General features: G+C 49.8%; 1 protein-coding gene and 1 long non-coding RNA gene across 6 annotated transcripts; one reads left to right on the top strand and one right to left on the bottom strand.

Annotated features, from left to right (window-relative positions):
- Positions 1–103,784: 103,784 nt before the first annotated feature.
- On the bottom strand, positions 103,785–264,802 carry ADGRD1 (adhesion G protein-coupled receptor D1). Of its 5 annotated transcripts, XR_015549832.1 has the most exons (27): positions 264,160–264,802; positions 264,032–264,068; positions 254,266–254,349; positions 251,962–252,057; positions 250,015–250,137; positions 236,165–236,344; positions 233,452–233,706; positions 229,530–229,594; positions 228,599–228,754; positions 226,165–226,224; positions 223,553–223,670; positions 222,426–222,536; positions 221,610–221,685; positions 212,001–212,142; positions 162,199–162,272; positions 155,514–155,637; positions 135,584–135,687; positions 133,840–133,951; positions 131,191–131,344; positions 125,786–125,852; positions 123,168–123,234; positions 112,586–112,677; positions 110,051–110,177; positions 108,728–108,769; positions 107,466–107,558; positions 105,830–106,121; positions 103,785–105,726 (listed from the first exon to the last, which is right to left on the bottom strand). XR_015549832.1 is itself a non-coding variant. In XM_087423472.1 (26 exons), the coding sequence occupies exons 1-26, from the start codon at positions 264,223–264,225 to the stop codon at positions 106,026–106,028; spliced, it is 2,721 nt and encodes a 906-aa protein (XP_087279598.1). In that variant the 5' UTR covers positions 264,226–264,802; the 3' UTR covers positions 103,785–106,025. The 5 variants fall into 5 exon arrangements, 4 of the variants coding, with proteins under 4 accessions (XP_087279598.1, XP_087279599.1, XP_087279600.1 ...); XM_087423472.1 differs by having other exon boundaries at positions 103,785–106,121; XM_087423473.1 differs by lacking the exon at positions 251,962–252,057 and having other exon boundaries at positions 103,785–106,121.
- Positions 220,989–223,456, top strand: LOC147912493 (uncharacterized). Its single transcript, XR_015549833.1, has 3 exons — positions 220,989–221,068; positions 222,183–222,300; positions 222,632–223,456. It is a non-coding gene; the product is annotated as an uncharacterized LOC147912493 (long non-coding RNA).
- Positions 264,803–288,358: the final 23,556 nt, after the last annotated feature.

Raw genomic sequence — 288,358 nt, 5'->3', positions numbered from 1 at the left:
CAGTCAGCCAGCCAGTCAGTCAGCCAGCCAGTCAACCAGCCAGTCAGCCAGCCAGTCAGTCAGTCAGTCAGTCAGTTAGTCATTCAGTCAGCCAGTCAACCAGCCAGCCAGTCAAGTAGCCAGTCAGCCAGTCAGTCAATCAGTCAGCCAGCCAGTCAACCACCCAGCCAGCCAGTCAGTCAGCCAGCCAGTAAGCCACCCAGCCAGCCAGTCAGTCAGCCAGCCAGTCAGTCAGCCCATCTGTCAGTCATTCAGCCAGCCAGCCAATCAGCCAGTCAGTCAGTCAGCCAGTCAGCCAGTCAGCCAGCCAGCCAGCCAGCCAGCCAGTCAGCCAGTCAGCCAGTCAGTCAACCAGTCAGCCAGTCAGTCAGTCAGTCAACTAGTCAGTGTCAGTCAGTCAGTCAGTCAGTCAGCCAACCAGCCAGCCAGCCAGCCATTTAATCCATTATTCCCCACGTATTTATCTCCAGCTGATGCTACTGATAGACACTGTGAAAGGGGGTCTCGGGGGGAACTGCACATGAGTGCAGACAGTTCAGAGCGGGACCCTGAGTCCAAACCTCATGGTCTGAGCCCCGCTCGCTGCTCAGCTGTGTTACCTGGGACAAGGTCACTTGCCGTCTCAGTGTCCTGGTCTGTAACCGAGGACAGTGATAAATCTGCCCCGTAGGGGTGTGAGGTTGATGGGTCTGTCTGGACGGTGCTCAGGCCAGTGCCTGTCCCGCGGCCACCCCAGTGCCCGGGGCTCTCCCCAGGACTGCCCGGTCAGGTGCCGAGTTCCTGTCTCCTGTGGTGGCGTGATCTGCGCCCCCGCCAGGGCGGAGGCTGTGACAGCGTCCCGTGGGGCCTGTTCTCTGTGGCTGTCCTGAGAGTGACTGACTTGCGTTCTCACCACACCCACGTTTAGTTCATAAGGATTCAAACACGTACGTTTTGCCCGAAAAAATGACAGAACTAATTCAAATTAAACTGTAAAATTAAATTTAACGCACGTTCTTTTTATTGTACACTGTTCATTTCACTATGTATTTTGCATCTCAGTACATTTGCATCTATTGTGCACGCATTTTGCAAAGCCATTGGCCATTGTGTTTTATGGGTGATTTACGAGACTTCTAAAGGCAGTTTTGACCAAGCACCCTCCGTGCCCACGTCAGGACACAGCCCCCATGTGATGTGTGAATCCACCACATAAATGAGGATCCATTCGTATCTTGGTGTGAACAGAAAGATATAAATTAGATTCTCAGTCAGCTCTCCTCACCCGCGGTGGCAGGACCCCACCAGCACTCGAGTTCCCCGACATGGGCCTGCCTCTTGCTTTCTTCCCAAGCCCACGTGTCTGAGTTCGTAACTTAAATGTGGGTGTGTGACGATCCCGCACAGCAATAGCAAGGCCACTGTAGTCGTCCAGGTAGGAGAGGACAGAGGCCTGGCCCAGGACGGCTGCAGGGGACCTGGGGAGAGTGGACCAGGCTGGTGTGGACCAGACCTCACTGATGGGAGGGGGGGTGGTGAGGGAGTGGGGGGACGACCCCTCCAGGCCATCATTGTCCCCTCCCAGCCAGGAGTGAAGGAATGTACTGGATGGATAGCCCTGCTCCATCCTCCGTCCTCTGGATGACCAGATGCTTCCCACCACCAGCTCCTGTCCCCCCTCTTCCCTGGCAGCCCCCAGGCTCATTAGCACGAGAAGTGTCCACTTTCCCGTTGACCAGGATGGAGGCTGCGTGAGCTGCTGGCCACAGTGCTGTGCGGGATCGCTCACAGTCGGGACACCTCTGCCCCGGGGCCCGGGTGTCGGCTCCTCTTGCTTCTTGGATCCTGAAGCAGGGCCCACCCCCATGTCTGTTCCTTTCTTACAAATATGCTCCTCTCTGCAGGCAGGGCTGGCTCACTGCAGGAAACCTCCCAGAGTTGAGGGTCCAGCTGGTCCAAGACACCGCTCCCATCCTGGGAGGTCACTTCCAGCTCTAAAATCTCATTGACCCACCACCCATTCACCCCAAAGGTATTTAATCAGTACCTACCGTGTGCAAGGCCATGGGATGGGTGGTCCCTGAGCCCAAGGATCTGTGTCTAGGGGGGAGAATATTAGTCTGTTTTTGCCTTGTCAGCTGTGCCGAGTGGGATGAAGGAGGGGACAGCCCAGGGGAGGTGACCTGGGGGACACTGGGTGAGGAGCACTTCCATGGGGAGGAGGCTGGAGCTGAGACAGGAGGGGTGAGTGGGAGCCCACCAGGACAGTGGGGAGCCTTGTGGGCAGAAGGGCAGGAGGTCAGGGCCTGGGGAGGGCGTGGTGTCCTGGGGACTAACAAGGTCCAGTGAGGCCCGACTGCAGCCAGTGCAGGGGAAGTGGGTCCCAGGGTGGGGGACAGACCCCAGGGCCCTGTTGGGGTGTCCCTCCAGCTCCCCCAGCTCCCTGCAGAGCCCCCTCCTCCGGGGTCCAGCCCTGGGCGGCTGCCCCTCCCCCATAGCCCTAGCCCCCCAGGGGGTCCTTCCACTGCAGGTGGTGGGTGGTGGGCAGTGGTCCAGCCCAGTCCTGTGCCCAGTGTGCTCCTGGGCTCTGCTCACCCCTCTTGCTCCCCCAGACCCGGGAGGTGCTGCAGAGCTGCGTCCTGCAATCGCTCATTTCTGCGCGTCAGCCTCCTGTTTGCTCCTCTGGACCCGTGTCCTCCCTCTGTCCTTCCAGCTCTGCCACCATTGGTGTGACCACGTCTCCACCCCTCTGTCTAGATGCTGCCCTTACCCTATTTGAGGTTGGGTGCAGTGGAAGCCACAGAAGGGAGTTTAAGTGGGGAAATGACTTTCTTCAATTCAGAGTTTTGTAAAGACGACTCCGGCCACCAAGTGGAGAATGGGGGTGGGGTGAGGTGGGGTGGGGCAGTTAGGGGGCTGCAGCTCTTCTTTCATCACCTGACAAGGACGGGGTGGCTTGGGAAGGACAGATGGACAAAAGCGGACACACTCATTGAAGGTTAGGTCAGGAAACCCAGAGCCCTGGGAGGGGAGTTCCACCAGGCCCATTACACAGAAGGAGAAACTGAGGTTCAGAGAGACAGTCACTCCCTCAGCATCACCCGCCCTGGTCACTGGGAGATGGAACCGCCTCCGGTCCGGTCCGCACCTGCCGACCACAAGCCTTCTCTCAAGGCCACCCCCGCAGATGGCGCCTCATTATCTTGACTCTCCCTGTTTGAGGCATAACGAAACAAAAACGAGAAATGCAGAAAAAAATTGCTGACACACTGGCCTGGCTTCACCCTCCATCCATCATTTTTACTGTTTCCACAGAATTGTCTCTGTGCACAGAATGTCAATGTCCTGATGTTCCGGAAAGCTTCCCTGTGAAGTCCTGGGCAGGGCTGGGGGCGATGGAGAGGGAGCTCTGGGGACCCCCATCCCTGCAGGCTCCTCCCCAGGGAGGGGGACAGGAGGACTCCGCTCTTCCTCAGGTGGACGGGAGGCAGGACAGCCTGGGGACGTGGAAACTAGACAGGGAGCAAATGCCCGGTGTCCCAGAGCTGCCCACCCACCTGCCTGTGGAGGGTCTGGGTTTGCATCAGTGAAGGGGCTTCAGACTCCCTGCTCAGGCCTGTGCAGACCCTGTGGAAGCTCTAGACTGCACCCCACAGAGAAAATGCCATCACACCCATTGCCAGGCCACTTGTGCGCACTGCAGGTGTGCTGTGTGCTGAGGTGGGGCAGGGCCAGGTGGGAGCCTGGGGGCGGGGCCAGGCTGGAGGGGCGGGGCTAAATCAGAGGGGAGGGACCATGTCAGAGGGGCGGGGCTAGATCGGAGAGGTGGAGTCGGGCTGGAGGGGCGGGGCTCACACTGTCTTTAATGGGGAGCAGGACAAAGTGATGTCCACCTTGGATGGGTCTCCAAGGGTCTCAGCCCCTCTTTCACTGCTTCTATTTTCATCATCATCTTTATTGACCTCAAGAGAAATGGGGTGAATTTATCACATGCACAGTCCATGACACATTGTGTATATCATTTGTCTGCCCGTGGATTCCATGTGCTTTTATTTCTTTACTCCCCTTTAATCCCATTCCTCATCCCGTTCCACTCCTGCTCTTAGGAAATCATAAAACTGTGTTTAATAGTATCTTTTTTATTTTTACTGAATTTTTATCTCATTTATTTGAGTGTTTATTGAGACTATTTCCTAAGATTTCATTCTTAGGAAATCATTAACTGTGTTTAATGACTGTCTTTTTATTTGAATGTGTTCTTGCAAAACTTCCATTGCTGTCTTGTGGGCATATATTTTAAATACACATTGATGGCATTGTGTTATGTATTTCATTCTGTTTACGACAGTTTTTATTTTTACAAATGATTATGTTTAGAGCATGTGCTCATATTGCTAAGTACAAAGTAGCTGCATTGTTTTTCACGGCGGCATTATGCTCCCATTATGCTCGCATTTTGCTCGCATCCTCCACATTGTCCCTCTCCAGTCTCCCAGGACGGTCCCCACGCCCACGCTCAGAGAGCAGCCTCTTACGTGTCCCTTATGGACCCGTGAGAGCATCTCCCTGGGCGTGTGCTCGGGGTGGGACCCCGGGTCCGAGATACGCCTGTCCTTGATTGGACTAAACAGTGCCGGGTTCCCCTCCAGGATGGCGGCTCCATCTGCCCTCCCACCGGCACGGTGTCCCCGTGTCCTCGTCTCCCTGGCAACACTGGCAGCAGCCAGCTCCCTAATCACTGCCTGACTATTAGGTGTAAACGGATTTCACCTTGTTGTTTTCATTTGCATGTCTCATGACAAACAGTTTTGAGCATCTGGGCTTATGTTTCTTCATATTTTGAGGTTTCCTTCCCTGAAGATTATCTGTTAATATTCCTTTGTCCATTGTTGGGAAACTGTCTTTTTCTTCTTGATTACAGAGTTACATTGTATATTCTAGGTGTTCATTGTTGGCCAGTTTTAAACATTACAGATATATTCTCCCATCTGTCAGCTGTCTGTTAATTTTTCCGGTGATCTTCATTAATGGACATCCTTAGTTCTGATGTCATAAAATTAATCATTTTTGTGATCTAGTTTATATTTATAAATTTGTTCAAAAAATAACTCCTAGCCACAAGTTGACAAATATTCTATATATTCTCGTATTTTATTTCCTTTCTGATTTTGGTTTTTAACCATCCTGATCCCCCTTGTTTGTGGCGTCGGGTGAGGATTCAGTCTCACTTCCCGCGCACACGGCCGGTTGGCCCTGCCCCACCTTCTGACGGTCCCTCCTCTGTCACTGTTTGTGAAGCGATGTCATCGTCGTCCTCACAACCTTCAGGTGAACATGTGACTTAGTTTGTTGGTTCTGCTGAAATGTGCCAGTTCTTGTTGACTGTCTCCCTCGGGGGAAACAAACCCGAACCACACAGGACGATGGAAACACGTCATCGACCCCTGGCCCAGACGCTCCTGCTTTCACGGGGCTGCGCTGGAGGGGGCCGGCTTCTGGAGTCCAGCAGGCCTGCTGCGTAGACATGGGCCCAGAGGTGACGGTCAGGAGGCTCTCGGGAGACTGGGGAGGGACAGGAGCCAGGGCCTGAGGGCATCAAGCCAGGCAAAGTGTGGTCTCCCGTGGTCCTCAGACTGTGGCCTCAGTGTGACTATGTGGAGCGTGGAGTGCCACCATGTCTCAGGCTGTCCTGAAGGAGGGTTGGGACCTGGGGTCAGACCGCCACAGCCGACCTGGGTTACGGGGCTCCCTGGCTGGGGTAGGGGGCAGACTCCTGTGGTAAGTGTTTGACAACTGGCTCGGGTGGGGGGGTAATTCATAGCGTTTGCCGGTTTTCTGTGGTGGAGATGTTTTCACTGTGACTCATTTTTAGCTACCACCTGGCTCCTAGAACTCCTGAAAATTTACAGTGTAGAAATCAGCTCTGATAGCTGGCAGGGGGGCTCCAGCACCCACCGGCCCCAGGCCCCCCTAGTTCCCTGGATGGGGCAGAGTGCAGGGGCTGGTGAGAGAGGGACACAGAGGAGGAGGCCTGGGAACAGGAGGGACCCCGGGGTCTGAGCTCCAGCTCCTCCCCTGGCCCTGTGCCCTCAGGGGGATCAGCCACCGGGGCTGCTCATGTGGCTTCTGAGAGCAGAGTGTGGACGCTCAGGGTTGTGAGCCAGTGCTTACACTGCTGGCGGCTGAAAGAGGCTGCGCTGGGAGGATTCACACAGGGAACCAGGTGCTCTGCAGATCAGGGCGTTCCACTGCAGGGCTGGTTGTCACACCTCACAGCTCCTCACTGCGGTTCCCTCCTCCTGAGCCTCAGTTTCCCTTCCTGTCAATGGGAAGAGGACTGGCCGCTGCCCAGGGGACTGAGGGGATTAAATGGGGTTACACAACAAAGCTCCCAGCTCCGTGCCTGAAAGCTGCATGTAAGCGCATTTACGGCCGTGATGACCCCACCCTGTCCTGGCGCTGAGATATACCAGCCACGGTCCTCTGGCCTGGGGAGAGGGAAGGGACAGTCCCCGTTCACAGGGACCAGCAGGGCCCGAGCCAGATTCAAGCCCAGCCCTCTCTGGCTCTGAAGCAGCCCTGCAGACTTGCGGACCTCGGCATCCAGGCTGCTGAGACCCGGGGGTGAGGTGTGCAGGCGTCCCCGCAGCACCTGCTCCCTCTGCGCAGGGGAACATGGACATGGGGAGGCCGCTCGGGCCCTGTGGGAAGGGCAGCTGCTCCTCACACCCCCGAGGTAAAGGGCCGTCTTCCCGGAGCTGCCGTCAGGGCGCAGAGCAGGAGGAGGAAGGAAACGAGGGACGGGCTCTGCCTCACCCTCAGGGATCCAGCCGTGCTCCAGCCCCGACCCCACCACGTGCTCCCCGCAGACCCCAGGGTCCCACACACCTGCCAGCAGAGAGCCGGGCAGTGAGGACACCCCAGCCGGGGAGCGATAGTTCTAGTGCAGAGGCCTCTGCTTTAAAGGGGAAACCCCTGCACACGCAGGTCAGGGTCCAGCGTGCCCGTCTGAACAGGCAGCTGACACTTCAGAGGACATGAAGGGACAGCTCAGGTCACTCTAGGTAGAGTTGCCAGCGAATAAAGATCAGGATGCCAGTCCAGTTCTAGTTCCAGGTGAATAACAAGCAATGTTTGCTCTTTATAGGCCCCATGCGGGTGTGCCCTAAACACGTGGGGCCATGAGGAGGAGGATGGGCCCATGGATGGGGGCACCCCTCGTGATGCTCCCTGATCCCTGAACGCAGACCACCTGGGTGGGGTGGGCGTGACCCAGGTGACAGGAGACCCTGGGAAGGAGAAGCACGTAGCTGATGCAGGAAAACCTCCTCCTGCTGCACTCACTTCCCTGGAAGATGCTTTGTGGGTGGAGAACAGAGCGGAGCCTGCAGTTAAGGGGTGAGAGTGGCAGAGAAATCAGGTCTTTCAGCTGGAAATGCCTGGGGCATGTTTCCCTGCTGAGGAGAAGGGGAGAGAGGAGGCAGGGGGAGGTGAGAGGAAGCACAGGTCTCTGCAGGGCTGGAGGGAGGGGAGCATGCGTGGTGAGGCAGCACATTGAGCAGTCAGTCCACAGTCACCCTCATGGGACAACCTGTCACTTCTCAGACACACAATAAGCCTCAGGCATTAGATGGAACCAACAGCCCAGCTTCCTAAATTCCCTAATAATGAGTTTTCTTGGCTCCTTTTTCTTGGGAATGAGCGAATCAAACTCTATTTTTCAGAATATCTCAAGGCTCCCTTCTTCCCAGCTGAGATCAAGATGAGTGAAGGAGAGTGGGAGACATGGGCTGGGGACTTGAGAAGGTAAAAGTCTCAAAGTCAGAGGGATCCATCACCTGAAGTCCTGGCTGCCCACACTTCAAGGAGCAGCCCTGTCGATCAGAACCAGCCCTCAGAGAGAAGGAATGTACATGGGACAGCCTTCACTCATCTGATGGATTTTTCTCCCGAATTCTCCTCTTGGGAATGAAATCAATTTCCGTGGAAACTGTAGGACCTTGATGGTGGATGGCATGTTTTCAGTGGTGCTGAAACAACATGGCCGGTGCATAAACACCAGACTGAGCCCTTTCCACGAGGCTCCACACTGGACATGCCGGGGCTTCTCAGCACCACGGCAGTCAAGGGGCACGCAGAGCCTCAGTGCCTTTTTGTTCTGAGACGAGCAGGAAAGTGCATGAAACGCACCAGCAAGCAGTGGGAAACATGAGAGGTTGTTTTGCTGAGGCGACTTGACAGGAGCAAGTGGAAGAGGGTCACAGCTGCTCCTCCCAGGTGAGCCCTGAGCTGCGCTCCCAGGAGAGAAGGAAGGTCATCAGTCATCTCAGAGGCCCATGCCCCATCCCCAGGCCATCAGCCACACTCAGTCCCAGCCCAACTGCCCACACGCTGCATTCTGCTCCCTCGGGTTCCTCTCCCGGCCTGGACAGTGTCCTTGCAGCCTGCAGAGCCCTGGAGTGGTCACAGGCCCAGCCCCCGGCTGCTGTGAGCTTCCATGGTGCTGCTGAGCAGAAGAGGAGGGCTGAGGCTGGGGGCCATCTGCTGTTGTTGCTCTCCCTACACTGGTCTCAGCACAGGGTTCCTCTTGGAGCCCACGCCTTCCTCATTAGATGAGTTTTCATGAACCTGCTCACCAGTGTCCTCCCCACCTGATCAAGGGGCAGGCAGGGGACAAGGAGACCAGTCAGGTGCTCTCTCACTTGAGTTTGACCTTGGGGAGTGTGGTAGAGTCTCCAGAGGTGGCGGCCAAAACTCCCTTTCTCCCTGTGTCCACATGCTAGCCTGCTCCCTCATCAAGGGGTGGAGTCTGTCTCCTTCCCTTGGGTTGACCTGAAACTTTCTGTGGCCAATAGGATGCAGAGGAAGATATATACAGGGACGGTCATGCCTGGAACTTAGGGGCACGGGCAGCCTCCACTTCCTCCCTCCTGGAGGCCCGCCACCATGTAAGGACAACTGTGTGGAGACCACCATGCCTGGGGGAGCCCGGTGGGCACGTGGACAAGCCACTGGAGAGGCTGGTGGAGGGGGCACATAGGAGCCTTCCGGAACCTCCCAGCTCAGCCTGCCACCAGCTGGATGCCACTGAGGGAGTGACCCCAGCCAAGGCCATGGGAGCAGAGGAACCCCCAGCTGGGCCCTGCCTGATCTGACCCCAGGACTGTGGGAAATAGTGAGTCCCTGGTGTTTTAGGCCACGACACATTTGGATGGATTGTTGTGCATCAAGAGGTAACTGAGTCAGGGAGGGGGGCACAGACTGGAGAGGCTGGAGTGTAATCAGCAGGGAGGAGCCCCCGACACGGCTGTCCATCTGTTCCTGGACCCAGGTCCCCGCCCGCCCCCTGCAGTTGTAAATTACAGCTCCCCTTAGTGCAGCCTGACCCTGTGCCTTCCCCTCTTCTTCACTAGGCTCCTTATTCCCTCCTGGCAGGTTCCTTTGATTCCTATTCAGCTTTAACGAGTCCTCCTAATAGTGGTGGTGACATGCAGAAACTAATTTCTCCACCTGACTCACATGGTTTTCATCTTTGATTCCTCCGTATCCCCAGGACACCTCCAGGCATGTTGCTGTCCTAATTCATCATCTGTGATTTTACAAAGGGATCGCCCACCGTGGGGGGACTTCCATGTCACATCTTTCACAGCACAGGCCACACCTGGGCCAGGTAGGACCAGAGTTCAGAGCTGCTTTCTAAGGGGCCATCGTCAGGAACACCAAGGGGCAGGTTCTTTTCTCCTCACAGACGTGAGGTCACGTCTGTCCACAGTCAAACGGAAGCGGCTACAGTCACTGTGGATACACGTGGCCTGTAACTGCATATCCTCTGTTTTGACTGTCACTCATTCCCTCTACTTCCAAAAACAAAACCCAGATTTCTCTTTGGGAAACCACATCTTCCCCACCTTTAGTTCTTATTATAAACCTCAGGAATCAGTTTCTCCTTGACCCAAGCCTTTTACAAAGGGCTAAGCCCATCAGATCTTCTTATTCCCCTGGAGAAAGGGAGAGAGAGAGTGATTGGGGATCAGGGCATTTCCAAATTCAGAGCAATCACGGTCAAGGAAATACACCCCCGAGTCACTGTGCTGGGCCGTCTGGGGAGCAGATGAAATAAACAAGTGCGTGTAATTTCCCCAAACTCAGATAACCCCACATGAACAGGGGTGGGAAGGCCACCGCCCCTCCTGGGCCGACTCTCCTCTCAGGTAGAAGCCGAACGCAGGTCTGCTCCTGAAGCTCCATCTCCCGGCTCAGAGCCACCCGTCACCTGCCTGGGGCCCCTTTCTCACCTGGGCCAGGTGCTCTCTGAGGTGTTCCTGCGCAATCTCTTGGGCTCAGCAGCCTGAGAGGCCTCAGAAATGTCCTCAGAGAGAGGATGGATGGAAATTTCCACGGAGTGCTGAGTTAAGTCCACCCAGATGGAGACTTTCTCGTGTTCACAGGGGCTCCCAACTCCTCTGTGGGAGAGACCAGGGGAAACAGCCCGAGTGGACGAAGGCACCGTGACCCAGTGGGGGGAGACTGTGGAAGGGACGAACGTGGGAATTAATTCATCCTGTGAGCACACTCCAACCCACCTGCTTGTCCTGCTCTTCTCCCACCTCTCTCACAACAGCCTCCCCTCTGGTCTCCTTGCTGAGAACCACCAGCAGGGCCCCCCACAGTACTGGCTGGATGCCCAGCTGTCTGCACCCACAGTCTGTTCCTAGACAGGGTGGGGTTGGGTGTGAGACACACTGGAGGGAGCTCCGTGGGGTGGGGGCTCTCTGAGTGGTCGAGGAATCCCAGGCAAAGCACCCCACGTCCCCCCAGGGTCTGGGGATTCTCAGCCCACAGGGTCATGAACCCAGGCACGCTTTAACCTCAGGTGGTGTTCCATGTCAGGCCCTCAGCACTCATAAGGGAGGAAGGACTCTGTCTGTTCTTTGCTCAAGTGCTGGAAAAGGTTGAACCCACGCCGCAAGAACAGCAACAAGACACAAGCCGCAAAGATGGTCGTGGGGAAGGGTCTGTGTCACGCCTGGTGCACTAACGCTGCCCATCAGGAGAACACGTTCACACTCCCAGCCCTAGCTCAGCTCCGAGTAGTGGGCAGGGGGACACAGGACCCTGGATGTAGGAGGCTGGCTTCCTCGGTGAGTCATTCTTGCCAAGCACATCAAGTGCAGCACGACAGGTCAGAGACCGGACAGGGAGCTGATGAAAAGCAGACCCACTGCAGCTCCATCTGCCTGTTCTTAGCAGGCTTCCTCCGGGCCCCTAATCCCAGAACTTTTGTACATGTAATCAGCCTCAGTTTAGTCATTGCATTTAAATCTTGATATTTTTGAGGATTCACAAGCAGCTGGCATTCATACACCGTCTGTGTGGATAATCCTGAAACCTTATTGCATGTCAGCCTCACAAAGCTTGTTTCTTGAGAAATGTCAAAATGCAACCTCTCCTTCGATTTACTATTTAACCCTTTCTAATTGTTTTGTTTTTGCTTATTTTATACAGGAATTTTTCTCTTAAGGGAGGCTGACGTGCAAAGACCCATTCACCATTCAAGTGTCATCACTGTCAAAATTGGAGGACATTTTCTCTCTGTTCTCTTCTATTCAGCCCATCACGGGTCCTAAACGTCTTCACAATGTCAGCCCCACCATGTCCTTTGTGGACATCCACTGCAGCCTTCCTGCATTCTCCTTTTAAATGACCGTGGACTTCCCTGGGAGGGATTGTCACGTCGTGGTGAGCTGTGCAGGGCCCGGAGTCAGACAGCTGGGGCGGAACCCTGTCCATACCTTCACCATCTGCATGGCCTTGATAAAGTCACTTCATCTCTCAGCTTCAGTCTCCTCACCTATGAACTCGGAATTGTGAAAGGACGCACCACCTAGAGTGGAGGAAATGAGTCATATACACACGGAGTTGAGCTCCAAGCCTGAGAGATAGTAAGCACTCAATACATGTTACCTCTCGTTATCATCACTTGTACAATTGCCAAAAGTTTTTGCTTTATGTTTCCTTGTTCCCTCAGGAGACGTTGTTCCCCTAGATGATTTGTGTAGTGGCTCCTGACTATTTATGAAGATCTAAAGTGATTGATGTTTGTTCAGACCTGAAACAACGAGAGAGATGGGGCGATTCCTGCTGAGCAATTACAGTCCCGTATCTCAGGACCTACTGTGTCCCAACACTGTGTTAGGCACAGTTGTGATCTGCCCCATAATCCTCACAATAGCCCACTGAGATATGTGCTATGATCATCTCCATTTTACAGAGAAAGGAAACGAGCCTCAGAAGGGTTAAAGCACTTGCTGAAGGCCCATGGCTGGGAAGCAGCAGAGCCAGTATTGGCATCAAGGACCAGATGAATCTAAGCCCTTGCTCTTTTTCTCCATGCTGTGTTTTCCCTCTGTTCCACTCATAATTCAAAAGAAAAATTCAATCCTCAATTCTCTGTAGCACAGTGCAAACAATATAGCAGTAAACTTTTCACTCTAATTCAGTTTGCTGAACACTAGCCTGGGTCAAAGATATCTCTTAATTCCTTTTTTCCCTTTGTTTCCCAGTTTGTTTAATGTCTATTGACCTAGTCATAATTACTTATTCCATTCTTAGCTGTCTGTCAAGTTTACAGATGAATCTGTGACAAACGTTCTGCATCTCTGTTACTATGATTTATTTTCTCTTACATTAGCATTACAGTTTCTGTCTTTCTGTTGAAATTTGTTCATGCGTATTCCCCATGTTTTCCATTAGAGGCTTCAGCATGTTAGTCAGAGCTGTTTTAATTTCACTGACTGACAGTTCCAACGTCTGTGTCATATCTGAGTCTGGTTGTGTTGATTGCCTTGTCTCTCAAATTTTTTCCATTGTCTTTTCTTGTGTCTTGTACTTTTTGGTTCAAAGTTAGACATGGGAATGGACAACAGAAATTGAGATAATAGTATTTATACAAGGAAATGTGTATGCCTCTTAAGGCCTTGGTTTTAAAAGAAATGCTCTTACCCGCATTTATGGAAGCCCTGTGTGGCTCTCACTCCAGCCCAGATAAACCAGTTTTCCATCTCCATCTCTCCTTGGAGGCTCCTGTCTTCCTTAGATTTCAGGTTAGTTGGTTTCCCTGCAACCTCAGCTCTCTAATGGGTTCAAGAAAAGTTGTGATTTTGTGGATTATCTGTTTTTTCTTGTTGCCAGCGTGGGAATGATGTTCTTTACAGTATTCTACAACCTAAGGGGAAGCCAAACATGGCCCTCTCTTTAAAGGGATATTACTTTTCCTCATAGCCTATTGGTCACAAGTTGGTCACATGGCACAGAGAGCTGAAGAAGATACTGGAAAATGTGGTTTGGGTTCTAGCTAGCAATGTATCCAGATCAATATTTCCTGACTATGGAGGATGTGGAGAATGGTTACTGAGGGGTGACTGGCAGGCTCTGCCACACTCTATCATCTTCTCAGTCTTCACATTATTTCCTCCGTTTTGGAAACAGGAATACTGAAGTTCAGTGAAGTGGCAGCCTCTGTTCCAGTGACATGGTTCCAAAGCATCAGTGCTCAGGCATGGACTCTGCATTCTGGGTACAAACTAGTCAGCGGGAACATGGAGCCCTGCAGCTCCTCACAGGCTCCTCCCAGGGCCCATCAAGCCCAGGTCTCCCTTCTCAGCTGCCATCTGGTCGGCATTTCTCCATCAGCCTTCACTGGCATCCAGAGGACCTTGTCAACTTCCTGCACACCCCCAGGTCACCCAGAGCCCTAGAAGTACTCCAACAAAGTGGACGGGCTCCTTGAGAGGGGCAGCTGGTCCCAGAGGGGAAGGCCTTTTTCCAGACAAAGACCACAAAGCAGGAGGACAGAGGGAATGCACCAGAAGATGGCAGAAAACAGCTTTTCTGCTCCAGTGCCTTCCCCCTGCCTCGAGGAGAGGGTCCAAACTCCTCACCATGACTCGTGAAGTTGAACCTGACCTGGCCCCAGCGCCATCTCCAATCTGACCTTGTGTGGACGTGCCCTTCACTCACACCATTCATTCCAGCTGCACTCAAGTTCTTTCAGTTTGTCAAATGCTCCAAACTTCATCCCATCTAGGGGAACTTTGCATTTGCCCATTCCTCTGCCTAGAATGTTCTTCCTGATACATCTGCATAGCTGGCTCCTTCTCTTGTTCCATTCTCAGCACAAATGTCACTTTGCAGAGAACTTCTCTGACCCTGTGGAAGAGGCCTCCCCGATATTCTCCATCTCATCTCTGTCAGTATATCTGTTGTAGCAAATAGCACTATCTACAATTGTCCTGCTTTGTTACTTATTTTGTTTGTTGTCTGTTTCCTAAGAGGGCAGGGTGCACGTGAGCCTTGACCACCATTTATCAGCAGTGTCAGGAACACAGGACGTGACTGATAAAACTCTCCTGAGCGAAGGAAGGACACAAGGAATTAGAAAACCTTTCATGAGTCTGATGAAGAAGCTCTGCTGGTTTTTCCTCCTCCAGTCCGATGCCTCCCTCCGCCTCCCCGGACTGTGGGCAGCAGCTGCTCCCCAGTCAGAGGCTGAGGAAAGGGCCAGCTCCTCGCCCGTGGTCCCCTGTGACCCAGCGCTCCTTCTCCCATCCCGGCTCTGCCTCTCTTCCACCTTTTCTCTCTTCCTCCTCATTCCTCCATCTGTCCCCTGCTTCTCCCATCTCTTCCTGGCTCAGCGACACCCAGAACTTCGGTGAGGAGCCCCTCTGTCACCCTGAAGTCACTGAATGCCCCCCTGAACCCACACTCCAGACTCAAGATGGTGTCAGACCCAGACCGTCCTCCTCAGCCCTGGGCAAACCCTACCTCCTGGTTAGAAAAGAAAAAAGGTCTTTGTTCCTCCTGGGCCCTAAGGCAAATCTGACATTTGTTACGCTGCAGGGAACCATTTCCCATAAAGCAGGCTCCTAAGTGTAGAGGCACAGATTTCCAAGCCATCAACTCAAGTGTGTAAAATAACTTGATTCTTTTATAACTAAATATAGTCTCTCTCTGGAGCCCTCACTCTGCCTAATGGCAGAACAAAACAGACTCAATTCCAGGTGAATGGCATCAATTCAGGGAGGTAGATGCTTTTTCTAGACAATTGAGGATTTTTCTCCCTCCCCTCTTAGGTGCCTCTACCTTGCTGGTTCACACCGGTCAGGGTGGCACCCTCAGCTGTCATCTCCCATGCTGACATCGGCTGACCATGCCCATCAGGGTCTGGTCCTGTAATGCTCAGTGTGCCTGGTGTCACATCCCCTGACCCAGCACGTTCTCCTGGTGTCACGTCCCTGACCCAGCACAGCTCTCCTGGTGTCACGTCCCTGACCCAGCACAGCTCTCCTGGTGTCATGTCCCTGACCCAGCACGTTCTCCTGGTGTCACGTCCCTGACCCAGCACAGCTCTCCTGGTGTCACGTCCCTGACCCAGCACAGCTCTCCTGGTGTCACGTCCCTGACCCAGCACAGCTCTCCTGGTGTCACGTCCCTGACCCAGCACAGCTCTCCTGGTGCCCTGTCCCGTCACCCAGCACAGCTCTCCTGGTGCCCTGTCCCTTGACCCAGCACAGCTCTCCTGGTATCACGTCCCTGACCCAGCACTGCTCTCCTGGTGTCACGTCCCCTGACCCAGCACTGTTCTCCTGGTGTCACGTCCCCTGACCCAGCAGAGCTCTCCTGGTGTCACGTCCCCTGACCCAGCACAGCTCTCCTGGTGTCCTGTCTCCTGACCCAGCACAGCTCTCTTGGTGTCACGTCCCCTGACCCAGCACTGCTCTCCTGGTGTCACATCCCCTGACCCAGCACAGCTCTCTCTCCTGGTGTCACATCCCTGACACAGCACAGCTCTCTCTCCTGGTGCCATGTCCCTGACACAGCACAGCTCTCTCTCCTGGTGCCCTGTCTCCTGACACAGCACAGCACTCTCTCCTGGTGTCACGTCCCTGACACAGCACAGCTCTCTCTCCTGGTGTCACATCCCTGACCCAGCACAGCTCTCTCTCCTGGTGTCACGTCCCCTGACACAGCACAGCTCTCCTGGTGTCATGTCCCTGACACAGCACAGCTCTCCTGGTGCCCTGTCCCCTGACCCAGCACAGCTCTCCTGGTGTCCTGTCCCCTGACCCAGCACAGCTCTCCTGGTGTCACATCCCTGACCCAGCACAGCTCTCCTGGTGTCACATCTCTGACCCAGCACAGCTCTCTTTCCTGAGCCCAGCCCTCCCTTCACTGTAGGACTTTGTGCTCTGTGGGACCCGGGGTGCACCACACTCTCCCCCACGTATCTGGATGTGAGAACCTGGGTCCTCTCTGCCCTGAGGCCCACCAGCCATCTCCTCTCTCCCTGCCCTCACTCTGGCTGCGTGGGGTCCCCTGTGAGGTCACTGCTTCCAGAATCCTAGGTAGGAAGCAAACCCAAGTCCCCGCTGCTTTCAGACCCTAATTTATCAAGGGCATCTGTCCCTCTCCCTTCAGAGCTGACGCTGGGGGCGGGTGTTGGGCACAAGGCCCCTCCTCACAGACCCCTCTCAAGTCTCTCCTCCTTTTGGATTCTTTCTCTTCCCCAACCCAGAGATAATCCTGACCTCCTTGGGGGCTGGGAAACAACCAACTCTGAAGATGTGTTCCCGTGTCTGCGTTACAGCAGGACAGTGTCTGAGAAGACACCCTCCAGAACAGCCATAGGACTCCTTTTTCTCTGTTCTGGCTGCACGACTTTCCCTAGAGCAGAGGCCTCGAGGGCAGTGACCGGGCGGGGAGCGAGGGGACAAAAGGAAGGAGGTAGAAACCCCTCCGTCACTTCTTCACAGTAGCATCCCGCCCCGGGGTATCAGTGACCGTCCCCAAAGGACTTCTCACCCTGGACGGAGGCTGCTGTGGTGACCCAGCACTGACCCGGGGCTGAGTTGTCCCTCCAGGGTCCCCTGTCCCCCAGGCGCGGTCCAGGGGGCACCTGACGTGCAGACGCGAAGCTGCGCGGGAGCACGGGGACGGAGCACCGAGCCGGGTCACGGCTTAAACAGCCGAGGGCTCCCTGTGATCCAGTCCAGGCACTGCCATTGGGGGTCGGGGGTGACCCCACTGCACCGAGGCCCGGGCTCGTGGCGCTGCTTCACTGCCCAGGCAGACCCTCCACCCTCCTCATTGCCCAAGATGGCGCCAGCCATCCACTTCCATTTGGGTCCGGAGAGGAAGGGAGGGCCGGTTTTAGGGGCACGGCCAGATGAAGCACACATATCATTACCTCTCACATCCCATTGGTCAGACCTTGGTCATGTGACCAGATCTTGCTGCAAGGGAGGCTGGGAATTGTAGTCTTTATTCTGGAGGAGCAGATGTCCAGCTATGCCCTGGGCGCTCTACTGCTACAGCACAAAGTAGAGGAATGGACTTTGGGGGCAGAGTCACTGCCCCAAGGGTGGGCCCAGGGCGTGTTTCCCAGCCTTCAGGCCCTTTCCATTTATAACTAAATAATTCAAGATGAATGAAGTGGAACTTGAGAGAGTGGTTTGAGCTGGTCCAGGTGATCACAGACCATGTTAGGAAGAGAAACAGACAGGTGGTTTCAGACAAGCTGGAATTTTAGGTCCATGAGATCCACCAGTAATCGGGTGATACAAATTTAAAAATTTAAAAACAAAAAGACAAGTCAGTTCCAACTAGAAGGGAGTTGGAAATTGCTTCTTAAAACATGTATGCCCCAGCGGCCAGGAGAGCCCACCAGGAACGCCGATGACATTTTAAGTAGCTTTCGTGCTGCTGCACTCTCCTTAACAGTCATGGCTTTTATCATCTGTCACTCTGACAGCCATTTAATGCATTTCATGGGAGCCGTGTGTCAACTGTCTTCCCTCAGCTATGTCACTCCAAACACGCCGTTCATCCAACAGCCCTCCCCTTCCATGCTCTCTGATCCCACCTGCTGAAGCCCACTGTGGGGCAGACAGGACGCTCTGTCCATCTCCTGCTGGAGATCCAGTCAGCCAGACGCCCCTTCCCAATGTGCACACCAGACCTGGACTCCATGATGAAAAATGCCTCTGAAAGGAGAACTGCAATGGGGAGCTGGTCTGACTCTTGTCCTGCTGAGACATTTAAAGGTGAGCATTCGCCATATCTGCACACACAGAAGTCAGTGCTGACTGCTGTGGGAGAAGCAAACTTTCTCTCTCCATATAGGAGCAATTTCTCTAACTTGCTTTTCACTTCTAGAAACAGTTGTTCACCTGAGTCTCAGATGAAGACAGAATTGTCTCAGAGATACAGTCCAGGAACGCAATAATGTGTCTCCAGCACTCAGGCACCCGCTTCTTCTTTCTGAATGAGCATCAACACCTGACTCTGTCCTGGAGAGGAAGCCCAGACACACAGACCCCTGGGCCCACATCTGGGGTGACGATCAGAAAGTGAACGCCCAGATTTGTTTCTAATTATACACTTCAGGAATGCTGCTCAGTTAGTACATCACTCTTTGATTTAAAATGAGGAGACAGATTGCAGCCAGAGAGTCAGCAACATCTGATCTTTTCTCCAGAAAAGTAAGAGGACATCAGAGAAGCAGCAGTGATGAGCCAACTGGCAAGTCGACGCTGACGAACGCTCAGTCATCTCCATGTGCTTCCCCACCAGCCTCTCCTTCACAGTGAAGCTTCCTAAGCAGCGACTCCGAACCAAATGTTGACAAGAATGGTGTGATCAGAGGAATCCTTTGTCCCTCCATAAGGAATGCTGGAGCTTGCAGTACCATCTCCATGAGGGCACACCTGCAGACCTGGACCTTATGAAGGGAATGCAGGAGCACGTTCAGGAAGGTTCACACCCCAGCTGACAGCCACGTGAGGAGCCTGCTATCCTAGACCCGGTGCCCCAGTGCTCCAGCCCAGCGTGGTACAGCTGCCTGTGTCCTGTTTAAAGAACTCCTGGGCTCTGCAAGGACAGCCATGTCTCCATCATGCGGCCTCCTGCAGGTCACTCAGTCAGGCAGGGGAGCTGCAGAGTCCACTCCTTCCCACTGACCAGGCCAGGACCTTGGGGGTCCCAGACAGGAGCACCCACGTCCCATCACAGGAACCTCCCCTTCCCAGTGAGAGGCTCCCGCTTGACTAGGGGGCACCTTCAGAAAGTCCTGGGGGACCTGGAGAAGCAGCTGCCAGCTGACCCCAAGGCCCTCTCTGTGGAATGCAGGGAGGCTGGAGTGGGGGACACTCAGCACCACCTCAGCCCGTTGCCATTGTCTGCTCCTCTGTGCCCAAGTGACTTGCCCAAGGCCTTAATCCTAATAAGTGTCAGAGCCGGGCTGATACCCAAGCAGGCAGTGTCTGGGGTCCATGCTCTTAGCCTCAGCACAGTGAAGATGCTGCCCTGACCTCATCTGGGGGATTGTCGCCGAGTCCCATCACTCTCCCCACTTGGAAACAGGGCCAGTGCTCCATTTCCCCTCTGGAGTTCATCACCCAGACCCTGGCATTGACAGAAGCCACTGACAGGTCAACGTCTCCCCTCTTCTTTCCTTATAAGAGAAGGTCATCGCTCATCAGTGCATCTTACATGTGGCCTCTTCATCCTTGTGAGCTTTATTTTCTATCTTTGCTGCAAAATTTCTTCATTCTGCAGCAAAGCTTAACTACCTCCATTTTCCTCTGGGTCTACACTCCCTCTGTTCCCTCTTCCAAGAATTCTGTTCCCCCCCGTTCTCACTCCATTAATTTGCATGGATAACCCCTACTCATCTTTAAGACTCAATTCAGGCATCATCTACTAAGTGAAGCCTCTGCTCAGCTGGGTTAGAAGCCCTTCCTCTGTCACCAGGTCCTTCTCTCCATCATTCATTCATTCATTCATTCAGTAAACATTTATTGGGCTCTCCCTCTGCCGGGCACTGAGGGTATAAAGGTGACTGTGGTGTGGTCCTTGTCTGTAAGGAGTTTCTAGTCATGTACCTTGCCACGTTCTATGAGCATCTCACAGTGGACACATTAGCCCACCCTTGTGACCACCATCCATTTATCCATAGTGGTCACCTGACTGAGGCCAACCAATCAGAGTCCTTCCCTGAGACTTTCCAAATTGGAACAGACACAGTGTATCTTTCTCCAGTGGCCGAGGCTCCATGACATGAGGCTCAGGGGCTGTGGACCCCCATGTTTTCTGCAACCCGGAGAAGCTGGTCCACCATGGGAGAGAATAAAGGCAGTGCAGGGAGTGAAGGGGACACGATGCTGCTCCTGAAGCTCACACCTATCTGCCTCCTGTGGTGTGTTGGCACACCTGAGTCAGATGGGGTCCAGGTGGGACCAGATGGCACACCCAGTGTGGCTAGCTGAAGAAAGCTTTGTCTAGTTTTCCTCAGAGCTGCAGGCAGGTGCAGGGGCCCCACAGGGACGCTGAAGCACCCCAGGGACTAGCAAGAGTGGGGAGTCTTATCCCCAGCCCATAGAGCTCCCAGCTTTCCCTTGGGAGCGTCATGACGCAGTGGCACCTCACTCCATGATCCCCCCCATCATGAAGCAGACTCGATCTCTAGACATGAGCCAGCCTCAGGCCCTGGACATCAGTCACCTATTTGGATAGTGGACAAACCTGCCCCTTTGAACACAGGCCCAGCCTGGCCGTGCTGCTCCTAAAGCTGCAGAGCTTGCAGCCTGTGCTGCTGGAGAAACACACTGGGGAGCTGGAACAGGAGTGACGCATCCAAGCAGTTTCAGGGCAAAGCTGGGAGAAATGCCAACAGGCCGTGGACGGGGCCCTGACTCGAGGGAAGTTTATAACTCTGTCACGCGGGGAGTGTTCATGGTTCTCCAGTTGAGCCTCAGCCCATCACGGTGTCTGGAGATCCCAGCCCTGTCCTCCCAGACTGGCCCCCTAGCAGAGCGGTTGTGTTTCCTGTGGGAAATTCTCTGAGCCTGGACAGTCTCACCATCCAGTGCAGGCTCAGCAATGCATCTGACCTGGCTCCCTCCCACCCTGCTCTCTGCGTTAGGAAGGTCACTTCTCCTGCAGAGGAAGAAACATGGTTTGCTTAGTCCCAGAGATTTCAGCAGGAACCTGCCTGGGATGCTCTCCCTCTTGTGCGTTAAGCAAGATGATTTGAGCTCATCACAGACCCCAAAGCTGGGCTCAGCTCAGGACTGACTCCAAGAGGTGCTGAGCGCTGGGCGTCCCCCTGTGAGGACATGTGGCCAACCTGGCAAGGCTGCTAAAGCCCCAAATCCTGGGACGGCATCCCCACCAAGCTTTCCTCTGGACTGTGAGCTGGGCCAGGGGGCCTCACGGTGTCTGGTTTAGGGATGGGCCCGGGAGGAAGTGTGCCCCGCAAAGCTCCATCCTGGGGTGGTTTTGTGACTGTGGGGAGATAAGCTGCTCTCACAGGATGAGAGAGAGAGACAGAGACAGACAGACAGAGAAAAGTGAATATAGAGCCTGTGGACCTGGCCAAGTCTCTACTTCTCAAACACATTGAAACATACATCACTTTTCATCCCGACCATGTTTCCCTGTGCCCTGTCTCCCTCAGAAAGCATCCCACTTTGTGCTGTCAGAGAGCCCAGCACTCTGGGTTCTGGTCTGGGTCCCACCCCTGCCAGAGTAGTCTTGGGGAACTACGTCTCCCAGCGGCCTCAGTTTCCCCATGTGTCCCTGAGGCGCTTGGAAGTGATGCTCCAGGGTCAGAGTCCTGATTGTCACCCTCTCTCCTGAGCAGCCGCAGGAGAGGCGACACTGTAGCCCCATAAGCCCAGACACAGGGTGAGGCGCTTCTTCTCTGGAGTCTTCTGTCTGGGCTCCCTCTGGGAAGTGAAGCACAGGTCACTTTGCTTGGCTCCCAGGAACACACCTTTGGGTCCTGTTTCTCTGTTAGGCCAACACCGGGGTGGAGAGGATGTGGGGCTCTGGCTACATCTAAGCACACCTGGTTCTCAGCTCCATGCCATCCCTCTGATCCTCCCCTCCATCCTCCAGCCTGGGGAACCTAGGGTGAGGGAGGTGAGCAGAGGCAGAGCGCTCTGCTTTGTCTACACTACTGACTCTGCTCTGTCTAAACCATTGGTTCTCTCTTCCCCTCAGACACCGAGTTCTGATGCTCAATCACAGTGAAGCAGAATGAAGGAGCTGACCGTGTGGTGATGGCTGGGCAGGAACACAACCTCAGCGGTTGAGATGCAGAAGCGCTGCCCTGTCTCCCCTAGAAAAGCCAGTAGCTCCAGTACGTGGCACTCAGGGGTCAGGGAGAGCCCAGCTCTGAGCCTGGGGAGCAGTGCAGAGACAGAGCTCACACTGATGATAACAGGCCAAGGATCCATGGGATGGACGTGAGTCCTGGGTGGGAAGCAACACTGGGGGAGAGAATCCCCGTCAGAGCACAAGGGGCGCAGGGCACTGGGACAAAGGGGCGGTCCCAGGACACCAGCCCAGCCCGCCCTTCTCCATGGGCCATGGCCATTCTGTTCTGGTCACAGAGATGGAGCGCCCACTCCCAGGACAACATCACTGTAACAGGACTAATGTTAAGTGATTGCTTTCTAGGTGCGGGCACAGGTCATGAGCCCCAGGCGCACGGACTCCTGGAGCCCTTGCTGCTCGTCCGTGAGGCGGCTCCCGCGTGATTGTCCTCAGTTACAGGCAAGGAAGCCAGAGGGGCCGCACTGCAGTGCGCGGCCCCTAGCCGTCACCCGAGCAGGTCCCCGAGGCCAGCATTGCACCGTCCCTGGGTGGAGCCCGGTGTTGCAGGGGCCCTTGTTCCCTGAGAAGGGGTCGCTCGATAACTTGTCAAGATACCTGGTACAGATCCGCACCTCGGATGCAGGAATGAGTGGGCCTTGAGAGACAGGGTCGGGTGGGGCAGCTTCGAGGGGAGAATCTGGAAGTCCTGGAATCCTGGACATGGCTGGGGAGCAAGGCTGGCCCTGGGCGAGGGGGCCCTGCCTGTTGGGGTGTTTGGGAAGGAGAGGATGGGCCAGACAGAGGCCACTGGAGACGCACACGACATGAGAAAGAGCTACTGGCTGGGCGCCCAGCAGGGTGGGCCCAGAGAAGCTTAACCCGGCCTAATCTCTTCACTGCGGGTCTCAGGGCTGGGGACCCTCCACACTCACCCCGTGCGGCCTCCACAGCATGCTGGGAGCTAACTGAGCCTCAGCCTGCATGGTGGTCTGAAGACATGGTGTCGGAGCTGCCAGGCTCAACCCCACACTTGCTGTGGCAGTGACAGCCAACTCGGTTCCCAGGGGAGGGCCGTCCTGGACTTCTTGGACCACAGCCAGACCACCCGCCCCCAGTCCCAGGTGTTACATGAGGCCGAGTGACGGGATTGAGGTCAGGGAAGGTAAGCAGGAAAGATGCTTGTCCTACTGGGGTGACCCCTAAAACCTCCCGTGAACCTCCGCTGTGCTCTTGATCTCTCACCAGCGTGACCCAGATGACCACAGACCTTGGAGGCCAAACGCTGGAACTGGTGGAACCACAAGAAGGAAGTGAGTCCTGAGAATTCCCATGGAGAAGACACACCTCCAGTCAGGGCTCATGTTGTGGACTTCGTGTGAGCGATACATAACTGGTTTCCTGTTGACCGGTATTCGCGTAAGGGTTGTTTAGCAGCTCGCATGGCCGTAGCTCATTCGTCCCACCCCCACAATCCACACAGCAGGTTGGCTCCATGCGGGGTCAGAGGTCACCACGTCCACTCCAGGTGAGACCAGGGGCCAAGGACCTGGTTGGAGTCATGTCCCTTAAGGGAGTGAGAGTCCCACATCCTGTCACAGCAGAGTGTCTCAAGCAGGTCCGAGCAGGAGGTCGCACAGAGCTTACATTTTACAGGGGAAAGGCTTTCCTTGCAAACATGAGTTTGTCAGTGGCCTCAAGGGTCTTAAAACGTCTCTGGACTCCACGTCTCTGAGCACGGGTGGTCCAGCCAGGTTCCGAGTGTGGGCCCCTCTCTTCCCAGCTCCTGCCTGTTGTTCTTTGATGGAAACACAGCACATGCTGGATCACAGACAAGGTGCCCCCTGTGGGCTGTAGACGAAGATCACCCACTGCAGGAGGATGTGGGACATGAGGATCCAGGAGGTGACGTGACGCATGTGGATCCTGGAGACGAAGTGAGATGGGGGTATCTGACAGTGAAAGTGGGACACGCTGATCCAGGATATGGTGTGAGATGTGCAGATCTGAGAGATGACATGGATGTGAGGATCTAATCCTAGATGCATGTCTGAGAGGTGACTTGGCGTGGGTAGATCAGGAGACCACACGTGGCCTCCAATCTGGACAGCCTCTCGGTCTCTCCCTCTGGGGACGGAGGGGGAATGTCTGCAGGGTGGGCACTGCCGAGTGCTCCCGAGCAAGAGCCGTTTATCACCCTGGTCCTTAGGAGGAGGCTGTGTCATTTGGAATCAATAATAGCACTTTAGGACAAGGCAAAATTGTGTCCAAATAACTTCACGTCTCAGCGGCCACGGTCCGTTTCTCTGTCCTGTCCTTGAAAGTGTTGAAATCAATTTCTAGGCCCAATTTCTAGGCTCCTGCCCGGGGTGCCATGTCAGCACACCCAGCTTTTCTGTCCCGTCAATGCTCAGCTTGATCTGTAGGGCAGTATATCAGTCAGCCGATCCCCAGATGACAGGCCAGCCCTGGGCTCTCGCTCACCTCCCTGTTCCTCGATCTTTTTCAACAAGGTCAGACATGCATCCCCAGCCAGCCAGGCCTGCTGCTGCGGTGCCCCTTCCAACACTCTATAAAACCCGCTCTCGCCCCAAATCCCCCACAAGTCTGCTCCACTGCTATGAGGCTCTGCTCTCCCCATCCACGGAGTGTCTGCCCTTGAATGAAGGACATCAGACTTGTTACTACATTGTTTTAGTTCATGATTTGACAAAAGGGATGTCCTGGTTGTCACCCAATCTCAAATAATTTCCATAGAATTTTGAAAGATGGTATCACACGTGCACACGGTTTACACACGCCTGTGTGCTGAGCAGCTGGTGGCACCAGCATATTATGGCGGGAACTGATAGGCGGCAGGACAGCAAAATCAGTGATGGTCCTCACGCTATCCTGTTAGCCTGGAGCGTTAAAGAGCCTGTCACAGGCACAGCTCCCGTTGGAAGGACAGTCCCTGCCTGCAGAGGCTTCAGAGTCACAACAGAACAGTGTTCCCTGGTGAAGGAGCCCATGCGTCCCCTCTGTTACAAATGACCGGGCCTGACAGGGTGCCCAAGCTCAGAATTAGTGACCCAGAAATGCTGGCAACGAGAGTGTCACCCGTACTTCAGAGGAATTCCTGTAAACTCAGGAGGAAGAGAAGGTCAGCCCAGAACCTGGCACAGATCCCAGCGTCCAGACGCTGGAGGAGGGAGAGGGGAAGGCGAGCACCCATCCCGGGCGGCCAGAGTGGGAAAGCTGGCTCCCACTGACTGTGCCCCACAGCCCTTGCCGGAAGGTTCTAGAGCCCGTGCCCAGCACTCCCACACGACCTAGCTCCTGCCTCGCAACCTGATGGTGGGCATATCTACTCCCCGTGACCATCCCCTCACTCACCACGTGAAAATGCCAAATAACAACCTACGTCGGGTCACCCAATGTTTGACCTGTGTTCTCTTCCCAGGCCTCGTACTGTGGAGACAGACTCATGGGCAGGTCTCCGGGGTCTGCCAGGACCCTTCTCCTCCCAGGGACCCTGCTTCAGACAAAATCTCTCACATCAGTGAGGACAGCAGCACAGACACCCCAAATACACTGCTTCGGCACGTTCATTCTCTGGAGCTGAACGCACTTGACACGCAGCAAACGCAGGGAGGGGCTGTCTCTGAGCTCCCCCATCTGCCTGAAGACAGACCCTCCCGAAGGAGCTCATTGTCATCCCTGTCACCAACCCTGGAAGTGTCACCAGCCAGGAAGGTTCGCTCCTGTCCCAGGGGAGGAGACTAGACGTGGGCCCCACACCAGTCAAAGCTTGTCACAAACCATCCCCCCCTACCTGCTCTTCCCAGGGCCCAGCTGTCTTCCCTAAAGATTATTCCTCTCCCCTGAGAGGCCCACGTCCCCCCTTTCCTATAAGATAGCATTTTCCTGGGTCTCCGTGTGTACCTGAGGGGGACATGTTACTAAACCTCTGTGTGCCTTTCTCTTGTTAATCTGTCTCTCATTACGGGGGTCTCACCAAGAACTCAGAGGGGAGAGCGGAGAGGATTTTCCTCCCCACATCAGCAGCATAACCAGCCACCCTGCTCCGGCATCGAGCCCTCCGGACGACATTGACTCTTCTGCTCTCAACTCAGCCTGTTGATGGAGCGTGAGGCTGCCTGGGCCGGGAGCACTGACCGCGGAGGTGCTGAGCTGTGGGAGGGGACAGAGCTCTTCTAGAACCTGAAGAACATCCCCTTCCCCCATGAAGGAACCTCAGGGCCCATGGCCGGGTGAACCCTGGACGCCAAGCCCAAACTGAAGAGGAGTGAGTTGGGGTTAATGGTCACAGTGAAAGGCCTACCCGCGTCTCAGACACCCCCCCTGCATCTCAGGCCGCAGCCAGGAGGTGTTCAGGACCTCCCACAGTCACGGCCTCTGAGGACCCCCAGGTGAGGCCCCCCAGGTGAGACCTCCCCATGAGCTGTCCTTGTCCTGAACCCAAGGACATGGTGGGTGGGGCAGGCCTGGGCCGGGGAGCCAGCAGGCAGGGAGGCTGCAGTGTCACCTGCTCAGCCCTCAGACTGTCTCTGCCTGTGCACGGGGCTGCCCGGGCTCCAGAGAGTGGAGTCTGGACCTGCTCCTGCACCAACTGTCAGAAGGACGCCTGGGTCCCCACGGCGCCGTGTCCTGTGTCCCCTGGTGAACTCGGGGCTGACTGTGGGGCAGGAAGCATGTTCCATCCGTGTCCACACCTGCTCAAGCCACCAGGTGAGTGGCTCTGCAGTAACTGCGCCCTGAGTGTGTCTGAGTCTCCAGGAGCCGTCCACACCTGCTGTGTCACCTGCAGCTCAGCCCGGGAGGAGGGACAGGTGTGTTTGCTCTGCTCTGGGGCTGTGACTGCAGGTCTGAGCTGCAGAAGGAGGAGTATGAGCCTCAGGAAGGAACAACTGAGCGCCTGTGGGAGAGGCTCAGAAGTTTCCAGAATGCAAAGCAGGCCCCCGCCTCAGAGCAGAGCCCTAGGTTGGAACTACAAGGTGATGGGCTTCCTGACCCCAAGCCCTGAGGGGGCTCTAGTGAAGGAGCAGCAGGGCCCAGACTCAGGGGGGATTCAGTCCTTAATTGTAGGATGAATGCTGATGCAGAGCTGGAAGCTGTGAGCCTGGAAGAACAGCTAATATAGCATCTGAAAGAACCTTCCTGCACCTCTAATGGCTCCCATCTGAGCTGTCAAAATGGGGCCCTGACCCCTGATCCGAGTGGCTGTGGGGCATCTGCTCCGCCCTGAGGTTGCAGTAGGGGAGAGGGGGGAGGTCTGGGGGGAGAGGCCGCAGCTGGAGCAGGAGGCCTGGACACCCACCTGCTCTGGGCCAGAGGAGCTGCGGGAGCTGGGCAGCTGGGCGAGGGGCAGGGGCTCAGCTGGAGGAGAGGAGACCCAGGCCGAGGAAGGGCAGGAGGCCGGGGTGGGGGCGGGCCAGGCTGTCTGCAGAGCTGGGCTGAGGGCAAGAGCTGAGGGGCTGAGCTGGGCCAGCAGGGAAGGGGCTTCTCACAGTCCCAGGAAGGGGCTGCTTCATGGGGGTGAGCTCCTTGCCACTGGGGGGGCTCAAGCAGAGGTGGGGTGACTGAGGTGCACTCAGGGGCTCCCTCCTCGGGGGAGGTTGGATGTGACCAGCGTTCCCTTCAGGTCCTCTGATGGTCGCTGTCTACAGTGGCATCTGGGAAGACGGAACACGCAGGCTCTGGCTGTCCCTGCAGAGTCTGACTCAGGGTCTGGGTGGGGCTTGAGGACCCTCCTGCCTCTGCAGCTGCTCCCAGGCTGGAGGGTCATGGTTCGTGGGGTCTGAGGGCCCCAGGCCTGGACTGGCCGTGCGTCTGCTCCGTGCAGGCGCAGCTCCGGGAGGGCCGGGGTCTCCCCCTGGATTCTCCACTGGACCCCAGTGCCTGGCACAGCTCCCAGCTCCAGCGGGTCCTCATGGGGTGTGTGTTGACACAGTGAAGGAACAGGGAGGTCAGCGCCCCTTCCCCTCTCCCAGCCCCCGGCCTATGAGACCAGGAGCCCTAACCAGGGGCCCTGACAGTCCAGCCTGTGGAGACGAGCCCTGGACGGCAACAACCCAGCACAGGAAGCCCCTGGGAGGAAGCAGCATTCAGAGAATCTGGCCGCCAGCCCATGCTGTCATCCCTCAGGAGGGGTCTTCCCGCTGTGACAACTAAGGACACACTGTGAGTCACCTCGTCCCTGGACAGTTGGCAGATGGTCGGTGTTTTGAAACAAACTCACATTAGGAGCAGCTGTCAGTGTGGTGCTGTGTTTGATGACTGACTGTGGGGCACGAGGTTCGTTTCCAATTTAAGATTCAGGTTGACCCTGAGCCCCCAGTCCCCGTGTGCACATATGGGGGGCAGGGGGGAGGAGGAAGCCGGGAGCCCTGTCCACAGGGCAGCCCCCGGTGGCATCAGCCCTCTGTCAGGATGGAGTCTGGGGGTGGTATTTGGGGGGGCAGGCGCTCAGGTTGGAGCATGGCCGCCACTCAGGAAGCTGACACTGCTCCCCGTGTGGGTCAGCAGGAAAGATGCAGAGATGGTGGACATGGTCCAGGCCTCTGGGAGGGGCCCCAGCACAGCCCCACAGCCCCCGCCCGGAGCAGGACCAGCTGCTGGTCAGTCCCTCCACTCAGGGGACACTGTGCTGGATCCCCGGATTCCCACAGGAAGTGATATCGGACCCTCTCCCTGCTGGTCCTGGTGACATCAGCACAGGTGCAGAGAAGGGACGAGCCCTGGGCTCTGTCGACCAGGCCAGGGTTTCTCCTCTTGTAGTTCTCCCATCAGGGTGGGCGCAGGGAGCCTGGGGGACGGGGTCCTTCTGAGTGAGATTCCCAGAACCCTTGGGGCCTGACTGAGCCCCAGGCAGGTGGTGACCCTGATGCCTCAGATGCCCTTGAGCTCCGTGCCCCAGGAACTGACTCTCCCAGAGGGTGACAACCACTCCGCCTGCCTGCTGCCCAGGGGCCCTGAGAGCCTCTGCCTGGGGTGGGGGCAGGGGCGGGGGACGGGGCAAGGAATGGGAGGGCGCTGCTCTTGCAGTCTGCAGACCTGACCGCAGCGCGACTGCTCTAACTGCATTAGGAGCTCAGGACTCAGCTCCAAACACCCCCTACTGGCACTTCAGTAAACTCCCCTGTGCTCCAAGGGCATAAACCCCCGGGGACCCCCGGCTGGGCCCCCTGAGTCCCCTGGGACCCTCCAGTTGGGTACGAAGCTGTTGTGATTCATGCAGACCTTTGCTGAGTCATTCTAAAGTTGATTAAAATGTTATTTGCGTAGAGTTCACTGAACTTTCAGCAAAATAGTAAATTCGTGTTTTGCATAAAAATTTAATATTAATAAAAAGGATGCTAGAATTGTTAAAATTAAGAATATTTAGAATACTAACAACTAAGTAATCTTAATTTAAATAATCCAGTAGGAAGCATGGAAGTCAAGTTGGAGATATTTTGCTTAAGGACAACACGTTTAAAGACCTGTGGATTATTTATTCCTTTAATTTTCCTCAAATGCAACCGTAAGTCTGTATTATTAGATTTTTAATGAATGTTAGTTTCTAGAGTGAAATATACGGGTTTCTGATTTTCTACTGAAAGGCCAGGGGAGGGAGGGAGGCCGCGTTCCTCAGGCTCTAAAGGCCTGACTTCCGGGGACGAGTCCTAGATACTCCCAAAGCCCCCTGTGCAGGACCACCTGCTCTGTCAGCGTCAGCGGGGTCTTCCGAGAAAGGAGCAGCCCATCCCCTCCCCCGGGGAGGAGCAGGAGGGGGAACCAGGTGCAGGTGAGGGTGGCAAGGATGCTCCACTTGTGGAGTGTGATTCCATGGGGCAGGTCTGCCAAGCAGAGAGCTCAGCTCTGAGGCCTGGGGGTGTCGGGGGGCGTGCAGGGGTGCAGCAGGCTGGGTGCAGGCTGAGGGCGGGCAGTGTTCCAGCCCTTCTGCAGGGGACCCAGCTTCCCTCCCTCCTTTGCGTCCCGTGTCCCCCCTCTGCCTGTGCTGTCCCAGAGGCTGACCTCCATGGACAGCATGCCCCCCCGCGCTCCAGCTCCTGTTGGGTTTGGACATTGGGGTCGCCAGAGGGGATGAGGGGATGAGGAGAGGGAGGAGGGTGTTTGTTCTGCCCCCCTCTGCTCGGGGCTCTGGGCTCAGGCAGGGCCCCCTCCACCACCCCTGCTTTCCCCACAGGGCCAGCTCTGCTGACAGGAAGCCCTAGGACATGGGGGCCCAGGACCTGAGAAGTGCTCCCTAGAAACTGCAGGGGCAAGGGGTGATGGGAGCGGAGGGGCTACTTTAGACAGAGGAGGGGGGGTCCCTGAGGAGGGGATCTGTGCAGAGACCCCAAGTGATGGGTGAGGACACCCACGCAGACGTCCAGAGAACGCAGGAGGGAGCCGGGCCAGTGTGAGGGGCAGCACGAGGCCTGAGCAAGAGCACAGTGGGGGATGGGCTCAGGATGAGATGGGGTGAGGGCCCAGCTAGTCCTCTGTCAGCTGGGCTTGGGAATGTCGTCTCCCTCCTAAGTCTCTCTTCGCCCTGGCCCCTGAGCACAGAAGTTCCTTGAGGCCTCCCCACACCTGGCTGGGTGGTTTACCTGGTGGTGGGGTGTCTTGCCATCTGCTCATTCCCTTAACTGTGAGTGTCTGAGAGACAAGGACCCTCCCTTGGGTGTGTCGCTGTCTTGGCGGGGGGGGGGGGGGCAGCCCAGCAGCATCCTCAGCAGGTAGGGGAGGGTGGCAGGAACACGGAAAGGCCTCATTTGATCCCCCAGGAGAGGCTGCCCTGGGAAATGTTAACTGAGCCCTGTTGGCCTGAGGCTCCTGGTGGCTCCGGGCACCAAGGTGGGCTTGGGGCTGCCTGGGGTGGGGGGCTGGGGGATGAGCAGGGGGCCCAGTGCAGGAGACCTGATCCTCCCTCCGGACAGGAGGCACTAGGTCACCAGGCGAAGCTGCTAAGGGCGTAATCAGGGCCAGAGGCTCAGGCCAGTCTGCCTAGGCTTGACCCCAGCACTGCTACCCCCTAGAGGTGTGACTGGAGTGTCCTTGAGCCTGTCTGCACCCCAGAGTCCCCACCTGCCAGTTGGGGGTGACAGTAGCTACCTTCCTGAGATGAGACAGTGCAGGAGCTTTGAGAGTTACCTGTCCCAGGTGAACTCATCCGAATACTCACACAAGCCCCAAAGGGCTTCATCCTGGTTTCTCCTTGGGGGAGGGGTCGAGGCAGACATGAGGGGAGGCTGGGCTCCCATTCGGGGCAGACTGAAGGGGTGAGATGACAGGCCTGTGACTCAGCACCCCTCCCCACCCCCATGTGGGCAAAACGACAGGACGGGAGGCCCCAGCTCTGGGTGCAGCGGGGTCCCTGCAGCCCTCCGGCCCTGTCCCAGGTCCTGTCTGGTCAGCGGGCTGTAATTTCACTGTTCCCCTCCCGCACACCGGAGGTCAGCGCTGTCCGCCTGGACTGGGTGTGGGTGGGGCTGGAGGCTTTCAGCAACGTGGAGAGCTGGGATTTTGGGGCTGGTCAAGGACGGGACAGGGCCACGGGGCCCAGTAGGGCACAGGAACGTTACTTGGCTGAGGTTGGGCAGGCTGCCTTCAGGGGAGTCCCTCCCACACACCACACAGAGGGAGGAGGGCAGGGGAACCCTGGGGGTGGGGGGACTCACATGTCAGGCGGTGTTGCTCAGCAGTGATACCGGCTCAAGATAAGGTTGACATAAGGGAAGCCATATTGTAGAAAAGAAAAACTCTATTGTAGCTTTGCATGACCTCTGACACACTAACCCAGCTGGATCTGCTCCCTCCAGGAGATCTGACTGCTCTGTAGGTTTCATGACCCCTGCTTGTGCATGCACCTCCCAGCTGCGATAAGATGATAACTTCGTTTTTTTGAGTTCCTTAGGAATGTGATGACTCCCGAACAGAGAATGTATGCTGATAGTCATCATCAGTGAAAACTGAAAGATCTGGTGTGGTGCTCCCACTCTGTAACACCAGAAGGTCAACATTCCTAACCCCCTCCCCAATAACACAATGGCCTCTATAACTGCTGTAAGATTTTGTGCCCCCTTAAGATGGTTCTTTTGGACATGAGTCAGCCGTCTTCCCTCTTGCTAGCAAGCTGTAATGATAAAGTCCTTTTTCTCCTACCACCTTGCCTCTTGACTATTGGCATGTCTTGCAGCGAGCAGAAGGCCCCACGTTGGGCGGTAACAGCAGCATGGAGGGAAGTCTGGGTCGCAGACCCCAAGGGGCAGCAGCCATCTGGGGTCTCTACGCTCCGGGGATTGTCTCGTTGTGGCTAGCGGGTGTTGGTGCAGTTTCACTGGGCGTGCAAAGCAGGCAGGCTCTAAATGGCTAAAAATGGCCCATTTGTCTATGTAAAGCAATTAGATGGGTAAACATCAGTGTCTGGCGCGGGGTGGGGGTGGGGAGGGTGGGTATGGCTTGAGCTAAAGGTCGCAGCCTGTTGTGAAGAAGTCAGCACACGGGGCCAGTGCACAGAGGCCAGCGTGGCCCGTTCACGGACAGAGAGGCCTGGGGCCAGGCAGAAGCCCACGGCCTGCACCTAACCAACACCCCCAGCCCTGCCCTCAAAGGCCTCCTCCTCCAGGGGCTGCAACACAGAGGCCAGTCTGCAGGACCCCTGCTAGGGGCGGGCAGTGATTTCCCAGAACGCAGGTGACCTCCAGGATGAGCGGGTCCCTGTGTCCCTGCAGTCTCCAGGGGCCTGGGGACCTCCCAGCGGCACAGCTTCCCTTCCTGAGTGATCCTGGGAGCAAGGAGGCCACATGCTGTGCTGATCCCATCAGTGGGGAGAGCAGTGACCTTATGGGGCCCAGGAGATGCGATCAGGGCGGCCCCACCTCCCCCAGGGCCCTTATTGATGCCACTGCCTTTACAACACCCTGGTAACCCTGAGTCCCTGACACCTGCAGGGGAAACACTGCCCTTCCCTTTCAGGGAGTGGATGGTGGGGTGGGCAGGTGGTCAGTGCAGGGTCCAGTTGAATTAGGAAGGAAAAGAAAGTTCTCCCACCTCCCTCCTCTAAGTCCCTCCACACAACGTGGGTTTGTCCTTATTGGGTTGACACATCCATTGACCCTGCTGACGTCCACCCTTTCACTCAGTGCCTGCTCTGCCGAAGGGGATGGGGGATGTCCCGGCTGCCCTATCTCAGCAGTCCAGGGCCTGAGGCCACTTCGAGGCAGCATGTGGATAGGATGTTTCCTAGACCCCATCCAGGAAGGGTAAACTCAGACAGTTTGTGATCAGAGAGATGAGAAAGAAAAATGTAGACAGTAAACTCCCTTTTTGAGCAGAATACGTCTAATTAATACCTCTGAAACATAATTTGCACTCTGTTTCCTCAAAAAGCAGAAATTGGTATCAGGAACGTGCTCAGCAGTGCTCAGCAGACTGTGTGAGGGCAGGGGAGCTCATGTGGGGTCCTGCAGGAGGGCAGTCCTGGGCTCCCCCAGCTGAGTGTGGGCAGCACAGGGCACCCCGGGGCAAGGAGCTGGTTCCACTGGTGCCTGTGATCCTGGGAGATTCAGATGATGCGTCCACCATGGGGAGGCTTTGGGGGACTCAGTTGCAAAGTGTGAGCACATCACGCTGGCCTGAGGAAAGTGCAGTGTGAGGCCTCAGTTATAAGTTCAGGTTCCCCGACTGGAGGGGGTAATTCTGTGACCCTGTCTGTAGCCGGGGGCCTGAAGTTTCTGGTGGCCAGTGGCATCAATGAATGGCATGACTTGTGGAATGGCAGTGGTGACTGGACTTCCCCACTGCAGCAGGGAATAAAGGGCACCCGCTGGCAAACTTTGGGGGTGGCCATTGGAAAGGGTGTATCTGAGGACCTGGGGATACAGACACTCAGGGGTGGACCTGCTTCCACATGCCCACAGTCCGAGCCCACCCTCCAGGGCACAGTTGAACCCATCTTTAGGGCCTCCTGGCACAGCCAGCCCCACCATCCCCGAGCATCTGCCTGCAGCCCGGAGATTCCTGTCTGGGGCTGAGCCCGTCTATTAGGTGGAGAAGACGTCAAAGTGTAGGAACCGGGGGGTTTATTCTGCTTTACAGCTGGAGGTACAGAGAGATCTGGTCGTCGTCATCATCATCATCATCAGAAGAAGAAGGAAGCAAACACGTGCTACAGAGTAGAGGTGAGCGGGCCCTTCTTACTGAAACCTCCCGTTTCTTGACTTTTCTATCGTTCAGCTTTCCTGGTTTTCCTCCCATCCCTGGACACTCCTTCCAGACCCTTGCCAGCCCCTCCTCCTCTCAGCAACATCTAAATGCTGCAGTCCCTCAGGTCTTAGCCCTGCCCCTCTTCTCTCTGTGTACCTTCTTGCTCGGTACTGTAATCCAGATACTGGTGAGCTTTCTCTGTAAAGGGCTAGATAGTGGCTGTTTTAGGCCTGTGTGTGATACGGTCTCTGTTGCAATTACTCAACTCTGCATTGTAGAACGAAAGCAGCCATCGACAGCACGTAAATGAACAGGTGTGACTCTGTGCCAATAAAACTTTATTTACACAATTGGGCAACCAGCCAGGTTTACTCAGTGGGACGTAGTTTGCCGACCCCTGATCCACGTCCATGGCCATAAATATCATGTATATCATAACTTATGTCTCTACTTTGGAGCCCCACGATTGCATGTCCAGTGGACTACTTCACGACTCCCCCAGGAGGTCTCGCATAATCATGATGACATTGTTGAGCACTTACAGTGTACTAAGCACATTGCATAAGTTATCTCATTTAATTCTCTAATACACAGAGTCTACCCCTTTATCCACTATTCTGTACCGCCTCTCAAATATATCCAAACTGAAACCTTACCTGTCTCCCTCTCTATTGCTGGTTCCTCCAAAGTCTTCCCAGGTCATTCAGTGGCTCCAAGTTTCTCATGCCTGAAACCTGGGGATCACCCTGATTCTTCCTCTCACTCCCGCCTCTATAATCCAACATTGGATTCTGTCAAATCTACTTCTGGAATATTTCTTACATCTTTCCTCCTTTCCATCTCCCTGCCACCCCCTGATCCGAGCCACCGTCACCTCTCACTGAGACAGCTCTGGTGGCCTCTGATATTTTTCTCCACCCCATTGTCCATACAGCAGCCCACAAGCAGGCCTCACAGTGCAAAGTGTGGGCCATTAGCAAGGCTTGTAGATTGTTAAGGGAGTTGGGGGGGCCACCATCCACAGTGAAATTGAGGGACGGGCATTTTTGTGGGCTGGCAATGAATATCATATTTTCATGTAACAATTCTATTTCTAGTTATTTATTAGAAAACTGCTCACAATTAACAAAAACCCATAGTTAATACTTATCAAGCATTTACTATGAGACAGGCAGTGTTTTAACATGCTTGATATATAGTCCCATTATGTGAGTACTATAACTAATCGTCCCCATTTAGCAGATGAAAACCTGAGACACAGAGAGGTTAAGTAATTTGTCCATGGTCACACAGCTAGTAAGAATTTTGAGTCAGGATTTGAACCCATGCATCTAATTCCCGAGCCTGCTCTCAACCAGTACAGACAGTGCCTCTCTTACAGCTACACAAACGTGTATTTTTAGGATTATTCATGGCAAAACTGTAAGAGAAACAAAGTGAAACAAATATATAAGAGCAAGCAATTCTACCAATAGGGAACCTATTAAATTACAACACAATTTTACCATGAAATGCCGAGCAGTGGTTACTAAAGGTAGTGAGGTAGTCCTGTGTGCACTGAGCGACTGTGTGTGCATATACATGTATTATGCATGCATATCTACACATATCACACACACACGTTTATATGATTCTGTCTGATATGAATATAGAATAACTCTGAAAAACTAGGCATTGATCTTTTTTCCTAATTTTTTTAATCATAGAGTACATATAACATAAAAATTACCATTTTAATCATTTTTAAGTGTATAGTTCGGTGGTATTAAGTACATTCATATTGCTTTGCAACCATCACCACCATCCATCTCCAGAACTCTTTTCATGTTGCAAATTGAAACTCTGTCCCCATTGCACCATAACTCCCCGTGACCCCACCCCCAGCCTCTGGTAACCACCTTTCTACTCTCCGTTACTACGAGTACGGCTTTTTATTTTTAATTCCACATATCAGTGAGATCATGCAGTATTTGACTCTCTGTGTCCAGCTTATTTCACTTTGCATATATCTTGGCTGTTGTGAATAATATTGCAGTGAATGTGGGAGTACAGTTATCTCTTCAAAATCCTGATTTCATTTCCTTTGGATATATATACCCAGGAGTGGGATTGCTGGGTCGTATGGTATTTCTATTTCTAATTTTTTGAGGACCCTCGGTACTGTTTTCCACAGCGGCTGCACCAGTTTACATTCCCGCCGACAGTGCACAGGGCTCCCTTTCCTCCACATCCTCTGACACTTGTCATCTTTGGACTTTTTGATAATAGTCATCCAGGTGTTTTCATCAGGATGCTAATATCTAGAGTGGAGACAAGGGCTGATGGTGGCTGCTCAACAGAGGTCGTGAATGGAATTTCAGAAAGACTGTCACTCATGTTGAACAGTCAATTATGTCTCTGCTACCGGCTAGCCGCTCTTGTTATTCCTCGGAACCACGCTCTCGCACGTAACCTGAAGGGAGGCTGTAGGACTCGGCTCCTTGCACGTGGCTCCAGGGCTCACCAGCAGCAAATGACACGCAGAAGGCAGGCTGGCGCTCTGACCCGGCCTCTCCGTCTGCACAGCCCCTGCTCTCATGGACCTGCCGCAGTATCCATTAGCACAGCCCGGGAAGCGCTCGGTGCAGGACCTGTGTGCACTCTTGCTTTGATTGAAGAGTTTCAGCACCATCTAGGGGCCTGTCTTCTGAAGCAGCTTCCCAGGTTTTCTGCACAATAAGAATCAGGGACGCATGTCTGGGGTCACCCCAGACCTCTTGGATCACTGTCTCCAGGGGCAGGGGCTCCGGGGTCTGCGTTGTTAGGGTGGAGGAACTCTGCTCCACAGCAGTGCACTGAGACGTCTGTGGAACCGTCCCCTGGGGCTTGTTAAAATGCAGATCCCAGGACACTGCACCTGCAACCAGATTCAGGGGAGGTGCTGCCCTGCGGGTCTACATTTTTAAAGTAGCAGAGTGATCCTGCGTGAGGTCAGAGGTCAGCAGAACGCTCTTTGAGGATGGCTGTTGGAAGCACACGGCAAGTCAGAGCCGGCAGAGATGCACGGGCGTGCAGGTCATTTGATTTTCACCCTCAGACCCTTTCCCTGACTTTCTTTGCTGTCCTTGGTCCCCCAGGGAACATTTCTGTGGCTGCCGTCTCTGTGCTTCTGGGCAGCTTTGGCCAGTGGGAAGCATTAGCAGGGCATGGGACGGTGGGAAGGAGAGCAGCCAGTCCCCCAACCCCCCAATTTGCCGTCTCCAGCACATCTGGTCGGCTTCCCTGGAGGTGTCTCTACCTCCCCTGAGCTTCCAGCTTCGCCTGCATCTTTCTCCTCCAACCCAGGACAGTGACAAGGATAACGGCTTCCTGCTATCGCTGTACTGCGGCTTCCCTCCCACTTGGTTTCTAAGTCCTCCCACCACCAATTTCCTGGATGACATTTCCTCCATGTGAAAGATCTTGAGTCAGTTCCATTATTCTGACTAGACCACGATGGTGCAGTATTTGTCCCGTTCAGCCAGCGGGTCCAACCATGACAGAATCCCTGTGCTGCGAAGCTAAGTGGTGCTGGTTTTCACAGGTGGGATCCAAACGAGAGTTTTCACCCCAACCTTCTCCACATGCAGTGGAATACTCTGTGCACGCAGCTATTACTGTTCCCCCTTCAGCTTGACTAGCCTTCCTGCCTTAAGGACTTAGCAGCCAAGGTCCCTGGGAGATGCCATGCTCCGCCAGACCCTGACACTGAAGCCATGGTCACTACAGGTCATTGCGTGTCACTCAGGGTCTCCTAGGTTCCTCCAGGGAGCCCTGTCTTCTCTCACACAACAATGTTCAATCTTGAAAAAACTGGCAGTAGATCTGGAGGGAGATACATACTGAGGGGTTGCATCAGATGGACATGTGACAGGAATTCATCTACAAAGGCTTGGCCACCAACTAAATAAATACAACCTAAATAGCACAGGTTCCCACTGCCATTCTTCTCAATGAGGGTGTGCTCTGGAGTGAGGGGGAGATGCAGAAATGAGCCTGCTCGTCCTCGCTCAGTCTCCGGTCCTGTAAGTCGCTCACATGTGGGTCCTGTGCTCTGCTGAGTGTGTTTGTAGCGTATAGAGATCCGTGTCTTTCATACAACATGGCCCTTAAGTGCAGCTGTCTCCCCCGTCTGATGCTCAGCTGGAGAAATGGGAATCTGGTCCATCGCTGCAGGAAAAACCGTCCATGGTGGGTGGACTGAGAGACGCCATGTCCTTACACTGTAATTCAGGGGCTAGGACAGGGATATTGTCAAAGGTAATTCTCATTATTTATAATTTTCTCCCATGTACTGACTTTAGAACTTTACTTTTGAAAAAGATGTGACTCGCCTATTCCATTAAAAGAGTGTAAAGTGTTTTTAAACAGACCTACTGCTTGAGGGAACCCTCTATAGTTCTGGGGTCAGGAGTGGAAACTCAGGCCAAGGGATTAGGAATAGGAAGAACTTCTTGGCAGAAATGATCAACACATTCATGAAGAAGACGTCTATGAACTCCGTGTTTGAAGGATGGAAATGTATAATAATAACTGACACAGAGCACACACTGTGTGCCAGCACCGTTCACATTAAATCCACAGAAAAGCCTGTGCTGCAGACGAGTAAGTGGAGACACAGAGATTAAATGACTTCCCCACTGCCCACAGCTGCGGACAGCAGAGCCGGGGTGTAGAACCTAGCATCCGCCTCCAGAATCCGTGGCTTTGGCCACTACACATCCTACCTGTAGGAGCAGAACCCACAGCTGCTGACCAAACCAGATATCACCTTGGCCTGACCTGAGCAGAATCTCCTCCCCCCAAGGATTAAGAGAGGATGGTTATTGGATCTAAGAGTCTCAGCAGAGGTCACTTTGCTGAGGAAGCAGTCTCCTTAGGGAGGCTCCGTCTTCCCACGCTACCTCTGGGACCTTGGGTTGGCTGAGGGCCAACTCGAGTGCTGCTAGAGGTACAGAGACCCCCTACTCCCAGTACTGCCTCTGTTGGATGAGACGCCCCCTTCAGAGCCACATGGGACCCTGGCGCCCTCACCTGCCTCCATCTGCAGGTTCCCAGGTGTCTCATTTCTTACAGCGAAGGAGGTATCTGAGCCCAGGATGGTTTCCTGGCTAATTCTCTCAGTGTGTCTACACTGACCGGGAGTGTCTCCCTGTATCTCCAGGTTTGTCTCCTCTTACCTGGATTGCCTCCCTAAGAACCCAGGTGTATCTCTCTACCTGGAATGTCTCTCTAATTTCCCAGACGCATCTTTCTTGACCTTCAATGTCCTCCTCATTCCCAGGTATGTATATCCTGACTTTATATGTCTCCCTAAATTCCCAGGCATACTTTTATGACCTGGGATGTGTCTACACTGACCTAGGATGTCTCCCAAAAATACCCTCGTGTGTCTACACTGACCTGGGATACCTCAGTTTTTCCCCAGGTGTGTCTAAACTGGCCTGGTATTTTTCCCTAATTCCGCAGGTGTGTCTTCTCTAACCTGGGAAGCCTCCCTAGATCCCCAGATGTGTGGACTCTGACTTGGGATGTTTCACTAATGCTCTAGGTGTGTCAGTATTGACTTGTGATGTCTCCCCCACTCCGCCGAGGGTCTACTCTGAACTTGGAGGTTGCCCTGTTTCTCCAGGTGTGTCTATATTGACATGGGATGTTTCCTCAATTCTCTTGTGTCTACCCTGACTGGCATGCCTGCTTAATTCTCAAGGTGTGTCTACCCTGACATGGGATGTCTTCCTCATCCCCAGATCTGTCTGCGCAGACCTGGAGTATATCTCTAATTCCCAAGTGTGTCCACCCTGACTCTGGATGTCTCTCTAATTCTCCAGTTGTGTCTAACCTGACCTGGGACATTTCTGTAGTTACCCAGCTGTGCTTCCACTGGAGGGGGAGGTCTCCCACTCCCCTCGATGTCTCCACTATGATCTGGGATGGCTGACTGACCTGGGATGGCTCCCTGTATCCCCAGGTGTGTGTATTCTGACCTGAGATGTTTCACTAGTTCCCCAGGTATGTCTGCACTGATGTTGGCTGTTCCTAATTCCCCTGTGTGTCTACACTGACCTCAGGTGTTGTGATAATTACCCAGGTGTGTCTATCTTAACCTCGTATATCTGCCTCATTCACTAAATGTGTTTTCACTGACCTGTGATGTCTCAGTTCTCCAGGTGTGTCTGCTCATACCTGGGCTATCTTCCTGGTTCCACATGTGTTATACCCTGACCAGTGATGGCTCCCTAATCCGCAGATATGTCTGCTCTGACTTGGAATAGCTACCTTGTTCACCAGGTATTTCTACACTGATCTGGGATGTATCTCTAATAGCCCAGGGGTGTCTACCCTGACCTAGGATGTCTCCTTAATTCCCAAGGTGTGTGTACACTAACATAGGATGTTTCCTTTATTTCTGAGTTGTGTCTACCCTGGGGTGAGACGTCCCCCTAATTCCCCAGGTGTGTCCACACTGATCTTAGAAGTTTCCCTAGTTCCCCTAGTATACTTATTCTGACCTGTGCCGTATCTCTAGTTCCACAGATGTGTCTACCCTGACCTTGAATGTCCTCCTCATTTCTGGGGTGTCAAACCTGACATGGGATGCTCCCTAATTCCCTAGGTGTGTCTACTCTTCCCTGGGCTGGCACCCTAATTCCCATTGTATCTAAGCTGACCTAGGATATATTCCTAGTACCCCAAGTTTACCTACTCTGATCTAGGTTCTCCTTCCCCCCCAGGGGTGTCATCACTGACCTGAGTATTCCCCCAGTTCCCTGGGTGTGTCTACACTTAACCAGTATATCTCCCTAGTTCTCCTCTGTGTCTACATTTTCCTGGGATGTCTCCCTATTTCCTCAAGTATGTCTACACTGACCTGGAAAGTCCACCTAATTCCACAGGTGGGTCTCCATTGACCCAGGATGTCACTCTATTTCTGCAAGTGTGTCTGCTCTGACATATATCTCCCTAATTAACCAGGTGTGTCACTCTGACCAGTGATATCTTTCTAGTATCTCAGTTGTGTCTACCATGTCTTCAGATATTTTCCTAATACCATGGGTGTGTGTACAATGAGCTGGGATACCACCCAAATCCCCAGTTGTGTCTACACCTACCAGGTATGTCCCTCTAATTTGCCACATGTGTCTACAGTGACCTGGGATGTTTTCTCATTTCCCCAGATGTGTCTACACTGAACTGGGATGTTTCCCTTATTCCCTTTGTCTTTTCTGACATAGGATAACTCCCCAATTTCTCAGGTATGTCTACACCTACCTGGGATGTCTCTCTAATTCCCCAGATGTGTCTACCATGAGCTTGGATGTCTCCCTAACTGCCCAGGTATATCTACTCTGACCTGGCATGTCTAATTCCTCAGGTGTGTCTACACTGACCTGGGATGTCTCTCTCATTCCCCAGGTGGGTCTACTGTGACCTGAGATGCCTTCCTGTTTCCCTAGTCATGTCTACCCTGGCCTTATATGTCTCCCTAATTCACCAGTGTGTCCACTATGACCTAAGATGTCTTATTCTCTAGGTTTGTCTATTTTGACCTGCTTTGTCTCCAAATTTCCTAGGTGTGTCTACATTGAACAGTATGCCTCCCTAATTCCTGAGATGTTTCTACACTGCCCTGGATGTCTCCTTAATTCCCAATTGGGTCTACACTTACTTGTGTTGTCACCTTACATCCTCAGGCATATATACTGTGGCCTGGGATGTCTCCTAACTACCTGTGTGTGTCTACTCCGACCTGGCAATAACTCTGATTTCCCAGGTGTATCTACTCTAACCTTGACTATCTCTCTAATAACCCTGGTGTGTCTACCCTGACCTGGGATGTCCTCTGATTCCATAAATGTGTGTCCTGATCTGAGGTGTCTCCCTAATCCACCCAGTATGTCTCCATAATTCTCTGAGAGTGTCTACCCTGAACTGGGACGTCTTCCTAACTACCTGGTGTGTCTTCCCTGACCTTGGATGTCTCCTGAGTTTCCCAAGTGTGTCTATCCTTAACTAATTCTCCAGGTGTGACTGTCCTGATATTCTATGTCTAACTAATGCCCAGGAGTGTCTGTGTTGAACTAGGATGTTTCTCTAATTCCTCAAGTGTGTCTACTCTTTTTTTTTTTTTGAGGTCATATTGGCTTATAACATTGTGTAAATTTCAGGTGTACATTATTATATTTCAGTTTCTGTATAGACTGTATCATGTTGACCACCAATAGTCTAGTTTTTCTCCACCTAGTTATTCACCGTACATATGTGCCCCTTTATCCCTTTCACCTTTCCCCACCCCCTCCTCCATATCCCCCACTAATCTGTTCTCCTTATCCATGTGTTTATCTTTCACATATGAGTGTAATCATATGGTATTTGTCTTTCTCTGTCTGACTTATTTCACCTCAAGCTCTGTCCATGTTGTTGCAAATGGCATGATTTTGTCTTTTTTATGGCTGAGTAGTATTCTGTTGTATATATCTACCACATCTTCTTTATCCATTCATCCGTTGATGGGCACTTGGGTTGCTTCCATATCTTGGCTGTTGTGAATAATGCTGCAATGAACATAGGGGTGCATCAGTCTCTTTGAATTGTTGATTTCATGTTCTTTGATAAACACCCAATAGTGGGATAGCTGGATCATATGGTATTTCTATTTTTAATTTTTTGAGAAATCTCCATGCTATTTTCCACAGTGGCTGCACCAGCAGTGTATGAGGGTTCTCTTTTCTCCACATCCTGTCCAAAATTTATTATTTCTTGTCTTGTAAATTATAGCCTTTCTGATGAGTGTGAGGTTATATCTCATTGTAGTTTTGATTTGCATTTCCCTAATAATTAGTGATGTTGAACATCTGTTCATGTGCCTGTTGGCCACCTGTATACCTTCTTTGGGAAAATGTCTGTTCATATCCTGTGCCCATTCTTTTATCAGGTTGTTCATTTTTTTGTTGTTGAGCTATATGAATTCTTTATATATTTTGGAAATTAACCCCTTGTTGGATATGTGATTTTCAAATATTTTCTCCCAGTTTGTGGGTTGTCTTTTCATTTTGTCGATGCTTTCCTTTGCTGTGCAGAAGCTTTTTAATCTGATGTAGTCCCATTTGTTTATTTTTTCTTTTGTTTCCCTTGCCTGAGTAGACATGGTATTCAAAAAGATACTGCTAAGACCAATGTCAAAGAGTGTACTGCTTATATTTTCTTCTAAGAGTTTTATGGTTTCAGATCTTACATTCAAGTCCATTTTTAATCCGTTTTTAGTTAATTTTTGTGTATGGTGTAAGATCATGGTCTACTTTCATTATTTTACATGTGGCTGTCCAGTTTTCCCAGCACCACTTATTAAAGAGACTTTACTTTCTCCACGGTATGTTCTTGGCTCCTTTGTCAAAGATTAGCTGTCCATAGATGTGTGGTTTTATTTCTGGGCTTTCAATTCTGTTCCATTGATGTGTGTCTGTTTTTCTCCTAGCACCATGATGTTTTGATGACAATAGCTTTGTCATATAATTTGAATTCAGGGAGTGTGATACCTCCAACTTTGTTCTTTTTTCTCAGGATTGTTTTGGCTATTCAGGGACTTTTGTTGTTCCATACAAATTTTAGGATTCTTTGTTCTGTTTCCAGGAAGAATGTCATTGGGATTCTGACTGGGATTGCTTTGAATCTGTAGATTGTTTTAGGTAATATGGACATTTTAACTATGTTTATTCTTCCAATCCATGAGTGTGGAATATTGTTATGAGAGGTTCGGGGATTCGATCGGAGACGTAAAAGACACTTTCCACTCCAAACAAATGGACTGAAGGTATATTTTATTATATAGAGGATAGTAAAGGTGACAGTCTGCAAACAGATCCAAATAGGTCAAATATTAAGAGGGAAAAAAATCAGCCCGACTGGAAAGGGAAAATACCCACATCGGCTGAAGAGAAATGACACAAATCAACCAGAAAGAGAAACACCAGGTTAACCGAAAAGAGAACACATCAAATCAATTACTTCATATCAAATCACTTCACATCAAATCAGTTACTCACAACATCCACGCCCCACTGCCGGGAGAGCTCTGTCAATCGACGCGGCTGGGCAAGGATCACACGTCCTGGGCAAGGTGTCCCTTCCACAGGTGGAACTCTCACCGGGTCTCAGTTTCCAGCAGTTTTTATGCCATCAGTAATTTTCAGAGTAAGCAATTACAGAGTTTGCAGAGCAAGCATTTAGTGTTTCCATGCACAAAATGGTTATCAGTGGCGTATGTGCACTGAGCCCCCTGGCTAACGTCCCAGCCCAGTAGTTGTGTACGTGCATTGTTCTCTTTGGTTATCGTCCTAGCCCGGCACAGATGGCCAGTCCATCCCGTGCTACGGCGCTCCAAGAGCCTTGAAATGTTACAACTTGCAACTCTCTCTGTGGGGGAAGGGCCAGTTCCCACCACACAGAAAGCAGCTTGGTATTTCTGTTTGTGCTGGTGGCTGTAGGTCAATGGAGCGGCCAAACATGGCTGTACTCATGTCAAGACAAATATCTTTCCATTCCTTTATGTCTTCTTCTATTTCTTTCAATAATCTCTTATAGTTTTCAGTCTATAGGTCTTTCACATTTTTGGTTGCATTTATTGCTAGGTGTTTTATTCTTTTTGTTGTGATTGTAAATGAGATTGCATTTTTGACTTCACTTTCTGCTAGTTCATTATTAGTGTATAGAAATGCAACTGATATTTGTATGTTGATTTTGTATCCTGCAACTTTACTGTATTTGTTGATTATTTCTAGTAGTTTTTTGGTGGATTCTTTAGAGTTTTCTATGTGTAGAATCGTGTCATCCACAAATAGTGAGAGTTTCACTTCTTCCTTTCCAATTTGGATACATTTTATTTCTTTTTCTTGTCTAATTCCTATGGCTAAAATGTTCAGTACTATGTTTAATAAGAGTGGTGAGAGTGGGTATCCTTGTCTTGTTCCTGTTCTCAGAAGAATGGCTTTCAGTTTTTCTCCATTGAGTGTAATGTTGGCTGTGAGTTTGTCATATATGGGCTTTATTATGTTGAGGTACTTTCCTTCTATACACATTTTATTGAGCATTTTTATCATAAATGGATTTTTGTCAAATGCTTTCTCTGTATCTATTGAGATGATCATGTGATTTTTATTCTTCAGTTTGGTAATGTAGTGTTTCACCTTGATTGATTTGCAGATGTTGAACCATCCCTGCATCTCTGGAATAAATCCCACTTGATCCTGGTGTATAATCCTTTTAATGTATTGTTGTATTCGATTTTCTAATATTTCCTTGAGGATTTTTGCATCTATGTTCATTAGTGATATTGGCCTGTAATTTTCCTTTTTTGTGTTGCCCTTGTCCGGTTTTTGTATCAGGATAATGTTGGCCTTGTAGAATGAGTTAGGAAGCTTCTCCTCCTCTTCAGTTTTTTGGAATTGTTTCAGAAGGATAGGTATTAAGTATTCTTTGAATATTTGGTAGAATTCACCAGAGAAGCTATCTAGTCCTTGACTTTTGTTTTTTGGGGAGGTTTTTGATTACTGTTTCAATCTCTTTTCTTGTGATTGGTCTATTCACATTCTCTATTTCTTCTTGATTCAGTTTTGTAAGGTTGTATGAGTCTAAGAATTTATCCGTTTCTTCTGTGTTATCTAGTTTGTTGACATATAGCTTTTCATAGTATTCTCTTACAGTCCTTTGTATTTCTGTGGTGTCTGTTGTAATTTCTCCTTTCTCATTTATGATTTTATTTGAGTCTTCTCTCTTTTTTTCTTAGTGAGTTTGACTAAAGGTTTGTAAATTTTGTTTATCTTCTCAAAGAACCAGCTCTTCATTTCATTGATTTTTTCCTATTGTTTTTTTGTCTCTATTTCATGTTTTTCTGCTCTGATTTTTATTATTTCTGTCCTTCTGCTGACTTTGGGCTTTGTTTGTTCTTCTTTATCTAGTTCTGTTAGGTGTAGTTTAGGATTACTTATTTGAGATTTTCCCTGTTTGTTGAGGTAGGCCTGTATTGCTATAAATTTCCCTCTTAGTACTGCTTTTGCTGCATCCCATAAGTTTTGGTATGTTGTGCTTTCATTTTCATTTGTCTCTAGGTACTTTTTGATTTTTCCTTTGATTTCTCCACTGATCCAATAGTTGTTCAGTAGCATGTTGTTTAGTTTTCACATATTTGTGATTTTCCCAGCTTTTTTCTTGAGGTTGATTTCTGGTTTCATAGCATAGTAGTCAGAAAAGATGCTTAATATGATTTCATTCTTCTTAAATTTATTGAGGCTTGCTTTGTTTCCCAACATATGGTCTGTCTTTGAGAATGTTCCATGTGCATTTGAGAAGAATTTGTATTATGCTGTTTTTGGATAGAGTGTTCTATATATATCTATTAAGTCCATCTGGTCTAGTGTTTCATTTAAGGCCACAGTTTCCTTGTTGATTTTCTGTCTGGATGATCTATCCATTGACATATGTGGGGGGTGTTAAGTTCCCCTACTATTATTTTTTTGCTGTCAATTTCTCTAGGTCTGTTATTAGTTGCTTTACATACTTTGGTGCTCCTGTGTTAGGGGCATATATGTTAATAAGTGTTATGTCTTCTTGGCAGAATGTCTCTTTTATCATTATTTAATACTCATCTTTGTCTCTTATTATCTTTTTTATCTTGAAGTCTGCTTGTTTGATTTAAGTATGGCTACAACTGCTTTCTTTTGCTTGCCATTTGCTTGGAGTATCATATTCTGTCCCTTCACTGGGAGCTTATGTTTGTCTTTAGAGCTGAGATGTGTTTCCTGGAGGCAGCATATTGTTGGGTCTTGTGTTTTAATCCATCCAGCCACTCTTTGTCTTTTGATTGGTGAATTCAATCCATTTATACTTAGAGCAATTATTGATATATGAGGGCTTAATGCTTCCAGTTAATCTCTTGTTTTCTGGTTGTTCTGTATTTCCATTTTTTTTTTTCTTTTCCCTTGTATTTCTGTCTGCCATTTCTGTTTGGTGGTTTTCTGTGATGGTTTTCTCAATTTTCTCTTTATTTATGATTTGTGACTCTGCTCTGATTTTTGTATTGTGGTTACCATGAGGTTTGTATGAAAGATCTCATAGATGAGATAGTCCATTTTCTGATAGCCCCTTTCTCTATTAGCCTAAGCAGGTTCCATCTCTTTCCTCTTCCCCTTCTATGTTTCAGTTGTCATAAATTATTCTTTTTCGTGTTGTGAGTTTGTGACCAAATTGAAGTGTTTATAGTTATTTTTGATGCTTTCTTTCTCTTTATCTTTTATGTTATAATTAAGTGTTTGCTAACCTATTCTAATATAGAGCTGCAATTTTCTGATTTTGTCTATTTATCTCCTTGCTCAAAGCTTTGTAAACTTTTTGCCCTTCTGTTTCAGATAGGAGGGCTCCCTTCATCATTTCTTGTAGGGCAGGTCTAGTGGCAATGAACTCCCTCAGCTTTTGGTTGTCTGGGAAAGCTTTTATTTTTCTTTATTTTATTTATTTATTTATTTTGGTGAGGAAGATTGGCGCTGAGCTAACATCTGTGCGAATCTTCCTCTATTTTTTGTGTATGGGGTGCTGCCACAGCACGATTTGATGAGTGGTGTGTAGGTCTGCACCCAGGATCTGACCCTGTGAACCCCGGGCCACCGAAGCACAGTGCACAAACTTAACCACTCTGCCACCAGGCTGGCCCCAGGGAAAGCTTTTATTTCTCCATCATATCTGAAGGATAATTTCACTGGATAGAGTATTCTTGGCTGATAGTTTTTGTCTTTCAGTATTTTGAATATATCATTCCACTCTCTCCTAGCCTGTCAGGTTTCTGCTAAGAAATCCACTGAAAGCCTGATGGGGTTTCCTTTGTAGGTTATTTTCTTCTCTCTTGCTGCTCTTAATATTTTTTCTTTGTCATTGACTTTTGACAGATTTAATATTATATCCCTTGGAGAATGTCTTTTTGCATTGATGTAATTAGGAGTTCTATTTGCTTCATGTACTTGCATGTCCATTTCCTTCCCCTGGTTTGGGAAGTTCTCAGCTATTATTTCTTTGAATAAGCTCTCCTTTCTCTCTCTCTTCTCCTCTTGGGATATCTATAATCCTTATGTTACTTTTCCTAATTGAGCCAGATATTTCTCAAAGAATTTCTTCAATTTAAAAAAAATTTTAGTTCTCTCTCCTCCTCCACCTGAAGCATTTCTAGGTTTCTATCTTCAAGGTCACTAATTCTCTCCTCTATAAAGTCTGCTCTATTTTTATGCTTTCTACATTTTTTTAAATCTCATTAATTGTGTCCTTCATATCCAGAATTTGTTTGGTGTTTTTTAGAGCTTCAATCTCTTTGGTGAAGTGTTCCTTCTGTTCATTAATTTTATTCCTGAGCTCATTGAACTGTCTTTCGGAGTTTTCTTGTAGCTTGTTGAGTTTCTTTATGACAGCTATTTTGAAATCTCTGTCATTTAGATTGTAATCTTCTGTAACTTCAGGTTTGGTTTCTGGAGAGTTGTCATTTTCCTTCTATTCTGCTACATTACTGTAGTTCTTCATGGTGTTTGATGAATTGATCCTCTACCAGTACATTTGTGATAGTAACCACCTTCTCTTATCTGGATATGGCTTTGTTTACTTTGGGTCTGGTCACCTGGATCTTATGTTCCTCCTCTGGCTCTCTGTGGGCTCAGATGCTGCTATCCCATGCACCACCTATGCTGCTATTCCCAGGTTGTTTTGGGGTGCTGGTTGCACCTCTACCAGGGGTGCTGGGTTCATTGGTGTCACTGGCAGGGGCCTGGGGACCTGGGGACTTGTATGTAGCCCCCACTGCTGGTGGAGCTGGTGTCGGGGTTGCCACCACTGGTTGCTGGGTCCCTGGTTCTGCTGTGATTCCTGATGCTTCTGGTCTCAGATTCCACTTGCCACCACTGGGGAGGGGCAGGGGCTGTTTTTTGTGTTCTCACCTGTCTGCTCATAATTGTACCAGTCAGGCTGCTCTGCGTTCATGCAGGAGGGGCCACCACCACTTGACAGGGCATGTTTTCATGGGCCAGGCTGCTGCTGCTCGGTGGGGCACATTCCACCACTGTTTGGCAGGTCACGCTCATGCAGGCAGGACGTGGACCCAGCTGCCCCCAGCTCCACTCAAAGTTGTGCTGGCCACTGCATGAATATCCACATCCTGGATTGCTGCCTCTGGGGAGGGGGGGGACAATCCCCTAGTTCCACTGCTTCCTGGGGGTCCAGTCCACCTTCAGATGTATAGCTGCATGGATCTCTCAGGCATCCTGTTGTGCTGTGTAGAGAATCCTCTGTTGGTCAATGGTGCCCATTTGGTTGTAACTTAGAGGAAGACAAAAGGAACAACTCACTCCACCATGATGCTGATGTCACTCCTCTCAAGCATGTCTACTCTTACTAGAGATGTCTCACCAGTTCACCGTGTGTGTACCTTCACTAGGGATGTCTCCATAGTTGCTCAGTTCTGTCCACTTTGAACTGTTATGTCTCCATAAAACCACAGTAGTGTCTACTCTCACCTGGAATCTTTCCCTAATTCCCCAGGTGTGTCTACCCTGAGCTTCCATGTCTCTCTAGCTTCCCAAGTGTTTCTATTCTGACATGGGATGTCCCCCTATCTCTATGTGCCACTATTCTTCCCTGGGATGTCTGTCTCATTCCTCAGATGTGTCTGCCCTGACTTGGGAGACCTCCCAAATTCCCCCCAATGTGTTTACTCTTTCCTAGGAAGTGATCCAAATTCCCCATGTGTGTGCTCTGATCTGAGATGTCTTTCTTGTTTCTCGATTAAGTTACTCCTACCTGAGATGTTGCCTAAATTCTTCTGTGGTGTCTACACAGACTGGGGTATTTTCCCTAATTACCTAGGTCTGTCTAGACTTACTAAAGATGTCTCTCTAATTCCCCAGAAGTGTCTATCTTGACCTGGGATATCTCCTTAATTACTCAGGTTTGTCTGCACTCACCTCAAATGTGTTCTTTATTCCCCAGGTCTGTCTACACTGCCTGGAATGTCTCCTTAATTCCCCAGTTGTGTTTACACTTGCCTTGGATGACCCCCAATCACTCAGTTGTGTCTACTGTGATGGGAGAAGTCATTCTAATTCCCCAGGTGTGCCTAATCTAACCTGAGATTTCTCCCTAGTTCCCCAGTTGAGTCAACATGAACTTGGTATGTTTTTCTAACACCCCAGGTCTGTAAACACTAACCTGTGGTGTCTCCCTATTTTCCCAGGTGTGTACACCCTCATTTGTGTTGTGTCTCTAGTTCCCCAGGTATATCTACTATGAACTTGGATATCTCTTTAGTTTTGCAGTTGTGTCTACCCTGACCACTGATGTCTCTCAAATTCCCTAGGTATGTCTACATTGGCCTCAGATTTCTCTGTAATTCCCCAGTTCTGTCTATACTGACCTAGGATGTCTCATTCCTCATTTGTTTCTACCCTATCCTGGGATGTATCTCTCCTTCCCTAGGTGTCTACTGTGACCTTGGGTATCTCTTTGTTACTCCAGATATGTCTTTACTGACCTGGGATGCCTCCTTCGTACCCCAAGCGTGTTAACCAAAAGCTATTATATCTGTCTAATGACCCAAGTATACTTACATAGAATTGAAAGTTCTCTCTAAATTACCAGTTTATGTCTACAGTGCCCTGGGATGTCTCCCTAATTCCCCAGCTGTATACTCTGATCTGTTGTCTCTCTAATTCCTCTTGTGTCTACAGTGATGTGGGTTATCTCCCTAATTCCCTGGGTCTGTACAGCCTGGGACATCTCCCTAATTCCTAGTTGTGTCAACACTGTCCTTGGATATCTCTATATTTCTCTAAATGTCTCTATGACTTGGGATGTATCACTAATTCCCAAGACATATCTACATGGATTTGAGATGTGTCTCTAATAACCTAGGTATGTACACACTGACTTATAATGTCTGCATAATTCTGCAGGTGTGTCTATTATTACCTGTGATGTCTCCATTATACCACAGGTGAGTCTACACTGACCCAGGATGTTTCCCTAATTCCCTGGATATGTCAACTCTGACTAAGACTATCTCCCTCATTGCCTCATAAAATAAGTTTGGAAGTATTTCCTCTTCTTCAATTTTTTGGAAGACTTTGAGGAGAATTGGCATTGATTCTTCTTTAAATGTTTGGTAGAATTCAGCAGTGAAGCTACCTGGTCCTGGGGTTTTCTGTGTTGAGAGGTTTTTGATTACTGATTCAATCTCCTTACTCGCTAGTCTTCTGTTCAGATTTTCTATTTCATCCTGACCCAGACTTGGTAGGTTGTATGTTTCTAGGAAGTTATCCATTTATTCTAAGTTATCCAATTTGTTTGCATATAATTGTTCATGGTAGTCTCTTATCCCATATATTTCTCTAGCATGAGTTGTAATGTCTCCTCTTTCATTTCTGATTTTATTTAATTAAGTCTTCTGTCTTTTCTTCTTAGTCTAGCTAAAAGTTTGTCAATTTTGTTTATCTTTTCAAAAAACAGGCTCTTAGTGTTGTTGATATTTTCTATTGATTTTCTGGTCTCTATTTCATTTGTTTCTTCTCTTATCTTTATTTCCTTCCTTTTGCTAACTTTGGGCTTAGTTTGTTGTTTTTGTAGTTCCTTGAGGTATAAAGTTAGATTATTTATTTGAGGCCTTTTAATTCTCTTAAAGTATGCATTTATTGCTATAAACATCTCTCTCAGAACTGCTTTTACAGCATCCCCTAGGTTTGGTGTGTTGCATTTCCCTTTTTATTTTTTTTGAGATAGTTTCCACATGCTTGTAGAATTTCCAGTTTTCCTTTTGTTATTGATTTTCAATTTCATACCATTTCAGTGAGAAAAGATACTTGGTATGATTTCAGTCTTCTTAAATTTGCTAAGACTTGTTTTGCAGCCTATTGTATGATCTATCTTGAAAAATGTCCCATGTGCACTTGAGAAAAATGTGTATTCTGCTGCCGTGGATGGAGTGTTTTACAAGTGTCTGTTAGGTCCATTTGGTCTTACGCCATATGGTTCAAGTCCAATGTTTCCTTGTTGACTTTCTGTCTGGATAATCTATCTATTGCTGAAAGAGAAATATTGAAGTCCCCTACTATTATTGTCTGTTGTATATTTCTTCCTTCAGATCTGTTAGTGTTTTCTTAATATATTTAGGTGTCTCAATGTTGGATGCACATATATTTACGATTATTATATTCTTGATGAATTGACCCCTTTATCATTATATAATGACCTTCTTTGTGTCTTGTTACCATTTTGGCTTAAAGTCTCTTTTGTATGATGTAAGTATAGCTATCCCTGCTTTCTTTTGGTTTCCACTTGCATGGAATATCTTTTTCCATCCCTTCACTTTGAGCCTATGTATGTCCTTAAAGATGGAGTGAGTCTCCTGTAGGCAACATGTAGTTGGGTCTTTTTTTTTTTTTTAATCCATTCAACCAGTCTATGTGTTTTGATTGGAGAATTTAGTCAATTTATACTTAATGTGGATACTGATGGGTAAGGGCTTACTATTGCCATTTCATTAATTGTTTTCTGGTTGTCTTATATTCCCATTCTTTCTTTTTCCCTCTGTTTCTGCCTACCTTTGTAAATTGGTGATTTTCCGTGGTGGTATGCTCTGTTTCCCCTTTTTTAATCTTTTGTGCACCTACTTCAGGTTTTTATTTTGTGGTTACTATGAGGCTTACACAAGATGTCTCATAGATAAGCTGATAGCAACTTAACTTTGATCACCTACAAAACCTTTATTCTTCCCCCCCTTTTATATTTTTGATGTCACCACTTACCTCTTTTTATATTGTGTATTCTTTAATAAATTATAATAGCTATAATAATAATTATTATTTTTTTTCTAAGGAAGATTCACACTGAGCTAACATCTGTGCCAATATTCTTCTATTTTGTATGTGGGTCAGTGCCACAGCTGTCTGCCAATAAGTGGTGTAGATCTGCGCCTGGGAACTGAACCTGGGCTGCCAAAGTGGAGCATGCTGAACTTAACTACTATACCACTGGGGCTGGCACCTATTATTATTTTTAATATTCTTTCCCTTTAACCTTTATACTATAGTTAAGTGGTTGACACACCATCCTATTACAGAATAGAGTTTTCTTAGTCTGACTCTGTATTTACCAGTGTGTTGTATACTTTTATATGTTTTCATGTCACTGATTAGCATCTTTTCATTTCAGCCTGAAGAACTCCTTTCAGCATTTCTTGCAAGGCAGGTCGAGTGGCGGTCAACACCCTTAGCTTTTGTCTGGGAAAGTCTATTTCTCCTTCATATCTGAAGGATAACTTTACCAGATAAAAGTATCCTTGGCTGGCAATTTTTTTTCAACATTTTGAATATGTCATTCCACTGTCTCCTGGCCTGTAGGGTTTCTGCTGAGAAATCCACTGATAGCCCAGTGAGGGTGTCTTTGTAGGTTACAATCTTTTTTCCTCTGGCTGCTTTTAGGATTTTCTCTTTATAATGAAACTGTCAAAGAGAATGTATCTTGGAGAAGCTCTTTTGGCATTGAGATAAAAGGGGGTCTAATTAGTTTCTTGAACTTGGATGTCCAAGGCTCTCCCCAGCTTCGGGAACTTTCAGCTATTATTTCTTTAAATAAACTTTCTGCTCCTTCTTCTCTTCTCTTTCTGGAACTGCAGTTTTTCTAATATTTGCACTTCTGATGGAATCCCACAGATAATATAGCCTTTCTTCACTGTTTTCCACGCTTTTTTCTCTTCTGATTGTGTTATTTCAAACTTCCTATCCTCTAGCTCACTGAGTCTATCTTCCATTTTATCTACTTTGCTGTAGATGCTCTATATTGCATCTTTCATTTCATTCATTGAATTCTTCAGTTCCAGAATTTGTGTTTTTAATGATTTCTATCTCTTTGTTAAATTTCTCATTTTGTTCATGTATGTTTTCCTGATTTTTGTTGAACTGTCTTTGTATGTTTTCTTGTAGCTCATTGAGATTCTCAAAACAGCTATTTTAGATTCTTCATTAGTTAGATCACAAAATTTCATGCCTTTGTGTTCAGTTATTGGAGGATGATTATCTTTTGGTGATGACACGTTTCCTTGATTCTTATGTTCCCTGTCGTTTGGCATTGCTGCTCTCACATGTGGAGGAGCAGACACCTCTTCAAATCTTTACCAGTTGCCTTCAGGTGGGAGATACTGTTCGTTGGCTCTGTTATGTCTGGGGTTTTCTCCAACCTTGTATGGATACACCTGCTCCACACTTCTTGCTCCCTCTTGTGGCAGAATTCTTAGGCTTTTATGTCTTAAGTTTTATGTCTTCTCCATACGACCCCCCCAGGCTGGCTGCTGGAAACCTCTCTTTTGTTTTCCAGAATGGGCACTGCAGCTCACGTTTGTAGTTTCTCTCATGCCTGCAGACTTGGTCTGTTTTTCTGAGAGTGCTCCATTTACCAGAGTGCACACAAGGAGCCAGCTGCAGAGTGAGAGAGGTCGGGGGTCCTCAGGTGAGGGTCTTCCAGAGGTTTGTGGGTGCACTTCTTGCTGAAGTCCTGAATGCAGTCAGCAGGAACTGCATCCTTATAATGCCCTTTGATATTCTTATTGGCCTCTTTCCTGCTCTCCCCACTCCCTCCAGTCATGGAGGTCCTGCCTCAGTATTCAGGGTGCTGCTGGAGAGAAACAGTTTTCCCACACAGCTGAGGAAGTGGATCACTGACTCACTGCTCTCCCTTTCCCCCAAGGAGAGGTTGCCACCAGCTAGTTCAGCCCCACGCAGTGTCACCTTGGGGAGGGTAGTGCTGGCAAAGTTCCTCTTACCTTTTCCAGTACATCCAAAGTCATATTTTTTATCTCCAAGGACATGCTGGAATCTCCCCTCAGGCAGACTGGACTTCTACAAAGTCTCCCTTGTCCGTGGGTTTCTACAGAAGTTGGCTCTCTCCAGGTTTTCCCTGACTGCAGCTGAGAGGGGTTGAGCAGGTTCACCAGCTCCTGCTGGTTTCACAGCCCACACCAGTGCACAGTCAAGCGACACTCGTCCCACATCCACAACTCCCAGAGGCACTTTTTGTTCGTGCATGGAGGCCCAATTAGTTGTTTAAAAGGGGGACAAAAAGGAGGGATGTAATGCGCCCCTCCTTTTCGGATTGCAGCATCAGCTGCAATGATGCACTGGATGTCTTTCTTTTTTATTTTTTTCTTTGTGAGGAAGATCAGCCCTGAGCTAACATCCATGCCCATCCTCCTCTTTTTGCTGAGGAAGACTGGCCCTGAGCTAAGGTCTATTGCCAATCTTCTTCCTTCCCCCCCCCTTTTCTCCCCAAAACCCCAGTAGATAGTTGTATGTCATAGTTGCACATCCTTCTAGTTGCTCTATGTGGGACGCTGCCTCAGCATGGCCCGACAAGCGGTGAGTCGGTGAGCGCCTGGGATTCTGAACCCAGGCCGCCAGTAGCGGAGTGCATGCACTCAACCACCAAGCCACGGGGCCGGCCGCAGGATGTCTTTCTAATACTCCAGGTAGGTCTACACTAACCTGCAATGTTTCTCTAATTCCCCCTGGTGTCTGCACTTGACCTACTGTGTCTATCTAATGCCCCAGGTGTGTCTACCCTGACCTGGAAGATCTCCCTAGTTCCCCAGAAGTGTACACTGACATGATTTGGCTCCCTGTTTCCCCAGGTGTGCCTATTGATAACTGAGATATCTGTCTAATTACACAGATGTGTCTACAGTGAACAGGTATGGCTTTCTAAAACCCCAGGTGTGTCTGTCCTGACCTGGGATGTGTCCCTGATTTTGCAGGTGTATCTACACTGACCTATGATGTCTAAGTCCCCATGTGTGTCTACCTAGCCTTTGGATGTCTCCCTAGTTCCCTAGGTATGTTACCCTGACCTGGTATGTCCACATGAAACCCCAGTACTGTGTACCCGAACAGGGACTTCTCCTTAATTCACTATGTGTCTCTACTCTGACCTTGGATATCACACTAATTCCCCAGGTATGTCTACCCCCAACTGTGATGTCTCTCTGATTACCCAGTGTTTCTGCCCTGAGCTAGGATATCTCACTGGTCTCCCGAGTGTGTCTACACTGACGTGGGTTGTGTCTCTAACACCCCAGTGTGCCTACTTTGACTTGGGATGTCTCCCTGCAGCTCCCTTGTCACTCTGGATTATCTAAGAGGACCAGGGATGTCTCTCTCATTCTATGGGGGATCTGATATGATCTGGAGTGACCACCGTTTCCCCAAGTATTTCTACTCTGACTTAAGAGGGCTCCCCAGTTCCCTGGAGCATCTACTCTGACTTGGGATGTCTCCCTAATTCTCTAGGTTTATCTGCACTGACCCTGGCTGTCTAACCCTTCAGGTTTGTCTACCATAACCTGGGCTGCATCCCTTATTCCTCACTTGTGTCTACTGTGAATCTGGATGTCTCCCTAATAGCCCAGGTGTGTCTACTCCGACATGTTATGTCTGTTTCTACAGGAGAAGCTACCATGACCTAGGACATCATCTTCATTCCTCAAATACTTCTACACTGACCTGGGAAGACTCTGTGTTTCCCCAAGTGTGTCTACTCTTAACTTGGATGTCTCTCTAATTCCCCAGCTCTGTCAACCCTGATCAGGGATGCCTCTTTACTTATCCAGGTTCAGGTTATATACACCAAGGTGTCTCCTTAATAACTCAGGTGTGTGTACACTTACCTGGAATAGTACTCTTTCCCCAGGTGTGACTACTCTTACCTGGATTGTCTCTCTAATTACCCTGGAGTGTCAACCCAGATCAGGAAAGTCACTCCAATTCCACAGGTGTGTCTCCACTTAATGGGGATATCTACCTAATTCCCCAGGTGTGTCTACTCTGGCCTTGGTTGTATCCCTCATTCCCCAGGTATGTCTACATCCATATGGGATGTCTCCATAATTCCCAAGGTGAGTTTAATATAACCCAGGATGATCCCTACATCCCAGATACGTCTACCTGACCTAGTATGTCTGCCTAACTTGCCAAGTGTGTCTATTCTAACCTGGTATTTTGACCTAGTTTCCCAGGTGTGTCTACCCTTACAAATTATGTCTCAAATTCCCCAGGTGTACCTAACTGAAACTCCATGGAAGTGACCTTATCTATTGCAGAATATCTATAATTACAATAAGAATCTATGAACTCTTTAGCCAGAGTCGTGTTAGACACTTGGATAGCCTTAGACTATTTACTAGCTGAACAAGGAGGAATATATGTTACTGCTAATACATCATGTTTTGCCTATATATATATATATATAAAACTCAGAAAAAATTGAAACCCATTGACACATTACGCAAAACAATGCCTATTGGCTTGTTAAAGTAAACACTGGATCTGATTATAACCCATTTGATCTCTTCAGTTGGTTAGATTTGGGCATGTGGGCACCTTGGCTTTGGGGTATTTTTCAGACACTTGATGTTATCCTATCAATCATATTAATAGTATCCTGTGAGCTGTATTTTCTCAAGAGTTTTCAGTGCTTTTCAGCAGCCACTGACTGATCCAATGATTTCTGTGTGAACTGAGCAAGAACCACAGGGGTAAGAGTCATCAGAAGAACCTCCTGAGGTTCCGGGTCATGATCCTCAGGCATCCCCAGAAGGAGGAACATGTGGGGACCAAGAGTAATGCTAACTGGCTGGCCTCTCTCTCAGGTCAACTGAGAGAATGATCAAAAGGGGGGATTGTCAAAAAAAATGAAAGGGAGCCCACAGTTTGAATATATCCCTAGACCAAAGATTCAGTCATGAAACCAAAACTTAAAACTGTCCTGATTCCCCAAATTCTGACTCTGATTTTAAACAAAACTTAAGCTTTCTTCATGCCAGTGGAAAGTTGCAGCTTCCAAGCTAATCAGCTACAATCAAGTCAGCTTTTGTGATGAAAATGAATGTAAGTTTCTGGAACCAGTCACAATAGAAAACAATGTACTTACACATTTGTGCTCTGTACCCTGAGCTGGAACTGCTGGGAGCCCAGGTTCTTCACCACTTTCAGTTGGGACGTTTCTCTGTTCCCAAAAATGTTGTTTCCAACTCAATAAAATATTCATATCAAGTAAAACTCATTGAATTTTCTTTTGATAGTAGACACACCTGGGATTAGAGAGATGTCCCAGGTGAGTACAGACACACCAGGTGAAGCAGGAGACACCGCAGATCAGGGCAGACACACGTGGGGAACTAAGGGGACACATCCTACGGTGAGGTGGACATCCTGGGGACCTAGAGAGACATCCCAGGTGAGAGGTGACAAGCCTGTGGAATTAGACATTCAAGGTCAAGGTAGACACACCTAGGGATTGGGAGACGTCTCAAGTCAGAATAGACACACCTGGGGAATTAGGGGGACACCCAAGTCCTGCTAGACACACCTTGGGAAGTACAGTGACAGCCCAGGTCAGAGTAGACACATCTGGGATACTAGGGTATCAGCACAGTCCAGTATAGACATACCTACACAGTTAAGACCAGCCAGGTCAGTGTAGACAAAGCTGAGTTATTAGGGGACATCCCAGGTCAGGGTACAAACAACTGGTGTATTAGAAAGACATCCCATATCAGAGTAGACATACACGAGGAATTAGTGAGACTTTCCAGGTCAGAGTAGACACACCAAGGAAAAGGATGACATCCCAGGTCAGTATAGAGATACCTGGGGAAGATGGGAAACATCTCAGGTCAGTGTAGACACACTTGGATAAATAGGGTGACACACCAGGTCAGTGTAGGTGCTCCTGGGTTAATAGGTAGACATCCTAGTTCAGGGCAGAATACCTGGGGAACTAGGGAGACAAACCAGGTCACAGACACCCTGTAGAATTAGGGTCACATGACAGTTCATAGAAGACACACCTGGACAGTAGGGGAAATACCCCAGGTCAGTATAGACATACATGGGGAATTAGGGAGACATCCCAGATAATGGTAGACACAAGTGGTTAGCTAGGAAGACATCCCACATCAAGACAGATTCAACTGGGGAAGTAGGAGAAACTCCAGGTCCAGATGACTATGCCTGCAGAAATACTGAGATAGCCCAGGTCAGGTAGACTAACCTGGGGAACTGGATACACACCAGGTCGGAGGAGTAAAAAATGGGGACTAGGGAGATATCCTAGGGCGGAGCAGACACACTGGGGAATCAGAGACACCCCTTGTTCAATGCAGACACACTGGGGAATTAAGTAGGCTATCAAACTCAGGACACACACATCAGAGTAACAACGGAAAAACTTCAGGTCGGTGTAGACACACCTGGGCTATTGCAGAGGCACCCCTAGTCAGGGTAAACAAACTTGGGGTTTTAGGGAGACATACCAGGTCAGGGCAAATGAACCTAGGGAACTGTGAAGACAACCCCCCCCCAACAGTGTAGACACACCTAGATGATTAGGGAGACATTCCAAGTCAGTGTAGATGCACCTGAGGAATGAGAAAGTCAGCCATGGTCAAAGCAGACACCCCTGGGGATTTAGAGAGACATCTCAGGTCAGTGTTTGCACACCTTGGAAATTAGAGACATCCAGGTTCTGGGTAGACACAGGTGGGTAATTAGGGAGACAAGCTGGGCCAGAGTAGACACACTTGGGAATTAGGGATATGATCCATTTGTATGTATAAATATCTGGGGAACTAAAGAGATATTCCTGGTCAACGTGGACTAGCTGGGGAATAAGGGAGAACCCCAAATCAGAATAGACTGACCTGGGGAATGAGGGATATATCCCAGGTCAGAGTAGACACACCTGGAGAACTAGAGAGACATAGCAGGTCAGAGTATAACACCTGGGGAATAAGAGACTCTCCGTTCAGTGTAGAACAACTTGTGGAATTGGGAAAACTTTCAACTTCAGGGTTAACATACCTGAGGAATTAGGGAAACATCCCAGGTCAATGTAGACACATCTGGGGAATTAAGGAGATGTCCCTGCTCAGGGTAGACAAATCTGGAGAATTACAGAGACATCCCAAGTCAGAATAGACACATCTGGGGAACTGCTGAGAAAACTTAGGTCAGTGTCCACATATCATAGAATTATTGGGACATCCCGGGTCAGAGTGAACACACATTGGAAAGTAGGGAGACATCCTAGGTCAGTGTAGACACTCCTAGGGTAATAGCGAGACATCCATGGAATGTAGAGTCCCTCAATTGGAGAATTTTGGGATCATCAGGTCATAGCAGACACACCTGTAGAAATATTGAAACATCCCATGTCAGTGTTGACACACATGGGAATTGTTAAGACATTCCAAGCCAGAGTGAACACACACAGCGAAATAGGTCATTAAGGAGTCATTCCATGTCAGAGTAGACATAACTAGGGAATTAGGGAGACAATCCATGCCAGAGTCATCCAAGGTCAGGGTAGACACAACTGGGGAAATAGGGAGACTTCTCAGGTCAGTGTAGACATACTTGTTGAATTAAGGAGACAACCCAGGTCAGAGTAGATATACCTGGGGAATTAGAGAGATGACACAGTTCATAGTAGCATACCTGGGATATCAGGACGACATCAAGGTAGACTCACCTGGGGAATTAGAGCTACAGCTCAGCTCAGGTCAGAGTAGAGAAACCCGGAGGATTAGGCTGACATCCTTGGTCAGTGGACACACCTGGGGAGCTAGGAGCTATCCCTGCTAATGTAGACACAAATGGGTTATTATTGAGACATCCATGGTCTGGAGAGACACACCTGAGAAATTAGGGACATATCTAAGATCGGTGTAACAAGCCTTGGGAATTAAGGAGACATCTCATCTCATTTCAGAGCAGACGCACCTGGAGAACTATCACGACATCCCAGGACTTTATAGAAATACCATGGGAATTAGGGAGACAGGTCAGTGGAGACACACCTCAGGAATTAGGGGGAGCAGAGATCAGTGCAGACACAACTAGTGTATTATGTAAACATCCCAGGTCATAGTAGTTACATGTGGGGGATTAGGAAGACAAACAAGATCAGAGTAGACACACCTCAGGAATTAGGGGAACACAGATCAGTGTATAAACAACCGGGGTATTATGTAGTCATCCCAGAACAGTGTAGATCCACCTACAATATTAGGGAGACAAACCAGGTCAGAGCAGACATCTTGGGGTATTAGAGTGACAGCCCAGAGAATAGAAGACACCTGGCGAAGGGTAGTCCCCAGGTCATTGTGGACACAACAGGTTATTAGGGAGATATCCCACATTGTTGTAGATACATCTGGGCAATTAGCCATCCAAAATCCTGATAGACACTTCTTGGGAACTAGGGAATGATCTCAGGTCAGTGAAAACACACCACAGAAATAGGAATACATCCCAGGTCAGGGCAGACGCATCTGGGGAATTATGGATGAATGCAAGGTCAGGGAAAACTTATTTGGGAATCAGGGAGCTATCCAGCACTGTGTAGGTCATAGTGGACACACCCTGGGAATTAGGGGGGCATCCCTGTTCAGTGCAGACAAAGTAGGGAATTAGGTAAATTATCTATGTAAAGTAGAACTGCCTTGGGTATTCAGGAGACTACCAAGATTGGGGTAAACACATCTGGTGGATTAGAGAGACATCCCAGGTGAGAGCAGACACAACTGGGAAGACAGGGAGACAACCCAGATTAACATAGCCCACTAGAGGAATTAGAGAAACATCAGAGGTCACTGTAGCTACCTCTGGGAAATCAGGGAATCCTCATGTCAGAGAAGGCACACTGGGTATTGGGTGACATCCCAGGTCAATATAGACACATCTACGGATCTAGGGAGTCCTCCCCAGTCAGAGTAGACACCTCTGCGTAACAAGGGAAACATCCAGTGTTAGGGTATACACCTGGTAATTAGGAAGATGTCAGAGTGGACATGACTGGGGAATTATGGAGATGTGAGTTGTCACGTTGAGGCTCTCAGGAAACTAAAAAGACATCCCAGATCAGAGTGAGCACCCCTGGGAATTAGATGGCCATCCCAACCAGTGTGAACACACTGGGGAATTAGAGATACAGCCCAGTTCAGAGCAAACACACCTAGGGAACAGGGAGACATCACTGTTTAATGTAGACACACCTGGGGAATGATGGTGATATCACTAGTCAAGGAAGAAAAAAATGGGGAATTAGTGAGATATCCCAGGTGTGTAGACCCACCAGGGAAATCAGGGAGAATTCTAAGATCAGGGGAGAAATACCTGGAGAATTAGGGAGACATTCCAGGTCAGGGTAGACACACGTGAGAAATTATCGAGATATCCCAGGTCAGTGTAGGCACACCAAGAGATAGAGAAACAACTCAGGTCAGTGTAGACACACCTGTCCTCCCTGGACTGAGAGGACACAACTTTTAAAATTGGGAAGCCAACCCACATCAGTGTAGATGCATTTGGTGAATTAGGGAGACATTATTGGTCAGGGTATATGCATAGGGAACTAAGGAAACATCCCAGTCAGAGTAAACACCTGGGGAATTAGTGAGATATCCTAGAGCAGTTTGACATGCCTAGTATATTAAAAATACCCTCCAGGTAGTGTAGACACAAGTGGGGTTTTAGGCAGACATACTAGATTATGGTCGCCACCTAAGCTATTAAGGAAGCATCCCAGGTCAGTGTATACACAACTGCAGATAAAGGGAGACATCCTCAGTAAGAGTTTTGACATCTCAGAATTGGGGAGATATCCCAGATCAGGGTATCAACACCTGGGTAATTAGGGTGACATCTCAGGTCATGGTAGACACAACTGGGGAATTAGGGAGACATCCCAACTTGTATAAAATACACAGTGGGAATTAGGGAGATATCTCATGTCAGTACAAACACACCTAAGTTAGGAGAGACACTTCCCACCTATATTACACACCTGGGGAAGAGGGAAGACAACCCAAGTCAGGGTAGATACACTGGGAATCAGCGAGACATCCCAGATCACTGTAGACACATCTGCTGAGCTAGGGCGAATTCCCATGTCAAAATGCACATGTTGAGAATTAGGAAGAGGTTCTAGGTCAATGAAGACATACATTTAGAATTAGACAGACAGAGTGGTTCAGGGTAGACAAACATTAGGAGTTAGACAGAAATCTCAGGTCAGGGTAGACAAACCTAGGGAATTAGGGAGACATCTTCATTCAGAATGGACACCCTTGGGAATCAGAAGTTATCCCAGGACAGTTTAGACACACCTGTGTTATAAGGAAGACACTGCATGTCAGGGTAGATATACCTGTTCATAGAATTAGGAAGACATCCCAAGTCTGTGAAGACTCACCTGGGAATAGGGTGACATCCCAGGTCAGAGAATATACCTGGGGAAGTAGGGTCATCCCTGGTTGTAGCAGACATAGGCGATATTAGAGAGACATCTACACTCTAAGTAGACACAACTGGGGAACAAGATGGACGTCCAAGGTCAGGGTAGACGCACCTGGTTGAATGGTGCATCCCAGTTCAGAACGCACACCTGAGACAGTAGGTAGACATCTCCGTTCTGAGTAGATACACCAGGGAAATTAGAGAAAAATCCCCCATCAGGGTAGATGCACATAGGAAATATATATAGCAAATGAACTGGAGGAAAAAATTTGAAGAAAACATGACAACCAACAAGTCGATAAGAAGGAGCTTCCTATACAGGGGGAGCGCATGGGAAGGACGTCACAAAGAAGACCCACTTACACACAACACAGCCGCCCAAGAACCCAGCATCTCCAAATATCAAAGAGGTGCAGGTGAGAAGATTTTGGTTCATTGGGTTTATCAAAGAGGAAAACCAGCGATAATAACTGATGCTGATGAGGGTTCAGGGACTGGTCGCTCCCAAGGCCTCTCAGGGCTGGGAAGGGGTCAAGTGCACAAACTCCCAGGGCTGGTGTGTGACTCGTGTCCAAACCTGGCAAGTGTTGGCTCCATGAACGAGCTCCTACAAGGACAAGCTCTCAGGACACGTGCACGGGGACAGTCACCAACAGCTTTTTATGCCAGAAGCCTGTTGACAACTAATCGAGGCTCCAGTGAGAGAAGACGGTCTCACAGGTAGAGGGGCGTCCACACCAGGAAGCACTGGGCATCTTTCTAAGAGATGGTGTAGACTGTATTCATTCATTCAATAAAGAATTTTTTGTACATTATGACCCAATTTTGTTTCAAAATGTATGTATGACATTAATATGTGAAAAATTTGAAACCTGAAAGAATATCAACAGATTGCTACTGGTTGGGGTGTGGAGGGGCACTCTGACCTCCTCCTTCATATGCTTCCTATTTGATCCAAAACACTTTTACATTGTTTATTTTTTCTTTAACAAGTGGCACCTACCACTTGGACAAACAGCAAAGCAAAGCGTTGGTTCCGAGTTGGGGAAAAGAAAACTCCCCCTCCTTCTGGACAGCAGGCCCTTCTCTTAGCTGGGAACAAGGCTCCTGGAGCCACCTTGGGACAAGAACGTGCCCGGGGGGTGCCCTCCAGCCCCTCCTCCACCAGCGGGGACTCACAGGGCCCTGCAGAGCCAGGAGCTGTCCAGGGTTTGCTGGCTGGGCCACATCTGGCATCAGCGAGGCCACAGCAGCAGCTGGCCTGGTGGTGTGTCCAGGCTGGAGCCCCACAAAGGGCTGCTTCTTCCCAGCTCCGAGGTTCACAGCCAAGCCAGGAGCTCCAAGTTCACGGAACAGGAGCCATTCCAGGGGGCTTCTGTCCTCTGGAGAAGGAACCTCCTGTCTCCTTGTGGAGTCTCGGATGGCTTGTGTGTCCCTCCCGCACTGTTCCCAGGCCCCGCCTCTCCCAGGAGTCCCTGGACCACAGTCCCCGTCCTCACCATCTGCCCCTGCCTCCAGCTGACCGCCGCCAGCCTGCAGGAGAGGCCAGGCACGTCTGCTGGGCCATACTGTGCCACGGTGGACTGGAAGGTGGGCACTGTCTGACCTTGTGCTCCCGGCCCAAACGTTAGTTCAAGGGCGGAGTCAGACACAGACGTGGAGATTGTTTGTTTTAATTAAATGGGAGGTTGATTCTTTGTCAGGTGAGGGAAGGGATCATAATGCTTTTATTTTCTTTAATTCAAGGCTTTCTCACTCCAGGTCCCGGAAGGAAATAGAATTCCACTCAGAGGTTCAAATGAAGAAACTTAAAGGAAGGGGCTCTTTACAGAGAGACAAACACGGGAGTCAGGAAACTCAGAGAGGATCAATGGTGGGGAGGAGTTTCCACCCCTGGCCTGTAGGGCAGGGAGGGACGATGACCCTGGGTGTCAGTGACAGGGGCTGTGGGCTGAGGATCACAGCTTCTGCCAGCCCCGCAGCCCCCAGAAGGACGTGAGGAGTAAATACCCCAACCTCTCTCTCCAGCACCCTCCGACCTCCTGGGAGCCTCCCGGTGGGGGAGCCTGAACTGAAGGCAGGAGGCGAGGGAGCCGGGCGAGACGGTCCCCCAGGTCATCTAGTGGGGATGGACAGGGTGCAAGAGGGTGGGGCGTGGATCTGGAGTGTGACAGAGGGCGTCCTGCACAGGAGCCACCCGTAGACATCAGGCGCTCGCACCTGAGGATGCAGATACCTGGATGCTCTGTCCACACTGGACCCTCTGTCCCACCTGGCAGTGATCGGCGACCCCATTAGAGGGGGTGACGCACTCCAGTTCCCACAGCCCCCGCCTGGGTGCCCTCATCTACATCCCCTGACAGCCCTCTGCCATCTGAGTCTGGACTTGAGATCCAGCCTCTGTGTTATTAGCACGATATCGATGAGCACGTGGCACAGAGGTGGAAAAGCAGATTATCTCTCCCCTCAACTGCTCAGGTTCCGCTGAGACCAGCAATAAAGAGGAAAAGCAAAAATAAATCTGCCAGCAGAAGACTAATAAGAAATGGGGTTTGGTGCCTTTGGCAAGCAATAATTTTTTTCCTTTAACATCATATCCACAGGCTCCTGTGAAGGACATGTCTGTTCAGACCCCAAAATAAGCAATTGTGAGAGATTGCTGTCTGAGTGAAAAGCCTCTGGCAGAGGAATTTAATTTTGCAAAGTGCCGTGTCTCAAGACTCGGGGCTTGGCTGCCGTGGGGGCAGGAGGCTGGTCCAGCAGCGAGAGACAGTGAGGGGAAGGGACCCTACTGCACAGTTGACCCTGGGGGCAGGCTCACCCCATCCAGGTGCAGGAGCATTGGCCCTGGGGTGTCCCCCGGGGCTGGGGCGATGCCTGTGGAGACAGCACTGGGGTTGTCTCTACTTTTCGGCTATTGTGAATAGTGCTGCTGTGAACACTGAGTACAGATATCTTTTAAACCCCCTGCTTTCAGTTCCTGTGGGTGAAAACCTAGGAGAGGAATCGCTGAACCATACGGTAATTCTATGCTTAATTCTTTCAGTAACTTCCATACTGTTTTCACAGTGGATGCCCCATGTTACTTTCCCACCAGCAACGCACACAAATTCCAATTTCTCCACATCCTTGCCAACACTTTTATTTTCTGTTTTTTGATAACAGCGGTCCTAATGGGTGTGAAGTGGTATCTCATTGTGGTTTTAATTTGCATTTATCTAATGATTGGTGATGTTGAATATCTTCATTTTTGTGTGCCTATAGGCCATTTGTGTATCTTCTTTGAAGAAATGTCTATTCTAGTCCTTTCTCATTTTTTAGTTGGATTGTTTTGTTGTTGTTGAGTTCTAAGAGTCCTTTATATGTTCTGGATATTCACCCCTTATCACATACATGATTTGAAGATATTTTCTCCCACTCTGTGGGTTGTCTTTTAACTCCCGAGATAGAATCCTTTGATGCCTAAAAGTTTTTAATTTTGTTGAAGTCCAATTTATCCAGTTTTTCTTCAGTTGCCTCTGCTTTTGGTGTTATATCCAATAAATCATCGACAAATGCAGTCATGAATCTTTTCTCCTATGTTTTCTTCTAAGAGTTTCATAGTCTTGGCCCTTACATTTAGGTATTTGATCCAATTTTAGTTGATTTTTGTATATGGTGTGAGGTAGGGTCCAACTTCCTTCTTTTGCTTGTGGACATCCAGTGTTCCCAGCACCATTTGTTGAAAAGACTGTCTTTTCCCCATTGAATGGTCTTGGCTCCCTTGTCGAAGATCCTTTGACCACATACGTGAGGGTTATTTCTGGGCCCTCTCTTTCAAATGGTCTATACCTTTGTCTTTATGCCAGTACAACACTATTTTGATACTGTATCTTTCCAGTAAATTTTGAAATCAAAAAGTGTAAGTCTTCCAACTTTGTTCTTATTTTTAAAGATTGCTTTGGATATTCTAGGTCCCTTGAAATTCTGTATGAAACTTAGGTTGTGTTTCTCTATTTCTGCAAAAAAAAGTCTTTGGGATTTTGAGAGTGATTGCATTGAATCTGCAGATCACTTTGACTAGTACTGACATCATAGCAATGTGAGGTCAACCAATCCATGAACATAGGATGTCTTTCCATATATTGACACCTTCTTTATTTCCTGTCAGCAACATTCTGTAGTTTTCAGTGTACAAGTCTTTTGCCTCCTTGGTTAAGTTTGTTCCTAAATATTTTATTCTTTTTGATGACACTGTAAATGGAATTGTTTTCTTGATTTCCTTGTTGGATTGCTTATTGTTAGCATATGGGAACAAGGATTTTTGTCCATTGATTTTATATCCTGACACTTTCCTGAATTTATTAGCTCCAATAGTTGTTTTTGTTTTTGAAGTCTTTAGATTTTCTACATAGAAGATGATGTTGTCCGTGAACAGAGATAACATTACTTCTTCCTTTCCAATTTCTATGTCTATTATTTCTTTTTCTTCTCTACTGACTCTGGCTAGAACTTGCAATATTATGTAGAATAGAAGCAGCTACAGCAGCATCTTGTCTTGTTCCTGATCTTAGAGGAAAGCTGTCACTCTTTCACCATTGAGTGTGATGTTAGTTGTGGGATTTTCATATATGGCCTTTACTATGTTGAGGAAATTTCCTTCCATTCCAAGTTTCTTAAGTGCTTTTATCATGAAACCTTGTTGCATTTTGTCAAATGCTTTTTCTGCACCAATTGAGATTATCATGCTTTTCTTTTTCCTTCATTATATTAGTGTAATGTATTACACTGATTTTTGCACATTGAACCATCCTTGCATTCTCGTTACTGTCTCCTCCCCTTTGGGGAACCCCCCACAGCAGCCTCTGATTAAGGCTAGAGAGGGGTCCTGTCCCCAGTGTTGACCTGCACCTCTTGGTTAACCCCCTTGGGTGTGCCATTGGCTCCCTCTGGATGGTGGGAAGGGTCCTGGTGAGCATCCTCTTACACACCCCTCTGAGGATAAAATTTCAGACACCATGTTCAAGTTTTGTAATTTCCAAAGAAATGACAGTTGTTTTTAATGCAGTGGGGAAGGGACTGGAATCCACACTGTCTAACCCTGAGCCTCCTGTCTCTGTCCCTTTACAGGAGCTATCACACATGTGAAGTGATTTCTTCAGGTCTCCATTTCCTTCTCTGAGGTTCTTAGAATCCAGGCCCTAGGTCTGGCGCTAATGCTCTCACTGGCTGAGCTGTGCTCTCCTTTCCAAGTGGCATTAACCTCAAGGTCAGATGTAGTGAAAATGATAAAGGGGCCCCACAGAAGTCATTTTATGCACAGAAGGAACGAGCGTGCACAGCATCTGAATAATTTCTATTCCTACAATGTGCCCAGGCAGCTTCTCTGGGCCTGATTTCAGCACAACCGTTCTCCCCTCCCCACCCCTTTACCAGAACTCAAAGCTGATAACTCAGGTTTGAGGGTGGATTGGATGATCTGTCCCATGTCCCACCATGTCCCACCTTCAATCACAGGCTCCAAATGTGAATATAAAGGAAATTTTAGAGAAATTTTGCACAGATACCTAAACAACTCACCAGGACCCTAGAATGTTCCCATGGATAACCCTGATTTCCTGTCACTTGCTCAACTGTTTGTTTAATGTCCTGATGTCTTCAGGGGTAAGTAATCAGTTTGGAGGAAGGCAGATTGCCCCTTTTCCAGTCTCTGCCTCCCTTTGACCATCAGTTTGTCCAGTGGATGCTGGGCAACAAACCAACAAGACAGCAAACACCAGTGCCCACCACACCAGTGCCCACTACACCGGTGCCCACCACACACCCCTACACCAGTGCCCACCACACCTGTGCCCATCACACTGGTGCCCCACCACACCCCCTACACCAGTGCCCACCACACCAGTGCCCCCTACACTGGTGCCCCCCTCATCGGTGCCCACCACACCCCCCTACACCAGTGTCCACTACACTAGTGCCCACCGCACCAGTGCCCACCACACCCCCCTACACCAGTGCCCATTACACCAGTGCCCACCACACCGGTGCTACCCATACCGGTGCCCACTACACCAGTACCCGCCACACCAGTGCTAGATTGTTACTGGGCATGGAAACTGATTTAACAAGGATAAACTAGGGTGCAATCCTCCCAATCTGTGTGAGAGGGTGGGACATGGCAGATGAGAGAGAGGGCAGTGATTCCGGGGGGAGACAGGAAAGAGCAGTGTTGGGAACCATCCTGGGCTCAGATGCCTCCTTCGCTGTAAGAAACGAGACACCTGGGGATGTGCAGATGGAGGCAGGTGTGGGCACCAGGGTCCAATGTGGCTCTGAAGTGGGCGGCTCATCCAAGAGAAACAGTGCTGTGAGTGGGGAGGTCTCTGCCACTCTAGTGGCACCCGAGTGGGCCCTCAGCCAACCCAGGGTCCCAGAGGTAGACGTGGGAAGATGGAGCCTCACTAAGGAGACTGCTTCCTCAGCGACGTGACCTCTTCTGAGACTCTTAGATCCAGTAACCATCCTCTCTTAATCCTTGGGGGGAGGAGATTCTACTCAGGTCAGGCCAAGGTGACATCTGGTTTGGTCAGCAGCTGTGTTTCACACTATAAATTAATAATTGGGGGTTCTGCTCCTACAGGCGGGATGTGTAGTGGTCAAGGCCACGGATTCTGGAGGTGGATGCTAGATTCTACACCCCGGCTCTGCTGTCCGCAGCTGTGGGCAGTGGGGAAGTCGTTTAATCTCTATGTCTCCACTTCCTTGTCTGCAGAACGGGCTTTTCTGTGGATTTAATGTGAACGGTGCTGGCACACAGTGTGTGCTCTGTGTCAGTTATTATACATTTCCATCCTTCAAACACAGAGTTCATAGACGTCTTCTTCATAAATGTGTCAATCATTTCTGCCAAGAAGTTGTTCCTATTCCTAATCCCTTGGCCTGAGTTTCCACTCCTGACCCCAGAACTATAGAGGGTTCCCTCAGGCAGCAGTCACTTTTTAAAATCTTCACACCTTTTTTAATGGAATTGGTGAGTCACATGTTTTTTCAGAAGTAAAGTTCTAAAGTCAGTACACAGGGTGAAATTATGAATAGTGAGAATTACCCTTGACAATATACCTTTCCTAGCCCCTGAATTACAGTGTAAGGACTTAGTGTCTCTCAGTGCACCCACCATGGATGGTTTTTCCTGCAGCGATGGACTGGATTTGTGTTTCTCGAGCTGATCATCAGACGAGGGAGACAGCTGCACTTAAGGGCCATGTTGTATGAAAGACACGGATCTCTATACGCTACAAACACACTCAGCAGAGCACAGGACCCACATGTGAGCGACCTGCAGGAGCGGAGACTGAGCAAGCATGAGCAGGCTCATTTCTGCGTCTCACACACTTTGCCACCAAGTCGCCCAAAGCTTCCCTGTGATGGACCCTTTGTATGGATCTCTCATGATCACGGGCACCAGTGTAACCAGTTCTTTCCCCTGGAGTGACCTGTGCTGCCCACACTGAGCTGGGGGAGCCCAGGACTGCCCTCCCGCAGGACCCACATGAGCTCCCCCGCCCTCACACAGTCTGCTGAGCACTGCCACGTTCCTGATACCAATTCTACTTTTTGAGGCAACAGAGCAATTCGTGTTCCAGAGGTATTCATCAGACATTCTCACTCTGCTCGAAAGGGAACTTCATGGTCTGCATTTTCCTTTCCAGTCTTTCTGGTCACAACTGTCCGAGCTCACCTCGGTCCACTGGAATTCAGGGCTTTTCTTGCGGATGGAGTGAGAACTGGGACAGACACTGAATGCCCTGGAAGCAGGCGACTGAAACGTCTGTCCCTATTCTCCGCAAAGACACAAAGCCACAGCAGGAATCTCAGGACACACTGCTCTGTCCCCACAAAGATTTAGTGCAGGAGTCCTGAGGCCACACTTCCGTTCACCTCCCATGAAACGTGCCTTAGACAGTGCTGCCTGAGACCATGCGTGCCCCACACCAGGGACAAACTCTACTGACGGAGGATTTGGACGTGAGTGGAAGTGTCCAACGCTGGAACAAAAGGACAGAAACCGAGCGGGGCGCTGCATTTAGCAAAAGTGCTACATGTTTCCATGGAAACAACACAAAATCTCACTGAGGAAATGGATGCGGAATGTAAAGTGTTTGTTTAATTTTAACGTGAGTAGAGGTTAAGCTGTTTATTCCCAAAGCTATTGACATGTTCACATGGTAACAGTCAATGCCTTTAATCTCTTTTGGTTTTAATTGGTTTTTCTGGTGGGCTGATTCCTTGTGAATAAAGGGGGGACAGGAAGCAATGTAAACAAAGCCCAAATCATGAAGAATGAAAGGGCCAATGGAGGCAGAGCTCCGTGGGTTTGTAATTAGAACCAACGTCTCAGGCGCAGATCCAGGACACGCTCCGACTCCAGAACCACAGTTCTGCAAATGAAGGGCCCTCAGCAGGTCTAATCTGTTGCTTGTAGCTGTATGTGTCAGACTGATGATAGTTTCTCTGGTTAGCCTGCCATGGGCTGGATTTCAGGGAAAAGGAGAGAGGGGCAGGAGGCTCTTCTGCTCCGCTGGCCAGGCCATTTCCTGGTTGAATACACGTTACCCAGGCGTGTTCACCTCATGAAAATCTTCTGGGCTGTGCACCTGCGATTTCTAAATTAAACTTCAATAACAGGAAAAAAACAGGTCATCCCCTGAGATCCTCAAGGACACTCTCTTTTAAGAAAGGGACTGTGATGGGTCCCACTGTTTCAGTAGCTTCTTGTCCCTGGGAGAGGATCGCGCATCCCCACCCCGCCCAACCCAGGAGCGCTCCAGGGCACGTGAACTCGCTCTGGCCAAACAAGTGTGGGAGGGGGTTCTGTGTCACTCCTGACCAGAAGCTTTAGGGCCTCTCTCTCCCTCCAGTTCTCTCCCTCTCCTCCCTCCCTGTCTCTCGCCCTCCTCCTCTTGCTGGTCCTTTGGTTGGTGGTGTCTTTGACCAGTGCCACTGGATGGCATCCCATAGGGAAGAGGCAAAGGGGAGAGACAACAGCCAGGGGCACGTTAAAGAGGGCCTGGACCAGTGGGAGGGAGGAGGGAGGAGGGGGGAGGAGGGAGTAAAGGAGTGGGGAGGAGGGAGGAGGGAGTAAAGGAGTGGGGAGGAGGGAGGAGGGAGGAGGGAGTAAAGGAGTGGGGAGGAGGAGGGGGAGGAGGAGGAAGGGAGCCAGAGCCACACAGTGAGGAGATGGGGATCCTGCTGGGAGGGAAAGCCTGGGAGTGAGCGAGTTGGGAGGAGGGCAGGTGAGTGAGGTGAGGGACTAGTCAGTGATGTGTTGACCACGTGGATATGTCCAGTGCCCTTGACAGGTGCCTGGGGGCTGAGATGAGAAGATCATGTGTCTGCATTCTCCTCCAAGTCAGACCAGCCCTCACACACTGCACACCATACCTCATGACTGCCTTTGCTAACACTCTTACTTTTCATAAAAATGACTCACTTTTAACAAGTGGAATTTGAAACACAACACCATTTACATTAGCAACCAAAAAATAGAATACTTGGATATAAATCTAACAAAATATGTACAACATCTATATGAGGAAAACTATAAAACTCTGATGAATGAAACCAAAGAAGAACAAAATAAACGGAGAAATGTTCCACATTCGTGAACAGGGAGATTCAACATTGTCAAGATGTCAGTTCTGGGCTGGCCCCATGGCTTAGCGGTTGAGTGCGTGCGCTCTGCTACTGGCAGCCCGGGTTCGGATCCCGGGCGTGCACCAACGCACCGCTTCTCCGGCCATGTTGAGGCCGCGTCCCACATACAGCAACTAGAAGGATGTGCAGCTATGACATACAACTATCTACTGGGGCTTTGGGGGAAAAAAAGGAGGAGGCTTGGCAATAGATGTTAGCTCAGGGCCGGTCTTCCTCAGCAAAAAGAGGAGGATTAGCACGGATGTTAGCTCAGGGCTGATCTTCCTCACAAAAAAAAAAAAAAGAAAAAGAAAAAAAAAGAAGATTCAAATAAATAAAATCAGAAATGAAAGAGGAGACATTACAAATGATACCACAGAAATACAAAGGATCATAAGAGACTACTATGAATAATTATAAGCCAAAAAATTGGATAACCTAGAAGAAATGAATAAATTCCTAGAAACACAAAAACTACCAAGACTGAATCAGGAATAAATAGAAAACCTGAAAGACTAATAATGAGTAAAGAGATTGAACCCATAATCAAAAACCTCCCAACACAGAAAAGCCCTGGACCTGATGGCTTCACTGATGAATTACACATCTAAAGAAGAATTAATGCCACTCTTTCTCAAATTCTTCCAAAAAACTGAAGAGGAGGCAACACTCTCAAACTCATTTTACAAGGTCAACATTACCCTGATACCAAAGCCAGACCATCTCTAGGATGCAAGGATGGTTCAACATCGCAAATCAATAAATGTGATACACCACATTAACAGGATGAAAGGTAAAAATGATATGATCATCTCAATAGATGCAGAAAATGTATTTGGCAAGATACAACATCCTTTCATGATTAACACCCTCAACAAATTGGGTACAGAACATACCCCAACATAATAAAGGCAATAAGTGATAAGCTGACAGCTAACATCATGCTTAGTGGTAAAAGCCTGAGAGCTTTTCTTCTAAGATCAGGAACAAGACAGGGTGCCTACTCTCACCACTCCTATTCAATACAGTCATGGAAGTCCTAGCCAGAGCAATCAGTCAAGAAAAAGAAATAAAAGACATGCAAATTGGAAAAGAAGTAAAATTTTCTGTTTGCAGATATGATATTATGTGTAGAAAATTCAAAAGACTCCACCAAAAAACTGTTAAAACTAACTAACAAATTCTGTAAAGTTGCAGAGTACAAAATCAACACATAAATCAGTTATTTTTCTATACAGTAATAATGAAATATCTGAAAAAGAAACAAACTATCCCATTCACAATAGCATCAAAAACAATAAAATACTTAGTAATCAATTTAACTAAGGAGGTGAAAGTACTGCACAATAAAAACTACAAGATTTTGGTGAAAGAAATTGAAGACGACACAAACAAATGGAAAGATACCCTGTTTTCACGGATCATAAAAATTAATATTGTTAAAATGTCTATACTACCCAAAGCCATCTATAGATTCAGTGCAATCTCTATCAAAATTTCAGCGGCATTTTTCATAGGAATAGAGAAAAAAATCCTCAAATTTGCATGGAATCACAAAAGGTATTGAATAGACAGAGCAATCCTGAGAAAGAAGAATAAAGCTAGAGGCATCACACTTCCTGATTTCAAACTATAATACAAAGCTATAGTAATCAAAACAATATGGTACTGGCATAACAATAAACACATTGACCAGTGGTACGCAATAGAGAGCCTAGAAATAAACTCTTGCATATAGTCAACTAATATTTGATGAGGAAACCAAGAATACTCTATGGGGAAAGATAGTCTCTTCAACAAATGGTGTTGGGAAAACTGGATAACCACATGGAGAAGAGTGAAATTGGACCCCATCTTACAGCACACACAAAAATTAACTTGAAATCGATTAAAGACTTAAACATAATACCTGAAATCGTAAAACTCCTAGAAGAAAACATAGACGAGAAGCTCCTTGACGTTGGTCTTGGCAATGATGCTTTGGATATGACACCAAAAGTACCAGCAACAAAAGCAAAAAGCAGTAAAGTGGGACTACATCAAACTAAAAAGTTTCTGCACAGCAAAAGAAACAATCAACAAAATGAAAAGGCAGCCTATGGAATAGGAGAAAATATTAAAAATCATACATCTGAGAAGGGGTTAATATACAGACTATACAAAGAACATACAACTCAATAAAAACAAACAATCCAATTAAAAAATGTGCAGAGAAAGAAGACACAGGTGGTCAACAGGTACACGAAAAATTGCTCAACATCACTAATCATCAGGGAAATACAAATCAAAACCACAATGAGATATCACTTCACACTTGTTAGATGGCTACTATCAAAAAGACAGAGAGAAGTGTTGGTGAGGATGTGGAGAAAAGGGAACCCTTGTGCACTGTTGGTGCGAATGTAAATTGGAGCAGCCACTATGGAAAACAGTACAGAGGTTCCTCAAAAAATTAAAAATAGAACTACCATGTGATCCAGCAATCCCACTTCTGGGTGTATAGCCAAAGGAAATGAAAACAGGGTCTCAAAGAGATATCTGCACTCCCATGCTCCTTGCAGCATTATTCACAATAGCCAAGATATGGAATGGAAACAACCTAAGTGTCCATCAACAGATGAATGGATAGAGAAGATGTGAAATGTATATACAAGGGAATATTATTCAGCCATGAGAAAGAAGGAAGTCCTGCCATTTGTGACAACATGGATGGACCTCGAGGGCATTAGGCTATGGAAGATAAGGCAGACACAGAAAGACAAGTACTGTATGATCTCACTTATCTGTGAAATCTAAAAGAAAAAAAGAGCTCATAGAAACTGAGTAGAATGGTGGTTACCAGGAGCTGGGGGAAATGGGGAGATGTTGGTCAAAGGGTACAAACTTTCAGCTATAAGATGAATGAGTTCTGGGATCTAATGTACAGCAGGTTAGTAAAAAATAGTTAAAAATACTATATTGTATACTTGAGTGTTACTAAAGGAGTAGATCTTAAATGTTCTCACCCCAAAAAAGAAATGGTAATGATGTGATGTGACGGAGGTGTTAGTTTTTGCCAATACATAAGTGTTTCAAATCAACATGTTGTGCACCTTATAATCGACATATAAATTTGTGCAAGTTTATCTCAATAAAGCTGGGGGGAAAAAGCAATGAACTGTTAAGCCGTGAAGATACATGGTGGAACATTAAATGCATATTATTAAGTGAAGGAAGCCAATCTGAAAAGGCTACCTGCTGTGTGATTCCAACTATATGACATTGGGGAAAAGGCAAAACTATGGAGACGATAAGATCAGTGGTTGCCAGAGGTGGGGGAGGGAGGGCAGGAGGGAGGGAGGGATGAATAGGAGGAGCACAGAGAGTTTTTAGGGTGGTGAAAATACTCTCTATGACACATAATGATGGGTACATGTCATTATACATTTGTCCAAACCCTTAGAATATCCAAGGCGAGAGTGAGCCGTGAGTCAACTGGGGACTCGGGGTGGTGATGATGTGTCCCTGTAGGTTCATCAGTCGTGACAAACACACCATCTGGTGGGGATGTTGATGACGGGGGAGGCTGTGCATGTGTGGAGGCAGAGGGTATATGGGACATCTCTGTACCTTACCCTCAATGTTGCTGTGGATCTAAAACTGCTCTAAAAAAATAAAGTACTTTAAAATAATTATTTATGTAGATAAATCCATGGAAACGCCCCCCAAGTAGGCCTGTTATTAAAAGCTAACTAAATACAGCAGCCCACCAAGGGCTCTGAGACTCAGGCCCCTGTCTCTTTATTTAAAATTTGTTTAAGCTACAAGTGCAGCCCACCCACCTGCCCACCCCCGCCCACCTCACCCCAGGCAGGGGCTCTCAGGGCCCCTGGGCAGCAGGCAGGTGGAGTGGCTGTCACCACCTGCGAGAGTCAGCCCCTGGGGCACAAAGCTCAAGGGCACCTGGGGGGTCAGGGTCACCGCCTGCCTGGGGCTCAGTCAGGCCCCGAGGGGTTCTGGGAATCTCACTCAGAAAGACCCCTTCCCCCAGGCTCCCTGCTCCCACCCTGATGGGAGAACTACAAGAGGAGAAACCCTGGCCTGGTCGACTGAGCCCAGGGTTCGTCCCTCCTCTGAGCCTGTGCTGACGTCACCAGGACCAGCAGAGAGCGGGTCTGGGATCACTTCCTGTGGGAATCCGGGGATCCAGCACACTGTCCCCCTGAGTGGAGGGACTGTCCAGAGGGAGCTGGTCCTGCTCCGGGCGGGGGCGGCAGGGCTGTGCTGGGGCCCCTCCAGAGGCCTGGACCATGTCCACCATCTCTGCATCTTTCCTGCTGACCCAGCACGAGGAGCAGTGTCAGCTTCCTGAGTGCGGGCCCTGCTCCAACCTGAGCGCCTGCCCCCCCGAATACCACCCCCAGACCCCATCCTGACGGAGGACTGATGCCAGGGGGTGCTGCTCTGTGGACAGGGATCCTGGCTTCCTCTTCTGCCCTGCCTCCGATGTGTGCACATGGGGACTGGGGGCTCAAAGTCAATGAGAGTCTTGAATCAGAAACAAACCTTGTGCCCGACAGTCAGTCATCAAACACAGCACCATGCTGACAGCTGCTCCTAATGTGAGTTTGTTTCAAAACACCGACCATCTGCCAACCGCCCAGGGAAAGAGGGGATTCACTGTGTGTCCTTAGTTGTCACACGGGGAAGACCCCTCCTGTGGGACGACAGCATGGGCTGGGGGCAAGATTCTCTGAATGCTGCCTCCTCCCAGGGGCTTCCTGCCCTGGGTTGTGGCCGTCCAGGGATCATCTCCACAGGCTGGACTGTCAAGACCCCCCAGCCCAGGACTGGGAGAGGGGAAGGGGCGCTGACCTCCCCGTTCGTTCACTGTGTCAACACACACCCCATGAGGATCCCCTGGAGCTGGGAGCTGTGCCAGGCACTGGGGTCCAGTGGAGAATCCAGGGGGAGACCCCAGACCTCCTGGAGCCATGCCTGCATGGAGCAGATGCATGGCCAGTCCAGGCCCAGGTCCCTCAGACCCCACGAACCACGACCCTCCGGCCTGGGAGCAGCTGCAGAGGCAGGAGGGTCCTCAGGCCCCACCCAGACCCTGAGTCAGACTCTGCAGGGACAGCCAGAGCCTGCGTGTTCCGTCTTCCCAGATGCCCCTGTAAACACCGACCATCAGAGGACCTGAGGGGAACCCTGGTCACATCCAACCTCTCCCGAGGCGGGAACCCTGAGTGCACCTCAGTCACCCCACCTCTGCTTGAGCCCCCCCAGTGGCGGGGAGCTCACCCCCGTGAAGCAGCCCCTTCCTGGGACTGTGAGAAGCCCCTTCCCTGCTGGCCCAGCTCAGCCCCTCAGCTCTTGCCCTCAGCCCAGCTCTGCAGACAGCCTGGCCCGCCCCCACCCCGGCCTCCTGCCCTTCCTCGGCCTGGGTCTCCTCTCCTCCAGCTGAGCCCCTGCCCCTTGCCCAGCTGCCCAGCTCCCGCAGCCCTTCTGGCCCAGAGCAGGTGGGTGTCCAGGCCTCCTGCTCCAGCTGCGGCCTCTCCCCCCAGACCTCCCCCCTCTCCCCTACTGCATCCTCAGTGCGGAGCAGACGCCCCACAGCCCACTCGGATCAGGGGTCAGGGCCCCATTTTGACAGCTCAGATGGGAGCCGTTAGAGGTGCAGGAAGGTTCTTTCAGATGCTGTATTAGCTGTTCCAGGCTCACAGCCTCCAGCTCTGCATCAGCATTCATCCTGCAATTAAGGACTGAATCCCCCCTGAGTCTGGGCCCTGCTGCTCCTTCACTGAAGCATCCTCAGGGCTTGGGGTCAGGAAGCCCATCGCCCTGTGGTTCCAACCTAGGGCTCTGCTCTGAGGCGGGGGCCTGCTTTGCATTCTGGAAACCTCTGAGCCTCCCCCACAGGGGTTCAGTTGTTCCTTCCTGAGGCTCACACTCCTCCTTCTGCAGCTCAGACCTGCAGTCACAGCCCCAGAGCAGAGCAAAGACACCTGTCCCTCCTCCTGGGCTGAGCTGCAGGTGACACAGCAGGTGTGGACGGCCCCTGGAGACTCAGACACACTCAGGGCGCAGTTACTGCAGAACCACTCACCTGGTGGCTTGAGCAGGTGTGGACACGGATGGAATGTGCTTCCTGCCCCACAGTCAGCCCCGAGTTCACCAGGGGACACAGGACAGTGCGCCGTGGGGACCCAGGTGTCCTTCTGACAGTTGGTGCAGGAGCAGGTCCAGACTCCACTCTCTGGAGCCCTGGCAGCCCCATGCATAGGCAGAGACAGTCTGAGGGCTGAGCAGGTGACACTGCAGCCTCCCTGCCTGCTGGCCCCCCGGCCCAGGCCTGCCCCACCCACCATGTCCTTGGGTTCAGACCCCCAAGGACAGCTCACGGGGAGGTCTCACCTAGGGGGGCCTCACCTGTGGTCCTCAGAGGCCGTGACTGTGGGAGGTCCTGAACACCTCCCGGCTGCGGCCTGAGATGCAGGGAGGGTGTCTAAGACGTGGGTAGGCCTTTCACTGTGACCATTAACCCCAACTCATTCCTCTTCAGTTTGGGCTTGGCGTCCAGGGTTCACCCAGCCATGGGCACTGAGGTTCCTTCATGGGGGAAGGGGATGTTCTTCAGGTTCTAGAAGAAGAGCTCTGTCCCCTCCCACAGCTCAGCACCTCCGCGGTCAGTGCTCCCGGCCCAGGCAGCCTCACGCTCCATCAACAGGCTGAGTTGAGAGCAGAAGAGTCAATGTTGTCCGGAGGGCTCGATGCCGGAGCAGGGTGGCTGGTTATGCTGCTGATGTGGGGAGGAAAATCCTCTCCGCTCTCCCCTCTGAGTTCTTGGTGAGACCCCCGTAATGAGAGACAGATTAACAAGAGAAAGGCACACAGAGGTTTAGTAACATGTTCCCCTCAGGTACACACGGAGACCCAGGAAAATGCCATCTTATAGGAAAGGGGGGACGTGGGCCTCTCAGGGGAGAGGAATAATCTTTAGGGAAGACAGCTGGGCCCTGGGAAGAGCAGGTAGGGGGGGATGGTTTGTGACAAGCTTTGACTGGTGTGGGGCCCACGTCTAGTCTCCTCCCCTGGGACAGGAGCGAACCTTCCTGGTTGGTGACACTTCCAGGGTTGGTGACAGGGATGACAATGAGCTCCTTCGGGAGGGTCTGTCTTCAGGCAGATGGGGGAGCTCAGAGACAGCCCCTCCCTGCGTTTGCTGCGTGTCAAGTGTGTTCAGCTCCAGAGAATGAACGTGCCGAAGCAGTGTATTTGGGGTGTCTGTGCTGCCGTCCTCACTGATGTGAGAGATTTTGTCTGAAATGGGGTCCCCGGGAGGAGAAGGGTCCTGGCAGACCCAGGAGACCTGCCCACGAGTCTGTCTCCAAGATCTGAGGCTTGGAAGGAAACACAGGTCAAATGTTCAGTGACCCGATATGGTTGTATCTTGCATTTTCACGTGGTGAGTGAGGAGATGGTCATGGGGAGTAGGTCATGCCTGCCGTCAGGCTGTGAGGCAGGACCTGGGTCGTGTGGGAGCGCTGGGCATGGGCTCTAGAACCTTCCCGCAGCTCCAGGGGTATCGGGGTCTTGCAGGATTCTTGCTCAGGCATCTGAGGGCGGGGACTGTGGGGTACAGTCAGCAGGGAGCCAGCTTTCCAGCTCTGGCCTCCCGGGATGGGTGCTCGCCTTCCCCTCTCCCTCCTCCAGCATCTGGACGCTGGGCTCTGTGCCAGGTTCTGGGCTGACCTTCTCTTCCTCCTGAGTTTACAGGAATTCCTCTGAAGTACGGGTGACAGTCTCCTTGCCAGCATTCTGGGTCACTAATTCTGAGCTTGGGCACTCTGTCAGTCCTGGTCGTTTGTAACAGAGGGGATGCCCGGGCTCCTTCACCGAGGAACACTGTTCTGCTGTGACTCTGAAGCCTCTGCAGGCAGGGACTGTCCTTCCAATGGAAGCTGTGACTGTGACAGGCTCTTTAATGCTCTGGGCTAATGGGACAGCATGAGGACCATCACTGATTTTGCTGTCCTGCCGCCTCTCAGTTTCCGCCACAATAGGCTGGTGCCACCAGCTGCTCAGCACACAGGCGTGTGTAAACCGTGTGCACGTGTGATACCATCTTTCAAAATTCTAAGGAAATTGAGATTGGGTGACAACCAGGACATCCCTTTGGTCAAATCACAAAACTAAAACAATATAGTAACAAGTCTGATGTCCTTCATTCAAGGGCAGACACTCCGTGGATGGGGAGAGCAGAGCCTCACAGCAGCGGAGCAGCCTTGTGGGGGATTTGGGGCGAGAGCGAGTTTTATAGTTTTATAATTTTCTATTCCAAGACCATTTCTAGCAGGTTGATCTGTTGACTCTTTGCCAAGTTTGCTAAGCAAAGAGCAGCATTGGCACTCTGCAAGTGGCTAATTAACTCTCCAGATTCTGGTTTACGGTGGAGGTCGTTAGGGGATGACACCCCCGTCCCATTTCTCAGGATGATACCGGCTCAAGACAAAGTTGACATAAGGGAAGCTGTATTGTAGAAAAGAAACCCTACTGTAACTTTGAATGACCTCTGACAAGCTAACCCAGCTGGATCTGCACCCTCCAGGTGATCTAACTGCTCTGTAGGTTTCATGACCCCTGCTTGTACACATACCTCCCAGCTGTGATAAGATGATAACTTTGTTCTTTTGAGTTCTTTAGGAATGTGATGACCCCCGAACAGAGAGTCTATACTGATAGCCATCATCAATGAAAACTGAAAGATCTGGTGTGGCACTCCCAGTCTGTAACACCAGAAAGTCAACCTTCCTAACCCCCTCCCCTATAACCCACCAGCCTATACAACTGCTGTAAGATTTTGTGCCCTCAGAAGATGGTTCTTTCAGACATGAGTCAGCCATCTTCCCTCTTGCTAGCAAGCTGTAATAATAAAGTCCTTTTTCTCCTACCACCTTGCCTCTTGACGATTGGCATGTCTTGCGGTGGGCAGATGAACCCCCTTTTTGGATGGTAACAATTTGGCAACCCAGGTGGGACGTTAAGTCCTGTTCGTGGCCAGCCAACCTCAGACAGGCAGCCTGTTGGGTAAGTCCCTAGTGGCTGCCGAGGCTCTCTTTTTCTCGGGGAACTGCCCTTCCTGCTCTCCCATACCGACGCTGGCTGCCTCCTAACACTGATTGTGGTAGGAAGAGAAATGTCTGGCTACATCTGGTGAGTCGACAGGCTCAACCTGGAAAAGGGTAAGTCACCTTGAGGATGCTCATGAACTCTCTTCCCCTCCATCTGGGGTCCTTCCGTTTACGGCAGGGCCATCTGGGGTCCAATAGGACTGTCTGGGCACACACTCGGAGTGGGAACAGTTGTAGGACTTTATACCCTAAATCTGGGAACTAGTTCGCTGGTCTGATTTTCCTACGTCTGTGTCCGTGTCTGTGTTGGTAAATAGCTTAAAATGGGCTGTTCCGGGACTGAGTTTCTCAGTGATCATAAAAAACTTGCTTTAGAAATTACCCTGTTTGTTGTGGCCCTTGGGAAAAGCCCCCTTGAATGGAGATAACTGTAAACAGCTGGCGAGGTAACCCGGGATAATTTAAAGTTACAGAGGCCACTTTGGGCTCCTTTTACGCTTTTGAATCGAGAAAGAAAATCTTTAAAGAGTCAAAGGCTCCACCCCTGGGTGCTCTCCTCTGGTTTCCCTGCCTGATCACCCTGGAGACCCCAAGTGAGATGCCCTCTCTTGACGGGTCTGGTTTCTGATTTCTGTTAATCTGTTTGGGCACCTGGAGTGATTCCGTGTCGCCCGTGGGTCAGTCCTTTGACAAGGCCACAGCTTCTGGTTTCGGAAAGTCCGAGCTCCACCCCTGGGAGCTCTCCTCTGGTTTTGGGTCACCTGGAGTGATTTTAGGTTGGCCCTGGGTCTTTTGACTGAAATCTGGAACCCTGTTTTGTCTCCTGTCAAGAACCTGTTGAGTATTGTAGGCACCTACTGTGTTAGTTATGGGGACAGGAGACCTGTAATTTATTCTGTAAACTGTCCCACCAGGGTTGTGTGCCCCAGCACAGGAACTGTTGTTTGTGTGACCCTTATCTTGATAACCCTTGGGAAGAGGCCATGAGGGCAAGGCCTTATCACCCCTTTCCCTTCTTTGTCTGTTTTGTTTTCACCTCCTCTGTTGTCACCAAGTCGAGGTTAAGTTTGGGCTGGACCTGAGCAGAAACTGGACTTTCTGTAAAAATCGAGAATTTGAAAAGTTTTCTGTCAGGGATGTAACTCTCAACCCCAGTGTTGAGAGCCCCGGCCCCCAGCCCACTCTAGGCTTTTGCCTCTTGCCTCCCTGGCTTGCCTTGTGCTGGCTCAGGGACTAAGTGCCCAGGCTAAGTGGGACTTGACTAAATCTTATAACTATATTGATGCCCACAGTCAGGCTCTGCACCCTTCTCCGGGCTGGTCAATGGGACACTGGCTTTACCGCCATGGGGAATGCCCCAAGGATCACTGGAGACTCACCCCTCGGGTGCATTTTAACTAAGTGGAAAGACTTTCAATTGGATGGGTTATGCCCCAGAAACTCCATCTTGGAGAAAACTTGAGTGGTTTCTCTATGCCTTTGTGATATAGTTGGACAGGTAGATCAACCTATAATGTCATTTGAGTTACAACCCAATTTCTGAGAAATTAAGAGCAATTGTCCTTAAAAAATTCTTGTAAGACTGGAAATGCAGCTGTAGAGGCAGTTCAATCCCACCCAGTTCCTTTATCTCAAAAAGGGTTATTGCCTCGCCTCTCTGGGAAGTGTTATCTAGCTCATCACCAATTCCTAAGACTGAAGGGAAAAAAAGGGGGGAAAGGCCAAAAAAAATGGCCATAAGAGTACCTTCGCCAAAAATCTAGCATCTCGAGCGTCTTCTCTGCAAATATTAGTAAAAAAGGCTTAAAACAAAATTTGGATTTGTAAGTAGGGAGCTTTGTGTTACTGTACCTGACTCATGACAGTAATTTTTAAAACAACAGCTGTGGAGACTCTGTGTCTGTGTGTCTATGTGTATGTTACATATGTGTGATATTTTACCTCCGAATGGTATGGTCAAAACTAAGAGCTCTGTTTAATTGACTTCAAGTAAGTGCTTAAATAAATTCTAAATGTAATAGAAATTAACCCAAATGTCTTTCAAGTTAACATGATATAAATTAATCTTTGATGAATGAAAGCTGGTTTAAGTTTGTTGGTTTGATTGACAATTGTTGGAAACAAATGATTTAGGTAGATGAAGATAAGTAAGAGTTTTTGGGTACAAAAATTATCTTTTATGGTCTGTATACTTGAAAGAATAGCTTCCAAATTCCTTTTGGTAACTTAAAACTTTAGAGTTTTTGCTGAATTAGGATAAATGATAAAAATTCATTGAGTATCTGGGTCATTTTCAAATAAGATAAAATACTGAAACATTATTGCTAAACATATCTAAGTTTATCTACCTTTGGCTTCTTATTGCAGAGAAACTAAAAGTGTTTGGGTCTAATTAGTGGACATGCCTTGTTTTATTACTATGAAGTAGCATGCTTCTAGAAATTAGGAAAAGTGTTTAGAATGCTGATATAAAAGTTCATAATTGCTTACTTTTTACTTTTTACTAAGGTCTGTAAGGGTTAAAAAAATTCTAATTAATATATGTAATTAAAGCTACTAAAAATTAATAAGGAAAACAGCTCTGTATACAAGGAGAGTTATAGAAGGTTTGTAGAAGAGGAACCCTGAAGGAAAGAGTTTTATGCATGGTCAAGTTGGCTAAGATTGGAATGAATTTAGTTAAGTGAATAGGTTTTAATATCAGAAGTAAGCTGGTACAAAATTAAAATTTGGTTTTCTCTTTCTCTTAAAAGGATAATTTTCTTAAGGTTACCTAAAAGAGAGAGATCCATGTTTTGTTAAGGTAATTTCCTATGTTCGAAAAACTGAGGTCTCTCTATTAAGGCTTTTTTGGGCTGTTTGAATGCGCTGTTTGCCCTTGACTGTTTCTGTTGTCACTTTGCATGGATAACTAAGCCTTGTTTCACAGCAACCCCTTGATCTCATCTGACCAAGTGTTTTAAAACCTTTTGATATTTTTGACAAGCTCCCTAAAATTCATATCTTAAATAAAGTCTTTCTTTTGACTTTTTTCTTTGAGAATTTTCAAAGGGCCTGGGACTTCTTAAAGAAATTTGCTCTCTTCTTATAAGAAGGAAGACACTAAACTTATTAGGCTTATTCAGGATGTTAAATTACATGGGAAGCATCGTCAAATAAATGATGATAAACCTTCTTAGGTGGTATTATGTGGGTGAATGATATTGATATAGGTGTTTTGAAATTGTACAGCATTACTGAGATTCTGATCCATCCTGGTTATCAGCCTGGCTCTGGTTATTATTTTAAAGTGTTGTATGTCACAAAATTAACCAAATTTCTCTGTCAATTGACATTTTGGGGTCTTGTTGTTTCCAGACAGTTATTGCTTTGCTCTGATGCTTTTGAAAAATATATTCCATCTTCAGAGAAATTCATGGGAAGGACTCTGACATTTACTTTGGAATACAGGCTTCTGATAAACTTTCAGATCATAAAACTGAACTGGGTAAGAAATTACAGAATTCTAACTGAGAAACTGATGACTGAAACTGCTAACAGAAGATTAAGATTAAGAATTGATTACACAGGACTGAATGAACTGATGGGGATGATTATAATTTTTATGAGTTTGGAATATTGCTGATTTTTTAAATGTTTTGTTTTTTCAGATTTAAGGAAAACTTTTTCTCTTTTTTCCTGAGCTAGCTATGACTTACGGTAATTTGGTAAATTATACCTTTGTAAGCAAAATTGAAACATTTATCTTTTTCTCCCTACCTGATCCCTCCAGGACTTGGAAACTCTTAGTAAGTGAGTGTTGTTATTTTCAAGGCAATATAGGTATTTGCATAAGTTCAATAAGAATCTGTTCTCCTTATAACAGGAAACTTTGGTCATATTATCAAAGCTTTGACTGGAATATTATATTTGAGGAAAACATACAGACTCAGATATGACAAGACAGCTTTTGAGAGATAAAGATTGAACTTTATGGAAGAAAGCCACATGGAAATATTGGCCTGGTACCTTTTGTTCAGTGTTCCAAGCAGCACTTACTGGATAAGTAAGGAATTTCACTTATCTAGCAGGTGCAAGGAACCTCAAAATATTTTTGGGGACCTCTAGAAGAGAGGAATTCACCCAAATCTGTAGGTATTGCAGGCAAAGTTTGATGACAAAGTTCTTGGCTTGGCTTTCCTGGACTCAAGAGGCTTTTAAAGTTCAATCTGAGATTTCTTATATAGAGTTCCAGCAAAGCAGATTTAAAAGAACCTATGTGATCAATGGCCATTCTTGCTGTATTTATGTAGATAATTGGGCCAAGTTTATTGAAACTAAACTTATTTTGCAAACCAGTTAGTTTTAATTTGGCTATCTTTTATAAAATGAGGCTGATTTTAGAGGGAAAATATATGTTTCAATAGAAACTATAGTACACATTCATGGATATTAGGTTCCAGTTCTGATAACTGTCTTTGAGGTTTCTGTTTTATATCTGTTTACTGGACTGGATCCTGAATTCTTCTAGTCTCCTGAAACATCTGGCTACAAATCTCCAAACTAATGTTTTCGATTTTTTTCCATCATTTTCATTTGGAATCATTGAGAACTGAATCTGCCTTTTTCCCTAAAGCCTTGCAAACTGAAGCTGGTGGACTTGATATAAACTTAAGAGAGATTCATGTCTGTTGCTGTGTAAGCCGCTCACAAAGGTACCTGAATACTCGATGACATCATCAGAGACATTTCAAACTGCAAAAGATGCTTTGACTCCGACATCTAGAAATCTTTTTGACTGGCTGCCCCCTGGACTCAGAAACTGGTTTATAATTTGTTCCCACCATTAACTTTATTTTTCTTTTTGTCTTATTAGTTACCTGGTTACTTGCTTCCATGATACAGGCATAATTTTAGGAGCCCACCTGCACCACTGTCTTACTAAAACACTGGTTCAATAAGATGGAGCAACAGGACATCCCTCAAGATTGAGGGGTTAAACAGCAAAGGGGGGATTGATACCAGCGCAAGACAAGGTTGACATAAGGGAAGCCATATTGCAGAAAAGAAGCCCTATTGTAACTTTGAATGACCTCTGACTAACCAACCCAGCTGGATCTGCTCCCTCCAGGAGATCTACCTGCTCTGCAAATTTTACTACCCCTTCCTGTACATGTACATCCCAGCTGCGAGAACGCAATAACTTTGTCCTTTTGAGTTCCTTAGGAATGTGATGACTCCCGAACAGAGAGTCTATGCTGATAGCCATCATCAATGAAAACTGAAAGATCTGGTATGGCACTCCCAGTCTGTAACACCAGAAGGTCAACGTTCCCAACCCCTCCCCTATAACACACCAGCCTATATAACTGCTATAAGATTTTGTGCCCCCAGAAGATGGTTCTTTCAGACATGAGTTGGCCATCTTCCCTCTTGCTAGCAAGCTGTACTAAAGCTCTCTCTCTCTCCTACCACCTTGCCTCTTGACTATTGGCATGTCTTGAGGCGGGCAGATGAACCCCCTTTTTGGGCGGTAACAAAGACACCAGTGCGCACTGTCCGCGCTCTTCCCCGGGCAGCTGCACTCCCCCTACTCACACATCTTATTTCTATTCACCATCCCAAGTCAGCCCCGCCCCCAACACCTTGCACACACCCAGCCTCAGGTGGAGCAGCCTTCCAGTCTGTGCCAGCTGGAGGTCAGCTTTTTCTTACTTCCAGAAACATAACCTTCTGTATTAGAATCCTACCGCTGACCTAACAAATGACCACAAACTTAGTGGCTTAGACCACACGAATTCATTATCTCATAGTTCTGTAGGTCAGAAGGCTGACGTGGGTCTCACTGGGCTAAAATCAGGGTATCCGCAGGCTGCGTTTCTCTCTGGAGGCTCCAGGGGAGGATCTGCTTCCTCGCTCATGTGGGTTGTTGGCAGAATTCAGCTCCTTGTGGTTGTAGGACAGAGATCCCTGTTCCCTTCTGGCTGGAAGCTGAGGGCCTTGCCACCTTGTAGGGGTCACTCGAATGTCTTGGCTCCCTCTTCCATCTTCAATAGAGGCAAATTCCTCTCCTGCTTTGGATCTCTCCTCCTCCTTCTGTCTCATTTCTCTGACCCAGCTGGGAAAGGTTATTCTATTTTAAGGACACACAGATTAGACTGGGCTCACCTGGGTAATCCAGAACACCCTCCCCATCTCAAGGGCTGCACCCTAATCCCATCTGCAAAGCCCCTCTTCCCATGTGAGGTAACACAGTCACAGGTCCTGAGGATTAGGGTCTGGAGATCTTTGAGGACCTTACTCTGCTGGCCACACCCTCATGGACTGGAATCCAGTTCTCCCACTCCGTTTGCCTGACGGGATGTTGTGCTGTGATTTGTTGAACTGCTTGTCTGTCCACCTCATCTGACCGAGGGTCGAACCTTCTCAAGGTCAAGAACGGTCTCAAATTTCCAAAGGTCCATTCAGTGAATATGATTTGATTCAAGGTTGAATCCTCAGGACACCCTTGGGCAGGTGGTCACAGGACACGGCAGACCAGGGAAGGGGGCTGCTGGTGAGAGCGTGTCCCCATGAGGGGTTGTCCACTGCTCCACACAGTGATGGCTGCCGTGCAGGATGAGGCCCAGGGCTGCCAGATTCCTGACTGCACAAGAAGGTCCAGAAATCAGAATTTCAGGCAAAACTTTTCAATTTTTAAACATTGCCCATTAATCCAAATGCTTTTAAGCCCTGACCAGGTTAAGCAAACTCCTGTGGGCCATTCCCAGCAGGTGGTCCTCCAGTTTGCAATCTCTCCTGGGAAATTCCTTGTTTAACAAACCAGCCCAGCGCCTCCCTCACAGAACTCCAGAGCCACGTTTCTAAGGTCAGATCTGCTCTGGCTACTCATTTCAGCGATAGGCATGGAGTGGTTCCATGTAAAGTCTGAATGTGATTCTGAATGTTTGCTTTATTTCATCTTTTCTAAAGTCATCTCTACAGTGTATGTCTTTAAACATGTGTCCTCTCTTAAATTCATACAGTACCAACAACTGCTAAAGATGCACATGTTTCTGAGCATTTAACTGGATCACATAGCTGTGTACCCCACACCCAGCCTTGCTGACCTGACTACAGGTCTACTGTGTGGACCAGCACCCTCTCTGAGCCTCAGATCGCGTTTATAAACAGTGAACTCTCCACTCAGACATGAAAGCACTCAGGAGAAATGCCCTAGAACATTTGTTCATTAGTTTTTAAAAACCATAGAAGAAATCCCCCTGAGAGCCCAGGGGAGAAATAAATGGACAACGAAACTAGACTGAAATTCCACATCTCTGAAATGGAGAGGACACTGAAGCACAAATAAATACATAAATAGGATTTAAAAGACTGACTGGAAATGATGTGAAGAGTAAACACATTAGCACTAATAAAAGAGATGTACCAGATACGAATAAGAAAGAAGCCCTAACCCTTGCAGAAGAGGATGTTGGAGGAAATGCGGTTGCGGCTCTGAGCCCTGGAATGCAGGATAACAGGGCGACAGCTGACCCTGGGCGGTAGATATCTGACCTCAGTGCGGTTGTGAAGGCACCTTCGCCTGCCGTCCAAGACTCCTGTTCTGTGACGAGAGCTGCTGTGACTAATGCACACAGGTCTGCAGCCGTCACATCCCATCCCCACATCTCAGTGGCTTTCTTACCTGTGCCTCCTTACCTTACCTGTGTCCCTCCAGGACCCAGGCTGCTGCTGCCAGTCACCATGCCACAGGGAGGAGGGGGTGCAGGGGGAGCTCGACAGGAAGTCAGATGCTCTGGTCAGAAGTGACTCATGACACCTCTAGTCAGCAACTCCATTATCCCGGGTGGTGAGACCAACTCCAAGACCTGGGAATGAAAGTTCTCTCCTGGGCTCCGCCCTGCACTGTGGGGCACAGAGGCGGGAGCATCAGGGGCAGATGGGGGTCTGGGAGGGCTTCCCCGGGGTCTCAGGTGAGGGCAGCCTTGCAGGGGAAGAGGAGCTCAGGGAAGGCTGAGCCTCGGACATTTCTGGAGCAGGGGCGGGAGGAGTGAGTGCTGTGTAGGGCTCAGCCTGTGCCTTGTCGGGTTCCTGCTCCTCAATTGCTGAGGTGGATTCTCCCCAGCAGCACTAGGGTAGCCCACAGGGTCGCGGGGTCTGGGCCCTTTCTCCACTTAAGGACAGACCTGTCACCACGGGAGTGCCCTTGCCTTACGTGGACCCAGGACTGTGGGGCAGTTGTGACCCCATCTCAGGCCTTCCTTCTCGGACACGTCCCACCAGAGTCTCCCATCTCTCCCAGCACCAGCTAAACTGCAGGCAGATGGGCACAGCCTCTCTCTGACAGGTGGTCCTTTCTGTCTGGAGTGTGAGTGACAGTACAGACCAGTACATGATAAAAAGCGGATACCTGTGACCCAGTGATCCAGTTTCTGAAACCAAGAATGAAGAGGTTAAAAAATCTTCCCTAGAGGTTAATCTCCAAAATATACAAAGAACTCATACAAGTCAACAACCAAAAAAGCAAACCATCTGATAAAAAATGGGCAGAGGATCTGAACAGACATTTTTCCAAAGAAGATATACAGATGGCCAACAGGCACATGAAAAGATGTTCAACCTCACTAATGATCAGGGAAATACAAATCAAAACTACACTAAGATATCACCTTATACCCATGAGAATGGCTATAATCACTAAGACAAAAAACAACAAATGTTGGAGAGGATGTGGAGAAAAGGGAACCCTCATTCACTGCTGGTGGGAATGCAAACTGGTGCAGCCTCTATGGAAAACAGTATGGAGATTCCTCAAAAAATTAAAAATAGAACTATCATATGATTCAGCTATCCCACTAGTGGGTATTTATCCAAAGAACCTGAAATCAACAATCCAAAGAGGCTTATGCACCCCTATGTTCATTGCAGCATTATTCACTACAGCCAAGAAGTGGAAGCAACCCAAATGTCCCTCAATTGATGATTGGATAAAGAAGATGTGGTACACACATACAATGGAATACTACTCAGCCATAAAAAAAGACAAAATCGTCCCACTTGTGACAACGTGGATGGGCCTTGAGGGTATTACGTTAAGTGAGATAAGCCAGAAAGAGAAAGACAAACACCATATGATCTCACTCATATGTGGAACATAAACAAACACGTGGAGAAAGAGAACAGAGTAGTGGTTACCAGAGGGGAAGGGGTTGGGAGGTGGGCATATGGTGACTGACAAATAACAATGTACAACTGAAATTTAACAATGTTATAAACTATTGTGACCTCAATAAAATAATAATAAAAAAAATTTACCCTAGAGCAAAAACTTTGAGATGAGTTTTGCTAACTGCAGCTGTGCATACTCAGCAGAATCAACTGTTGTTCAAAACTAACCAGGTCTTTCTGTCTCCCCTCAGTATATGAGTGAGCTGTCTTTCCCAGGAAGTCAAGGTCTAGACGTCAAGATTCAGCCTCACAAGGCCAAATGCAGGCTGAAGATGAAAACTAACCGGAAATGTCCAGACAGTCAAGGGAGAAGATATTCAGTCTTGAAGGCCAAACACAGGCTGGTGGGAAGGTGCCAACCAGTAAGGCCACATGCTTCCCCTCCCCTACCTAAAACCCCAGATAAAAACCCCTACCTTTTTCCCTTTAAGAGGTGGATCTGAGTTCTAACTCCCATCTCCTCATCTGGCTGCCTTTCGATAATAAACCTTGTTCCTTGCCATAAGCCTGGCGTTTCTGGTTTTTGGCCCTCCCGTGTGTGTAAACAAACCTGTGTTTGTTTTTGGTAACATTTCCAGAATTTATCCACAGTAGGTGATGTATGCAAATATATATCTACAAAGATCTCATATATTTATAATGACAATTATACCCCATATATACTTATAATGGCAAAAATATCCCAAATTTCCAACAACTTGGAATTGATTAGGAACTGGGGTGTCCATAAGACAAGACCCTGTGCAACCCCCATCAGCCTGACTCAGGCAGCCTCTTGGGCGAGCCTAGGGACTGTGGTCCTTTCAAAGGCTCCTCAGGGGACTCCTTCAGCCAGAGGACAACTTGTGCTAGAGGAGAACGAAGAAGGACTGATGTCATTAAAAATACAGTTACACTCGATTGATACATTGTATTGTTAAGGAAACAAACAGGTACAATAAAGGTGTGTAGTATGAGCCCATTTTCATGAAGATAGAACCAGCACAGGTGTGGGTGTGGACACACACAACTCTCACATACACATAATCTGAGAAGCCACGAAATATTCACCATGGCTCTCTCGTGGCACAAGTATAGGCGACTCTCTTCCTTTCTCTTGCTCATCAATAATTAACAAATTTTCTACAATAATTATGTATTTTTATAAGAAAAAAGAATAACATTTTAAAAAATGCTTCTAATCTTCCAAACACAGTTGTTGGCACTTGAATGCTTGGGGATGGATATACAAGATGATGATAAATAATAACAATAAATATCACAAAGTAGAAAACTTCAGAACCCCAAGAGCAATTTTAACACTGATACAGCAGTGGAAATGGATGAGAGTTGCATATTAATTTAAATAAATTTCTATACCTGGAGTCTAATATTCACTGGCTAATTTTTTCCCTGTAAAGTTGCTAAAGAAATTACTATTTGAAAATTAATAAATGTACACTTAGATGAGCTCCCTAAAACTTGATTCACCATTAAAAAAATAATGCTCTGTGGAGATGTTTCACTCACGAAGCAGCAGCAATGTGTAAGCCAGCCGGGAAGACTGCACAGGTAAGGTGGAGGGTCTGAGGATTCATCATATGACCACCCAGGCCAGCTCCATGCAGGGCAGTGGGGTGACGAGGAGACGGCACCGAGGACCGCAGACGCCCAGAGAGAGGCTGTGGTGACAGTTCCTCCAGCCCAGCCCTCCAGGCCAGGACCTGCACCTCCCCTGTCAGTGTCACAGTGAGAGGCTGTGTGGGACACAGAGGGAGGATGGCAGGGGGCAGAGGGAGAGGGACCCCCGAGTCAGGCAGACCCCCTCTTGTGAAGGTGCCCACATCCTTGGTGTGAGTGAGGTCAGTCAGGGTCCCGGCTGCAGCCTCCAGTTTCTAACCAGTCTTTAGACAAGAGAAGGGAGACAACCTGAAAACCCAGCAGACAGCTGATAAAACCTACTTCACAGGTTAACAAAAGCCTGAATGGAAGCTATCTCCTCATCCTCTGGATCCTTCCCAGGCCTCTGATATCACAGCGAAGCCCAAATTTCCTGCTGTGGAATGAAGCTCGCAGGGCAGCCAGGTGAGGGGAGGCCATATGTTAACTGTCTCTTGAGGCTGAAGAGTAATGGAGCAGCCGCCAGGACCCTCGATCATCATGGAGCCCTCACTCCCCGCCCGGCCCATTCACATTCCATCCTCTCTGCTGACTGCTTTTCTCTGGGGGCTGCTGTTGTGGGCAGGAGCCGAGCAGGAGCTTCCCCAGGTGAGACCCCAGCAAGCAGGTGAGTTCTACACCCCTGCTACCTCAGGTGTGGTCGGGGGACCTGCAGCCTGGCATCCCCTGGCATCCTGTTGGAAATGCAGAATTCCAGGCCCCAGCCAGGCCTAGGAATCAGCATCTGCAGTGTAACCAGCCCCAGGGGACTCGTGAGCACGGGGTACTCTGAGGAGCTCGGGGCTGAGCCACAGCTGGAGGGCAGCTGCTCTCTCCAGTCTCCAGCACAGAGCAGGGAGAAAGGCACCTGTTGTGGCTGCATCGGATGAGGTGAGAGTCAGCTGTGAGCGACTGGAAACCACAATCCACAGGAGCTTAGACGAGACAGAAGTTTACTTCTCTCTCACAGAAACAGACTGCAGAGAAGTGTAATCCAGGGCTGGCTTAATGGTTCAGTCATAAGGGAAGGAGGCTCCTCTATCTTGTTTCTAGGATGTCCTCAATATCTGATCCCTCCTTATGTTCCAAGATGGCAGCTTGAGCTCCAGCCCTCACATCTACATTTCAGCTGCCTGGGACAGACGGGCCACCATCCTTACCTGACTCTACTGTCCCGACCTTCTCTAGTCACCTCCAAGCTTGGGGACCAGCTTCACACAAAGCCATGGCAGCCGCGGCCTGTATCCCGGGATGAGCACTGAAAAAGTCAGAGTAATTCTCCCAGCAGGGCCAGGCATGAGCATTCTCTGTGTGCCATGCTCTCCACCCCACGTGGAAAGAGCCTGCCCAGCATCCATCTATAGGACCCACCAGGGAGAAAAGAGAGAAAGTCGATACACTTGGGAAAAGTCTCTTAAGACCCAGGAGATCTGTAAAACCAGGACTAGAACAGAGGGGCAGATCTGTTTGCAATCTAGCTGCCAAACACAGCTTGTTAACCTGATAGAAGCAGAGGAGGCTCCAGAATATCCAATTACATGAGCAGGCTACACAGCACGCAGGGCCAGGCCACTCTCTCATTTCTCTGGACAGGCTTCATCAGGTCCATTAGTTTTCTTGATTAAATCTCCTCTAAGGATGTCTGTCGGGTGCAGGAGTCACACGCGGGCTGGTGGAGATGCCAGGGCAGCAGGTGGCACCCCCAGGACTGGTCCTCACAGCCCCCCCTTCCCGCAGCCTGAAGCCAGAGGCAGCAGGCACAGGGCCCTTTCTGCCATTCCGGAACATCCAGGGGCCCCAGCTGAGAACATCAGGAAACTCTGCTGGAAGCTCAAGGGAATGAGGAAACTTCTCTCCCAGCAGCGGCTGCAAGGTGGCTCCATAAAGCAGCTCCTCCTGCAATCAGGGACCCCAGCTCTCTCCATCCTCCCCATAGTCACCCCTGGGGGTAGCTGTGGCCTGGCCAGCTCCCTGTGTCACACCATAGTTCCAGGCTTCCTGGGCAGACACCAGTGTCCCCTCACACATCACTGCCTGAGGTGCCTCCCATGCCTTCATCCAGACCACTCCCTGGAAAGGAGAAGGAGACCAGACCAATCAGGATTTGCCCCTGAGCTGGGGCTGGGGTTCCCCTTCCTGAGTCATATGGGGGAGGGATGTCCAGAAAATGCAAGGTTCTCTCAGCAAGGAAGAGATGAGGTGTTGATGGACAGAGACACCAGTGTCCACTGCACACGCTCCTTGCCATGTGTGGAGAATGAAGTCAGTGGAGTTGCTACAGCTGCCCCTCTTTTTACGGAATAAAACTTCCTAGAGAAGAGGAAGGGACCCCCAATTCAGTCCACACACTGACATGAAGAAACAGACAACTTCTGTGTCAGATGCCATTCTGCCAGGTGACAATGTAACCTTGGATGATTTGGGGATTCCACACCCCATTTCCAGAGCTGAGTCCAAGTTCCCGGGAGTCAGTGTGGCACCAAAGTATCGAGGAGGGTGGGTCAGATCTCCGGGAACTGCAGCTGAGAGCTGCCTGTCGGTTGCCTCCTCCTCAGTCCTGAGTCTCCAGAGGGCCATAAAGAGACCAGAGGATGGAGAAGAGAAGTCATTGTCATCGTGACTAAAGAGCACCTTGGTGAGGTGAAAGGAGGGAGCTGGCAGCCGGAGAACAGGAGCCATGGCTTACCCCCTGCCCTGTTATCAACAAGCACACTACTTTCCAGGAGAAGGTGCTTTGCCCAAGCTTTATCCTGTCTAGGGGAAGGGCATTCCTTCCTTCCCAGCCCCCTCTGGTCTTCCTGTCTCCCTAAAGAGGGGGAAATGCTTTTATCACTGGAGAAACACTTCTGAGGGCCACCACCCTAGACAGAGACAAAAACATGGAGATTTGTCATAATATTGTCATAATATTATAGAGCACCTGCCCCCCACACACACATAGGACCACCACAGCAAAAGAGATCAGGTATAGTAACAGCAGCTTACAGCTGACAGAGCTGCAGGATTCAGCCTCTCTAGGGGGCATGTGGGGAAATTCTGAAGTCAAGAGAGGAGGCAGAAACAAGCACACAGGAGGAACGTGAAGCCTCAGCACCTACAGCCACAGCGAACCTTACACACAGCCCCGCTCCTCTCCAGACTGACACACATCCTCACGCTAAGTCCCTCATGCCCAGTACAAACATGTTCAGGTTTTAACCACGGCGACAAAAATGCCAAGGCATACCAAAAGGCAAGAAAAACAAACAAAACCAAGCATCAGAACCAGACTCACATATTACACAGATGCTGAAATGATCAGACAGGAAGTTTAAATAACTGTGATGAATAGATTAAGAGCTACAATGGAAAAAGTAGACAACACACAAGAACAGATGGGTAATGTAAGTAGAGAGATGGAAAAGCCAAGAAAGAATCAGAATGAAATGCTAGAAATCAAAACCCCTTGAGAAAGATGAAGGGTGCCTTTGCTGGGCTCATCAGCAGGCTAACACAGCTGAGGAGAGAGTCGGTCGGTGTGCTGGATGACGGGTCGATAGAAACTGCCCAAACTTAATGCAAAGAGAGAAAAGAATGGGAGAGAAAAGAAAAGAACATGCCAGACCTGTGGGACAAAAAGCATAACATATGCGTAATCAGAATATCAGAAAAAGAACAGAGAGAATGGAGCAGAGGAAATATTGAAATAATAATGACTGAGAACTTTCCAAAATTAATGACAAACACCAAACCACAGATTCAGGAAGCTCAGAGAACACCAGCCAGGATAAAAACAAAATAAGAAAGACAATCCAGAAATATCATATTAAAATTACACAACCCAGAGACCAAAAGAAAACGTTGAAATAAGCTAGAGAAAAAATCACCTCACCTAAGGACAAGAAAGAATAAGAATTACAGCGTATTTCTCATCACAAACCACACAGTGGAGTAAAATATTCAAATTATTGAAAGAAAAAATCCACCAACCTAAAATTTATAATATCCGGCAAAATTAAACTTTTTTTTTTTATAATTTTATTTTATTTATTTTTCACCCACAGCCCGGGTAGATAGTTGTATGTCATAGCTGCACATCCTTCTAGTTGCTGTATGTGGGCCGTGGCCTCAGCATCGCTGGAGAGGCGATGCATCGGTGCGCCCCCGGGATCCAAACCCGGGCCGCCAGCAGTGGAGCGCGCGCACTTAACCGCTAAGCCACGGGGCCAGCCCTGGCAAAATTATCCTTTAAAGGTGAAGGAGAATAAAGCCTGCCTCAGACAAACAAAAACTGGGGGAATTCATCACCAACAGAACTGCCCGCAAGAACTGTTAAAGGGAATTCTTCAGAGAGAAAGAAAGTGACACAGGACATAAACCTAAATGTACATGAAGAATGGAAGAGTATCAGAGAAGAAATAACGAAGGTGAAATACAATCTTTCCTTTTTTTGTTCTTAATCGATCTAAAAAAGTGACTGTTTAAACTAATTACAGTAACAACGTATGAGATGACTGCACCATATGGACAAGTGACGTGAAGGACAACAAAGTCATAAGGATGGAAGGGAGGGACTAGGATTCAACGTCTCAGGCATCTGCAGAACCTCTGCTGTACCTTCTGTGAAGATGGATTGCAATTAGTTAAACTCTATATTGCAAACTCTAGGGCAATCACTTAAAAAAAACAGTTAAAAATATATATCTGAATCTGAAAGTTGATCAGTCTGAATTCTACCAAATATTTAAATAAGAAATTAAACTAATTCTAAAGATCTAAATAAATGGAGAGACACTCCATAGTTATGGATTGAAAGATTCAATAACGTTACAAAATCAATTATTCAAGATCGATCTACAGATTCCTCGAAAATCCCAATCAATCTCCCAGCAAGCTATTTGTAGACACTGACAACTGACTCCAAAATTTATATGGAAAGGCAAAATATCTAGAATGGTCAACACAATACTGAAGGAGAAGAGCAGTTCGGGGACTCCCACATCCTGATTTCAAGATTTACTATAAAGCTACAGGAAGCAAGACAGTGTGGTGTTAGAAGGAAAAAGCAGACACAGAGATCAGAGATCAGAAAAAGCAGGCCAGAGATCCCAGAACTAGAAGCTGCAAATACAGTCAGCTGAGCTCTGACAAAGGAGCAAAGACAGTTCACAGTGAAAGGCCAGACCCTCAGCAAACGCGGCTAATGCAACGGGGTGTCCACAAGAACAGCCACACGCGAAAAGGAGTCTTGACTTAAATCTCAAATGTTATACAAAATTTAATTTTAAAAGGATCATATATTTAAATTTAAAGCTAAAACTATAGCATGTTTAGAAGAAAATATACGGGGGGCCGGCCCCGTGGCTTAGCAGTTAAGCGCGTGCGCTCCGCTGCTGGCGGCCTGGGTTCGATCCCAGGCGCGCACTGACGCACCCCTTCTCCGGCCATGCTGAGGCCGCGTCCCACATACAGCAACTAGAAGGATGTGCAGCTATGACATACATCTATCTACTGGGGTTTTGGGGGAAAAAAATAAATAAATAAAATTATTAAAAAAAAAGAAGAAGAAGAAAATATACAGAGAAATCTCTTCAACCCAGGATTAGTTGAAGATTTCTTAGACATGATACCAAAGTATGATCGACAAAAAAAAAAAAAAAAAGGACGGATACACTGAACATCATCCAAATAAGACATGTGCTCCGGAGTGACATCATCACCACGGTGGACGGAGTTTTCTACCACCTTCCCTCCAAAAACACCGATTTAGACAATCCCCCCACCCCTCCGTGGGGAAAGAGCCTGTGCGGGACTAGGGGTCCAGCGGAGAAGGTCCAGCACCGCGTGGGAGCAAAACAGCCTGAGTTGGGCGCACTGAGAAGGTGAGAGGAGCAGTTTCACCTTCCCCACATCAGCTCTTCCCCAAAGCAGCACAGCTCAGGGCCGGGAACGACCTTCTCAGCCTGAGGTTCCTCCCACGGGTAAAGTGAGGGCGCGTGAGGGAGCACCAGCTTCCCCAGCAGGGTGGATGCTGCCAGAGACCCAGTCTTTCTCCTCCCATCCAGGATACTGCGGGCGGCTGCGTGATGCGGGCGGGAGCAGCTGGGAGAGCAGCAGCCGGGGGTCCGAGGATATCAGAAGGACACAGATCCTACTAACTGGGGTGCAGACTCTATCAGGAGGCTGGACCACGATGCCCCAAACTGGCCCACAGGAGCCGCCAATGCTCTGTGTGTCTGACTCACACACAGGCTCCCGGCAGCCGGTTCTCCATGCGCGCTCCCCAGGGCAGTGGGAACAAGCCCGTGAAAGACGGCTGGTGAGCATGAGCACACAGCCAGCCTGGGAGAAACCGCACACATTTGAGCAATCAGCACCGCCTAGGGAAAGCAGAAGGGGGGCTGTCTGCGCTCAGCCTGGCGCTTTGCAGGATCCAGAGAAGGCACGTGAGCTGAAGAATTCTGCCGCAAGAGGGAACAAGAAGTGTGGAGCAGATGCACCCACAGAAAAGGCCTGAGAAACCTTGGAATCCTCAGCAGGGCTGAGAGAAGGTATTCACAGAAAAAGGTAAAGGAGTCAAATAAATACAATCAGAAATGAAAGAGGAGACATTACAACTGATACCACGGAAATACTAGAATCTTAAGAGAGTATTGTGAGCAATTATATGACAACAAATTGGAAAACCTGGAGGAAATGGATACATGCCTAGAAACATACAACCTGCCAAGAGTGAATCATGAACAGAAAATCTGAACAGACCAGTAGAGAGTGATGAGATTGAATCAGTAATCAAAAACCTCCCCAAAAGAAAAGCCCAGGACCACATGGTTCAATGGTGAATTTGATCAAATATAAAAAGAAACCAAGATCAAGCGTTCACTCTTCCAACAAACTGAAAAGGAGGGAACACTCCCAAACTCATTTTCTATGAGGCCAGCATCACCCTGACACCAAAGCCAGACAAGGACACAAGAAAAGAAAACTACAGGCCAATATTCCTGATGAACAGAGATGCAAAAATTCTCAACAAAACACTAGCAAATCTCACTCAACAATACATTCAAAGGATCATACACCATGATGAAGTAGGATTTATCCCTGGGATGCAAGGATGGTTCAACATGTGCAAATCAATATATGTGATACACCACACTAATAGAACAAAAGACAAAAATCATACAATCATCTCAATAGAGGCAGAAAAAGCATTTCACAAAATTCAATATCCTTTCATGATAAAAAAAAAATCTCTGAACATAATAAAGGCCATTTAAGACAAGCCCACAGCTAACATCATACTCAGTGGAGAAAAACTGAAAGCATTTCCTCTAAGCTCAGGAACAAGACAAGAATGCCCACTCTCACCACTCCTGTTCAACATGGTACTGAAAGTCCCAGCAAGAGCAGTCAGGCAAGAAAAGGCATTTAAATCATAAAGGAAGAAGTGAAATTATCTCTGTTTGCAGATGACATGATCTTATATAGAGAAAACCCTAAAGATTCCCCCAAAAAACTTTTAGAACTAATAAAGGAATTCAGTAAAGTTGCAGGATATGAAATCTGCATCAATGAATGAAGGGATGAAGAAAATGTGGTAAATAATACAATGGATATATATACACACTATACAATGGAATATTATTCGGCCATGAGAAAGAAGGAAATCCTGCCATTTCAGACAACATGGATGGACCTTGAGGGCATTATGCCACGTGAAATGTCAGGCAGAGAAAGACAAACACTGTATGATCTCTCTTATATGTGGAATCTAAAAAAGCCGAACTCAGAACAGACAGCAGAGCGCTGGTTGCCAGAGGCGGGGGGTGGAGGGTGGACAAAATGGGTGAAGGGGGTCAAAAGGTACAAACTTCCAGTTATAAAATAAGTAAGTCCTGGGGATGTCATGTACAGCACGGTGACTGGAATTAATAATATTTGAAAGTTGCTGGGAGAGTAGATCTTGAATGTTCTCATCACAAGAAAAACAATTCTGTAACTCTGTGTGGTGATGGATGTTAACTAGATGCATTGGGCGATCATTTAGCAATATATACAAATATCAGACCATTCTGTTGCACACCTAAAACTGCTATAATGTCGTAAGTCAATTATACCTCAATAAAAAAATAAATAAAATTTTTAAAAAAGAAAGTAGAGAATCGGCCACTGACACGAGCTGAGCACCACCTCAGCCTCCCCTCAGCCCAGCACTCACACCCAAACTCCCTGAACACGGTGAAGAAATATTTCAGAGGCCTATTTGAGCCCAGGACAACAGTGACCTCCATGTGTGGACTCCAAGGTCTGAGGAGCCTCTGCAGGACAGACGACAAAGAAGACGCCCTGAAAGGTGGGGCTGCAACCTGGGGCTCTGCCCGGAGGAGGCGGGGACCAGGAGGGCAACAGGGGGAGTCTGCCATGGAGCAGCCTGCCAGTGGCCCCTCGCCCCTGCCCCACCCACAGCACTCAGGCCTCGCAGATGAAGAGAGAGGGACAGCCCCGCACTCAGCCTGGCCTGCACCCCGCCTCCCCCAGCATCGCAGAGGGAGTGAGCAGGATCCACGGCCCGCGGGCTGACTGAGGTCTCCAAGACGCACCCAAACGCCTGGGACCCGGCTGACGCTTTTTCACAGAATGACCGCAGCAGTGATGACGACTCAGGCTGTGATAACGGTCTGCGGGCAGGAGTTCCCGCTCCATCGTTGTCACCGTGGGGCTCGAGGGGGATGCTCTCCTGACTCTCACCAAAGTCCACTTCACATCAACCAAGGGGAACGTGACTGAGATGAACTCAAAGTGCAGGAAGCGAGAAAACACCATAAATGAATGAAATACTTCCCCCGTACATTCAGAATTTTCAGCCCCCCTTCTAAGAGAAAGAAGAGAAAAAGTAAAGATGCATATGAAAAACCGTTCAATCTCAGTAATGATCAAAGAAATGCAAATTATGACAGTTTCACCCATATTAAATTGGTAATAAAAATACTAATAACACTCTTTGCTGGTAAAATTTTTGAAAAACAAGAATATCAATAAGTTATCATTGGCAGTGGGAATTGACCCAGTAACCATTTTGGCAAGTAATTTGGCAAAATGTTTCGAGAGTCATGGAATTATTTACCCTTTCTGATGCAGAAACCCAGTTTTGAAATTTTAACCTTGAAAATAATCAATGTAAGAAAAAAAGCCATAAGCAGAAAGATATCAAAGACATCAATATCTATTGATTGATCAACCTGGTAGAGACAGAGAGAGAGAGAGAGAGAGACATAGATGGTAGATAGATGATAGAGATGAAAATAATAATAAGAATAAAAAGTTTTCACATATTTAGGTATATGGGGAAGCAATTCTGGTTTAAATTTGATTTGGCCTGAAACTTGTTTTTCCCCGAGCAGCCTGACTTATGGCCCACAGAACATGCATTGTACGTCTGCTTCAAATGTTTTCCCAAAGCAAAGAGTGCACTCTTTAAAGATGGGGATGAATGGCTCTCTTTTTCTGATGCTGATACCAGTGCCTCTTTGAAGATAAGCTTTTCTTCCCAGAGGACCAAGGTCAAGTTGCCTGCTGTGTATGTGCTAAACTGCAGCAAAACATCTCCTTGTGACTGTGGGAAAAAAATTGTATTTCTGTCATGCTTGACGTATGTTCTTTGTTCTGAACTCGTATATAAACCTGCTGTAACCACACTTCTCCTGAGTGCTGTCTTCCCTGGGGAAAAGAGCACTTCCGGACTAGTCCTCAGCACTGGCTTATTAAATATCTTTCTTATCTACAGATTGGGTATTATTTGTATCAACAACAGTATGGATATACAATATATTAAAATGCAATATAATATGTATATCAATAAAATATATGTTACATATGCTGTATGTAACACAGAAGCATAGAAATCATCTAATTGTAAAATAGTGCAAGGTTTCTATAAAATATAATATGTAACTGAATGTTTTATGTATATATAATTACAATTATGAGCAATGTATGTAACATGGAAAATGGCTTAGGAGAACACATCAAGTTTAAGAGCAGGTGGCTGTGTGGCAGGTGTGAGGTAGGACCCCGTGGATTATGTCCGCCTGTGCACAGGACGCAGGCGCAAATGGACAAATACAGCTGGGGGACGGTGTGTGAGCGAATGTCCCTCCACCTCCTGGGAACAAGCTCCAGCGTAGACACAGGGCCACACAAATCCTCTGCCTGTCCTTCCTCCCTTCCTCCCCAGGCTGGTTCGTGTCCCCCGCAGCCCCAGAAGGAGACTCCTACAAAGACCGCGCTCATCCGTCACAGCGTCCCCAGGCTGGAACGTGCTGGGAACAGAGCAGGCGTGAGTACCTGTCCGTCGAGGGAATCCAGCCTGTGATTTTACCTGCGTGTGTGTCTCTTTAGGTTTTTGTCAGGAGACTCGCAGTCCTGCTCATCTCCCACAAGCAGAAGACTGTAAAGACCACACTTTATTTTAAGAACATTAAGATTTTATTTCATAAAAATCACAACATATTTTCACTACTTAGTGGCATTCATCATCTCTCCTGTGCTGTAAACTACTTTAAACACACGATTCTTTCCAATTTCTTATTTTTGGCCAATTCTGTGTAGATAATTAAGTACTGCAGAAGCCAAAATGTACAGCCTATAAATAAAGTGCGCTACTGTCATTCACGAGAAATACAAAGTCCGTTCCTCACCTCCTTTGATATATTAGCTATTAGAGTGAATATGCTGGGAGTTAAAAACAAAGAATTCCATCTAAAATAAAGACAGTTCCCTCCCTGATTTGCTTCACAAGAAACTAAATAAGAAAAACATCCAAGTGTAACTCTTAGGAATACAGTGTTCTCAATTCTAGGTGCTCGCAGGCAGGACAAGGGTCTGCTGCTGTGTGACGGGTGGTCTGGTTTCTGGGATCACAAGGACAAGCCTGGGCAGGCCAGGCACGAGCGCGCTGTCCACCACGCGGGGTCTGGGCAGTGGTCTCCGCCTGCATCAGCCAGTTTACCCCACAGCACATCCAGGGGCCGCACAGCAGGCAAACGGCCTCGGCCTCGTCACGCGTGCTGAATCAGCTGGTGCACTTGGGACCTGGCCTAGATGGAGGAACAAGCCCCCGGGCATACTGCTCGGCTGACCCCTCCCCGCAGCGGGAGTCGCTGGCGACGACCATTCTACTCATCGCCACGGGGGTGGGGAGTTACATTAAGAAGGTACCAGATGAAGAAGGAAAAGGCCCACAGAGCTATGCAAAAACCTCACTGAAACAAAGCAGATGCGTGGGGGCGGGGAAGGGGCTTAATGCTGTCATGGTCACAGTGTTAACGGGAGATTTTCCAGTATCAAAAGCAGGTTTGAACTGACCCACACATCTCACAACATCACATCACAGTATGGTCTCTCATGGCCTGTCTCCCAGCATCTCCACGGCGTTGGCTCACATCTCTGATCACAAACCTGCTGTTCCACAGGATCCTGCCTCACGTGGAGCTGAAGCAGTGATTCCATTTCCCAAGGGCTCAGTCCAAGTCCACCAAGTAACAACAGCTCAGAAGACTCGGCCACTGTCACCCCTCCCCGTCAGGCAGGACGTGAGGCCCATGAGACCTCCCTCAAAGCTGTCGGCCACGCAGGAAGCAGGCAGCCTCTATTCCGCGTGATCAGAGGCGTGGGCCTCCTGTGCGGCGACATGAACCGCTGGCGCCCACCACTGTGATCCGCTTGTTAGGAACCCAGAGGAGCGCGGAGAAGTGATGAGGACAGACTCTAGGCGAAGTCAGGCCTTGGGAAACAGAGAGGTCTAGACAGGGAAACCTGCTGCAGGGCGGCAGGCAGTCAGCTCTGGGGGCCACCGGGAACACGGACGGAGGCTCAGGTGCCAGAAAGGGGATGTCTGAAGGCCGACTCAGCCTGAAGAGTCAACACTGAGGACCGGGCCGCGAGGCTTTCCCAAGCAGTGGCCTCGAAGCCCGGTTGCTGCGCGTGGTGCCCACTTGGCTCTTCTCCTGGGCGAGGCATCCAGCACAACAGGGCCCGAGCAGCAGCGTCTGTAGCCCAAAGCCCTCGGCATTGGCGGAGGCCCCAGCAGAGACCACACAGCAGACCGCGGGGTAAGCCGCGTGGCGTCACCCTGCCCAGAGTTCTGCACCGGGGCTGGTGCCTGGCTGCGGGGGTTTGTTGTTGGGTAAATTCAGCAGGCTGAAAACATGCCCCAGCTCTTCCCCACAGGCCCCCATCTGCCTCCACTTGAACCTCTGGGGTGGGCGGGGACCCTGACTCCCCCACAGGGCCCCCCTCTTTGGTGCCGAGTCCCCATCACGGTGCAGAGGCTAAGCTTCCCCTCCTGATGCTGCAGCTCTGAGTCCCGTGTGCCCAGGGTGTGGCGGGTCCGAGGCTCTGTGCACCTGCAGGATGAGGGGGAAGCTCACAGGGGCTGCTGTGTGTTCAGGGTGCCCGGAGGGCAGGCCCTCAGCCCACAGGAGGACCCAAGCCAGGAGGGTCACCCACGGCTGTGTGTCAGGCTGTGGGCTGAGCAGTGGGCTCTGTCACACAGAGAGGGTCACAGGTGAGGACACCGTCACAGGGGCCGAGACCCTCACGTCCGGACAGCCACGAGGACAGGGTCCCACTGGTGAAGGTAGACTGCTCTTGTGTTTTGTGTGCGGGGTGGGGGTGATCCGAGGGCAGGCCGATGGCTCTCTGCTCACACGGCGGACAGGTCCACGCGGTGGGCGGAGTGGCTGCTCCTGTCCCACGGGCTGAGCTTGGAGGAGGCCGTGCCGGGCCGGGTCCCGTTCATCTGCAACCACAGAGGGGTGAGGCGTGAGGTCCCTGCTCCGAGATCAGAGATCCAAACCCCACGTGGGTGCGGAAGCCTGGGGCCAGAAAGCTGCCCGAGGACCCTCCCCCAAGAAACAAGGATCCCGGACTTCAGAGGGGCGCTGCTCTCCCCTGCTCTGCGCTGGGCTCCCTCCCTCATCGCTTCTAGCTTCTGTGCACTCCCTCATTCATCCATCTACCCTTCTATTCATGCATCCTTCTATTCATCCATCCACTCATTCACTCGTTCACCTCCCTCTGTTCATTCACACGTTCCCTCCACGTCTGTCACTGAGCACGCAGTGCATGGGGTATCGTGTTGGCTGTGGGTCAGGCAGTGAAGAAAGCCAACAGCTCCGTGTCCCCATGCCCCTCTTGTCCCCGCCATGTAAATGGCGTTTACATCCCGGGGGGCGGCAGACAGAGGCCACTGCAGAGAGTGGCAGGAGTATGACCCTGAAGTGGCGGGAGCACCTTTATTTGGGGCCCTCCAGGAAGGACTTCCTAAGGACACAACAGCTGTGTGAGGACCTAACTGACAGGCAGGAGACAGCGGCGCAGGGAGGGCAGAGGTGCCGTCTGCGCCAGGCTGCTGGGGGCCCTGCCTGGGGCCTCGAGGACAGGCTGATGATGGAGCACGCCCTGCAGGAGGAGGGGAACCGAGCCGGCACTACGAGGAGAGGCCTGTTTAGACCCCAGGCATCGAGCGTGGAGCATGGAGCCCCGATTTCTCAGGCGTCCACAGTGGGAGACCCAACACAGAGGACAAGCTCCCAGAAGGCAGGGCTGGGCCACGACTTTGTGCCTTGATGGGACACATCAGCAGGTCCAGTGTCCACTGATCTGTACGTCCTTCCATGTCCCTGAGTCAACACAGAGGTGCTGCCCCTGGAAACGGGGCGGGAGAGAGTGTTGTGGCGATTTTATCGGGACAGAGGACCCTGCTGCCCCTGCACAGCCTGCAGCCTCTGTCAGGCGTGAAAGGGCCAGACAGGAACAGCCAGCACGCAGCCTCGCCTCCTCCGCCCCGAGCTGGGCAGCTGCTTGCACAGCCCTGAGCCTGCAGAGGCTGGAGCTCGCGGAGGCAGGAGAGGAGGGGCTGAGACTCTGGATTTGAAACTGGGCCTCAGCACCGCGTCCTTGGTGAGGCAGAGCCTGCGCAGCTCAGCGAAGCTGGGAAGCAACTCCACGGCGGGGCTCACAAGGCCTGGCTTTCCCGCAACAACCAATAGAGAACCAGCCCTTGGGCCAAGGATGCAAGGCACTGAGAACAGGATCAGCCCACGCAGGGACGGGATCTAGACAGGACAGCCACAGCACTCACGACTTCAGAGCTGAAGGGCTTCACGGTGGCGTTGCGGGCAGAGCTGCTTGAGAGGGACCAGACCTTGGTCTTGTGCTTGAAGGCAGCCCTCACCTGCGGAAGAGGAACAGAGGGATAATCAGAAGCAATTTCAGAGGCTGACGTGGCAACAATCAGAGGTCACTCTACAAGGTTGCTAGGAATCTGTGCTGACAGAGGCCCCACAACACCGGATGCAGGGCAAGGACGAGATTTGGAAACACCAGATTCCAACAGTCACTGACTCATTTGGCAGACAGATTGTGTCTCCACCACCAGCCCAGGCCCTGCCCGGGGAGAAAGGTGGATCTGGATGGTCTGATGGCCTCCTCACAGTTCTGCAGGGGAGACGGGACACACTCGGCAGTGAACGGTGTGGAGGGCAGAGCATGTGCCGTGCAGCAGAAACAATACGGAGGAGCAAATCAACTAATGCACACGTGGGCAGGCCATGCGCGGTGCTGAGGGCGGTCCCCTATCCGCCACATGCGTCACAGTCTGAGGCCCTGCCTGGGCTGCTCTGGGGTCTTTGCCAGCATGTGATCCCCCCTCCACTGGCCACCCCTACCTCCTCCCTCCTTGCCTGCCTCTCCGTGTGCAAAGGGACTGCTCTACTAAAGAGCAGATGGTGCTTCTGCCCGTCCCCATTCCCCATTCCAGAGGCCCTTCCCCATGACCACAGCCTGGTGGGGCTTGAATGCCAAGCCTGCAATTTAGGTGAACCTCCTCCCACAGGACTGTGGGTTCTGAGGGGCAGGGCTGTATCTGGAGCAGCCTCCACCCTCCCCGTGGCTGAGCACACAGCAGATAACGCCCCAGGCTGCCCCAGCTGCCCCAGTGCCCTGGGAGGCCAAATTACAAAAGACCCCTCTCCAACCTCCTCCTTACACCACAGGACAGCTTCCCAAAGGTCTTCGGGGGGACTGTTGGGAGCACACCCACATCTCACTCTCCCTAACATGCCAGACACCAGCAAGGTCCTGATCTCTGCCTCTCCTTGTCCCCCACACAGACAGCAGTGCCCGTGTGACATCAGAGAGGGAGGATGCTGGGAGGTTGCTTAGCAACCTGGATGAGAGAGAAGGGCTAAGGGAGAGCAGCCCTGCTGTGCACAGCTTGTCACCACGGCTTGTTCAGGGTGACATTCCCAACACCAGCCTGACAGGGTAGCACTGCTCCTGTCTCTGTGCCCCTTCAGAAACGGAAAACCAGCTTTGTGTTGCCAGGGAGGAGAGCAGACGTACCTCGGAATTCAGGAGACAATGAAAGAGGAAGATGAAAAATCCCTGGGAAGGAAGGGGAGAAAAACACAGAATTAGAGCCACCTGTGTCTCGTTACAAACACTTTCTGATGGTTCTTTCCAGTGCCACACGTGGGATCTGAGAGTGGACTGGTGTGGCTCATTGCTGGGGAGCGTGGGAGTGAGCTGAGGGTGAGGATGGGGGCTTCCTGCACCCAACCCCGTCATCTAACTACACGTAGGCAGCCTCTATGCCCAGGGTTCACAGGGGCTGTGCTGCCCGGGCAAAGACACAAGGACAGGTGGCTTCCCAGCAGACTAATCTGGGAAAGGAGCAGAATGCTGGGGACACACAGAGGTAATGACATTAGACTGTCACCTAACCTGGGTGTCCTCATCTGCAGACTGAGAATGATGATAACAATAACAGACACAAGAACGAGGATGTCACCAAACATCCAGAGACAGCTACCACGTGTCAGGCACTAGGCAAACCTCACGTGAGCTATCCCATTTAGTGCTAAAAGCCGCCTCGTGTAGTGGGGCCTGTGACTGCTCCCACTTTATGGAGGAGGCCACTGGGACACAAAGAGGATAAAGGAGGAGCCCCAGGACCTGGAGCCAGGACAACTACCACGTTTCATGATAAACCACCAGAGGGAAACTAAGCATGGAAGCTTATTACAAACTAGAAGCCTGACCACCATCCTAAGACGTGGTCATCGGTCACAAAAACACAGAGGCAGCAAGGACAGCACAGCAGGGCTGGGCGGGCCGCGGTGACATTCGCCAGGATTCAGCCTTAGGTTCGGCTATGCGGGGTGTGTACAGTGATGGGCACCCAGCTCTGCCCTCCCTTTGGGGGCTTGTGGGTCCGGGGACTCAGACTCTGGGCATCCCACATCTCTGATTTCCAGGCTCATGACCCTTCCCGGCCCCTCCATGCAGAGGACAGACACTAGCTCAGACCCCGAGGTGCCCCCAACACCACTCTCCACGCCTGGCTCCCTGTCAGGAACTGCCCACACACTGACCGTCTTCCCTCTCGGGCCCGGATGTCGCTCCTGCAGACACTGGCCTGGAGGACGAAGCAGCCCTGCAGGGGTCACGATCCTGCAGGCCCTGTCTGCTCAGAGACCCTGGCGTGGCTCCACTGATGCCTCTGTCCTCCAGCCTTGGGGACGCCCCCACGCTATGGGCTCATAAGGTATGTGCAGGGAACATAGAGGAGGGTCTCCCTCTGGCCTTTGTGTGTCAACCTGCTCCTCTCACATCCACGCACAAAGCTCACAGCCAACTCGCGCACCCGACAGTCCCGGCGCTCACCTGTAAGGAGTTGAGGACGGCAAACATGTACTGGAAGACCACGGCCCGCCTGTTGACAGCAAGCACGCCAAAGACCCACGAGGTCCCCAAGATGGGCAGCAGCACGGCCACAGCTTTTGCTGTCAACCTGAAAGAGAAATGGGGACTCTGAGTAGCGGGCAAGCAAGGGTGGTCCAGAGGACCGGCCTCTGGACGCACGGCTTCTGATGGGAGGAGACATAGCCCCCGCTGGGAGGGATGGGCTCCTCCCTGCAGGTGACCTCGGGTGAGCAGCTGACCACATGGGACGAATCAGACGGTGCCCCTGCCAGGCTGGCTCTGGGCCCTGTCAATGGTGCTGCTTCTGCTCTGCTGCAGTTGGCATGTGGCACCAGGAGCCAGCACGCCCTCTGCACACACTCAGGCGGACCCCCGCATCCAGCCGGTGCTGATGCTGGATGGACACGCTGATCCCAGGTGCCCACAGAGGAGAGAGGAGCTGAGGAGCCCAATGGGGTGGGAGACACGCCCAGGGCAGGGACAGCCGCAGCATCAGCCTTGTGGGCTCACCCTGAACCCCGAGCTGCTCAGCACAGAAGAAATGACTAGATTGAAACCAAGAGACAAGGAGGAAAAGGAGCCGCAGAAGTTTCCTGAGGATGCTGTAACTGCTGTCCTCCTGTCGGCCTCCCAGAGCTCCCGGCTTGGTGTCACCAGCCCAGGGGGCGAGGGTTACACAAACGACACTAAGAGGAGAGTGAGGAGTGGCCCAGGGGTCAGGCTCGGCCACTTAAAGAGGAATTGCTGCAGGGCAGGGGTTGCTGGGCTCTGTAACCGTGTCAGGGTGTCTGTCCAGAGAGACGCGGCCTGCACTCGCCTGGGAGGACCACGTCCCTGCTGTCACGTGCAGGACACGGGAGGGCACCGAGGGCAGTGCCACCAGCTGTGGTTCTGCAGACTCGGAAATGCGCTCCCAGCGCACGGTCCCTACCTCGCCTGTCAGCCCTCCCCTCGGGGAGACGTTCCCCCGGAGAGAGGGACAAGGTGGTGGAGGAGCTGCTTCCTGGGCTGTGGGGAGCGAGGAGAGGGAGCAGGGGTGGGGACGGAGGGGGCGCAGGTGTGGGGTGAGCACCTGGCTGTTTGGGGTCCAGAAAGCAGTGATCCCCGGTGCCTCGCTGAGAGGGGAGATGAGAGCTGGAGACAGACTGGCGGCCCTGAGCCAGGGTCAGGGGGCCTTGGGGAGCTGAGGGTGGACTGTGGGAGGGACAGGTCCTCCCTGGCCAGGCCACCGCGGGACGGGGACAGGCCACCCCACAGGACAGCGCTGCCTGTTCCCACTGGCGTAAGAGGAAAGGAAGTGATCCCTGACCCGGGAGCATCTCTTCTCCCCCAGGGCGCAGCCCTCCAAGGTTTCCAGAGGCTGAAAGAGCCCAAGAGCGACGGAGCCTCTTGTCAGTTTAATTTACAGTGTTTGGAATTCATTACAGAATAACTGTCTTATCCACCTGCTGCTGACGTATTCACTGTTCCCTTTCAGATCAGAAAAGATACAGTGTAACTAACGTAACTCATGGATAACAGCCTCAAATTCCCTGTGAGGGGCCAGCTCTCCCACTTCCTGGCCCTGTGGTTTGGGGGTACTGACTGTACCCCAGGGCCAGGGTGGACCGTGTGACTCAGGTCCAGGTTAACTGGTGACTTCCATTCCACTGTGACCGGTTCAGGGTGGACACATGGCCCAGCCTGAGTCTCGGCCTCCAGACTCAGGGCCTCTGTCTGAGCAGGTGGGACAGAGGTTCCTCCCCGCGTCACCAGGAGGCAGCGTCCACCTCAGCATGAAGCTGACACAGGACTCAGGGCTGAGAGATGCAAAGACGAACTGGATGCTGGTGATTTTGTCGTCAGATAGGGCCTAAACTTTTCAGTTACCGTGTCGATAAATCCCCCTTTTCTTCAGCCAGTGTGTGTCGGGTTTCCTGTCACTTGCACTCAGCAGAGCCCTGACTGATACGGGGTCAGGAAACCCCAGAGGACAGCATGTGTGAGGGTGGAACCCCTGCCCAGAGACACCTGCTCCTTCCCCAGAGGGACCAGCCCCAGAGCCGCCCGGAAGCTCTACCCTCCTCGGGATATTCCTGCAACGACGCCCCGTGAGCTGGTCCCACTGCCATCCCCACCTCACAGATGAGGAGAGCAAGGAATCAAGGGGTTAAATAATTCGCAAGGTCCTAGCAGATGGCAGGGGCTGAGCAGGACTGACATGGGTAGGGTGGTTGGGCTCTAGGATCTTCCTCTTCACCTCGCTGCATGCTGCCTCTCACCCTGGGGGTCAGCAGTCCCCAGATGACATCTAGTAGACCCCCCCTCCTGTATAAACGAGGACACCAAGGCTGGGAAAGGACAGGTCAGGTCACAGAGAGTGATTACGGAGTGGAGCGAGGACACGAGCCCAGGGATTCCCCAGGGAGATGGCGAGGACACCAGGGGAGCCCCTCCTGCTCCCCCGAGCGCCCTCTGCGGGCAGGGGCACTGCTGGCAGCCCCCGGGCCGGCTTACTTGAATGCACTGGGATCTCCATGGACCTTGTAGTTGTCGGCGCTGATCTGTGAAATGACCCTGGTCACGGCGACGAGGATGACGACGTTGACCTGCACAAGAAGAAGCAATGGAGGGAGGGAGGGGCTGGAGCTGCACCTGCAGGAAATCTGAGTCCACCTGGCTGCCGCCCGCTCCCTGCACGCCACCCGCAGGACTGCCCGCCGGGCGCTCACAGAACACACTGGCTCTCGTCCCAGGAGCACATCAAAGAGAGCCCGTGGGTGCGAACCGCATCTCAGCATCTGCTCACTGGGTGTGACCCTGCACAACTTACTTCAGCCTCTGAACCTCAGTTTCCCCATTTGATGAGAAAGAGCAATAATATCCACAGAGCAAACTGATCGTTGAAAGGACAAGAAATCATATCTGTGAAGCCCTAGCACACTGCAGGCTCTCACTTCCTGCCCTCACCCCAAGCTGACGGCCGTGAGGCCCGTGGAGGCCACAGCAGAGGGTTCTTCATCCTCTGCCCAATGCTCCCTCCTTGCTAGGAACCTACTGGAAAGCTCAGCTTGGGGCCTGTGGGGCGGGCAGGGAGTGAAGGGTCTCCAGCGGAAGTTCCAGTACAGCCTGTCCCCTCCTGTGGGCAGCTCTCCAGGGTCCTGAACAGGACCCTGACAAGGCAGGTGCCAGCAGAGGAAGGGAGAGCCCCCACGTTTCCTTGTGCCACAGAGTCCACGGCTGGACAGAGTCCACGGCTGGACTCAGGGGCTGTGCTGTGGCCAGCGACCTCTCCCTTGTTTTTGAAAGACTCTGAGGTCATTTACAGGGTCAGTGAGGAGTCCAGCTCCAGGCCAAAACCCTATGTGTGAACTTTCAGCCTCTGGACCCCAGGCAATGACAAGGCTTCACCTGAGGCCTCGCAAGACAGCGGCCTCCGGCCTCCCTACACCAGACGTGGCTCACGGCAGAGCATTGCAAGCTCCGAAGGGACTGCAGGCAGGGACCCAGGCCCCTCACACCCATCCCACCTGGCGGGCCATGTCATCGCAGTCTGCATTCCTAGCCTAGGCACCTGCCTTCCAAGGCCTCCTCGTGGGGGCCCCAGGCTGAGGCCTCTCCAAAGCCCCTCTGCTGACACCCCTTCTCTGGGGCCCTGCAGACACTCTCCGCCTCTGCCTCAGTACTCAGGACCTTCCATGCCCTGCCCTTCTCCCTCATCCTCTCCCCGGGTCAGTCAGCAGGAGCCATCTGCCCAGGGCTCTCAGCAGTGAGACAGCCCGTCTGTGCTGCTGCCTGGATGGAGCCTGGGGGAGCCAGCACCCCGTCCTGTCAGCCTTATGCTATTGCAGTGATGGAATAAAGGCTTGATTGCTGCTTCCAGGTTGGCTCCTTGTCTTAACCGACCACCTCAACACTGGCAGCTCAGCTCCTGACAGGCAGACCTTATCTGCCCTCATTCTCTCCCTGTAAAGTGAGGGCGACAGCTGAAGCCCCCTGCGGTCAGGGAAGAGGGGAGAAGGTGACAGCGTGAATGCTCAGTACCACCAGTGCCCCGCCACCCTGCTCACTGGTGAATGGGTGAGAGCCACAAGAACTCAGCCAGACCAAGAGAGCTTGGGCCGGCGCGGATGACAGGTTATTAGTTTTAAAATGCAGTGACATTCCATTCAACCCGGACAGTGACAAAGGAGAGAAACTCAGTGCAGTCACTGCTGCGGGGTAGGACTGTCAATCCCAGACAGTCGGGGCCACGGAAGTCAGGGAAGGCTGGCATCGCACACTCGCCTGGAGCCGGTCCTGTCTCCGCTGCATCCTGTCCCGGAGCTGGGGGTGGGGGTGGGGGGGAAGCCCAGCAAAGTGCCACAGACCCCGCTGCTCTCACGGAGATTCACTAGTTGTTCTTGAGTAAATGCTTTTCACTTTTAATGCCTTTGGGTAATTTCTAGAGTTCTGAAATGTTTTATATGTGGGATTCTTCTGGTGGTTTCCTCGCATCTGGGGAGATTTACCCAGGTCCTCTGTCTGCCATGCTGCACATCCTGCCTCTTTCACTTTGGGAATTTATGTCCTGGCAATAGCTGAAGTCTTGTTTGTAACAGCAAGAGACTGGAAACCACCTGAAAATCCACCAACAGGCAGCGGTTTGGGGGCTACAGTGGCCCCCCACTCTGTGGGTGCAATATGGACCAAGGCAGGTCTCAAGTGCTGACAAATCCAATATGTCCTGTGTGGAAAAGACATGGAACGGGGTGCATATGCACTCACAGTCATCTGTATCTGCATAAACCCCGGGGACACACAAGAAATGAGCTTCAGGGGTTGCCTGTTTCGGGGGGCAGATGGAAACCAGGGAGTTGAGAGAGAGATGTGGGCAGAGACTTTTCATATATATTCTTAAGCTTTTCTTTCAAATTTTTAACCATGTGTGTTAAAATTAGAAAATTAAATCACTTAAGTAAATTTCAATTTACAACAATTATAAACTACAAGGGAAATAAGGTAATTCCCTTTCCCTGTGAACGTCTCAGCAGTGTCCTTGGGGTCAGGAGGAAAGGAGACGTAACTGTGCAGCATTCCAGTGATTCAGGGAAGGGGATGGAGGGACCACAGTGCCTGAAATCTGGGAGAGGGGTGCCAGGCAGCCTCAGGGGAGGAGCTTGAACACCCATCATGAGTCAAGAGGACTCATCAACCAACATCCCACGTGAGCCCGGAGGACTCATCACGACCAACACCCCGCATGAGCCGGGAGGACCCATCATAACCATCTCCCCTTTGCTGCTAGAGGCTGAAGTGTTTTTTCCACTCTAGACCTCTCAGGCGTGAAGCTGAGGGATACAGAGGCTGCTGTCCACAGACTTTCATGATGTGGCCACTGACTGGAAGATGGAACTATGGCAAAGTGCTTCACAAACATAAGAACATGACAAGTGATTGATTTGATTTCAGGTCCTTTGTTATTTCATGGCCCCTATATTTAAGACCCAGAAGGAAGAGTTTCAATATGGTTAAGCTGCTCACATTATTGGCTGTTACCATTCATCATCATTCCCATATCTCCAAAGATTTTGCTGGGGATTACTTATTTCTCCCTCTCTCCCTCTGGCCACACCCAGCAGGCACATTCCCTGCACCCCAGTGGCACAATCGCATTTGCTGTGGCATGATGAGAGGAGGCACCGCTGACCTCCATCCCACAGTAGCGTGTCATTGGGGGGAGACACAGGCTGCGAGTGAAACACATCCGGTGTCTCATGAAAATACAAATCAGAAGCAGGCCTGCCCCTTGCTCCAGTCCCTCATCCTCATTTGTGCCTGGCTGCAGACCAGGCAAGGCCCCGGGCTGAGGCCACATGTCACGGTCACGGGGACATCGAGTATTTTGTCACCTAGGCACCTCTGCTTACAACAGCCGAGAAGCTACTTACGACACGTGTCAAAGGAGTAACTCATGGGCCGCATTTCAGCAAAAAATGGGGTGTGGGGTGCAGATACACACTCAAGGTCATGGCGACCTCTGGTGGGGGCGGTGACTGCACTGGGCTTCTAGAGTTCGAACCATGCCATTTGTTGACCTGGTCAGAGCCATGCGGGCATTTATTTGTGAAAACTCGCTGGGACGTACACCATTTCACAGTGACAGGGTTACACACGCACACATACATGTGCAGGGACACCGCAGCGTGCACATGCACCTGTCTCTACGTCTGTGTCCCCTGTGTCTGTATCTACGTAGCTGTGTCTGTAACTGTAACTGTATCTACGTCCGTATCTGGGTCTATGAATCCACAGCTGGTCTGTATCTATGTATCTGTGTCCACATACCTGCATCTACATCGACACAGCCGCCTTGGCTTCTCCTCAGATGAGAGGAGAATTTTAAATCTCTAAGAGACTCTTTCTCTCCCCCGACCTGGAGGCCCTCTCCCCGGTGGGTCTGGCACAGAACAAGCCCGCTTTGGGGGGCTCAGGCTAAGGTGACACTGCCACCCACAGGGTCCCTGCTCTTGGGGGTCCAGACTCTGGCTTCTATAAAACCCGTTGGTCCCGTGGCGTGTTTGCATTTAGCCTTCCTGGAGTCACCCAAGGAACGGCACCCACTTCCCTTCATAATTGGGGAGGACCATCTGTGAAGGGACAGTCAGTGGGGTATATTTGGCGGTGAGGCGACAGGGCGGGCTGTGACTGGACGGGGCTCGGTTCTGTCCTTTTCTCCCCAGCACTTGGCCCAGCAGGCCCCACAGTACCCCTTCACTGTCCCCAAATTCCTGCCCCTGCAGGACGCACCTCACCAGGACACACAGAAACCACACGTCCCGACACAAACATGCACCTTTCTAGAGTGTTTTACTTTAAAATTTGCAAGCGACATGTGGGCATTTTCAAATGTCTGGCCCATTGACGCATATACGCCCAGACCCAAGCCCTGTCCAGGGAACCACCACTCCATGTGCACCGTCCAGACACTCCTTTTCCACGTATGTGCCCCCATACAGAGCTTTTGACACGTTACACAAATGGGGTCAGGCCATGCTCGTTATTCTGAAACCTGCTTTCTTCATTTGGAAATCAGGCAGAGGTCCTCTGGGAGAACAGGGGCACGACTCGATGGCGCAACCATGGGTCCCCTGAGGAGATAAAAGGCCTAAGATCCCCCGCCCCGCCAGGCCAGTATGAGGCCTGACTAGGTCAGAGAGGCATGGGGTCAGCAGGACCCCACCACTGTGGCCCCTAGCCCTGGGTCCCCACGCTTTTTCTGTCAAGGGCCAGGTCGTAAATATTTTGGGCTTTGTGGGTCATACAGTCTCTACTGCATCGACCTAACTGGCTGCTGCAGCATGAAAGCCGCCACGGACAGCTCGTGAATAGATGGCTGTGCCGGGGGCCAACAAAACTCGATTGACAAAAGCAGGCAGGGGACACACGGGGCCATAGGCAGCTGGCCCTGCACTTGATTGTGAAATCACTGAATCCCCTTCAGCCCACATCTTCCTCCCCACCGCCCAGTGCTCTCAATGCCCCCCAAGAGCACCTCAGACCTCAAGCCGGCTCCACGCTGGCGTCACCCAGGAGCTTTGAAAGGCCCTGGGGCCCAGGTCCAATAAAACCAAACCCTCCTGAGGTGGGGCTCGCGCAGGAACTGTCTTCAAGCTCCCTGGTAACCCCATCATGTGACAAGCTTGAGAACTGCTGTCCTCGAGGGTTGATGGCTGACCTCAAGGAATGGGCTGGGTATGGGACTGGAGGTCGCGCTTCTTGAGGAATGAAGCCTGGAGGACACGGGATGCTGGGGTCCTGCGGCTGGACCCCCCGCCGTGGTGGGTGGTGGAGAGGGATCCAGGCAGGGCACCTTCCGGGTCCCCAGCTGTCACCAACCAAAGCCAGACGGAAAACTCAGCTCACCCGGGAAACGTCTGGGAAGGGCCCAACCTGCCAGGCCCTCAGATCCGGAGGTTCAGTCGGTACAGCGAGGGGACAGGGACATGGTGCCTACAGTCACTCCCCTGCCTCACCCTTGTCATCAGCTCTCCCCTCAAACCCCTCCCAATGTCCGTGTCTGAGCAGCAGAGTTTAATTATTGATGGGCCTGGAGTCTGTGCTGGGCCTGTGTCTACATTTGGTTGATCAGGGGAACTGCCCTCCCAGACCCCAGAGAGCGGGAGGGAGGGAGCCCGCGGGGTCTCTGGCTGAAGCCTCTGTGACCCCGTAAAAGGCCAGGTGGTAAAGTGATTGCACACGAGCCTCAGGCAGCTCTGGGGAGGGACAGCCTGCATTTGAAAGCGCAGTAACACGTCACCACGTGGCATATCTCCCGCAGCTGAAAGGATGAGCTGGAGAACGCTGGCCTGCACTCGGGGCTCTCTGTTAACACAAAGGATGGAGGCTCCCAGACCACTATCCCGCCCCGTTCCCGACCTTGCGCCCCTCCTGGAAGGAGATTTCCCTCACAGGACAGGCGTGCCCTCCGCCCTGCTTGGTCCTCGGCCTCATCCAGCTCGTCTGAAGCTCCTCTCCCCCGAGGACGCTGTCCCTGTCCACGGTGCATGCCCAGATGGTGGCTCAGCCTCCAAGGGCGGCGGCAAGGCTGTGGGAGCCAAAGACCAGCCACGACAGGGGACTGACCAGGCAGTGGGGTGGGGGTGGCTAGCCTCACCCACCTCCCCCGTCAGCAGCTCCCACCCTCGACCACAGAGCAGCGGTGGGGGCGACATTACTGGGTTACTGGGAAACGGGCCGTACTATCAGATCATCCCAGAAATCTGGATATTCACATGAGATCTCTGGGAGGTTAATGCTAGCACCTAATTCAAACTGAAATAACAACAGTGAACCGGGCAGGCCGACTCAGCTCAGCCACAGAGGACATTCCTAGGGGCTGGACTCGCCCCTCAGAACCCAGCTTCAAGCCGTTTACCAACAAGAGCTGTCATTCTCTCCTTCAGACCCACCTCCCTTCCACACCCGGCTCTCAGCTCCGTTTACCAACAAGAGCTGTCATTCTCTCCTTCAGACCCACCTCCCTTCCACACCCGGCTCTCAGCTCCGGGTTATCCTTCACCTCATTCTCATCCCAGACTCCTCAAAAAGGCCCCCAGACCCACACTTCTCCTCTTCCCAAACCCCAGCCTGAGGCAGGGTTCTCATCCCTTCATGCTGGGGGCTCAGCAACATCTTCCCCCGTGACCCCCCTGCCCCTACACCCCACCCCTCACCCGTCCTACTAGGATGTGCCCCTAAGCCCCCTCTCAGCCCCTCCTGGGAACGGCCATCCTGGGCATGGGATTCTGGGAAGACAGCGGCTAGGATGCGCCTCCAGTGGCCTCTGGGCTGGCGGGCAGGGCCTGGAGGGCAGGGTCTGGGAGGACAGGCACCCCTGGCAGGACCAGAGCCTGCCGGCCTGTGAGGCAAATGACCCAGCAGCACCTGCTCCCCTCCTGGACAGAGAGGGACTGAGGGGCTACTGGGAGGGGAGGGGACAGACATGCACGTGTGGGTCAGTGCCCCCAGGAGCAGACCACTGAGGCCCTCCACTTATAGAAGTGACAGCCACGTGATTGTGACCATCTGGCGGACAAAGGAAGAAAACCTCCAGGCACCACACGGGAGCCAGAGACAGGCAGGGCTCGCAAGGTGCCTGGGACGTTAGCTCCCGTGATACAAAGGAGCCGAGGGCAGGGGAGGGGCAGCGTCAGGGACCGGAGAGCACCGGGGCCTGTGGAGGACGGAGCAGCCCCTGCGCCCGCAGCCTGCACGAGGGGGCCCCGGGTGAGCATCTGGCCTTACCCTCCTCCCGCCCTCTGATCTCCTGCCGGTGCCTCCAGGGACCAAACTTCCTCAAGGCCAGGGGGCGAGGAGCCTGGTCCATATCAGTCCAGACCAGTCCCCACCCCCGGGCACAGCAAAGGCAGGAGGGGGACGGCATCCACACAGCCCATCTCCCTGTCGTCCACCCCTCCCACCAGGGACCCACTGGGGACCCTACAGAGAGCCTGGTGGGCCCACAAAGCCCCGCATAGCTTGGAGCACAGCCCGGCCTCCCGTGCCTCTCCTCCAGCACAGAGGCACAGGTGCCCGAGCCACGGAGGACCCAGGAGGCTCACAGGGGCATCACATGCTTGTCCCTGTGGACAGCCCAGAGCACATGTCAGCCGGCAGGAGACGGGCATGAAGGGGAGCCGAGTCGATGCAGCTGGAATGATGGGAATCGTGTACGGAGCTGGCACCAGTTCCCCTGCCCCCCCAGTCCCAAACAGACGATGACACCAGAATGACGTCCCCTCACGCTCTGTCCTCTGGAAACCCTTTACCAAGAAGATGCTGCTGCAGCTCCGTGTGGCATGAGGAGCGTCGGAGCAGAATTTTAATTAAGAAGGAACAAGCAAGTCTTTCAGCATCTTCTCTGGGATTCATCTTAATTAGCCACCAGGGCCCATGGTCTCAGTCAGTGCCATGGAATTTGGAACAAAGTCAGATGAGCTTTAAAATTAGCCAATGGGGAAAGGAACAGGGAGGTGAGAAGGAAGGGCTGGCTTCACAATATGTATGAAACATCCATGTGGATGGAGGGGCAGGGGGTGGACTTCAGTGCTGTCCACAGACCCTCCCGATAAGCCTGTGCTGACTGCCATCACTGTTGACACGGAAAGTGTGTTGTCATCAGACTGCGAGCACAGTTCATGGTGCTGTCACGGCACGCTGGGACACCCGATGGGGGAGGTGATGAATGAGGACACTAGGGAACAAGGACCCCTCCCGAGGGAGGACTCAGCACCCAACACCCTTCAAAGGCAGCTGCTCAGAGACAGGGATGCCTGGGGCCCTGCCCAGGGGCGCGTGCCGAGCGTGTTCTGGGGTCCTGCCTGGAGGTGTGGAGAGTGCTCTGGGTCCTGGCCCTGTGGAGAGCATGTTCTGGGGTCCCACCCAGGCCCGTGGAGAGCACGTTCTGTGGATTCACACAGGGTGGGCAGGAGGGACGTGAGGAGGCCCTTCCGTGGACCACCCCTCCCTGGTGTCACCTCGCACCTACGGGGAGGGATGGCTAGGTGAGGTGGCACAGAGATGCCCCGCCCCTGACCAGGCCCCAGGTACTGACCAGGGTGGGAGGGTGCTGGCACCCCCTTCTCCCACAGCCCTCCCACGGATTCTCCAGGACCCTCCACCCTACCCCCAGCCCCCGGCCTAATAAGCCCCACCACAGGCAGTCATGTGATGTGGGTCTGGCCAATCATCTGCCTCTCTCCCATCCTTGGTGACGGGACAGACACGTGACCCACAGAGGCCAATCAGACTGGCCTGGGGGCTTCCGCTGGGACTGCTGCGAACAGCGCCTCCCTCTCCACCCTGGACCGCAGACCTGCAGGACGTGTCTGGGCGCCAGCTCCATCGTGTCCCAACCCAAGAGTGCATGCCTGACATGGGGCCAGCATGGAGGCAATGGGGCCACGGAGTGAGCAGGAGACATCTGCTGACATCACTGAGCACCTGGAACAAGCCGTGCCTGATTCACTTGTGCTTCCTAGGACTGAGCCTTTTATGTAAAGGAGTTCAAGCTGGTTTGCTATCACCTGCAGAGGAGGGGGAAGAGAGAGGACAGAGGAGGGAGAGGGACAGGGAGGGGCAGGTGGAGGAGGGGCACAACTAAAATAACACAGCTGCCATCACAGACCAGGATTTCGTCATTTTCTCTGACCCCGGTACCTTGACTGCCCCTCTATAAAAGAGAAAACACTATCTCTTCAAGTAGCTATTCTATGGGCAAGAGACATACATATTTAATGTAAAAACCCCTCCACATCTTAAAAAAAAAAAAAAAGATGCTCTATAAATCTGAGCCTTTGTTATAAAGTTAAATAACTTCATGGGAAACTAAGGACACTCTAGAAATTTCCTTTGAGTAACAACAGGGAATTGGCCAAAAACGCCCTGGTAGGTATGATCTCAGTAATGCTAAGCTTCTCGCGGGCTCAGCACTGTCCCGGTTTCCTAAGAGCTTCCAGTGGAACCTGAGCCCAGACCCAGATGACAGCAGGGAACGGCTGGGGACAGACTCGGGACTGATCCCACGGAAGGACACGGGCTGCCATCACTGACCTCAGAGAGACATCCCGTTCCTCCTGCCAAACACTTCCTCTCCTCTGGTAACAGCACCCTGATTTTCTCAGGGAGCTTCCTCCCCTCTGAGGCCACGGGTTTTGCTGGAAGGTTGACCCCTCACTCTAGCCCCAGGGTTACAGCTGTGACCCAGGCCTGGCCAATCAGAGCATTCACTCTTCTGGCCTCAGTGAGGGCTGGCCAATCAGAGCATTCCACTCCTCATGCCAATCAGAGCATTCCACTCCTCTGGCCTCAGCGAGGGGTCCATGATGGGCAGAGTTCCAAGCCAGGCCCGACAGAAATGAGGAAACTTGATCCCAGGACTTTTGTGGGAAATGTGGGTGGACCGGTAGCAACGATGAAGAGGGTGTTTTTCCCAGGACAGCTGTTAGCATTTTGTGCTATCCTAGTTTCTTTCCAGCATGGGGCCACCCTGAGAATGGAGCCGACTGTAAGAAACCGAACTGGGGGTGGAGAGCCCGGAACCCAGGCACGTGGCCTTGTCGGCTGAGCCTGGACCCGGCGGGGGGCAAGGGCTCCGGAGACCAGCTATAAATCCCACTCCTGGTCAGCCTCTTCCAGTCACGTTCTCTGCCCCCGGAACCACAGAAGTCTGACTGCCAGGTGTGGTTCCCAGGAGGCTTTCAGTAACACTCCCTGATCATGGAGCTCCTCGGCCACCGAGAGAGCGTGCGAGAGAAAGTCACGGAAAAGAACCAGCTGTGTCCGCGCTGCCCCTCTTGTGCGAGTCTGCACTTGTGCTCCAGGGCGTTACACAGATCTGCATTCAACCTGAAATCACGCCCGGCTTTCTGAGCATCATTCCGGGAAATGAGGCTGGTCACACGCCCCAAGTAGGGCGGTGGCAAGAACGATGCTGCACCAGCTCAGGACGTGAGCCAGCGGCCCAGGCCCACCTCCACAGAGCCCGGGGCCCTCACGCGCTTCCTCTCCCCCTGCCCCTCCCGGCCCAGCTCTGTGCCCACGTGAGCAGGGGACATACCACAATGATGAACAGCGCAGGGGCGACGAAGGCCCAGATGGCGCCACTCCCGAGCGACAGCCAGCAACTGTGGGGGAAGCAGAGCTGTTACTTCAACACCTGTTCACCTGCCCCGGGCGCCCGGGTGCCTTCTCCCAGAACAGTCACTAAGATGGTGTTTTTTTCAGCTACCGAGTCAACCCGGGGCCCCATCATAACAACACTGTTACTCCCAGCAATTTTGTTTGTTTCCTATCCATGATGGTCTCCTGTCTTTCATTCTTGGAAAGAATTTTCCAGGTTTGCAGAACGGCTCAGGGAAAAGGCAGCTTTCACAGGCCCCCAGTTAGTGGAAAAACTCACAACCTCTGAAGAGTCTACGCAAAATCCTAAGCAGGTTTTAATTTTATTATGAAAAATAAATAAATAGACATTTGCCAGGGGCTGGCTTTCTTCCAGACCATTTCAAATACTAACTGGTGCCTTCCATCAGGGGTTAGAGGATCAACGAGTCACACGTGACACCATTCCACCTGCCCCTCAGCTGTCGGTCAGTCACACCTCCCGCCGGGCCCGCAACCCACAGACAAGGTTCCAGTGGATCCCAGCGACTGCTCTGACTCCGGAGAAGCCTCATCTGAGATGCAGGGTCCAGCTGGAAGAGGTGAAACTCCTCCTAGCTTCCAAGTGTGACTCCAAGAACTCAGCAAGAAAACCAGCTCTGTTACTATTTCCTTTCTTTCCAGAGCATCAGAAATGCCGAGAGCCCGGCATCTGGAGGGCGCTGGGACAGGACTCTGCTGCACCAGCCTAGGACGTGACCTCGGGAGCCCAGCCCCTCTCCACAGAGCCTGGAGATCCCCTCCCTGGATCGGGCACAGCCCCAGGGCCTGGGCACATTGACGGGGATCTGGCCAGGAGCGCAGGGCAGTCGTCACTGATACACGATGGGGATGTCTCCAGGGGCCGCCTTGCCCCTCACTCAGTGACTGCGCACCCAGCAGCACCTCACAACCCTACGGGCTGCAGCACCTCACAACCTCACGGTGCCCACTGAGCAGGCGCTCTGATGACTGCCCCCTGCAGATGAGGAGACCGAGGCCCAGAGAGATCAGGGGACCCAAGTCCACTCGCCAGGTGTCCACCTTCCTGCCCCCATTCCCCCCGAGACCTCCTGGACCAGGAGACACTAGATGCCCTGAAACAGGTGAGGGTGCCTGGGAGATGTTCGTGGTGTCCGCAGGCCCAGAGCAGGGAGGGAAGACACGCCAACGAGGACGCAGCATTACAATGGAAGCGCACAGCGGGCCTGAGCGGCGCCTCCGCAGAGCTCCCTCCACACCCCGGCTCCCTCGAGGGCGAGGGCAGGACGACTGCAGAGAGAAAGCTGTGCTTCCAACATTTTCCCGCAGAACTTTGAGTCCAGGAGGACCCCGAATCTGTCCTCTTCGGAGCTCCACGGCCTCCTGAGCCTGCGCGGGCGGCCTCGCCCTCAGGCCTGGAGCGGAGAGGGGGACACAGACGCAGACCCCGGACACAGCGCGGGGTGGCCTCGCCCTCAGGCCTGGAGCGGAGAGGGGGACACAGACGCAGACCCCGGACACAGAGCAGTGGGAGGCCCCGCGGCTCCGGTGGGGACAAAGCGGAACCAACGCCACTGAGACTGTCTGAGAAGAGGTTCCTTCTTTAATTAGTGCCTCAGCTTCTACAACCATCCCAGACTGGAAGGAACGAGCCGGAACAATGGCTGCTTAATCACGCTTGTTTCAATATGGGCTCAGACAAACCTTCTTTAAACGCTTCGTCTCAGTACACTGTTGCACTAAAGTGGAGAAGGCTACACGCTTCTCAGTTCAGCAATTCAGCCGAAACATTATCTCATCCTGAAGGGATAAAAATGTTTAACTGTCTCTTCTTAAGCACTCTCGATGACGTTTCCTTTCATGTGTTCACTCAGTGGGTCCTCAGCTTGGCTGAGGAGCGGGGTAGCTTCCTAAAGACACTTCAGCGAAAGCCTGTCTTATTTTCTCGTAAGGAGAGGAAACTATGTTTCTGGAACTTGAACACCTGACCTGCCCCCACAACCCCATCCCATCCCCTTCCTAATTCAGCTATGGGCCCATCAGCTGCAGTTTCAAAATGGCGGCATGAGGTCTTGAACATCTCAAGCCCCATCTGCGGCTCCGCAGGCAAGGAGAAGCCAACGCCCCACCTGCCTGGGGCCCGGCAGCTGCACTCCCACATTCACGTACTCGCTCGGCTGTCATTTACTGGGTACTTTTGTGCACTTGGCACACGTGCTGATCACCCCAGGAAAGGGATAAAGGTTTGAAAAGGTGATCAGACTATGTGTCTAGGAAGGCCACATGGATGAAAAGCTCCAATTGGAACCTTCCACCAGCCGCCTCACCATTCCTGGAGCCACTCTGACCCCCAGCAGCTAGCCCCGAGGTGGGAGAAGCCCAGAGCACGGCGGGGGCTGTTGCCCACCCCATCTGGCCATTCTCACTGCCAGGGCCTGGGGGAAGGTGGCCTCCTACAGACCCCTCCCCAGACAAAGGCCGAGGCCCTGGGGACGCCTCACGTGCTCCTGTCCCATGGGAGTCCTGCCAAATGAGGGATGTATCCCCGCCACTTACTTGTCACTCGTTCCGTAACTGTCCACGGCAGACGATACTGAAATGACACAGACCAGAAGAGGAAAACCTGCGCAAAGTGAGAGCAGAGTGTCACGTGAGCTCCCGCCTCCTTTTATTCATTAGTCATTTCTTTGTTTTTTTTTTTTTTTTTTTTTTTTTTTTTAAAGATTTTATTTATTTTTCCCCCCAAAGCCCCAGTGGATAGTTGTGTGTTGTAGCTGCACATCCTTCTAGTTGCATTTCTTTGTTTTCTACCTGATACACACAAACACCCGTGTGCTATGAGCCCAACATGGAACAGCCCGTACTTCCAAGAACTCACAGTGTAAACACAGAGATACACACACTCACACCCACACACACGTGAGTTTTAAGGCAGATCTGCTATAAATCTGATTCTAGATCTGAAAACAACCCACTTCCGGCTGCAGAGAAAGCGAGGGGTCCTCAGGGCCTGTGTCTGATGCAGCGGCCTGGATGCGCAGCCACTCCCTCTGCTCCCCTGCAGTGCAGGGTGGGGCCGGGGAGCAGAGACAGCAGAGGATCCACCCCACATTCCACCCACAGAGCCTCCCCTCCAGGAGGGCTTCCTGAGAAACAGCTCCTGGCAAGGACGCTGAGTTTTGAGTATTCCTCGACTGAAAGGGCGGGTGGAAGGGTGACAACACACTGCACACACTGAGTCGGCAGGCCCCGGGACATCTCTGCGCAGAGGAGGGAGGGGAGCTCGTCCTGGCTCCAGGCCTGGGCGCCTCAGAGCGGCAGCTCCCCCACCTCTGGCGCAGTCGGCCACGCCTGCCCTCTGAGTGTCAGTTTTAAATAGTCTCCTGGAAAAGGCGCTTCCAATCTCTGAAACACTTCGTCTTGATGTCCAAATAGTCTAAATGCATGACAGACGTCTGGACAAAACAGCCACCAGGCCCACAAAGCAGACCAGGCGGCCCTGGGGAGGGGCGGACAGATGGGAGGATGCGCCTGCCACCAGGGACCCTTGGTCACATTCGAGCTTTCCACGTGCGAGCACAACCTGACGGAAGACAGAGCTCCACCCTGGGGTCCGAAGGCCTCGGGCTGCAGTGCTCCTGCCCAGACGGGCCCAGAACCACACAGACGAGGGCGCACGGGATCCGGCCCAGGCCCTGCTGCCCGCTCTCTGGGGGCCTCGGTTTCCTCAGATGGCACGGGGAATCCTCGCTGCCCGGCTCATTTGGGGTGGGACGATCACAGGGGACCTGAAATGAGGGGCCTTGGGGACATCAAGCCTAGACACTGTCAGCCACCACCAGAGGCCCAGGCTCCACTGGGGAAGCCCGCGCCGCGGTGCACAGGGGGAGCTGACGCTGCGGGGCCGCCGTCCCTTGCTGGGAGTGCTGGTCCACAGGCCCACAGGCCCACAGGGCCGAGGCGGAGCCCCCAGGGCCCATCTGGTGGGTTCTGGAAGGTGCGGCAAGGATTGGAGGGCCCCTGGAGGATGAGTTTTCATATCGGTGGTCGAGGACTTCACTTGGAGCCGACGCCTGCACCCCCCTTCCCCTGATCCTGGCCACGATGAAGGGCTCAAGTCAGGGGGTGGCATCTTCTTGCTGCCCAAAGTTAAATGGAGTCGTCGAAGATTTTTTCTGCACTCACAACTGACACATTTCTCATACGATCCCAAAGCAACACTGGAAGCTCCTTTGCCATTTCTTCCCCTGCGTCATCCCCTGTGTCCAGCAGGGGCCAACCCATGGGGCAGTGACCAGAAGGGCCTGACTGGGAAGAGGGCGGGCCCCACTCTGCTTTCTCTGAAACAAGCTGCAGGAGCCACAGAGACTGGGGAGGGTGTGTGTTGTTAAAAAGAGAAAGCTCACAGGTGGGAGAATGAGGAGCATGGGAGCAGGAGGGAGAAAACAGCGAGAGGGAGAAGCCTGGGTTCTGGAGCCACCAGACACCTGGTTCTTTTCCCAGGGCCACCTGGGACCGGCTGTGCAGCCTCAGGGAACCGGCTGAACCTCTCTGGGCTGCCATGTTCTCACTGCGGAGATGAGACAACGGCGCCTTCCTCATCAGGCTGGTGTGAGGATCACATGAGATGTGGCCATGCGAGTGACTAACAAGGCGCTCGAGGTAGGAAGCTCATCCGCACAATAATCTTCACTATTAGTAACAACTCAGACCCCTTTTCCACTGTCCTGTCATCTGAGACTCGCATCCCCTATAACCCATGCAGACATGTCACGGGCTCCTGCAGACCACTGGGGTCCCTCCAGCCCTGGCACGCAGACATTCATGGATTCAGGAAGAGCTCTCTTTGGAATGTAGCGGCCCTTCTGAGGGACCAGACCCACGCTTCCCTGGCTTCTGCCTCCTAAGACCCAGGGAGGGCGAATGTAAAGATCGACTGTGAGAGAGTGTGCCGTGAAAGGTTAACCAGGACAGACAGAGCGAAGACCTGAGAGGACGGACAAAAAGAAACCTGACACAGGGGCGGGGATGTCTCCACGGAGCAGGAGCAGAGAGACGACAACCTGGGAGACAATGGCCGCCCTCCTGGGGAGTCACCTCGCTCTGGGCTCACGGGAGGTCTGCACTCCTGCACCCTGGGGTGTTGGGCCATGAGCTGCGGACAGAGGCGACACACGCCTCCATCTGTTGAGTATTTAATTTTCAGGTCCTCTCGTGCCCTCTTCTCTCTACAGCAACCAGCGCTGGCTCGAGGCGGTGACTTCTCCATCACCCTGGGCTCCTGAGCGACAGCCACAAGCAGAGCCCCTCCCGCCGCCACCGGCCCGCCGGGCACGTACGGTGCAAACAGGAAATAAATATCATCACAGCACTGCCCAGCCCACTCTGATGGACACACTGCCCGAGCACTGCGGCAGCTCCCGGAACACAAACGCAGCTTCAGGGAAAGGAGGGCCCAGAACTAACTAGGGTAAGTTTTTACCCCCAGACAAGTGCGAGCTCACAAAAGAAATTAAGTTGTAATAGAGGAAAATAAAGCAAGTTATGTTTTTTCCACTTCTGAGTCTGTGACCAGAATTTCGTCCCTGCTGCACGAACATGTGAACTCTCACGTGTTCCTCGCCTCTCGCCTCTCCTGGCTCCCACACCGACAGATGAGACTCCACTCACCCCACGAGTCCTGGCCTAGGGCCTGACTTCCAACAAAACCTCGAGGTGTATTGTTGATCTGACACCTCCAACCCCCAGCTCAGCTTCAGAACAGTACCCAGGTTTCCAAAAACTGAGACTGTGTGAGGGTCGGAGCAAGACCAGGGTGACAATCTATGGGAAGCGGCCTCTCTCTGAGGGGTTCTCCACACAGCGTGACCTCCAGGCCCTGGGGCAGCCTCCAGCTCCTCCTTAATTAACAACTGAAGGCTGAGAGCCCGGCTGCCTACAGACTGTCTTCACTTAGGCCCAAATGCTAACCCCATCAGAAAGAAGGATGCAGCTCGTAAGCCCTGATGAAATCAATTAAGAGAAAGCTGACTGGAGACAGAGGTCGCAGGCCTGCAGGAAGGCCGCCCAGCACTCTGTCTGCAGAGTGCACAGCAGAGGCTGCGCACTTGAGATCTACAGGGACTCTGCTGGGATCAGAAACTACACGGTCCCAGCCAACGCCATCACGTAAAAATATAAATTCAGGGTTCCCAGACCACCTCATTTTTCAAAAGAACTCTGTCATTTTACGTAATATCTCTCAATTTTAAAATACTGGCAAATAATTCAGTTTTTATTTCCACATTGTGCAAACAAAATAAGACATCATTCAAGGCTGGATTGGACTGGATTATGACAGACACCCCCATCTGAGGCCGACAGAGACAGCTCCGTCACCGGGTTCCTCTCGCTGTACGGACAGATGCCACAAACACATTTAATTCATTACAACCGTCTCTGCTGTGGCTTATGGTGTGTTTGTGCTAGTGTGTGTGCATGCACATCTCTAAACTGTATGACCACATCTATAGAGAAACCAGTAAGTGGTGGCTGGTCACACATCGTCCTGTCACTCCTTGCTGGAAATGATAAGCAGAGCAACCATCCTCTCCGGGGAGTCACAGAAGGGTTGAAGGAGCAGGCTCTGCCTGAATCAGGCTCTCCAAGGGGAGAAAGGAGAGGAGAGGACTTCCGTTCCAAGGGCCCAGGGTGGGCAGAGGCCTGCGGGTGTGAAAAAACCCATCAGGAACAACGAGCCCGCCCACACGGCTCAGTGGGACACAGGGGGCTCCCTGCATGGCCACCAAAGGTGGAGGCGCTGCTGAGCCTCCTCCTTCCATGTCTGTCACCAGGTGAGCCTCCCCCGCCACCCCAGGGAAGCCATGCACGGTGCATAATTTACCTCCACCGCATCCCCAAATACATGACATTAGCCAGTGCAAAGCACAAAACAAACGTGTATCTGCTCCTTACACAATGAGGACTCTGAATATCAAATCTATTTAAGGAAATGAGAAACAAGTGGCCAGTCCCTAATGTCAGACTCATGGTTTACAGCAAAGGCAAGGGCATCAGGTGTCCATTACAGCCCAAGACTGTGGCAGGAAGCAGGGCCTCCTGTGCTGGCCGGGACCCTTGGATGGGCAAGAAGAAACTGAAACAAGCAGCCGAGTCAGTGGGGAGGTGACTTCCGGAATGATGGCATGACTGCGCCACAGACCACTCCCCAGTGAGACAACCATAACCGGTGAAAATCAGCTTTAAAAAAACAACAATTTAAAGTCTGTAAATTTTCCTAAGGGCATACAGCAAAAGTTAAAAAAAAATTTATTCAAGAAAACCTACTAAGTCTTGGTCAGAACAGAGTCTATGACACTTGAGCCACAATCTGCTCCACTCCGTGGAGGTGTGGCTCGCAAGACAGGGCGCCCCCTCCCCAGGGCCTACTCCAGAGCTGCAGTGCCTCTCGGGCAGGCGGCCTGCATTTCTACTCCCTGCAGCTCCGTGCTGCAGAAGCCCTATTCCAGGTAAGAGCAGCTGAGAGATCAGAGCTCCCTCCTCCATCCAACCGCAGCCCACAGCGCACAGGGTCTGTCCCAGGTGCGACTGGCTGGGCGTCCGGGGCCCTGACTGCCCTCACATCCAGGCACTCACAGGGCAGAGGCTCTACGAGAGGCAAGCTGAGGTTGGAGGCTGCCTCCCCCGCCCACTGCCCTGCACCAAAGCTGGTGTGTCAAGCCAAGAGAAGTGGGGCACCCTCCCTGCCCCCAGCTCCAGAGCAGCGCCTCAGGGGCTTCCCCAGGAGGGGAAGCAGACCATTAGAACAGAGAATGCCAAGGCACTCCCCACGGGACGCGATTTTTTTTGAGTGTGGGTAAGTTCAAGCCTAAGGGCACCTGGCGTCTTCTGCGAGTGTCATGTGAGTGTGTGTGAAGATGAAATCACACCCGACCTCCCCCCATCTGCGTCCCCCCACCTACCCCAGCCCATCCCATAGTAGTAGAGATGCTTGCTGTCCTCCGAGCCGAAGACCTTGATCACCATGCTGTAGAGATGGAGCCCTTCCAGCAGCATCCAGGCGAAGGCGCTCAGGAAGAAGTAGTGCAGGAGCATGGCCAGCACCCGGCACGGGGTCTAGGGTCAGAGCAGAGGGCAGAGGGGAGACCTCCCTGGGGATGCGCAGTGGGCTCTGGGGTCGTCGCAGCCTCTCCGCATCCACTTCTGGGGCATCTTACACTCACGAGGCCTCACTCCCTTCCTGGGACTGACTCCCGCCTCTAGTCCCAGGGATTTGGGTGGAGCACGTGACTCAGGCAATAGCCAATCACTGCACCGTGGCCCCTCCTAGGCACAGTGATTGGTTCAGGAGAGGGTCGGGAATCAGGCCGAGCCAATCAACATAAATATCCCCACCCCTGCAGCAGGATTGGCTCAAGGGCTGGCATGTGACCCACCTGGTCCAATGGGGTGGGTTCTGGGGTGGGCGGGGCCACCAGGGAGCAGGTTTCCTTCCTCTCTCTGGACACAAGGACCAGAGCCTGGGGCTGTGGAAGCCGCTTTGGCCCCTCGAGGGGAGGCGTCTGCGGAGAGGGGCTCTTGAGAGGAAGGAAGTCGAGAGACAGGGTAGCCTGTGACATGGCTTAAACACCTAGGTTCTGGCTTTTCAGTGACACTGGACTTCCCTGGAGTTGTCTCAACAGGAGTAATGAACAAAGATGCATGAACTATCCTAAGGTCCTTATTTCTGGCTGCTGGGCGCTGACATCCAGGCCCACCTGCCTTCCCTCTGATGAGCCCGAGAGGTCAGGCCTGCCCAGCTCACAGGTTCAGTTTCCAAGGGGCTTCTTTCCCTCCTGCTGTTAGTCTCCTGGCCCTGCCTAGAGGCTCAGCCATGCGGCCTGATCCCCCCCGGGGGCCCTGATCAGAAATGCCCCTGTGCTCTGTGAGCCCACAGCCACCCGTCCCTAAGCTCAGACAAAAGGTCCAGGGAACCGGGAGCCCAGGGAGGAAAAGGAACATGAAAATCAGGAGCAACCATCTCCGCTGGGGGCTCCATGTCCTGGCCTCCCATGGCCCCCATGTCAGTTGATTCCTGGAGGAAAAACGTACAAGCTGCGGCACTGTTGTGTTTCTTGTCATCGGGATCCGTTAAATTTAGATGCTAATTTGGGACACACCTATTACTTTTGTGTCCCAACACCGCCTGGCCCCGCATCTTCTAGGACCAGTTGCCCCTATCCTGTGGGGAGCAGCCCCTCCCCACACACAGGCTCTGGTGAGAAGGGCCACCACAATTACCTCTCCCGCCGGCCGACAGCCGATCCCACCTCTCCCATGGGCCGTCACCCAAGCAGGACCACTCAGAGCCCTGCCCTGGGATTTTAGACACACACGGCTCTGGGAAGGAGAAGCCCTCCCAGTCCCTGGGGTCACCATCTGGGGCTATGGTGCCCGGACCTGTCACCAAGCAGTGGGACTTCACAGCGTGGTCTGGACAGGCAGCATCAGCATCCCCTGAATGCTTGATAGAAACACAGGATTCTGGGCCCCACCCAGAGCTACTGAACCCACATCTGCATTTTAAGGAAAGCCCCAGGTGCTGATGCATGTCAGAGCTTGAGAGCACCCATGGGAGAGAGTGAGGCTGGTGCTCGCCTCATCTGCCCACGGCACATCCGAATTCTCAGACGCTCCCCTGAACCCCTAAATCTGCAGGGAGGCGCCTGTAGCAGAGGAGGGCAGATCTCTCCCTACGCAGCAGCCCCAGGACAGGGATGTGGTGGCCAAGGACCCTGCTGGCAGTGAGGACAAGAGGCTCTGCTGACCCTTACTAGCGCAGGATAGAGTTCATCTCACGTTAGCCAATCCTGATGTGTCCTAAAGCCACTGGCTTACCCTGCTCGGTCCCCTGAACCTTCGCCAGAACCAGCATCTCCTTCCCCCCTGGGGGAGCAGGCACTGTCTGCTTCTCTGTCCCATCGACTGGGTTTATGACCCATGTCACCCAAGCCTGGGTCGTTTCAGTCTGAGCTCAGTACCTCCTGGGAGGTCTAAGACTTCCTAGGTCCCCGAGAACCCCCACTCGATACAAAGAGGGGAAAGGCGGGTCTGGGTCTTCACACTCCCTTTGCCAGGAGCGGCCCGCCTTGGCAGGCAGAGGGGGTGCGGCTGTTCGCTGCCAGTGCAGGGTGAAGGGCAGAGTCTGCAGCAAGATGGCACGAGGTCAGACCCCGGCTGGCCGCTAACCAGGGTCGTCCCCTTGGGTGAGTGGCCGTAAGCCCTCGTGCCCCAGCCCCGGCTCTGCAAGCATAAGCAGGAGGCCAGCACCTCCTCGTGGGCCTGCCCTGGGGATTAGGCTTGTGGATCTATGTAAGCTCTCAGCTCAGCGCCCCGCGCGCAGCCGGGGCTCATCCGAGTGAGCTGACAGCTCATGGGCAGCATCTCCATTACTGAGACCGATGCTGAGCAGAGAAACGGGCTCGTGCACGTCATCTGCTCTGTCTCTCCTGAAGGAACCACAGCCCTGGCTCTCCGGGGGACCGTGCTCTGAGTTCTGCGTTGAAGAAACTGGCCGGGGAAGGAGCCTGCCCTGGTGACATGAGAGGGAGGAGGGACAGAGGGCCACTCACCGTGCCTGGCTCCAAGCGGAAGCTGATGAGCAGCAGGACCTGGGCCACCAGGACGGCGAAGGACAGATTGGCGTGGATGTGGTAGCGCTGGTTCCGGATGGTGCTGACAGAGCTGAGGGCGGAGAGGCAGGGGTGAGGCCCAGGCCCAGCACCGGCTCAGGCGTGGCTGCTCCATACCACTCCCCCAAGAGCCGCCAAAGCGGTCTTTATACAGAGCACCCAGGTGTTGTCACTCCCAATTGTGAACCCTCAATGGCTCCCTATTGCTCCAGGACATGACCCAGCTCCTTGACAGCCCGCACAGTCCTGCACAGCCTGACTCCTGCCTGCTGCTCTGACTCAGCCCTTTCCTGGTCACGATGCCTTTTTCTGTTCTCAGACGCCCCCAACACGCTCCAGCCTCAGGGCCTTTGCACCAGCTGTTCCTCTGCAGTAAACTCTCTTCCAAAGTCTCCACATGGTGGCTCAAACGTCTCCCCTTAGAGAGAACTTCTGACGTGAAGGAGCTCCATCTCCTCGCTCTCTAAACTGCTACCTCAGGGCACTAAGGGCTGTGAATGTCTTTGTGACTTTCTGTCCTTGCTCATTGTCTGGCCCCTTCCGGACATGTTCTTATCCGTCTTGGGCACAGCTGTGTCCCAGAGCGGACTATGCCAGAATGTGGTGGGCTTGCTGAGGAGCGAGGGAATCAAAGAATGAATGTCCTGAGCATAAGGCTGGGGTCCCTCCAAACCCGCACCTGTCTCCTCCTGCCTGGCTCTGATCCCACTAGAAAGTCCTCACGTGACCCATGCACACCCCACACCTGCCCCCCAAAGCTCCTGGGTTCCCAGGTGACAGCACTGAGGAGAGGAGGGAGGGGCCCGGGGAAGCTGCTGGTCTCTCCCTGCTGATCTTGCTGTAGCCCCCGACCAACCAAGCTCAGCACCCCCAGTCACAGAGCCGCCCAGGTGACGGGCGTCCTCAGGGCACCAGAGCAGGTGAGGAAGGCGCTGGGCTCCAGGAGGAACCCCCACAAGCATCATCTCCCAGCAGAGGAAGGTGGAAGGGGGAGACAAACTCCCCAGCACCCCAGCGCCCCCAGGGGAGAGTAACACGCCCCTCTGACGGGTGTGCGAGTGTCTCCACAGCTGGCTGCCCAGACTCACATCTCTCGTGTTATCTCTCTGTACCAGGTCAGAAAGGGCCACAGACGGACTTGGCTGCCACCCTCCACTCAGGGGGCCACAGAGGCTCCCTTGAGCTCTGACCAGATGTGGCTTCAGCTTGGATAGTGGGGCGGCCCTGCTGGGAAGGTGCCCTCCCACCCCTCCAGCGCTGTCCCTCCTGGGACCTCCCCCAGCCCAGCCCCACCAGGAGCTGGCCACTTCGATAGCATTGAGGGGGGGCTCCTCAGTTCTGCTGTCACCTGGCCAGTCAAAAGGCCGGAAAACTGGGGGCTTTCTGTGCGCTGGGGATCTTTCCAGAACTTTCCAGCTTAGCTAAAGCTGGGTGCCCTCCAATTCCACAGCCCTCCTCTCTCCTCTCTCTTTTCCAGCACCCCACAGCCCCCTCCCTGCACACCAGGTCTCAAAATGAAAAGCAATCGAGCGACAGCTGTCCAGCTGTAACACACGACGTGCAGAGTTAAATAGGGCAGCATCGCCATCTCACAAGGGAAATTGAGGAGGGGGAGGTGTGGCATTAATGTTTCCACGAAGCTGCCAGCTCCCCAGGGACACAGGGAGAGCAGAGGATGACTCACGAGAGCACAGCGAAGGTGACCAGCGTGACGGCCAGGCAGAGCACGGACACGGAGCAGCCGATGTAACTGATGGACGAGAGCGCCACCTGGTGTCCGCGCGTGAGCTGCGGGGAAGCAGAGTAGGGGGGTCAGCGGCCGTCAGGTCCTGGAGGGGCACTGGCCCTGAGATTGGTGTGGCCCAGACCGGATGGGCACTTCCAGCTGGACAGGGCCAATGCACAGCTGAGTATTGGGCTGCCACTGTCCCATCGTGGATGTGGTGGTGACCACCAAGTCCTGCGTCCACCCCAAAGGCCCTGCGGTTAGCACGACAGAGGTCCAGTCCTTTGGAACTAGCCCTTGGTTTTGTACATTTCAAATGCTCCCGATGGCTCCACCACCACTCAGATTCCTCCCCTCACTCACCTCGACGCTGCTACTGCCTAACGCCCTCCCTTCCTAACAGGCAGCCTTCCCCCACATCCACCACGGCCGGCCGTGCCCCGTGCCCCGTGTCTAGACTGCGACATCCACAGCTGCAGAGTTTGCTTAAGAAGCCAGACCCCGGACCCATATGCCCAGGTTCAAGTCCCAGCATGACCACGCCCCAGCTGATGACCTGGGACAGTGACTCACTGACGCTGTGAGGATTCAGTGAATTGACGTATGTGAAGTGCTTGGAGCAGGGCCAGGGACACAAGATGCAGCGTGTGAGAGTGTGTGTCAGAGTTTGCTATCGTCCCTGTCGTCCTCGAGCAGAGCGTAAACCAGACGGGTAGATCAAGCGCCTGCAGAGGCACAGAGGGCCGTAACAAAAGCCGCAAGCTCACCCCACAGCACAACCTGAAAGGGTGGCTCCCTGGGCTCCAGGAGCTGGCGTCTCAAGGTCAGACATGTTTGACCCTGTGCTCCAGGAGGCTCTGTGCTCCCTAAACCACACGCCTCGGAGACCAGCTTCCCAGAGCCCGTTCCTGCAGAGGTTGCCTCGAGGTGCTTCCTGCTATGGTTTATGGCTAGGTCTGCACCCAAGACCCAGCCTGGAGCTCGCTCTGCATCGGTGATGTCCATGTCCTGCACCAGACACCAGACACCAAGGTCCTTCCAACTTTGGCCAGGACACCTACATTGCCTTCTCCCTTGTTCACTGGGACATAATCAGCAACAAAAAGATGCAACTCTGGGCCAGCCCCAGTGGCCTAGTGGTCAAGTTTGGTGTGCTCCACTTTGACAACTCAGGTTCAGTTCCTGGGTGCAGACCTACACCACTCGTCTGTCAGTGGCCATGCTGTGGTGGTGACTCACACACAAGAAGAGGAAGATTGGCCGTGGATGTTAGCTCAGGGTGAATCTTCCTCAGCAAAAAAAAAAAAAAGAGGCAACTCTGAGATCTCTAAAAGTGCTGTTGGCAATGACAGCGGAAATGCTCCAGACCCAGGAGGCCCCAATTCCAGAGCCCAGGAAATGTCCGTGGATCCTGGGGAGCAATTTGGGAGCCAGCGGGACTGTGCCTGATGACAGATAACTCTGTGGGTTTTACTGCTTTCACATATGTGGGTCACTGCCAGTAACCCATGCTGGGGCTATGAAACACTTTATAGATTGACTGAGTGGAGAAAGGGGAAGAAGCCTGGATCCAGCAGCCCTAGATGCGGAAGGGGGTGGGCCCTTGTTAGTCACCGCCTGTGTCTAACTGTTTACCAAAACAAGTTCCCTAGACAGGTGGGGCCACCAGTGTGTTCCTACAGAAACTTCCTTGGAGACATCCCAAGATCTGAACCCCAAACTTCTCTGTCTGCAGATAGACAGGCCAAGAGGTATTCTGATTCATCGAGTGCCCTGGGTGGGCGACTGGAAATACAGTCCTAGAGCCACATTTGCACACTGTATTGTTTGACACTCCAGCTCCTGCAAGATGCAGTTAGCAGGTCTTCTGTGAAAGGATGTTTCTGGTTTCAGATAAGTTTAGAGAAAGCTGCTTTCTCTATCCCCCTTTAAAGAATTTTGGTCAATATAAGCAACTTAAGACTTCTGAGAAATCCTGCAGGTAAAAAAATATATATATTTAACCATGTTAAACTTGGCATTTCTCAAACTCTTTGAGGGAGGAGAAGAAGAGAATACCTATAGAGACATAGTTTTGGAAGTGCTGTTATAGAGGAAGTGACATCTTCCAGAAACTGAGACTAAAACCAAATACAGGAAACGCTAATATTATACTGAACATGTAATCTTTCTTTGTGTCTCATAAGACAATTGAAAAGTCTTGTTGTCACCATTACAATGATCTCTGCCTAGAGAGGTAGAGACTATGATTTACAAGAGTTTATGGGCATCAGCAGACCATCCACTGTTCTTGGAAGCAGAGGTGCACCTCTGCGGCACTCACTAAATTGAACCAATGGAAGTGTCAGCACATGAAGGATTACACAGTGCTTGTGTCCCAGAGCTGGCTTGGCTCCAAGGACATCTTCACCCCAGTGTCACTGGGAAGACCTCTCCCTCGTCTGGCCCTTAGCCTATGTCCTCCACGTGAGTCCTCCACACTGAGGCCCCAGCCCCTCCTCACCCCCGTTCATCTCCATACTACCTGAGCCATCTCACATCCCACCAGTGGGATGTGTTCCGCACTTTGATACCACTGTCACATTTCGTGGGGGAGCCCTCTTTCTCCAAGGAGATGGTGGGCTCTTCGAGGATGGAGATTACTTTAAGGAAACTTTTACTGTCTCGTCACCCACAGCTCTGAGAACAGCAGGGTACTACTGAGAACAGTGGTTTTCCAGAAGTATTTGCTGAAGGTTTCAGGGTAGAAAGAGTCCTCAAGTCTACCCCCTGACTCTATTACTGATTCACCATAAAAGATTTACTTAATCTACATCACTGTTTATATATCTCTTATAAAGATAATAAAACTTTACCTCCTCCATTCACAGATTTGCAGTGAGGTTCCAGTGGGCTAATGTTAGAGTTCACTGCGCAGTGTAGAAGCTTCCCCAGTATGAGGGCTGCAACCTGTCAACTGTACTCACTGAAATCTTTTGACCTCTGTTTTCTTCATACCCACTCTACCTGGAGCTTCTGATAAGTGAGATTTCAGCCCTAGCCTCAGACCCACACCTACCCAATCCTGTGCCATATGACCTGCAATCCTATCAACAGCCAACTCTACCATCAACCAACCCTGTCATCAACCTACCTTACCATCAACCAACCCCGTCATCAACCTACCTTACCATCAACCAACCCCGTCATCAACCTACCTTACCATCAACCAACCCCACCACCAACCAACTCTACCATCAACAAACCCTGTCATCAATCTACCTTCATATCAACCCACCCCTCATCAACTAACCTTACTATCAAACAACCCTACCATCAACCAATCTTACCATCAACCAACCTACCATCAATCAACTACCATCAACCAACCCTGCTATCAACCAACTTTACCATTAACCAACCCTATTATCAACCAAACCCACCATCAACCAACCCCATCATCAACCTACCTTACTCTCAACCAAACTTACTCTCAACCAACCTTACCCTCAACCAGTCTTACCACCAACCAACCTTCCCATCAACCAACATTACTGTCAACCAACCCCACCATCAAACAACTTTGCCATCAACCAATTCTACCATCAACAAACCCCATATCAAACAACCCCACATCAACCAACCTTACCATCAACCAAACCTACCATCAATCAACACTACCATCAACCAGCCTTACTATCAACCAACTCTACCATCAACCAACTACCATCAACCAACCCCACAATCAGCCAACTCTACCATTAACCAACCCTACTATCAACCAAACCCACCATCAACCAACTCTTTATCACTTTTACCAAACCCACCCAAAGCTAGCCTCATGCCAGGCACAATGGGGAACACTAAAATGAATGTGATATGGCCCCTCCCTTGAACAGAGCTAACAGCCTGGCCAGGCAGCCTTGAAATGATTATGCAGGACATAAGGCCAACTATATTGGAGGGTCATATTTTACAGGGCACTTGAATTATAAAGCGAGCCCATTAGGTGAAAATGGTAGGTGATCAAAAGGACCATGAAAGCCCCTGAGGTCCTCCATAAACTGGAGCATCCATGGTTTGTGCATGTAACCTCGTTCATGATTCTCCTGCACAGTAGTCTGAATAACACTGAGGCAGACCACAGGAGGGACCAAGAGGAACCTGCATGCAGAAGTCATGGTCTTCAGACCTTTCCAGCTTAATATAGCTGTCAAATCCTACAGCAGAGTGGGGTGGGAGGTGACAGTTTGAGAGACCCTGCTTACCTGGCGGGTTTAGTCCCTTCTCTTTTTATATAAGGGCTTTATAACTTTAACACACGTCCAGCCATTGGTTTGTCAGTGTGAATACTAAGCGAACATGTATCCTGTGTTAGCTGCAGCTCCACTGTGACCTACTGACAGCCTGGTCTTAAGAAAGTGGAAAGGAGGGAGGGATGAGCACAGCAAGGAGGGAGTGGGCTTCACACAGCTCAACACATGGGCAGGAAGCTGACAGAGAGGACAGGAGAGGGCCTCCAGACCTGAAGCGACGTGAGCTCTCAACAGTGAGCTCCATGAAGTCAAAAGTGATTGGTCTCGCTTGTGGCTGAATCCTCAGTGTCTGACAGAGGATCCCACAAACTAAGTGCTCAATGAATGAACCAAGGATCAGAACACAATGCCAGTCAGGGTAGTGGAGCATTCACAGAAGAGTGGATGGTGGAGACAGGAAGAAGGTTACTGCCTTTATTGGGCACCTGCTGCATGCAGGCATTGAATCCTCGGAGCAGCCCTGAGCGGGCATCATGGTTCTCATTTACAGATGAGGAAACCACATCAGGCATGGGAGCATTCACACGGCCATGAAGCTGAGAGTGGTTCTGGGTCCTTCCCTCTCCCCTCAGAGCCCACCCATCAGTGAGTCCTGTTGGTTCCTCTGCCAACACATATCCATTTATCCCTCTCTTCCTCCCCAGTTTCCAGAGCCTCTACCTTAATCTCCTTCACCCCCTGGACCTCCTCCCTGCTCCCACTGCGTCCCGGGCCATCTTCAGTCACGTCTCCACTCAGCAGGCATCGCTCCCAGACTGCGCCTCCACGGGGCCCTCGCACCCAGAAGGAAGTCCACGTTCCTCCAAGGCCCCGCGTGACACAGCCCTGCCTGCATCTCTGCCTCACCTCAGTCATTGTCAGGAGGGCCCAGACAAGAAAGCAAAACCCTCCCCGTCATCCAGGAGAGGGGACCTAACGTGGGAAGCTGGGTACAGAGTGTGGCAGACCCCGGGAGAGCGGAGAGAAGACGGCGAGGCACCCCAGAGCATAGCCACAGCAAGAGGCTCTGCCCTTGCAGGGCGACGGGACAACAGGAGGAGGTGATAAGCGCGGAGCCTGGGCAGGGGCCACCGGCAGAGCTGGAGTCAATCGCGACAGGCCTGTTCGGGTGAGCTGGGGTCAGGGAGGGAGGGGCGGCACGGTGGCAGGGACTACAGACGGGCCACAGCCCACGCCAGCGAGCATCTCAGCAGAGAGAGCAGAGCCGGATCACTCCAGTGCCCGCCTCTCACTGGCTGAGCTTGGCAGGAAGCCAGTTGTCAAGGGAACCTGAGGCAGCGCAGAGTGAAGGACCAGTGGGGACACATCCAAGAGCAAACTGGAACATGCAGCCCGCTCCCTGAGTCACCCCCTGGCTGTTCACTCAGCCCCTCGCTGAGTGAGGGACCTGACTCAGCGCTGGACCCTGGCAAGTTCCATCTCCTCTGCCACTACCGCCCACCTGGGCTCTTTGCAAAGCTAGCTCCTTCCCGCCTTCTGGTGTCCCAGCTGCTGGGCTTCAGGCTCTGGGGGAGCCTGCCCTCACTCGGGGCAGCTCTCTGACTCTGGCTGAGCCAGCGCCTTGCTTCAGCCCCGGGACAGCAGGAGCATGTGGCTCCCTGGGCAGCCTGGGTTGCAGGGCAGCCCCTGGTGTTAACCAGCTCTAGCTTTCGCCAGCAACAGCAGCCAGCCTCCCCTGGGCCGAGTCCGGGCTGCAGGTGCATTTCACGTTCCAATGAGGGAAACACATCAACAGCCTGAAGACAGGCGGAAATGAGCTTCTTGGCTGCTCGACGGCCGCTGTCGGGGAGCCAGGACTGGCGCCCACGAGCCCTGCAGGGGTGCATTGGGCGGGATTTCTTCCCTTCGGATGCACAAAGACTTGACTCCCACGGCTTTGTCGGCGACTTGCCTTCCTCAGGCTACAGTTACCTCACTAAAGGGGTCAGCTGGGGCCTCGTTACCCAGGCCCGGCCCCCAGGGACGCCTCGCCGTCTCCCCTCAGCCACACAACTTGTGTAGCAGTCTGGAGCCAGCCGTGAAAACAGAAACCACTCTAGCCTTTCAAAGAGTGGAAAATTTAATTCAAGGTAGTGTTTATTTACAAAGGGGAGAGGAGGGCCCAGATGCCACATGGATGATGAAGCCAGCGACCCTGGCGTTAATCAAAACATGAAGCTACCTCCCCTGGCAGGAGGACTGGAGCCCAGGGCCCATGGTCAGCTGGGGAAGGCTGGGGCCGCGGGCTGGAGGAGCCGCCCAGAGAGAGCCGGAGCCAGTGGAAAGCTGCCTGTGGCACGTCTTGAAAGATGAGGGTGCACTCGGCCTCGCCTCCCTTCCCCTTCCCTCTCCTCCCAGAGCCCCGACTGACAGGGACCTGGGAAACCAGCCAGCAGTGGTCAGCCCCACGATGCAGAGCCAAGCAGAGGAGGGAGATGGATCTGAGGGCAGAGGCCCAGGATCCGGACACGAGTTGGGTCCTGGGGATGGGGTCCCTCCTGTGCCCAGCCCTGGGCAGCCACGCCGCCGGAGGCAGGGAGCTGATGACCCTGCCCCTGAGGCTGACAGCTCAGCCAAGAGGCTGCAGACCCCCAAGACGCTAACGGGAAGCTGTGTGGTCTCCAGGTTTATACAGGGGGTGGGGGGCACAGGGGCTGACTAGACGCCATGACTGCCAAGTGCATATGTTCTCTGTGGGGAGAGGCATCGGTCGAGGGGAAGACGTGAACCCAATCTGCAAGCCATCTCCACTCACTGGCACGGAGGTGGGGCTGGAGCAGACCCCCAACAAACGGGAGCCGTAAGCATCTGTGAACATTTAAAACTGCGTCCTGCCTGACTTCCCCCACCCCCCACTGCAGGAATTTATCCTCAGACATACTCGCGAGCGAAGGTAAGGTTGCCTGCACAGATATTTACTGTCAGCAGTGGCCCAAGACTGTCATCACCTAACGTCCTTCCACAGAGGCTTAGAGAAGTCGTGGGGAGACCGTGCAGCAGTCAGAACGAAGAGGCAGATCCGTACAGACTGAGATGGAGCAAGCTCTGAGACCTAGTGATAGGCGTTTAAAAAGTGCACGACAGTCTTTACCCTGCGCTGCCTTTGTTTCAGGAACGGAGGGCTGCACAGGCAGAGACTGTCTCTGAAGTGACAGAACGAGCCACTGCCTCCACGGGGACTGGGAGACGGGAGACGGGCGGGAGCCTGCTCTTCACCTCTGCCCTCTGTGGTGCTGCATTTCCCCACGTGCCTGTATCGTCTTTACAGAAAACATAACTCAGACAATCCACACGCTTCCTGTCACGTGGCTCCCCGATGCCTCGGCATCATGTCAGTCCTGGGAGGAGCTCTCAGGCCCCTCACTCCTGACATGGGGGGTTGGCAGCTTCTCAGAGACAGTCTGGCTTTTCCCCCCTCTGGCTTCCACCACAACGCAGAGACCCATGATGCTCATGACAAAAAATGTGGAATTGCCCAGATAACTGGATCATAATGCACTTCAACCCGTAAACTCAGCCTCCCAGCCCAGAGCTGACTGCCGACACAAGCCCTTCGCCTTCCTGTCCTGCAGAGGCGGGGGCTGTGCATCAGTCTGCCTGTGGACCCTCCGGGGTGGAGACACCTCCTGCTTCACCCTGGCTCATCGCCCCACGTCCCCACTCCCGGCCACTCCCCTCACCCCAGACCGTGGAATGAGATCTCCATTCTGAGAGCAACCCCAAGACAGGACCCCAGAGGAGCCCAAAGGCAGCACAGAGCAGCTCAAACCCACACACACCTCCGAAACAGATGCTTCTTCCAGAAGATTCTAGAACAAATGAAGTAATGGCTGCTTCTCTTCTAAAAGTAGCAGCCCGGGTCTGGTTGGAGGAGGGGGGATAACTAAATTTGGCAGGAAGGGATCCTGACCCCCACAGTGAGGAAACGTCTCTCACTGTCTCCAGGGTGGGGCGCCGGACTGATGAAAGTCTGAGCTCCCAACAGCACCTGCCACTGCCTCCTGCTCCCTAATGTCCGATCCCACCTCCTGGGCCTGTTTCCACACATCCCTGGTGGGCCCGGAGGCCCCCCTGCGAGCCTGGGGTTCTGAGGGGAGAGGGGGGAGGCAGGCACAGCCCTGCCCCCAGAGCTCAACCGACATGCCTGCCCCAGAGAGGCGGCATGGCCTTGGGCACAGAGGAGGGGCCCAGGGCACCCTGGAGGGAGATGGGCGGGAGAGAGGTGGGTGGGGCAGGGGAGGGCGGGGGGAGGGGAGATGGGAGGGGGGCACTGTCTCCCCACCTCCCTGGGGCAGGGCTGGGAGCGCCCAGCTCTCACTATCATTTCAGGCTCCTAGGCCCCGGGAAGGAAGGTGGGTAAGAAGGGAAAGCGCGGGGTCCACAGCCTGGAAGGGCTTGGCTAGTGACTCAGCAGAGCGTGGAAGAGTGAGCATGGAAGGCAGAGCCCAGAGGACGGCAGGGACCCAGCAGGACCTGGTCCAAGACCCTTTTCCTCAACAACTGCCAGGCCCCAGGAAGTCAGAAGGGACATGGGGGTTTCTGGGTCTGTGAGAGGAGGGCATTTAGGACAGGCCCCTCCCTGGGCAAATAACAACCAGTGAGCATTACATCCTCAGACAAGAAAAGGGCAGAACAAACCAGCTTTTCTGCAGGTGGAGTTCGCTTCTGCCCAGGACCAGAGCCTCCATAGGACCCCCACCCAAGGGAGATGGGTCTGGGTCTCCCCGCCTCTGTACCCAGCGGCCACAGGACTTTGCCGTCCTTCAACAGAATGAACGGAAAGGGGGACACCTGGCCATGAACTGACTCAGACTCAGGCCCCAGACAGAGGGGCCAGGCCCGCTCCACCCCAGCCCACTCTCTACTTCTCTCTCGTGTGTCTCCTCAGCCACCCAGACCCTCCAGGGGCCTCATGCTAGTGCTGACATCACTGTGACCTCAGTCAGGCTGGGTGCTGGGAGCTCAGTACTTGGGGCTGGGTGCTCAGAGCTGGATGCTCAGGGCTGGGTGCTTGGAGCTCAGTACTCCAGGCTGGGTGCTCGGGGCTGGATGCTTGGAGCTCAGTACTCAGGGCTGGGTGCTCAGGGCCAGGAGGCATCTGACTCCCACCACAGCTCCACGAGGAGAGGGTCCCCACCCAGATCCCAGACAGGAAGCTGAGGCTCACAGCAGGCACTTGCCCAGGGCCATGCAGTGTGTCAGGACAGGGACCTGAGCATCTGGCTGACCACACCCAGGGACAGAGCCACACACAGTAGGTGCTCATCAGAAGTTGCCTGAGTCAGTGACACGCATACGAGGAGACCCCGGAGGAAGGAACCTGTTTCCTGATGGTGCACCTACCCTCTGCCGGCACCGTCTAAATGTGGGCCCGGCCTGTTTGTGACACACCCACCGGGACCACAAATACGCTCAGAGAGCAGGCGTTTCCCCAGCTCCCAGTGCTGCCTTGTAATCAGGCTCCCACGCCCGCCCCGCGCCCCTCCCTGGCAGCCAGAGCTGCCGAGTGGGTTCAGGCAGCCGCACCTGGCCAGGGAGCTGCTGAGCGTGGGTCCTACAACCATCGGCCCAGCGTGGATGTGGCCCTGACGGATGGGGGGTGCTGAGAAGGCAGCCCCCAGTGCAGCTCCAGCCTCGGAAGACGTGTGGGCCCCGGCGGTGCCCTCCTCTCCCACCCGTGGCTGGATTTAGAAATGCCAAGAAAAGCCTGGAGTTTGCTTCGGGACATGATTCCTCTGAGTCAGAGACCACAAAGGCCAGTGCCTCCAGAGAGCCCTCTTCTATAAATTCACGAGGCCAGCTGCACTTGCATACACAACAAACAAGGGGTACTCTTCCAAAAAGCAACATCTTTTCCATTTTTGTAAACAAAAGTCCCTCTTAGTAGATATGTCATTTCCCTGCCCTAGAAAAGAACAAGAAGCATTTTCCCGTCTTCCTAAAGGCAGTACAGCAATGCAACACAAGGAGTGGCAGCTGGCCCAGTGTGAGGACAGTAGGAAGTGCTGGGGACTGTGGTGAGCTGGAGCCCACCCTGCCTGCAGGGGGCAGTGGCTGCTCGGTCAGGAGTGGAAGCTGTGTGTGGCCAGATCTTCTTTCAAGAAAACCAGAAATCCAAAATTTTAGGTAGTATATATGAGTTTTGAAATACTGTCAACTTGTTTTTTTTTTTTATTTTTATTTAAACCTCTGTGGGCTAAATGAAACATGTCCACCAGCCAAAGTCAGCCTCCAGACCAGTTTGTGACTGTCTAATTGAACTGCTCGTCCCCTGTGACTGACAGGCCCCCCACCCCAGGCTCCCTGCCTGGTCTGCACCTGATGGGAAGGTGAGGGGTCCCTGGGGACCCGATTTCCAGGCTCACCTGTCCTGGCACAGAGCTCCCGCTGCCCGCTCCCCAGGACAGACGCCCGTGCCCAGGCTGCTCCCGAGGAGCTCACTGGAGGAGCCGACGACGGGCGAGGGGGCCTGGATGGGGCGATGCACACATGGAGGGTCAGCCACCTGGAGGAAGTATGAGCCGCACTGCCCGGGCCTCTGGTGCTCCTGCCAGCTGAGAGACCATGCCCCCTTACTCTGGGTGTCGCCCTCCCCACGGAGGGCAGCCCTTGTGGGACCGCCCGTCACTGGCAGAGCTTTCCACGTTAGACAGCCAGACTGTCCCTCTGCAATGTGAACCTAGGGGGAGGGTCCCAGAAGCGGATGGGACTGAACCATCCCTGAAGCTTCATAGTGTTGGCCCCTCACCCCAGAGCCTTCCTGCCCTCACCCCCTCACCCCCTCCACATCCTGTCTGTCCCATTTCCCTTCCTATAAATTCCGCTGTAAGTCAGCCACCGTGGTTACTGTCTCTTCAACAGCAAACCCGGGGGGGTCACGCCTGCCCCTTCCTGGGATCCTGGCGGGGCCAGCCCACCACTGCAGCCGCCACTGCAGGATCCTCGCTCCCCGGCACCCCTGCCGGTCGGTCCTGAGAGAGAGCAAAAATTCGAGCGCCCGCCTTCCTGTCCTGGAGCCCCTGACAATCCGGTGCCTGACCAGTCCCGTCAGCGAGAGGCAGGTTTGCTGGCTAAATCGGCTGCTCCTGGCATCCTGGCATTTTCCCTAAGCTCCTCTCCCCTGTGGAACTCACTCATTCACACACTCATTCACACCACAAACACTTATGCAGCACCTGCTGTATGCCAGGCTCTAAGCCACTGGGCGTCAGGAAGGAGCCGCGAAAGAGATGCGCTCTGGAAACCACCACACCTGGGAGCAGACCTTAGAAACCGCCTCTTCAAGCCACTGATTTTATTATCCAATCATTTTATGTAACTCCACACAAATGCATAAATGGGAGCATATCAGGCAGGCCGGAGTTTCAGTCCAGTCTCTCCCGACCTGGCTCGCATCCCACCTCCTGCCCCTACCAGACCCACATGGCGCCCCCCAACCCTGCTAACAGCCTGGAATACGCCTTCTACACCTTTCATATCATCATATCACCATATCCTGAGACATAATTTCACATATATGAACATATGCACAGGGATCTGACATCATTTCATAAAAATGGGATATTTATACACTCTATCCTGCATCCTGCTCTTTTCACATAACGAGACCTTGGAAATCCCTCCAAATCAGCTGGCATAATTATAATTCATTCTTTAGTAATCACTCATTATTTCTTGATTAATCATTCCCCCGTTAACCTGGAGGTGCCTACGCTTCCTTGGCGTGGATGTATCAGAATTTATGCACTCATCCGTGTTATGTTCATTGATGTTTCTGTTATTCTGTTATTTCTGCTACAAATATTATTTTATTTTATAGCAGAAATAATGGTGTATTCTGATCTGTGTCCCAGCAACTCTCTCCTCCCCGCTCTTTTCCTTAATATCCTTAGCTACTCTCAGAACTTACTGTTCCAAATTAACTTGAAGATAATTTTATCTAATAGAAAAATATTAATTTCTTGGGAGTCTGACTGGATTTGGACTCACTAATTTTGAAGACAAAGAACGTGGGTCTGGGGGGGTGCCGGCTGCCACAACCCGAGATGGACCCAGATCTACTGGCGTCAATGCCCGGCTCGTTCCGCTGTCTGAAACGCACTTACAGTGGGAGGTTAGAAGCCCCGAGATGGAGCTGGGTTTTTGTGGTTCACGTTTAAAAGGTACCTACTCTCATCCACTGTTGGAGGACGGATAAGTTGGCACAGCATCCCCAGAGAGCAGTGTGGCAATATCCTTCAACATTTAAATGCCTGTGCCCTTTGCCCACAGATTCACCTGCCAGGAATTGCTCCCAGAGAAGCGTGTACAAGACCGTGCACTGAACTGTTGGAAATAGCTGAAGCCTGGAGCCACCTTAGTGCCTGACAGCAGGTAAGTGGACACAGACCCTCAGAGCAGAGGCTCCTAATCTCACGGTGACAGCAGGCGTGACAAGAAGGAGGCAGAGGCATGGGCACACGTGGGAACAAACCTCGAGACTATCAGAGCCAAGGAGAAGGCACGGAGCCCTGTTCACAGTGTGACAGCTCGTCTGCAGGGGCACGCACTCACGTTTGGAAGTGAGAACATTTCTGGGAGGCGATGTAAAAGACAGGGAACAGGAATGTTTTCACAGGAGTGCAATTAGGAGGCCAGGAGATGGTGGGAGAAAGTTATCTTCCACTCAATACTCTTTCTACTGCTTGATTTTCTTAAACATATGTATGCATTAGCTATTATATTAACTAAAAATGTTTCCAATGGAAGGAGAATGTCAGGACAGATTAACTAAAGATGGTCAAAGCCAGCCAGCTGCACTCAGGGTGACCAGATGGTCTGGATCAAGGGGGCCTCTGGGAACCAGCCGCTGGGGGGCCCTATGTACCAGGGTCTCCTGGACGGTGACTCTTTGATCAGCCTTCGATGGGAGGGGGTCCAGGCCTGTTTCCCTCTCGCCTTCACAGGAGCACAAGGCTGGTGCAGTCTCATCCACTTAGGGGAGGCCCACTCTCCAATGCCCTACTCCTGGGGTCTTCTGCTCGGACGAGCCTTCACTGATGATGAGCAGAGCAGTGGACAGGCTGGAGCCCCATGTCGCACTCTCATGGGGAAGAGACGAGCTAAGTGAGGCTGGAAACAGCCAGGTGGGCCCGGCTCCAGGAGCCTGGACCATCCCTGGAGTCCAGCCCACTGTCTAAGGCACCACGCAGGGGAACTGCTGTCTGACGGATTCTCTGGGATGACGGATTGCCGTGCCCTGGACATCTGAAGGGCCCCAATCACTTGAGGAGAAGGGGTGCCCAAGAACAAGCCACCGAGGAGGAAGCTGGGTGGTTGAGGAGCCGAGAGAAAGGGGGCACATGAACGCGAGCTCTGAGGAGGGAAGCTGGAGGCAGAGCCGAGAAGAGCGGGTTCAGGGAAGTGGCTCGGCCACGCCGTTTTCATCAATCCTCTCAAGGAGCCAGGACTGGGTTTCTACTTGTAATAACTGCCTCAATTCTCATGCTGATGAGAATGTTCATTTTTAGCATGGATAATTTTAAACCATTTTCAAATAGACCTTTCCTGGCAACGAGTAGATATGATTTGCTTCCACGAAGACACCCACAGGCTGTCTAAATCTGGTGTCACCTACATTGAGTGGTGACAGATTTGTCATCTTAAATGCTCTGTGACTCTGGCTTTTTTTAGCTTGCTGGACGGTGCTGCCTCCCTTCCTCCCTCTGCGCCAGCTCTCACTACACAACTCCTGCCTCAGTCCGCACCCTCTGCCCACGCCCCGCCCAGCAGACCCTCCCAGGTCGCAGAGGGAGACGGACCCGATTAGTCCTCAGTGTGAAAAGGATCCAGAGGAGGGAGCTCTGCTCACAGGCTGTCCAGGGCTCGGGCACCCGCCTGAGCTCTGGGATCTGGAGAGCAGAGTTCAAGGCCAGGCTCTGCTCCCCGGGTGACCGTGGGGAAGTCCCCGAACCCTCACCTGTGGTGAAGAGAAGGACAGCCCCTCACTCACGTGGCGAGGACAGAAAGAGAGAACAGACTCCCGTGTGAGCACCTGAACTGCGGCCTGTGCCATCCTCGCTGTCACTGGCAGGCGGTCTGCGCTGTGACGGCCAGCATCTCAGCCGCCCTCAAAGACTCCAGCGCCTGCCCTCCAGGGCTGCCTCGAGGGAGGAGTGCCCTGGGCCACGCATGCCGGCAGAAGGCCTGCCCTGCCGGCTCTCGGTCTGCGGCTCATTGTGAACCAATTTTTGTTTCTGGTGTCTCCGGATGCCTCTCCCAAAGGGCGTCCCGCAGGTTTCCCACTGGACCTCACCCCTAGGAGGATGACCTGTCTGGGGACTCCCTCCAGTCCCCCGACCAAAGGCAGGGTTTCCACATGTTTCTGACACACACTTGGAGCCAGACGATCCCTAACTCACCCCTCAAATCTACAACAGTCAGCCCAGCCATCTTCACAGGATGGGAACAGAAATTTGATCTGACTTGTATAAATGGTGCCTACATCTCGGGTCTATTCAGAGAGTGGTCTGGGGCCAGCAGTGTCTGGGCATCTTCTGAGCCTGGTTCGACATTGAGGACCCCGGCCCACCCAGACCTGCTGAATCGGAGCCTGCATTTTCACGAGACCCAGCTGGTCCTGAGCACATGGAGGGAGGGCAGCTGGTCTGGGGGCATCAGCCTGGGCCAGCCCACAGATATACCTCACACGTGGCCTAGAAATGATAACCAATGACACATCCCAAACTCAGGAGATTTCACAGCAAACCAGATCTCCAGCTTTTCTCATCAGAAGACGGGCAGCACCGGGTCTGCACCTGCAGTGGCTGTCCCGTGGGCAGGAAGGGGATCCTCATTCACCACCACCCCAGCTCCGTGACGGCCCCCATTTCCATCACTTCTGTTACCTCTCTGCCCCGACATCTGAGTCTGAGCTTCTGAGCCCTGGCACCTTTCCTGGGAGCCACACAAGCCTCCTTGCCGCCCCCTGCTCAGGCCTTCACCTGCTCCTTCCTCTGCCTGGAGTCTCTTCCGTCCACAGGGCTCCACCCCCACCTCCCTGAGCTCTCTAACCCATGGCCACCTGCTCAGGGGGTCCTTGCAGGCCATCTGCTTTAAAACAGCACCACCATCACCAAGGTCACGTTCCCTCGCCTCACCCTACGATACTCTCCTCGTCACCCTTGCTGACACGTGACAGAGCATGCTTCCAGGGCTGAGTGTCCACATCCCCCTCAAGATCCTGAGCACTGTGACTTTTCCACTGCTACCCTCCCAAGGCCCAGAGTAATGCGTAAAAGCCCGGGGTCTTTACCTAGAATTCTGTAACTCATTGTTGAATGACTGAATGACCACAGGCAAGCCCATCCCTGTCTCTGGACCTCGTCTTCTCCACTCATAAATGAAGGGACTTGGCCACGGAATCACTCAGACCCTCCCAGCCCTATTGGCATATTATGGTCTGCATGGTGGCAGCTCAGTGTCTTTTCCTCTGGGACGGCTAGGTGAGTCACTAGAGTCTCCACTGACACCAGAGGGATGCTTGAATGAACCATGTGGGCCAAGGCCCTGGCAGGAGAGTGGGGAAGGAGACATGCCGCAGAGAAGAGAGATGAGGCACGAGATTCATGGAGGCCAAGCTGCTCACCTCGTGGGGTCTGACGAAGGTGGGAAATACTTGTGATATCATGACCTGTAGAATAGGATAAGAAAGGATGATGGAGCAGAAAATGGAATGGATGGGATAGAATGGAAAGGATGGGATGGGATAGGATGGAATGGGATAGGACAGAATGGATGGGATGGGATAGGATGGAATGGGATAGGACAGAATGGATGGGATGGGATAGGATGGAATGGATGGGATAGGATGGAATGGATGGGATGGGATGCAATGGATGGGATGGGACAGGATGGGATGGGATAGGACAGAATGGATGGGATGGGATAGGATGGAATGGATGGGATAGGATGGAATGGATGGGATGGGATGCAATGCATGGGATGGGATAGGATGGGATGGAATGGATGGGATGGGATGGATGGGATGGGATGCAATGGATGGGATGGGATGGAATGGATGGGATGGGATGGATGGGATGGGATGGGATAGGATGCAATGGATGGGATGGGATGGGATGGGACGGGATGGGATGGAATGGATGGGATGGGATAGGATGGAATGTATGAGATGGGATGGGATGGAATGGATGAGATAGGATGGGATGGAATGGATGGGATGGGATGGGATGGGATGGAATGGGTGGGATGGGATAGGATGGAATGGATGGGATGGGATGGATGGGATGGGAAGGGATGGGATGGGATGGGACGGGATGGAATGGATGGGATGGGATGGATGGGATGAGATGGGATAGGATGGAATGGATGGGATGGGATGGGATGGGATGGGATAGGATGGGATGGGATGGATGGGATGGGATGGATGGGATGGGATGCAATGGATGGGATGGGATGGAATGGATGGGATGGGATGGATGGGATGGGATGGGATAGGATGGAATGGGTGGGATGGGATGGGATGGGATGGGATGGAATGGATGGGATGGGATAGGATGGAATGGGTGGGATGGGATAGGATGGAATGCGTGGGATGGGATAGGATGGAATGGATGGGATAGGATGGAATGGGTGGGACGGGATAGGATGGAATGGGTGGGATGGGATAGGATGGAATGGATGGGATGGGATAGGATGGGATGGGATGGAATGGATGGATGGAGGAATGGATGGGCTGGATTTCAGGGGGCATCTCATGCAGTCAAGGTATCTGATGCACAGGCTCACATACAGACTTCCTCTTTCCACTTCAGTGCACTCTGGTATATTGCACTCTATTCTATTTCATTTTCCCTTAAATTGCTAGCAACAGCCCTCCCTAGCTGCTAATGGTTCACAGTCCCGTTTGCACAGCCCTGATTTAGGAGCAGTGGAGAAGGATAAAAGAGCTGAGGGAAAATGAGAAAAGGGAATTGACAGAGTGCGTGAGAGGAATAGAGACTAGAAGGGAAGGCATGGGGATGCCAGCCACCTGATGGGCAGCTGCTCCCTGGACATCAGCCCACTGGGATTGTCTAGGGGTCATGCCTGCCTGAACAAAGATTTACCTCTAAGGGTGCTGGGCGAACAGGTGGGTGCGCACCCCTCAAGCCCTGTGATAGAACCGCCCTTCCAAAACTCTCAAAGCACATGGCTGGAAGGACACCTGGCCTGTCAGTGCCTCAGCTTCATGTCATGCTGGTCAGGGCTCCCAGGCATAACGTAACCTTCCATGGTGACTCCGAGGGACGGGGTTGCTGAGGAGTCTGCATACCCCGCTCTCTCACTTGAAGCTTCATCACAAGCAGGGCAAAGCGGGCCATTTGTCCAGGCTCCCACATCAACAATGTCGGGTGTGCCTGCACGCGGGGAGTGCGCAGGGGTCGGGGGTGTGGTGCCGCCCCCACGTCCACTAGGGGCAGCCAGGAACTCCCCTCTGGCGTCTCCACAAGTAATTCACGGTCTCGATGTGACATCCGTGATGCATTTCGCAAACAGAAGGAGCCTCCGCATGCTCACCGCCCTCCATCCGTAACACCAAGCCCGTTCCTGACTCCTGCCCTCTGCACTTGCTGTTTCTCAGCCTGGAATAGTCTTCTCCCAGGCCCTGAAGAGATGCTTCTTCTGGCCATTCAAACGTCCCTTCCGCGGAGACACCTCTCCTGACCACGTTCTCCTTCCCCGCCCGCCGCCTCCTCCATCGCTCTCTTCAGTCTTCTTCCTACGCTGATTGCTGTTTGAAAGTACCTATTTATTTGCTAATTTATTTACTTTCTGTCTTCCCACTAGACTATAAACTCCTCAAAAGCAGAAACTCACTGTTTTTCTTGTTTATAGCTGAACCCCTGGGGCCTGGCCCATGTATGGTCTGATAAGTATCTCTTGAATGATGATGGATGAGGAATCGGTCCTTAGGTGGCAACCAGTTGCAATCTTGGTGTTGCTATAGGAGTCACACAAACCAAACTTATCCAATCATGTACTCATCAAATATTTGCTGACGCCCAATATATGCAGTCCCTGGACCACAGAATCCAAGAGAATGGAGTCTGTTCATAAACAGACAGACCCCATGGAGTGGATGTGCCAAGGGAGGGTGGGCCACTCCGTAACAGGAAATGGGTTTGCCAGAGCCCCTGCCAGGGCAGGTCATGACGGCAAAGGTCACTTTCAGCAGGTGCAGGCATCTCCCGCCCCAGTTCATTTCCCATGTGCGCCCCCTCCCTCCACTCAGGCACACAGGACGGGGAGCTCAGAGCACCTGCCCTGATGAGTGGGGGGCACAGCTCTGCTGAGGGGGAAGTCTCTGCTCAGCTCCAGCCTCACTGTTCCCAGTAAAAACTCCGGCCCAGCATCACCAAACCCCTTGAATCTTCAAGGGGAGCCAGAAAATCAGAGTTGCAAATAAAATTTTTAATTTCCAAAAACCGTTAGGGATGAAACAAACTTGTCTATAGGTGCCTGGCTTTACAGGGACCTTGGGAGATCCCCAGGATGGGGCCCTATCTCCTCCTTGTTCTCTTGCCCCCACCGTGGAGATTCAGTGCCCTTTGGGGGCCTAGAAGCCCATGAAGTCATTCACACACAGGTGTTGGGGACTGAGAATAGGTCAGAGGGATCCTACCCAGGGGCATCTGCATTTTTTTGTTTGGTTTTGGTGAGGAAAACTGGCCCTGAGCTAACACCTGTGCCAATCTTCCTCTATTTTGTATGTGGGACCCCGCCACAGCATGGCTTGATGAGAGGTGCACAGATCCGTGCCCAGGATCCAAACCTGCGAACACTGGGCTGCTGAAGCAGAGCACGCAAACTTAACTACTATGCCACCAGGTGGTCCCGGCATCTGCATTTTTAAAGAGCACTTTTTCTCTCTTACAAGCTACGCTTGCCTTAAACCAAAGAAATGAACCTCTAGCCCTTAGGGCCAACCATGAAGCCCAGCAGGAGACAAAGATTAAATATTCTCAACCAACCAAGAGGCCCCAACCAGGAGGTGCCTCCTTCATCCTTAACCTGAGGCTCCAGGGAAGATGTCATGGCCCTGTCTAGAGAGGGGACAAGAATGTTGTTGGAAATCACCTCCCCCACGGCAGAGCTTGCTAACTCTGGAGCTGGAAGTCAGTCTCTCAGAAACAGGCCCAGCGCCCTGTCCGCAGCCCAGTGTCTCCTGTCTCGTGGCAGCGATGCTCAGAGGACGTGGTGTAGCCACCCTGTATACATATGTCACACTAGGTGACACCTTCTCTGGACACACAAGTTACAGCCCAGGACCTCGCTCTGCTGGACTGGACATGCCCCCGACACCCCACAACACAGGAGGGTGTCACAGCCCAGCCCACTGCACACGAATCCTCGAGAGGAACGCAGGGTCTGCACAGGTGAGGCCTGAGGAAGCCTGAGGCAAAGATTTCTTTTGCCACAGAAGTAGAGCCTCGCAAATGTCCTAATCACAGAGCCTGCCTGACTAGCCCCCTGGGCAGTGACGCGTAACACAGCCCACCCTTCCCCCGCCTGCAGCCTGATGTAGAAGGGGCACGTCATCAGGCTCCAGGAACCCCTCGACACCCCACTCTTACCTCCAGCGGGACCACCTGCATCAGGATGGCGAAGTTGGTGAGGTGAGTGCAGCGGCAGACGGAGTAGCTGAGGTTCCCTTCTGTGAGCGCACAGCCCTGGTTGGACCAGACCCCTTCCCCGGAGCTGAGGACAGGACACAAGAGAAACGGTCAGCGGGAAGCACCAGCCCACCCTTGGCTGTGGGCTCAGAAAGCGTTCTCGCCCATCAGGCTGACCAGAGCAGGGCGCGTCTGCTGTTGGTCAGGCCACAGGGAAACAGGCCCTCCTTCCGGGAGAGGAAAGCGGTGTGGCCACTTTGGCACAATGACTTTGAAAACACCTGGACCCATATCCATTAAAAATGAAATGGACAAGTCCCACCACCCAGCAATCCCACTTCTAGAGGACTCTGAGCTATACGCACAGGGGGCACATCCAGGGTATTTCCTAAGAGATGGGTGATGCTAGAGAACATGAAAGTAACATACCGTCCACCTTGGGGAACTGGATAAATAAAATATGATATATACAAATATGATAAAATATTATACATCAGTCAAAAATGTGTATTGATATGGATAAAACACAAAACGTAATGGATAATGTTACATGCGTCACAATGCTGCAAGGGGCACGACACACACAAGATCCTATATTTTCTATGCATGTAAACATACATTATTGAGAAAACTCCCCACCGGTTGGTCCAGAGAGAGGGGAAGAGCTCAGGGTAAGAAGTAAAAGTCCAGGGATGTGTGTTTCTTTATAGTGTTTTCCTTTTTTATACAATAACGCATCAATACAGTGCTTGTATCATTTCTTACAGTACAAACCTAGACAAAAACGACTTGAAGCAAATATGCTCAAAGGTTAACTGTGGTTCATTCTTGGTGAGAATCTTGGCAATTATAATTTTCTCCTCTGTTTCTCTCTATATTTTAAAATTCCAAGAGATATTTAAATGGTTCTTCCCAGAAATTGCAATTTTGAGTTATCAGCAAAGACAAACCTTTGGCAGGGCCTTGGGGGAAAGATTTTATGAAGCTGAAGAAACTAAAAGGCTCTAGTTTCTCTTTGCTTTATATTCACTTTGACTGTAATGTCAGCCGTGAATGTAGCAGATGAGAAATGTGCCATCCCGGGTCGGGGGGGGGGGGGTAGGCAATAAAGACTCCGTCCTGCCCCGCCCCCCCAGGGGTGTCCCGTGAAGGAAGCACACCTGGTGGCATGTTTATTTTCATCCCTGAGGTGGAGAGTGTCCCTGTGGGGACGTAGCGTGATTGTAACTCTGGGTGAGCCTTGGGTGATGCCAAATCTGAAGGCAGGTGGGAATGGTCACTTAGAGATGACTCGGTGGGCAGTGAGCCTGATGGCCGAGACTCGGGGTTAGCGGCCTCAGAGGCAGTTTTCACGATGAATGGTCTGCTCTCCTCGGGAAAGGAGGGGGAGCATTTAGCAGAGACCAGAGGGCACAGCCAGGGCCATGGGAACCTATCAGTTTAGGGGAACAAACCCCACTAATGACTTCAGAATAAAAGGGGCATAAAGATGGAGTCACGTCCTCCTCCCTCCGCCACCCCTTCTGGTCTGATCTTCCCAGGACCTTGAGGAGAGTCAGCGACACTGGCTGTCAGGTCACGTACAGCACCTCTTCTGTCTACCGAATGTATGAAAGCCATCTTCAATTAGAGGGTGGCCTGAAAACCAGCAGGCACTGAATCAGGTGAACACAGCTGTGGGGACAAAAATTGTGCCTTCTGCTAACGCAGAGGGTGACTGGGAATTAAATCCATGAAAATCATTTTCCCAAATGGAGCCGTGAAGGTGTGACGATGCTCTAATTAGCCAGGGAGCTGAGCCCTAAGTGGCACCACCCCCTCCTGGGTGTAAAGACGCCCTTCCCAGGGAGCCGGTGAAAACAAGAAGGCAGGCTCCCCGGCCTGTGCACAGATAAATCCACCACAGAGGCCAGGCCAGGTGATATCAAATAGCAGTAAAAATGCGCATAACCCTGTGACCTAGGAAGTCTGCATCTAAGAGATGCATAAATAAAATGTGGTGCGTGTATAAATATGATAAAACACCATGCATCCGTTAAAAGAGATGAGCGCAGAACACAATAGGGCAGAACACAAAACAAAGTGTTCTGTAAAATGATGCAAGAAACGTGAAACTAAGCAATACCACGTATTTCCTTTGAACATAAGTATACATCATACATAAATTATTGCAAAAACACACACAAAAATCTCCCCACTGTGGCTACTGCTAGAAAGAGGGGAGGAGATCAGGATAAGATATAAAGACATGTAAAGGGGTGTCTGCTTTTTTATGTTTTGCATTTTAAAAGAACAGTGTATTATATATTGCTTGTGTCATTTTTTTAAAGGGAAAGTCTAGAAAAAAGTGACCCAGAATTCTAAGCCCAGTGAGAATATCTTTCAGAAATATAAGAGAATACTTTCTCAAACAAAAACCAAACTTATTGCCAGGAGACTCACATGACAAGAAAAGTTAAAGGCATATGATGCCAGACAGAAACGTTGATCTACACACAGAAATAAAATAGCTGGAAATGGAAAAAGATGAAGGGAAATATGCAATTATTATTTTCTTATTTTAACTGCTCTAGAAGATAACTAATTGTCTAAAGTAAAAATACCATCACCGTATTGTGCATTTGTGGCTGTAAAGGTAAATGTATGACAAGCTAGCATAAGGGATGGGCAGGGGGAGCTGTGAAAGGATTACTGTAATGACTTATGATACATGTGAAGGGATAGACTGTTATTTGAAGGTGGACACAGATGAGTTAAAGATCTATACTGTAAGCCCAAGGGCAACCACTACAAAAAAATCAAAAGGAGGTATACATTGAAGTCAAGAGTGGAGATAAAATGGCATCATAAAATATACCCCCAAATCCAAATGTAGTGAGAAAAAGGAAACATAAGAAACAATGAAAAGATAGAAAAAACAGAAAACAGCTAGCAACATGGCAGGTTTAATCCAACTACATCAATAATTATATTAAATATAAATTATCTAACATAGCAATTAAAAACAGAAACTTTCAGATTGGTTAAAAAAGCAAAACCTAGTCATATGCAATCCATAAGAAACCCACTTTAAATATAAAGATATAAACAGGTTAAAATAAAAGGATGGGAAAAGGTACAGCATGCAAACACTAACTATGAAAGCCAGAGTAGCTAAATCAAAGTTAAATGAAGTAGACTTCAGAACTACAAATATTTCCCAGGATAGAGAGGGACGTTGGATAATGACAAAGGGGTCAATTTCCAAGAAGACATAACAATCCTAACTGTATATGCACCAAACAAAAGAGCTTCAAAATGCATTTAAGAAAAAACTGATAAAACTGAATAGTTAGAGAATTCACACTCCTCTCTCATTAATTGATAGAACAAGTTGACAGAAAGGTAATAAAGTTATAGAAGATCTGAACAATCCTATCAATCAATGTGACTTAAATGACATTTATAGAACACTCCATCAAGAATACATTTTTTCTAAGTATACATGGGACATTCACGAAGACTGAACATTTTCTGGGTCATAAAACAACTTTTTACAAATTTAAAAGAATTGAAGTTATATAAAGAATGTTTTTAGATCAAAAAAAATTTAATTAGAAATCAATAGCAGAAAGATCTCTGGAAAGTCCCCATATATTTGGAATAAACAACACACTTTAAAACAGTACATGGGTTGAAGAAGAAGTCACAAGGAAAAGTAGAAAATATTTTTAATTTAATGAAAATGAAAACAACATATCAACATTTGTGGGATGTAGCTAAATCAGTGCTTACAGGAAAATTGATAGCATTAAATGTTTATATTAGAAAATAATAAAGTTCTCATATGAATAATCCAAGCCTACACTTTAAAAAAGTAAAAAATGAAGAGCAGATTAAACCCAAAGCAAGCAGAAGGAAGTAAAGACAAAGAGAAGAGAATAAATCAATAAAACTGAGAATAAAAACACAATAGAGAAAAATCAATGATATCAAAAGTTGTTTCTTTGAAAAAACTCAATAAAATTGATAAACTTCTAGTAAGAGTGACCAAGAAAAAAGAAGAAATGAAAGAGAGACATCACCACAGACCCTACGGTTCAGATGACTTCACTGGTGAATTATAACAAATATTTATGGAAGAAATAATATCAGTTCTATACAAACTATTCCAAAATGTACCTTTTACAAAGGTACCATTACCTTGCTACAAAACCCAAAGACATTACAAAAAGAGAAAACTACAAACAATATCCTTTGTGAACAGAGATACAAAAATCCTCAACAATTCTAGCAAATCAAATTCAACAATATTTAAAAAGATAATACATCCCGACCAAGTGGACTTTATCCCAGGAATGCAAAGCTGGTTCAACCTTCAAAAGTGGAAACAACCCAAATGTTCCTCTACCGGAGAACAGACAACCAAACTATATGATACATCCATGCAATGGAATACTACTCAGCAATAGAAAATAAAAATGAACTGTTGATACATGCTACAACGTGGATGTCGTTATGCTAAATGAAAGAAGCCAGACTTAAAAGGCTACCTACACTGTGATTCCATTTATATGGCGTTCTTGCAGAGGCAAAACTCTAGGGATAGAAGACTAATCAGCAGTTGCAAGAGCTGAGGTCAGAGGAGCGGATGACAGCAAATGGACATAAAGGATTCTCTGAGGGTGATGGAATTGCTCTACGTGATTATGGCAGGTGCACAACTGTATTCATTTGTCAAAACTCGCAGAACTGTATAACAAAAAGGGTGGATTTTTCTGAATGCCAATTGTACGCTAACAAATAATAATTGGGAACACGGACAGGAAGGTTACACACACTGTATTCACAATGGGGCTGCCTCTGGGAATTGAGGGAAAAGAACAGGAGGAGACAAAGCATTCTTTCACATCATCTGTGATGTTTTTGTTGTTTTATTCTTAAAAATAGAAACACACTAATAATTAAAAATTGGGGGCATTTGTTACAATATTCTTTGCACTTTTCTCTGCTCTTAAAATTTCTTCAAAAATAAAAACCAACATTTCATTTGGTTCTTACTAAACTCCATCTCCCTTCTTCCATCCATACAATTTTTTTCTACAAGCAGTGCCGCCAAAACTGGGGTGAATTTTTCTAGGAGAATGTGCTTCTGAATTCTCATAATTTACCAAGAAATGAATAAAGGGATGCAGCTGGCTGAGCTCAGCCAAGACAAAACCACGAAACTCACAGAGCTGCCAATCCATTTTGCAGATGGCCCATGGGTGCACTGCTGAAGGCCACAGCCGGAGAAAGGCACTCCCACGAGACAAAAAAGTATATATTTGCTGAGCATTACAGGGGATCTGCTGCATTTTCCTCACTGTTCATGGAGCAGAGATGAAGGGGCATCAAGAAGTCATCAAAGGGGGAGCAAGATGACTTGATGCTGACCCCCAGTTCAGCATCTTGAGGCCTCTGCTCCCCTGAGTGTAGGGAAGCAGAGTGGCCTTCTCTGATGAGTGGGGATGCACACCCCCGGGAGGATGCTGGGCCGGAGGGGCCATGAAGCAGCAGTGAGGAGGGACCTGGGGGTGTGTATCCAGGTACAGGGAAGATGCTCAGGTGTGGGGGAGCCCTGAGACAGGAAGGGGGAGCAGCCATCAGGCGGGGCATGAGCTGGAGGCCCCAGATGTGTTCTGTTAACCTCTACTCTGCTTCAAAGTTCACATAAAAATCCAACCTTGAACAATCAGAAGATCTGAAAACACAGAGTCTGGATCCCACAGGGAACGCGCCACGGGGGCCAGAGCTGAGCAGCTGAGAGGGTCCGTGACCCTCACCCCCTGCCCCCACCCCATCCACTCCCGACTCTCTCCTATGCTCACTGATGGCACCTCCCTGGCCCCATGGGGATCTGTTTTCAATCCCTGTTTTGACCATGGGAGCCAATCGTGGTGGGCTCACATCCAGAGGAGCATCACAACGAGAACGATGTCAGGAGAAGGCCCCCCAGACTGCAGGCAGGTGAGCCCACAGAGGTGAGCTGGAACAGGGTCCGGGAGCAGGGGTGGGAGTGAATCTCAGAGGTGAACACGGGAGATACTGAGAAGGACACCCCTGGGTCAAGGTCTGAGTGGCAGAGGATGAGGACTCACAGTTTTCAGCAGGGCTGATGTTCAGCTCACTCAGTGTGGTCCTCAAGGTCTTAAAATCCTAAAATGCTGACATGCCAGCCAGGAAAGAGCTGCTTCCCAAGACACCCCCTCCCCAGGACCCCCAGAATAGCACCTAACTCTGACACACCCAAGGGCATCGGGACTCTTCCCGCCCAAACAGCGTCATCCCTCCTGAGGCCCCGGGGCCTCAGCTGAACTGGGTAAGTGTTTTGAAGACCACCCTGGTCTCCAAGAGACTGTGTCCTGATAAATCCTCATTTGTCTAGAGAGGAGCATCCCAGCTCCTCCTCCAGGTCCCCCTCCATCGCCCCTGCCCCGATCCTGAGTCATCTCCAGCACCTGTAAGGTGATGTAACTGCACTGCCTCCAGAAACGGAGGCCTGGGGACTGGCATGTGACAGAGCATGGGCCTGGACACCCCTGTGGCACCAGCTCCCTCCCCCACTCTCTCCCCCTTCCCTCCCCCACAGCCCTGTCCTCTCCCGGGGACCTCAGCGCAGCGGTACCTGAAGTCCAGGAAGGCGCAGTACAGGAAGACTCGGTTGCTCTCATTGGCGGCCTCGCTGTACTGCCTGCGAGTCTGAAATGAGAGAGAACAGACATGCTTCAGGACGCAGCAGGAGAACTGAGTCCCCGGCACTGAATTCAGAGCCGCGCCCTCACGGTCTGGGAGACCTTGGGTGGTGATTCGCAAAGCCACTGACTTTCCATTGGGCTCCCAGTTGTGGTCAGAGAGGGCCAGGTCACCCGGCCTGTCACACTCCCTCTTTGCCCACGCCAGCCCTCAAGCCCGGGCTCCCATCTCAGGGCCTTCATGCCTTCGTGTCCCCCTTTAGAATGCTGTTCCCCCAAAACAACCACCTGGCGCCCCCCCCCCACTTTCCTCAGGTGTCTGCTACGGGTTAGCTCCTCAGAGAGACCTTCCCTGCCTAGTCAAAACAAGACCACCCCTGCACCCTCCACCCGCTTCCTTCCTCTTGTTTAATTTTTTCACAGCATTGGTCACCAGGCAGCAGGTTACATGTTCCCATATTTATTCGTGTGCTGTCTTCCCCTCTAGAACGTGCACACAATGAGCACTGGCTGTCTCGTTTTCTGCTGATGCTTACTAAACATCTGTTGAATGAACAGACAAAAGAATGGACAAGTGAATAGATCAGTCAACGGCCCTGTTCCTAGGACTCTCATTCTCTCCCGAGAGAAGAAGTCTAGTGCCTGGACTTCCCGGATGCCAGCTCCAGGCACGTAGCAGCAGCCGCTCTGCCCTCAACAAGATGCAGGGACTCCTCCCGGAACTGTCCCCAGGAAGCTCAGGGAGCCAGCAGCTCCATCAGGACACCAGGTGCTCACAGGCTGGGCTCCGGACAAACGGTGTCTCGCTGATTCCCGACCAGTAAGTCAAGCGCCTCTTATTTGATACCCAACGCTCACTCCCTTCTCTCTTCTGCAAATGCTGTCATTCACGAGCCTCCCCGGCTGGAGTGAGACCCCGTCCCTCATGTCAGGGCTGCATCGGCCATGGATCAGTTGAGCCCCCCTTTCTGCAGGAGACGAGCAATGGTGGCGCCTCCCTCCCCTACCTCTATTCTAGCACATTACACACAAGCTCCTCTTCCCCGGCGGGCGGTGAGCACCTGCAGCTACACTGATGGCCATCCCTCCCACAGGCCCTCTGGACCCCTGGAAAACCAAAGGGTTCATCTAGCATCTCCTGCATTCTACAGTCTTCTCTGATCGTCCTCGTGGGCACAGTACAATTACATTAATGCCATTTATTACCGATCTTCTGGCAAAATGGAATCTTTACTCCTTTTCCTTTCTTCCTCTAGTATCTTAGGGTTATTTTAATATGTTATGGGGTCTCTTAAAACTGCCTATGCCTGGAAAGCCTGCAGGCCCTTGGCCAGAACGTTCCTCCCCAAGACCATGGCTGTTCCTCTAACCGTCCATCTTCACATCTAGGAGAGGCCTTTCCCAGCCTCCCCAGCCCCCATCACTATCTCCTTTTACCAGTTTTGTTTTTTCCACAGCACTCAAGACTGTCTGAAACATTCTTAGTTACTGATCTGTTCATCAGTTCAGCATCTCTGTCCCTCCATTAGGATAAAGCTCACAGGGCAGGGACCCTCTTTGTCTTCACGCCTGCTGTGCCCACACACATGGAACCTTCAGGGTTACTGTGGAAATGCGAGGTCACGGGCAGGCCAGCACGATCTCTGAGTTCTAAGAGGAGATCCTGAGGGGACACCCACCCAGACAGCATGGGCCACCACACTGAGCTGTAGGAGAACCTGCGGGTCAGGACCCACAGGGCCGTCCTCTGTCCACACACGCGGGTTAGGAGAGGGCCCAGTACTCAGGGAAATGAGTTCAATTGAACCTCAAACCCTATAAATAAACGGGGAGACCAAGCGACACAACCTCAGGCTCAAGAAAGTCAACAGGAAAAAGCCCTAAAAATCTCAAACCTTCATTTTCTTCACGCTGTTTTTCTAGGCTGCGTCCAAGATGCCTGACTGTGTCCTCAATGGCACCTGGGGACAACCCGGCTGGCATCCCTTCTCGTGTTCACTGAGGAGGAGGGTGGTTTTCAGGGTGTGGGCCCACCAGCAGCCTCAGCATCACCCGGGAACCTGGAATGGCCAGTCCTAGGGCCCCAGTGCAGAATCAGGAACTGCGGACGGGGGCTGGCCCCCAGGATTTCACCAGCCCTCCAGAACCACTGAACATTAGGGAGATGTTTCCCCCTCTGCCCCTCGTAACATCTCCGCCTGCTGTGAACTTGGTGCTCAGACAGAGGGCCCTGTGTCTGCAGCCACTTAGGACCACAGAGGTCATTAGCACAGGAGAACTTCGACACACAAAACCCACAACATCGAGAACGCAAACAGGAACCTAGCGTGACCACCACCCAGTATGGGCGAGGTTCCTCGGCTGGGGCTGCCCTGGACCCACGCCCTCCAGGATAGCACTGTGTCATTGGTAAACAAGGAGGCGCATCTGTGTGTTACTTGTGTAACGTAAAAGGAATGGTGACGGGGGCCAGGACTGGAGGACGGCAGCAAGCAGGCTCGCTCGCCTCGTCGGAGCCTCCTTCCTAAGGAACTGGTGGTCCCATCCCTCACGGCCTCTGACGTGGGGTCAGCCGTGCAGGAGCACTTCACCCCGGGGCAGCGCAGAGGCTGGAGCAGCCTCTACAAGACCTGACCCCCTGACTCCATGTCTAAATCACTCTTCAAGGGGAATTTGAAATCCAGCCACAACGGCAACAAGCCAAGCGCGTGTGTGGTCGGAGGGTGGAGGGGCAGATGCGATCCCGCCCGAGTTGGGAAACTCGGAGGTTCCTCCCGGCCCTGCTCCGCGATGGGAAAAGCAGACCGCCTCCCTCTGTGTCTGGAGTTTGCAACCCAACTGGAGCAAAGGCTCCCAGCAAGTCTCCAGGAAAGGAGAGCTCCCAGGAGCGCGATTTGGAGCGGGGTGTGCTCACACGTGGGGCGCAGCGTTGCCAGAGGGAGGATGGTGAGTCATCCGTGTCATGGCCCACTTTCCTGGAGAACTGCGGGCGGCGCCCGCCCCAGCCTCCCGAGCTCCGGGGCAAGATGGAAACCATTCCGCTTAGTCACCCAGCGGCCAGGAAACGAGTGTCCTCATCAGGGCGGGGGGAAGCAATGTGCACCTGGAAGCCCTCCCGAATTCTGAAGCCGAGGGCCCTGCCGAGCTCTGTGGTCCAGAGGGAAGGCCGTCCACTGGGCAGCGGGCCCCGCCCCAGGGAGCCTGACCCCACCAGACACACTCCACTTCGGTACGTCTGGTGGGGAGAGTCGTGTGGGCCCTCGGAAGCATCTCCTCCAGGATCCGAGGCGTCCTCAAGCAACACAGGGGTTTCCATTTGGGGAGAAGCAGATGGGATGAACCAAGTCTTCACAGCCTACTGTGCACAATCAAGGAAAGAAGGGTGTCTCCTTCTGGGAGACGCACGTCAAAAGAGGAGACAACCTATCACAGCCCGTTAACGCTCCGGGCTTAGAAATCTGCTTGCTTTTTATTCAAGTGCACAGTTTTTCCCATAAATAATGGGAGACACTTGCCTATCACCGCCCCACCAACCACACAGATGGCACCCTGGCCCCGCGTCCTGGCCCTTCGTAGAGCAATGGAAAGGTCAAGGTGCCGGCTCCCAGGGCGCGGGCAGGAGAGCGTGGACGTCAGCGGGAGACCTGGAGCAGCCTCTCTGCTGGCCACCCTCCTCTCCAACCAGGCTCCTCTCCTGACACGCCAGGGGCCAGGACCTGAGTGGTTGAAATGTCCCACCTTTAGGGAAAGCAAGAGTGAGGGAAGTAACGCTGGTGGAGGGGTGACGAGGAAACCCTGTAACCAGCCTCACCCTCCCGGTGCTTTCAGCTGTCTCCTGCTTTCAGAGAAGCACAAGCCGTCCAGCCCTCCAGGAGGGCGAGGCGGCCCTCCTCCTGAAGGAGGCTGAGGCAGGTTCCAGCTCTGGCGGGAGGGGGGCAGGGCCTCGATAAAGGAGACAACTGTGAAATCACCTCCCAAGAGGGGTCGGGGTCAGACTGGTGAGCGCTGAGGGCGAAAGGTCAGGTGGAGTAAGCACTGCGACCTCTGACCTAGGGGAGCGGGGGCATCCCCATCCTGGCTGCCGGGAGAGGTAGGCCGAGCCCCGGGGCACTGAGGATGCGCAGGCCCTGCACTCACACCCTCGCAACGTCCCATTCACCCCAGGCTGCTTCTGGAAGCTCAGGCACCCTTCTTCCAGTGTGTCAATCAAGTCATCCGAGGACACCCCAAATGCCCTGCACATGGCCCCCACGCCCTCCTCCCCTCCAGATGTTGCCTGACTCTCCACCTCCCCTGGCCCTGCCAGGCCCACGAGTCAACAGAGGCCCCTTTGGGCTTGAGTCGTGTCTGCTCCATCCATGGACACATGCTGACCACGCGATGCAGACGCCCGTGCAGTGCTGACAGGCCCCTCCTCATCTCCAGGGGATGGCCGGGCCTCAGTCCTAGAAGGGGCCCCAACCTCCCAACCTGCCTCTCCCTCCATATGCACTGAGCGCAGCCAGGAGACACGCGGGAGCGGGGCTTGTGCGGGACACATCAGCATGGCCACAGCCACGGGGGACCAGGGCCGGAGATGCCCACCGAAGCCCCCAGGCTGGAGGCCTCGGGACCGTGGTGTTCACATGACTCCAGGGACCTGGAGTCTCTGTCTTCACTGTCAGTGTGGGACTCTGGGACCCAGTGGTGGGTCTGGGGACAGCAGGGAATTCAATCTAAAGTGTCATCCTCCGTGGTTTCCCAGGTCCTCTCTCGTCTCTTAAACCTCACAAGCCCTGTTTGAGAGGGACGGAGGCTGCAGGCTCCTGATTCCCACACTCATGGCTTATATTCAGGCTGTAAACCTGCCAGGCCAGTGAGGGAGACACGCAGAGAGGAAATTGCTTTGATGTTTCAGGCCAAAAACAAGGAAAAGTAACTGTGAAGTTACATGAGGATCTGGAATTAGAACAGCCTGCCTCAAAATTGAACAGAAAGAGTTTTCAAATCGTCCCCATGGCCAGGTAACACCTCGTCACCAAGTTCTCAGTGGAAAATGCGCTGACACAGGCTGGACCATACCCGCACCTGTGCCCACACTGGGCATTTCCAGCTGCGCCTCTCAGAGAACAGAGGGACAGGGACAGAGGGGAGGCGAGCATGGAGCCGAGCAGGGAGACACAGGGAGGAGGCAGGCATGGGCCAGGGCGAGGGCTGCTCTGAGTTCGTTCTCAAGGGTTAGAGGTTGGGGGTTATTTCCAGAAGTCTCCATCCCCATTCCACATGAATGAGCTGCAAAGATTCTTGTTTAAAAAAAAATCCTGTGTTGAGCCACAAGCTTGGACCATTGGATGCCAGACGTTTTATTTATTTACTGCCTTCTTGTGAGTCTGGGGTTGTCACAAAGATTTGCTTCCAGTTAGGTTCAAAAAGAATCAGGCCACCAGTCCTGGCCTCAGATTCCTAACACTAACCCCCCCACCTCACCCCTCACCCCACCAAGTTAACCACGGAGACATCATGTGTCCCCAGAAACTCTCTGGGGAAAAGACCCCAGCCCAGTCCAGCTGTACCTAAGATGGGCCTCTCAACACTGGAGGACTCATCGCTGCCCAAGAAGAGACACTGCCCTCTCTTTCCTCATCCAAGAGGCGAGGGTGGAAAACACATTAGGATTGTCTGAATTAAGACAAATTCACTCAAGCAGCAAAAATGTCTTCTCTGTGGAAAACACAGGGTCCTCAATTTTGTGGAATCATCTCCTCCTGTTAGAAAATATGCTCCTCAAAAAAAAACAATTGTGAGAGAGCTTCACGACACACATTCTGCATGCGCTCATGACGCCTAAGGTAACAGGACTGCCCTGATATACAGGGTGAATTTGTAGAAAGAGAACGAGTTATAAAAACGTATCCTGACAGTCTGCAAATAGATCAGGGGAACCCAGAGACAGCCCCACGCAAGTACGGCCAACTGACTTCTGACAAAGGAGCGAAAGTAACTCAGTGAAGGAAGGAGGGTTCTTCCAACAACCGACATCGGAGCAATTGGACATCCATAGAGAAACAAACAAACAAACAAATATCTTAACCTGAATCTCACACCTTACACAAAAATTAACCGAACGTGGATCCTAGATTAAATGTCAAACATAAAACTTCTAGAAGAAAACATAGGAGAAAATCCTCAGGACCTAGAATTTGATGTAGAGTATTAGCTATAACACCAAATATACAATCCATAAGATGAAAAAAATCAATGTTAAACTTCATAAAAATTAAAAACTTCAGCCCTGTGAAAGACCCTAATAAGAGGATAAAAAGACAAGCTACAGAGTAGGAGGAAATATTTACAAACCACATATCTGACACAGGAGCCACGTCTGGAATATATAAAGAATTCTCAAAACTCAACTGAAAAAAAACAAAGATTCCAGATAGAAAAGGGGAAAGGACATGAAGAGACATTTCACCAAACAGGATGTACAGATGGCAAATAAGCACAAGAAAGGACTTTCAACATCACTAACCATTAGGGAAATTCAAATTCAGACTACAGTGAGAAAAATCAAAACAAAAAGTAGTGCCTGTGTCAAATGCTGACAAGGATGCTCATATGTTGCTGGTGGGAATGTGAAATGGTACAGACACTCTGGAAAATAGTTTGGAAGTTTTTAAAGATATTAAACATACTTACCCTAGGACCCTGCAAATGCACTCCTGGGCATTTATCCCAGAGAAATATAAATAATTTGCACACAAAAACCTGTACATGATTGTTCATAGCAGCTTTGCTTGTAATATCCAAAACCTGGAAACAACCAGATATCCTTCAGTGGGTGATGGTTAGCCATACCGTGGTTTATCTGTACCACAGAACACTTCCAGCAACAAGAAGCTATAAACTGCTGACACAAGCAGCAACACAGATGGATCTTAAGGTATTATGCTGAGTGATACAGCCAATCTCAAAAGGCGACACGCTGTGTGATTCCATTTATGTACCACTCTCAGAAGGACAAAACAATAAAGATGGAAAGCAGATCGCTGGTTGCCGGGAGTTAGGGATGGTAGGAGAAGGAGGTGCAACAAAAGGGAGACTTTCTTGGTGGTAAAATGGTACGTACCCCTATCTCAGCGGTGGTTCCAGCATCTACACCTGTGTTAAAGTGACCCAGGACTATATACACACATTGTGCCAATGTCAGTGTCCTGGTTTGATACTCACCTTAGTTCCATCATCTGTAACCTCTGGGGGAAACTGGGTGCAGGGTACACAGACCTCTTTCTACTATCTTTGCAGCTTCCTGTGAATCTATCATTATTCCAAAATGAAAAGTTTTAAAAAGAGTTAAATCAGCATCAGATCAATTATAAACAAGCTAAGTTTTCCAGCTGGAGGAAACACACGCTTGGGCAGGAGATAGAAGGACCCTACCATTAAGCCAGGGATTTTAATATTTAAGTCTCATTTTGATTAGATGAATCCTGCCCAGGAACATGGAATTAGTTGGTAAGCCAGCTAAGGGGACCACAGGTAATAGATCGTTACTCTCATCATTGCAGATAATACTACCATAACTAGTAATTATCCTCCCCCTGGGCCCCAGTGCCTTGAATTTCAACTATTTGTCAACTGTCACCTTGTGAGAGTCCCAGACAATCCTGGCACAGCGCAATCCACAACAGACCCTGAGGACGCTGGTGCCCTCACTTCTTCCCAGGGTCCTCCTTCTATTCTCAGGGCCTTGCTTACTCTGTGAGCATCCCCATCCACATCCTGAGGTGTGACCATCCACATCCAAATCTGGAGGTGGGAGCATCCCCATCTGTATTCTAAGGTGTGAGCATCCGCATCTGCATCCTGAAATGTGAGCATCTCTATGGGCATCCGGAGGTGTGAGCATCCGCATCTGCATCATGAGATCTGAGCATCCACATCTGCATCCTGAGGTGTGAGCATCCCCATCCACATCCTGAGGTGTGAGCATCCCCATCCGCATCCTGAGGTGTGAGCATCCCCATCCGCATCCTGAGGTGTGAGCATCCCCATCCGCATCCTGAGGTGTGAGCATCCCCATCCGCATCCTGAAATGTGAACATCCCCATGGGTATCTGGAGGTGTGAGCATACGCATCTGCATCCTGAGGTGTGAGCATCTGCATCTGCATCTTGAGGTGTGAGCATCCACATCTGCATCCTGAGGTGTGAGCATCCCCACCTGCATCCTGAGATGTGAGTATCCCCATCAGCATCCTCAAATGTGAGCATCCGCATCTGCATCCTGAGGTGTGAGCATCCGCATCCGCACTCTGAGGTGTGAGCATCCCCATCCGCATCCTGAGGTGTGAGCATCTGCATCCGCATCCTGAGGTGTGAGCATCCCCATCTGCATCCTGAGGTGTGAGCATCCACATCTGCATCCTGAGGTGTGAGCATCCCCATCTGCATCCTGAGGTGTGAGCATCCCCACCAGCATCCTGAGGTGTAAGAATCCCTATCTGCATCCTGAGGTGTGTTTTGGTCTCACTTTGACGCACATGTCTCTTGTGTGGTCTGGACCAGAACCAAGGGAAGCGATCATCCCACGGAGGGTCCGTGCACAGCCTTCCACCCCGCGTCAGACTCCACTCTCCACCCACCCACAGTGGGCAGCTTCTGCCTCTAGGTCCCTTTCTGGGTTATTTTTCTTCCCAGATGCCTCTCGCTCATGGAATATTTTTGTCATAAATTACTTTTCCCTGGACACCTGGTTTGAATTTTTCAAACATGTTCCACAAACTTCATTTTAATGTTATCTGTACTGTAATATAAAAAGACAAAAAGAAGCTAAACTTAAAATATGGCTTCCACAACGATCCATTTGATTGTCCCGAGATGAATCCTCCACCTCGCCTTCTGCCCCTGAACCGTGTGGCAGAGCCAGGATTCCAGTGTGGCTGGGCCCGAGCTTTACAAAGACGTTCTTTAGGGAGGTAAAAGGAGTGGGCAGTGGTCCCTTAATCAATCATCCTAATTGCTCCTTGTTTCCAATGCCACGTGTGCGGACTTTTTCCTACGGCCAGAAAACCTTCCGGGATTATAACCTCTAATGTATGTCTGAAAAAAAGAGTTTACAACCAGAACAAGTAAATGCCGCCTCTATATATATCAGTGTCCTCAACTGGGAGGAAAAAAAGATTGTTTTCGTAGCACAAACTACCAAACAGAACTCTTAATATAAACTTTTAGGCTGGAGGATTTGCAGATAATCAGGAAATTTCAATTACAGGTATTCCTTTGGGGGCCATATCAGAATGTCCCAGGGAGAGTAATGCTTTTATTTCTATGCAAATGATGGCACGGGTTTGAAAGGTGATAAAATTCTGATCTATTTTATAGCCTGGCTCTGTGGCTGTTAATAATAACAAATCATGTTTGTGGTCTCAAACCCTCTTATAAACCACCTTACAAATGATGTTATTTTCCATGAAAATTGAGCAATTTTACTTAGAAAAGAAAGTAGGAATTTAGAAGACCACAATTTGCATTCTAGAACTTTCTAAGGAGAAACATGCTAAGTGAGCCGGTGACTCTCGCTGGCATGGGCCGTGACACACATTTCTGTTAATCTCCTCTGTTTCTCATTTTCCCCTGTTTGCCACTCTATTTTATAAATTCATAAGTAAAGTAGTTTAACCCAAATTTCCTTAGACCTTAAACATACACATGCACATTTTAAAAAACTCCTTTTCTTAAGACAATAGAGAATATTTAAAGCCTTTCCCTTGAAATTCTCTTTCCACATCTTAAAGACAACTTTAGAAAAGGTAAAATTGTGACTCTCAAACAGATATAAAATGAACACATTAAAGATACTATTTAGCTCATTAATGAATGAGGCAAGCACTAAGATGTGACTATCGCTTCAAAGGAAATTCAAAAAATGATACATATAGGAAGCCATCAGGAATGATGAAATAAATCTGCTTAATAGAGACAAAACTATCAAAACTGGTCCTTATCCACAGGGAAATAATCATTCAACTGACTCACCATCTCTGCCAGACAAATTTACATATCTATGGACAGAATTAAAGACCTAATTTTGAACAGTAGAAGTAAAAAGTAATGGGAGAGGATGTAGGAGACTGTGTCTCGACCTTGGGGATAAGCCAGATCCTGAAATATGAACAAGGCAATTACTTCTGAAATGAACATCTGTCATTCCTACCGCACAAAAACCATCCCAGACCCTTCCCAAACCACTGTGTGTGCTTCTCTGGAAAAGCTTCACTTTAAAGATCTACTTTTTCCTGATCTCGCAGAGCACTTCAGCAGAATTAAGCAGCCTTGAACAGAGAAGGTTTCCAAGAAAAAATGAAACATATTATGTGTAATGGCACAAACATAAAGAAAAGGAAGACGCGAGTGAGAGAGCACAGGAAGGTGAAGCAGAAAGGGAGCAGAGAGAAAGCACGGCAGAGAGCACGGTCCACGAGCATCCTGGGCTCTGTGAGGATGGTGCTGATTCCATAAAGGTTACAGAGGAAGCAGTTACAGGAGAGTCGAGATGGGGACCACTCTGGAGGTCTCCGTGCCTGGACCTGAGACAACAGCCCCCAGCTTTATGAGGTGACTGTCTGGCCCTGTGCATGGGTACAGTCATGTCATGTTTTCTGGGGCCGGTAGAGTCCCCCAGATGTGTTCTGTGCTATATACAAGGGCCGAGTGCCTGGGGACCCGGCTCCTGAACGCACTCAGCAGACGACCTCTGTCCACTGCAGGAACGACTGGACCATTGGCAGGTCTAGCTGCTGATGCTTACACCTGTTCCTCCCCTGGGTCCCCACACCTTCAGAGCCACCTACGGCTCCTAAAGAGCTCATGAAACCACCACCTCTCCCCTGAGTCTATTCCATAATGCCGCCACGAAAGGATGGGGTCTTCGACTTGATTGTTTTGACTGCTCAGAATCTGTTCACACTTCTCTCGGTTTTACCCTAATTTCACTCCATTGGATCTCTTTCTCTCTCACATCTCTCCCTCTGTCTCTCTCTCTCTCTCTCTCTGGAGACAACTCCATAATGTCTGAGCTAAGCAGTGCATTTTCCCTGCCCGACTACTCCTTGGAAAGAGAAGCCTGTCAACCTCTGGAGGAGGAGGCAGGATTCACTGGGCAACGTCATGCCGCCTCGCCGTCGCTACGAGGACAGCCCTTGACACCGTCTTTTGACTCTCTCCCCATGACCGTGGACAGCAGCAATAACTGTCCCTGGGAGACCAGCGCTCTTGCCCAAAATGGAAGGTGAGCTGGCAACACAAGAGTTCACTTAGGGGCCGAGTTCAGGAGCAGACGAGCAGACACAGAGACGTGAATGTGGAGTGACCTATGGCCAGACAGTGTAATGGCAGGAGCTAGGCAGGAGCCCACCCAAGATGGCTCAGGACATGGGGCCCTCCCCAGGCTGACCTCGGCATGGGTCTTGGAGCCCTCGTGCTGCTGCAGCCCCCTCCGTCCTCCTCCAACGTCAGAGCCCGTCTCTCCCCTGAGCCAGCGGCTGGGACAAAGGCTCGGCGCTGCCAGAGATGGAGAGGGAGCTCCTGGCCGGGAGGGGGCCACACCCAGTGAGCAACACTTATGGGCAAAGCTTTTCTAATTTGTGGTGTGGGCAGCAATTGCCCCTCAGCTCTGTGCCTGTGAACCCCTTCTTTCCTGACCACTTGTCTTTCCTGGTCTAATAAAGGGGTCTCCCATGTAGACAGACCCCAGAAGGAGTCTGGAGGTTCTCAGATCAGCGCTCACTGCGTAGGGCTATGAATTACATGATTTCTGTAGCGTGAGGAAGAGGAGACCTCAACACAAACCATTTAGTATAAAAAGATGCAGGAAGATATAAGAGTTTGGAGGGGCCAGCCCCCTGGCACAATGGTTAAGTTCGGTGTGCTCTGCTTCGGTGGCCCAGGTTCGCAGGTTTGGATCCTGGGCGTGGACCTACACCACTTGTCAGCCATGCAGTGGCAGTGACCCACATATAAAAATAGAGGAAGATTGGCACAGATGTTAGCTCAGGGCCAATCTTCCTCAGCAAAAAAAGAAAAGAAAAGAGTTTGGAGACATCCTTTGAAACCAGCTTGAGCCCCACCATGGGTAAGTTGCAATTCATTTTCTCAGCCACCTTGGAAAAGAGAATGCTCTCTCTTCCTTTAAATGGTTACCTATCGGTCAAGAAACCTTTGAAAGCTTTAGGAAGTCAGATATCCACTGCTGTCCCAAAAATCTCATATTCCGGAAAATTGTATGTTGTTACTGAGATTTCCCAATTTGTTTAAACAGAGGACTTTTGATGGAACTTTACCATTTAAATACAAATACCCAAGTTCTGTTTCAGATCAAATAATAGAAAAGAAAATGCAATGAAGTAAGCCATTGGCTATTGCTGATGTCAATCAAAGAAACAAGGAGTTCCTGTTGTTTCTTGGGGCACATCAGCATCATCCTACACCTTATACAGGTACGAACATCACCAAGAGGACCGTATGATCTTCAACCCCAGCTGAACATAGATGGTAAACATCCGAAGTAGTGCAACAATCAGGGTGGCTCACGATCTCTGGAAATTTGGACTAGAAAAACACAAGTCAAATTTTGGTCAGGACATCTGGCCCACCAACTAACAGCACTTCCTCCTGCGAATGCGGCCGGTATGTCCAGCCGAGGGCTGCCCTGATGATGATGACCATTCTCACTGAAAGGACAAGACTCTGTTACGTAAGGGGCCACCAGCGGGCAGTGAGCACAGTGCTGTCCCAGCGGGGACGTGCTGAATCCCAGCCTCTGGCACAGAGTCCTGGAACCCTGTGCATCCAATACACGCTCACGACACTTTGCAAATGAAGTGTTTTTGCCCAATTTCACAGGGATGAGACCGAGACCAAGCAGAGGAAGGACGGCTTCCTGGACCACGCAGGGTGACATTTGTGAGCCACAAACAATCGTCTTACTGTTTCGGCTTTGAGTGCTGGTTCAGGTCTCCTCCTGCACCTCCCTCAGCTCCTCCTCACCAGAGACCTCTGCTTTGGGGGTGCCTTCCTCTCGCCACCAGCCCCACAAGAGGCGTGGCCAGTCCCGTGGGTGAGCGGCTCACAGTCTCTCCCATCCAACAACACCCCTTCCTAGAGGCTGGACACCAGCCTCACTTTCACTTACACGACAGCCTACACAACTGCCCCCACTATCACGCCCAACCCACGCGGCACACGTTTAGAGGTCCACGATGTCAGCCAGGGGTCAGCTGAAAAGGCAACCAACCACATAACCAGCATCCTCCGGAAGACGGACCACTTGACAACTCTTGGTGTACAAGGTCATTTTGGGTGGTACACGGATGAACACTTTATCTTAGCTGTGTCTGCATTTAATGCAGATTAGAAAATGCTATGATGAGCATTTCATTCCCAGAATTTCTGGCTATGATTACTCAGAGCAAGAGAAAAGTAGGCATTTAGGTGGGAAAGAGGTTTATCAATATAAAGGCAGAGATGTGCACGGGGTACGAATATGCAAAAGCCACGAGGGTGGACTAGGAATGAAGGAAGCTCAGAACAGGCCTCAGGGCCATGCCTGGCAGCACAGGACCGCGATCTGCTCCCTGATGACAGCCAGCTGACTGCCACATGCGCCTCACAGCTGTTGGCTCAGGCAGCCCTCATGCCTGTCTGCAGACAGCATCACAGTCCCGAGACCAGAGACCTCAAGGGAATAGCCCACGGCCACACAGCTAACACGTGACGGGGCTGGGACGTGAACCCAGTGAGTGAGCTCCCGAGCTTGCACTCTGTCCCATATAAAGTAGTATCCACTTTCTATGCTTATGTTTTATTTATTCCTCTTATGTTGGCCCTGCCCCCTCCCATCCCCTAACACGAGCTCTTCCCTCACTCCCTCCCTCTTCTCTCTTATCCTCCTCCTCTTGACCTGTGTCAGGAAAGCCACGGCCTGGCTTAGCCTCAGCGAGGACCCAAGGCTGACAAGCAGCCGGCATCCCTGCCACACCTCTGAGGATCCGGACCTGCTCAGCAGCGTGAAGCGCTGGAGAGAGAGACTCATGCAGAGAAGGACCAAGGCCTCGTCCCATCCCGGGAGGAGAGACGGCAGGCCAGCTGCCTAGCCAGGCACAGCAGACCTGGTTCCAGACCTGGGGTCCCCTGAACGCCAGTTTGTCCCACGTTGTACAGGAGGGCCACACCGACATCTGAAAATGATCCCGTCTCACCCACAAATGAGGACTGGTTTCTCAGAGGACAAGAGACTTTCATGTGAGCTATAAAAAGTTACTGGATCAGCAACCTATTATCATCATGGCATGAATTACTGATCTGAACATCAGCTGGACGGCGCCTGGTTCGGCCCTCCACCCTGCAAATCCAGGGAGCCCCAAATCACTAGGGCCACGCCCCAGTGCCTCCCATCTCAACTCCTCCCAGAGGCAGTGGGTTCAAACCCAGGAAAGCCGGGTGCGCCCTCTGCACATCTGGGCCGCATCACAGTGGCAGTGGCTGAGGATGCGGTAAGGCATGCAGCAGCTCCCGCGAACCCCCGGGACGGTGGGTGATTCCAGGCTCCAAGACGCTGGTGCACCCAGCCAGCTGCAGGATGCGCTGAGAGGAAACATTCTCCCTGGGGAGGGGGAACCAGAGATGACCTGGCTCCCCACCACGCGCCATCCACCACCCCCTTCGTGCTTTCAGAAAGGCTGCTGGCCCCAGATGGATCCTGCATCCACAGCTGCCCATTCTGCAAACAGGATGCACTAGCCCGGTGCGCCTGGCTGGGGGGCCGGACAGAGGTCTGGGACAGATGGACATCTGTTCTCCGTCATCCAGAGTAAAAGGCCCTCTGACTGACCACCAACGGAGACCACGTTTCCCGCCCTTGAAGCTGGGCGTTGCCACGTGACCAGGTTCTGACCGACAGGATGTCAGTGGACACACCGTGTGGAGGCCCCAGGAGGCTCCTGCAGAGGAGCTGGCGGAGGCCCTGCAGCCCCCACTCCCCCTACTACGCGTGACGTGGAGGTGACAGAGGAGCACCATCCTGGGCTTGAGGACAGGGTCCACATCCTGGAAGGGCCTGCAAGCCTTGGGATCATTCATGTCCAGGGGAAAAGAGGCCCTGGCCACTCAGCTCAGGTCCTGTCATCTGGGGGGTGGTTGTTGACAATGATGATGTCTCACGTGAAGCCAAACCTCCTCCCACTGATTCATCGCCTTCCACGAAGCTCCGAGGGGGGCATTTATGGTATCACTGCAGCCCCGAGCGCCAGCACAAGGCGGGAATGCCCCTCCTGCTGACACGGACTGACTTCTGTCCAGGAAGGCTGCAGCAACAGACAAGAATTCCTGTCCCCGACCCACAGGAGGAAGCAGGTCGTGATCTAGTAAATGTGGTGTTGGCCGTCTCCACATCTCCCAGAGTAAACCCGTCTGCCTCCGCCACCCCTCCTTCAGGGACGCCGACCTGATCCAGTCATCTGACCCTCCATCCCGACGCCCGGGAGGGGGATGCAGAAGGGGCAGAGGGTGCCCGAACGCCCCACCGTCCAGTCTCCAGGGTGCGGGGTGTGCCAGGGGTGGGCAGTGGAGGGGTCAACCTGAACTGTAAGTGTCTCCCGTGGTGGGTCACTTCCCTTCACCCCTTGTGGAGCACATGAGAGCAGAGCTGGCTCACCCAGGGCTGCATTCATTCAAACAAGCCAATCACACCCTCTCCTGAAGCCCGGGATCACCCCATACCATTGTTACTACAGCCTGCCTCCATGGCCCCTGGTGTCCACTCTGCTCCGGAGCACGGCCCTGTGTGGCCCTGGGTAGTATGCAACGTCCCATCTCCAGGCTGTGTGGCTAATAAACCACCACTGATCTCATCTGTCCAGCGTCCTGTGTCTGGCTCTCCCGTGACCCTGCTGTGGAGACCCCATCCTCACCCACAGGGCGGACAGGAGGCAGGCAAGGCACTGTCCTCGCACCCTTGGCTGCAGAAGGCGAAAAGGCGCCGCGTGGTTTCCGTGGCACAGGTCCTCCTGTGCCTACACACTCCACAGCTGTGTCACGTTTGCAGGGGGTGGACCACGCGCCCAACCACAGGGGTCACTGGACACTTTACGGCAGTGGATCCAGACACTTGGCTTCTCCCCGCCCCATCAGTTCTCAGACATCGGGTCCTGACCCACCAACCTCAGCAGACCCGGGTCCCCCTCTGCTTAAAGGGCGTCAGAGGCCCCTCCGTCTCCTTCCCAGAGCTGTGGGAGGGACAGGTGTGAGAACAGACAGGAGATCATTTTTATAAACGCAAAGGGCTCGTTATGGGGTTGCTGGGGCCCCAGGGCAGGATCTGCATCCTGACGAAGCGTGCCCCCCGGATAACCTCCACCACACTCCCCTCACTTAGCCCTTTCTTGGCTTTGAGTTGACTCACAGAAGAACAGGAATAACAAACCCACCTTCCCCTGGGGACCAGGCAGGGCGGTCCGAGGGGATGCGCAGGGTGGGCCGGTGGGAGGGGAGCCACACCCGTCTACATCTACGGAGCTGCTGACGGATCATTATCACCGAGGAATGCGGCTGCTTGGCCTACACGTTTTCCCAAACAGGCCCCAAGTCTGGAGTGTGTGAGAAATTAACCAGTTTCTAGCTGTCGCCAGCTAAGTCAAATTATCAACGTGGCCAAAGCCATCATTGTCAAACCCTGGCGGGAACACTGCTCCACAGTCCTCGAGAGAAACGCGGTCCCCAGGAGTTTGCTCTGCAAGGACCACAAAGGCGCTTGGGACGTCTGCAGCAGCCACTCTGCGCATGCCCATCACTTCCTCCTGGCTCACCTGTGCCTGCACAGACACGGAGAGCTGCCCCACAGGGCCCGGAAGATCGCAGGGCGTATGAGACCACCCATCCCCACTCTGATATGTAGCGGGGGATTGCCTTTAAAAACAAAACGTCTTCAGTTTGGAAAGTGGTTACTCATAAGTTTTTTTCCAAATGGAGAACATATAAAGTCATACACTGTGTTAGGATTTTTCTTTAACCCACACATTATTTCTTATGTTTATTTCATTCATGCATTCAACAAACATTTACGGAGTGTCTACTATGAGCAGGAAATAAGCAGTGAGCAAGCCAAACATTTCCTGCTTCCATGGAGCTGATTTTCTAGCTCAGGGAGACAGATAAGAAGCAAGACAAATGTACAAAACACAAGATAGATGGTGATACGTGTTACAGAGAAAAACAAAACAGAACCTGGGAATGGGAGGGGCGGGAGGGAGGGCGAGGGTTAGCTGCCCACATTTTAAAGTAAGGCGGTTCCGCACGAACCTCGGGCGGTGCAGCCTCTTTTTGAAAGATCCGAAGTCCCGCAGCCCTCGGCCCCGTCCTGGTGAGACAGAGTGGTGGAGAGCCGTCGTGGGTGTCCTGCAGAGACCGGCCCATGTCCTCCAGGCCACCTCCCCCTGGTCTCCCCCAGATAAACGCCGCCACTTGTCACCGCACACCTGCTCACCTCACTGTGGCCCGGCCTCGGGAGACACTGGGGCTCTGGTCCCCGACGCAGACCTGGAAGCAGGTCATCTGCCAGCTGCCCTGCGCTCGGGCACCCCCACCTCCCACCCCGTGGGGTTTCCTCGGGCCCCCGCCTGAGCTGGTGTGTTTACTCTCCTTCCTTTCCGTCCCCAGCTTTGTCCCTCAGCTCACATTCTGAGGTTCAGCACTCCCACCTGCCCCGAGGGAAACAGACGTTTCTAGAACCCAGGCTAATGGGACGTGGAGGAGAGGACAGGCAGCCTCCCTGCCTCCTTCCCAGCTGCGTCTGAGCAGGACGGAAAGAGACAGAGAGGGTGCAAGGACAGAAAGAGCACCTGTGGCAGTGCCTCGTGCCCTCTGCCCTCTGTCCCCTCCCCTGGAAGAGGAAGGACACTGCTGGCCCTCAACCGCCTCCTGGAGGCGGCCAGGCGTAAACAGACCACGTGGAGGTGAGGAAGTGCTGCTGCTTCCCGCCCCCCGCCGACCACATGCAGGAGGATGTCCACTCCAGGCACTTTGTCCACTCGACCCCCTGGTGTCCTGGGAGGGCTCCGGTCAGGACCTCGGGTCTTGTGTGAGCCTCATTAATCCGCACACGAGCTTCTCCAGACGTGACCAGAATGTGTGCTTTCTTGTTTCATTGACTCTGAATGCATGCTGTCCTGGCCACCGCACGCTCAGTCTTCCCAGTGAGGAAACAGGTGGCCCCAGGGTCACACCCGCCTTCCTGCAAGGGTGGGCGTGGGGGGAGGAGGGAGGGGCGGCCACTTCACAACAGGAACAACAGGTGATCGGCTCATCTCCAAGGAGGCTCTTCACTGAGCAGAGGAGGGCGGCCGCAGTGCGCACATGGCTCTCCATCCCCCTTGCAGATGCATTGGGGCCTGCGATGGGCTGTCTTCCCAGCCCCATCTCAGTGTCTTCGTGCCCAGAGGCAGCTCCCTACGGTCTTGGGCATCCCTCTGAAGGGCATCCTTCCCTGAAGGCCTCGGAGGTGTGGAGTCCACCCCAGTTCCAGAAGAATGTCGGGCTCTGGAGGTCTTTAATCAATCCCTCAGGCACTTCCCAAGGCCTAATTCTCAAACATTTCCCCAGTGGCCACCACGCCTGGTTTTCTGTGCTCAATGAAGTCCCTGTTCCCCCTTCCTAGTAACAGCACACCAGAACACTCACTCCAGGACATGCGAGGGCATTCCCAAGAAACGGCCACACTACTGACCAAGGTCACAACTCAGATGTCCACAGGGAAGGCCAGGTGGGACCGTGGCCCCTTCTGGGGGGCACAGGGCACAGCCACCACTCCGCTAACCATCCTTCCATGCAGTAGGACCTGCATAGCCAGAAACTCAGGTTTCTAGAGAAAAACTAGAAATTAAGACGTTAAGGTAAAAATCTCCTGATTTTGAATATTGGCAACGGTTTCAAAACTGTCTGAAACATGGCCCAGATCATCTGCAGGCTGAATGAGGTACAGGGGCCACTACTTTGCAAGCTCAGATCTAAGAGGAAACACGACTTTGCAACTCCACAGTGACTTTCCCATGTGATCAGTCCCCCACAACCGCCCTACGAGGCTGGACCCAACTTTGCCATTATGACCCCGGCATTTTGGACAACAAATCTCAGAGGGTAGGCGATTGACCCCAAATCACAGTGTCCAGCGGTACACCTGGGGCTTTTCTAGAGCTGTCCGACCCCAAACCCCCTGTGAGTTCACACGGTTTCCCAAGGGGCTGCTGCCTACCACAGTGCTAAAAGATGATTGTAGGTCCACACTATAAGAGAAACACAAGCATTTTCTATTTAATAGTTATGTATTTATTTTCATGTATATTCGAAAAAGCTATGTCAAACACATGATTTTATCGATATTATTGCTTATGACTTTACCTTTATCTTAAGGAATAATATAAATTTATTTTAATGGATAATCTAAAAATATACAACCATACAGCAAAACCATGATTCACGAACATGTTCCTTTTAACGAGTGTCAGCTCCTTCTGAATGAGGAGGAAGAGTAGGAGAGGGAGGAGGAGGAGAGGGAGGAGGGGGAGGAGGAGGAGAGGGAGGAGGAGGAGGAGGAGGGGGAGGAGGGGAAGGGAGAGAAGATGGAGGAGGAGGGGGAGGAGGAGGAGGAGATGGAGGAGGGGAGGAGAAGGAGACAACGACCCTCCTCCTCACGGGTTGCGCATGTCTTGTTGACAAAACGTGTCTAAATCCCTGTTAGATGAACACAAAGCCCTCCCATCTCATCCAGACTCCGGGAATGCAATGGAGCTACCGCAGAGCCCACCCAGGGAGAAAGAGTCACTTCATGGGTCTCAGACTCGGTTCCTGCAGGGCCAGGAAGGGGATGCACGGGTGCCGCCGGCTGGTCGGGCTCTGGAACCAGAGCATCCCTTCCGCCTGCAGGGGGTGGGTGTCCGCAGGGGCCACAGAGCCCAGGGCACAGTGGACAGACGTGAAGTGGGCCGGCCCCCTTCTCAGTTCCTCCATTTTCCAAGGGAGAAAATGGACAGAGATCCAGATTTTTATGTGAAATCTCCCAATTTTAAAATGTTTACAGTGAATTCCTTATTTTAAGGCAGGAAAAGCTCTTCAGGATCCTGGGCAAAGCCAACCTTCTGCTGATGAATGCTCCTCGTCACCCAAGATGCTCCCTTTGGTGGCTGGTTTGGGTTGGTGGCCCTGTGTTTTACATGGGACACACTCGGGGAGAAGAGCCGACAGAAACAAAAGTGACTCCCTTGTCCTGAACACAGCACCAGCCTCCTGGGGCTGGATGTCCTGAGCTGCCTGTGTGTGACATTTCTGGTGGAATGAGACTCCTTTGTTTCACTGTTTTGTGTTCATTTCCTTCTCCGGCACGGTGAACGTGGACTCAGGACGGCTTTCCTCACGATCCTTCCAGATGAAGACCAACACAGGCAGGGTGGGAAGCCTGCTTCTACGGAAACCCTCGGCTCAAGCTGAGCTGGACCTTCTCCCCATTCCCTGACCTTAGAGAGACGGGAGCAGATGCTGTTCACTGTGAGGACCCTGCCGGAAAGGGAGCTGAGAGGGAGGAGGAGCCTTCATGTGGGGGTTCATTGAGTCCTTTCCCGACCCACCCTGCCAGGGCCGCTGCGCCCACCTTCTGGCCTCTCACTGGCTCCGAGCTGGGGAGAAGGCACAGGAATCGACCCCGAGAACTCCCGTCCTGCTGCAGCCAGCAGCCCCTCCTCGCGGGTTCCTGTCCAGGCCCAGGGCCCCGTCCAAGACCTCGGCCACTTCCTTCCCCGCATCTCCTGCTCACTTGCGCGTCCTTTTGAATTTTACCTCGAATTCTCTGAGGAGAAGTCAGCACGCACCCCCTCCCTACGGACTGGGGGTCTTCCCTGCTCCCTACTCCACGAGAGGCCCTGGCACTCACCCCAAGATGAGCCCCATCTGCCCTCGCGGGGTCAGCCTGCATCCTGTTTGTGTGTGTGTGTGTGCGCGCGTGTGTGTGTGTGTGTGTGTGTGTGTGTGTGTTGCACATACTTAAGAATCAGGAGATTTCACATAAAAGCAGCTTTTGTGGTAAAATCAGCAGGTCAGGGAGAGGATGTGCGTGCCCTCTGGCTGCCCTGTCAGTGGGGTGGGGCTCCCCATTCACACCCAGTTTTCTCCTGACTCGAGGTCAAGGGTTGGTCCCACCCACCGTTGCCCTGAGGGCCTCTGTTCTTGTCACAGGGTTAGAGGAAGGTGGGCCCTCCGTCACCTCCGACTCTGACCAGGTGAGAGCATGTCACACAGGGGCGATGAGTGTTCATGTGTCTCACATCCACCGGGCCACTTTGGGGACTAGCCCCCAGGGGCATTTCAGTGTGCCACATCTGCCCCGGGACCTCAGAACCAGCCCCTGTTGCCTGGCCTCCATCAGGAGGAGAAGAAACGTGCTCTCAGGGGACAGTCCTGGGTGGGAACGGTGCGGCTCGTGCACTGTCGGGAGGCACCCCAGCCAGCGCCCGCCAGAGAAGTGCTTGGTGGCCGTCAGCTGCTGCTGTTTGCATCACGATCCCGGGGGTGGGGGCCACGTGGAGGTGATGTGCATCCTCCCGGGAAAGTGGGCTCACCCTTGGTGGGGGCCTGAGCTGACCACTCCTCCTCCACCCCGCTCTGACTCGCTGGGCACACTTTAACCCCTCGAAGAACAGAAAGGAGCTTGCCACCCTGCAGAACCCCCACCCTCACCCGCCCTGGCCCCCTCATCCACATCCCCGCCAGAATCCAAGCCCGCTGGCCATTTGGGGCTGCGAGTCATGCCTGAGCATCTTCCCCCAAACTTCACCCAGCTCCTGGCTGTGTCTGCGTCCCATTCCAGGCAAACTCGCTGGGCGCAACTGAAGGAACTGTCACCTTGCAGCCAGCCAGCCAAACCTTGTCCCCAGGCCTATTTTGTGTGGCCTGAACAATGTTCCAAAAATTTGGAAAATTTCATATTAAAAAAAATTCTTGATTCTCTTGAAAACCTGGAAGATTTGTCAAGTCTAGTTTAGAAAATACGTGTGCTCTCCATTAACCACAGTCCCCACTCTGAGATACCAGACAAAAGACACTGAGCGGTGAGAAGGTGGGAGGGGCAGGGGGTGGGGGGCAAGTCCAGAAGGAGGAGGGAGCGCTAGTCCTCGCCAGGGACCACGCCCACGGACCGCCTGTGGTCGAGAAGATTCTGGTCTACTTGGAAAGGCAGGTCAAGGTGCCAGGTCATCGAGGCCATCGGCAAGGCCTTGGTGACTTGTCTCCACAAGTGTTAAAAGTTGGAATGAAAACCACATCAGGAAGGGGTGCCCTCCCCACCCCCTGCCCCCAATGGAGTTGATAGAACCTCTGCTGCCGTGAGAATGCACAAGTGCTGAGCGATCGCAAACACACCAAGGCCTGGTGGAGACAAGAGCAGGGACACTCCCAGACGCCAGTTGATTTTAAAGCCCAAATAAGTTTTTTTTTTTTTTAAGCAAACAAACAAGAAAGAGAATAAGAGTGGCTTAATGGTGATGTAATTTTCCTCTGTATTGGTTTTCATGTAAATAAATCTCCAGGCAATCATCTTGCCTTTTACAGATATACCGAAAATAATTAACTGGGAGAAGGAAAGCTTCATCTACATTATAATTCCTGCTATATAAAATGAATGTGTGTGTACACTGCATTAACAGGTCTATATCTAGAAAAATGGGTGAGTTTTTCTCTTTTTATTTTGACTTCCATTAACACTGTTATGACATGGTTTCTTCAAAAAATAATGATAACAGATATCACCTTATACCCATCAGAATGGCTATAATTAACAAGACAAAAAATAAACGTTGGAGAGGATGTGGAGAAAAGGGAACCCTCATACATAGCTGGTGGGAAGGCAAACTGGTGAAGCCACTATGGAAAACAGTATGGAGATTCCTGAAATAATTAAAAATAGAAATACCACACGACCCAGCTATCCCAGTACTGGGTATTTATCCCAAGAACATGAAATCAACAATTCAAAGAGACCCATGCACCCCTATGTTCACAGCAGCATTATTCACTATAGCCAAGACGTGGAAGCAACCCAAGTGCCCAGTGGCTGAAGAATGGATAAAGAAGATGTGGTATATATATACAATGGAATATGTACTTTTTTTGTCATAAAAAAAGACAAAATCATAAAAAAAACAAAAGTCATAAAAAAAGACAAAATCTTCCCATTTGCAACAACATGGATGGTCCTTGAGGGTAAGATGTTCAGCAAAATAAGCCAGACAGAGAAAGACAAACACCGTATGATTTCACTCATATGTGGAAGATAAACAAACACATGGACAAAGAGAACAGATCAGTGGTTACCAGAGAGGAAGGGGGCTGGGGGGTGGGCGAAAGGGGTACAGGGCACATAAATACGGTGATGGATAAAAATTAGACCATTGGTGGTGAGCATGGTGCAGTCTATACAGAAACTGATAAATAATAATGTACACCTGAAATTTCACACTGTTATAAAAATATGACCTCAATAAAATAATTGAAAAAAAAAAAACAGTTATCACACTATTTAAGTGATTGACTGTTGCAGTGTTTCTATTTTCACATCTTAAAACAATCAAACAGACATCACGTTTGGGGGCCAGCTACCAACACCACGTCATCAACTAAATGCAGAAAACTAAGACTTGGCACAGCATATTTTGCTTGTTGAGGCATAAAACAGAACAAAGCTGAGGGTGTGGACTGAGGTCTGAACGTACGCCCCAGAGAGGGCAGTCGGCGCTTTCCCACAGAGCTTCAGGGTCTCGCAGGCCTGGCCTCAATGCCTGTAGCCACCCCTCCCCAGGTGTGTAATCTGGAGCTCATTTCACTTTTCCAAGCTCAGTTTCCTCATCGTCAAAAGGTCCCACTGTGCACCACGTGCTGCACACAGCATGACAAGCAAAAATGCACAAAGTGCACAGTTTAGTGGAAAAGACAGACATTAATCAAAGGACCACATAATGGGTGTTAGTGCCAACAAGGAATGGGCCACAACAGTGACTCCCACCTGGTCCAGGAAGGTCAAGAAGGCCCCTTCAGGGAGTGACAATAGAACTGAGACATGAGATGACCATGAGGGAGAGGAGCAAGTGCTCCAGGCGGATAGAGCAGCGAGTGCAAAGGCCCTGTGGCTGAGGCAGAGACAACAAGGAGAGTGGTACAGATGAGGCTGAGATGACCACACTGGGCTCTGGGTCACGGTGAGGGGTTCTCTTCCCCTGAGTGTGACGGGAGCTGAGGAGGGAGGGTTCCCAGCAGAGAGGGAGATGACCAGAGGCACTTATTTAAAAGGTTGTTCTATCTGCTATGGGGAGAGAGGGGACCAACAGCAGAAAGAGGAAGAACGGTTAGTTCTGTCCTCAGACAAGATGAGAGGGGAGGCCGTGGAGACAGGGTAAAATGGACGGGTTCCAGGAACATTCTGGAGGTAACAAACCAGGTTGGTGAAGGAGAGAGCCTTAACATGGAGCCATGTTCTCAAGACCTCTGGGAGGCACACCGAGCCCACCCCTGATCAGATAGCAGCTCTGGGCATGTCCCAGGCTCACCAAGTTTCATTTTAGTTATTCATTCATTCATTCAACAAACATTTTTCTTGAGACTCTACCATATGCCAGGTTCTGTTCTAGACTTGAGGATACATCAATAAATAAGACTCTCTGTCACCCTTTCTCAGAATTTCCTTTCTAGTGGAGGAGACAGACAGTAAAGAATAAACAAACATAAATAAGATAGCGCCAACCTCCAGAAAGGAAATAAAACCAGTTGACGTGATGGAGTGACTGCTGAGAGAGGGGGCTGGTCCATGTCGACGGCTGGCTCTGCAGTGGCGAACCTGGGAAGGTGTGACCCTGGAGTGGACCTGGGGGAAGAGCGTCCCATTTGGAAGGACAGTGCGGGCCAAGCCCTGCAGTGGACTGTCCTGACACGTCTGAGGAAGAGCAAGGACGTGTGGCTGGAGTGTGGCCAGAGGGTGGAGGGCGGCCCAGAACGAGGAGGAGGGGAGACAAGGCTTCGCAGACGTGGATCTTACTGGAAACGCAGAGAAGGCAGTGGAGGGCATTAGGCATGAGAGTCACGCATTTGACAGACATTTCGAACATTACTCTGGACGTGCATGCAGTAGGGGCTGGCCTGGAAGCAGAGAGCGGTCGGAGACTGTCACATTGTTCAGAGGGGAGACGACGGGGCTCGGGCGAGGACAGCGAGGACGGGAACACGAGTGGGTTTGGGACACGAGCTGGAAGTTGAGCCAGGAGGCCCGACTTAACTTTCTCATGGCTCAGCGTCACCCGTGCGGCACGGCCAGCAGAGGGTGGGCTCCCTCCTGCCAAGAGGGCAGCACAAATGCTTGGGTACTAACACCCCAGGTCATCAACACGCCAGAACTTTCCTCTGCGCCATGTGGACATTATGTGTTTCCCCAGCCCCCACCCACTTTGCCAAGGCCCCACCAGGGCTCAGTGGCGTCCCCCCAGCAGAGGCAGCAGCCATGGAGACAACTGCGGGCAGTAATCCAGCTGTGCTGGCCCCCGGCTAGGACCACATCCACCTCGCAGGCTGTTCCCTGCTTCCAGGCCCCCAGCCCGTGCAGAGAGGCAGCCGCTCCTCCACAACCCCAACTCCCGCTGGCTAAGGCAAGAGGGTGCAACCCACTGTTAATCAAGGAGGTGCCTGTCTAGACGCCCCCATCACCACGCACTCCCAGCCCAGCCCAGCCAAGAACGGGAATTCCATGAGCCACGGCCAATCTCAGAGCAGAAAAGACATAAATAATCCAGTACTGCACGCCCACTCTCCCCGCAGGGGAGAGAACGCCATATGTGGACAAGTCTGTCTGCTCATCTCTGTGTCCCCAGAGCCCAGGACAACCAGAGCGCAGACAGGGTGCAAAGCCAACATTGGGACGCGTGAATATCTGCATCACAGTGTGCACGAGTCCCAGCCAGCGTGTCAGCACCAAGGGCACAGCTGGCTCTGGAGACACCCCACCCCCACCCCCACCCCCACCCCCACCCCAGCCCCAGCCCAGCCCCACCCCAGCCCCTGCCTCTGCCACACCAAACCGAAAACAGCTCCATCTGGGCCTGGCTGCAGGGCACCCACCCAACAGCCCCACCCACACCAGACAGAGAACTTCAGCATCGTCCGCAGGGCTGAGAGTGACAAACGCAGGCCAGTCTCGTCACCCTGCTCTGCACGAGCCACCAACTGGTCACGAGCTTCGGGAACCAGCGTTAACAACGTTTTCAGTTAACTGGGGAGGAGAGAGACTAGACAAACGAACTGCCAACAAACGAAGTGGTGGCTGTGACAGTCTGGATGTTTCTCTAATAATCACAACTGCCTGGGGACCGGCGGAGGGAAAGGGAGGTCACTGGAGAAGCTCCAACAGGCCACTCCAGCCGCTCCCTTGGAGGGATCTAAGAGATGCAGCACAGGAGCTCACAGGGCCCCAAATAAGCCACCTGGCTGCCGCTCCTCACCATAAAGGTAGCGAGACAATGGCGGGAAGTTTCCACTGAGGCAACCAACGTGTTTTCAGGGCCCCAAACGGAGCTGAGAAACTCTGAGTTGAATTCTCAGAGCAAATGTTCGAGTCCGTCAGAGGACTCGTGCACAGGGAGGACCCAAAGGGGTCACAGTGAACAGTAAAGGGTGAACCTGTGAGACCCTGAGGAGGCTGTCTTGTGAGCTCTACCAGCACCCCAGGGGGAGTGTGGGGGCAGAGACCCGGTAGGACGCGTGTCCCCGCAGGTGAGATGTTGTGAGCTGTCGCCCGGCTCCTCGGGGAAGCTCAGGGGGCCTGTGTGTGAAGAGCTAAGGGCTGCCTCTAGAAGGAATGGCACCTCCTCTCTGTGAGGCAAATAGGTGGGAATCTGGGGCCCGAGGTGGAATCTGCACTAGGGAAGGGGCCAGTCTGGGGTCATTTCCTGGGCGTCCTGCCCCGTGGCGATTCAGAGGAGTGGTTTGAACAGCTCGAGCTGCTTTCATATGGGTAAGGCAGGCAGACACCCCGGATGGGGAGGGGGTAATGATATCTTTGGGGTTTTCTGAGTGGCAGAAAAAGCTGCCCCTCTGTTTGGTACTCAGAGCTGGTCCCTGGAAAGAAGCCAGGTCGTTTTGCCTAAGGAGCCCGAGGTCACAGGAGAGACAGGGAGCTGGCACCCCAGTCCCCCATCGTGAGGTTCAAAGTCATGCAGCTCTGTGGAGGTGGACCTGGTGGCTCAGGAAAGGCCAACGGCCGAGACAGGAAATGGGCCCAGAAGCATCTTTGCCTTGTAGTGGCGGGGGGAGTGTCCTAGGCTGATGACCCGGTTTAAGACAAGGACGGAATTAAAGGTGGAGGGCTGGTGTTTGCTGAGACCATAACCCTTTGGAAAATAACAAACAAGTGGGAATGAATCTGAGCGTTGTGACCATGGAAGCTGGGGGGGTGGGTGGTGAAAACTGAAAAGAAGGTGTGATGTGAGCCTATTTACTTCTCAAGTTGAGGAACGGGCCATCCCAATAATGGGTCAAAATATGGCCACGTTCTGGCCACGTCCTACAGTTTCCGTTAACCCTAAGGCCACAAAGTCCACCAGGACCCATGGGCACAGACTCTGGAAGAAATCAAGCCAGGCCTGAAAGGAACAAGACGATGGTCCGGGGTTTCAGCTGAGCCCCGCGCCTCCCAGACCAGAGCTGGTCCTGCATCAGAGGCTTCAACCCCATGCCCTCGGGAGGGAGGTGGGCAGGGCTGGGAAGACACACAAACCAGCCCGCAACACTGCACCTCCGTAGTTTTCTCCAAGGAAAACCCGTAAAACTAAAGGCCACGGAGCTCAGAGTTAAAACAGGCCAGCGTGGGCAGCCCGAGGACCTGTCCACCCCCGTTCAACATGGAGCTGCAGACGGGGGCCCCAGGCTTTGCCCGGCCCTCGTTGCCAGGGCGTCTGTGTGGCGATTTCAAAACCACTGAATGAGAAGCAGTATGTCTTTTGTCCACGTGTCATCTAGAACGTCTCACTGAGGACGGCAGTGTGGTGGAGACACGCTGTGTATGACGAGGTGCCTGGTGACGACGGCTACCCCAGAACCACACGATCGGCTGAACGGGCGCCCCCGTCTTCACTCACACACAATACATGCCCTGTGTTCAGCAAACTCCAGCTTATTTAAAGTGATGGGCTTCTGGACGAGTGTTAAATGACTGGTCTCTTCTGTTTCTTTTCAGTTTAATTGAGACACACTGCAGGTGCTGTGCGCTGAATTATAGCCCATCCACGTTGTGGCCGCACGAGCCAGGCAGCTTTCGCTGCCCGGTGGAAGCGGGCAGACTGCCGTCCCTCCAATGCAGGCTGACACAGCTGAACAGCCTCCACGTCAGGCCCTGTCCTCTGGGGAAGGGGAATCACGTGCAACAAGCACGTGCGTGCCTCTACATTCCACCACACCAATCCGAGCAAAAAGATCCGGGTACAGAAAATCTCACTAACCAAGGGGGGATAACTCAGGAGGAAAAGTCCGCCCACCCTGTCATGGTGGCCGTGGAGATGACGACAGAAGGAGACGTGATGACAGAAGCAGAGGTCAGAGAGAGAGAGCTGAGATGCCGCGCTGCTGGCCCTGCAGACAGGAGAGGGAGGCGAGCAAGCAAACAGACTCTCTACTGGAGCCTCTAGGAGGAACGCAGACCTGCTGACATCTTGATCTTAGCCCAGTGACACTGATTTTACAGGTCTGACCTCCAGAGCTGTAAGATAATACAGCTGTGCTGTGTTAAGCCACTCAGTTTGCGGTAATTTGTTACAGCACCACTGGGAAACACACACCCTTCTTCTGGAGGAAACAGTGGATACATCTGACAATATAAAAACGTTTACCGCGCACCTGCCCTAGCAGTAAAATGAAAAACGAGGGTGGCAGACTGCAACGAGAGGCAGTGAGTTCCTACTGTGCTGTACGGGGCTCTGCAGGTCAATGAGGAAAGACGCTTTGTCAGAAAAATCAGGAAAGGAGAGGGCGTTTGCTATAAAAAATAAAAATGCAAATAGTAATTCACATAGGAAAAGATGTTTAACCTCACTAATAATTAAAGAAATGCAAATAAAATGACAACACTACCAGGGCAATGGGACTTTCTGCAGCAGAGTTCACAATGATGTGGGAAAGCCAGTGCTGCCAAGCCCCTCTGGTGACAAGATAAATTGTTACAACCTTTCTGAAGGGCAGTTTCACAATGTGTATCAAATGTTAAGATGTGTATCTCACCAAAAATACCCACGGCAGCCTGGGAGAACAAGGCTGGGGGGCTGAGCCGGTCTCAGGACCTGTTAGGAAGCTGTGGCAGTTATGATAATGAGGTGCTGGCACCAGCATAAACAAATGGGATAAAAGGACAGAGTCCAGAAACAGAGCCACATGTAAACCGCCACCTGATTTATGACAAAGGTGACACAACAGTGTAAGGGGGGAGGCTTACAGAGCGAGGTAAGTCAGATGCCCATATGGGAAAAATAAATAAATCCGGACCCCCGCTTCACAGCACACACAGAAACAACAGAAGGACTGTCGATCCAGAAGTGAACAAGGAAACAACAGCTTTTAGGAAGCACGGGAGACTATCTCCATGACCTTGGGTTATTGAGATTCCTCGACCAGGACGCAAAACCACTAAGCACAAAAGAAGAGCTTGATGAAGTGGGCTGCATTACAGTTTAAAACTGCAGTTCAGCAGGAGACGCCCTAAGAGAAAAAAGGCAAGAGCCAGTAGAAAAAGAGATTTGCAATTCATACCCAACACATGGCTCATATCCAAAATATATCAACAACTCCTAAAAAATCAATAAGAAAAAAAATCAGACAACCCAGTAGCAAAGTGAGCAAAAGACTTGACTAGGATAGACAAAAAACCACATCAGAATGTTCAAAAAACATAAAATGGTGATCAACTGCTTTAGTCATTAAGGAAAAGCAAATGAAAACCAAAATGAGATAGCATTAGCCACCAGAAAGGCCAAACTGGAAACAGCAGACAATACTAAGTGCTGACAGCTGGAATTCTCACACTAACGATGGAGTGTGGACTAGTATCCACCATGGGAGAACCGTGAGGCATGGCCTATTCAGTTGAGCATATGCACACCCTGTGACCTAGCAATTCCACTCCCAGGCTTATACCCACCAGAAATGAGTGCACACAGTCTCATTTCTGTAGATGAGGGCGTGTGCCCGCTCAAGCAGCACGCTGTGATATCCCAAACTGACGGGTGGGGCCGTGTCCGGAAGAGGTACTCTGGGATGCGGGTCGTGCTCTGCTTCTTGATCAGGCGGGTGACTGTGTGGGTGCGTTCACTTTGTGAAAAGCTGTTGCACTGTGCACCTATGTGTGTGCTCTTCTGTAAGCACGTTAGACATCAATTATACGTCTCCTTTTGAAACTGGAGAAATGAGAAGTTTTGCCTGAACTCTGTGAAGTCCTAGCTCTATGATTCTGATCTGTGAGTACACTTCCTCCCTTGGTAAGGAAATGCAAATCTGGCTTAAACGTCCAAAATAAACTTTAAATGAAAAGAATACCATGTAGACTGTAACTGAGCAATTCTGCTGCTAAGATGTTGTCCTAAAGAGACAACTGAACAGCACACAGAGGCTCACTGGAGTGTCGTTTATAATAATGAATACACGCAACCAACTACATGTATAACTACAGAAGGATGAAAAATAAACAGACTATTATGCAGCCATGAAAATGATCATAAACTTTATCATTATTGGCATAGAAATACAGACAAGCTAGATGAAAAAGTGGAAGCAGCCAATAGCACGGATAGTATAACCCCACTTACATGAAACTGTGCGTAGCACACACATATACCTCCAGACGCTCCAAAAGGAAGCTCGTCAAGACGTTAATACTGGTCATCTCTGGAAGGGATTTCAAATGCTGTTGAGCTACACAGGTAAGTGTGTGTGCATGTATGTGTGTGTGTGCGCGCGTGTGTGTTTTTTAAAATAGCCATGTGTGGGGATGACTGTTCGCACGATAGTCTGCAGAGTAGGAATATTCTAGGTCCCTAGGACACCAAAGAATGACCATAGGAAGAAAATAAAACTTGTTTTCACTCAAAATGAAACTTTTTTCTCATTCACAGCAAATCCTAGAGAAATAACAGCTGCATGTCACAACCCCTGCCAGGAGGGTTCATGCCCTAAAGTGAAATCAATCCAATTGCTTGCCTCTCTCTTAAAGCTGGTTCTGAATATTGCAATTAAGAATCGTGGAAAAGTGACTATTTTTAATAGTCCAAAACTGGAAACAACCAGATTATGGATAAATACATTGTGGTCTGTTCCTGCGATGGACTATCACATAGCAATGAGAATGACCTGGCTATTGCTACTGCAATAACACACAACAGTGGTGCTCAGCAGGGAGTCTCCAGGGGACCTCTGGCTCCATCTGGAAACGGATTTGGTTGTCACAGCTGGGGAGGGTGGCACTACTGGCATCGAGTGGGCAGAGGCCACGGATGCCGCTCCACACCCTAAAAGCACAGGACAGCCCCACAACAACAGGGCCGTGGGTGGGAAGCCCCATCATAGATGAATCTCGTCAACATAACGCTGAGCAAAAGAAGCAGAACCCTTCAGTTGGGGGCTCGAGTGCCCGAAAGACAAGCTAATGTCAAAGGTCAAAGCTGGGACTCCACGATGCGCCTGAGTTGTCGTTCTGTTCAGGGCAGACACCAACGCCGAGGGCAGGGGTCACTCAGGTGCCACCCTGGAGTCCCCCGTGACATTCATCTATTCAGATGCCCTGTCTGACCAGACACGTATGCTGGCGTCCAGTGACCAAGTGCCCCAGAGACAGTAAAATAGGCCCTTTGGGAGCAGAAGGATTTTGCTGGGGTCAGAAGGGAAAGCTTAATAAAACCAGCCAGCCCTCTGGAGGTTACCGGGAAGGCTGAGGTGGCAACTGGGCCCGAGACAAGTCACCCCACGGGCCCACCAGGCCTGCCCCCTGTCTTCTCACAGCGATGTTCCAGAGCCTGGGTCAGAACCCAGACTGGACTCACGAACGTTCCACTCCAGCTTGCCCTGCAGCCCAACCCTCAAATTAACTGACAGGACGTGATGTACTCGAAAACGGACTGAGAGAAGTCAAGATGGCGGCGTAGGCAGACTCTGAACTCACCTCCTCCCACTGACACAGCCAATTTACAACTACTCGTGGAAAAACTACCCCTGAGACAGAGCTGAAAACTGGATGGGAGGAACTCGTGCAGCAACGGACAATCATAACTGAGGTGGAAGAGGCAGAAATTCCTTCTGGAGAGGAAAAACGCCGCCTTCGCAAGCCACCAGCTTCGCGGCTTCCCGGCAGCAGCGCACAGGTCCGCACCCTCCCTGGAGGCGCGGGGCCCTGAGCCGGGAGCGCCCCCGCTGTGGGCATTGGGTGGACTCAGCACAATCTAGAAAATGGCATAATATCTGACTTTGCCTGCTACTAAAACATTGGGGAGAACCCCCAGAAAAGCTGGTTCACAAAGAAATTAAAACTGGCTCTTAAAGGGCCCACGCGCAAACTCACCCGTTTCAGAAAGCAACCTAAAATCACCAGAAAGAAAGGTGCACAGTGCTATGGTGCAAAGAGACTCACCTAATAGGCCCTGAGTGCATCTCGGTGAGGGGTGAGACCTATCCAGGGACTGGGACATTGGCGGCGGCCATTGTTGTGGCCTGGTGTGGGCGTACTGACACAGACACCATTGGAGTTCTCCCTGAGGCCTGCTAGCCCAGGGTCTGCCCCACCCACTAGAGCACCGATTTAATCCAGCTCAGCCAGGGCAGGCAGCCCACCCTAGAGACTGGCCCCACCCAACAACAAGCCCTCAGGCAACTTCTGGGCCTGCATAGATTGGTGACTGGATTCTCTGCGGCCTGGCAACTGAGCTGACTTCAGTGGGGCAGGACATGCACAAGGAGCAGGTGGAGAGTGTGGGGCAGTGGTGGAGTGTGTGGGGCTCCGGCCGTGGAGAGACTGGGTCCCCTTCGGGAGGTTGGGGCACGCACACGGGGCAGGACTGTGTTGACTGTGTGTGTGGACCTGTGGGCGGCAGGGCTTGTCAGCTGCAGAAGACTTGTGCTTCTCAAAGACCCACATAGGGGGTTTGCCCCACCTTCCAAAGCCTGAAACAATTGGGTGCTCCCTTGCCTGAGGCCAGCCCCACCCAGCTGCAATCCTCAGAGAGCTGACAAGAGACCTAAAGGCTGGAGGCTTATAGCAATTGTAAGGCCCTGAGCCTAACAACCTGCCACGCTGGGGGTAAAAGAAATACTGCAACACAAATGTGGTATTAGAACTTACAGCCAACTGTGCTGGGGCTCCCCACACCTGATAAAGAGACTGAAGGGCCCACAACAACTACAAGCAGCTGAGCATTACAACAGCTGGCCAGGAGCATGACTCGGCCTCCCTGGGCACCTACAGGGAGAGCAAACAGGCCACAACAGAAGGACACACGTAGCCCACATAGGGGTCACCCCTGGAACATTGAGAACTGAGGGAAGAACACTGCAGGCCTCCTAAGCCATCACTTACATAAGGTCACCTACCCAAGAGCAGGAGATGTAGCTGACCTACCTAATCTGTAGACACAAGCACAGGGAAGGAGGCAAAATGAGGAGGCAAAGGAATACATTCCAAGTAAGGGAACAGGACAAAACCCCAGAAAAGGAACTAAGTGAAACAGAAATGAGCAACCTACCCGGCAGAGAGTTCAAACAAAGAGTGTTAAGGATGCTCACTGATCTGGGGAGAAGAATAGATGAACCCAGTGAGAAAGTCAACAAAGAAATGGAAGATATAAAAAAGAACCAATCAGAAATGAAGAATACAATACTGGAAATGAAAAGTTCATTAGAGGGACTCAAAAGCAGAGTAGAGGATACAGAAGAACGGATCTGCAAGCTGGACGAAAGACTAGAGGAAATGACCCAAGCTGAACAGGTAAAAGAGTAAAGAATTAAAAAGAGTGAGGACAGTCTAAGGGACCTCTGGGACAACATCAAGTGCACTAACATCCATGTTATAAGTGTCCCAGAAGGAGAAGAGAAAGACAAAGGGGCAGAGAATCTATTTCAAGAAATAATAGATGAAAACTTCCCTAACCTAAGGAAGGAAACAGACATCCAGGTACAGAAAGCATAGAGAGCCCCAAACAAGATAAACCCAAAGAGGCCCACACCCAGACACATCATAATCAAAATGTCCAGAATTAAAGATAAAGAGAGAATCCTAAAAGCCGCAAGAGAAAGTCAAGTTACAGACAAAGGAAACCCCATAAGGCTATCAGCTGACTTCTCAGCAGAAACCTTACAGGCTAGAAGAGAATGGCACGATATATTCAAAGTGCTAAAAGGAAAAAACTTACAGCCAAGAATACTCTACCCAGCAAGGTTATCATTCAAAATGGAAGGAGAGATCAAAATTTTCCCAGACAAGCAAAAATTAAAGGAGTTTGTCACCAAGAAACCAGTGCTATGAGAAATGTTAAAGGGACTGATTTAAGGGAAAAAGAGAAGAACACAAATAGGAAAAATTATCTATTTCCATGATAAGAACGTAATAGATACAAATGCATAAAAAAGAGGTTAGGTATGATATCAAAAACATAAAAGGAGGGAGGAGGGGAGTTAAAGAGTAGAGCTTTCAGACAGAGGTCAAACTAAAGAGACCATCAATTCTGTAGAGAAGAAGAAAGGAACAGAGAAGGACTACTACAACACTGAGGAAAAAAAAAGTTAAAAAATGGCAGTAAGTACATACTTATCAATAGCTGCTTTAAAAATCAATAGACTAAATGCTCCAATTAAAAGGCATAGGGTGGCTGAATGGATAAAAAAAACAAGACCCATATATATGCTGCATACAAGAGACACACTTCAGACCTAAAGACACTCATAAACTGAAAGTGAAGGGATGGAAAAAGATACTCCACGCAAATGGCAATGAAAAGAAAGCTGGGGTAGCAGTACTCATATCAGACAAAATAGACTTTAAAACAAAAACTGTAAAAAGAGACAAAGAAGGGCATTACATAATGATCAAGGGAACAATCCAACAAGAAGATATAACACTTGTAAATATCTATGCACCCAATTTAGGTGCACTTAAATATATAAAGCAATTATTAACAGACATAAAAACAGAAATAGACAGTAACACGGTAATAGTAGGGGACTTTAACACTCCACTTACACCAACAGATAGATCATCCAAACAGAAAATTAATAAGGAAATATTGGCCTTAAATGACACACTAGAACAGATGGACCTAGTAGATATATACAGAGCATTCCATCCAAAAACCGAAGAATACATGTTCTTTTCAAATGCACATGCAACATTCTCCAGGACTGATCACATATTAGGCCACAAAACAAGTTTCCATAAATTTAAGAAGACTGAAATAATACCAAGTATCTTTTCTGACCACAACGGTATGAAACTAGAAATCAACTATAGGAAGAAAAGCAGAAAAGCTACAAATACGTGGAGATTAAACAAAATGCTACTGAACAATGACTGGGTCAATGAAGAAATCAAAGAAGAAATAAAAAAACACCTAGAGACAAATGAAAATGAAAATATGACATGCCAGAATTTATGGGATACGGCAAAAGCAGTTCTGAGAGGGAAGTTGATAGCAAGACAGGCCTATCTCAATAAACAAGAAAAATCTCAAATAAACAATCTAACAATGCACCTAAAGGAACTGGAAAAAGAAGAACAAACAAAGCCCAAAATCAGTAGAAGAAGGGAAGTCATAAAAAACAGAGCAGAAATAAATGAAATAGAGACCAAAAAAACAATAGAAAAAATTAATAAAACCAACAGCTGGTTCTTTGAAAAGATCAACAAAATTGACAAACTTTAGCTAGACTCACCAAGAAAAAAAGAGAGAAGGCACAAATAAGTAAAATCAGGAATGAAAGAGGAGAAATTACAACAGACACCTCAGAAATACAAAAGATTACAAGAGAAAACTATGAAAAGCTATATGCCAACCAATTCGACAATCTGGAAGAAATGGATAAGTTCTTAGAATCATACAACCTTCCAAAACTGGATCAAGAAGAAGTAGAGAATTTGAATAGACCACCAGTAAGGAGATCGAAACAGTAATCAAAAACCTCCCCAAAAATAAAAGTCCAGGACCAGACGGCTTCCCTGCTGAATTCCACCAAACATTCAAAGAAGACTTAATACCTATCCTTCTCAAACTCTTCCAAAAAATTGAGGAGAGGGGGAATCTCCCTAACTCATTCTACGAAGCCAACATTACCCTGATACCAAAACCAGACAAGGACAACACAACAAAAGAAAACTACAGGCCAATAGCACTGATGAACATCGATGCAAAAATCCTCAACAAAATACTAGCAAATTGCTTACAACAATACGTTAAAAAGATTATACACCATGATCAAGTGGGATTTATTCCAGGTATGCAGGGATGGTTCAACATTCACAAATCAATCAACGTGATACACCACATTAATAAAATGAAGAATAAAAATCACATGATCATCTCAATAGATGCAGAGAAAGCATTTGACAAGATACAGCATCCATTTATGATAAAAACTCTGAATAAAATGGGTATAGAAGGAAAGTACCTCAACATAATAAAGACCATATATGACAAACCCACAGCTAATATCATCCTCAATGGTGAAAAACTGAAAGCTATCCCTCTAAGAACAGGAACCAGACAAGGATGCCCACTGTCACCACTCCTATTTAACATAGTACTGGAAGTCCTAGCCAGAGCAATCAGGCAAGAGAAAGAAATAAAAGGGATCCAAATTGGAAAGGAAGAAGTGAAACTGTCACTATTTGCAGATGACACGATTTTATATATAGAAAACCCTAAAGAATCCACCAGAAAACTTTTAGAAGTAATAAACGAATATGGTAAAGTTGCAGGATACAAAATCAACATACAAAAATAAGTTGCATTTCTATACACTAACAATGAAGTAGCAGAAAGAGAAATTAAGAATACCATCCCATTTACAATTGCAACAAAAAGAATAAAATACCTGGGAATAAACTTAACCAAAGAGGTGAAAGAGCTGTACACGGAAAACTATAAAACATTGCTGAAAGAAATTGAAGACGACACAAAGAAATGGAAAGATATTCCGTGCTCTTGGATTGGAAGAATTAACATAGTTAAGATGTCCATACTTCCTAAAGCAATCTATAGATTCAATGCAATCCCTATCAAAGTTCCAACAACATTTTTCACAGAAATAGAACAAAGAATCCTAAAATTTATGTGGAACAATAAAAGACCCCGAATAGCTAAAGGAATCCTGAGAAAAAAGAACAAAGCTGGAGGTATCACACTCCCTGATTTCAAAATATACTACAAAGCTATAGTAACCAAAACAGCATGGTACTGGCACAAAAACAGACACACAGATCAATGGAATAAAATCGAAAGCCCAGAAATAAACCCACACATCTATGGACAGCTAATCTTTGACAAAGGAGCCAAGAACATACAATGGAGAAAAGAAAGTCTCTTCAACAAATGGTGTTGGGAAAACTGGACAGCCACATGCAAAAAAATGAAAGTAGACCCTTACCTTACACCATACACAAAAATTAACTCCAAATGGATTAAAGACTTGAATGTAAGACCTGAAACTATGAAACTTCTAGAAGAAAACATAGGCAGTACGCTCTTCGACATCAGTCTTAGCAACACATTTTCAAGCACCATGTCTGACCAGGCAAGAGAAACAATAGAAAAAATAAACAAACAGGACTACATCAAACTAAAAAGCTTCTGCACAGCAAAGGAAACCATCAACAAAACGAAAAGACAACATAACAACTGGGAGAAGATATTTGCAAACCATACATCTGATAAGGGCTTAATCTCCAAAATATATACAGAACTCATGCATCTCAACAACAAAAAAACTAACAACCCAATTAAAAACTGGGCAAAAGACCTGAACAGACATTTCTCCAAAGAAGATATACAGATGGCCAACAGACACATGAAAAGATGTTCAAAATCATTAACTATCAGGGAAATGCAAATCAAAACTACAATGAGATATCACCTCACGCCCGTCAGAATGGCTATAATTAACAAGACAGGAAACAACATGTGTTGGAGAGGATGTGGAGAGAAGGGAACTCTCATACACTGCTGGTGGGAGTGCAAACTGGTGCAGCCACTATGGAAAACAGTATGGAGATTCCTCAAAAAATCAAGGATAGAACTACCATATGATCCAGCTATTCCACTGCTGGGTATTTATCCAAAGAACTTGAAAACACCAATGCATAAAGATACATGCACCCCTGTGTTCATTGCAGCGTTATTCACAATAGCCAAGACTTGGAAGCAACCTAAGGGCCCATCAAGGGACGAATGGATAAAGAAGATGTGGTATATATACACAATGGAATACTACTCAGCCATAAGAAACGATGAAATCCAGCCATTTGTGACAACATGGATGGACATTTCGGGTATTATGCAAAGCGAAATAAGTCAGAGGGAGAACGTCAAATACCGTATGATTTCCTTCCTTAAGTAGTAGATAATAACAACAATAAACAAACACATAGAGACAGAGATTGGATTGGTGGTTACCAGAGGGGAAGGCGGGAGGGGGGAGGGCGAAAGGGATAATTCGGCACATGTGGGCGGTGATGGGTTGTAATTAGTATTTGGGTGGTGAACATGATGAAATCTATGCAGAAATAGAAGTATAATGATGTACACCTGAAATTTATACAATGTTCTAAACCAATGTTACTGCAATAAACAAAAAATTAACAAAAAAAAAAAAGAAAATGGACTGAACAATACCATCACATGTCCCAGGAATGTGGGCCGGGGCCTCTGGTGGGCTTTCCTTGGCACAGGCCTGGGACGGGCCTGCTACCACCATCCCCTGGAGACCCCTGGGAGCCCGCACCCTACACTGTGCCTCAAGGCCTTGGCCCCACTGTCGGAATGAAACGGTTGCAGCCTCTGCGCCACGCTTCCCTCTGCAAAGGGAGAGACCATCTGGGTGCCCCCCACGTTTTTTCTGGGCTCCCGCTCACCCCACACAGCCCACCGTGAGGCCTCCACGAAAAATGCTTCCCATCGGATGAATCATTTTAACTCAGAAAAGTATGCCTCCAAAAACGTCCTCTGAAATGTAAAAGGCGACCTTCAAAAGCAAAACCCCAAACCCCGGAGAATGCTGGGTTACCACAACCCTCAATTACCGTCCTCTGCTGGAACGATACAAATTCCTCCCTGCCTCTCTTCAAGACAAGAGTCTGTACTCAAAAACTTTCTTTTTTAAAAATAGCTCCAGTAACCAGCCATTAAGACAGGAATTGCGTTTTAATCCACCCTTTCTTTTTCTCTGGTTTCTAAAGCGGCACCTGTCTGACTTCACAGAAGACAAAAATGTAGATGTCTGTAAAATGCCTAGTGATCGCATCAAGGGCCGCAGAGCCCAGAGTTCAAGCTGCAGTGGGGAAGCTAGAAGAAGTGTTTCTGGAAGACTGGCATCCCCCCAGGCTCACACCGTCTTCTGGACCCGTCAAGACACTCCTGTGACAAGAAAGCACCAACGACCAGAGAAAGACAGTGTCACAGAGAGCCTCTGCTCAGAACCTTCTTGAACAAAGAGATGCCCCTCTGAACACTCTCTCCTTAGGTTCTCCTGTCTGGAAGGCTGAGCCGTGTCCTTAGGGGGAAAAAAATGCATTTCCAAAAGCACAGAAACACTCCATTTCATCAGATGCAGATGTGCCAGCCATGCCTGAAACCTAGCGGCTTTCAACACCACTTGAGGCCATTCCCCACCTCTGTCCAGCCAGGACCCGGGTCACAGAGAACACGGGCTCACCCGGCCAGCAGAGCTGTCTGCACCTGTTTCCTTCACCCACCCCTTCCCTGGGCCTCCCCGCTGTGGGGCAGGAATGGGCTGTCATTCGGGGGCGGCTAATTCTAGGCTTAGCTACTCCCCAAACCACTATTCATCTGGATGATACCGGTAGGGAGATGTTCAGTCTGTAAGGTCCATTCTGTAGCCCCTGTGGTTGACAGCTCGTGACGCTCTATCTCCAGAACTGAGTTAAACACACACATGGATCACAGGAGAGGTCAAGGGGAAGGCATCTGGCTAGAAGCATCGTTCTCAGAGTGGTCTCATTTGTAGAGACTGACGTTCTTCTCATTCTCTTTGCTGTTGTCACTCCATGGCCCCTGAGCGTGCCAGAGGGCAAAACAAGGGAGGAAGGAAGCAGGCCCCGGGGAGGGGTCCATTTGCAAATAGACACAAGCTTTCTGGAGAACCAAGAATAGAGGCTCTACCTCTCACAACAGGAAAATACAGACACACAGAGTCATTCACTCCAACAAATGGTAATTGTGAAATATTGGAAGCAACTCAAATTCCATATGCAGAAGAGGATTTGAATAAACCACATGATGGTTGAGTAAATCCACCCAGTGGAGTACTATGCAGCTGTAAAAAATGTGGATGATCTCCATGAACTGGTTTAGATTGACTTCCAGGATACACTGTGAAGTGAAAAAACTTCAAGGTGCAGAATAGCACACTACGCTTCGTGGAAGAAAGAAGGAGATGTGAGAAAACATATGTGTATCTAGTCCTTTGACACAAAAGAAAGACAGAAAGGAAAAACCAGAAACTAAGAGCACTGCTTACCTAGAGGGCATGGGTGGGGAGGGAGTGGAAAGAACGAGGGAGGCAAGCTGGGGGGGGGGCGGGTAGAGAGGCACCACTCCTCTGAGCACACCTGCCTGTGTAGACTTGACCCTCAGGACTATGTAACAGACTAGAATTGTGGTGTACCCACAGTGGAATACAAACAACCACAGGGAATCTAACGGTATCATAAATGACTAATAAAACCCTCTGAAGGGAATGGGGAAGAAAAGAACCAACCTAGGTAACTTTGGAGAACGGCATTTCAACTGCACAGTATAAGGTGAAGACGAAGAGACTGAACAAATACTGTCCTCCAGTGAGCGCCTCTGCTCCCACAGGGGTGTGGGTTAGCAATTCTGGAACTCCTCTACATGTGTACCGGGCTCAAACAGATAAGTATTGAGAATAATGAGGGCCAGGTTTCTAACTTTTAGAGAAAGAAAGGCATAAGGAAATGAATCCAATGAATCCAGCTGTCTCAGATTGGAACCGGCTGTCAGAATGAACTCACATTTTTTAACACACACACGCACACACGTGCAGATGGATAGATACAGATAAACATATAGATGTGTGTGTTTGCTTGTGTGAGTACACACGTATATTCTCAGCTCTGTCTGCTCGGAGGATCGAGAAGCAGTGACACCCAAGTAGCAATGAGCACCCCAGATCCTGGTTTCTAAACACCATTCTCCAACAAAACGAACGAGGGCTCCTTGGAGAAACAGTTGATTCCATGAACCTAGACTATCTTTAATGCCAGAAAGTAAGGAAGGACTCAAAAAACGAGGAAGATATATCAAAGGGACACAGGAGCCAACGGGGGAGAGCTCCCAATGGTCAAAGCGAGGACAATTTGAGCAAGAAAATACATAATGATAGCACTGGATTACAACCTGTGGAATGACGTAAATACCCGAGCCATATTGATATAAATAACTAACTGAATATATGAATAACAATTTGTCCTTGTCTTAGAATTCCAATTAACAAATGCAGAAGGAATGATGGAAATACAAAATCACCATTAGGCAAACACCACAGTAATCATTTTGCAGGCAGCAGCCATCAGTGGAAGCTAAAATTCGTGGAGAAATAAAGGGTAAAGAGAAATGAGATAAAGTATGGTGTGTTGTTTCATGGTATCTCCCCCACAAGACACTTATAATCTGCAAAGAGAAAAACAATAACTTCTTTTAGTGGATAAACCTGGCAGACACCACCTCGGCCAAGTGATCACAGTGAGCATTGCCAGTGATAATAAACAACATCCTATACAGACTGTGTTACAGACAGAATTGTGTCCCCCAACCCCCAAATTCATATGCTGGAGTCCTAACCCCCAGGACCTCAGGATGGGACTGTATTTGGAGATGGGGTCCTTTAACTCACCTTAAAGAGGTGAGTAAGGTAAATGAGGCCATACCGGTGGGCCCTAATCCAATAGAACTGATGTCCTCATAAGAAGAGAAGATCAGGACACAGACACTCACAGAGGGACAACCACATGAGGACACAGAGAGAGAAGACAGCCGTCTACACACCACAGAGAGAGGCCTCAGGAGGAACCAACCCGCCAACACCTGGATCTCGGACTTCCAGCCTCTAGAACTGCAAGGAATAAATGTCTGTGGTCTAAGCTGCACCATTTGTGGGACTTTGTTATGGCAGCCCCAGGAGACCAAGAAGGCCTGATATGATGCAATTAGAAAGGCACAATCTCACTTCTTGTCAAAGACTCATCTGCTCCATCTAATCCTGAGAAAACCTCAGACGACCCCAAGTTGAGGGATGTTCTGTAAAACAACTGGCCTGGACTCTTCAAAGTGTCACGGTCATGAAAGACAGAGAGGCTGAAGAGTCTCACGGACAGGAGGAGCCAGGGAGACACGAATGCTGTGAGAGCCCTATGAGAGCCTGGACACGAAAACCCTAAATGGGAAAACCGAAGACATTCAAAACACGGCTCTAAATTAGTTAATATCACCGCTAACTTCCTGGTTTCAATAATTGGACTTTAAAAGATTAACATGAGGATAAGATAGGAAATCTGTCCTATTTTGCAATTCTTCTTTAAGTTTAAAATCATTTCAAATAAAAAGATTAAAAAAACAGAGGTTGTAAACTGGTGACCTACTGGCCGAATTCAACTCACAGATATATTTTGGCTGACAATGTTAAAAGCAAATTTGAATTAGCTGCCAACAATACAAATCCAGACATATAATTTTAAATCCAGATTTATGGCTTCCCTTCAAAAATTAGAAGTTGTGGCAATACCCCTGAGGAAGCTGGATCACACACTCTGAACCTCGGGACCAAAAGCACCCATGCCCGACGACACGTTCTCACGCTGCGTGGCTCCAGGCCCGGCCCGCTGAGCCCCGCCGGAATGCAGCACCTGGTTTTGAGAAAGTGCCAGATCCTGGAGGCACCGGGACCCAGCACTCCACAGGAGGGAGCCGGAGGCTGCCCTCGGAGCCTTGTCCACAAGCACCACGGACATCTTTGAGACTCAGATGGAAGTCTGGGTTATAGAATTTGTCGGTGCTTCTGGTATGCGTGGTCCACAGCTTGGGGAGCTGCATCTCACATTTACACGGGGCAGTTGTCATGGTGCATGGTGCATGCCCTCGGCAGGCGTTCCTCCCTCAGGTCCCAGCCCCACATGTGTGATCCCAGGGGATCTAAACCTACATCCCCACGACCCTCTGGGTGGGCACACGACCCACACAGGCCAACTGACACCCTCGCTCTCTCCTGGGGCTTTGCGTCTTGAATAGGGGACACAGGCACAGACACAGAGGCAGCACCCACTCACCTCGCAGGGCTGAACTGACACCACCAGCCCCCGCCTGGCCCCGACCACCGTGAGCTGAGTGCCCCTCAATCCTGTGAGCTACGAGGTGTCCTTCTGGAACACCCTCTTTGCTAAAGTTAGCCAACGTTGGTTTCTGTTCTGGTAACGAAGCACACAAACTGAACAAGAGCCGACTAACCCATGGCAAGTGTTATGACCCCATCTTCCCAACATCCAAATGGAGGCAGAGGGCTGATCGCACCCCCGAGGTCACACAGCTGAGATATGCGGAATAAACGAACGACTGAATGTGTGAGCGGATGAGCAAGCACGTGGAGGACAAATCACACCCTCGTGTTCACCTCTCATCCTTTCATGATGCAGATGTTTCTTCACTACTGCCTACATCGCTCTTACTCTGAAACGACTGCAGATGGGCAACTCCAGTCCCTTCCACACCAGGTTCCCACTGTGAATGGCAAAGCAGCCACTCTACCTGGAGCCTCTGAGCCAGTGACCGATGTCCCCAGCCCTGCCTGGCTTCCCCCTGCATGGCAGCCGCGGCAGCTCCCGCTGGCTCACTGCTGAGGGGTGTGGGGCAGTCACAAGCCGGAGCCCCCACGTCTCTGCAGACGGCACAGCCTGTGCTCTGACCACGTCCTGTCGCTGCACCCAGCTCGGTCCCCAGGGGTGATGTCAGAACGTGCACAAGGGGCGACCTTCCATTTGGGACAGTTCCTGGAGTCCTCCTGCTGGAACATCAGCCAGGACCGTCGTTGGACTCAATGCCTTCCAAACGTTGTGACAGTCCTGACTGATGGCCTGTCTGTGCGATTGAAAGTTGTATGCGCAAAAGCCCGTTTGATGAATGAACTCTAGACAACAGCAATCAAAACTGACAGCACTTAGCTCCTGGAGATACTTATTTTTGGTTTTCTAGTTCTCAAAGTTTCCAAAGAATCCACTTCTCTCGGGCCTTGCCTCCTTCTAGGGAAGCAGTTTTCATTTTCATTGACCAGAGACAGGTGACAGTTCAATCTTGATTCTGATTAAATGCTGTGAGCAATTTTCACTGACCAGAACACCGCAATTTCTGGCCCGTCTTCAAGTCAGACGACTCTGGCACCTGCTACCGGGAGAGCAAGCACGGCGGGGATCTGCCTATAGACTCGGGCCGGGGCCCTTGGTAACGTCTCAGGGGCGGTGTGGTCTGCTCTCCGTTTCCATCCCCCTCAACTGGACAGTCGATCGAAACAGCATCTAACCAGCCACCGCACTGCCCAGTGCGTGGTCTGAGCTGGGAAAGGTCGCAGCTCGACAGGCTCGCCGGAGCCGGACAGGACGCTGGGAGGAGCACCAGGAGCCGGTCGGCAGAGGCCAACGCCTCCAATCGGCACCACTGGGGTCGGCCAGGGGACAGGGGTCAGAAGCTGGATTATTGATGGTTTGGGGAGCAAAGAATATAAAAATAGCAACACACTGCGATGGCGTCTGAATACCGGGCTCTGATGTGAGGGCTCAGTGCCAGGAGGTTCTGAACAAGACGCTTAGAGAGCAGGAGCCCCGCCACGCTGGCCGTCACCATCTGTCTGACCCGGTCCCGCCCGCAGGCCCACATGGAACCATAACGAGCACTGGGGTCTCAAAGCAAAGCCCCTCGGTATCAGGCGAGAGGACTCTGGTTTGTTTTTTTCTTTTTCTGGACCAGTAACTGACTCGAGTTGGTTTCCTAAGAAAATAATGAGTTTGGTTTTTTTCGGGTTTTTTTGTTTTTGTTGAGGAAAATTCGCCCTGAGCTAACATCCGTGCCAATCTTCCTCTATTTTTTAGTTTGTGGACCACCAGCACAGCATGGCTGCTAACAGAGCGGTGTAGGTCCGCATCCGGGAACCGAACCCGGGTTGCAGAGGCGGAGTGCACTGAGCTTAACCACCAGGCCATTAGGGCCGGCCCGAGATTGTTTTTTTAACATAGGGATCCTCATGGCATGAGATAAACGGATGGCAGAACATCACCGAAGAAACGGGCTGAGTAGGAAGACCAGTGAGCAGGCCCACTGACCCGCGGCACCGCGTCAGTTTTTGTCTCCTTGGTTGAAAAGTCTCCTTGGAAGGCTCTAGAAGGACCCACCCTCTAAAGTACAGTTTGGATGGGGCGGCATCGCGGGGAAGGGTGTTCTGCAGCAGGGTCATGGGGGGATGGTGGGGGAGGCGAGGGTTCTGTGGGGCAGAAGGTGGGGCAGCCCCGTTTTGAGGAAGGGGAACCGCGGAGGGATGGGCTGCCTGGGTGGGAGAGCAGATGAGGGGTCCTGACAGTCAAGTCCCTAGAGACAGTCCCCCTCAGAGGGCGACGGGAGGGAACCACGGTAATAAAACAAAATCACTTCCCACTCTTCAGACTCCAAGGCTCACACCAGCCTGGTCTCACAAGGATGGGGTGTGCGTGTGTGTGTGCGTGCGCGTGCTGGGTCTGGTGTGTGTGTGTCTGTGGGTACGTGCGTGTGGGCACATATGTGCACGCGTGAACGCACTGGGTGTTTGGACACCACAAAGCCCAGCATTTGAGCCACGAGTCTTCCACCCTCAGCACCTCCCTCCCCTTCCTGCGCCGTCTCATGCCTCAGCCTCAGGAGCCGCTCCCCAGCACCCCCAGCCCAGGCACAGCCCGGCCCCGACATCTGCTGTGACCCACAGGTTCCCCCTTCACCAGGCAACTTCCGGCTCAAACACACACCAGCTCCAGAGTCTCTCAAGAGAAGCCTTCTCTGCCTTCCTACACCCTGATGACAGACCTGCACTAGCTCCGTGCCACATTATAGCACTCTCACTGTAGAAGCACTAAAAAAGCCTCTGCCTCATGCTAGAACCAAATTTCCAACACAGCTGAGCCCACAGAGCTCATCCTCCTGCTTAGTGGCATTCTCACAAAGGTAGCAGAGGACAGGCCTCCGCCCCAGCGACGAGCATTCCCTCCATAGAACGAGAAGTCACACAAATACAAACAAACAACAACACAGCTCTGGGGCAAGGCTGCATATATGCTGCGGCTGACCGCTCAACATCCAATCCACAAATGTTTATTGAGCCCCTGCTCTGTGCCAGAGCTCAATGCAAGGCTTTTGTGAGGAAAGGATAAATGATTCTACACTAGGTCCGGGGCAGCTTCTCAAGAAACACACAGGCTGGCTGAAGAGATTGTCGATTTGCACAAATAATTGTAACATACAGTCCTCGGACGTGGTACCAGTAGAGTGCAAGGACGGCGGGGAGGAAGGGGCGCTCTTGTCTGGGAAGACCAGCGAGGGCTCGGCAGAGGTGGTGGGCTGGGCCCCAGAGACGTGGGGGTAAGGCCTTCCAGACTAGGACAGGGGCACACACAAAGACGGAGTGGCCAGCCGGGCCTGGGACTTCGAAGGACAGCGAGAGTTTCACTCCGCTGGAGGAAGGCTCCTGTGGAAAGTGGGATTGGAAGGGTCCACTAGAGGTCTGACCGTCAGGCCCAGAGTTTAAATCTTTCCTCAGGGAAACCTGAGTCTCTGAAAGATTTTAAATAGGTGAGTAAGACCGCCTGGTCTGTGTTCCTGGAAGGTGAGTCTGGGAACCTGCTGAGAATGAAGCAGGGAGAACAGGCAGGAAGCTTCTAGCCCTGGCAGAACCAGATTAGCAAGAAGCCTCTGCAGCAGGGGAGGGATTGAGGGAGGCGGCACGTGCGAGGAACACTCTGAAAGTAAGGTCACAGCTGGTCCTGCAAAGAGCGCAAAGACCAGGAACCCAGGATGGCACCAAGGCTCCAGAGGGGAGGAAGACAGGGCACAGAGGAAGAGCAGGCGTGGGGGACGTGCCCACGCTGGGCATCTGGAGCCTGGAAACAGGAGCTCAGGGTGGAGGCCAAGGGGAAGACGTGGCTGTGGTCACCAGTGACACCTGTATGGAGGTGGTGGCTGAAATCACGGCATTTCCACGAATTTAGAGAAGTAAACATCCATGCAGAGGAGCTCAAGGAATACCTGGTGTGGGGATGCAGTGGACACGGGGCCGTCAGGGACGGTGGTGGGCTGGGGAGAGACGTGTCCTGTGGGGTGGGGACAGGCCCTGTGGGGCGCACGGGCGTCAACGGGGTCTGATGCTGTCCACGCATCAAAGACAAGGGAGATCGAAAAGGGAGGGGCCCTGGCCTGGGGAAGCCGAGGTCTCTGGACACTTGAGAACAGTTTTGCGGTTTGAAAATCGATTTTCAGTAGTTCAAAGAGCGCAGAGGCACAGTCTCACACTGCAGACCCCTAGAACCTGTGACCCAGCCATGCCACTTCTGGGTACACACCCAAAAGGACTGAAAGCAGGTCTTGAAGAGATATCTGCACACCCATGTTCACGGCAGCGTTACTCACGAGAGCCAAAAGGTGGGAGCCCCCAAGTGTCCATCGATAGACGGGTGGATGAACAAGATGTGGTCCACACAGAAAACATATACTTGATGGATATGAAAATGGAATATTATTTAGCCTTAAAAAGGAGGAAATTCTGACACACACACTACAACATAGATGAGCCTTGAGGACACGATGCCAAGTGAAATCAGCCAGTCACAAAAAGACAAACGCTCTATGATTCCACTCATAGGAAGTCCCTAGAGGAGTCAAATCCAAAGAGAGAGAAAGTAGAAGGTGGGCACCAGGGGCTGGGAGGGGAGGGGGGGTGGGTGTTTAACAGGGGCAGAGTTTCAGTTTTATAAGATGAAAATAGTTCTGGAGATGGATGGCGGTGATGGCTGTACAACAACGTCAATGTACCTGATGCCACTGAACTGTACACTTAAAAATGGTTAGCATGGTAAATTTTATGTTATGTATATTTTACGACAATTAAAAAAAATTTTTTAATGTTTTGTGATTTTCAAAAAGAGAGAGAAAGAGAGGGTGATGGGGGCATTCTCAGGTGGGAACTGTTTGCAGGCAGATGGAAAGGATTGGTGGAGAGGGAGGGATGGAACCCACAGAGAGCTCAGGGCCCGAGGGAGGCAGAGGGGAAGGAAAGTTCTTGAAGAAAGGTTAGCTCTGAAAAAGAGGAGGAAAACATCTTTCCCCAAGAAAGGAGGGAATGACGAGAGGGCCGGTGAGAGACCAGTGAGAGGGAAGGGTGAAAGTGGTCCGTGGAGCTGCCTGGGGGCACAGAGAATGTGGACACGGCCAAAGATGTGGGTAGCCCATTGGGTTCTCAGGGAACCAAGAAGGGGCTCGAACGTGTGGGGACGGAGGGGTGTGGGCAGGGGAGCCAGGGGCTGCAGGGAGACTAAGGATGTCCTGACGCGCCTCCACGTCTGCTCTGAGGAGGGGATGAAGAGACAATTACACGTGGACCATAAGAGAGGCTCCGAACACGGGGCCAGCACACGGTGGGCCTTCAGTCAATGTTGCTGGAACGGGATAGAGCAGGACGGAATGGAAATCCTGGAGGGAATGTGTTTAGCATGACTTCAAACGACCAAAAATATCTCCAGTTCTTTAATAAATTCCTTGAAAAATCACAACCCTCAGGTGCTGAAGGAACACCATATCTCAGGCCATAATCCTGGCACAGGAAAAGCCGCACTTCTTCAAAGGGCGTAGCACATCTGTGTCCCCATACCCTCGTCATTCCTTCTGCTGACACAGACACAGTGAGCGCTCGGGAGCCACAGCCACGATGTGGCAGGATCAACAGTCATCACTCAGAACAAAAGTGAAAAAATGGTCCATTCTGGGCTCTACAGTGTTTCTCAGAGAGAACAAAGTTCTTCATCTCAATAACGGCTGTTATCAAGATAAACAAAAACCGGCCGATTTATGCCCCTCCTCCACAAAGAACATTTACTGTAAATCAGAAATACCCACGGGCCCTGCACACGCACCTCTGGGAGCCCCCTCCAGTCTCCAGGGCCTTTTTACACAACGTCCACACCATGAGACCAATCCTGAGAGCCACCAGAAATAATCCCCAGAGAAGGAACTCTCGGGAGAGAAAAAGCCAACTTGGGCAGCACCAACGCCGTCTGAGATTCATATACAGACAACAGATCCCCCTCCGTGCGAAACCACATCAAAGGACAGAAACACGGAGAACTCGCCGGGACTCACCAGCTTGTGCCTGAGACGGACGGTGACCAGCGGGGAGCCCGACAGGTTCCGGGAGAGCGCGGGCGGCGGGGACACCTCCAGGGAGATGAGGAAGCTGGTGGCCGACAGCAGGCAGTCTTGGTAATTCGCCGCCTCAGCAATCCTTGGAAAGAAGTGAAAAATTACTACAAAACGGAAAAAGGGGGCAGGCCGCTAGAACCCGGGTTTAGAATTTAATGTAAGCCTGAGATTTTTGCGACTGGACTCTTTGTTGGATGGAATTGTGGTTTCTATCACCCAGCACCCGCTGTTCTCTGAGGCTTGGCGCGGGCACCTGGAGATGAGGCCTCCTACGCCGTGTTCTGACTCTGCAGCGTGAATTCTGTCGTTCAGTGCCTGCTCTCTTTAAGGTTTGATGCCAGTGCCACAGGGGAGACGGGGCCCTCGACCTCACAGAGTTTATGATCCCGTAGAAGAAGTGGGAGACAGCCCAGGGAGTGGGAAGAACAGGAAGGTCAAAACAAGGGGTTTGAATCTCAGCAATTCCACTTACTCTGCTGTGTGGCCTCAGGCAAGTGACTTACCCTGTCTGAGCTTTCACCTCCCTAACTATAAAATGGTGTGATGAAGAGCAGTGTGGTGGACACTTGTTGTCTTCCCGCCCAGTATCCGTTCACTCTTCTCCTGATAAAGTCCCCTCAGTTTCCCTCTAGGCGACCACTACCTTCCGCACTCCCGGCTCATGTGCTTTGTTGTTGACTCCATCCTCGGCTCAGGAGTAAACCCTGCGATCCAGGCCTGAATCAATCATGCACGGCATTCCCAGGCCACAGTGATTGTTCAGAAGCAAGCACAGGATCCAGCAAAATCCAACGAGATGCAATAAGATTCAGATGGAAAATGCTGGGTCACAGATTCTCACTTCTCTCTGCTACATGTCAGCCCTGAAGGATGAGGTCCTGGCAGCCGCTTACAATCATGAGGGGAGAGACAGACCAAGAAGGGAGCCCACCCCAAGGAAGACCTGGGATGGATCCAAGTGACATCAACTGGATGCTGGATCAAGCTGCTCCTGAAGCCAGTGTGGCCACGCACCTTTCAGCGTACGTGACCCAATAAACTCCCCTTTTGCTTAAAACAGCACAAGCTGGGTTTTCTATCACTTGCAACTCAATCAAAAATATCCTAACTGACATATATGGTACTTGTCTCGTGGAGTTACGAGGTTGAAATGATATTCAGGGCCAGGACTTGGGTGAGGCAAGCAAGGAACCTGGGGTGCAGGATCTGAGGAGGTGCTCACATGGATCTGGCACATGTGGCATTCGAATGACTCCAGGAATGAGCGCCTCTCTGAATTCTGTGTCCTAGACGCCTGCGTGCCTCACCCTAACCCTAGCCCTGCCTGGCGTGCAGAAGGTCACCAGCAAGTGTCTGCCGCATGAATCTGAATTTTGGACGCGACACTAGAATGCCTGAGACATGAGTCATCTGGCCCCCACTCAGGTCACCCAGTCATCTGCTTGTTTCTTGCCTAATCCGGACCTCGTGTGCCTCCTCTTCATTCCCCAAAGCCTGACGGAGGATTCTGCGTCTTACATGTGTGGATGCCCATAGAATCGTCTTCATAGCATCTAACAGGTCTCTGGGAGCTGGGTGCACCATCCTCTTCCTCCCTCAACTAGTTTTACCTAATCGCTAGACTCTAACACTGTATTCAGTGATGCTGTCCTGGGGAAGAGCCAATGGGGCCCACGCAGCCTGTCACCACGCCTCTGCACAAAGTCCCCTTACACGTGTCCCTGAAAAAAAGTAGGCCCCCAGAAGCACTCAGAAATATTCCTGGAACGGTAGATATGAAATGTCTACAAACCTAACACCATAAAGAAATAATACCCTAACCGCGCCTTCATTGGAGCGAGAGGGTATTTCCTACAGAACATCACCCAGTACCTGGGGCTGCAGCAAAACAGTCACTGATTTCTCAGGCCTGCGAGTGTCATCCAGGTTGAAATCCCGAGGAGCCACTGTAAACTCAGAAAGCCTCCTTTAACCACATTAAGTCTGATTATTCTGAGTATTCTTCTAAATGAAAATTTCGTTGATCCAAACCAAAAGCTAGAAGACACACGTGGAATAAGACACACAAATTAAAAAGAAAAGAAAACCCTGAAAAGAAAGTATCACTCAGCGTTTCTCAACCATTTTTTCATGATATCCCCCTAAAGAGTCTTTTTAGACATTTTTATCCTAACCAACGCCCCCCATGAAATTTCCATACTGCAGAGATACAGTATATCTGCTTGTGTTCTGTGCCTCTTTGCAGAGCCACAAACCATTGTACTATCTCAGACTCTTTGCCCCCAAAACCAATCTTCACCCATGGGGTGATGTCACCCCACTGAGGATGCGTGGGGTTTGGCCACTGCAATAGAGAGTGAACATCAGCTCGATGTCACCGGGGACCAAATCAGGTCCAAGACAGAGAGGCCTGGTCCCCAGTGGCCTGGCCCACCTCGACCAGCAGAGCAATTCCAGAGACTCCAGGGAGTGAGGAGGTTCCTTAGCTCAGCCCAATGTCCGCCCAGACCCACTCTCACCCGTGTCAGGTGTCCCAATACCTCGGGGTCACATTTCCCTCTGCAGGGCTCCATGAACTCATCGTGTATGCATGCCACCAAACAGAAATAATTTTTCTAGCAAAAATCAGGACTATCACATTAGCCAGCATAAAAAATCGGATCCCTGAGCATAAGACCCTAAATGTCAGCATCATTTGTCACTCCCTCCTCCTTTCCCTCTAACAGTGGTCCTATTGGCCATCGTCTCCCACTGGAATGTAAGCCCTCTCAGGCCTGGATTCTCCATTTTGTTCTCTGCTCTCCCAGCTCCTAGAACCACGCCTGACGCATGAGAGGGGCTCAATAAATGTGTGTTGGATGGATGAATGAATGACTGAATGAATCTACTCACAGGCAGACAATGATGACTTAGATCAAAGTCATAAGGAAAACATATGGAAAAAATTAAAGGAGAACTTTCTATCCACAGACTAAAGCAAGGCCAGAGTGGATTCCTGGATTCCACACCAGGAACCCGTGGATTCGACCAGACGTGGTTCGGTAATCACTGCATTTCAGTGGGAACTGCCACCAGACTCACCAAATCAAGACGAGGCCAACGGACTACGTGGCCTCCTTAGGGGCATTTTTACTCTGAAAGAGAGCAATTTCCCAAATACGGGCAGGTTTACACTGATGGTCTCCAGTGACTCAGACTTGTCCCGCGCAGACAAGTGAGGCCCTGACTTCTGGCTGGGTTGGCCCCGCAGAGAGGGCGCCTGGTGCCAGGCCAGGGTCTCTGGCCGGGAGTGGCCCACAGCCTCAGCACAACCCACCCAAGTCAACAATCACAAGCTATCAGATGGACTAAGAAATCACAGTTTATTTTTCAGGTCTGATAATGGCATGTAGTTACTCTATATTTCTTAAGAGTCTTTATCTTTTAAAAATAGAGACTAAATATTTACAGATTAAACTACTATTTGCTGTCAGAGATTTGCCTCAAAATAACCGGAGGGGCCCGGGCGAGGGAGCAGGATGTACGGACAAAGCACAGACGGCCATCGGTTAGTAACTGCTGTAACCGGGGGATGACCATCTCCCTGTTTTTACAGAACTTTAAATTTTTCATAATAAAAAGGGGTTTTTTTTAATGATTTCATTCAATCTCTCTGATACCTAAATGTTAATAAGGGTTTCACTTTGTTTTCATAAATCTGACCCAGATCTGATTTTTAAAAATCTGTTATCTCTGGAGCAGTAACACTTGGAGACTGGGCTGTCTACCACTTGGGATTGACTGTCCCACACTCTGACCACACCTTTGCCAACAGCCCCTCGATTAATTACACTTCCCCAAATCACCCACCCGGCCCCTGGGGGACCTGACTGGTACGAGCCGAGGTCAAGCTTGGCGATCTTCACATATCTCAACACATCTGAGCCTAGACCACCCTGCTGGTCATCCCCTCCTGCAGTCAAACACAGAGAGGATTTCAGACGACAGGACTCTGAGGGGTAGACCGGGGGGGCCTGAAATCTGCAAGGGAAACACTGGGACTTCCCGGCACATGTGAGCTGAGCTCTGGCGCTCGGGCAGCAGAAGTCAGCACACGTGGACCAGGACAAGGGGCAGTGTGAAGAGACTGTGTAGAGTACAATGAAGTCCCCACGGGTAACCAAGCTGTGTAGGCAAGTAAAAAAATCAAAGAAGAAAATATTCCCTAGTGAATGAGCTGCTTTTGTAACTAGTTCCCACCGGACCACAGCTTCCTGCTGAACCCTGGGGTCTATCCTCATCCGTCTGTCAGAGAGCGGCGCGCTCGCTGACTGTCAGAGGCGAGGGTCCACGGCACCCTGGAACACCACGCAAAGGAAACTCGGAATCTTGTGAGAGATGCTTCATATCACGACATCCATGAGGGTGATCTTGGAGCGACTTGATAGAATTCTCTAGTGAGACGCGCAGCCTCGGGTGGATTCAGACAGAACATCCACCAGGATAAGGAAGGCGACTTCCATGGGCTCTCCCGCTGCTCAGAGAGCTGAGTCCTCTGCATCAAGTGCTGCAGCAAGGACCTTCCAGAGGAAACTGCAAGAAAGACACTCCCTCTCTGAGCTGGGACCCGTGCTTTTCACTGTGTCTCGTGAAACAGTCCAGCCGACAGAAAATCTGCTACACGCACTACAGTGAACACACTTACACTCTTCACCTGTTTCCCAGCTCCTTCCATCTTGGCACATTCGCTTTACCCAGCAAACTCACACTCTATACACACACACACACACACACATACACACACACTCTTTCTTTTTTGCTGAACAGTTAGAAAGTATATCCTGACAATCTTCCCCTAACTAACAGGTACCTTCTGAAAACAAACACTGCCGCCTACATGGCCATCGTGCACTCGTCGCGCTCAGGAATTTAACAGTCAGATGTCCCACTGTCCCCACCGTGTCCCTCAGAGCTCTGCTCCTTTCTGACCAAGGGAAAGATCCCGCCACATTTCCTCAGTCTCCTCTCGTTTGGAACTTTCCCTGCTCCTTTTTCTTTCCTGGCGTGGACATTCAGTGGTCCAAACCGAAGTTTTCCAGAACGTGCCTGCCTTTAGATTTGTGTGACTGTTTGCTCACAAGGAGCCTCAGGCCATGGTCTGGGGCAGGATGACCCCTCAGGCTGTGTTAACTGTTCCCCCTGCTCCACATCGGCGACACAGGACATCGATGTGTCCACGGCTGACGATGTCGAGGGTGACCAGTTGGTTGAAGTGCCACCTGACACCTGTCTCCACGCTTGGGTACCTGTCTCACATGTAATTAACAAGTACCCTTGGGGCGGCATGAATAACTCTGAATAACCCTTCCCCGACTATGCCTCACCCTGTGGTGCTAACGTCCGCTGATGATTTTGCCCGAATCATGACCACATGAGAGCTGCAGATGGTGACTTTCTGACTGTCCTTCCTCCTGCCTCGATTGGCTGGCATTACTCCATAAAGAATGACAAGTGCAGACATTTAAGCCAAGTCAAAACCTCCGGGAACTTAGCCTTCTGAAGCACGTGATAGTCGGTCAACGAGACGCTGAAACCCAGAGACCTGAGTCACAGCCCCGCCTCTGCCAGCCGGCGGCCTTGCAGCCCCGTCCCTTCTCTGGGCCTGGACCCGTCTATGGAGGAGGAGTGGGAGCAGGCGACTCTACTGTCCCTGCCCACTCCGACCCCGGCCCCATGGTAAGGAATCAGCTGCCCCAGTTGCTCACCTGGCACAGTGTGAGCATCCATAAGAGCCGAACAGTCCCCATCGTTACGGGGCCAGAGAGAGCGAGACTCGAAGGCAGCACATCCAGGCAGCCTAGCAGGGACAGGCTAATCCCCCAGGACCTGTGGCCAGTCAGAGGCGCCCCCGGGCAGTCATCACTCGGGCCCCTGGAGCAGTCTCCCCGGGGCTTGGCGTGGAGATGGAGAGCTCACCCAGCCCTCACCCTCCTCTTCGTGCATTAAATTCATATGCTGATTCCACCCCCACAGGGCGATGTAAAGGACATTACGATTCTCCTGCGTCCTTTCACTCTCACAAAGAACCAAGGATGTGCGAAGATTACAGTACATGATACTCAAACGGAAGGAAGTCGGCTGTAAAGGCAAGTGGGAACCCCGCCCATGTGATTCTACTAATCTATTTCTAATCATGCGTGGAATTTGATAATTATCTTACAGGCAGACCAGCGAGAACATCCAATCATGTTATGAAGTGATAAAAGCAAGCACTCACATGTGACTTTCAAGGGCACCAAGCTTGATTTAACAATTAACTCACTCAGTGCTCACAGCCGCCCTCAGAAATCAGTACTGCCATCACCCCTGTTCTAGAGGCGAGAACACAGGCACAGAGACCACCGGGCATTTGCCAGGTTCACACAGCTGATAAGGGCGCCCACCGGGAGAAGGGAGCCAGGAGTCAGGCACACAAATCTGTGCTGCTAACCACAGCACTGTTGGTACAGCCCACCCCGTGCCCTCCTCTGACCTAGTCTACACTGCAGAAGTGAACACGACAAATACGGGGCCTGTACTTGATGAGCTGGGTGGGTGATTTTTTTCAAGGTTAATGTTGACAACAAGACACCTTTGCATTAAGTGCTGACTTGAGAACTTCACCTGAGCTGAAAATTCAACACGAAAAATATGTCCTCATCATTGCAAAATAACTGTTTTGACTTCAGGAAAACAACTGAGCACTGAAATTGGCTGCTGACAGAGTTCACAGGTCACTGGGTGTTAAGGTGAACAGGTAGGGAGCTGTGAGGGGGGCACTTCTGCCCATGCGGTCGCAGAGCCCCCCATCTGCAGGAGAAGGGGGAGCCAAGCAGGGTGACTGGGTCCTGAGGCTTCTGAGTCCTCTCTGTGGACACCTGGGCAGTGAGGACGGCGGAGGGGAGGGGAAGGCCGAAGCCCTTGGGACAGAGGGACCGGAGCCCCATCTGCCAGGCTTCCAGCGCGGCCTTGGACTCCCCGAAGCAGGGCCCATGCGGCCTCTCCCCCGCCCGCTGCTAGCGCTGACACCAAGCGGGCGGAGCAGGGCTGTGCAAGTAGAGGCCTGGTCAGCCGCCTGGTTTTGTAAATAAAGTTTTACTGGCACACAGCCACTCCCATTCCTGTACATATTGTCAGGGGCTGCTCGCACGCTTCCAGAGCAGACTGGAAGTAGTTGTGACAGAGACATCACGGCCTGTTAAGCTGAAAATATTTACTATCTGGCCCTTTATGAAAACGTTTGCTGCCACCTGGCTTGAGTCCTGATTCGACTTGGTCACCAAGAATTATCCTCTGAAACGTGTGCATGTGCCGACTCTGTAACCAGCAGCTCTGCCTTTTCTTTTTCAGGGGGAAGGGGAGCTGCAGATAGTAGTACAAACCCCATTCTCTTGCTCGTTCTGACCCCTGGCCCACAGAAGGGCTCAGCTACACCTCATAAATACACATTTCAAGTATTTCACTGAAAAATCCATTTCAGTCTGAATCTTCAGCAGTGAGAGCTATGAATAAACACAGAAGGGCCAAGGATGGGTCCATTTTTCATTCATAATCCCAGGTTTGGAGAAAGTTTCCCCAAATAGTTGAGAAGGCATCTTTCAGAGGAAAAGAGATCTCATTTTCCTCTGACGATTTCTCTGAAGAATTCTGGAACTCCCGCACAAAGAGCGACAAGCCCCCCCTTCCGTAGTTACCAGGGAACTTGTCCGAGCACAGCCTTCCCCAGGGCACGCGGACCCAGAAGACGGCTCTCCCTGCAGGTCTACAGCAGTACCACCGCCGCCTTCTTCCCTGCTCCACCCTCCCCCCAAAGGTCTAGGACCAGGAGCTGTTCCCCGCCATCCCGGCGACGGGAGAGGAGCGCCATCTGAGAAACACATGATATCAGGGCTCAGGTATTTGCACTATCAGAAGGTATTTATCGTCTATCTGTAGGCAGTAGATGCTGCTGCCTGCTTTCCATCACGGATGAATCTAAGCCCCAGCTGCAGGGCCAGCATCTGGAACTCACCCCCGCAGTTCCTTGCAGAACTTGCAGGAACGCCCTTCCTCATACCAGCGGCTTTCCCAGGCTCAGTCCCAGCAGGGGAGGGAAGCGGAGCCTCCTCAAGGCCCTGGTGGAGGTGCTGTGTGGCTCCTTCTGAGATGCTGCGCTCTCCAGGCACCTTTTCCGAGCCCCTGCTCTGGGCCAGGCACTGTGCCAGCCGCCAGGGAACAGAGATGGACAAGAGCCTCCTGCTGCCCTCCGCAAAGCCCCAGTGGGGGCAGATATGCTGCCGTCAGACACGGCTTCACCCTCAAACTCTAACTGCAGAGACACATCCCTCGGGCCCACACCTGTTGGCACTTCCTCTGCAGGGCCTTGGCTCTGCCTCCCTGCCCCCTGCCAGGGACCCCAGGAAAGAGGAGGAGTGGAGCCCTCCCATGACATCTCTGCCTCCTCTAACCTCTCCTTGGGGGAACCAGCCCCTCCCTGTGGTCTGAGTAGGGCTGACCCACCCCTAAGTATGAGGGGATCCTATGAGCAGACCTGGCCAAGGAGACAGCAGGATCCTCTGACCACCATGACTAGGGGCCAGGATGGGTTTTCCACAGGAAACAACCTCGTTGGTTCCCACATGTGGGCACACTTGGCCAATGAGAGAGCAGCATCCTCTGGCCACCACGATTGGGGGGCCAGGATGGGCACATGACCCAAGCGGGCCAATCACAGCCCTCCCTGGTTTTCCACAGGATGTCATGTGAGCAGACCTGTCCAATGAGAGAGCAGGATCCTCTGGCCACCATGATTGGGGGGCCAGGATGGGCACATGACCCAAGCGGGCCAATCGCAGCTCTCCCTGGCTTTTCACGGGTGCATTCAGGAAAAAGGATTGCTCTCCTTCTGAGATGTTAGGATCCAAACCCACGTGGGCCTGAAGCTACCAGAGCCAGCCATGCCTGTATGGAGAGGCCTGCCTGGACATGAGCCATCACAGAGAAGAGCAGAGGTAGGAGACAGAGAGACCAGGCCTAGATGGCATCCTCTGGGTGCCTGGGTCCAGTTGTGCCTGAAGCCAACATACTCCTGCCCTTCTAAGTCTCATGAGCCCTTAGTCCCCTGGCCTTCTGCTTAAACTGATGTATCCAACTCAGTCCTGACTAATGTAGGCATGTGTTGCTGTCTTCCCATTGTACAGAAGTGGAAACTGAGGCTCAGAGTGGTTAAGTCACTTGTCCCAGGTCACACAGTTACTTCCAGGCCGGGTTGAGACAGTCACCCAGCCTGTGCTCCTGACCACTGCACTATCAGCCTGTCCCTGGGGCTCACTGAGCCCGCAGTGTAGGAGTTCCTGCGTGTCTTCAAGGGGCGGTGGCAGCTCCTTGCTCTAATAGCGAAGCACCAGGTGTTGGCATGGCAAGTTCCCCAATACGATGTTGCATATGGCTATGATGGCGGGGAGGTGGGGGCGTCACAGTGGTCAGCCCCCCAGCAAACAAGCACATACACGCCCACTCCCACTCCATGCTGTGTGACCCCGAGAGACTCACTTGGTATTGGCTGGTGGGATGTTGTTCAAGTAATAGTGCATTCTGTGGTAGAGAAGGCCCACGATGATGGTCCAGCCTGGGGAAAGCAGAGGGTCGGGGGCGCCTGTCAACATGCCCAGTGACAAGCAGGAGAAACCCAAGGCCCCCAGCCCGGCAGTGCGCAGTGCAGACCCTCACACCCGAGCACTGGGGGCAGCTCCTCAGGGGAGAAGAAAGTGAGGGGCACTCGGGGCACATTCACTTTTCAAGGGACCAGGGTGACAGTCACTGCGGCAAAAATAGCCAGAGCCACCTGGGCCTCTGGTGGTGCTCCTGGAGTCAGAGAGAGTAATCGGGGTCCCCTTGGCTGCTCATTCGTTACAAAACTTGACTTCAAACTGCAAGGGAGTAGAACCTGGGGCCCCTCAGCAGACAAACCCCCTGACCTGAGGCCACCCTGGGGTGGGAGGGGAGATGGCCACATCTATTCATATTTGGCTAATGAGGAGCTGTGCAGACTTGGGGGCGACACACCATGTCCTTCGTGGTGAACCAGAATCACCCGGAGGGCCTGTCTAAAATGCCTATTCCCAGGCTGATCCAGTTGAGTAGGCTGGAGTGGGCTTGGAATCAGCATTATGAGTGAACATCCGATGATGCACCGTGTTCCCGAGGACAGAAACCTGGCCCAGAGCCGCTCCCACAGGAACAGGTAAGGGGCCGGTGGGCAGCACCTCAGCTGGGCAGCCGCTGGCCGAGGGCTCCTGAGAAGGAGCCGTGAGTCCCTCCCTCCCCAGCCAGAGGGTCCTGGGCTGCCGGGTCTGCAGCTGCACTCACCTGGGCTGCGGAAAGCCTCATGCGGAATCTCAATGTAGCTCTGCCCCTGGGCCGGGAAGCGGTAGTGGGAGGAATTCATGGTCTTGGGCAGGAGTTTGGCCACCGAGAACTCTGAGAGCAAGCCAGAGAGAGGAAGCTCGTCAGTAAACTGCATGGCCCAGGAATTCGGGCTGTAAAACCCCATCTGCTTTGGCTTTTTCTAACAGAACAAGCTCCCCTGGAGACTGTAATTACCTTCGGAAAACAAGGACCTGAAAAAACAAGAGTCCAGGGAAGGAACTGCAACCACGCGGGTCTCACGTCCATCCGGCCACACACAGTGGGGACTCTCGGCCTGAGGTGACCCTCCTTCCCTGACAGCAGCCCTCAGCCCTCAATGCCTCAGTTACTGCCTGCCTGCGTTCAATCGTGCGGTGACCCCGTGTGCCGAGGGGGGCTGCCTCTCCAAGCCCCGGGGACCCCAAGAGACACAGGAAAATGAAACACCTAACACTAGTCTTCTAGACACCAGGAGAATGCGTCACGGCACGGGGACCCCACTAAAACTAACGTCTGTGGGTCAGCTGAAGCTGATTTTCCAGAGTCTGGCCCTTGTGGTAAAGCAGGAGTATTACAGTGCTCCTAGATCCAGACTTCTGAAAGCGAAGGGCCGTGATGTCTGCCTGTACGAGACTGTATGACAGTCATCTCGGAAGCGATGTGGGCCAAGCCTCCAGCTAACTCTAAGAAACCTGGTTTTGCACCTTTCACCCCACAGACACTTGAAGGAGCTGCTGCTTCTCGACTCCTGTTCTGAACTGAAACGTTGGTTGCACAAGATGAATTGGCCCCCAAGTTGCCATCAAATGCTCACATGGACCTCTGTACACATCATGGCTGAACACATCCGCCCTGATTCTAACTCTGTCTTCCTCCCAAATGTAATTTTGCATAAAGCAACACAGTTTAGGAAAACAGACAGGTTTATCTGAGCTAACGGTGTGTGAGGCACCACGTTGATTTGTGTGTCGCGAGAGAACGCAGGGCCGGAGTGGAGCAAAATCCAACAAATGGCTGTGCTCCCCGGCCTCCTGCCTCTGCTGCCTGCACGGCTGGCGCACACCCCCCAAGCGACGCTGCCGAGCTACCTGCCGTGGAGGAAGAGCCTATGATGGTGACCTGGGGCTCGCTGGCATGCAGGTTGGAAGATATGTGGCCCATGACGGTGTCGACAGTTCCAATCAAGCCCAGCACCACAGCGCTGTCCTGGAAACAACACAACATGAAGGAGCCATGAAAATCCAGCCTGCTCAGCAATCGCTCGAGACGATGCATCAAACACACAAAATCCAGCTTCACACTCGCTCTGTCAGCATCCCTCCAAAGGAAGGACACCAGGGTCCGCTGGGAGTCATCGCAGGAGAGGCTCTGTCCTCACACCCACCCGATGAGAAGGAGCAGGAGAGAGAGTCACACCACTACCCCATTTCACAGACATGGAGGTGACCACTGAGGTGCCCAGCGAGCTCTCGGAAGGTGGACTCCAGCCAAGGTCAACCCAAGTCACCCAGGCCATCAGTTCCAAGGTGTCTATGCTCAGACACAGGGTGACAGAGAGTTAGCAGTTCCACTCTGGGACCTCGGCAAGTCTCTGACCTGTCCGCCACCCCGCCCCCTTCTGTTTCACGAGCAGGGGGCTAACCGCCCCAAGTCCCCTCGGGATGGGGACACCAGCAGTTCCATCCTATTTCCCGGGAAGGGGCAGGATGCTTCCGAGGTGCCAGCACCACAAGGCATCTCTGGCCTCCTTGACTTGCCTGGCATGTCCCTCCCCTCCGAGGGCCGACTTCACTCATTCTGAGTCCCCAAGGCAGAGAGGATCCCTGTGGACACTGCCCCCAAGAAGGCAGAGGTCCCTCCTGGTCAGCCTGTATCTCTGCAGCCAGCTCAGATGGGACTGACTGTCCCTCATCGTCACACACACCTCCAGGAGAGGTCCTCTCTCAGTCCCCAGGAGCAGAGTGGCTGTTCACCTCTGCCGTCACCCCCCTTCTGCCCTTTCCCCCTTCCTGAAAAAGCATCTGTCTGCAGCTAAGGGTCCTCACATCCTCTCACAAGCACACACTCCATGAGAACCTAATGAGCTGGAAATAGAAAACTGAGGCCAATTTCAGACATTTTCTTTCAGGCCTATGCCCTGATTTCAGTCACCCAGCACAGTTAAGCTCCTGAAAACCTGTGTTTCTGGCGTGCAGTTCTGTTGGGCAGTGGCTGATTCATACCTTCTCTTGAATGCATACTAGGGCCTGCCTAAGTCTGAATCGTTTCATGATTATCCTAATTTTGTGGCAGAGCATTCAGAAACAGTTAATTTAAAATGGTGCAGAAAATACGTCTGCTCAGGTCCTCCACTGGCCGCCCTCCAGGGGACTCCCAGGCTGTAGCCCGGCACTCACATCCCCCTGGAATCATGAACTCTGGAGGGTGTGCCTTTTAAAAAGGAATTTGTTGCTGGGTAAGATTATATCAATCTTAAATTCATGACACTTTTTTCCTCCCTTTGCCAATGTTAAGAGATTCCATTTGAATCTCATTCCATTTGAAACTGTTCAAATAAGAAGTTCATCAAATGTAAACCTTAGAGCAATCTCATTAATAACAAGAGAATGAGATGTCCTTTCTGCCTCCAACTGGCAAATTTTTTAAACATTATAAGCGTTCAGGAGAATGAACACTTTGAAATTACAGCAATTAAGAGCCTCCTTGCCCTTCTCCATCCCTGTCGGCAACCTTGGAAGTCGCCTCTCGAGATGGCAGCATCAGAAAATGGACAGAGCCAAGATCCCAGAGACACCGGGTTGAGCAGGGGCTCCTCTGACCCACTGAACTTCGCGTGAGTGAGAAGGATATTTCTCCTGTGCTGAGCCCTGAGATGCAGGGGTCTACTTGCTACTGCCGCACCACCTGGCCTGTGCTGACTAACACGGCTCTGTGGAGGAATACGTCACACCATTGGAGGAGTTCTTGACATAACTGAGGAAAAACAGGTTAAATCAGATAAGCAGTATATTTGTAGACTATATACGCATATAAGTGAATTGAAAACTAGATTGTAAGGAATATATACAAGAGTGTTAACAGTCATTATCTCTCAATCTTAGGATTTCAGGTGATTTTTATTTTATATATATTTTATGATTTTCTAACTTCACAACATATTTGTTTGTTTTATTTTTTAAATAAGTAAAATCAATAAAGTTAGTTTTAAAAAGAAAAATTATTCCACTCTCCTTTCTAATTATTTGGAGTTCAGAGAAAAAGAGAAGTTTTTTTGTTTTTTACACTTATAATCATGAAGTACATATTGTCACGTGTTCTACTTTTTCGCTTATTTAGTTATCTTTAAACCTTATACATGTTTTTTATTACCATTTAAGAACAATGTGATGGGAAAAAATGTACTATTAAAATGATAAATAAAGGCCAAGGAGGTGTCCATTCCTCATAAAGAAATCCACCCATCTCCCGGCTCAGTGCTGAGGACAGCGACGTGTTACCGACGCTCACATAACTCTTGAATCTTACAGAAGACAAGGCATTTCAAGCCAGCCGTACACTCAGTCAAAATGAGCTCCATCATCCCAGATTACAGGACTGAGAGATGCGTCATTTCTCTGACATATTTATGCCACTTCCAGGAAGACAAAATGGTTCCCAAGGTACATACATTTTGAAGATCAATATGTTCTTTTCTTCTTACCTCTGACACACTAGTCCAACTGGGCAGTTGAAGAACCTCTCCCACGGATTTTAAGAAGGTCTAAAGGCAAAGAAAATGACACTGCTTAGCATGGATCCTTAAGCCTCAAAACCTTAAGACCTTCGATTTTCCCCATCTTTATCAACGGCTGAGTTTTACATATAGCAGTAAACAAAAATAGCTCACATTAGTGTATCGGGTTACATTTTACAAAGCCCTTTAATCAATGTTATCTTATTTGCTCCCTGTGACAACCCTTTAGTCAGGGATAAGCGTTTAGATGTCAGAATGAACACAGCTTAGTTTCAGCAGAAGCCCTACGCACAGTGCCTGGGAGATATAATAGGCCCTCAGTAAATGCCTGTTGAGTGAATGAGTGAATGAATGAAGAAATCGTGACCTTCTGAATATGCTTCTCTTGGGATGAGAAGCCAAGGTGACATAAACCACTTGTTTTAATTGGAAATTACCTCTCATTAAAGCGGAACTTACTCCAGGTCCCTTGGTCAAATCTCCTTAAAACCATGTTTGGTTTGGCTCACTATTATTGTTCTAAAAAAATGAAACTAGCTTCTAAAATTTTCAAATTGGGGCTGGCCCCATGGTGTAGTGGTTAAGTGCGCGTGCTCCGCTGCTGGCGGCCCGGGTTTGGATCCCGGGCGGGCACTGAAGCACCACTTGTCAGGCCATGCTGTGGCGGCATCCCATATAAAGTGGAGGAAGATCGGCACGGATCTTAGCTCAGGACCAGTCTTCCTCAGCAAAAAGAGGAGGATCAGCATGGATGTTAGCTAAGGGCTGATCTTCCTCACAAAAAAACAAACAAAAAATTTCAAATTGGGAGATTTAAATGAAAATATGTAATTTTCCTGCTTCTTTTGAAAGAAGTGAAAGCTTGGACAACCCCTAGCCCACATTCCCACATGGCCACCATTGATCAAAGCTGAACAGCAGCTGCCCCTTAGGTGGGTATGTGTTCCCCAGTTCACCCTGGTCCTCACCACTCCCTATTGCCTCACACTTGGTCTGTTTCACTCATTTACATGGCTCATACAGGCTTTTAACTGTTTGTCTCCTACTATAGACACCAGAATTAAACTTAGAGCCTGATCTAAACCTCCCATATTTCCACCAAACTGTCATCTCCAGAAAGATCACATTCTTCCTCACACTTTTAGACACTAAATATTTAGATAATACATCATCAAAACACCTCACTCTTTCATTTATGTTTATTTGATAAATACTTACTAAGACTCTATAGTGCAAGGCCTTAAGAATCAAGGATGAACAAAACAGTCCCTCTCCCTGCCCTCAGTGAGCTTGAAGTCTAGTGGGCACTTTACAATCTAGAGCAGGGGTCAGCAATTCCTTTTAAAGTGTACCCTAATAAAGAGTTCAGGCTTTACAAGCCATACTGTTCTATCACAAACACTCAACTCCGCCACCGGAGTGCAAAAGCAGCCAGAGACAATATGTAAACGAACAAGCAAGCATATTCCAATAAAACTTTATTTATAAAAACAGGCAGTGGGCCAGATTTGGCCTGAGGGCCGTAGTTTGCTGACTCCTGACCTAGAGCAGTTCAGTTGAGTGGAAATATGATGCCAGGCACACTTGTAATTTTACATTTTCTAGTGGTCATATTTTAAAAAGAACAAAGAAAAGAAGTGAAATTAATTTTAATAATATATTTTACTTAGCCCAATGTATTTAAAATACTATCATCTCAACATGTAACCAGTGTAAAAATTATTAATTTGTATGTATTTTACACTCACAGCACCTCTTGGTGTGGACTAGTCACAGTCCAAGTGCGCAAGAGTCTCACGTGGCTAGGGGCCACCTTATCACCCAGCACAGGAAACAACCTCTTGGCATTTTCCCTTCCAGCTGCTAGTGGCGAGAAGCCAGGACATGGTGGCAGATTGGATAATGGATGCCAGGGATTTGTATTTACCATTAAATCAGAGATCGTGGGATTGGGGTAACCTGTATGATTCCTCTCCAGGACACCCGGAGGCAGGTGCCTCCACACAGGGCCACTCCAGAGGACCAGTGGTTGGGCTCACACCATGTGACCCAACTCCATCTTGGCCCTGTTGCCAAGGAAAGCAGCAGAGTGCAGACCAGGAGTTGCAAACCCAAATGCCTTCGGGGGCCAGGCAGATGTGGAGACAGGCCAGGCCGGTGGGTGTTGGGAAAATGAAATGAAGACTTGTGTCTCGTCTGAAGGAGGCACCACTGAGCTGTGTGGAGCCGGCTGGAGTGGCCACACCATCTGGTTGTTCAGGAGAAACCTGAAATCCAGATTTTTATCTAAAAGTTCCTCGTATTTTAAAAACTCTGTGTAGGTCAAACAAAACACACCTGTGGGCCACGGGCCAGCAGGTGGCCCTCCCCAGCCCACCAGGCACAAATCAAAGAGCTTTACCTCGGTGAGGTTCAGCGCCGTCTCCCCCGAGAGGGATTTATTGGGTAAGCTGAGGGACACGTTCTGAAGGTAAGTCAGTACAATTCCAGCACTCTGGAAGTTTTTCCTCTCCTCTGTCAAGTTGGTTATGATGGGATGGTAGGCGTCGGTGGGCACCTAAGAGAAATCAGCCACGTGAGTTGCTGCTGAGAACTGAAGCCACGATATTGTACACGCGTTCACCGCGTCCTCTCGGCCTAACGCTTCTTATTCCACAATGACACGCAATGACAGTAGCACCTACCGGGAACCCGGCCCTTTTGTGACTATTTTACATCTATTAACACTTCACCCTCACAACCGCCTCAGGAAATATGGACCCGTTTGGTCGATGAAACCAAGCACGGAGAGGCTGACACAGAAATCAGCGGCAGCACTGGGATTGGAACCCAGGCAGACGGTCCAAGAGTCTGTGCGCTCACTGTTACGTTCAAGTTCCCACGTGAGGAACGCGGTTTGATTACAAACACTAATTCCGTTTCCTGTTTCCTATGGGGGGACGTTTCCTATAGGAATTGAGGCTTTCCTCAAACATGGGAAGACAGGGCACAAAGAGACGCCGAGCGTGCAGGCCAACTTCTGCTTGCGCTCCCCACACTGTGCCCACCGCCCCAGGAAGCCGTCTCGGTGCCCCTCTGTCCCTAAGCCGCCTTGTTCACTCCTTTTAGGCACCGAGTTACAGGCTACGAGGCAGAGGATCTTTTCTTCAGCCACCCTTAGCGTCAAGAATTAGCACCAAACTGAGTTTCTCCTCCATTTATGGTTTCTTCCCAGACATTATACGGCCAGCAAGAGGAGCCAGACCGTCTGACGGAGTTTCACCTCTCCTGGCACTCAGTCCCAGCAAAAAGACGTCGACGAGAGGGGGCAACAGATAAAGGCGTCTGCTCACCATGGGGTCTGCCGTGGCTGTCGTGAGGAAGCCTGCTGGGGTTGAAGACAACAAAACATGCTTTCCTGGAAAAAAAGAGTAATGCTTAATGAAGGACTGAAACAGGATCACCTCTTTCCCCTAAGGAAGGCCTGTCCTTGCCCAAAACTCGACCAGCTTCAGACGCATCTCAGAGAGCCTGAGAATGTTTCAGGTAAGAATGTTGCTGGAACGATAAAGGGCTAATAAATCAGTTTAATGGGGAGATTGGAGGGATTTTCCCAGGTCAAATTATTTTTCCATTTATATCCTAAATTGCCTTTGAACCTCCTTGCTGCAGGTCATCATATAAAAAGATGATTTTATACAAGCTTTGACCGATTTCAAACAAGAAAGAACCAAAAGAAACAGACTTCAAATGCATCTGGACTAGTTAGAGAAGAAACGCAGGGTGCTGTTCGTCACGGGGTGAGGACAAACAGGAGATGAGGGACTTCCCTCCTGGAGAGACGACGTGAGAGGGGACCCCAGGGAAGTGGGGGGCTATCCTCCTGGGCCCCTCCCACCCTGAGGATTCTAGTTATTCTTTCTCTTCAAGACTCCACTTGGTTAATTATGAATAATGAATATGGAATAATGAAGATACCAAAGACCAAAGATTAAGCCATGGTTTGCTGCTCTCCGCCTGTTTGCCACCAGCTATTTCTGATCTTAGACTTTACCCTCGATGAGGATAGACTTACCCAGACACTAAATCCCTCAGGGTTGCTCGGGGTGACCTGAGGAATGACCTCCTCACCCCTAGTTAGCCCAGGAGGAACTGACCCATTAGTTGGGTGGGTGGGGGAGCTGGTAGCTGGTGGATGCAGAAGATGTGACACAGTTGGGAGAACTGGAGCCCCGAACACTCTGTTCCCAAGTCAGGGTGACAGTCATTCCTCAAGTGCCAGGGGTTACACAGGAGTCACACCAAACTCACGTTTAACTTATGTAAATCCACAAAATAAAGCAAAGGATGATAAAAGTGAGTCCGGCCACCCTGCCACATGAGACCAAGATGAGAAATGAGAATCTGCTGTGTCCTTGGTCGGTCTCGTTCCCAAGTGACTCTCACCGTGTGAGCATCCAGCTGTGCTGAGTGTGCTTCTTGTGTTCAAAGATAAACGCTTTCCAATCAGGTGACTCTGACACAGCCGCCTACTTCCTCTGGTCCTCTACAGAAGAGGGCCACCCATCGTAGGCTGGGGCAAAACCCGGCCAGGGTGATAGGTGATCAATGCTGTCTTTGTGGGAATTAGAAAAGGTCCCACATCTGGACAGACAGGTCAGAAAATAGGCCTGCTCTAGCTAGTGGGGTTAGAAGAGGGCACCCTCCTGGACAGGTCACTCAGAGAAACGCCCCCTGGGCACGTGCTGTTCCAGCACACATATTCATGTGCAGACAGATCTCTATGCCCAGAACAGGTTCTCCCTCCTCCTGTGGACACAGCCCATTGGGGCCCCGGCCGGGTCTGAGAGCAGGCTGGATGGCACCCCATTTGTCTGTCTGCACACAGTTGCCCTAACCCGTGGAGTGAGACTAACTGAGCAACGGGACGTGGAGCCCCAGGGCCTTCCAGGGGACTTCCCGGGTCATTTTTCCTATGCGTGCTTTACATCATGCACCGTCTTCAGAACCAAATCCCCAAGTGACACGGGATTCTGATGGGTCCTGTTCTGGGTCAGCAAAGGTGCAGGGCATGCGCTCTCAGGATGCAGAAATGTTAACAGAACACCTCTCCTGAATACCCAAAGAACGGACATCATCTTCACTGAGCATGGAGGGCGAGGTGAACTGCACACACGCGATTCAGTAGCTGAGCCTTCCTGAATCGCTGCACCGTGGGGAGGACGACGCTCCGCATCCCTGAGCCCAGAGTTGTCCTAGTGACAAGGGTTTGCTGTGACAGCTACAAGAACAAGAAACAGCAACACCTTTCTCCAGTGTTACTAAAACAGGAACCCATCAGGAAGGCAGGATCTGCTGGAGGCTTTCAATGACACAAATACGGATGACATCTTGGTCTCAGAGACCATTCTCTGACTCCTAGGCACTAAAACGCAGTAGACTGATACCCTTTTTTCTTCTAAAGGACACCATATTTTGTCCTTATGGCCCTTCTGTGAAAGGGAGGAATTCCGCTCTCTCGGTGACAGATGGAAATGCCAAGGCTGCGATGGACGTGGGCTGTTTCTGCGTGCACGGCGGCTCCTCCCCTACTTCAAGACCAGCCTCCTGGCATCCTTTGGGACGTCCCCTCTCCATGTACTCTGGACGAGGCTGACCCCACTGCCATTTCAGGGTGGAGTGTGACCCAGGCTTAAGCCCATCAGCGTAGTCTACACCCCCGGCCACAGTAAGTGGCTCAAGGGAAACACAGGGATCCATTTGGGCCAGTAAGAGTCGTGGCCAGCCCTGTCGAAGGAGCTGACAGAAAAGAGAAGCTCCCTGTTTTCTGCTGAGGTTGCCGGAGGATGAGGACGTAACCCCGGAGGGAAGGGCAGCCAACCTGGCACCACAAGAAAGCTAACTCGAAGGACAGAGTCAGAAATAGATTCCTAGTTGCATCATTTGAGCTCCTGGATCAAACCAGTTCTGAAGCAGATTCTCCCTTATTGTTTCCATTGTGCGAGATAAAAAAAATTCCCTTCTTGGCTTAAGTCATTTTTAGCTGGGTTTTTTGTCACACGATCACTAGGCTCCTCACAGCTGAGGGACTCCGTGTCAGAGCCTGAGCCCGTGCAGGCCGGGGTTCAGAGCCCGAGCCTTCCACCTCCCGTCCTGAACTCCCCCTGCGGCTCTGGTGCCAGCGCAGCAGCCAGCCAGGAAATGTTTACGAGGTGCCTACGTGGGGACTCTCATTATTCAGCAGATTATTTCAAGTAAAAATAAAGAAACAGAGCATTCACTTGTGGGCAGAATGAAAATGGAATTGTGAAGGAAATGTAAATACTAATTTTAAAACAGCGAAAATGTATTGAAAACCTGCCATGTGCAGGCCTCGTGCTAACGGTCCTCACCCTTGTCATGTTCAGTCTTCACAGCACCCCCAGGACAGGGCAGTGTGATTTTCCTTCATTTTACAGAGGAGAAAACTGTGATTTGGAGAGATTAAGACGCAAAGGGTCCCAATGTTACATGATTCCATTGATATGGACTATCCGGAATAGGTAAATCCATAGAGACAGAAAGTAAATCAGTGGTTGCTGGGGGCAGGGGGACGCGGGGATGGGGGGTGACTGCTCATGGGTGCTGGGTTTCTTTTTGGGGTGATAAGAATGTTTTAAAACTGGAGGTGATGGATGCACAACATTGTGGACACAGTAAGTACCACCAAATTGCACACTTTAAAATGGTTAAGCTTATGATGTATGAATTTTACCTCAATTAAAAAAAGCGACTTCCCAAGTCCCATGGCTCATTGTGGTTGAGTGAAGATTTGAACCCAGGTCCCTCAGGTCCCTGATCTGAACAACTGCTCTGTGCTGAGCAGGAAGGGGGTGGCCTTGGGGCTCTCCGAGGGCCCACAGTGAGTCTGGCGTGCGGGAGGCACTCAGTAAACATTTGTTGATCAAATGCACTAGTGGATCTGGAATATTTGCTTCTCAAAGCTTTCTCTGATCATCCATCACACCCACATCGAAAACCCCCGGGTGACCAGCAGGAGGATATTAATCTCACTGTGTCTCTGCTAAGTTGTCCATTCCTCCATCTTAGGGAACAGGTGTTCTAGGAAAATGACTGTGTCTGTAAAATTCATGAGGACACGTCTCAGCCTGCAGTGCTGACTGCTGTATTGGGAGAGAGGGGAGAAGAGGAATGCTGGGAAGGGGAGGTGGATACGAAGGTGCCTCCTAGAAACAGACGTCACACCCGCCCACAGCCCCTCACCCTCTCACTGACCGACGGCCGCTGTGAAGTACATCGTAATCTCCTCTGGAGTCAGGGCCCGCTCCCAGATGATGAACTCGTCAAAAGCTCCATTCTCATAGCGCTTGGTCGGGTCCTGCTCGGACCCTATCACAAGGTTGACGTTGGGCTCCCCGTAGGCATGAGACACTTTTCCACTTGGGTCGGAGGTGCTCAGAGTCCCATTGACGTAGACTTTCAGACCCTCCTTGGATTTCCACGTAAACAGGACATGAGTCCAGTAGGGGCCTGGGAAAGAGCAAAGGTCACCATTCTGAGTGCTGTGCAAATGAGCTCCCCATGCATTTATTCCAGTTTTTAAGCACAGCCCTCTTTCTTAAGATGACTGGTCACTGTCAACCTTGGTGGGTCCTATTACAGGTCATAATATAGATCTGACTTTCTTCTGTCCTTTGGAGCACCAGAAAGAAATTACCCCCATCCCCCAAATTCCAAAAGCAGCTCAAAGAAACCCTTTGTTATTTTAAATTAGACCCTTTGCTATGTTAAATTAAAATAGAATAATAACTAATAGTCATAATGTGTCCAAAAATATTCTTTTTACTCCTGCCTAGGCCACCACAGTGCAGGTCAGTAAAAGCTGTCTGAGGTCCACAGGATACCGCATCAACCTCTGCTTTGACCAGGAGCAAGTGACATTAACCAGCGTGGTGGCACTGTGGCAGGCAAGACCATCTCCTGGCTCATTCGGGAGCCTCCATCAATGAGCTTTTGTGGTTACTCGCCTCTCTGGCATGAGAACCCTGTCTGCCAAGAAAAAGAATCTTCATCAGACTCTCAAGGCGTGCCCCACAAAGGAACCCACTTTGTTTTCAAGTGTTTTGTTAAGACACCCTGATGGACCTGCTGCGGGAAGGCACGCGGCTGCCCTTTCTGGACACGCATGGTCTCGTGCCGCTCTCGTGCCGGGCAGTCGTCTTAAACCACAACAATGACATCAGGGCTTCTTGCTCAGGGTTGCGAAACTTTCTAATTTTGAGTCTCTGGAGAGGACTCGGATCCCAAATAGGTCCAAAGTTTCATGGCCCTTGAGTTTAAAGCAAGAATAACAAATCCCTTCGATGAACAAATAAAAAGAATATTGCCAGGCAGAAATGTTTACAGTTCTCCCCACTTCCCTGGGTAGAAAAACAGGCAGAATTCCGCTGACTTCATGTTCAGGAAACTTACTACGTGCCTGAGGCTGTGTCAGCCCCAAGGGGCATGGAGATTAGACTCGTACATAAGAAACTGAGAGCAGGTAGAACCTGATAAGACCCGTGAACCAGGTCCAGGCAGTTCGGGGGGGCAGAGGCAAAGATTAGTCCCAGCCTTGGGGATCAGAGAAGGCAAATAGGCAGGATTCCCTCAAACCGTAAATGCACTAAATTCTTCACTCTTACAGAAGTGGAGAGACGAGCCTGGTCCCGGCACGCAGCACCCACAGAAGAAGGCAGGCACATTCAGGGTTCACCGCGCACCACATTCCAGGCTCTTCGTGTGTGTTAACTCAATTCTCACCGTCACTCTATGACATAACACTGTGACCATCCTCACATCACGACTGAGGACACTGAATCACAGAGCGGGTAAGGCACCGGGCTCACACAGCCAGCACGGTACAGAGAGGGGCTTGACCCACGCGGTTGGCTCCAGAGTCCATGTATTTTAACAAGGGAGACACGCAGCCGCCTTTAAATGGGCCAGAAAATGAATTTTCCTTAAATATGTCAAAGATGTCATTTCCTCCTGTTGGAAACCATTGTGGGCCTTCATCCTGCCCCCTCCACCTCCGCACTTCTCTTCTGAGTCTCCCGCCTTCACTGGGGCCCCTCAGTGCTGCCCGAGACCCTCTGGGTCCCCGTTGTCTCTCAGCCTCCTCCTGTTTCCACTGCAGACCTCCCCAGCCCCCCAGCTTCCTGCCCCACACCTCTGACCTCCTGCCCGGGGGGCCAACCGATCACCCGACACCCCAGAGAAAGCAGGAACCCCAGACAGAACCACGCTGGCCTCACCACTCCCACCTGGAAACGCAGCCACACCTGCACGTGCCGGTCCTCTCCCCGCTTGCCCCAGAGCCCCTCCTGGGAAGCGTGTCCTGTGTCCTGCCCAGCGCTCCACACTCCTCTCCTCCAGCCACCTTCTCCCCTCAACCCCCAGCCTCTCTTTTCCGAAAGCTTGTGCACATCGTACTTCAAACATTTTCCAGTCTACAGCAGCAAAAAGGAGAAGGAGAAGAAAGATGGGGAGGGGGAGGACAGGGGAAGGGAGGAGGAGAACAAGGGTGACAGGAGGAGGCAGAAGAAGAAGGAGAGGGCGCGGGAGAAACAGCCAGCCCCGTGCACACGATACTCCATTGGTCCCCAGCTGTGAGCGCACTGCTAGGCGTCTCCACTGCGCAGGTGCAGAACCCGAGGCGCACGCATCAAGTACCCCGATGCGGTCACACAGTCAGTCTGTGGTCGGGTGGAACCCAGGCGTCCGGCTGCGTGACCTGGGCTCTTACCCGCCTTGCTGAGCCGTCTCAGCCCCGGAGGCGCTCTAGCCCTTTCCAGTGTCTCCCCCAGCCACCCCCTCAAGAAGGGCGCTCGGACACCAGGATGCCACAGGGCCGTGAGCGCCTCTCTCTGTTGGTCCGTCAGCTCCCGCCGTCAGGCGGGCCTCGCTCCTCTGGCCTCTCCCGCGGACCGCGGGGAAGGCGCCTCACCTGGAGGGCTGAAGGAGGCCTCCCACGTCATGGAATTGTCCCGCGTGTACAGCTCCACCGAGCCCCTGCCGCCGCTGGAGCAGACTTTGAACCCGTCGGAGATGACCTGTCCGCCGTAAGCAGAAGGGATCGGTCTGGACTGCTCTCCTTGTGTCTTCCAGAAGAAAGAAAACGTGACCCCTGAGGAAAGGGAAGGCGCTGGGTCATTATCAGTGACAAGCAGAGGGACTCCAGTTCTCAGACGCAGGCTGTTCTCTTTGTTCTTTATTTTTCATTAAAAAAGCAATTTTGGGGGCGGGCCCCGTGGCTTAGCGGTTAAGTGCGTGCGCTCTGCTACTGGCGGCCCGGGTTCGGATCCCGGGTGCGCACCGACGCACCACTTCTCCGGCCATGCTGAGGCCGTGTCCCACATACAGCAACTAGAAAGATGTGCAGCTATGACATACAACTGTCTACTGGGGCTTTGGGGAAAAAAAGGAGGAGGATTGGCAATAGATGTTAGCTCAGGGCTGATCTTCCTCACAAAAAAATTAAATAAATAAATAAATAAATAAAACTGTTTAAAAAAAACAAAATAAATAAATAAAAAGCAATTTTTTTCTCATTCTAGAGACAATGTATGTTCAAGTCAGAAAATATAGACAATAATAATAGGTAATGTTTATAAAGAGCTCACTAAGTACCAGGCACTTTTCCAGGAGTTTTAAATGAATTATCTCCTCTTAAATATTACAGAAACCCTGTTATCATCCCCAGCATGCAGGTGAAGAAACTCAGGCCAGTACGCCCAAGGTCACTAAACTAGTGACTGATTAAGATTAGATTCAAACTCGAGCAGTCTGACCCCAGAGCCCACAAATGTAAATAACGTACACCATTCTGCAAATGTAAGTAACAGACACTGTTCTGTTTTTCTTCCTCGTACTGAGGCGTCCTTACAGAAGCTCCTTCCAAAACCGCTTCTATCGGTATATTTTACAAAGGAAGGAACCAACTCATGCATACTGGTTTATAAACCACATTTTTTAAAAACTTACTACATCATGAACTTCCTCCGATGTCCATAAATACACTTTTATGTCGTCATTTTTTATGTCTGCAGTGTCACATTCTAAACAGGTACCATACTTTTTCTTTAAACAACAACTCCCTGTTGCCAGGTCTTAAGGTTTCCTTCAACTTTTTATTTTCCAACACAATTGGAAGCTTAACCTTTTTGCACATCTCAGATCATATGCCTTTAGGATAAATTCCCAGCAGGGAATTTCTAGTCAAACAGGAAGCCTACGTTTAAGGGTTTTGATATCTACGACTTCATTTCCAACAGAGGAAGAGTGGGGCGCACAGAGGCCCCGGCAGCTAAAGTTTCTTTTGAGACACCCAGCCTGCAGATTCTTAATAAGCCCTGAGCCCAGCCCCGCACTGGGGCAAGGGTGGTGCTCCATGTGGACACACGGTCTGGCTCAAACGTCAGCATGATCGAGCTGGCCTGTGGCTGATGTGTCTCCGTCCCTGGAAGCAGAGGGAGGGTGAAGAACAGGCCAGCTCTGACCCCGCCCCACGATCACCCTGCAGGCCTGGTGTCTGGCTCCTCAGTGAGGGACGACAATGACCAGACCTGCCTGGAGGCACGGCTGGATTTTAGGCTGCTCCTCATCCCTTTGGAGCCCATTGCCTCAGTTCTGCCTCTCCGATTCCACTCACATTTACCCTTTCTTTGCATGTGAGTAAATTGCGTGTGCCTTTGTGTGTATAAGAACGCGTGCACACACGTGTGTGTGTGTTAAGCCAGCAACCTGCCTGGACTCAGTATGTGAAAGCTGGAAATAAATCCAGCTGCCTCCGCCCTCCTAACCTGGCCCGGGCCCCGTGGTGAGAGAGCTTCAGTGTTGCTGGGAGAGGTGCCCGGAGCGGATCAGAACAGGCCCACGATGGGGGGGCGGGGAGAGGTGGAGGGCCGTTTGCCCTGGGCCTTATTTATATAAATGGCACCAAATTTAGATTTTGGACCTTATCTTCAAATGTGATTATGGACACAGTCTTAGAGAGTCACTGAATTAGAAGAAGACATTTGTCATCAAGTATAAACTTGTGTCCCATCACCAACCATCCTACTGTAATGCCTTATGAATCCACATATTTGTTACAAGTTGTTCAAATGTCTTGTGACAATATAACTGTGACAATTACATTACATTATACTTTTGTGGCTTCAAAGCCCTAAAATGATTAATATAAGCATGTAAAACATAGCATAATTTTATAAACCTGGTGTGGAATTTCTCCATTTTTTTCTTTCCTCCCCAAAGCCGCAGTACATAGCTGTATACTCTAGTTGTAAGTCCTTCCAGTTCTTCTACGTGAGCCGCCACCAAAACATGGCTACTGACAGACGGGTAGTGTGGTTCTGTGCCCGGGAATTGAACCCCGGGCCACCAAAGCAGTACACCGAACTTTAACCACTAGGCCACCAGGGCTGGCTCCATTTTTTTTTAATATGAGAGGAAACTCAAAACAATGGAAGGGGTCTGGACCTTTCTTGAGCTCTGTGAGGCTCCAGAGTCAAATCCCAAGTCACAGGGGCTATGTTCTTAGGGCCACTGAGGAAAGCAAAAAGTCCTCGCAAGTGCCCTGTGGTGTGGGTCACCACAACAGAAGGATGCTCCTGTACTGTCCTTCTCCCGAGCCCACTCCCTGTACAGGTGGCCAATTGAGGGGACTCAAAGGCTGGATCGTCCCCACCACTCCTGTCTGCTGTGCGCCATGGTGGCCCAGCATCCAGAATAAACCCCCCAGCCCTCCCGCTGTGCTCTCCACTCTCAGAAACAACCAATTTCACAGGGAAACCAACACAGTGCGTTGTGAAACTTTGGTTATGAAACAAATTCCCAGTAGGATTCATGGAAGTCAGTTTTTTCCAAACACTTTCGTGTTTAAAAATTCCTTCCACTCCATCCTGTCCTGGCCAAGTGTCTTTCTGTCCAGGAAGAAAAGTAAAAATAAAACCTTCAATTTGGTGTTAGGTAAGGGGAGATGGAAGGCAAACAGTGGTGTTTATAAGTCAAGCTTTTCATTTTCATTAATTCAACCTGCAAAATAATTGCTTCCACCTGGGGAATAGTTTATATTTAAATGTCAGTTTACATCTTCTTAGAGTCTTAAAAGACTCACAATGAACCTTCTAATATCAGCATTTTCAGAAACTTTGCTTCATGCACTTGGGATCATTAATACAAAGAAGAAAAAATCTGAAGGAAAAAGAAATAATCACAATATTGACAAACCAATGGGATACTTTTTCTTCTTATGAGCAGTAAATCCTAATCCATCCAAAAAATAAAGTGAGAAAAGGTCTTTCTCAACAAGACAAAAAAAGAAAAGAAAAGCATCCAGATGTCACAAGAAAAGATGGATAAATTTGAGTGCATAAATATTATAAAATTCTGCCAGGCAAAAAATTTACCATAACAAAGTCAAAAGACAAATGACAATCCAGGAGAAAAATATTTGTAATACATTTAACAGTTAGGAAATTAATTTCCTTACTCTATAAAGAAGACTTTATAAAGAAAAGCATGATTCCTGGCATTTACTGAGAACTTGCAATGAGCAAGGCTGCCTGGTCTAAGATTTTACACGTATTAATTCTTTTAATCCTCCCAATGACCCTACAAGGTAGGTATCATTATTGTCCCCATTTTACAGGTGAGAAAACCAAAGCACAGAGAGGTAAAGTAACTTGTCCAAAGCCACACAGCTAGTGACAGAGTCAGGATTTGAACCAGGCGGTCTGGCTCTGGAGCCTGCACGTGTAATCACTGTGCTGTAGTACCCTTCCCTGGGAGACAGTGTTGTTTGGGGGAGGGCTCATTCACTGAATTAGACAAAAAAGATTTGCAAGAATTCCAGAGAGGGAAAAAAATGCACTATAAAGACCGGGGCCAAGCGAGGCAGTCTCGTTGCTGCGCTGTCCTCTCTGTCTCTGTGGTGGGCGGGGAGGCAGCTGCAGGGGTGAGCGGGAAGCTTTCATGGTGGGAGAGCAGCTCTTCCCAGCCCACAGCCTCAGCACCGTCTCCTGCATCTTCCTGATTCAAGGTGGACCAAGGAGGAGCAAGTCAGAGAGGGCAGGGCCACCTGCAGGGGTTATCGATGCCAGGCATCCTTCCTCCCACACCAGGAGCCCCACCTTCCCTGGGAGGACCAGCCTTCCGTTCTCATTTCCTCTGTTTCAGGAGGGGCTGACCACTCACCCCAGGCTAACCCTGGCTGGGCCAACAGCAATCACACTGATGGTCCAGGCTCAGCTGATCAAACGGCAACCCGCAGCTTCTGGACCACCGTGGCTCTCACACCTGGGAAGCCTTCTTGAGAATGGAGCCAGAGCAATGGAGAGACACAAAGTTCTGAGGACATGATTTGAACACTTGGACCCAGCCTGTGGCAGATTGTACTTCCCAAAGAAGCCACAATATCTCCCATCCTCTCTACTTTCATGCCGTGACCTTGCCCACTCTTCATCAAGACCAGAACCAATTCCTCCATCTGCCCTCTGCCTGACTTGACCAAGAGGGACAGCAGAAGTGACATTGGCCAAGTTCCAGGCGCAGTCATTTATTGTCCAGCAGCCTCTGCCTTCTGCCTCTGGGAGCCCTACGCCAACGTGGAAGAAGTCCAGGCTATGCTGTTGGAGAAAGAAACCACCCAGAGGAGCACAGAGGGGCCAGAAGGTGAGTGAAGAAAGCCATCTTGGGCATCCTGCACAGGTGAGCCTTCAAATGACTCCAGTCTTGGCCGCTGGGACTGCAGCTGCTGAAAGCCCCACCCGAGAACTGCCTGGCTTAGTCCAGTCAGCCTGCAGAACTTGAAAGACGATACTCAATTGCGCTGCTAAATTTGGGACATGTTTGTTGCACAGCAAGAGATGACCAAACACAATCTTACCTGAAGCCATTCAGGTCCATGAGCCAATAAACTCCCCTTTTTGCCTAAGCCAAGCTGAGTTGAGTTTCTGTTGCTTACAGCTCTTCAGCTGACATTGGGCAATCACCAGAGGATGAGCTCCCTTCCTGACCCCACGTCCCCCCAAAGGCCACCACAAGGAGGTGCACTTGGCTCCCTCCTTCCTGCCTGCCTACTACGGGGTAGAGGGTTCTGAGGAGGGTATGCACATCCAGGAGGGAGAACAAGGAGACTCTCCATCCTCTTCTGCTTACAAATCTACGTGGTTGCAGGCAGGGGTAGCCCTCGGCCTCTGTGAGACACGTGTCCACCTACAACACCATGACATGAGAGGAGAGGAGCTTATCCATAGCTTGTCACCATGACAGCCAGCTGAAAGCAAGTTTCCGTGAGAATTACCCACAGCCGGAAGAGCAGTCTCAAGAGGGTTCTAGAATGGGAAACTGAGGGCATCAAAAACCAGTGCCATCAACTTCATTTCAGGGCTAAGGTCTGGGCTTGGCTAACACCCGTCTCAGTCAGCTCGGGCTGCTGTAACAGGATGCGCAGACCGGTGGCTTGAACAATAGATCTTTATGCCTCACCGTTCTGAGCCTAGAAGTCTGTGATCGGGTGCCAGCCTGGTCAGGTTCCTGGTGAGAACTCCTCTCCTGGTTATGTCCTCACGTGGTCTTCCTTGGTGCGTGCGCACAGAGAGCCCCCGTCTTCTCTTCGTATGAGAGTGTTAATCCCATCATGGGGCCCCACCCTCACAACCTCATCTGATCCTTGTCACCTCTCAAAGGCCCCGCCTAAACACCATCACTCTAGGGACAGGGTTTTGACACACAAGTTTGGGGGGACACAAACATTCAGTCCATGGCAACACCCTCATTCATTCATTTATTCATTCATTCTTCAACATACGTTTATTTAGTGGCCGATGACCACCTATGAGTGAGGGTCTGGAGGCAGAAAGGTGAAGAGATCCAAGGTCCCCAGGCCGCTGCGACTCACTATTGCGCAGGGCAGCGGTCACAAGGAGTCCTACAGCGACAACTGTGATGAGTGTTAAGGAGGGGACACGTGGGCCGTAAGGTACCTGACCAGGCGCTGTCCCACCTGGAGGTCAGGAGAGGCTTCCCAGAGCCAGTCACTTGGGAACTGAGATGGGAAGGGGAATGGGTGTTACTCGGATTTAAGGAACCGACTCAAGATCAGTTTTGTGGCCAGATGTGGTGAGGAAGGGGAAAGAGAAGCAGAAAACCAGGCGGGTGGTGGGTGCAGGCCGGGAGCGAGTCCGGCCTGCCAACCATGACGGGGATAAAGGGACAGAGGAGCCCGCCCCTCCGCACTGGTTTCCCACGGCTGCAGCGACAAATCCTCGCACATGCTGACTGCCGTGCAACCACAGACTCGTCTCTCACGGTCCTCAGGGGAGCAGACTCTGGACCCACATCAAGGTGGGGGCCGCATTCCCTCGGGAGGCTCCAGGGAGAACTCGTTCCTTCCCTTGTCCAGCTTCTAGAGGCGCTGTATTCCTGGGCTCATGGCCCTTCCTCCATGTTCAAAGCCATCCTCAAATCTCTCTCTGACTCTGCGTTTCTGCCTCCCTTCAAAGAACCCTGTGATGACACTGGGCCCACACACATGGTACAGCTTACTCCCCCCTCAAGATCCTTAATTCAGCCACCTCTGCAGAATGGGTAAAGGGTACGTGGGATCTCTTTGTCTTACCTTTTACAAGTGCATGTTAATCTACAATTATTTCTAAATAAAAGGGTTTTTAGAAGAAAAAGAGGAGACTTAGCTAGGTTGGGAAGGCCTTTAATCTGAACTGGCTGGTTCAACCTCCCATTTTCCAGCACATCTCAGGCATGGAAGATGGATGTTCTCCCAGTTTTTGGTTAGGAGAGGCTTCCCAGAATTGGGACCTTGGTTTCTTTCTTTGTAAAATGAGTAGAGGATGTCAAGGGCATCTCCCAACGGTAGGGTTCTAAGTGGGTTTTCCATGCAGCGAGGCCGCTGTGCCAGAGAAGAGCAGGGAGTGTGCAGGGCTCCGCGGGGTGACCACCTGCCAGGTGCATCCAGAAGAGCTCAGGCCGGGAGGAGACGAGGCTGGGAGACGTGGGCTTTCTGGCTGACGTGAGAAAAGCTCCAGATGCCGAGCGGCAGTCGACCAGCAAGGCTGCTGCCTTAGGTCCCAAACTCTGATTTTGTAAGACACTAAAATATAATCTCTCCTCCCACATTTCAGCAGAGTACTGGTTGATCCGACGATTTCTACCTACGTATTTTTATGAATCGGTAATTCCACACCCTAGGGTCTTGGACACGTCTTACCAGAGAGTTTTAGCATACAGACACACCTTTATATAACACGACTCGTAGTGTGAGAAGCTTATTCCTTTCTCAGTTGTCTTTCAGTTCTTCTGCTTGCAACAGGAGAAAGTCCGTTTGTACATAAGCTACAATTGCTAATCCCCATTTTAACAAGAAATGCCACATCTCAAATTTAGCCTTCGGCGGTCAAAGATATCCAGGCAGAATTCAGTAACACAGGTGCCTCCTACTTATGGGAATTATTATTGGTCTTTGATTCATAAGAGTGATATAAAGTTTCCCTTTCAATTAAATCTAAGTGGGTAAAATTTAAAGAAAAATACTGAGTATTATAATAGTTCAGGTGGTATGTGTATATGGTAAAAAATTACAAAAGAGGTTTAAAAGTGAGTAAAATTGAAGAATCACTAGTCTTAAAAAACATCCTACCATTATTGGAAATGTAGATAATTACATCATTCAACCTGAACCAATTAAAGTAAATAACCCGGCCTTGGACTTATTCTTTGGCATAAACACCATCCTGCCTCGCTGTCCTGACAGTCTGTGTTTCATAAGTTGAGTTGAGGGGATGACGTGCCATTGTAACGTCCTCACACTAGCACTGTGAGGATACAGTTATGTCTGGCTGAACAAGCTTCCTCGGTACAATTTTCAAGTGATCTACTATTATCCATTGTCAATACTGTGGAGAGCCAGGAGCCGAAAAACACAAAGAGGATGGTTCAGAAAACTTTCTTATTCATCCTAAAAATCACAGAACAACTGAGGAGCACAAAGTTAGGCTATATAGGGTTGACTGTGAATACAAGAGACCTTACTCTTAAAGTAGAAAAGTTAAAAGCTATCAAGTCCACAGCCCAGAGTAAATTACCTTCCCTAACGACATCTGATTTTGACTTGACAAAGAGGAGCTATGAAGACGGTGAAGCTTCAACATTATATCCTTAGATTTTTTTTTTTTCCAGTTCCATGATTAGAGGATGAGGAAGTAACAACCAAATAAGGTGGGAGAAATGATACAGCAAAGAGCAAAATTTGGAGAGAAGAGGAGCTGAAGGTGATAGTGATGGAGAATCTGGATAACAGAAAAAGACACTGGGTGCATTTCCATCTTCAGCCATATTTGAGGTTGAAATGGTAGGAGAACATGTGCTATATGAAATGTGGGGGGAGAGATACTCGAGACACAAAGGGACAATGTGTCTCATGACAGAGGCAATAAACTCAAAGCCCAACTAGCCAGGAGAACCGCATCTGTGAGCAAGACAACCATGCTGTTTCCCGAAGGCAGTCAACATGCACACACACGCTGTTTTGCAGATCAAGCCTTTTGTATATCAAATATTCATTTCCACCCACTCCCAAAAAGTTCTCTCCAATCTCTTCTTGAAACATCTGGTGCTGAAGGACTCTCTTTCCCTCTCCCATCTGATAGAAAACATGGGTATAAGAAATTTTTCCCTTTTCTCTTCTCACTGCTCTTTAAGACAGCACAATGCAAGCCATCATGGCTAGTGGCAGCCGCCCTTCAGTCTCCGAAAGTGAGGCCATAGAGAGTGGTGGAGACTACAGAACGTGGAGACTATGGGACCTCTCCAAAGGGAACAGTCACCCCTTGACCCTAACCAACCACGCCTGTGGGCAAGGAATATTGCTGGATTTTCTGGTTTTTAAGAGAAATCAGAGGAATAGATTTTATTTTTATGAAATTTTCCCACATATGAATTGGATATTAATTTTTAAAAAACCGTTTAAAGCACTGTGAGAGGCTCTGTTTCTGGAAACATAGTGAGCTAGGATATTTGGATCCACCCATCCTGCTGAAAAGAAGTTAGAAAGCTAAAGTTAAAGTATAAAAACTGAGAGGACCAACATAACACCCCCAAACAAAACACATTTGTGGGACAGAGTCTGCCTCGGCCAGTTTTGAGATACGGTCCGTGAGGGTCACCTGGAGGGCCTGGCTAAAAACACAGATTCCCAGGCCTCGTCCACAGAGGTTTGCAGTCAGGAGGGCCTGGGTTGGAGCCTGTGAACTTCCGTTTTTAGCAATCTCTGCAGCTGACTCCACTGCACCTGGTGTGTAAATGGTATTTTGAGAGACACTGCGTTGAGTCACTGTGTAGTTCTAGACATGTCTTGCTCCCCTCTGGGCCTCAGTTTCCCCATCTGTAAAATGAGCACGCTGAATGAATACTTCTCTGAGGCCATCTGCTCCACCAGACTTTCCAAGGTCCCTGTCACCTCGGGTCATCGGAGAAAGACAGCAGTTGGATCCATGCCTGGCCTGTATCCACCAGACCCCTCTGGAAATTTCTATCCTGACACTCAATCCTGAAAATTTGTTAACATTTTGTTGATAGCTTTTTGAATTTAGTAACCTAATGCAAAGGGTAAAAAAGTCATATCAAAGCTGAGGAAAAGGGAATGTGAATAATGAGATTTTCCAGCTACTGCTACAGAGCATTAGCAGCCTTCTCAGTGCTTATACGCAGGGGAAGTTCCCACGCACAAGAGGGACAACAGAGGGGCTGTACAGAGGAGGAAAGGCAAAGCCAGCGAGTAAAGCAGGAAGGCTGTCTTTCCAAGAGGAGCCAAGGAGACTCAGAGTCGAACCTGAATGAGAAGTAGTGGGTGGAAGTTACTCACGAGAGAATTTAGTCCAACATCAGAAATCACTTTCTAAACGTCAGAGGGGTGCAAACATGGGTTGGGCCCCTTTAGGAATGGCGAGGGGCCCATCAGACCCTCGATGGGGAAGCATCCCAAGGGATCTAAGCTTCAGAAAGATAGACTAGATGGATCAGTTCAATAGATATGTAATAAGCATCCACAATGCTGATTTTCATCCCCCAAAACACAGCAATGCCCAGGACAGACTCGTCCCTGCCCTCACAGAGCGAAAGGCCACGTAGGGAAGACAGATGACCACATGCAGGTCATCATGGACGGCGCAGGTGCAGAGAGGAAAGGAACAGGTTGCTGCGAGAGCAGACAGAGGAACTCCCCTGGTCTGGAGCTCTTCCTTGCAAGAGTAACACTGGAGCTGAGCCCTCAAGGTCCACCAGGTGAGTGAAGAAGGTGCTAGAACATTCCAGGGAGGGGTCCTTCCTACTTTGAGTTTCCCCACTTTGTGCTCACTGGTCGTAGGAGTTGAAGGACAGACACCTCGGTATTTAAGGAAAATTGACTGTGTTAACCTTCAAGAATGGCCGATCATCTAAAGAGCCTTTTGCTCTCAAAAGCTTCCTGCATTTGCACCCAGTGTCTGTGAGAAAACTTCCCCAGAAGGAACCATGTGCCAAAAGGCAAGACCCACAGTCAGCTCACAGGAAGGAAGGAAGGTGGAAAAGCCGGTGGAGGAAAGCTCTGGGAGAGGCAGGACATTGGTGGGAGAGCTTGGAGCGGGCGGTCTGGCCGAGAAAGAAGATTCCGTTTTCTATCTGAGGACTCAGAGAGGGGGACAGCTATTGCTCAGGTGTTTTATTCTTTTCTGAAAATCTCCAACTCCAAATTTGTCTCCTAAAACATTCTTTTCAAAAAAATCAGCTGAAAATATGAAGAGAGACCATAAGAGAATTTAGAGCTAAGAAATATGAAAACAGTTGACCTGTTGGACTGGGGATGGGGAGCATTTCTGTCTTTATTTAAATGCTGGTTTTATTTTTTAAATAATGGGTTATAAGTTTGTGCCCACCATCACCACCAAAAAAAATGTAGAAGTGGGGTAGACCGATGCATCTGAAAAGGATAATTCAATGTTTCCCACATTTTAATCCCTCACAATTTTCAACATATATGAATACCACCAATATTATTATTATGAAACGTTATCAAGTCAATCCGTTTTTAAAGCTTATCACTTACTGAAGTCTTATCCTAAATAATATCTATGAAAACACATTTCTGATGAGCTATTTGTGTTAAAATAAAAATATAACCATTAATTTTTTAATTGCTCCAAGTGCCACCTGAAATCATCTCACATACTTCATCTGCTACCTGGACCTTAATTTGGAAAATGCTGGACAGACCTTCCCGGTTCACATCCTGTTCTTCTTGGACTCAGAAATACAAGCTCAGTTAGGCCCCAGGGAAACCCGCTGGAACAAAGGATATGGTAATCAAAACTGGTAAATGCATGCAGTTGTCCTAATCATGTCACGCATGCTCGGTGGCCCTGTCACTTCACGAAGCTGAGATCTAGACAGAGCAGGGCAGACTGAGAAATACCCAGCCTCCCTCCATGTCTGCAGTAAGCCTCACGCCAGCCCCATCCCAGGGAGCCAAGGTTCATTTAAGGTTCCCAGCTTCATTTTAAACCTAGCCGTACTGTAAAGAAAATGGCCACGTGAAAAATATCTTACAAGACTCCAGTTAGCTACGACACCCAAGAAGCTGTTAGCAGAGCAGGCCATGAAGCCAGAGTTCACAGCTCTTGCTCCCACCCGAAGCTCTTGTAGGTCTCGTTTTTCTGAGGATGTGGGGAGTTAATACATGTAATGGGATTAGAATATCAATTAGGTAAGCCATTAAGAATTGTGGGTCATTATTGCGATTAGTCCCACCATGTCAGCCCCTGTCAGAGGGTCAGTCTCAAAGCGGGCCAACTGGTGTTCTCATTAGGACAAAAACCCTAGTGAAAGAAGAGAAGTTTGGAGACACGCACAGAGGGGTTATCAACCCACGTGGCCTCTCAATAGCTGGGCCAACCTGGTGTTAGCTCTTTTAGTCTTCATAACAACTGCACGAGGAAGGCACTTTTATTGACCCCTTTTACAGATGAGGAACTTGGACTCCGAGGGTAAGTGGTGGTCCAAGGTCACTGCAGAAAGGATAAGAAATGAGACTGGAACGCTGGCCATCTGGCCCAGGTGCCCAAGCTATGCAGGTGCATTGTGTCCCCACTGGCTCCATGATTGGAAGGGTGGGGACGTCCACGCTGACCTGAAAGGACAACGTCCATTCTGCAGGGGCCACCACCGTTGCTCCACCCAATGAGGGGGCAGGGGGGTTTTCTCGAGAGAAACTGGAAATCCATATTTTTATGGGAAATGTTTCTATCTTTCAATGGTGGTAGCTAATTAAAAATTTTTAACTCCATGCCTGCCAAACCAAACACAGCCACAGGGCAGAAGCCACGCAGAGGCCTCCAGTTTGTGATCTCGGAGTTCAGGTAGAACTTTTCAGTAGGTCCGATTTCCAATAGCCATGCCCCCCCACTGGGCCTATCGCTGTCACCCCCAAAGGCTAGTAATCCGGGATAGTCCCCAGTCATTGGAATCCCTGGACCTACGCCATTCGTATCCCACCTGAAATAAACTCCAGTCCATAGCTGAATCTGTAGAGACACCTTTCCCCCGAAGAGAGGCGTTCCCCAGAGACTGGAGTGAAAACCACACTGAAACTCCACAGCCTCCCTGACCCGAGGCAGGGAAGGGGCGAGGCCGAGCACCACTGCCCTCCTGGTTCGCTCAGTCCCTGCAGCTGAGGCGGGGTTGTTTTCAATTTAGAGAAGTAAACAAGTCTAGTGTGTTTATAGGACAGTTTGAACTCGGGGACAGCTCAAACAACGGCTTTGTAAACCTGGCCGTGGTTTTGGACCTCAAAACACGTTTCTCAAGACTCTGGGTTCTGAAAAGCCCAAAACGTATCCTCCCACATGTTTTTGCCATGCTAAGCTTTTGTTTATTTTTCCTGGGATGTGGTCCGTAAGTCCCAGAAGTGTACAATGAATTCGTCACCGTGATATTTTGACAAGGATGTCCAAAACCCCTTAGAACTTTCAGAAAGGCTTGTGTGAAACTCCTTTTTTTTTCCTAGAAATAAAAATTATCATTTTGCCTACAATAGTGGAACTGGAAGGCTTGAAGCTGATTTGGATGACAGAGAACAATTTCCCAGAAGGTTCTGAAATGTGGCCCAGATGTCCATTGTCTGAAGCTCAGATACTAGGACGCAGGTTACTTTTCACAGGAAAAAAAAAAGAAAGGAATAGACTCCTAACTTCTCTTTGCATACATATGTTTTGTCCGTGGTTTTATTCCAACCACAGGCCTGCAAACACCGGCTGGGACAGCTCTCTCCACCGCCCCCCAGGCTCAACGGCTGCGAAGGAAGCAAAGCCATGGCACCGGCCTTAAAAGGCTGCCCTGCCCGGACCCATCATCAACACCCTGGAGCCAGAAATAACGCCGAGCGCGCCACACCATCAATTTACTTCCCACACACACCACGGTCCCCTCCAAGTCCCATGTGACAGCGCTGTGTCTGCTTTCTAGAGAGTTGTTTTTTTTTTTTTTTTGCTTTACAAGATTAAATATTTTGCTCTCACATCTCTGTGAGACAGTGTTTTAATTCTCAGTCTCCAGAACAAGTCTCTCGTTAGAATTCTAGGTGCCTGCATCTAGGCACCCCATCCCTTCCCTTCCCCCAAACCCGTGTATGGCGTTTACACGCGTTCTGCACCTGACGAGAACTTCACATCAAGTCTGCCACTGTCCAGAGGGGCAGGTGCCACCTGACAATGAAACGCATTAAAAAGAACACGAATGGCGCTCACTCACCCTCAGGGCCACACTGGGCTGGGTTACTGATGCACGAGGTTTTGTACCGTCCGTAATAGAGAAGCGTGACTCCTTTTTCCTCTTTGAGGTAAATGCCTTTGTTGACCTTTCCTTCTACAATATCTAAGTGAGAAGCATGACAACATGGTACGTTAATAATCTTATGTGATTAAAAGTCTAAAGATGTGTCAGACTTACAAACAACTTTCATACAAATATACTGTATTATTTATATTTATAATTACATATTTATAATATATTTATAATATTATATTTAATATTTAATTATTAATAATTAAATTATAAATAATGTATGAGTTAGTGTGAATATTAAATTTTAAATTAATTTTATCATATTAATATTTTATCATTAATTAACATTATATTACTGTATAATATGAGCTATACTATAATGATCGTATAATCATCATATTTGCCAACAGTTGAGTGACCAGCAGTGAAATGATTATAATCCCTTACTGTCCTAAACTTGAATTCCGTCTCCCTGCTCTATGAGTCCTTCCCACGGCCATCTTCACACTGAACTTTCCGGTGAAACACTTGGTTACAAGTTTGAACATAAAACTCCACCTGAACTCCCTCTCCTTTTGAGTTCTAATTGAAAGTCCCTAACCTTAGACATGGGAACCCACGATTTAAAAGAATCCATTTTCAGAATCTGGAAGGAAAGCCCAGAGTCAGGTTTCAAATCGTCGCAGAGGAGCCTGCCAACGACAAGGAGGGCCGCGAGTCCCGGCTGAGCCGCATCCAGCCTCGCTCTGTTTTGTCCTATTCCCATAGCAAAGGTATCTGACCGTGTGAGCGTGAGGTAAATGGTTTACAGACTTGATAAGTGAGGACTGTAAACACCAAAAGTGATTAGGCATTTATTGTTAACTGGGGTCAAAGGCGCCTCGATACCTCGTCTGCCACATGGGCTTACGCCTGGGGCTGTCCACCCAGCCGGAGGGGTGCAGAAGGGCTGGTGGGGTCTTCTGCCCTGACCACTACCCCAACTCGGGTTTTCTAACAACCACGGTCGTGTGGATAACCAACCCAGAGGGCTCCAGTGTCTCCTCTCACTGTTTGTAAACTCCTTATTTTTATCTATCCACTTATTGCTGGGAGGGATCCATATATCACAAAATGAAATGGACAACTAGCAGTTGCATAATTGAGTTAGGCTGTATAAACCCTCAAACCAGACTGTTCAATTGGAAAAATTAATTTTGGAAGCCAAACACCTCACAGCTGAAGCAATCAGGTTATGTGTAAATCAAAGATCAAGGAGTGAGAACTAGGTGACCCGAACTGACTTTCTACGCTGACCAAATAGATAGATAGATGGCACAATCACTACCAGCCCTTTTGCTTTGAGCTACGTAGGGAAAATACAAACCATATGGGCTCTGGAGGTTATTAAATAAGATAATAATTCAACCATGACTCTTGTGGGTGTGTGTTTTATAAAACAGCTTCTAATGATTACCAAAAAATTCCAGCTACAGAAGAAATGCTGATTTTAATGTTTGTAAGAGATCAAATTTTTGATGAGGTATTTTTAAATCAACTTTAATTTTCCATTCAGAGGGCATGCTTTTCCTCTCCCAAAGAATATAATCCATTTAAAAATCCAAACAATTTCTATTTTTAGAAAATATCTCATCGTATGTGTGTTTTGTTCTGGAAAGAAGCAGCTGGTTTGGAAGATCTGATGGCTTGAAGGCTTATATACACCTCCTGACATATGGCACTCAGTGACACTTCCTTTAGACCTAACTCTAAGTAGTTATTTCAATACCCTGGATCTTTGCTGTTTTCTTGCATATCTGCTCATTTTCTAGCCAAGATGAGGTGAATTCATGTAGAAACAAAGTAAATTGGCCTTTAAATTCATTGCAGATCCAAACTCGACAGAACACAGAACAGAAATACACGAGTGCTCACCTACAGTTGCAGAGAAATTTGAGTAGGCAGAGTCATTGGTATATACAAAGGTAGAATTATGGGAAGGAAGCACAGTGAGGTTGTGGGTTCGCAATGCTGGGTGGAACAACAAAAGAAAAAGCACAACAAATGAGTGACACAAAAACAAATGGAACCAACATATCTCTCAACTCAACATGCAGCAAGAAGTGTTCCTCTCACCCAACGAGCATCTTGGATTTTCTCTTCTGACCTCGCCCCCCCACCTCCACCACTCTCAGTCAATATTATGGCCAACTCCAGTGGCCCCGTTCCGTCCCAGAGCTAGGGTGTGATTTCTGCTGAATTTGGCCACAAACATTGGTTCCAATTTGCTGGCTCCAGCTCCCCCCCCCCCGGGAACTTAGTTGAGAGATATGAAAATGAACTTGTCCTAACAAAAGGATTAATGGTTGTGATGTCACAAGAACTGATGACACAGAAACACAGCATGAAAACAACTCCATGATGTGATGACAAATGGACGAAACAACAGAGAATTCAGCAACAAAGAACACAGCTGCACATCCGCAATGACTGTCAAAGCTGGTCAACTGGCTCCTGCAGCAACGTGTGCTGATGGAGTGGATTCTCTTTTTTTCTTAAGAAGCCTGTAATCGAATTGAAATACCCCAGCATAGCATTATACCATAAAGAGTGGATCCAATAGAAAAGGACCGTGAAACCTTCATCGTTCGAGTGTTTTGGGACAAACGTTAACATAGTTAGAGTTTTATGGGAAATGAATACATTTGGTGAACAAAATTCAACCACGATGTAATTGTATCTGAGTAATTACATCATCTTATAAGAAGAATTTTTCATTAGTAAAGGTCTATCAAAACACCATAAGTTACTGATTTAGTCACAACCATGAGTTGAGTTGAGGGGGTGAGGAGAGAAATCTAGTGATGGTTATTTATCCTCTCGTTTGAAATAACTCCTAAAATTGTAGTTTCCGTGTCCTAAACGATGAACTATTTCGAAATGCGTTTCCACTTGGTGGAAGGATCGCCTTTCCAAGGCTTTAAAATAAAGGCCCTGAGAAAAGAAAGCCAGACTATCACCAGGGGAGGCATTTACTGTCACCCGAGCTGGTCCCCTAATCAGCTTCTACAAGGACTTTCCTCCCTGCAGGGCAGACTGTTGGAGAAAATGTCGAGCTTGAGGACAGTTCTCAACTGTGGCACCATCGCCACCCGCTATGCAGGCAAGCAGGAGGACACTGAAGGAAGGAGAGTGGCAATGCGCCCCAGACAGCACCCTCTGGGGGACCCACCCCGCGACGGTGCTCCTCCTCTAGGGACACCAGCAGCACAGACCAGCTGTAATGCTTCTCCATTTGCAGATTTAAAGGGAAACGTTTTAGAACCTGAGGTGGCAATTTACGGCAGCACATGAAGTCACAGGAATAAGGAAAATACCAGGGTGCTGGGGTGGGAAGCAGAGCAATCAGCAATATGTGGGGTTTCTAAAATAATCCATTCCACTGAACCAGTATAGACACAGTCTGAGCGTGTGCTAGGATGGCTGTGCAGTAAACCCCTTCTGGTGTATGCCTCAGGCGTTTGACATAATCCAGAGCAATAAGGAAATAAAAACGTTAAAGCATCCCAAATCACTTGAAACTTATACTTTGGATGGAATGGAACAAAAGGGCTCAGGGAAAGATGAGGTTTAAACTCCTTCTGGCAAATGTCTGAAGTGAGTGGGTTAGAGCCTCTCTTTTCCATGGAATTGGGGACCGTGGGAAGCATCGCAGGCGATGTTTGGTCTTTTCAAAGGGGAGCTGCCGTGATGAGCAGAGAAGCCGACTGGCAGCTGGGGTGCCTTCCCTGACTGAAGCTGTGACCCAAGAACATGCGAGCTAATCTTAGGTGGCACAGCCTTTGGCACTGGGTTCAAAGGGGCCCCTGTTGGACAGGCATGTAGATTATGGCAGTTTTGTCTAGTTAGAAAACGTACATCTGGACTCGTACGTAGATGGATCTGTCACCTACAGCTTAAAGCTCACAACAGCTGCTTCTGTTTTAAGGTTGCTGGGCAAAATGCACATTTTAATAATATTTTGAATCATAAATTCTGTCTTTCAATCATAAAAATATATAAAAGTTCTAGTAAAATACTTCACAATAACAATGACTGGGGGAAGCTACACAAATGTTTGTTAATCTCCATCATCCTGGCTTCAGAGCAGATCTGTTCATGTCTGTCTCTCCTGGTGGCCCCTGATGCCTGAGAGCCACCCACTCCTCTGTCTCAGTCACTGTCACCACCCATGTCTACCTCCAGTTGTATCCTGAAGTTCGTGGATCCCGTCCACGTTTTCCAATGGCCAGTAATGCGAAGCAGAAGCCAAGACCTCAAACCCTTGGGGAAAAAAAAATAATAAAAATGTTAAATCACCCTTAGGAAGGACAGAGCCAAAGGTAAAGAACTACTTACCAACTACATCATGAACTGAGGGAGAGTGAATCTCACAGTGACCATGGGAGGTATTAAAAGCACATGAATAAATTCAATACCCACTCCTGGTTACAAAAAAACTCTTAATAAATTAGAAATTGATGAATATTTCCTTAACAGGATAAAATATAATAAATAGGACTTTAGAGATACCTTTTAACGGAGGAAAACAAAAGCCGCTCTGCTTCACAGTGCCCCACTGGAAGCAGGCCGATTAGTGCCAGAAAAAGACAAGAATGCCCATTATCCCATTATCATTTAATATTGTGTTAGAAGAGATACCAACGCAATCAGACGAGAGAAAGAAATAGGTTGGAATAATTTAAAAAGAGGAGGAAACCAACACTGATATTGTGCCAGACCCTGTGTGAGGCTCTTTACCAACCTTTCCTCATTTCCTCCTAACAGTAATCGATAAGACAACTGTAGCCTATTTGTAAAGACAAGGACTAAAATGCTTCCTCGGAAACCACCCAGCCGGCTGGTTTTAGATGTGATGTTCACATACAAGAATTTCTAAGTTTGGTCCTGATCTTTCCATTATCTCTGTTTCCTCCATACGAAAAATTAATCATTTCAAAAATTCCTTTCTGATCCTTGTTCTTTGAGTAGATATAATTTTGTGCAGAAATATTATTTTCTATTATTCTCTTCCCACTTAATGCCATATGAATTGTTTCATTCATTTACTGCTATCCCGCCTTCCTAATCGACCTTGGGGAATAGTCCATGGAGGGGCTGCCCCATCACAGGCTCAGCCGTTCTCATAACTAATCTTCTCTGGGCTTAGTTCTCTGCCATTAGTTCCCAGAAGTGGAAATAACAGTCTAGATGACTAAATAATCATCAACAGCCCCAAATGTCTGCCAGATTACAGAAAAGTAAAAATTAATAAAGTAATCTTTGAGTTATTCATAGTAAAAAGAATTTTTAAAGAGGAGATAATGTGATCATTATTTTCAAATGATGTATGCCTGATAATGAAAATGAACAACTATTACCAATAAGAAAAGAATTTGGTAAATGAAAAACTGTGACAAACAGTGAAAGAATCTAGTAAAGAGGCTGATACAGATATAATTTGCAAATGTCAGTAGCTTCTCTGTATTAAACAACAAGGCTAAAAAATAATAGAAGAAAAGTTCTCATTTACAAATGCAGCCAATAAAGAGAAGACATTTAAGAACAAAAATATAAAAACTGTACACAATTCTCACGAAGAAAACAATAAAATAATGCTGAAGGATGTAAAAGAACTCTTGAATAAATGAAGGACTTAACCTATTCTTGGAAAAGAAAACTCAAAATCATAAAAATATCAACTATCCTTTAATTAATATACAAATATTAGGAAATTTGTTGTAAAAATGCTGAGAGTTTTTTGTGTGAGAGAAAGCTGATTATGGAGCTTATATAAAAAATAAATGAGACAGAATAACCACAAAATCTGGAGATGAAACGGCAAGGGACACTGAGGGGATCAGCGGGAGCAGCTCTTAGTACCATAAATACTCCCAAGCACATATGAAACTTTAGTTTATGATAAAGGTGGTGTTTTAATCAGAGAAGAAACATTTTTCCACAAAAGGCATTAGAACCAGTTAACCATCTACAAAAACTTAAGATCCCCATCTCACTCTTTATACCATAACTATTTCCAGATGGATCAAAATGTCAATGTAATAAAATAAAACACAAAGACTTCTGAGGAAATCAGCTTATAAACTTGACTACATAAATTTTTAAAATTTCTGTACAGAAAAATAAATCAAGCTAAATCGAACTGGGGAACAATGTCTATATAATACATAGGAAAGAAATGCACTGATTTCTTTTTAAAGAATGAATTAAATTTATGATATTAATAAAAATCCTATTATTAAGAAAATTTAAACCAACAGAGTATTGGGGCAAAGGACATAAACAGACAGTTCAAAGAAAAAGAAATGCAAATTATTTTTAAATATATGCAAAGATGTGCAACCTTGCTCATAATTCTTGAAAGCACATTAAAACTACGATGAGCTGGCCTATCACAGCTCACAGGTCAGACACACTAAGTTAGACACACTAAGTTGGCAAGCTCTACCCCTTTTTGGTGAGATTGAAATCAGCATAGCCTTTCTGGAAGGCAATGTGACAGTGCCTGTCTGAATTTCAAGCGCACATTCCTTCAGACCTCGTAATTCCACCAGGAGGAATTGATCCTAGGATACACTCTGTGCACAGGGCATTTGCTGCAGCTTTTTTTAACAGTATCAAAAGGCTGCAAACCGCCTAAACGCTCACCCACAGACGGCTGGCTACACAAAGACGGGGTGTCTACATGATGGACTGGCGTGGACCAGGATAACTGACGAGGCTGACATACGTGTATGACGTAGGATGTTCTTTAAGTTACACCGTTAAGTTAAAAAAAATCAAGGTGAGAAAAAAATGTGTGTGCTACGAACTCTTTATGTAAAATACAGCTGTTCAGCAGACGGGGAGGGAGGGAAGCAGAGAAAGGGAGAGGGAGAGGTGTTTGGATGGATACCGTAGGACATACGATAAGGTATGTTGGGGGTGAGGAAATCGAGGAACTGGGTGTAAGATGGAAGAAGAAGATTTACATTTCATTATCTTTCTGTTCTGTTTGAATGTTTGGACCCGTACTCCTTAAAAAAGTATGTTAAGACTTCTTCCTCAATTACAATGACCATAGGCGACGTCCACACTAAATTTCCAGATGAAACTGGAAGCGCTCCATCTCATATCTGGACTTGTGTGCACAGGGTGCCAAGCACCTGCACGGCTCCAGATCATTGGGTCCATTCTTCAGTTTGCAGCTGTGAGGCTGTCTTCTCAAAAGTGTTAAGTACGTGAGTCCAAAATGTAAGCCGAGTACAAAGCTGTTCTCCGATCTGGGCTAAGGAGAGGTGGGGCTCCATCCACTTGACCCTGTGCGCATCAGAGACACTGACTGCAGCGGATGCCCCCTGGCAATGGCCCACTCTAGTAATGCAGCACTGAGAATCGGAAAGGTAAACATCAAAAATACTTGTTTTCATTTCCACCATGCTTTTTTCCCCTAAAATCTAGGATATTCATTTTGAGGAGGGGAAAATATCATTAACTTGTTATTCAATTCATCTGGGGAAAAAAAAATCAGAAGAGGAAATAACATCTGTTGTACAAAGAACAGATGTTGTATCTTCAGAATTCTCATTTTCATAAAATAAACCCTGTGGATAATAAACCCTTTCTTATCCTCTCCGTTTACAAATGGCCATGGTCCATCCTGGGCAGAAAGGCTGACAGAGTAAAGAGATGCTATCTTGTTCACGTGGAAAGATACACCCCGAACGCTAGCCAGAGTCCGCAGTGTCAGTGAAGAGAAGAGGGGCTTGGGGTCAGCAGGGGGCCTGCTAGCCCACGTCACTGCACTGCAGACACGTGACACACCCACTCGGTTGCCCCAGATGTCTGGTAACTAGCAACGCAGAGTTAGTCCAACAGACTGGAAACAGGAATGGAGGGGCAAACCGAAAAATCCACAGGGGCCAGGGGCCACAGGGGGTGCTCCAGGTAGAGGTCGGGATGCTGTTCACGATGGTCACCAGCCCGGAAGGCACAGGCCAGTCAGAACAGATGCTGGAAACAAACCGCTGGTGTCACTCCAAGTTGCACTTGGGGAGGCTGTGGCACACTGGAAAGTTCGTGTCCTGTCTAAAGAAAGAAGCGGCTTTCCAGGCCAAGTCATCGTGGCTCTGGAGGAAGATCTACCCAGTGTTGCCAAGTCTGCCATCTTTAAAGAGAAGTCAGAAACCAGATTTTTTTATTTGAAATATCCTAAAATTTTAATGTTAGCAATTAAGTTCTTTTTAATTAAAACATTGTGATGCCAGCAAGACATGCCAAAGAACTCAAGTCAACACTTTCACATTACTCTTTTTAGATTCCCTTTTATAGCCTAAGGAGTAAACAACCTGTAGCCCTAAAATGGCAACAAAACAAGAAAATCTCATTCTTTTAGGAATAAGATTCTCCGTCTATTTTCCCACAAAGAAGATGGCATGAGATCTCCTATTTATACAGTTGCCCCGTTTTCACCAGGTAAACTCTCATCAAGACTAAATGCTCAGACAAGACAGCAAGCTGTCATCACCAAACGATAATATATATATATAATGTGGCCCATTCCGGGACTTCAAAACACCCCCGGCCTAAAAAATAAGATGAGAGAGAGGGAGTTTCAGCCTACGTCACCACAATTATAAGTCAGTTCTTCAGGAATAATTTTTCAGCCATATTTAATGTTTTGTTGATTCAGTTTGGTGAGAGAGAGAAGGAGAGAGACAAGAGGATCAATACTCAAAAAGCTAGTCAAGGGGCCAGCCCCGTGGCATAGTGGTTAAGTTCAGCACACTCCACTTCAGCGGCCCGGGTTCACAGGTCCAGACCCCAGGCGCAGACCTACACCACTCCTCAGCCATGCTGTGGCAGCGTCCCACATACAAAATAGAGGAAGATGGGCACAGGTGTTAGCTCAGGGACAATCTTCCTCAAGCAAAAAGAGAAAGATTGACAACAGAAGTTAGCTCTGGATAAATCTTCCTCAGCAAAAAAAAAAAAAAAACAACTAGTCAGTAAAATCTTTCATTTTTCCTCTTCAGTTTTTCTTCCAGGCTCCCCTATCCTGTCCCTTCCCTATTACTTATTCTTTGTGTCAGTAAAGGGAAACCCTTATCCTTGAGCTTGTGTAGGGAAAAACCTCTCCAGGGTCCCACTGACTGGACAGCACACAGAGGGAGGTGGGTCCCTGCCAGTCGTCAGGCTGCTGGTGGCTACATCTTTCTTTGCCTCTGTCACCGGGTTCACTTCTGCTGCCGCAGGACTTGCCTGCTGTCCCCACTGTCCCCCGAGGAGTGCTCTCCTCGCCTGGTGCATAACGGACTCTGTAATTTGAGCCTCAGTCCAACGGCACCCCTCTCCCCCGAGGGGTCTTTCCTGACAGCCCCTCATGACCACCACTCACTCTTCTTTCCCACTCTATTTTGAAACTTTTTGCTTGTCAGTATCTTTGCTTGTTATCTGTCTCCTGTATCCAACTCTTTGCGACTTGAGAGTAGAGACTTTGTCTGTTCTATTTGCACGCTATTCCCATGTCTAAAACAGGGCCTAGGGTGTGTGGGTGTGTGTGTGTGTGCGCGTGTGCCCGAAATCCAGATTTTTGCATTTGAACTCTCCAAAATTGTAATGTTAGCAATTAATTTAAAAAAAAACTATATAGGTAGAATGAATGATGAAATGCAAGGATGAATAAATGAATGAATAAACATAGAAAGAAGACATATGTAATTCCGGTACCCCAAAAAATCTCTACTTGCCAAATTTCCATTTGTTCGATAGGGTATAAACATTATTTTTTTTTAATTTCATCATAGACACATTTTTTTTGCACTAGGAGGTTGAAGAATGAAGTTTCTGCCATGACCTAGTGGTTCTGACAGTTCTTTATAAACTGTGTAACACTGTGTTGGCAACACATGTTAACTAGACTGACTGTGGTGATCATTTCACAATCTATACAAATATCAAATCATTACGTTGTACACCTGAAACTAATACAATGTTATATGTCAATTATATCTCAATTAAAAAAACAAAAATAAAGGGAAAAAAATTACTGATTAGCACAGAAAAAACACTATGTAAATATAGGAAACCATAATCACTATAATCATCTGCTTTGGCCTCCCCAACCTCTAACTAGGATGGTGAGGAGAACTGCCTGACCTCCTGGAAATGGACTGGAACCAGCTGCTCCGTGACCCCAGGGCCAGGAAACTTCTGGAAAATGACATGTTTCTTTAAAGTCCCCTTTTTCTCATTACGAAAGTTATCTGTAAGAGGCATGTTTATAACCTTTTTAAAAATGACCTGCAATTTCTTGGTCAGTGCCATTTAGGTTTACCAACCATCACAGCTTCCCAGCATTGTCCTCGGAGAACAGAGCAAGAAATCGGGCCGCCTGGAGCCAGAGAGAAGGTTTCAGAGGTGCAGTGCAGTCCCCACTTGCCCTCTCTGGGCCTCACCGTCACCAACTGTCAAATGGGGAGGTGGACGGGACAGCCTCCACTGTTCCTTTCAGCCACAAGGTGCTATAATCTCTAGATGGCGATCCACGTCACACGTAGTGCAAAGGTCAAAACGACTGGAAGCTGTTTGTCAATCATTTCCAAAACTAAACACCTATCTCCGTGGTGGAGATAAAGATCTGGCAACTTTGTAGTTAGCTGGGCTGGTGTAGGTAACTGGTACAGACCAGATAACCAAGCCGAAACTCCCCTTGGGCATTGAAATGATGCGGGCTAACTATCTTTACTGGTTCAGCTCACCAGATGACCAGCAAATCTTTGACTGACAGCGCAGAATCGAGTCAACAGGTTATCTACTGAGCATCTACTAAGGGGAGGGCCCTGCGCCAGGCGCCACAGTGAGGAAACAGGAAAAGCTCACCGGTCCTGTGAGAACCTCAAGGAGAAAGTTTGCTGTGGTCGTGGTGGAGAATAGGCTGGCCTTCAAAGACTAGTGTTCAGCCTATGTTGGGCACCACTACGTTAGTCTCACCTCACACCCTGCGCACACCTCCCTCACGCTACTGAGCACTCTGTTGTTGTTTTCACTAATCTCCTTGCCTGTCTGTCTCCCCCAGCTCCCTCTAAAGTGTGAGGTCCTTAGGTCACCACCAGGGCTCCTTAGCCATGGACTTTGGGCAAATCACTGACTCTCTCTGAAAGACGCATTCTTCATCTGCGGCAGGAGAGTAACATCACTGCTTGGAAGGATTGTTGAGAGGACTGTACGGAATCTACATGAAAGTCCCAATACACCGCCATCTCAGCACTTGATGACTGCTGCTTAGTGGCCCTAGAATAACCATGCTACAATCTAAGTTATTCCCACACTGACGGGTGTTTAGGTTGTTTCCAAATGTGTTCCTATTAGGAACAGGCTCTCTGTGTGTTTACTGGGTCCATGGGTGGATGCTCTTGAGAAGGAGTGCTGGGAGTCAGGTTTTCTGCGCGGGGGCTCTTCCTCGGACACCGCAGGCCTGAATGGTCAGAAGCCAAATGAGGGAGGCCCCCAGATGCTGATGCTACACGGACAACAGGGGGGCAGAGTTTTCCGTAGGAAAGGGGGCTGAGCAGAGTCCAAGATATAGGAAGAGAAGAAAGAAGAAAAGGACTGGAGGTAGAGGAGGGAGACGGAGAGGAAGGATGACAGGAAGCAAGGGGGAGAGAAAGAGAAGGAGGGAAGGGAGGGAGGGAGGGAGGGAGGGAGGAGGGACAAAGGGAGAGGAAGCAATAGGGTTTCGTCCACGTGGGGAAAAAACCACCTAAGTGTTCAATAAATGTTGGCCTTCATCTTACCTAAAAAGGAAGGAAGGAGAGGGGCTGGCCCGGTGGTGTAGTGGCTAAGTTCGTGTACTCCGCTTCAGTGGCCCAGGGTTCACGGTTTCAGATCCCAGGCACAGACCTACACACCGCTCATCAAGTCATGCTGTGGCAGCATCCCACATACAAAGTGGAGGAAGATGGGCACAGATGTTAGCTCAGGGCCAGTCTTCCTCAGCAAGAGGAAGATTGGCAATGGATGTTAGCTCAGGGCTAATCTTCCTCACCAAAAAAAAAAAAAAAAACAAGAAGGAAGGAGAGGGGAAGAGAAGGAAATAAAAGGTTAAAAGAAAGTGGGGTGAGGGAGGATGAGAAGAAGGAGAGGGCTTGCTGGAGACTGGAGGTGGAGACAAGAAGGAAACCAGTGGACGTGGAACATCATTGGAAAGAAGACTTAGAGCTGAGAGATCCAAATGCCCTTTCCTTCAGTTTTCCCCACAGTCTTCAATGTTTGTTGTTTCTTTTTAGTGATATTTCTGTTATTATTTCTCTAAGGCAGTTAGTTGATCAATAACTATTATATAATAAACTATTATATTATAAACTATAATAATTTTTTCCACCCTAAATTAGGACATGAGGGGAGCAAAGTTTCTATATGGAACAAAGACTGAATTCAAACCCTCCTTGGAGCTGAAGGTCAATAAGGCATGTGGACACATGTGGGTGCATGTGGACGTGCGTGGACGTGGGTGCATGTGGGCGTGCGGACGTGCACGGCCAAGGCCCAATCTGGGAGCACCTCACAGCTTCCTCTCTAACCTGAGTGCAGCCGGGGTCTAGGGGCTGCCATGTTGGCTCTGCCGTTCCTGGTGGACCACACCTTCCCTCCACCCCCAGTCCTCCTCTGCTGGAGGACCAGCATGAGCTATAGGCCTGGCATGAGCGAGAAGGGGGAGTCTCACACACACATGACCTCTCTCTAATGCGGTGCTGGATGATTTCTTTATTCCAAGCTACAGAAATCCTTTTTCTTTCTTTCAGCATTTTGGTTGAGAAAAGGGGAGCATGTGAAAATTCACACCTTTTTCAACAGAAGATTTAACTTGAACGCGTGGATGAAAGAGAAATGGCAACACCTCAACCACTGAAATTGGTAAGACAACAATGGTGGGAATGTCCTAGCTCTGTGCTGCGTCACCAGAAAGGGGACAGAAAGGAGACAAACACCCACCCCCCCCCCCGTCTAACTACACCCAACAAGGTTCTGACCAGGGCTTTCTCCCAGGTCCTGGCTTACCTGGGATGGGGTCCCAGGAATGCCAGCTGTGCCCACAGTTTCCACTTGATCCTTACAGTCTAGTCCCCGTGAAGGTGGGAGGGCTGCTTGTGATGATAATTGGGGGGGTCCAACCAGATCCCCTATGGCTCTGAGTCAGGGGCAGCCCACACACAGGTCAGGGTTTGTTCTCTGGCTTCCGAGCAAGGGTGTGGGGACAGTAGTATGGGGCCACCCAGGAGCAAATGGGAGACAACCACCAGCGAAGTGAGTCCCTGCACTCACACGACGCCGTCCGCCTGCGCCCTGCCCGTGCCAACCACCCGTGCGTGTGACAACTTCATGCCTCCTCCGTCCTCCCCAAAGAAGCCTCACCATAAGACTTCTCGACCGAGGACTCACGACGGCAGAAGAAAAGTGAGCGCAGCCGGTGGCTGAGAGGTTTTCTCCTGCTGCTTCGTGAGCTCAGGCGGGGCTGGGGGAGCCAAGCCCCCACAGTCAGGACAGCGACAGGATGGGTGCGACAGAGCCGTGGGGCTGACCGGCTGAAGCTCTAAGTCAGTGCAAGGGAATGTGCACTGAAGACACGGGATGTGAGCCACAGAGAGAGGCAGAAGTCGTTCAGCCCTGAGAACACTACCTCTCCTTAATCACAGGGTTTCAAATGACCATGAGCGACAGGCTGCTGGGCGCAGAGAGACCTGCTCCCCCAGCCACAGCTCCGAGACACTGAAGACGGGCGTCGGGGACGAGCAGAGCGGCCCGGAGGGCAACGCATTGCAGGGCAGCTGGCTGGGGCTGGGGGCCCAAAGCAGGGCCACTTGCCCACAGCCTTGGAGGAAACCAAGGAACTGCGTCATCAGGCAAGATGACCCCACATCAGGCGGGAAGAGCCGGTGGTGAACAGGACACGAAGGAGCTCCCTTACCTGGGTGGGCTTGGGACCCGGAGTGGGCTCCGTGCACCTGCACACAAAACACCACATCGTGAGACACACACGGGAACCCTCCCTGCAGCCCTCTAGTCCAGCCTCAACGCGAGCCGGGGGGACGTTACCTGAACGTCGCAATAAAACAGCAGCAGCCAGGAATGCCAGCAGCAGAGAGGCAGCAGCCTCCTCATGGTTTGTTCAGAGGTGAAAACAGGATGCGAGTGAAATTCCTGAGCCTCTGTGACCAAGTGTCCTCCTTAACTTCCACTTCCTTGGGAAAGGATCATTTTCACGGGTTCCGGAAAGAAAAAGTCTGTTTCTCTAAAGTTGGTGAAACGCAGCTGTCTTGGAGAGTTAGTGGGTGTTTCTTGCTTGTCCCCACACTTGAGAGTCTTCGGTGATGGATAACCACATTGCAGGACCAGACCAGCCACGGGATGCAGGAGGAGAAACCCAGTTCCTAACTGCAGTCCTTAAGGCAACACAGGTCTGTGCCTGCAGCACCGAGGCACGGGGGGCGCCCGTCCGCCCGTCACTGTTTGCCTTCTGTTTCAGGAGTGTTCATTTGTCTCCATCCAGGTTTGGCCCGGGACGTCTCTCTGTTTCCCTGAAGTGAGGAGAGCGAGAAGGCTTTAAAGGAACGTGGTCCTGGGGCTCCCACCCGCTCCCGGGGCTGGAGCGCTCACTGGCCAACTCCTTCTGGTCTGACTCAAGCTTACACCTCGCCCGGCCCCCAGCTCCTTGGGTGGAGAGAGTGAGTGATGTCAGGCTCTCTCCTCAAACTTTGTTCTGTTCTGCTTCTCTATTTATATCCGTCGCTGCACTGTCCTTCCTGGGTCCTAACACCAGCCTGTTAAGAACATCGGGAGTATTTTCAGGATCTTAGGTGCAGAAGCAGACCAAACAGATGTGGGAGTGTATATATACATTAGGTGCCTTCTAGTCAGGACTCTCAATGTCGGCATAAATATTAATAAATACGAAATGTACCACAAACCGTAAACGCTGTTTAGAACTGAGTTTTGTTTGCCCAGAGAAGGAAAGAAGGTGATAGATGGATGGAAAAAGCAAATAAACCACACTCACAGGCCCTCTGCAGAAGCACTGACCGCAATTTTCTCTTTAACTCTTTCAGAGGTGAATGAAAGCTCTGAGATTCTTTACAAGGTGCCTGTGTAATTACACCAAACCCCATGTCCCCCCCAGCATCCAGGACAGTGATCTCAGTGTGCTAGCAGAGAGTCAAACCCTAGCCAGACCATGCCTCAGTTTACTCAAGACCAAAAGTTTATCCCATCAACTCCAAATACATGGTCTCTCTCACACACACACACACACACACACACACACACACACACGGTTATAGTCACAGCTGAGTGATTTGACTGATATCTGTACTGTATCCAACACTTACTAGCCGTGTGCTCTTAGGCAAGTTACTGAATCTCTCTGCGTTTCAAATTCCTCGTCTATAAAACGGAGGTAATAGTTCCTACTCCATCATGAGAAATGAGATGATACACATCAAGCTCTTAAATCAGGGCTTGGAAAATATGTAGCGCTCCATAAACGCTAGCTAACTTTTTGCAAAGAACAAATATCACCCTATAAATGTTAGCTATGATTATTATTATAAAGTAAAAAATAACACCCATTACATGTTAACTGATATTATCTCCTTTGTCCTGACTTTAAATGGGAACAGAGTCCTGAATCCGAGTACTTCCTAACGAGGATGCGAGAATGACTTCCCGTCTCCATGGGGGAGAAAGAAAGTGATGTCAAAACCTGGCGATTATTTTTAACTTGTGCCTGCAGCCCACAACCTCCCCGATGGTCGGACAGCCTGAACTCCTTGCACAGCCGCAGCAGGGTTCTGGATAATTCTATGAACAGTCTCCTATCTTGTGGCACTTGAAAAACTGTGAACTCCAAATACACGGGGCTGTGTGTAATAACGACGTTTATCCTGTGGCCTAGGGGTGATCCTCCTCGGAGAGACTGATTTACAGCCTCTAATCTTTGCATTTCATCAGTTCTCAGTCCCTCCTGCTGCCTCCCTCTGGAGGAAAGTGGAAGATGCAGAAGGAGGGGCGGCAGAGGCAGATTCCTCTCAGCGCAGGTTAAACAGATTGCTAAATCTATATGGACCATTCCCAAGTCTGAACAAAGCCAACGTGTTTCTTTTTCAATCATGAAAGTTAGCGTCAGATAACGGGAGGCACCCCAATTCAGAGGCAGTAATAAAAGCTGGATATAAAGCAAATTAAGCAGAATGTGCCTTCCGGGTGTCTACACTCACCTGTAGACTGCCTTTTGATCTCCATCCCAGACTCCAAGTTTGTGCTATTCACATCCCTCACTGCTCTCCCTTCTCCTTGTCCGGAGGTGGCAATGAGCCCACCTTCATTTAAAGCCACATTTCCCAGAGTGCGGAGACTCTGGAAATGCCCTGGTGGATTCGAGGCTGGGGCGGCGGCACGTGGGATCCCCGTGCGCGCCTCGCCTCCCCACCTCCTTCCTGTCGTGCCCAGATCGCGTCTGGACCCTGAAGCCCTTTCCTGTTATATTTCTCTGTGTCACTTATCACTGTCTGATATCCTTTCGATCTTAAATGTTTATATCATTTATTGTCAATCTCTCCCCACCAAAATGTAAGCCCCACGTGAGCAGGGAAGTTTTTCTGTCTTGTTCACTCTGCATGCTCAACTCCTAGAACAGGACTAAGTGTCTAACAGGTATCCAAGAGTCAATATTGAAAGGATATTTTTTCGAATGAGTGCGTGTGTGTTTACCTTAAGGGGTGGAAAAAATTGTCATGCTTTGGTAAAAGTATACGAGGTTCACACTGAGGGAGACGTTAATCAAGTATTAAAAATGGGACCTTATGTCCCTTCTACGTGGAATCTAAACAACAAAGCTGCACTCATGGAAACAGAGTAGAATGGTGGCTGGGCTGGGGGTGGGGGGATGGGCGAGGACGGTCAAAGGGATGAACTTTCAGTTGTAAGATGAACAGGTCTGAGGATCTAACATGAAACATGGGGACTGCAGCTGGTAACATGGTATGGTAGAGTTGAAATTTGCCAAGAGAGCAGAACTTAAGTGCCCTTACCAAAAAAAAGATAAATATGTGAGGTGAGGTGACAGATGTGTTAATTAACTCAATTGGAGGACTCCTTTCACAACACATACATCTATAATATCATCACACTGAACACTTCAAATATATTACCATATTATTTGCCAATTATACCTCAATAAAGCTGAAAAAAGAAGAGGGACCTTAAATTCCAGTTAGGCTCTATTCAATAAATTTTTACAGAGATGAAGCCAAGTGTGAAGCCAGCTGGAAACGAGGACCTAACTGGATTATTCACACAGTACGGGGCCTGTGCCCAGAGGAGGAAAGCCTGGACCTTGGGAAGAATGCAGTAAGTCGCCCAGATGCTGAGGAGGTTAGACCAGCTGTGAAGCCTCCTAACCGCCCCTCCCCCGGCCTCGCCGCCTGCGGTAAACCGTCGTCTCGGTGAGAAGCTGCAGAGCCGTGCGTGTGCTGCCCCGCTGACTCCGAGGGGACGGACCCAGGAGGAGCAGTGGTCCTTGAGCCCGTGTGAAGGGGCACACACAACGCCCAGGTACTATAGAAACTAGAGCAGTTAGAGTTTGCGAGATGAATTCATTGAGGACGTGACACAAAGGAGCCAGGGAATCCTTTCTCTTAATGGACGAGGAAAGGAAGAACATTCCAGAAAGAAGCCGTGGCGTGGGCTAAGGCTCCAGATGCAGCGTGGCGTGTATCATGGACAAATGTTGCTTCTGCCAACCCAGCCTCCCTTTTCCCTTCTGTTGATAAAAGCATGTGGTTCTCTTTGGAAAACGCTTCCTTCACCCCCCACATGCTTACACGGGGACTGCAAGTATCACAGTGGGCATGGGGCCAGGGGGAACACTCGTGCACCTCCACGCCGCGGACCCTGTGATCACCCAGAGGTGTGCGTGTGACCCACTCGGTACTAATCAGTGTCTTCCCTGGGATGAATGTATCGACCCTAGCAGAGAGAAGGTCCCCCTCCCCAATAGAGCTGCTAACCCAGAATGATCTTAAATGAAGGCTGCTGATGCCCATTTTTGTCACTACAAAGAGAATTACCCACAGTAGGAAAAAAATGAGAAAACAGAAGTAAGAGACTTGATGACGTCTGTTGAGCCCCTGGATCCTGCTATGCCTAAAGCCAGTTTCACATAGAGACCAATAACTTCACATTTTGGCTCCAGCAGGTTTGAGCTTGGTTTCTGTCCCTGGCAACTGAGTCCTGGGTCAACGCAACGTGTTTGAGAAGCCACAAGTAATTTGGCATTTAGTGAAACATGGGCACAAGCGGGAAAGTGGCAGGAGCACAGGGAGGCCGGAGCAACAGGCGATGCTCCCCTTTGCCGGCCTGCATCCCGGGCACCTCCTGCTCACCGCTGTCCGTCCTCTCAGCCTCGCTTCTCATTCCAGCCGCGTTAGGATGACCTTCTCCACACCGGCTGCTGCCAGCTTCACTCCTGACCACAACTCTCCTGCGGGCCAGAGTGTGGCTCTGTCTGGGCCTCTCCTGCTCAGCAGGTGGGACAAGAGCCCACTCAGCCTCGTGCACAAGCACCCAGAAATGGGGGGCTTACTGACATGGGGCAGCCCTGCCCAGTGAGGCCCAGGACCCAGGGGATAAGCTCTGCCCCTTCTGCCCTTCCCCTCCAGGGGCAGCAACTCAGTAACACCTCCTGGAGTTGCCTCCGCACCTGCCTGTGTCACTCCCCGTGTAAACACCTCTGCCCCTGGAATCACACCAAGGAAATTGCTCACACACAGTCTGTGCCTCAGGCTCTGCTTCCGGGAACCAAGGATGAGACCAACCATCAGGTGTGTTGGTCCCATGGGTCTCGGGCTTTCAAGGAGTCAGTGAATGCCTCGAAATCACATGCACAACTTCACTTGAATGCACACATGGGAAATTTTGGGGAGAGAGGGTCCATAGCTTTCATTAATTTCCAAAGAGGAGGGGATGGGTAAAAGCTTAAGAAACTGTTTGGTGTGTGAGGAGGGCTTAGGCAAGACTACGCACAGCAGATGTGGCTAATTGCCTCCCAAACTCTGTTCTCCCCCTCCTTCTTCCTGCGCAGAATCCCAGGGACATTGGGTGCCCATCAGCTCAGTAAAAATGATCACTTCCCTCTCCCCTGTTGTGTGTGTTCCCACACACAACAACGAGAGAGAGGCGGGCGTCTCCGGCACAGGCTTCTGAGAGGGAGTTTCTGTTCTTTGCTCTTCCAGAAGCCTCCGGACCCTGACCTTTACTCCGGCTGGAACATGGAGGTGACAGTGGAGGGGGAGCAGCTCTCCTGCGGTCATGGGAATGACCCAGGGTCACGTCCTTTCCCTCTAGGACGTCGAAGCTGGAGGAGCATTACCTCTCACGCACGGGAGGAACAGCCAGAGAATCTACAAAACCGTGACTTCTCTTGAACCCTTAGTGGGAGGAGGTTCAGGGAAAGCAGCTGGCCTGAAGTCTAAGAAGACAGACACCTCTCAAGAGAGAGGGGACACGGGCGCTGGCTCACACGTGGCAGGGCATGGGAGGAAAATGGGCACACACAGATAAGAAGAATTCAGTGAAAGAATTGTAATGACTTCGGGCGGGCCTGTGTGGGCTAGTGTGAGAGCCAGGACCTCAGGCCACTGCAGACAAATAGAGAGTCTGCGCCCCTCCCAGGCCCTCCTCTAGGACCCCAGCAGGTGCTCAGAGGAGAGATGGAGGCAGGTGGGAGCCTGGAGAGACACTCTGCACATGTGGAGAGGTGAGTGGCACCACTGTGCAAAGGCATGGCGGCTGCCTAGAGCTTTCTCCCCCGGGAACAGAGTCCTCACTTCTCCCCCTGCACCCAGAGCCCAGGGGAGAGCCTCTGCAGCCGGAGGAGGGAGAGACACAGCCCTCTGTCCCCAGGGGAGGGGCAGAAAGGTCTCCTTCCACTGGGAGAGGGGCAGAGCCCCCGAGAAAATCCACCCAGGACACAGGGACACAGGGTCCCCTAAGACTAAGGTTGCACCAGGAAGACAGAATTCCCACTGTCCCCCATACCAGGCTGGCAAGAGCCAGCATCCTGGTGACGGGAGAGGCAAGAGTACGAGGAGAGACACGCTGACATTCTGGCCCACGGGAAAGGCCTAAAACTGAAAGTACAGGGGGAACACGAGGGACGCCCTCTGCCAAAGCAAACCCCACCCCACGCGCAGGATTCTGCCAGAGGCGTCTGAGGCCAGCCGTGCACTGAAGTCACCGCAGCAACAGAACCCAAACCCAGCTCCACTCCCGACTAGACTGACTCAACACACACGCACATCCCCAAATGCACACGTGCCCACACGTGCATATGCGCACACACAACACCTATACATGCACATACTGCACGCGTGGCATGTACACATATGTGCACACACACACACAGCCTAGCAGAAAAGAGCTGGGCCCGTTTCCTGGCATGAATACTATTTACCTCAGTCTCCACTATCTTACATATGACACCCAGCATTCATTCTAAAATTACGACACACACACACAAAAGTGAGGAAAACCAACCCACTATCAAGAGACAAAGCAGGGCCGGCCCCGTGGCTTAGCAGTTAAGTGCGCGCGCTCCACTACTGTCGGCCCGGGTTCGATCCCGGGCGCGCACCAACGCACCGCTTCTCCAGCCATGCTGAGGCCGCGTCCCACATACAGCAACTAGAAGGATGTGCAACTATGACATACAACTATCTACTGGGGCTTTGAGGAGAAAAAGGAGGAGGATTGGCATTAGATGTTAGCTCAGGGCCGGTCTTCCTCAGCAAAAAGAGGAGGATTAGCATGGATGTTAGCTCAGGGCTGATCTTCCTCACAAAAAAAAAAAAGAGAGAGAGACAAAGTAATCAAAACTATAAGAGAGAAAATTTTGCATAACTGTGACTAACATGTTAAATGCTTTAGTGGCAAAGGATGACACACAATCTCTGGACAAATGGGAAGTTCTGCAGAGAGATGGAGACTATATGAAGGAATGTATATTTCTAATGGAAATGCTGTCTCTAAAAATAAAATAGATAACAGATAAAATCTTCCTTCTCTGAGCCCCTCAGCAGACGCCACACAGGCAAGGAAAGAATCAGGGAGCTTTATGACAGGTCAATTAAAATTACCCAAAGTGAAACACAACGTGAAAAAGAAAAGAATAATTTTTTTAGAAACAAAGCTTGAAGGAGCAGTGTCACAATATCAAATAATCTAACACATGTGTAATTGAAATTCCAGAAATAGAATGAGAAAATGGGGCAGAAAAAAATGTTTGAAGAGATGATGACCAAGAATGCTCAAAAATAATGAAATACGTTCAACCACAGACCCAAGAAGCTCAGACAATCCTAAGTAATATAAACACTAAATGCACACACACCACACACCCCTAGACACACAATCGTCAAACTGCTAAGAATCAGATATAAAAGAGAAATCATGAAGGCAACAAGAGAGAAAACACACGTTCCATGCAGAGGAGCAGAGACAAGAATTACAGTCAACTTCTTCTCAGAAACTAGCAAGCCAATGAACAACACAGGGAAATATGGAAAGCGCCGGGCGGGTGGGGAAAGGGACATGGCAACACAGCACGCTACGTCTAGTAACAGTTTCTCTCAAAATAAAGGAGAGGGCTGGGGAGGGGGAGTGAGGAGGTGCTGCTTGTGGGTACAGAGTTTGTTTAGGGAGGTGATGAAAATGTTCTAAAACTAGATAGCGAGGATGGTTGCACAATCTTGTGACTATACTAAAAATCACTGAATCTTACACTTTAACAAAGTGAATTGTATGGTATGTGAATTATATCTCAATTAAAAATGAAAGAGAAATAAACACTTCTTCAGACAAACATGAACTGGAAGAATCCATTTCCAGCCAACCAGCACTACGAGAAATGTAGACGTTCTTCAGGTAGAACAATAGGCCACCAGACAGAAACTTGGATCTACACAAAGCAATGAAGATATCCAAAAATACAAGACAGGAAACAACACGTGTTGGAGAGGATGTGGAGAGAAAGGAACTCTCATACACTGCTGGTGGGAGTGCAAACTGGTGCAGCCACTATGGAAAACAGTATGGAGATTCCTCAAAAAATCAAGGATAGAACTACCATATGATCCAGCTATTCCACTGCTGGGTATTTATCCAAAGAACTTGAAAACACCAATGCATAAAGATACATGCACCCCTGTGTTCATTGCAGCATTATTCACAATAGCCAAGACTTGGAAGCAACCTAAGTGCCCATCAAGGGACGAATGGATAAAGAAGATGTGGTATATATACACAATGGAATACTACTCAGCCATAAGAAACAATGAAATCCAGCCACTTGTGACAACATGGATGGACATTGAGGGTATTATGCAAAGTGAAATAAGTCAGAGGGAGAGGGTCAAATACCGTATGATTTCCTTCATTAAGTAGTAGATAATAACAACAATAGACAAACACATAGAGACAGAGATTGGATTGGTGGTTACCAGAGGGGAAGGAGGGAGGGAGGAGGGTGAAAGGGATAATTCGGCACATGTGTGTGGTGATGGGTTGTAATTAGTATTTGGGTGGTGAACATGATGAAATCTATGCAGAAATAGAAGTATAATGATGTACACCTGAAATTTATACAATGTTATAAAGCAATGTTACTGCAATAAATAAAAAATTTTAAAAAATTAAAAAAAAATGGTTACAGTTGAGGTGAATAGAAAGACATTTTCCTTTTATTTATTTTATTTATTTTTTAATTTTTTTATGAGGAAGATTAGCCCTGAGATAACATCCGTTGCCAATCCTCTTCTTTTTGCTGAGGAAGATTGGCTCTGAGCTAACATCCATGCCCATCTTCCTCTATTTTATGTGGGATGCTGCCACAACATGGCTTGACAAACGGTACGTCGGTCTGCGCCCGGGATCCAAACCTGCAAACCCCGGGCCACTGGAGCGGAGCATGTGAACTTAACTGCTACACCACCAGGTTGGCCTCTTCTTTTATTATTAATTACTATAAAAAGAAAATTGTTTAAAGAAATAAGAGCAGAATGTGCTGTGGGTTGATAGCATATATAAAAGAAAAATATATGAAAAATATCACAAAAGATGGAGGCAGAGCATGGGAGTGCACAGCTGTGAGGTGTTCACACGACTCACGGAGTGGTATAATACGATTGGAGGGCAGTACGTGGTCAATAAGGAGATCCATCCTATTACAACCACTGGAAAGACCCGCAGTAAATCTTAGGACAACCAGAGGAAAAATGTTAGAGAGGTGTAAATAATAAGCTAATAATAAGACATAAAATGGAATCATAAAAAATTCTGAATTAACGCAAAAGCAGTAAAAAAAAAAAGAGGGATAAATGGGGGACAAAGGACAGATGAAACAAATAGAGTAACTAAAAAGAAAGGTAGATTTTGTCCCAATCACATCAATCATTGCATTGACTGTAGGTGTTCTGAGCACGCCAAATGAAACACGGAGATTCCCAGATTGGACATAATGGAAAGACCCAACCAAACACTGTCTAGAGAAACACATTGTAGATATACATACACGGCTAGCTGGAAAGTAAAGTAGAAAAGATGTATCTTGCAAACACTAAACAAAAGAAAACTGGAATGGTTGCAATCAGACAAAGCTGACTGGAGAACTATTACCAGGGTTAAGGAGGATCGTTACATCAGGATAATGGGATGAATTCAGCAACAACACATAACAACCCTAAATATGTACACGTCTGACAAAAGGACCACAAAATACAGGTTGCAAAACCTGCTGTAATTGAAAGGAGAAATAGACAAACCCGCAGCTCTATTTAGAGACTCCTCTCTCAGTAATCAATAAAACAAGCAGGCAGATATCACTCAGGATATAGAAGACCTGACCAGTACTCTCAACTGACTTGGCCTAGTGACATTTGTAAAACACTCCACTCAACCACAGGGAAATGATATCCTTTTTAAGTGCACATAAAACATTCACCCAAATAGACTATATTCTGACCCATAAAAAAACCTCAACAAATATGAAATATCACAATCATAGACAGTATGTTCTCTAATCATAATGCAATTAAACTAGAAATCCAAATGATAGGAGGATACCTGGATTTGAGGTGACGAAAATGTTTAAAATGAGATTATGGTGATGGTTACATGATAATCAATATGCTAAAGACATTGAAACGTACACTTTAAATGGATGAACTTTATACCATATAAATTGCTAGAACTAACAAGTGAGTTTACCAAGGTCACAAAAAACAAAGTTGACATAAAAAAATTTATTGTATTTGGATATGCTAGCAATGAATTATTGGAAGTTAAAGTATCAAAAATATCATTTATAATAGCATCAGAAATTGAAATAGATATAAATCTAACAAAATATGTGCAAAGAGCACCTAAGTAAATGGAAAGATGCACTGCGTGCTTGGATTGGATGATTGAATATTGTTACGATGTTGATTCTCCCCCAAATAATCCCACTCAAATCCCAATCACACAATCCCAATCAAAATCCCACCAGGATTTTGGATAGAAATCAACAAGCTGATTCTAAAATTTATATGGAAAGGCAAAGAAACTAGAGTAGCCAAAACTATTTTGAAAAATATGTACAAAGTTGGAGGACTTCAATGCATGATTTCAATACTTACTATAAAACTACAGTCATCAACAGAGTGTGGAATTAGCAAAAAGTGATACACATATATGGACGAAACAGAAGAGAAAATGCAGGAATAGACCCACACCTATGTTGTTCATTGATTTTCAACAGAAGTGTGAAGGGAGCACAATGAAGAAAGGATGGTCTTTCAACAGATGAGCTGGAACAATTGAGCATCCACATGCAAAAAAAGACCTTCAACTCATACCTCACACCGTAACAAAAATTAACTCAAATTGAAACACAGTCCTAAACAAAAAAAAATCTAAAACTACAAAACTTCTAGAAGAAAACATAGGGGAAACAATCTTTGTGACCTTGAGTTGGCAAACACTTATTAGAAAAGACACAAAAAGTACAAACCATAAAAGATAAAATGAGAAGTTGGACTTTATCAAAATTTAAAACCTAAACTCTTCAAAAGACAGCAGTAAGAAAATAAAAAGACAAAAGACTGAAAGAAAACATTTGCAAAATGTGTATCTTGATAAAAGACTCTCAAACCTCAATAAAACAAACAACACAAAAAATGGGTAGAGGATCTTGAGGAGACACTTCACCGAAGAAGATATATTGACGGAAAATCAGCACATGAGAAGATACTTAACAGTTGTAGCCATTATGGAAATGCAAATTAAAACCACAAGGAGATACTATTACACACCATTAGAGTGGGGAAAATCGACAAGACCCAGTGCTGGTGAAGGGGTAAGACAGCTGGAACTCTCCTACATTACTGTTAAGTATGGTTTAGCCACTTGAAATACAGTTTTGCAGTTTCCTATAAAGCTAAACATATACCCACCACATGACCCCGCAATCCCACTCCTCGGTACTTACCCAAGAGAAATGAAACTTACGGTCACAAAAAAGCGTGCATGCAGATGTTCATAGCAGCTTTATTCATCATCTCCAAATTCTCCAGTATTTGTGTCCCAAATGTCCTTCAACTAGTGAATGAATCAACAAACCATGGTACATCCATAAAACAGAGTACTACTCAGTTTTTCTAAAAAGGAAAAAATACTGAAACACACAGCAGCATAAATCTCAAATTCATTATCCCAAGTGAAAGAATCCAAATTCAAAAGGCTGCGTGCTGTATGAGTTCATTGATATGGCATTCTCGGGAAGACCAAAGAGTAGACACAGAAAGCAGATCAGTGGTTGTCAGGGTGGAGGGCAAAAGGAGATGTTAACTACAAAGGGACACAAGGGAAATTTGGGGGATTTTGAGCCTGTTCTATATCTTGTTATGTGGTGGTTACAGGACTCTACGTGTTTGTCAAAACTCATAGAACTGTACTCTAAAAAGGGTGATTTTGTTCTACATATGAATTATATCCAAATAAACCTGCCCCAAAAGTCCTGTAGGCTAAGAATGGCAGAGCCAAATGTTAGAAGGAGTGTGGGTCCTTGGTGACATCATAAACTGCCATACTTGTCCCTCTCTTTGGCTAAACCACTGGACTCTAGTTTCGGTTACTTCTTCTTGAAAATAATCCCCAACTGATACAGTATGACATGCTGATTTGGGCCTCATCTTGATTACTCCTCTTAGATGATTTCTCAGCCCAGAGTGAATTTTCCATTTTGTCTCTTAACTCAGCCACTTAAACAGTCATGGGGTACCTACCTACAAGAGCATTTTTGTTTCACCTACCTGCAACTGAGGAATAAACAACTCTAAATATTAACCGAGGGGATCTCAAGAGAGAGCGAGGCACTGAGTAATCACCATCTGTCATCACCGCCACCATCACAGTAGGAGCAATGGACATATCACCCAGCAAACAATATGATTGCCATTTAGAAGTGAAATCAGCTACAGAGAAAAAGACAATCATCTTGCATCTTTGAGAAAATCATGCTGAACCACTGCAGCAAAACTAGCAATTAATTAACACTTTCCCCGCTGTCTCAGTGAACGGCAATATCAAGCTCCATAAAACCCTTCAAAGATAGAGCTGCATTTCAAGGGATTTATTCCCGGAAGAACCTGTACCAGCAAATATTCTAATGCTGTATTTCTTGAAGACCCTACAAATGGATTTAAACTAGAAATCAAAAAAAGAAAGATATTTGAACTTGAAATCCAATTGAATTTCACCACAATTTTGTCATTGATTAGCCTATTATAACTTAAACCATGATCAAAAAATTATCATAATACCTTTCCCCAAAACCTCCTCCTTTAAGACAGTGTCAATCAGAGTGCTTTCTGTTGCAAATGACAGAAAACCCAACTCAAACCAGGCTTAAACAAATGGGAAAAAATGTTATGTATTTACTCAAGTTATGAAAAGTTTGGAGGACAGTATGGTCATATTCAGGATCAGTCAAGGTCATCAGGAATTTAGTTTTCCTCTGTTTCTCAGTCTCCACTTACTTTGTTTTGGCTCCATTCTCTAGGAATGGAGAAAGAGTAACAGAAACAGTAGATATATTGGTAAACATAATATACTATTCCTACTCGCCCCAAGTTCTTTTAAACATGTTTGACAGTTGAAAGCAAAAAAAAAAGTAACATTGACTGTTGGAGTCCTCAATGTATGCAAATGTAATATGCAAGACAACTATGCATAAAGAGAGGAGGTGAAGGGACCTCTACAGTGACAAGATTTCTACACTGAAATTGAAGTAGTAAAATATTGATTGTAAACAGACTTTGAAAAGTTGAGAATGTATTTTGTAATCCCTATAGCAACTACTAAAAAATTATGCAAATAGATATAGACAAAGTCAAAATAATAAATAAAAAGAAATGCAAAAATATACTCCAATAAACCAAAAGAAGTCAGGAAAGAGGAACCAGAGGAAGAAAAAATGAAACAAACAGAAAAAACATAATAAAATGGTAGACCTAAATCCAAATTTATCAATAATTAATTAATATACAACACACCAATTATAAGACAGAAATTGTCAGATTAGATTTTATATGATGACCTAAATATATGCTGTCTACAAGAAACTCACTTCAAACATAATGATACAGGTAAGTTAAAAATAAGAGAATGGAAAAAGATCTACCATGCAAACATGAATCCAAAAAAAAAAAAAAGCTGGATTGGTTATGTTAATATCAGACAACAATATCAGATGGACTTCAGAGCAAAGAAAATTACCAAAGGTAAAGGGCAATAAAAAGTACATAAAAGAGTCAATTCACCAAGAAGACATAACAATACTAACTGTGTACGCACCTAACCACAGAGCTTCAAAACACATGAAGAAAAAAAATGACAGAATTGAAAGGAGAAATAGACAAATCCACTATTAGAATTGGAGACTTCCACACTCCTCTCTCAGTGACAGATAGAGCTAGGAGACAGAAAACCAGCAAGGGATTTAGAAGAGACGAACAGCATGGTCATCCATCTGGATCTAATCGGCATTTATGGAACACTCCACCCAACAACTGCAGAACACACAAGTGCACATGAAACATCCATCAAGACAGACCATATCCCAGGCCATAAAACAAATCTTAACCAATTTAAATAGTGAAGTCATACAAAGTATGCTTTCTGGACATAATAGAATTGAACTAGAAATCAATAACAGAAAAATAACAGGTAAATTTCCAATCACTTGGAAATCAAACAACATACTCCCAACTAATCCACAGGCAAAAGAGTAACACTTGAGGGAAATTAGAAAATATTTTAATTGAGTGAAAATGAAAATACAACATACCAAAATCTGTGGGATATGGCTAAAGCAGTGCTTAGAGGGAAATTTACAGCACTGAACGCTTATAGTAAAAGAAGAAAAGGTCCCAAAATAATCATCTAAGCTTCCATGTTAAGAAACTAGAAAAGAAAAGCAAAAAAAAAAAAAAAAAACAAATCAAGCAAAGGAAAGAAATAAGTTTTGCTAAGTCATTATATGTCACCAAAGATTTCTGAGCAGGTAAATTGTTGCAGAAGTTAAGGCATCTGCTTAGAAATCTTCAGTGACATATAATTACTCACCAAAGAGAATGGTTACTACAAGTGGGACTTTATCAGATTAAAGAGCTTCTACAAGACAAACGAAACCAGAATCAAGATGAACAGACAACCCCCCAGCTGGGAGAGAATATTTGCAAAACATACATCTGACAAGGGGTTGATCTCCATAATATATAAAGAACACACACAACTGAACAACAAAAAAACAAACAACCCGATCAAAAAATGGGCACAGGAAATGAACAGACACTTCTCCAAAGAAGATATACAGATGGCCAATAGGCACATGAAAGATGTTCAACATCATTAATCATAAGAGAAATGCAAATCAAAACAACACTAAGATATCACCTCACGCCCATTAGAATGGCTATAATCACCAAGACAAAAAACAACAAGTGTTGGAGAGGCTGTGGAGAAACAGGAACCCTCATACACAGCTGGTGGGAATGCAAACTGGTGCAGTCTCTATGGAAAATGGTATGGAGATTCCTCAAAAAATTAAAAATAGAGATGCCCTATGACCCAGCCATCCCATTACTGGGAATCTATCCAAAGAATCTGAAATCAACAATCCAAAGAGGCTTATGCACCCCTATGTTCATTGCAGCATTTTTCACTATAGCCAAGAAGTGGAAGCAACCTAAGTGTCCCTCGACTGACGATTGGATCAAGAAGATGTGGTATATATATACAATGGAATACTAGTCAGCCATAAAAAAAGACAAAATCGTCCCATTTGCAACAACATGGATGGACCTGGAGGCTATTACGTTAAGTGAAGTAAGCCAGAAAGAGAAAGACAAACACTGTATGATCTCACTCATACGTGGAATATAAACCAACACATGGACAGAGAAAACTGTACTGTGGTTACCAGGGGCAATGGGGGTGGGGGTGGGCACAAGGGGTGAAGGGAGACATGTATATGGTGATGGACAAACAAAAATGTACAACCCAAAATTTCACAATGTTAAAAACTATTAAAACATCAATAAAAAAAATTTTTAAAAAAGAGAGAATGGTTACTAGTATGTCCCTCCCCACTATGGTCCAACATAACTTTCCATATTGTCATCATCTTCTCCTTCCTGTTTTCCCCACCAAACTGAATATTTCACCTTTGCCCCTCTTACTCCCTGTGTTCACACGACTCCACTTGGAATTTCCTTGCCCATCCTCATCTTAAATTCAAATCCTACGCAACTTTAGGATAAAATGCCTCCATCTTCAGTCCTACATGTTGAATGCTTAATATTAAGATGCTGTTTTAAGTGTCTTACATGCTTTATTTTGTCTAATATTTCTGATAATTCTATGAGATAAGTACTAATAGTTTCCATATGTTATAAGAAAGGAAACTGAGGCACAGACCATTAAATAACTTGCCAAGGATCACACAGGTAATTAAAAGGGGACAGGAAATTGAACCCAGACAGCTTGGCTCCTGCTCCAAAACCCCTTTATGGTCTGCACCCCGCCCCCCACAAACTCCCAGATATCATGTCCATGCTTATCTTGTGGCACTTGGTAAATTCTGCCTTGAATTTTGGGTTTTTGTGTCCCTGTCTTAACTCTCTTATCAGATTATTAGTTCCCAGAGCACAAAGGCCAGGTCATATCAACTTTCTATCGAATCAAATTGAGGCTTAATACATATCTGTGGGATGGAGGGAGGGAGGGAAGGTATATTACTTAGGGTTCTCCAGAGAAACAGAATATCAGAATATATATATATTTTTTTAATCTTATATATAATATAATATATATAGAGAGAGAGAAAGAGATTTACTATGAAGAATTGGCTCACACAATAATGGAAGCTGAGAAGGCATGAGATAGAGCCCCAAATCAGCCTTTTTCTTGCCACTACTGCCTCCCTCCCACAACAAAGCTGTTTCGTCACGCCCGCATACACTCCCAGAAGCTTCAGCTATAGTCAGGCAACAGTGACCTGCGGATAACCTCCCCGTGCACCCATAACCCATCAACGCAGCAGACCCTGCACAAAATACCCATCCTCTGTAGTCCCTCTGCCGCTGTCTTTCAGAGGACTTGCTTATTATTAAATATTTATTGAACATCTACTGCACACCAGATACTCTTCCGAGTGCAGGGGATGGAGCAGTGAACAAGAAAAACAGGTGTCTGCCCTCAAGAAATTTATTATTCCAGTGGAGGGGGGAGAAGAAACACACAATACACAAGTAAACAAAAAGCAAGAAAATTGAAAATTATGATAAGTGCTGTAAATAAAATAAAACACTCGTTGGTGTTCGTGACTGAGAGGAGGGAATGGAGGTATTATCAGAGCTGACGGTCTGGGAAGGTCCTCCTTGCTGAACAGGTGATATCCGAGTTGAACCCTGAATGAGTTAAGGGAACTGGGCCTGCAAAACTCTGAGGGAAGAGCATGCCAGACACAGAGAACATGAGCTTCCCTAAGGCAAGAATGAGCCTGGTATTCATGAGGATTAGAGAAACTGACGTGGTAGCGCACAGCAACAAAGGGAGTCGGAAGAGTGCAGGGGCTGGACCATGAACAGCTCTATCCACGGAAAGCAAGTCTGGCTGGATTCAACATGGAATGGGAAGCCACTAGAAGATTCCAAAGAGGACAGTACATGAGCTAATTTATATTTTTAAAAGATTGCTCTGGCTGCTGTGTAGGTAATAGACTACTGGAGGGCAAGGCACCCCTGGAAGCAGAAAATCTAGTTTAGAAGCTTTGGGCGAGAGGTAACGGTGGCTTGCACAGGGGGGTAGCAGTGGGAGTGAAGAGAAGTGGGTCAATCCAAGAAACTTTTGGAAGCAAAACTGGTGGGACTTGATGATGAGGTGGATGAAGCCAAGGAGAGAATCTGAGGGGTCTACGGTGACTCCCAGGTTTCTGGTTTGAGCGATCGGGTGGATGACGGTGCGATGTGGTAAGAAGGAAGAAGCTGAAAAGGAGCAGGCTAGTGGCAGCAGGGGACTGGAACAAAGGAAAGGTAGTACTCAACCCACCGGAAATCCACAATTAAATAAATAACCAGATTCCAAGGTGATCCCTCCCCCCGCAACCACCCCCCGCACCCAGGGCCCAAGAGGCCTTAGATGGTGACGACTGTGAGGTGTGAGTCCTTTAGGGCAGACTGAAGCACATCCTAACCCTGCCGCCATGTCAGGGGCCCCTAAGGAGTGGCCTGGACACTGGGGACATTCACTGGATACTGTGAGAAGATCCAAAACTGTGGAAGCCCTCTGGGAACAGGCTTACCACCTGGGATCCGAGAGCAGGTCTCTATGAGGCAGAAGAAGGGACTCGGGGACGCCCCCCCCCCCAGCACTCCCGGAGTCCCCGTATCTCAAGGTTGAATCCCAGTCCCCGTCTGTTCCATATCGTGGCTGGTGAAGCTCTTGAGAATTCACACATTGCCCACAAGAACCGCTTCAGAAACTGCCTGCATAACTAAAAATGTCCTTGTTTACTTTTCGGTTTGTAATTTAATGGGAGTGGAAATATCTACTTCTCGGTTCGCTTTCTAAAGTGTGTTTATCTACTTCAGTGGAGCGGCCCCACGGTGTCCTTCCCTGGGTCCCAGCGGCTGGAGTTGTTAACAAAAGACCCTTTCAGGGCCCCATAGACATCGCCCTGGGATCCTCCTATGGGGCTCACCCATATTTATTTGTTTTCAATGTGGTGTTTTGCTAAGTGTCCATGGAATGTGCCTCTCTTGCCAATTGCTCTGGAACAGAACTGGGAAGGAGGCAGCTGACACTACAGTCAATTCCTTAAAAGTAACTTCTGAGAAAACAAGGAAGAAGCACCCTCTCTGCTTCTCTTGCTGTCTCAGCTACCACGAATCTTCCCAGAACAAAAGGTACCTTGCTTTTATCTTTTCTTCTGAGTCCCTAGAGCACAATTAGACCCAATATCAGTCTCAGAGCCTTCAAACCGCCACCAAACTCTGTTCTTTAGTGATATCACTTGGAATTTAATAGATTAGATATTTTGGCTGGTAGATATGACAAAAGCGGCGGGGGAATGAACTTATTAAAACTCTCTCTTTCCAGCTGACAAAAATCTCATCAGGGTGCGTTTTTGTTTTGTTTTGTTTTTTGGTATCTCTCACTTTATCCCAAAGAAGATTATCTAGAATTACATTTTCAAAAAGCAAAGAAAGACTATTTTACTTGGAATTTAGTTGATAATATAGCTAAGAGATCCCCAGGCATTGCTGGTCCTAAAATCTTTAGTAAACCCTGGGAGAAAAGAGTTTAGCAAACTCCCAGCTGTGAGATTTCGTTGCTAGTCAGCCTCATTTCCCATAAAGACTTACAACCCACTAAAAATTCCAGAGAAGATGGGTTATCTCATGTTGTACTGTTTCTAAAATAAAGTGATGAATGCGATTGACTGCTTAGTGGCTCTGACTCTTCTCCCATTAAAAAGGGAATAAAAAAGATGCTGTAACTGGAATGATTTTGCCCGTGAGGGTTTCGTGCTGGGGGGGGGAGGGTGCATGGTTTAGAGAACCAAAGGCTCCCACAGTGTATATATAGATTTGGGGTACAGAGGAGATGGGGGTACTTTTGAAATAGTGCTCAACGCTAGCCGTGCCTCAGGGGGAAAGGGACAGTAGAAAACACATGTCGAGTGATGGCTAATGTTGATATTTTCACATTGGCCTCAGAGGAGGATGGTCCAGCTCCTAGAACTAAGATACCTGAATAGTTAATGTGTCTGTCTGAATCATTTTATTTCCTTCACCCTAAATTTTAGAGGTCTATAAACCGCACTTAAGAATTGTCTAACTCAGAATGTAAGAATTTTTGAAAATACAAAGTTTTTGTACCCTGAACTCATCTGTTTGTCTCATACTTAACAATTGCAAGTTCTTCCACATCACTGAAGAAAAATACACCATTTACGCAATCCTTAAAGATCCTATTTCCTGAGTCCTGCACATAATCTCTTACAGAATACTTTAAACTCTTAATTACTAGTATTGATGTTACTATGCTGGTTGCATGGGTATCATTTACATGCCTCATTCCTTTTCTGCCCCTTTATCAAATTATCCCTATAATGGCAGGAACTATCCTTTTTTTTATTTCCCTTGCACGTGTACTCAGAGGTTATCAGACAAAAGAGTATGCCAAGCAATAATATAAATGGAGAAAGTAATACCATTTCTAATCTATTTAAATTAATGATATTAAACTACAGAACAGTATATTCTTCTGAGAGCATTGGGCTTAGGTTCCAAATCATATCCTGCAGTGGGGGACGGTGGACTGGCCAAAGTCCATTTGAGTACCGGAATATGTTCTAGGGCAAAATGTTCCCAATCTATACACTGATGATTTCAGGAAAATCTTTCCAAAATCATTTGCAAGGTCAGAATAAAATACTTCTAAGGAGTACATAGCATTCAGAAGGTTGTTCTGTGGGGAAAGAATAAACCACTGATGTAAACCAGCAAGGCAAATAGACATTTACTGCACAGACTGTCACACTCTTACTCAGACCTATGGGAACAGCCATTAAGTGGGAGACAAAACCTTTGCATGTAGCCTTGCTCCAGAATTATTACTGTGTCTACAACCAGTCTTGTTTTCCTTTGAGTAGGAAAATAACCTTGAAGCTGTGCAGCTACTGAACAGAATCTCCAGAGGACACAGCATCCGAGACCTCTAATTGCCGCGGAAGAGATAGCAGAGTAATGAAGTTTTCATTCATTCTGATAAAAGAGAAAATATAACAAAACCATGACCTTTCTGAGATTTTTAATAACAAGCATTTTTTTTGCTTAGTTTGCTCTTAGACCTCTTGTCTCTGCAGTCATAATGAAGAGCTCCTCAAACAGGCCAACTACCAGATAGTGCAAAGTCTTGGTAGAAGTAGATTAGATCCTTACCCCTTCTTTGTAGCCATCTCCATCATCATCATCATTATAGACAGCATCGTCATCATCTTCATCCTCATCATAGACATCATCATCTTCATCACCATCATAGACATCATCATCTTCATCACCATCATAGACATCATCATCTTCATCATCACAGGCATCACCATAGAGAACATCTTCATCATCATTATCATCATCATAGACAACATCATCTTCTTCATCTTCATCATCTTCATCATCATCCTCGAAACAGATACTTACAGAGCAGTAACCACATGCAGACCTTGTTCTAAGTGCCTACCTATAGTAATTCATTGAATCCTTACGACAACCCTGATGAGATACATGCTATTTTTAATCCTTGCTTTGCAGATGAGGAAACTGAAGCCCAGAGAGGTGACGTAAGCTCCCTCCCCAAGGTCAAACAGTTTATGAGTAGGGGAATAAAAATTCAAACCCAGAAAGTCTTACTCCAGCACCCATGTTCTTAACCACTACACTGTACAGCCTCTCTATGTCCTAAATATTCCAAAAGAAAAATATTTGATAAAAAAAAGTCATCTACATTTTTTCAACATCACTAATCATCAGGGAAATGCAAATCAAAACTACACCAAGATATCACCTTACACCTGTTAGAATGGCTATAATCCCCAAGACGAAAAACAACAAATGTTGGAGAGGTTGTGAAGAAATGGGAACCTTCTTTCACTGCTGGTGGGAGTGCAAACTGGTGCAGCCTCTATGGCAAACAGTATGGAGATTCCTCAAAAAATTAAAAATAGAAATACCTTATGATCCAGCTATCCCACTACTGGGTATTTATCCAAAGAACCTGAAATCAACAATCCAAAGAGGCTTATGCACCCCTATGTTCATTGCAGCATTATTCACTATAGCCAAGACACGGAAGCAATCCGAGTGTCCCTCAACCGATGGCTGGATAAAGAAGATGTGGTATATATATACAATGGAACACTACTCAGCCATAAGAAAGACAGAATCGTCCCTTTGCAACAACGTGGATGGACTGGGAGGGTATTATATTAAGCGAAATAAGCCAGACAGAGAAAGACAAACACCACATGATTTCACTCATATGTGGAAGATAAACTAACACACAGACAGAACAGTTTGGTGGTTACCAGGGGGAAGGGGGGTTGGGGGGTGGGCACGAGGGGTGAAGGAATGCATTTATATGGTGACTGACAAACAATAATGTGCAACTAAAATTTCACAGTTATAAACTGTTACGACATCAATAAAAACAAGTCATGTACATTTTTAAAGGTTACCATTACCTTGATATTATATTCTATTAGCACACAAATACATAGTTATTGCAACCACACACACAACTTGTGGTTGCCTTTAACTCTGTTCTTTCTCACTCACACACATCTCAGACACACACACATGCTCACATGCACAGGCACCACTGAAAGGATTATTTTTAAGTTTTTATAGTGATTTCATGTGTGACAATTCAAAGACTTTGGAAACCTTCCCAGGCTCATAGCATCTTCTTCTCAAGAGAATGCTTCTTTCTTTAACCTATTAAAAAACCCTTCATATTCCATCCCTGCTTGAGTCTTTTAACAAAAGTCCCTCCTCATTTGCCACAATAATACAGCATGGAGATAGCTGGCCAATATGCCCAGCAGTATTCTCATTAAGAGAGAAATAGTACCACTCACTCTTTGCTTTGCCTGAAATAAAGTCTGAGGCACCTTACCAAGAATTTTAGATTTGTGAGGCCATGTGGAACAAGAAAACAAAACCAATGTGCAGTGAAAGTGTTTATAACAATTTACAAGGCACATGGGTTTTTTTCTATTTGAGGGGAAAAATATGATGTAGAGGCAATTAGATGTAAACTTTTGGCAGGAACTCAAGAATGACAAATACAAGAAAACATAAATGTAATGAGGAGGCAGCAAAGCTTCTCCATATGTCACTTTCCCGGTACACTAGCATTAAGATGACTGTAAGATGTGTTGCCAAACAGATTATGCTAGAGCTGAACAGAACAAATTCTTGCTTGATTTTGGGGAGTGGTTTTTGCCATCTTACCTAAGCCAAACATGAACTAATACACAAGTGCACATAGTAACCATTAGGCAGTCAAACAAGTAATGATTTAAGTTGTTACAGACTGTTGACGTTTTTGGTCTTTTGCAAGGTTAAAATCGACAGTGATGAGAGGCAGGGTGTGAAGGAGGAAGACAGAAGCCTGTGGAGGATGCCGAAACCAGAAAGAAACATACCAGGAGAGTGACAAACTCTGCCGTGGAAGCTCTGTCAGTGAGGGCCGTGTCTCTTGCCAACGCATTTGATGGAAGCAAAAGGAAATGTATTATTGGTCCACGGGAGGCAAAAGCCAGTGCTGGTTTCTGGCTGCAGGCACAGCTGAATCCAGGAACTGAATGATTTCCCTCCGCGCAGCTGTGCCCTCCCGACATCGGCCGTGTTCTCAGCCCCTCTCCTCATGGGCAGATGTGGGAAGATGCTGGCATTTCCAGCTAACAGCCTGGGTTCCCTCTCTGACTCATTGTGGTTACATCTGTAGACCAATTTCTGTTAAACGTCATAGAGAAACTGCCATCATTCAAATCTCAGTTATCAAGGAACGGGAGAGAGAAGGGCAACCAATTAACTTAGGCACATGAATATATATATGGGAGAAAGAGGGCACCTCACCAGGATAATGCTACTATGTTTCCAAAAAGGAACCCTGACTTGCTGCAGATGCTTAGGGAACAATCCTCAAAGTGATAGGGACTTTAGGAAACTTAAAGAAATCCGAGATGACTCATTCCCTGGTAATGGAAGCAAGTTGTCAAACTGCATGAATTTTAGAAGCTCTTGAATTCCCCAAATGCTTTAGAAGTGGCTCGATAAACTGATGTATGTTCATATTTTGAAGTCCTGTGTAGCAGCTAAAAGAATGAATAAGATCTACAGGTACTAACATGGGACAATCTCCAAGACATGTTGCATGAAAAAACAAGTTACAGAACCATTAATATAAGTGACACCATTTATGCAAAACACATGCACACACACAGGCTGTAGTTTCTCTCTGGGTACATATAAATGTATGCAAAGGCACAAGGAACGTTCTGGAAGGAAAGCAGAGAGAGGGGCCAGAAGTCAGAGGCCCTCTGGCTGTATATGTAACATTTCACATCTTTACAAGAAGAATGGATCCAACACGTAACTTAATTAAATGCTGTTTCGTATAAGTTTAGAGAACATACGAGGGCTTCTCATCTTAAGAAACAGCTTGTTGCAGTGTTCTTTATAATATATTCGATTCTTCACTCACCCTTTTTTTTCCTAAATATAGGTAATTCACCCTTACGACGTTCAAGAATTTGAGTGAGATCGATAGCAGAGAAACATTCTTTCCTTTCAAACCACATAAACCAAACATAGCCCTTATTTTGCTCAGAAGAAAAAATGAAGAATACTGTATTCTTTACCAATTTGAAGACTTTAAGATCGCAGATGAAAGAATGCCCTATGTTCTTAAAGCTTCTGACCTCTATTTACTTCTATATTTAGCCTGAGGTTCTTCAGATGAGTAACTGCTTGTTTGGGGAAACGTCAGCTGCCTGGTTGCAGCGTCTGCCTTCTTTAGTAAGAAACTAGTCTGTGTTTGGAAAACCACAAGTCCCTACTTTGTGTTGCCTCGTTGGACT

This window comes from Ceratotherium simum, chromosome 35, assembly GCF_057802395.1.
Source record: "Ceratotherium simum simum isolate JZ-2026a chromosome 35, ASM5780239v1, whole genome shotgun sequence".
Lineage (NCBI taxonomy): Eukaryota > Metazoa > Chordata > Mammalia > Perissodactyla > Rhinocerotidae > Ceratotherium > Ceratotherium simum.
The sequence above is the reverse complement of the archived record's forward strand: the minus strand, read 5'-3'. Positions and strand labels throughout refer to the sequence as shown.

What these genes read in the sequence shown, in the direction of transcription:
- ADGRD1 (XM_087423472.1), bottom strand. Translation starts at nt 264,225, where the DNA reads ATGAGGAGGCTGCTGCCTCTCTGCTGCTGGCATTCCTGGCTGCTGCTG. An exon ending in ATCCCACCAGCCAATACCAA is followed by an intron (nt 212,143 to 221,609) that starts GTGAGTCTCTCG and finishes CTTCTTTCCAAG; the next exon opens with GATTGCTGAGGCGGCGAATT. An exon ending in CTACTATGGGATGGGCTGGG is followed by an intron (nt 125,853 to 131,190) that starts GTAGGTGGGGGG and finishes CACTTTGCGCAG; the next exon opens with GTTTTCCTCTTCTGGTCTGT.